The sequence below is a fragment of the Pipra filicauda genome, unplaced genomic scaffold (genome assembly GCF_003945595.2).
Source record: "Pipra filicauda isolate LSUMZ 115617 unplaced genomic scaffold, ASM394559v2 scaffold422_size665910_pilon, whole genome shotgun sequence".
Lineage (NCBI taxonomy): Eukaryota > Metazoa > Chordata > Aves > Passeriformes > Pipridae > Pipra > Pipra filicauda.
Window position 1 is genome coordinate 147,604 of NW_024104557.1, and position 280,693 is coordinate 428,296.

General features: G+C 51.3%; 10 protein-coding genes across 19 annotated transcripts; 6 read left to right on the forward strand and 4 right to left on the reverse strand.

Annotated features, from left to right (window-relative positions):
• Positions 1–7,819: 7,819 nt before the first annotated feature.
• UBOX5 (U-box domain containing 5) lies at positions 7,820–23,542 on the forward strand. 2 transcript variants are annotated; one of them, XM_027712667.2, is made up of 5 exons: positions 7,820–7,908; positions 15,843–15,939; positions 17,166–18,348; positions 21,158–21,316; positions 23,244–23,542. In XM_027712667.2, the coding sequence occupies exons 2-5, from the start codon at positions 15,886–15,888 to the stop codon at positions 23,453–23,455; spliced, it is 1,608 nt and encodes a 535-aa protein (XP_027568468.1). In that variant the 5' UTR covers positions 7,820–7,908; positions 15,843–15,885; the 3' UTR covers positions 23,456–23,542. The 2 variants fall into 2 exon arrangements, with proteins under 2 accessions (XP_027568468.1, XP_027568467.1); XM_027712666.2 differs by having other exon boundaries at positions 7,837–7,875.
• Positions 7,837–13,736, forward strand: FASTKD5 (FAST kinase domains 5). Of its 3 annotated transcripts, none has more exons than XM_027712665.2 (2): positions 7,837–7,875; positions 11,059–13,736. In XM_027712665.2, the coding sequence occupies exon 2, from the start codon at positions 11,098–11,100 to the stop codon at positions 13,522–13,524; it is 2,427 nt and encodes an 808-aa protein (XP_027568466.1). In that variant the 5' UTR covers positions 7,837–7,875; positions 11,059–11,097; the 3' UTR covers positions 13,525–13,736. The 3 variants fall into 3 exon arrangements, with proteins under 3 accessions (XP_027568466.1, XP_027568465.1, XP_039241549.1); XM_027712664.2 differs by having other exon boundaries at positions 7,844–7,908; XM_039385615.1 differs by lacking the exon at positions 7,837–7,875 and adding an exon at positions 8,431–8,966.
• Positions 23,543–29,681: 6,139 nt separating the features above from the next.
• On the forward strand, positions 29,682–31,488 carry LOC113983498 (vasotocin-neurophysin VT). The gene is made up of 3 exons (XM_027712663.2): positions 29,682–29,830; positions 30,368–30,569; positions 31,230–31,488. Exons 1-3 carry the CDS (start codon positions 29,711–29,713, stop codon positions 31,394–31,396), a joined length of 489 nt encoding a protein of 162 aa, XP_027568464.1. The 5' UTR covers positions 29,682–29,710; the 3' UTR covers positions 31,397–31,488.
• Positions 31,489–33,804: 2,316 nt separating this feature from the next.
• LOC113983511 (neurophysin 1-like) lies at positions 33,805–35,172 on the forward strand. Its single transcript, XM_027712693.2, has 3 exons — positions 33,805–33,963; positions 34,049–34,250; positions 34,972–35,172. The coding sequence occupies exons 1-3, from the start codon at positions 33,844–33,846 to the stop codon at positions 35,019–35,021; spliced, it is 372 nt and encodes a 123-aa protein (XP_027568494.1). The 5' UTR covers positions 33,805–33,843; the 3' UTR covers positions 35,022–35,172.
• Positions 35,173–35,483: 311 nt separating this feature from the next.
• On the reverse strand, positions 35,484–39,449 carry MRPS26 (mitochondrial ribosomal protein S26). The gene is made up of 5 exons (XM_027712692.2): positions 39,221–39,449; positions 38,353–38,695; positions 36,831–36,968; positions 36,451–36,574; positions 35,484–36,178 (listed from the first exon to the last, which is right to left on the reverse strand). The coding sequence occupies exons 1-5, from the start codon at positions 39,306–39,308 to the stop codon at positions 36,047–36,049; spliced, it is 825 nt and encodes a 274-aa protein (XP_027568493.2). The 5' UTR covers positions 39,309–39,449; the 3' UTR covers positions 35,484–36,046.
• A 576-nt stretch (positions 39,450–40,025) lies between these two features.
• Positions 40,026–42,074, reverse strand: LOC113983512 (progonadoliberin-2). The gene is made up of 4 exons (XM_027712694.2): positions 41,983–42,074; positions 41,191–41,338; positions 40,204–40,269; positions 40,026–40,124 (listed from the first exon to the last, which is right to left on the reverse strand). Exons 2-4 carry the CDS (start codon positions 41,326–41,328, stop codon positions 40,104–40,106), a joined length of 225 nt encoding a protein of 74 aa, XP_027568495.2. The 5' UTR covers positions 41,329–41,338; positions 41,983–42,074; the 3' UTR covers positions 40,026–40,103.
• A 2,281-nt stretch (positions 42,075–44,355) lies between these two features.
• On the reverse strand, positions 44,356–162,217 carry PTPRA (protein tyrosine phosphatase receptor type A). 2 transcript variants are annotated; one of them, XM_027712659.2, is made up of 24 exons: positions 162,010–162,217; positions 134,843–134,981; positions 103,114–103,185; positions 68,446–68,524; positions 67,661–68,026; positions 65,920–65,937; positions 61,977–62,061; positions 60,795–60,868; positions 58,126–58,262; positions 55,862–55,952; positions 55,325–55,401; positions 54,392–54,428; positions 53,087–53,184; positions 52,852–52,971; positions 51,764–51,930; positions 50,491–50,626; positions 49,571–49,720; positions 49,354–49,447; positions 48,239–48,315; positions 46,763–46,897; positions 46,407–46,532; positions 45,871–46,022; positions 45,518–45,653; positions 44,356–44,729 (listed from the first exon to the last, which is right to left on the reverse strand). In XM_027712659.2, the coding sequence occupies exons 3-24, from the start codon at positions 103,123–103,125 to the stop codon at positions 44,655–44,657; spliced, it is 2,442 nt and encodes an 813-aa protein (XP_027568460.1). In that variant the 5' UTR covers positions 103,126–103,185; positions 134,843–134,981; positions 162,010–162,217; the 3' UTR covers positions 44,356–44,654. The 2 variants fall into 2 exon arrangements, with proteins under 2 accessions (XP_027568460.1, XP_039241545.1); XM_039385611.1 differs by lacking the exons at positions 103,114–103,185; positions 134,843–134,981; positions 162,010–162,217 and adding an exon at positions 76,542–76,565.
• A 3,611-nt stretch (positions 162,218–165,828) lies between these two features.
• MAVS (mitochondrial antiviral signaling protein) lies at positions 165,829–172,173 on the forward strand. 2 transcript variants are annotated; one of them, XM_027712689.2, is made up of 7 exons: positions 165,829–165,886; positions 166,500–166,629; positions 166,740–166,914; positions 167,272–167,498; positions 167,966–168,509; positions 169,565–169,713; positions 170,224–172,173. In XM_027712689.2, exons 2-7 carry the CDS (start codon positions 166,513–166,515, stop codon positions 170,893–170,895), a joined length of 1,884 nt encoding a protein of 627 aa, XP_027568490.2. In that variant the 5' UTR covers positions 165,829–165,886; positions 166,500–166,512; the 3' UTR covers positions 170,896–172,173. The 2 variants fall into 2 exon arrangements, with proteins under 2 accessions (XP_027568490.2, XP_027568491.2); XM_027712690.2 differs by lacking the exon at positions 165,829–165,886 and adding an exon at positions 165,933–166,218.
• A 3,175-nt stretch (positions 172,174–175,348) lies between these two features.
• PANK2 (pantothenate kinase 2) lies at positions 175,349–190,356 on the forward strand. Of its 2 annotated transcripts, none has more exons than XM_027712660.2 (7): positions 175,349–175,615; positions 183,674–184,026; positions 185,258–185,511; positions 186,418–186,594; positions 186,834–186,957; positions 188,358–188,483; positions 189,275–190,356. In XM_027712660.2, the coding sequence occupies exons 1-7, from the start codon at positions 175,414–175,416 to the stop codon at positions 189,323–189,325; spliced, it is 1,287 nt and encodes a 428-aa protein (XP_027568461.1). In that variant the 5' UTR covers positions 175,349–175,413; the 3' UTR covers positions 189,326–190,356. The 2 variants fall into 2 exon arrangements, with proteins under 2 accessions (XP_027568461.1, XP_027568462.1); XM_027712661.1 differs by having other exon boundaries at positions 175,369–175,615; positions 183,674–183,883.
• A 3,013-nt stretch (positions 190,357–193,369) lies between these two features.
• Positions 193,370–223,183, reverse strand: RNF24 (ring finger protein 24). Of its 4 annotated transcripts, none has more exons than XM_039385612.1 (7): positions 220,965–221,080; positions 214,474–214,555; positions 204,860–205,009; positions 199,260–199,302; positions 198,335–198,376; positions 196,266–196,345; positions 193,370–194,708 (listed from the first exon to the last, which is right to left on the reverse strand). In XM_039385612.1, the coding sequence occupies exons 3-7, from the start codon at positions 205,000–205,002 to the stop codon at positions 194,570–194,572; spliced, it is 447 nt and encodes a 148-aa protein (XP_039241546.1). In that variant the 5' UTR covers positions 205,003–205,009; positions 214,474–214,555; positions 220,965–221,080; the 3' UTR covers positions 193,370–194,569. The 4 variants fall into 4 exon arrangements, with proteins under 4 accessions (XP_039241546.1, XP_039241548.1, XP_027568481.1 ...); XM_039385614.1 differs by lacking the exon at positions 214,474–214,555 and adding an exon at positions 220,319–220,508; XM_027712680.2 differs by lacking the exons at positions 214,474–214,555; positions 220,965–221,080 and adding an exon at positions 223,113–223,183.
• Positions 223,184–280,693: the final 57,510 nt, after the last annotated feature.

Consider the following 280,693-nt stretch of genomic DNA (forward strand, 5'->3'; position numbering starts at 1 on the left):
CTGTGCGGTGACTCCAGGGAGGGTTTGGCCAGATCACATTCCATGTGCATAAGAAGGAAGAACCTCAGGGTGTTGAGGGGCTGAAGACCTTCCAAGCAAAAGCCCTGAACCTGCACATTTTCCATGCTCCCTTTCCGAAAAGCTCCTCATTTCATCACCAGGTCTGACCTTCAATTTGGGAACAAGCATTGCTGTGGTGAGCTCCAGACTGAGCAAAGAGAGAGAGGAGGCTGCAGTTAGTCCCACCAGCCAAGGTCATCAGGCAGTGCTCCTGGCCAGGAGCTGTTGGTGGCTGGCAGAGATCCCTGGAGCCGTAGAAAATGGAGATGTGCAAAGAGACCAGGGCATTTCAAGATCCCAGTTGATGGTTCCTGTCTTCTCCCACCACTTCTGCCCGTGTCTTTGGAGCTGGAGGGAGACACAACTCATCAGTCTGAAAAACACGGGGGGCAGCTCAGGCTAAGCACCTCTCCTAGGACCAGCCATAAAAGGGGGATTAGTTCAGGTCTGACCCCTGATGGGCGTGGAGAGGAGTCTCAGAGGGACTGAGCTTCCAGCTCTGCTGTTGAGGACGTGCACACCGCAATTCCCTGCTGCGTTAACACTCAGGAGCAACCGACACCGGCATCACCCTGTGGGTCACCTCTCCAGAGCTGCTTCCCAATCCATGGGCAGGAGAAGCAGGGGCTTGTGTGGCCTCCCCACACACCTGGGCCCAGCCAGCAGCAGTCAGCCAAGTCCTCCAGCACGTCAGGTTTGCCCCATCGTCATTTTTCCTCGATCTTTTCTGCAGTGGTACCAGGAATGAGTGTCTTGATGGATCCAGTGAAACCTGGAGGTACACAGGGGTGCTGGACTGCCCAGGGGCTCGATGACCTCACAGTGCATCCATCAGGGACTGCTTGGGCTGGGGCAGGAGCAGCAAGGAGAGGTTTTGCACCTTTGAGGAGGAAAAGCCCACTCCTTTCACGTTCTTCTTCACTGCATCACTTCAATCAAGAGTTTCGATCCAGATCTGAGGGACCTCATTTTGTGGACATTGCCTGGATGACAGAGCCTTGCTGACACCCTTGCTGACACCAGCTGCTGCTGGTGGTTTTCCCTCTCTTGGGATTCACCCAGGATTCCCCCAAGCACTCAGCTGTCCAGCAGAAACCACCCCCCTGTGCTCTGGTGACTTAAAATACAGATGGTTTTGGCAAGTTCCCCGGTCAAACTGCCCCAAAGGATTCCTGGGCTTCGAGATTCCTCCCCACAACTGGATGCACTGCTCCCCATCACGTCCTCTCCCCGTGCCAGCCCTTTGCTCAGCAGAGGTGGAGCAAAATGATGATGGGACACCTGGATTCCTGTTGTTTGTGCCCAGGTGGGAGCTCACCTGGCTCCTCCCAGGTCTTAACACTTTCTCACACTGACTGGATGAAGTCTCCCATTCCAAACTAGGTCTGTGTTGAGGATCTCAGCCTTGGGGTAAAATAGCCAAGGGGTCCCAGACTGGCTTTTTGGTGACACGTCCTGGGAATGCCCAAGGAGGCTGGCATCGTCTCTTGGAGGCTCAGGCAGGGCTGATAAAAGGTTTCTGTCCCATGAAACTCCACACAGAGTTTGGGCCTGACCACAACCCAGCTGTCTCCTCCACCTTGGAGCTAATGGAATTCAGCTCCAAGTGACATCCTGGCTCATGTGTAATTCTCCAAGTCCTGCCCCCAAAATCATCTCTAACTTGCCACTGGCCACCACCACAAGCTGTGGCCACGAGGGTCTCAGGTCACTTGCCCCACACAAGGGGTCCACAGACATTAGAGATGCTCTGGGACACCTGACACACAGGGCTGGGCAATATGATCAAAGATTGGGATGGGCTGCCCAGGGAGGTGGTGGAGTCACTTCCCTGGAGGTGTTTAAGAAGAGACTGGATGTGGCAGCAGTGCCATGGTCTGGGTAACAAGGTGGTGTTGGGTCACAGGTTGGACTCGCTGATCTCAGAGGTCTTTTCCAACCCAGCTGATTCTGTGATCTTTGGGAGAGCCAGGCCAGTGGTGGGAAGTCCTGGAGCAGCTCTGGTGTCACACCACACACACAGCCGAGTCACGCTCCAGGCACATCCACAGTGCAGAAGACACTGCTCAGCTCCAGAGACTTCCATCCATGAGGATGGGGGCTAAGCAGGCTGTCCTGGTGCCAGGGAAGGTCTCACCCCTCACTGCTTTGCTCCACCACCATTCCCAGGCTGGCTGCTGTTGCTGTCAGACACCGACCCAGGCTGGGCTAATTCCAGCACTCCTGTCTCACCCCAAGGGTGAAACCACAGCCATGGCACGTTGTTGTGCCTCACACAGTCTCACTGAGCTTCTACCACCGTCTCACAGCACCATTCCTGCTGTCACTGGCGCCGTGCCAGGGGGAGATCCCTCTCCTCCGGGTTTCCACACTCCAGAGGGGAATCCGATTGCTGCTCTTAACGCTGCCACGTTATACAGAGGGATGTAAACCACGGCCCAGCTCTGTATGTTCAGTGATTCAATGGAGACCAGGCAGCTCTGTGGCTTCTCTCTGGGTGAGCAGGACCAGCAGCACTGATGCTGTGCTCACATGGAGGGTACTCAGCACCCCCAGAGCTGTGGCAGTGGGAATCAGGGGCTCAGCACCTCCCAGGAAAGCAATCCCCTCAGGACTGACTCCAACAGTCTGGTGCCACTCTGTCCTGCTTTGTTGCTGTCACCCCGTGCCAGGATTTGCTGTTGTCCCCTGGTTAAGGCTGAAGTCCCCCCTGCCCATGTTGTGTCACACAGACAGTGGCTCCCAGTGGTGTCCCCTTGGAGCTCTGCCCATGGAAAAGACCATCCTGCCCTACTCCTGCTCCTTCCAGTGGCACTTTATAGCTTGCTCACGAGCAACATGACCAAAGATCTCTGGAGGGCGTTGGACTGCACGCTTGGAGCTCTGTCCTGGCTTTCCTGGGGAGAGATGAGGCTGCTGTGGGCTGGAAGAGGGGAATGAGAGCTGGCAGGGGACAGGAGAGGGTGTGGATTTACTGGTGTCCCACCTGGGAATGTTTGCAGGTCCATGAGGGGCCCTTCCTGTGCTAGACAGGACAGGATAGAAAAGAGTTCCTGGGTGAGCTGATTGTTCATCACACCAGTATCCTCCACGGCCACACCACGTAGCTCCATGCATTGCCCAGGGAGAATGTGGACCAGGGACTGTTCCCTGGAGGAGGATGGATGCAATTCCCTTTTTTTTCCTTGGGAAATGGCATGCCCAGCCATTCCTCTTGTTCTCAGAGTGACAGGTCTCCTCTAATTTAGCAGCAGACATTGCTACAGGGTCCAGTCAAGGACTCATTCTGGATCAGTGGGAATTGTCCAGGAAAACATGTATCCTCAGAGCTGGTGGTCCTGCTGGCTGCCCCCTTGGTGTCCTCTCCCCAGCTCACCCCAGGGCCTCCTCAGCACCTTCCTTACCAGGGAACCAAATTCTGAGGTAAATGCACTTTGCTCTTTGCTTCTCCTGCTTGGAGTGCTGAAGGCAGCTCTGCCCAGCTTGGCTCCACAAAGCTCCTGGACCTGGTCCCAGCCTTGGCAAGCAGGGCACAGGCCAGTGGGAGATCAGGGCTCCTGTGAATGGTGTTCGGGTGGGTCTGGGCATAGGGCAGATGCCTTTTCACCGTGCCTCTGCTCCCCAGCTGTGCTCAGCCTTCTCCACTCAATTCCTGGGATGGGAGAGGGTCCAATCGCCATTAATTTAACCCAACCCTTCATCCTAAGCCTTGAAACCCCTTGATAGAGTTACTGTCCATCAAAACCCCTTGCTAAAGATCTGCTCATGTACTGCCTGTGCCCTGCTGCTCCTCTGCCCCAGCTCTCCAGACTCTCCTGCCTCCTTTTTGATCCTCCCCATCCCACTGGAGCAACCAGTGACTCTCCCAGAACTTTCCCAGGTACATCTGAACATGGAGCTGGAGCCCACAGCCCCCACTGGGAGTGGCACATCCCAACCCTGCCCTCAGAGGAGCTTTCAAGACTGCTGGTCCTCACCTCTCCATCATTCCCGTGGCAGCTCCATCAGTCCTGCTTTACCTCCAAGAGCAACTTGGCTTCCCGCTGAAGGACATTCCCATGAGATCCTTGCACGGGGCTTCACACCATCACAACACCCCACCCACCAGCTCTGGGGCTCCCTGCTCCTTCCACCCTCTGGAAAAACAGAGGTGTGAGGGGTCTATGAGGTCTGTAGGGGCACACATGACTCTTCAGTCTATTGAGGGGTTGGGATCTCATCCAGCTGTTTCCAGATGTTGGTTTCCCAATAGGATGTTTCACCAGAAACAATTTTCAGGATAATCCTCCTCCCCGGTTCTCCCCCTGAAGGGGATCGTGTCAGATCTGGAGCCTGGGACAAGGTTGTGTTCTCACAGCTCTTTCACAGATCTGTTTTCTCCAGCAGAAAGTCTCTGCTTTCTGTCCCAAAGCAATAGGTTTTTCTAGGGAGATTTCAAAGGGACTCTTCCCAACTCTGATACCTGCAGGGAAGCCAGTATTCCCTTGAATACCTTCATAGCTCCAGCCCTGGGCTCTCCTCCTTCGGAAAGGGAAGCGAGGTCCAGTCTGGCTCCAAACAACCACCAATCTGAGCTTGGTGGTCCCATTCACCTGGAGAGCCCAGAGCTGCCCTTATCCAGCAGGCCACCAGCCTGGGCCCCCAGGAGGTGTGATCCATCCCCTCCTGGTCCCATCCCATGGCTGTCCCTGCAGGTTTTCTCCACGTGAGAGCCACTGGGGTGTCTGAGCTCACAGGGGGACAAGCAGACACCAGTGGGAGACTGTGGCTCTGCCATTCCTGAGAGCCAGGTTGCCCTCCTGGAGGAGAAGGTCCCTTTCTCTCCACAGGTGACTGAAAGGAGCAGAACACCCCCAGGTAGAGCTCCAGCACCGGTGCCAGAGGGTCCCAGCACCGGTGCCACACAATGCTGCACACACACCGTGTCTATGCAGTCCCTTTCCAGGCAGGGGAGTCCCTGCAGAGCCCACCCCGGGGCCAGGGCTCCTCCAAGGTGTCTTTGTTTGCACTCCCTGGGACCTGGAATCGCTGTGAGCCGAGGGCAGCCCCTCTCGGCCTTTGCCGCGCTTGGGAGGGTCCCTCGTCCTAAACACGTCGCCTGAGTCGCCCGTGTCCTGCGTCTGTCCTCCAGCAGACCCATACCTGTCCCCCCCCCCCGATCCCCAAATCCCAGCTCCCAGGTAGGGCCTGAGCGAGCCTGCTGTCCCACTTCACCAGCAATAACAGCCGGGGCCCTCCGGCCCCGCTCGGCCGCCAGGCTGTGTCCGTGCAGGACCTCCTGCATCCAACCCTTTGTCCAACTCCAGGCATTCCCGACTGTAAATTCGATCCCAGCCTCGTGCTTTCTTCCCTCCTGTCGGTTTCTCTCTGCTCTGACTGTGAATTCAAACCAGAAGTGTTCTGAACTCGACTCCGTTACTGTTCTGTTTCTGCGTCGACTGTTGCTGGTTCTCCGAACTGCGTTTAACGAGACTTTGCAAAAAAAAATATAAAAAAAACTAAAAAAAAAAATTTAAAAAATTATATATATATATATATATATATATACTTAAAAAATTAATAAAAATATTTAAAAAAGAACTCCATAAAGTTGGGTGTCTCTCCTGTCCACTGGTCACTTCCAAAACACCGTTGTCTTGAATTTGCCTCTGGTTTATAAATGTATTTAAAAGACAAGAGGTTGGGGAAAAATAAAAAAAAAAAAAAAGGAAAAAAGAGGTAACACGCAGCATTCCGGGATTTTTGTACAGCAAAGGTGTATCTGTTTTGGAAATTCATGTTAAAACTCTTACCACACTTCCCAGTTTCCCGCTGGTCTGTTGTATGTCTCCATTGGGTTTATCCAGATGTGAAGAGCTACTGCCTTTGCCATTTTCTACGGTGAATATATAAATATATCTGTACAGAGGTATGTATATATATAAATAGACATGCAGATCTATATGTATACGTATCTCCAGCTCTCCTCTCTCTACCTGACTGTGAAGGATTTTTATTGGGCAAAATAAAAATGGAGAAAGGCCCCGTTTTAAAAACAGGACTGTGTGGTTTGTCTGATTGTGTCGGGGGTGGGAGAAGGGGGGAGAAATGGGGATGGATTTTGGGATCAACCCACAGCCAGGTTGGGGAACTGCAGGAAGAACCTCACCCTGGATGCACCAGCACCCTCCAATCCAGAGCTCCCTCATAGCTCCCATGAAGTCCATTCCACCTTCCCTCACCACCAGGGAGGTAACATCTTGTCCAAAACCTCCTGCAGGTTTTTACTCCAAAGGATCCCCTCCAGCTGCTTGGTCGGCGTCACATTAAAGCAACATTCAGATCATTAGTTTTCTAAAAAAAAAACAACAATTCCAGCATTTTTCCCAAATGCAGCTTTATTACAGAGGCCTCCTGCCCTCTGGTGACCAAGCTGATGCTTCCCGGGGCAAAGTGAAACAGGGATTTCAGGAGTTCCCTCAGGTTTTAAGGCACGAGCTGCCATCAGCCAGCGAGGCTCTCCAACTCCCTCTGGAGTCCTGGAAATGTGTTTCCTCAGTTGCCAGGGGATAAAAGGCTGATCAAAGGAAGAGGTGAGCAGGAAATACACCTGGTAGAGGGGTCAGGAAGGGATCCAAGTGCTAAGGAAAGCTCAAGGCCCTATTTAATCACGGTTTGCAAATGCTGAAAGCCCAGAGTGGACAAGAGAGATTTCTGGGCACGGTGGAGCTGTGATTATTGGAAATAATAAAAAATGTGCTTGGACACAGCACTGGCCATCAGGCTCTGCTTGAGCAGGGAGTCAGACTAAACCAGCTCGACTGGTCCATTGTCACCTTAATTCCCCTTCCACAGGTCCATTGTCACCTGGATCCCCCCAGTTTTGCTGGAAGGGCTGCAATGACAGGCTCAGCCCAGACAGGAGCCCACCCCCACACTGAGGAGAAGCCCCTCAGGCTGGTGGCTCTCTGGGGACATGGGAAGGACACTTCTGGGTGTGCAGGTACCCTGAGATACCTGCAGCCAAAAGCGTGATTTAATGACAGAATCATAGGCACGGAATGGTTTTGGTAAGAAGGGACCTTAAAGCCCACCCAGTCCCACCACCTGCCATGGGCAGGGACACCTTCCACTAGCCCAGCTTGCTCCAAGCCCCATCCAACCTGGCCTTGGACACTTCCAGGGGTCCAGTGGCAGCCACAGCTTCTCTGGGCAACCTGTGACAGGGCCCCACCACCTCACAGGGAAGCATTTCTTCCTAAGATCTAATCCAAAACTGCCCTCTGGCAGTGGGAAGCCATTCCCACCTTGGCTTGTTGCTCCATCCCTTGTCCCAGGTCCCTCTCCAGCTCTCCTGGAGTTTTCTCTTCTCCAGGTGAACCCTTCAGGCCCTGCAAGGGGCTCTCAGCTCTCCCTGGAGCCTTCTCTTCTCCAGGGGAAACCCCCCCCAGCTCTCCCAGCCTGGCTCCAGAGCAGAGGGGCTCCAGCCCTGTCAGCATCTGCGGGGCCTCCTCTGGACTCGCGCCAGCAGCTCCACGTCCTTCCTGGACAGTTTCAGGGATGGGGAAACCACAGCTTCTCCGGGAAAGCCAGTTGCGAGGGTAGTGAGGGTGCCGTGGCTCCCCTCGGTCCCTCAGGGTCCCGGTTCCCCCTCACGGAAACGGCCCTGGTGGCTCCCGGGGCGGCCACGTGACTTCTCCGCCCCTCGGAGACACGTGACCCGCGTGTCACGTGGTGTGCGGGGGAGAGACCGGAAGTGGCGTCAGCGCCGCGCGACCGGAAGCGGCGGGAGGAGGAGGAGGCGCAGGGGAAGGAGGAGGCGGCGGAGCGGCCCCGGTGAGTCCCGGCTGGGCCTGCGCTGCCCCCGCTGTACGTGTGTATTTGTGGTGTATATATCTGTAGGTGGCGTGGGGGGGAGTGCCGAGGCTGCGGTTGCCGGCGCTGCCCCCGCTGGAGCCTTGGGATAAGGGAATCGCATGGAGATGCTGCCAGGGCTGGAGCCCCTCTGCGCTGGAGCCAGGCTGGGAGAGCTGGGAGGGTTCCCCTGGACAAGAGAAGGCTCCAGGGAGAGCTGAGAGCCCCTTGCAGGGCCTATAGGAGCTCCAGGAGAGCTGGAGAGGGACTGGGGACAAGGGATGGAGCGACAGACCAAGGGGGAATGGCTTCCCACTGCCAGAGGGAAGATAGATGGGATACTGGGGAGAAATTGTTGGCTGTGAGGGTGGTGAGGCTCTGGAATGAATTTCCTAGAGAAGCTGTGGCTGCCCCTGGATCCCTGGATGTGTCCAAGGCCATGTTGGATGGAGCTTGGAGCAACCTGGGCTGGTGGAAGGTGTCCCTTCCCGTGGCAGGGGGTGGGACTGGATGGTCTTTGATGCCCCTTCCATCCCAAACCAGTCTGGGATTCTGTGATCTTAAAAAAGAGGGAAAAACCACAAACAACCCAAAAAGTGACCGTTTTGTGCTCTGACACCATAAACTGATGGAGGGGGGGAAATCCCCTTTGTGTCCTTCCTCCCTCCATCCTAGGCACAGGTTTTCACTTCAGGTGTTGGCCAGAAGTAGCTGTTTTACCCCCAGCATTCCATAACCCCCTCATCCCTCACACATCCCCAGGAGATTCCATCTGCCCCTTGGCTGTGGGGGGAAGCCCAGGGTGGGTTCTGGGGGGTGGTTTCCAGTGCTGCCAAAAGTGTTCCAGAGGGACCAAAAGCCCTGGCAGCTTTTTGGGATGCTCCTCTATCCCCAGGATGGGTGAGATCCCTCCAGGAATGTTGTTTTCCAGATGTCCAGCAACACTCAGCTCTGAGTGTGACACTCACACAGAGGTGTTTTCATTCTCAGGGTGCATTCCCAGCCCTGCAGGGCCCAGCTCCAAAACTCCACGGCTTTTTGGAAGTGAAAATCCTGGAGAGGCTTTCCCAGGGGTGGGGAGGAGTTTGGCTGTGCTGGGATGTGGAGTGGGAGGAGCAAGGAAGGCTCTGGTTGCTCAGGGTGAAGGGAGGCAAACTGAGGAGAGGTGTGGGTTGAGTTGGAAGAGAAACAGTGTGGAAACTGGGAATATCACAAGGATTTGGGGCTGGGGGTGGGTGAAATCATGGAATAATCATTTGGACCAGCCCTTGTTCTTCCAAGATGCTTGGAACTGCCTTGTCCCATCCCAACCTTGCTCCCCTGTGAGGGATCTTCCCTTTTTTTTGCTGGATTTGGAGCAAAGGAGGAGGGAAATACTCTGTTTTCTGCCTCGTTTCCCAAATGTGTCACAGCCCCACACAGAATCCATGCAGGACATTCTTGGCAGCACTTGGGAGCCCTCTCTGGGACTTTGATTCCCTGGCTTTGAAGTGGGGCTGTTGCTGCTGGGAGGGGGGTGTTCCTGGGAACAGCAGCACTGGATTTCACCGGGAGCATCACCTTCCGCAGCAGATGGAAGTGGTTGTGGATAAACAACCTGCCTCTGGTGGGAAAACAGATAAAGATGCCCAAATTCAGGCAGGAAGAGGAATTCTCTGGGAAAGCCTTGGCTGGAGAAATGTCCTCTTGTCCAAGATGATTTTTGGAGCCTGATCCAGCCCCTCCAAGAGTCCTCCAGGTGCTCTGTGAGATGCTGGGTCCCACAGCTCAGGATATTCAGTGCTGGAAGGAGGAGGAGGTTGGAGAGGATGCGATGGGGTCTCCTTTTCCCTGTCTCCAGCATCCGTCACCTGTTCCCACTCCAGGCTGGACATCGCAGCCAGGAGAGCCAGAAATTATCATTTTTCCAGTCATTTCTTTGACATGCAGCCCTTGGCTTGGGTTTTCCTGTCCAGCCCCTGCGGAGGCTTTTCCTTCCCCTGCTCCCCAGACAAGGCAGGAAGGGGCAGAGTCTCTCCTGCCTGGCACCATTTGGCTTCTCCTGCTGGGAGGGGACAGTCCTGGCCTCGGAGCTGCCCGTGGTCTGTGGGGCAGAGCTTGATCTGCATCAGGGGCTGCTTCGAGGTACAAGTAAGGAATTTAGGGGCTGTTGAGCAGCTCACAAATATTTACTGATCATCTTAAAATCACATTGGCCTGTCTCCTTGCACGGTTGTCTCCAGAAATCCACATTTTTGTTTGCCCTGTCCATGGAGCAGAGGGTGGGACACATCCTCACCTGCTTCCCTGGCACTGGCTGCCCAGAGGAGCCGTGGCTGCCCCATCCCTGAAAATGTCCAAGGCCAGGTTGGAGCAACCTGGGCTAGTGGAAGGACTCTCCCACTCCCACACCCAAACCCGCAGTGTTCACCCCCCACCTCTCCTACCCCCAAAGTTCCCATTTTGCTGCTGAAAACTGAGTTTGCCTGCACCGACCCCACATCTTTCCTCATCGGGAAGCTGAGAAACGATCCCAAATCTGCAGTGTAAAGCTCCTTCCCTCTGGTTCTCAACTCACCATGCTACTTCTCCCATGCTTTTCTCCCACTTTGCTCTGGGGTTTCTTCTTTCCTCCCGTCTCCATCTGCAGGTTCTGGGCCAGTTTTCCCCCCAGTGCCCTGGTTGTGCAGAGACTTTGCTCCTCATCCTGTCTCCAGGGGCAAAGAGCGGCGCAGCACCCTGGATCTTTGGACAACTCTTCAGGTGGTGGTTGGTGCTTCAGGCCAGGATGACCAAAGCACAGAATGCTCTGTTTGAACACATAAAGCCTCTCAAAGCTGCAGCTCTACTGCAAAAACATGGTTTCATTGTTTAGAGCGAAAGCAAAGCAGTTTGGGTCTCTTAAAAATGAAAAAACTATTTTTTTTCTTGACTCTTACAGTCTGTGCCAGGTTGTTTTGTGTCTGCTGAGTGTCAGGTGACACCCGAGTGCCTTGTACTCCAACTTCTGGTCACCTGGGTGCTTGTCCTGACGTGCCTTTGCATGAGGTGATGATCCATAGGGAACCAGCTGCCCCATCCAAGGGGAACTCCGGCGTCTCCTCACTGTCTGTAGCGTAAAGGATAAATTAAAAGGTGCTGCCTGTGAGGTGGAGGCCACTCACTCTTCGTCTGCCCTTTTTTCAGTACCTGGAAGCAGTTCAGAGCCCAGTAAAGTTGTGATCCATGGCTACAGTGCTCATGTGCCGAAGAATTCCAAGGCTGAGCAGGGCGGCAGCGTTTTCGACCACAGCCAAGCGCGAGACCGAGCATGGGAGCAGCAAATGTGAGCAGGAAGAGAAGGATAACCCAGGAACAGCCAACACTGGGAGTGAATCCACAGCTACAATCCAGCTACTGAACCCCCTGGACTACAGAGTGTTGTACAATCCATCTGCCTATGCCAGAGGCAGAGCTGGCTCCCGGCAGCACCTGGATAGGGACAATGGCCAGGCCCTCGGTGACACGTTCACCAGCCCTGGCGCTGCACAGGCTGCACAGGCATTCCCTGCTGCCTCTTCCCGAACTTTGCCACCCATCAGGAGAGCCCCGTCCAAGTCCAGGTCCAACACACTCCTCCAGCAGACCATCCTGGCAGCGCTGTCCAAGGAGGAGGCGGAGAAGGAGAAGTGGGAGGTGCACGACTCCAAGGAGGACCCGCGCATGTTTCAGAAGGGGAGGCCTGAGTACAGATCCCTGAGCTGTGACAGCTCTGAGCCAGCACAGCCCCTCCCTGCAGAGGAAGGTGACTCCATTTTGGACAATGTGGCTGCATGTGAGGGCAGCCCGGGATCCATCACGGATCATTTCCAGAGGCTGAGCCGTTTGCCGGCGGAGCGACGCGCGGGGCTGGCGTCCGAGCCCAGGTTTGATGCCCTGTGTCACTGTGCTGTCCGAGCCATCAGGCTCTTCAGCACCCCAGATCTCATCCACGTTCTAAAGTCCTGTGTCCTCCTGGCCGTCCCACCCGCCCACCCTCTGCTGGACGCGTGCGAGGGCGAGTTCTGCCGGCGGGCGTGGGACATGGAGCTGGAGCAGCTGCTGCTGGTGGCGGATTGCTGGCGCTGCCTGGAGCGCAGCGTGCCCTCCTACCTCAGCATCCTCTTCAGCTTTGCCAACCTGCACTGGAAGGACCTCACCTTGCCCCAGTTTGTGCAGCTCGTTTACATCATCGGGGAGGGCCGGCGGTCGCCCGCAGACTTGGCGCAGAAGGTGGAGAGCGCGATCCTGAAGTACCTGGACTCCTTCACCCTGGAGGAGCTGGGAGCCATCTGCCTGGGGCTCTTCAAGTCCGTCAGTGGCATCTCTGACCACGTCATGAGGAGGATTGCGGACAGGGTCTCCCTGCAGATGGAGGACATGAGCACCTACGCCCTGGTGAACGTGCTCAAGATGCTCCGCTACACCCGCATGGACCACCTGCCCCTCCTGAAGGAGCTCGGGAAGGTGATTCCCGAGCGGATTCCTACAGTGAACATCCAGGGCATCATGCACATCACTCTTACCTATTCATCCCTGCACTACTTTGACGAGGGTGTTTTGGCTGCTGTGGCCACGTCGTTGCCTTCCAAGGTGTCCTACTGCCGGAGCAAAGACGCTGCCAAGTTCCTGTGGTCGTTTGGGTGCCTGGACTATGAACCTCCCAACGAGGAGGAGTTCTACTCCAGCCTGATAAAGCAGATCCATAGAAAACTCCATGAATTTAAGAAGTTTCCAGAGCATCTCCTCACTGCTCTGCTTGGCCTGGCCTTTGTCAAACGCTTCCCAGAGGAGCTGATAGACTATGCCTTGAGGGAGGATTTTGTCCAGAAAACAAGGGGCAGCAAATATGAGCTCAACAAGGACCTGTTCACCCTTGGGAAGAGCGTTGAAATCGAGTGCCCCACCTATGGAGGCAACCGCCTCCCGCCTCAGCTTTGCCAGGAGTTCGCTGAGATGGCTTTGAGCTTTGCAGAGCAGGAGATCTACGTCAGGCCCGAAATCGTGGAGGCCACGTCCCTCCTGGAGAGCATGCTGGGGGGCCCTGAGTACGTGAAGAACCACATGATCCTGCCACACACGAGGTCCAGCGACCTGGAGGTGCGTTTGGCCACGGATGGACATCCCATCCCCTTCAACTTCAAGAGTCCTGTGGCAGCCAGGAAGCTCAAAGACATCGGAGTCAGTCTAACAGATGACTTGATGGCTCAGCTTATCAAGGGGAGAGCTCATGGCCGGTCTCCCGTGGAAGTGGAAAATGAAGGCAGGACTCGCAGGCAGGAGAGAGGGGATGAAGCAGGAATGCTGTGCTCAGATGGAGCTCTTACTGCAGGGGCCAAATCATCAGCTGAGTCTAAACCAGGGCGCTGTCCTGGAGCTCCTCCATCCCTCCCTCAGCCTGGGGAGGTGAGGCTGGCTCTGCAGGTGTCCAACAGGAACCACTACTGCTACAGCTCCAAGCGGCTCCTGGGGCTGCACTGCCTGAAGCGGCGGCAGCTCCGGCACCTGGGATACGTGGTGGTGGAGCTGCCCTTCTGGGAATGGTTCCCTCTGCTCCGGCGCTCACGCTCCGAGAAGCTCAGCTACCTCCACTACAAAGTGTTCGACCCGGCGCTGCTCAGCAGGGCTGGGTAGGGGGGTGTGGGGCTGGCTCAGAGCCTCCCCAGTGCATGCCTGCTGCTGGTTACTGGTTAAACTGGTCTCTGAGTGGTGGGTCAGTCTTTGGCGGGTGCTCTGGGCCTTGCTGCGTGGCCAGTTCTGCTCTGCTCACACCCGTGTGTCCCGCGCTCTCCTTTTGTACCCAGATCCTCAAAGGCTCCCACGACAAATAAAACCTGCTAACAGTTCATTTTTCTCTGTGGTTACTCCTTTCTCTGCCCTGAATCAAAGTGGGTGGATTTGGTGGCTCTGTGAGAGCAGGAACAGTGATATTTGGGAGAGAATATTTAGTGATGAAGCTGAACTGGGTGCCAGGAACACACTCATTTCCTCACTGTTCCCATTGCCATCAAGCTCGGGCTGGAGGGCACAGCCTGGGTTTCTCCTTTAGCAGGACAGAGTGTGGATGCTGAGTGCTCAGAAGATTGCGGTGCTCAGACCCTGAGACATTAATTTCATCCTCCAAGGGCTTTAGTTTGGTGTCCACCACGCACATTCCTTATGGCAGCAGCTCCATAGTCATATGTAGGACACCAGGAAGCACATTGTGATGAGCTCCAGACAGCCTGATTTGAAATTCCTTATCCAAGACCACAGAGGATTTTGCTGGCACGGAGGAGTAGAAATCACAGTCCTTCAGGTCTAGATTTCACTGCTTCAGTGAAGGATCTTTGTTCACCTTAGAGAAGGTTCACACTCAAGAGAGAGGAAAAAAAACACAGCCATGGGTGAAAGCAACTTGGTGACCAATTTTTGCCATGAAGTCTGTAGCATAACTTTTCAGTAGAAGGGAGAGCAGTGACTCAGACATGGAGAATAATCCCTTTCCTTACTGAGGTGTTGAACCTGGGAAAATAACCAGAGTTGTTTAAGTCTGTCAGGGTCACAAACAGGTAGGAAAAAATCCTGTAAAATATACCTGAATTATCCATATGCCACAGGAGAAGTCTTCAGCCCAGGAAAGAGATGTGAGGAGAGAGAGAGAGAACAGAGGGAGAATCTTGAGTTTTCCCAAGGAAGGGAGCAAAGAGAGTTGAGTTGCCATTTTTCACACCACCAGTGCTGAGGGCTGAGTGAATTTACCACTTGGTAAATTCAGTTTGGCTCAAAATGAACCAGAAGGGGCAGTTTTGAGGCAGAACTTGTAGTTAAACCCTCAGATTTCTCCTTTAAGATGTGGATGCCCAAAAGTCAAACCAGTTTAAAAGCCTGTTTGACCAGTTCCCCACTGGCAGCCTCTCAGACTCAGAAAGTAGTACTGGAGGAGAGTTGGTTTATGCTTGTCCTGGTCCTGTGTTCCCTGGTGAGGAGCAGGAATTGCTCCTGATGGTTGCCAGACCAAATATTGGGATGGAAGGGCTGCTCACCTGCCCTGTTACACCTCTTGTTAGGGTCACACTGCTTTGGTCAAGCACTGGCATTGTAACCTGGCTCAGATTCCATATTGTGTTGGGTTTTATATGTGGGATTTGTGCCTGGGATTCCACCTCTCTCCTCTCAGATGCAGCTCATTAACTCTGCCTTTCCCTGGCAGCACCGAGGTGCCCCCAGAAGGCTGATTTCATTTGGGCTGAACTAACAACTTTGGCTGAAAATCATTAAAGAGATGCTTGTTCCTGGAGGAGGCAGCGAGTTCCTGATCTGCAGGGCTGCCCAAGGCAGTGACATGTTAAAATTGGGGTTAATGTGAGGTTAAAGCTCTTACCTCACACATAATTTCATTCTTAAAAGGGATCAGATAGAGCCAATTCCAGCCACATTTTCTTTTCCAATGGAAAACAAGGTGTGTTCGCTTGAGTTTCTTTAATGAACGTTGGCAGAAGAATCAGCTGCTGGTGTTCAGAACCCAGACATCTCCCTCAGAGCTATTCAATGCCCTTCTGCTCTCCTGGAGGTATTTAACACTGGTTATTAATATTTGTGGTTAATCTTGGTTCCCACCAGCTCCTGTGGCAGGCTCTTGTGCTGTGCTGGTGCTTTGTTGCATCTACAAAACCTCCTGCATCTCTGATAAATTTTCACATCCAATTGCTGGTCTGTCCATATTTTTTAGTTAAAATAGCCATTTTTTCTCTGATGTTTCTCCAGGGGTTCACCAATCAATATTAATGTGGTTTTTTTTTTCCAATCCCCTCTCTTCACCACAATCTTTGGGTTTATATTGGCTTAACTTCCTGGAATCAGATCTGAACTGCATTTTAGGAATTCCCAAGCTCATCCAGGCTCCTAAACATGTTTCACTGTTCATGGATATTCACTGCCTTTATTTCTAATTTTTTTTTTTTTTTTACAAGCTGAATCTGATGCTCAGAAAGTGACCCCTCTCCAGCTGCAAAGATGGTCATAAACGTCTGTCTCCCACAGTTCAAGCCAAGAATTCACTGCAACAAGGTAAAATAGTGATGTGGGGGTTTTTAGGGAACCAGAGGGATGGAGGGATTAGATGGAAGTGACTGGTTGGGGCTGGGGAGGGTTCACTGTTCCTCTGGGATAATTAACATCACTGCTCTCATGTGGCACCCACTAATTGTTGGAGGGGAAAGCCCTAATTTTGCAGGATCTCATAACCAGATGGTGTTATGTGCTATCAGGTGTGTGTTCTTTGACCTGAGATCCCTTTTTCCCTGCAGTATTCCAGCTTTCCCTTTGTCCAGTGGAACACACAGCCCTTGACAGCATTTGCTGAAGTTACTTTCCAAGTACTTCTGTTTTCCCTCAGCACGTCAGAATCCCTTAAAAAACCCTCAGTTTTAACTCAGAGCTATTTTTTAACTGTAAGTCTCCACAGCACCTCTCCCCAAAATCCGAGACAGCCTTGGATTTGTAAACACTGTGCTGGTTTTGCAGCAGTAGAGGTGTGACCATCCCTGCAGGTGGTGTGTGGAGAGACCCAGCCAAGCCATGGAGGTTTGGTGTCATTGTCATGATCAAGCCCTTATCAAACAGGTGGAATAAATAGATATCCCTTGCTTTTATTTGTTCATTTAGCAAGTGCTGCAGATTTCTTAGACCCCAGAGCTTCCAGGAAAGGGAATGGGTGGAGCCAGCCTGCCCAGGAGCAAAGCAGAGGGTGGGATTGGATGTTCTGGGAGACTGGAGATCCAGCCTGATTTGGGTTGGTCCCAGAGGCTGGCTGACCTCCAGAGGTTTCTCTGGGATCCTGTGCTGATTCCAAGTGCATTTCCACACAGCAGGAGGAGCTGGCATAAGGAAAAAGAGGAGACTCTCATGTGAAAAGGAGACCGAAAGAGGAGATTCCCATCTCCTCACACACATCTCTGCTCCCAGCCGCCATCTCCCACTTGCTTTATTTCACTGACCCAGCCAAAACCACAAACCATCCCTAATTTTCCACTCTTCCAGCAGTTAAATCAGCTCTGCCCATGGCTGAACAGGTGACAGAGGCTGCAGGAAGCGAGGATGGGATCATGTGGCTGGAGGAGGGTGGGAGTGGGTGGGAGCAGGGATCTGCTGCCTTGTCTCAGCTGCACATAAACCACAGTGTGGTGTTGCCTTTTGTTTGATATCACCTTGAGAATCTACCTAAGTGCTTGTGAATTTAGTTTTCCTTTGATTTTCTTGCTCCAAACTAAACCCAGTTTTCTCCTGGGACACAGATCTCTGCTGATGGCTACGAAGTGGAGAACCTGATCTCCGAGGACCTGGCCAGGAGGAACCGCGGTTTCCGCAGCGAGTACTTCATCAAACCCCCAGTCCACGTCACCATCTCCTTTCCCTTCAACATCGAGATCTGCAGGATCAACATCGACATCTCCTCTGGGGGGTACCAAACCTTCTCTGGGCTCGAAGTTTACACCTCTACCTCAAGCCACAAAACCTCTTGGCAGAGCCCCGAGGGGCCCTTCTCAGGTCTGGCCGGGCAGCCTGTGTCGGACAAAGACACTTTCACACTGGTGGGCAAAGCTGTCCTAAAGAATCAAAGCAAAGTGACTTTCGGCCACAGAGGCTTCAAGCCGAGGCCTCCCTTCCATCAGATGGAAAATGTCTTCTCCTACCCCGGCTCCGTGTCCCAGGACCTCTGGAACAAAGGCCCCGCCTCGCTCAGCAACGTGTCGCACCTGAAAATCTGCATCACGCACGTGGCGGGTGGGGGGTTGCCGAGCATCAAGAGGCTGGAGGTGTGGGCACAGCCTGCCAAGTCCTGCCCACAGGAGGTGATTGAGGGTGTCTTCCAGGTGGCCTCCCAGTTCCTGGCCCAGGACGCCGGCAGCCTCAAGCCGGAGCTGTGGACGCCGATGGAGAGCGACTGCGTCCCCTTCAGCGCCAGCGACAGCGAGCAGCACACCCTCCGCAAGCTGGTGGACGTCGTCCAGGACATCCCCGAGGAATTCCTGGACCCCATCACCCTGGAGATCATGACTTTCCCCATGCTCCTGCCCTCCGGGAAGGTGATCGACCAGACCACCTTGGAAAAGTGCAACCGGAGCGAGGCGTCCTGGGGGAGGGTCCCCAGCGACCCCTTCACCGGGGTGGCCTTCAGCCAGCACTCGCAGCCCCTACCTCACCCCACCCTCAAGGCCAGGATAGACCACTTCCTGCTGCAGCACAGCATCCCTGGCACCAACCTGCTGGGGAGGGCTCATTCCTCGGAGACCCTCGTGCCCTCTTCCATAACCATGTCTTCTCTGAAAAGGAAAATGGACTGCCTGGACCAGGGCTCTCTGCAGCCGCCCTATTTTTCTGCTACAAACTTACTTGTCTCCTCTACCTCAGAGAACAGTGCTAAAAAACTGAGAACTGACAGTGACTCCCACCTGACCCAGATGGACTGTTCCACAGGTATCGTGGCTCCCTCGGTCACCTCTGTTTCTTCAGTGTTGTGACAGCCTGAGGCTGGGTTTTCAAATCAGGAGATTTGCTCCAGCATGGATTCCCATCCCACCTCTAGGAAGCTTCCAGCCTGTTGATGGGTCATTTCATTCACCTCTCATGTTACCTGTCCAGTCTGTTTCACAACCCCCTTTTTTGCTCAGGTCACCACCTTTTCCTTTTAGTTTGGATTTCCTTTCTCCTCCTCCCCGTCCATGTGGAGGCAGCATTTTCCTCACTGTGCTGGTTGGAAGTTTCCTTATCCAGGGTGATTTATTATGTCCTGCAAAAACAGGAAGAGAAGTGTCTGGGGGTGATGGCACAGGGAGTCCTGGCTGTGCTGATCTTATCCTGAGGAGGGAGCTGGGGAGGAAAGCAGGAGTGGGATGCACTTGGAACCAACCACAGCAAGGGAATTGCAGGCAGTGCTGCCTCCAGAGCAGGGAGGAGGGACAGCCCAGGCTGGGAGAGACTTGCACAGGGTTTGCATGTGGTTAAAGCAGAAAAGCAGGTAGGGACTAAATTAGACAAGGGATGTCAGTTGTGGCTGCAGCAGAAGGAAGGGGGGACTGGTTTCCTTTTATCCATGCTTTTCTCAGTGATTTGGTAGCAGCACTGCTGGGAATACAACACATTCTCCAGTCTGGAGAAAAGGAGGCTCGGGGGGGGACCTTGTTGCTCTCAGTAACTCCCTGACAGGAGGGTGGAACCTGGGGAGGGGTTGGTCTCCCAGATAACAACCTCAAGTTGCACCAGGGGGGTTTAGGTTGGATACTGGGGAAAATTTCTTCCTGGAAAGTGTTGTCCAGCCCTGGCACAGCTGCCCAGGGCAGTGGTGGAGTCCTCATCCCTGGAGGGATTCAAAAGCCATGTGGATGTGGCACTTTGGGACATGGATGATCCAGCTCTGGGGGGATGGTTGGACTCAGTGATCTCAGAGGGCTTTTCCAAGCTTAGCAATTCCATGATTCTGTGATCCATTTTGCCTTGTCACAGGAATTCCTGAAATGTGTTGGAGTTGCTGTGCAGCTGTTACATGGCTCTAACTGCTGCACACAGCAAAGCTTAATCTTCTCTGGTGTCATTAAACTGAGTTCCTGCTTGGGGTAATGATCCTGCTGGAGGAGGAAGGGGAACTTAAGCTGGGAAGTGGGAAAAGAGATGGCTTTAGCAGCTCACATTTAGGTGAGGTTGAAGGGAGCAGCTGTTCCTGTGAGGCTCTGGGCTGAGCAGGAGGTGTAAATACAAGTATGTGGGTGTCTTGTGGTCACACATTGTGTGATCTCCAGGCAGGTAAGTCCAGTCCTCTTGGACTTCTAACCCTCCTCTTCTCCTTCTAACCTAGTGGTCTAAAACATCTCAAAAGGTGGCCCAGAGCTTCTGACTGCTGGGACCTGCCACTGCCTTCACCTTTCTCCCAAACTGCCAAAAAAAAAAATGTTTTGAGGGAAAAGCTCAGGCAGTGGTTTGATTTTAAACAAATTCCTTGGTTGAAAATACTTGTTGTTTGGTGGTCCTGGAAAGGGCAGGGAGGAGTCAGACTGCACATTTGTGCTCTGATCCCTCAGTCTGGAGCTGATTCCCTGGTTTAGGAGGAATCATGAGTTATTCTGGTTGCAGGGGTGTGTAACAGCTCCTGTTGGGATGTGCCCAAGCCCCACAGGAGCAGGGCCTGCCCTGGGGGTCCTGGAGCTCCTGGGGGAGCTATGACAGTACATAAATAAAAGTACAGCCCAGGGAGCTGTGCTTCAATGTGTCATCAGCCTTGATTGCTGGGGCAAATGTGCAGCACTAATTCCGAGGTGTTCCTCTGGGAGGTGATGGATTTAACAGAATTAGTGATGCAGGCAACATTCTCCCAATGCTGAGCCTTAATTAACTGTGCTGTCGGAATTGCACAGGACGAGGCGCTGCAGGGAGGGTCCAGCCCTGGGCCTTGGGATCACAGCTGGGACAGAGGGGAAAAAACAAGCCCCACAGATTTTATCAGTGGTCTAAACGTTCTCTGTGAGCTGCACGGAGCAAGGCTGGGAGCGCTGGGCTGGGATCCTCAGGGAGAGGGCTGAGGGAGGGCCTGGGGCTTCAGGGAAAAGCAAGTGTCTGGGTTATTTGGGGTTTTGCCCTTTTTTAGACCTGCAGATGCCCACAACTCCTGACAGGAGGGTGGAGCCAGGTGGGAGTTTGGTTCTTCTCTCAGGTAATAAGTGACAGGACAAGAGGAAACGGCCTCAAGTTTGCCAGGGGAGATTTAGGTTTGATATTGGGGAAAATTTCCTCACTGAAAGGGCTGTCCAGCCCTGGCACAGCTGCCCAGGGCAGTGGTGGAGTCCCCATGCCTGGAGGGATTTAAAAGCCATGTGGATGTGGCACTTGACAATATGATTTAGTGGTGGTCTTGGCAGAGCTGGAGGAACATTTAGACGTGATGGGTTTGGAGGGCTTTTCCAACCCAAAGGATTCTCTGATTCTGCATAAGTTGGCACTGGGACACCACAGGAATGTCTGGTTGTAATCCATAGGGTTTTTCACCTTTAGGACCCAAAGGAGATGAGACAGTCCATCCTTATCCAGGCACCTGGATGGGAAAAAGACACCTCTCAAGAAAACAAGTGGCAGGGCTTCTAAAAACCCGAGTGTTGTCCCAAAGGTTCAGAATCAAAGCAGCATTTCCATGGCACATTTTTTTTTCCCAACTCCCACTACTTGATCTCTTTGCAGAGCACGTCTTTGGTCTTTGTGCTGCTCTTTGCAGAGCTGGTCTTTGTGCTCCTCTTTGCAGATCTGGTGTCCCACGAGCAGAAGCTGTCGGAGAGCTTGGACACTGCCCTGACCTCGGCCCTCAGCTCCATGCCCTCTTTCACGGCCAAGCTGATGAAGAGCCAGCAGCAGCCAAGTGAGGGAGGCTGCAGCAGCTCCTGGAGCGTGGGCACAGTCCTTGGTAAGCAGCAAGTGCCTCTGGATCACCTCTGGGAGGTGTGCTTCTTCAGACCCCAAAATATTACCTATTCAGTACAGAAATATTACATTGTCTCCCAGCAGGCTTTACTTCACAATCCTTAACTATATCTCAGCAGTGCAATGGTTTATTCTCCCACCTTGCTGACCCCTAGAAAGTGTATGTTGTTGTCCATGCCCAGAGTCAGAGCAGGCTGGGACATGACTCCTATGATTTTCCCATATTCTTGGCTGTCCTGTGTCTGTGCTGCCCAGAGGTGATCCAGGATGTGTTGTGCTGGGACAGTGCTCAGCCCAGCCTGCTCCAGGTTAGTACAGGCTGTTCCCAGAGCTCTGCAGTTTGGGCTGAGTGGTTTAAATGTTGCCTGAGGGCTGCATGGAGCAAGCTGGGAGCTGTCACGTGGATGGGGAATGAGTCTGGTTGGAGATGCCACTGGAGAGGTGTAAATCCAGCAAACAGTGTGGCCTTTCACTGCTTAAAGAGGGCTTGTAAAAAAGGGGAACAGCAGCTTTTTACACAGGCAGATAGTGATAGGATGAAAGAGGAATGTTTTTAAACTAAAAGGGTAGGTTTAGATTGGATATAAGGAAGGAATTCTTGGTTGTGAGGGTGGTGAGGTTGCCCAGAGAAGCTGTGGCTGCCCCTTTATCCCTGGAACTGTCCAAGACCAGGTTGGACGGGGCTTGGAACAACCTGAGCTAGTGGAAGGTGTCCCTGCCCAGGGCAGGGGGTGGAACTGGATGATCTTTGAGGTCCCTTCCAACCCAAACCATTCCATGATTCTTCGAAATCCTTGACCCTTAATAGGACCAGGCTTCCAGACCCTTAACAGGACCAGGTCCCAGCAGCAACATCACAGGCCAACCAGCCACGTGTGTGCCCAGAATCCCATCAGGATTGAGTATATGAAAGCCAGGCTGCCCAGTCTTCGCTGTCTTCTTCCCACTTGCTGCCTGGACATGCTCATCCAGCTGTGTGTGCATTCCCCAAATTACCTCTTTGGGACTCAGGGAAACACCGAACTTTCAGATGTCCCTCCCCAGTCCAGTGCTGGCTTCCCTTCCCCTGTGTGAGGCTCTGCCAAGAAGGAGGTTCAGAAGGACCAGCTGACCCCATGGAAGGACCAGGGCTGTCTGTCTGTCTGTCTCTCTCCCTCTCCCCCTCCCTCCCCCAACAGGTTTTGCTGTTCCACAGTGACATTCAGTCATTAAGCATTTTCGTGTCCCCTCTAAGATCGCTGCTGTTTAAGAGCTGACTGAGTAGACCTCGATGGGTCGTGTGTGACAGGAATGCAAAGTGATGCCTAAAGCATTCCAACTGGGAATCGCTGCTTTTAATCCATGTCAGAAAAGCAGGAGGGAGGATGAGTTAAGTCTCAGTAAAAGTGAAAAGCCCTTTCTTACAGTCATCTGTCCTCAATTAAAAGCTTGACGGTGCAAGTGCTGACGTGATCCAGCCTTCCCTGAGCACAGCCTGCCCTGGAAGCTGGACCATTCCCTTTCCTTAGGGCAGTGACAGAGGAAAGAGGCACAGTCCTGAGCCATGAGTGCCCCGTGTCTGCAGGAATTGGAGCCCTTGGCTCTTGGGCAGGATTGGGTACAGAGGAGTGGCCCAGCCTGAACTTATCACCCCCCAACAGATCCACTGCTCCTGCCCCCTTTTCTTTATAGACTTCAGCTGCACCAGGGGAGGTTTAAGTTGGACATTAGGAAGGGTGATTAGATGTTGGAACCGGCTGCCTGGAGAGGTAGTGGAGTCCCCATCCCTGGAGGTGTTTCAGGGAAGCCTGGAGGTGGCACTCAGTGCTCTGGGCTGGGTGACGAGGTGGGGATCGGTCACAGGCTGGACTCGATGATCCCAGAGGTCTCTTGCAACCCGAATCACAATCCTGTGATCCTGTGATTTGCAGAGCACGGCAGGAGCAGCCAGACCCAGGGATGCTCTTCCTGCGGCAAAACCTTCTCCTCCTACTTCAAACCGGAGCCCATTTACCAGCTGCCCTGCGGGCACCTCGTGTGCCGGCCCTGCCTGGCCGAGCGGCAGAAGGCGCCGTCCCCCATCCAGTGCGGGAGCTGCAAGAGGTCGGCAGCCACCCAGGACGTCAGGAGGGTTCACTTCTGACCCCCGGGCTGCCGGGAGGACGAGGACGAGAAGCTGGTGCCGTTCCCCGTGGATCCGCCGGAGCATCAGCGGCCCGCAGGAGGAGCCGGAGAGGACTCGGCGTTGTGCTTGCGGAGTAGCGGGGTGGGGGGGTGGGGGGTTAGAGCACCGCGCCGGAGGATAACAAAAGCCATAGCTTCTTTATCGAGGAACGTGTATTTATACAGGACTGATCTCCACCCGCCCTCCCACCACCTCCCCGTGGCTCAGTGGTTTAGCTTTAGGTGCCTTTCGGACCGCGAGTGCAGCTTCCCTGGGAGCTCAGACCACACCTCTGACGAGCAGCCCCCTTCGGTTGTGGAGCAGGAAAAGTCCTTGTGAGTGACAACACACAGAAGCTCCTTGACTTCCCCCCCTCCTCCCCACCTCACCTTCTCCTCCCAGAGCACATCCCTCATCCTGGAATCCTCCTCCCTCCCGGAATCCAGCGGTAAGAGGCCGTGGTTAAGGTATGAGGAGCTGGCAGTGATCTCACCCCTGCTCACACCAACTCTTGTAGAAAAGCCATCCCATCCCACCCGACGTCCCTCTCGGTTTATGTCGTGTGACCAGACCAGCTCCAGGCTGGCTGATAGACATTTAAGCCTTAATAAAATGTTTAAAGTCAGGTTTCTCTTTCTGGCTCCTAATTGGTCTCATTGTGAGGCTTAATGATGTCGTGGAGTGAATCTCTGTGCAGTGAAATCTCTGTGCGGAGCAGGAACAAATGGGCTGGAAAAAGCTCAATCAACACACAGACCTAGGGGGTTGAGAGAGGTTGTGGCAGCAGCCTCATGGATCACAGGGTTGAGACTCAGACACCTGCACCCCTGGGGGTCTGGGCTTCAAAGAGCTGCTCAGAGAAAAGGCAGAAGGAAAATGGCTGGGATATGTTCCATCCTGGATGTGCTGGGGGGCTGGGGGGGGGGGGGTCTGGTGACAGCAGGGGGTTTGTCACCTTCATAACCCTCTGCTTTTGGCACTTAATTGGTAATTCCTATATCCTGGCTGATGTTCTGGGCCATAAAGAGCCTCCAGCTGACTCAACTCACCTTTGTCACACCTTTAGTTGCTCTCAAAAAGCACCTCAGCAACTTGTGGTGTTCCTGGCACAGGAAGGAGCTGCTCTTCCACTGGAACACGGCGTTGTCCTGGCACCACACGGATCCTGCTCCCTGTCTGCGTCAGCAGGAGTTTATGGCCTGTCTCCACTAGGAGCAAAAATAGAAAATCCCACATCTTTAAATAAGAAACTCTTAGAGAACAGGCAAAAACTTCCAAAAAATCCCACAATTCAGAGGCAACAAAATCGACTTGATGCAGTGGTGTTGTCGTGTTTGCAGTGAGCCATTCAGGGGTGATTCAGCTCTCACACCTCCCCCTCCACATGGATCTCCAGGGAAGGGAGGAGGGTGGCTGCTGCAGGAGCTCACAGTCCACACAGCTGTCACCGTCTCCAGCACTAACAAAGCCTCTGGATGATTCCAACAAAACCCAAAGCCACTGGCTCAGACAAGTATCTCCACTCCACTCCTTGTGATATCCTGCTGGGCAGTGATCCAGGCAGGAGCCATCTCCTGAGTTACCTCCAGGTTCCCTTAGTTCTGGAGGAGAGGGAGGGAGGGACAGGGAGCGAGCAAGGAGCAGAGGTTGGAAGGGACAGTGGTGTTGGGACATCAGGTCCCTCCTCTGCTCAGAGAAGGGCTCATTTCCACCTCATATCAGGTTTCTCAGAGCCTTCATCCCCCAATTTCTCCTCCTCTTAACCCTATAGGACCCTTTGCAGCACGTTTAACCTGCTGTGTCCCTTCTTGCTGAGGATTCAGGGGTGAGTTTCCCTCTGTGCCCACATCTTGGAGCTCGCTGAAGGACCTGGTGTCCCAGCTGGGTGTGAGGCCCCCTGACCTGGGGCACTGAAACCCCTGTGGGCAGCAGGGACCTTCTGCACCCCGAGGCGATGGGCTGGGTGGTGGGTGACACAGAGCCAGGAATTCCCATGGGTTCCTCTTCCAGGACCCACAGCAATCCCTCTTCAGCTCCCACACAGACACCACCAGCAAATTTATTCCCAGCACCAAGTCTGTCTTCTCCCCAGGAGGAGGGGAATGGCCTTGGATTGAGGCTTGAGCCATTTCCTCTAATGCTCTCTGAGCATTTTTCAGATAAATCCATCCCTTGTTGGTCTCATGTGACCTTCTCATGTGACATCCATATCCCGGTGGGATGGACTTGGAGGGAAAGGGCAGCAAGGCAGCACCCCAACCAAGCTTGACTTCCTTTAAAGGAGCATCAAAGCTGTTTTCCTGCTGTCCTGGGAGCAAAAGAGGCATCTTTATCCTTGAACATGAAAAAGGCAGGAGGTGCAGGACCCCCCTCTCCACCAGTCCCCAGCCAAACCCCCCTGAGCCATGGGGTGACAGTGACACGTTCGTGACAGATCCATTTGAGGATCATTAGTCCTCCCAGGCAGGAGAAGGGAGCTCTCCCTTGCCAGCCTCACCTGCTCCATATTCCCAGTGCATCAGTGATGTGTTCAGGAAGTTTCTCCTTCCCTGCTGCATCCATGGCAAAGGCAGGAAAATGCACAAACCGGCGAAATTCATCCCTTTTCCCAACACTCCCTAATTTATCCTGATTAAATGTTGCCACTCTAATTTATCCTGGTTAAACTTTGGCACTTGGAGCTCTGTGTGCTGCAGCCAAGCACTGTGACCTCCATCCCTTCTCCAGCCTCTGGAGGGGCTCACACAAACTTTGTTGGAGTCATCAGAGCTAACGAACCTCTCACTGTTAATGGTAGATGGGGGAGATTTAGACTGGATATTCAGGAAAATTTCTTCATGGAAAGGGTGGTCAGGTATTAGAACAGGATGCCCAGTGTTGTTGCTATTTTTTTTATATTTTGAGGAAAAGAGGAAATTGCCTCAAGTTGCGCCAGGGGAGGTTTAGGTTGGATATGAGGGAAAATTTCTTCATGGAAAGGGTTGTCCAGCCCTGGCACAGCTGCCCAGGGCAGTGTTGGAGTCCCCATCCCTGGAGGGATTTAAAAGCTGTGTGGATGTGGCACTTGGGGGGCAGGGGTTAGTGGTGGCCTTGGCAGTGCTGGGGGAACAGTTGGACTCTATGATCTTAGTGAGCTTTTCCAACCTTACCGATTCCATAAGCTCCGTGGCTGAGCCCCTCCGGCAACCCCAGCCCCTCTGCTGGTCTCTACAAGAGCTGGGGCTGTGTTTTGGCTGAGCAGGGGAGTGGATTTGAGGGTGCTGCTCCCTCTCCATCCTGTGTCAGGCCTTTGGGGCTTCCCTTACTCCCAAGGGGATCTGGGAAAAGGATGGCAGCCACTAACTGTGCCAACGAATGCCACGGCACACATCGTTAGGAAATCGGCGCTAACGAAGGGAGATCCTCTGGGGCCCTGGGAAGAGCCTGGGGAAGAGCAGGGATGTGGCAGAGCAAATCCAGTGCTGGAGACACAGAGAAGGGACCCTGGGGCTGCTTTGGGGCCTGGGGGATTTGGGGCACGACTTTGAGTAGCCCCAAAGTGTTGACTGGGAGCAGGATGTGGGATGGGGGTCCAGCATCATCCCAGGTACCAGGGAACATCAGAGCCCAGCAAGGATATTCCCAGCTGGCTCTGCCCAGCCCTGTGAAACCCATGACCCTGAGATCACTTGTCCCATGACTCACCTCATGTGACCCCAATATTTCCTCCCCCAAACCTCCATTTTCATGTTTTCCACCCATTTTTTCCTCCCCGTTCCCCCCTCGCCCTCCCCTTGATTCCTGTAAGTGATTCCGTGTGGCGGCTGCGGAGCCTCTGCAACTTGGAAAAACATTTTATTAACCTTCCTTGACTTTAAAGAGCATAATTACATTTTAATCTCATATTCCTGCGTTATCATTCCAGACACAGAGTCATTTGGATGCAGATCATTCCCGGCTTAATGTAATTTTACGATACAGTAATGAAGAGACGGAGCAGGAGCGCGGAACACCCAATTTAGAGCTGACATTTGGGGTTCTTTTAAAGAAAAGTTTTCCCAGCCGAGGGCTTTTGCGTCCTCCTTGGCCCTGCAACGTAAGTGGGTTTGGGCTCCCGCTGTGAAGGGATGGATTTGGATGGGGAAGCATGGCTGGTGTTATAATAACACGGGTCATTAAATCCCCCACGGCCGCGCCACGTGGGTGGTTCGGCGTCACGGGGCAAATTTGGGAACTCGCCGCTCCCTTGGTCCCGGGGAGAACTGAGTCAGGGGCTGCATTGCCTTCATGCACCTGGAGGAGGGGAGATCACCCTCATGTTACCCAGCAAAAAGCCCCAAAAACCAGGACTGCCAGCGCCCGGGGTTGATCCATGCTCCAAAATCACAGGAGCTGGGAGCAGGCTGGGCCCCCCAGAACTGCCAAATAAAAGGCTTCCCCCTGTGTGCCTCAGTTTCCCCTGGGTGGCAAAGCGATGCTCTGGGCTCCAGTCCCCTCCAGGACCCCTCCCTGGTTCCTATGGAGCTTTTTAAAGTGTTCTGGTTTTCCAGGTGACAGCAGGGTCACAGTTTCCTTTGGGATGCTGGAGCAGAGCAGCCCCCTCCCCACCCAGAGTACACCGGTCCTCCTTGCTCCAATCAGGGCTGAGCTGCTCCAGGGTGTTGATCCAGCAGAAAAGGAATGTTAACGAGGGGAAGAAAATGAGGGACACTAATGAGAGGGGGGGTGAAAACCCACATTCAGCCACCCCAAGTGACATCCAGGCTGATTTCGATGGTTCTCTGCCTCAGTTCCCCACCTTTGAGCTCAGGGTACAAAACCACCCCAGAGGCTGGGCCACAGCTGGCAGCACCCCCACATTGCCCACCCTCCCTCCCTGCACCCCCAAACAAGCCCCTCCTGATCATCATGAGCCAGCATTTTTGGGGGGAAGGAGGAGGTGGGTGCTCATAGGGCTCAATTCCCCTCTGCGTATTAATTCATGTTGCTGGGAAAGGGATCTGGGACCAGCAGGAATATTCATGGCTGGATGGTGAGGGGAAGGGGGGTTGTTGCTGCTGTTTTCCCTGTACAGATGTTTCCCACAGCCCTGGCTTCCCTGCCTTGTCTCTTGGAGAAGAGGTGGAAGAGGAGGGTGAGCAGTGGGTGGCACTGATGGGTCCCTTGGCTCTGGCAGGGTCCTGCCCTGCACCCCAGTGCTGCAGCCCAGCTCCTGGGTTTTGGGGTGTATTTGTGCCCTCCGGGGTTCTGCCCCAGCCTGGACACCATCTCTTCCCTCAAGCATCCCCTCCCAGAGCAGCATCAATCAAACAGTATCTTCCAAAGCAGCATCCCTCCCAAAGCAGCATCCTTCAAATCAACATCCCTCCCTAAACCAGCATTCTCCAAAGCAGGATCCCTCCCCAAACCAGCATCCTCCAAACAAACAACCTTCCCCCAACCAGCATCCCTTCAGACCTTTTTTTTTAATAACATCCCTTCCCAAACCAGCATCACCCCCAGACCAGCATCCCTCCAAGACCAGAACCCCTCCCAAAATCTGCATCCCTCCAAACCAGCACTGCTTCCAGACCAGCATCCTCAAAACAAACAACTCCCCGTAAACCAGCACCTTCCAGACTCTAATCCCTCCCCAAACCAGCATTACTCCCAGGCCACTATCCCTGCCAAACCTTCATCCCTCCCCAAACCAGCATCACTCCCAGGCCAGCATCCCTCTGAAACCACCATCCCTCCCAAAACCTTCAAACTACCATCACTCCCAAACTTGCATCCCTCCTAAAATCCGCATCCTTCCCAAACCCACATCTCCTGAATGAATATCTGTTCCCAAACCAACATCCCTCCCCAGGCAGCACCTTCTAAATTTGCATCCCTCCCCGGACAGGCATCTTCTGAAGGAGCATCTCCCCCTAAATCTGCACCCCCTCATCCAGGTCCCCTTCCCAAGGACTGCCCATCCCAGGGCCAGCAGCTATCCCAGAGCTGGCACGTGCCCCTCGGAGCAATAACGGGTGGAATTCACCAGCCCCGAGAGCTGCTGCACTGAATCATCTCAATTACAGATTCTCTTGGATGCGATTTGGTGAAAGGGAAAAAAAAAGAGAGAGAAAAACACAACAAAAAAAAACAACAACCCATCCCTCTTCTTCCTCCTCCTCCTCCCCTGGGAAGGAGCGATGGCAGCATAAAAGGAGCTCTCCCAGCACGGGGCCAGACACAGCGCGAGTGGCACAGCCCCGGGCACCCTCCACCATGGCAGAACCTTCGCTGCCCCTCTCCTTCCTCTGCCTCCTCGCCTTGTCCTCCGCCTGCTACATCCAGAACTGCCCCCGGGGCGGGAAGCGGGCGCTGGCCGACACAGCCCTCCGACAGGTACGGGATGGATGGGAGCCTGGGGCGGGGGATGGGGTTCTGGAGGGGGCAGAGCGGCCCTGCGGGGTGCGGAGGCTCCTCGGCACCTCTTGGCACCGCTGGCCGTGCCACACTCCCCGGAGCAGCGAGGGTTTTTTGGGATGGCTGGGGGACGTGCCCAAGGGTGAGTGGCGGAGGAACGAGCACCCGAAATGCTGTCGGCACCTCGAGGAGAAGCTCAAACTCGGCCGCAGCAAAGCATCCCGCTGGATGAGGAGAGCAGGGGGACAGGAGGACAGGACAGCGCGTGGAGAGGGGACAGGGAGGACATGAAGGGCAGTGGGGACCCCCCAAAGTCGGGCCAGCGCCGCAGCACGAGGTGGCGGGGACAAGACGGTTCACCCTGCGCCAGCGTGGCACCTCCAAGGGCTGGAAAGGGGGATGGTGGGGAGCTGCTTTCTAACACAAGAGAGTGTAGGGTCCACCCTGCAGATGGTCCGCCCCTTTTTTTTTTGGGGGGGGGGGGATACGGGGGACTCAGGCAGCTCCTTCCCGCAGTGCATGCCCTGCGGCCCCGGGAACAGAGGGAACTGCTTCGGGCCCGAGATCTGCTGCGGCGCCGAGCTGGGCTGTTACCTGGGCACGGCGGAGACGCGGCGCTGCGCCGAGGAAGACTATCTGCCTTCCCCCTGCCAGGCCGGGGGGCAGCCCTGCGGCTCCGGGGGCCGCTGCGCCGCGCCCGGGATCTGCTGCACCGCCGGTAACGGGGCTGCTGGGGTGGTGGGATGCAGGGTTTGGGGTGTCTGGGGACCACGAGGGGGTCACAGGGGCGTGGGGCAGAACTCCAGTTAAGCCTCGTCTGCTGTCGGGGTTTTCCCTTCCAAACGGGAAACTGAGGCGGGGAGTGGGTGCGATGTTGGCTCCGTTTGGAGGCATTTTTGGATAGTTGGATTCAGGGAAGATATAAGGAAGGAATTCTTGGCTGTGAGGGTGGGGAGGCCCTGGCACAGGTTGGGCAGAGAAGTTGTGGCTGCCCCTGGATCCCTGGAAGTGTCCAAGGCTAGGTTGGACGGGGCTTGGAGCAGCCTGGGCTAGTGGAAGGTGTCCCTGCCCATGGCAAGGTGTGGAACTGGATGATCTTTGAGGTCCCTTCCAACCCAAACCATTCCCTGATTCTAAAGGATGGGTCTCAGAACTCCTTCCCGACCCACCACCATAAGCTTTTTCCCAGTCAGGCACATTCAGGCTCCCCAATGCACCAGGAAAAAACTCCTCGTCCAACCCCATTCCTGGTTGACGGGGAGGCACAAAACTGGAGCACAAGCTGTGCGGGGGCCCCCGGCTGCCACCCACCCATAAAATAAACCACCCGGGGTGCTCAATAACCTGTTCCATCCCCACGTTTTGCCTCCCGCTGAAGACACATGCTCGATGGACTCCGCCTGCCCGGACGAGGGCGGGGACGGGGCTCAGGAGGAGGCGGAGAAGAACCTGACGGTGCTGGACGGCTCGGCTGGAGATCTGCTCCTCAAGCTCATGCACTTGGCGAACCGGCAGCAGCAGCAGGGAAAGCACCCCGTCCTCTGAGCCAGGGCATGGGGCGACCCCCCCTACCCTCGCCAGCCCCCCCCCCACGGCACTGTACATACAAGACCCAATAAAAGTCCTCGTGCACTGTGGTGGCTTCGTCCTGGGCGCTGGGGGTGGGTCACGGGGGCTCCAGGGGACCTGTCTGGGGATCAAGGATGGGGGTGTTGTGGAGGGGTTTCATCCCCCTTCCTCAAATCCCCGAGGAGAACGGGTGGTTTGGCTCCCGTCTGCAGTGGTTTGGCTGAGCTGGGTGCAGGATTTGGCCTCGTTCTTGCAGCAGGAGCGCTCAGGCAGAGTTGGACTTTGGGATCTGGCCATCAAGTCCCTCCCAGGACCCCCAGCAGCACCCAAGGGTGCTCAGCCTCCCAGCACCCCCAGCCCCGGGAGATTGGGGATGTCTGGGATGTGCCACCATCACGTTACCTCTTGGCCAAGTTCCTCTTTGGGGCAGATTAGGGGTCTTGTTGCCTTCAGGAACCACCACATCATCTACTAGAAAATGATAAAAAGCAAGGAAAAGCACCCAACCCCCTCCCAGCTCCAAATACCCCCTTGGGCTGGTGACATCTTTCCCCACCATCGCTCACCAAACTGGTCCCCTCTGGACACCGACAGGCAGGATCAGTCTCCCTGTTATCCCACTGTCACCCCCTCAGATTTGGGGTACTGTTATCCCAACCCCCTCCCCACTCTCTCCCAGGTCTCTTACCCAGTGGGGTCCCTGCTCCGAGCTCTCTCCTGGCTGGGACTGACCAGAGCACAGGGGACAGCTGGTCCTTTATAGCGTCCCCGGGGGAGGTGGCACCTCTGAGGAGGTGGAGCTCCCTGACACCGGCGGGATCCATCCTGCCAGCTCCCAGCACCGTGCAGGGGGTGCAGGATTGATCCAGCCCCTGCTCCCTACAGCCAGCACCTCATCCCAGTCCTGGGGATGTGGGCAACCCCAAATCACCCCAAAATCATTGGAAAAGGGGCCACACCAGCATGGACCTTCATGCTGAGATGAAGGAATTAGGCTGTTCAGCCCTGCCCTGGCACTCAGACTGTTCCCAGATGCGGGATGTGAACCCCAACATTCCTGAAGCACCGGGGACATGTGGCTGAGCCAGGATGATACTCCAGCTGATGGAAGCCTCAAAATCAGGGTGTTGAGTCCCCGAAAGCACCAAGGGCTGATAATTGGTGGGTTTTTTCCCCACTTGTCTTCCCAGTACACATCTTGTGGGGGTCTGGGAACCCCCCGAGCAGCCGTAGGAGCTCCAGGATGGCAATTCCCCCCCTCCACCTCATGCCGCAGCTGGAGCTGAGCTGCTGGGACAGCACACGGCAGGTGCTGAGCCCCATTTCCAACCCATTAACATGGATCCCAGTGCCTGGCTTGTCCCCAGGGAGCAGGACTGACCCCGGGCGGGTGATGGGGACCTGGCCGCCCTCGCGCCGGACGCGCTAAGTGGCGGATTTGGAAGCAAAGCCAGAGGGATGGGAAAAGGTCACAGCTGTCGGGCTCTGGGCTGCCTAATTCCAAATTAAGCCAGTGCAGGGTAATGATCTTGATGGACAGAAAGTGTTGTCCACAGCAGGGAGATTTATTCAAGCTGGGAAAGCTCCTAATTGGGATAACAAAGGTGAGGGGCTGGGGCGAGCAGGACCCTGGGTGGTTGCGTCAGTCCTCAGTCTCATCCTCGGGAAGCCTTCGTGTGCTGATGGTGTGGTTCAGGGCAACACATCCCATCCCCATGCGCAGCTCCAGGGAGAAACAATGGGGAAGTTTGGGATTTCAGGTCTTTGCCCAGGAGGTCTGGTGTTTTCAAGTGGCTGTGGTGCTGTTGGGTGGGTGAGGATGGGCTGGGTGTCACCATCGTCCCAGAGCGGGATGAGCCCAGTGCTGAGCATCCCCCAAAGGCCAGGCAGGGGTGGGTGGACAGGACCAACAAGGGCATTTCCCACCCCACATCTTGTGGATGATCCCAGAGGAGGATATGGGTTCGCTTTTTACCCACCTGAAGGGATTTGAAGCCAAGGGAAGCACATGCCCCTCTCACCCTACTCCTGAGTGGACACATCCCACCTGCAGCTGCCTTCCTTCATTCCTACCCTCCCCATGCCAGAGGGGCTCCCAATAGGACATGGAGGGACATGCCACAGCTCAGCAGGGCTGGCAGGGAAGGGCCCTGAGCCCCAAACTCCATCGGCAGCCTCCGCACGTTCCCCCTGCGGCCGTCGGAGCCGTCACCGAGGAGCAAACCAACACCTTGGCCTTGCCCTCACGTCCTTGACCTCTGGCTATTAACCGAGCCCTCCGGTGTGGGAAGCAATGCCTTGTGGTTTTTAAGGAGCACGGGTGACGCCGGTGCCCAGAATCCCTAAGTAGGAGCGGGGACTATAAATACACGGGCAGTGGTTGGGATGAGCATCCAAAAAACTCTCCCCGTCCCGCCGCCATCATGTCCTGCAAGGCTCTGGCCCTCTGCCTCCTGGGGCTCCTGGCTCTCTCCTCCGCTTGCTACATCCAGAACTGCCCCATCGGGGGCAAACGCGCCGTCATGGACATGGAAATCAGGAAGGTAGGTCCTGGCGGGTTTGGAGCATCCCTAACCCCATCCTTCCCTTCTTCGCAACCTTCTTCCCCCTCCCCTCTCCCCCGAGCAGTGCCTGCCCTGCGGCCCCCGGAACAAGGGCCACTGCTTCGGGCCCAACATCTGCTGCGGGGAGGAGCTGGGCTGTTACCTCGGCACCTCCGAGACCCTGCGCTGCCAGGAGGAAAACTTCCTGCCCACCCCCTGCGAGTCGGGACACAAACCCTGCGGCAGCGGCGGGAGCTGCGCCGCCCCCGGCATCTGCTGCAGCACCGGTGAGTCCTGGGAACTCCCGGGATTCCTGTCACGGGGTCCTCGCACACCTGGGAGGGAATTCAGGGTTATACAGGACAGTGGGAGAGGGGATGATGCCCAAGGGGATTGTCTTGGTCCCATCTATGTGTCAGTTCATCGCCCCTAAAAGCCAGGGCCACCCTGCTCCGGGCAGATTTTATTCTGATCCCAGGGAAGGGATATCAGACCCTTCAGGGAGGTTTTGGGGCAGGAGGGAAGCAGACAGCAACCTAATTTTGGGGGCTGAGGAAGTGCGGGATTCCCATGGGGCATGGCAGCACTCCTGCGGGGTACAGCAACCCATGGCCCTTCCTGCTTTCATGAGTTTTCCAAAAATCCCAACCTCCTCCCTAAATTAAACTACCAGAGATCCCACTACCAATCCCAGGAAACGCCAGGGCACATGGTGGGAGCATGAGATCATTAAACCCCAGAACCACGGGGTCCCTGGGCACTGGTTTGGGGGGTCCCCAAGGGCTGTTTCAGGGAATTCTGGGCACTGGTTTGGGGGGTCTCCAAGGGCTGTTTCAAGGATCTCTGAGTGCTGGTTTGGGGGGTCCCTGGGGGCTGTTTCAGGGGGGAGAGTTTGGGGTGTCTCTGGGGACTGTTTTGGGGGGTTTCTGGGGGCCACTTCACGGATCTGTGAGGACTGTTTTGGGGGGTCTGGTTTCCCACCACACTCCCCCCTCTCTCCCCTCACAGAGGGCTGTGGGACTGACTCATCCTGCGACCAGGAGATGCTGTTTGTGTAGCCCATCCAGGACAGAACCTGCAGGATCCCGTATCCATCCCGCTGTCCCAGCCTGGCCTCGGGCTGGGAACAGATGAGCTGAGAGCTGTGACTAAGCCTGGAGTGATGAGCTTAACTAGAAATAAAACTTGTACAGAAAAACAACCCTAAAAGAAGTCTGTGGCTTTTCTGTTCTTGCCTGGTTTAGGTGCGGGCTCATGAGGAGAGAAAAAGACATTTTTAGGAAAAGTGGAGGTAAAAAGCGAGGATTTCACATCAATTATCTGAGGAAGGGAGGGCAGAGGGACCTGTGGTCAGTCAGTCTGGGCTCTGGCTGAACCTAAAAAGTTTTAGGGCAAAGCTGAGAGTCTACAAGACCCCAACAACCCAGAACACCCAGAGTCATTACAGTTTGATCCACGTCTTCAACCCCAGGTGATGAGTAAAATAAGGCTGAAGGTGGGGAATAAGGAGACACCAAAAATTCCAGATCATCCAGACATATTTTCTCATTCAGCCACACCAAGGGATGTGCAAAGGAGGGTTCAAAGCGTGACCAGGGATGACAGGTCCCTCCAGCCCAGCAGAAATCAGGAGGAATAATTAATTCTTTCACCCAACAACAAAAAAAGAGGAGGGCCAGTGTTCTCTAAAAATCCATTCAGCCCTCATTTCCCTTCGGAAGCATCCAGAGGGGCTGACAGCATGGAGCTGAGAGCCAAGATCTGCCTCCTGACTGCTCCTGCTTCTCTCCCCACACGCTGTGTGTGAAGGCAGGAGGGATCCAAACACGTGGGAGGTGGAATCACAGGCACAGCAACAGCCACACAGGGCTGAGCCAGGGAGCTGGAGCCTCCAACAAGCCCCAGTTTCCCCCTCACCCCCCTTCCCGCCGGCGTTCGCCCTTCGGAAGCAGCACAGCCAGACCCCGCAGCCTTTCTCCACCACTTCCGTGGTCAATTTATACATTTAAAAAAAAGAACTCCAGGTCTTCTGGGGAGGAGGCTCTGGGCACAAAAGCAGGCCAGGAGCCCCATGCTGGGGCTGCTACGACAGCACCGTGCGCTTGACGACCCGCCCGTCCTTGTCGATGGCGAAGTTGTAGTTGCGCGGGTTGTCCAGGCACTCCTCGATCCGCGCGTCCAGGTTCTCGGGGGTGATGAAGCTTTTGGCTTCCTCCTGAACCAAGGACAAGCATTATACCCCCTCAGGATTATCCCTAGGGATTATTCCGCCCCGTTCCCAGAGCTCTCGCTCGGCCTCTCTCCCATCCACGCGCTGTCAGCACCCCTGGAAGGCGCCAACACCTTGCTACCAGCTACACACTCTCCCAAGTGAAAGATCTCTGGAAAACAAGCCCACGGCTTCCACATGGCTCCCACGGGCTGCCAGCAAATCCCTCGCAGGGGCTGCTGGCAGCTTGTCCCCCAGGAGGCACCAGCTGCTCTTACCTGCAGCTGGAGAACCTCCTGCTCCTTCTCCTTCATGAAAGCCTCCATTTTCCTGGCCTGCTTCTCCGCGACCTCCAACTTCCTCCTCTTCTCTTCCTCTGCTTCTTTCCTGAGTCTCTCCTCTCTGCCAGACAGAAAGGAAAACAAAAAACCTGATGAACGAGGTGACACTCCCACCCTCAGGAGAGCAGGAAGCTGCCCAGAGCCCCTTAACTTGCCCCTCAGCCTCAAGAGGCGCAGGAAACGCTGCGATGGCAGATTTATTAAAAAAGGTCAAGATTTAGGTCAAGGGTCTTCATAAAAATTAAGCCTGGCTCTAACTGAGTTTAGATCTGCACAAGCAGAAGCCAAAGCCATGCAGGGCAGTGGATCCCGCTGACCTTCGTGCCCGCTGCCGGGCGTTCTCCTCGTCATTCCAGGCCATCAGGCGTCGGTGCTCCTCCAGCAGCTCCGCGGAGTTCTCCCCGCCCAGACGCTCCTCCCGCTTCTTCTGCAGCACCTCGGCCCTGAACTCGGCCCTGCAGGGAGGAGGGGAGGGCGCTGAGCCCCTGCCCGCGGCTGGGAGCACTGAGGGTTTCCACAGCAGAGCCAGCCCCATCACCTTGTCCCACAGCGGTCCCAGTCCCACCACTCTGACCCTTCCCTGTCCCACAGCGGTCCCAGTCCCACCACCCTGACTCTCTCCTGCCCTATACTGGTCCCAGTCCCACTACCACGTCCTTTTCCTACCCCAGAGTATCCTGAGTCTATTTGCCTCTGTTCCAAAGTAGCCCAGATCCCCCAACCCACTCCTGCCCCACAACCTGCCCTCTGCCTCACAGCAGCTCCAAATGGCCACAATCCCAACCCTCCCCTGCCCCACAACAACCCCCGAGCCCCATATCCAGCTCCCTGCCCCATACCCAGGGCCACAGCCAGACTCCCAGCCCTGCCCTGCCCCAAAGCAACTCCATATCCCCCTGCCCAGTCCCCTGCCCTTACAGCCAGTCCCACTGTCCAGTCAGCTCTTCAACCCTACAGATGTCCCATACCCAGCCCCCTGCCCCAAATCCAGCTCTCCAACCTCCCACAGAAACCCCACAGCCCTATACTCAGCGTTCAGCCCCATCACCAGGCCCCTGATCCACACCAGCTCCATACCCAGAGCCACAGCCACAGCCCCCAAACTTTCCCCTATCCTACAACCCCATAACCAGCCCCCTGCCCCATACCCTATGCCTTACCCAGAGCCACAGCCAGCCTCCCAAACCCTACCTTGTCCCATAGCAGCCCCACACCCAAAGTCACATGCAGCCCCCTCAAACTTTCCCCAGCCCCACATCAGCCCCCCAGCCCCATACACAGCCCCCTGTCCCACCCCCAGCCCAAACCTTTCCCTATCCTAAAACCCTATGACCACCCCCCTGCCCCATCCCCAGTCCCTTACCCAGACCCAAATCCAGCCTCCCCAAGCCCTCCCTTGCCCCACAGCAGCCCCATAGCCTCATAACCAGCCCCACACCCAGAGCCACAGCCAGCCCCCCAAGCCTTCCCCTGCCTCACATCAGCCCCCCAGTCCCAGCCCCCTGCCCCATCCCCAGTCCCATACTCAGAGCCACATCCAGCCCCTCCAATCCTTCCCCAGCCCCCCAGCCCCATACCCAGGTCCCTGCCTCATACCCAGCCCCATACCTAGCTCCTCCAAACCCTCCCGGGCCCCACATCACCCCCCTGCCCATACCAGAACCACATCCAGACCCCCCACATCAGCCCCCTGCCCATACCCAGAACCACATCCAGACCCCCCACATCAGCCCCCTACCCATACCCAGAACCACATCCAGCCCCCCAACTCCGCCCTGCCCCACCACCCCACGCCCACCCCCCTGCCCCCATCGCCCCCAGCACCCCGACCCCCGGTACCGGAGAGCTCCGAGCACCAGGCGGTGCTGCCGGTACCGCTCCAGCACCACCAGCAGCTCCTCGGGGTCCACGGGCGGCGGCAGCTTCAGCCGCCCTGCCTTGGACTTGGCCGGGGGGTCGTGGCGGCTCTTGCGGCCCCGCGCCGGCACCACCCGCGGGGACCACCCGGGGCACAGCCCGGGGCAGGGGCCGTGTCCCAGTCCCGGTCCCGGTCCGGGTCCCAGCGGCAGGACCGGCACCGGGACCGGGACGGAGCCCGGTCGGCAGCGGCTGAGCGCCCGCAGCATGGCGGGGACACAGCGGCAGTGACGGCCCGGGAAGGGCGGGACGGAGGGAGCGGGGCCTGGCGGGAAATGGAGTGCGGGGAGGGGGGGACACACGGACACGGGCCCTCACGGGACAGGGAATGGATACCCGCGGGACACGGACCCTCACGGGACAGGGAATGGATACCCGCGGGACACACGGACACGGGCCCTCACGGGACAGGGAATGGATACCCGCGGGACACGGACCCTCACGGGACGGGGAATGGATACCCGCGGGACACGGACCCTCACGGGACGGGGAATGGATACCTGCGGGACACGGACCCTCACGGGACAGGGACACCTCCACAGGGGATATGGGTACCCACGGGCACCCACGGGACATGACACCCGAGGGACATGGGCATCCACGGGATAGGGACACCGGCGGAGCAGGGAAATCCCCATGGGACACAGACACCTTACATGGGACAGAGATACGCAGGGGACATGGACATACATGGGACATGACACCCGTGGGACAGGGACCTCCACGGCACAGGGACACGCGTGGAGCAGTGAAATCCCCATGGGGACCGACACCCCCACGGGACACATACCTGTGGGATATGACACTCGTGGAGCACGGACACCCCACGGGACACTGACACCCTCCGTGGGACAGAGATACGCGGGGGACATGGACATATACGTGGGACACCCGTGGGACAGGGACCTCCACGGCACAGGGACACGCGTGGAGCAGGGACACCCCCACGGGACACCGACTCCCCCGTGGGACACAGATACCGGGGGGACACGGGCGCCCCCACACTGGACATGGATACCCGAGCGACAAGGACACCCCCGCGGGATATGTACCCACCCCACGGGACACAGAGACCCCCGTAGGGGGTGGTGATCCTGACTGGACACGGCCACCCCCGGGGAACACAGACCCCACTCCCCCAGGACGCAGACACCCCCCCCCCAGGGGACAGGGACACCTGTGGGACACGGGCACCCACGGGAAAGGAACACCTCCCGTGGGACACGGCACCCCACGGGACACAGCCCTCCCAAGAGACCCAACCCTCTCTTATTGCACCCACCCACCCACGAGACACGGCCCCTCACGGGACATGAATTCCCCGCGTGGGGATGCGGCACCTCCCCATGACGGAGCATCCCCACGGGACACGACATCTCCCACGGGACACTCGTTATCCCCACGGCACACAGACACCCCCCCCCCACGAGAGACAACCCCCTCTCATCGCACACCCGTCCCTTCATGGGACACATCCCCCACGGGAGACACAGCCCCCACGGGACACGACAGCCCCCACGGGACACATCCCACCCCACGCACACTTGTCCCCCCATCACACCGCCACACCAAACACTGTCCCCCGAGCACCATCACTCCGCACAACTCCCCCCAGCCCCTTTATTCCCCGCGGGGGGGTCCCAGCTCGCTCCCGCGTGGGTCGGTGGGTCCGGTCAGGGGAGCAGCGCGGGCCCCTGCGGGAGGGGGATCGGTCAGTCCCGGTCCCGGGGACCCCCCGGTCCCCCCGAGCCCCCGAGCCCCGGCCCCACTCACCGGCAGCAGATCCTCCCGACGGGGGGGACACGGAGGAGGGCGGCAGCGCCCAAGAGGGGCCGGGACCTGCGGGAGAGCGACCGTGGGAAGGGGAGAGAGGGGACCTCCGGGATGAGGGGAAAAAGGGGGCATCACCCCCGGGGGTGGTTAATCCCGGGGGGGGGAAATCCAGGGTGGATAATCTGCGAGGGGGTAACGTGGGAGGGTAATTCGGGGGGAGGAGATAATGGGGAGGGGGGGCGATAATCCCAGGGAGGAATAATCCAGGGGGGATAACCTGGGGAAGTGTAACCCAGGAAGGATAATCCGAGGAGAGGGAGGATGATTTGGGGAAGTGTAACCCGGGGGGGATAATATGGGAGGGGGTAGCTCTATGGGGGAGATAACCCGGAGGGGGTTAATTTTGGGGGAGGGATAATTGGGAAAGGGGGAATTATACACCACCACCCCCCCCGGGATGATAATTCCGGAGGAGAGGGAACACACGGAGAGGTGTAATCTGGGGGTGGAGGATAGTGCGAGGGGGGGCAATTTGGGGGGAGAGATAATTGTGGGAGGGGGATAATCAGAGGGGGGGATAATGGGGGAAAAATGATTTGGGGAAGTGAAGCCCCAGGGGGGATATTATGGGGAGTGGGATAAATCCTTGGGGGGAGGGAGTGTAAATCCGAGGCGAGAAGGGGATGTAAACCCTAGAGGAGATAATTGGGTGGGAGAGGTGACTGCAGGGGGGATAAATCCAGGAACTCGGAGAGGAGATAATCGTGGGAGAGGGGCGTAGTTGTGAGGGGGAATAATCCAGGGAGGATAATCCTGGGGGAGTGTAAACCCAGGAGCGGGGGGTTTTACCCCGGGGGGGGTTACAAACCTTGGGCAGCGTGGTGACTCCAGGGCAGGGTGACACAGGATCACCTTTGGAGGGGCGGAAATCACCCCCATGCGATAGGAAATGACTTGGAGGGGGATGAACCGGGAGACACACCCTACCTGGAGGTTCGGGGGGATCCGGAGGTCCCGCTTGCCCCCCGGGTACCAGCCGTGGGACCAGTGCTGGGCGGGGGCGCGGGGCAGGGCACAGCTCAGCACCAGCAGCGCCAGCAGCAGCAGCGACCCGCGGGGAGCCATGGCCGGGGGGCTGCGGGGGCACAGGGGGCCCTGTGCCACCGGCACCCACCCCGGGGGCACCCCGGAGGGCTGCGGAGGGCGAGGGGGCTTGGAAGGGGTGGAGGGATGAGCCCCCATGGGGTGGTTTGGGTCCTGCAAAGATGGGAACCCCAGGGGTTGTGTGGGAGGAGGGGGTGAGCACTTCGGGGGGGGGGGGTTTGGATGGAAGAATGGAAAGGATGGCCCAGCATCTCTTTGGGGTGGGTTTGGGATGGAGATCCAAAGGGGATGAGCATCCACGGGTGCTGCCTGGGGTGGGTTTGGGGGTAGAGATGTGGAAAGGGTGAGCACCCATGGACGTGTCTTGGGATGGAGATCAGAGGGGATGATCCAACATCTTTTTGGACTGGGTTTGGGATGGAAATCCGGAGGGAATGAGCACCCATGGGTGCTCCCTGGGGTGGGTGTGGGGATGGAGATCCAGAGGGAATGAGCCCCCATGGGTGCTCTTTGGGGCTGGAGAAGCCAGGGGGGCTTGGCACCCCGTGGTGCTGCTGGGATTCGGGTCCAGCATGGACACCCACCCCCCCATGGTTGCTATTGGGGTCTGATTCGGGGTGAGCAGGACCACCCACCCCGGGGTGAACCCCCCTCCCAGGGCCGGGGCAGCCTCACCTGGCTGGGCAGGTGCCGGTGGCTGGAGTAGTGACCGGTGGCCGGAGTAGTGACCAGTGGCTGGAGTGGTGACCGGTGGCCGGAGCAGTGGCTGCCCAGGCAGGCACCGCTATTTGAAGGGCTCGGTGACAGTGACGTCGGCCCGGCCACTGCTCCCCCGGGGACCATGGGATGGCGTCGTCCTCCCCGTGCCAGTGTCCAACACCTCCTCCTTCCCAACCCCCCCTGGCCCTGCAGGACAGCACCTGACACCCCTTTTTTGGAGAGGTCTGAACACTGCTCCCCGGTGCAGCTCATCACTCAGGGTGGGGTCCCCCCAGAATGGGCTCATTTCCCGATGGGAAAGGGGTGGATCCAGCCCGGATGGTTCCTTTGCTGCCCCCAGGATGCTCTTGGAGAAGGGAGGGGAGTAAATCCTCTGTGCATCAGTTTCCCCCATCCCAGCCCCAATTTCCCCAGTTGTCCCCCCATTTCAGGCTCATCACCCCCAAATCCAGGCTGGATTCTGGCAATGGCCATGCAGCCCAATGCTCCCAGTTCCAAGGATGCCATGGAGCCCAGGAAGGGGATTTAGGCAGGATCTGGCCCTGGATTATCTCTGACAGCTGCTCATGTCTCTGCTATTTGCAGTTGGATGCAGGATGGGGCCAGAGCAGATGCTGTGGCGAAAGGTCAAGGCAGCTCCCCAGACCCCAAAATTTGCCCTATCCATCCAGAGATCTTAAAAATGAAGGAAAAAAAAAGGGGGAAAACCTCATTACTAGCAGCAGGAAGCAGCCAGAATCCACTGGGTAGCGGGATGGAAGGGCTTGTTGGGGTGGTCCCTGTGTGGAGCATGCAGGGAGGATGAGTGCAGCCCCCTTCTCCCAGGAGGGACCTCTTTTCTTTTGGGGTCACCACATTTATTTCTGAGTGTCACTGGCAGCTTTGGCCCAAAGTCTCCCAAATTCAGGAGCTGGAGTTGATCAGCAATGGGATGAAACTGGGGTTCATGAGGGGGTACGAGGTGATGGAGCAGGGCAAGTTCTGGGGCGTGTTTTGGGTTGCTGGGGGTATTTTTGATTGCTGGAGGGGTCCCCCTGCCTGTGTGCCTCCACCAACTCCCCCTGTGAACCCTGCCTGGATGGAAAAGCTGGAAAACTTGGATACTCTGGCTCATGGGCTGTTTTTTTCCCATGTTTTCCTACATTTCAACCGCATTTCCCCTGAGTCCTGGGGCATCCCGGGGCAAGGCTGTCACCATTCCTGGGCCCTGCCACCCACCCTGTGCTCCCTGTCACTGTTTTGGGAGTCCAGCCATATCCTTGAGGGGAAGCTTCCACTCCAAACCATTTCTCCCAGTGCCTGCAAAGGGGATGGAGCTCCCCCAGCTAACCTGGGCACGGTGCCCCTGACTGCAGGAGGAAAAAAAAGGAAGGTGTTTCCCCAGACACCCCTTTATAACACAAAAAAATAACCTCAAATTAACCTGGTTTTTTAATATAGAAGTGCTGCACCCCTAGTCCTCAGGACTTTTCTTGACTCTCTGGACTCTTCTTGAAAGAGGGCAGGTTTATACTGGATATTAGGAAAATTTTTGACTGTGAGGCCCTGGCACAGGTTTCCCAGAGAAGCTGCGGCTGCCCCATCCCTGGAAGTGTCCAAGGCCAGGTTGGACAGGGCTTGGAGCAACCTGGGCTAGTGGAAGGTGTCCCTGCCCATGGCAGAGGGCTGGAACTGGATGGTCTTTAAGGTCCCTTCCAACCCACACCCAAACCATTCCAAGTTTCCATAATCTCTTGGGATGCCAGGAGAAATAATCTGACAGCCCCTCCAGCACCTGGGGATGGAGCTCACCTGGTCCCATTCCAGCCCCAATCCCTGGTCTAAAATCTGGCCCCAAACTCACAGGCCTTTCCTTCAAGGAGCAAAAATTCTTTTGTTTTTCTGGCGTTTGCTTTTTTTTTGGGTTGAAATCCCAACATTTGGGTACTACTGTGGCTGTTAGTTTCCAAACCAGCAGCACATTGTGGCCTGACCCTGAAGGAGGAAACTTTTTGGCTTTTCATACAAAAATAAGGATATTTATATATATACACACACACAGAATAAGCTTTTTTTCTTTTTTTTTCTCCTTATTTTTTTTTCTTAAGAGCTGACCAGCAGAAAAATGTGAAACCATTTCCCTGCAGGTTTGGAAAAGCTTGTGCTGGTGGGGTTGTGGGGGTTTGGGTTTTGTTTTCAGATGAGATCCAGGATATCTTTTTCTTCTTTTTCTTTTTTTTTTTTTTTTAAAAAAAGGCTTTACTCCCTCAAGAAAAAAAAAAAAAAAAAGATTTACAAACAAAATAACAGCCTGTATCAACTCTCCAGAAGAGAGATGGTGTGACAATATTAATCCAAACATCACGCTATTTAATTCCCCAATAAAACATTGGAAAAAAAGGAGCCAACAGTATCTGCACTAACACTTTGCTACATATAAAATCTCCAGCTAATATGAAGCTTATGGTACCAACCTCTAAAACAGTTAAGATATATACACATAGGTTTTTTGTTTGTGGTTTTTTTTTTGGGGGGAGGGGTATATTAACAAACAGAATATTACAAAATATTAAAGAAGGCAACTCTTCTGTCATTTGTTTGGGGTTGTGTGTGGATTTTTGTTCCTGGTTTTTGTTTTTTTTTTCTCTTCACTTGAAGTTGGCGTAGTCTGAGAAGGCGTCGATGTATTCCTGCACCACCTTGTAGCAGAATTCGTACTGTTCCTGTGGGATTCGGGGAGAGAACGGTGTTAGGCCAGGAAAATCCACACCTCAGACATCATTTGATGGTTCGTGCTCTTTGGCAAGCTGGGACCATGCATGGCCAGGTGTCCTCAGCTGGATTCCCACCCGTGAGGTTCCCACCTCCTTTGTGACCCCCAAACCCACCCTCCTTGCTGAGGTGCCAACAGCAAAAGAAACTCTCTGCTTTCTGCTTCCTCTCTCAAGTCCTATTTTGACCCCAAAAGAGTTTTTTCCTACATCCCTGATCATCCTTGCAAACCCCTCTGGCAAGACCTCATCCAGCCCTGCCTGCTCCAACCCTCCCTGTGTGCCCAAGCCTGTGCCACAGCCACTCCAGGACAGTGTTCCAGGTTCCTGGAGCCCGTAAATATGGGACTGTGGTTAGGGGGGTCTCCAACGAGGCTCCTACAGCTCCTCTTAGTGCTCAAAAGGCGCTTGATGCCTTCAGCATCATCTTCCAGATGCCTTAACAAGAGGAAGGGCAGACACCTCCTGGCACATCTCCATAGAATCATGGAATCCTAGAATGGATTGCATTGGAAGGGACCTTAAAGACCATCTCCAACTCCCTGCCATGGGCAGGGACACCCTCCCACTAGACCAGGTTGCTCAGAGCCCCGTGGGACCTGGCCTTGGACACTTCCAGGGATGGGGAATCCACAACTTCCCTCATGGAGAGGGAAAACCTTGAACCAGGGAGGTTTCTGCTCAACACTGAGCCCCCAGCCCACCCTTGCTGAGGTTTTGATGTGGCAGGAGGCCCTTACCAGTGTCTGCACCATGTGTGGCCTCTGTAGTCTTAAACTCTTCACTGTCTGAAAGACGTCCAGGATCGCCTCTGCCTTCACTCTCTCCAGGACAGTGCTCAGCGCACAGAAGGTGCCCGTTCTTCCTGCTCCAGCACTGGGGAAGAGAAACCAGAAGGTGAAGGAAAACGCCTGTCCTGACCCTGTTGGCTTTGCTCAGGGCACAATCCGTAGGGGAAGCGCCGGAGAACTGGCGGAGCCAACGGTGCTGCCCCAGCCTCTCCCAGTATATCCAGGACGTGCTTTGGGGCTCTGACCATCTCCCAAGCTCCTGGTCCCTTTGGAGGGGTGTCCAAGCTGCTCCAGCACTTTACCTGCAGTGCACAGTGATGGGGTGGTTGCCAGACTGCTGCTGCTGCTTCTGCACCGCCGCAATGATGTTGATCATCCCCTTCCCGTCCCCGGGGATCCCGACTTCTGGCCAGCCGTGGAAATGGAACTGCCGGATCTGCCGGCTCTTGTTTTCCTGGTGAGAGAGCACAGCTCGAGGTCAGGCACAGTTGGTGGGAGATCTGCACCAAGGAACCCACCAGCTCGGGGATTTGGGAAAACCATCCATGTGGGAAAGCTGCTGGCGGAGGGGTGGCATTCCCGTGGCACGGAGCAGGGCAGGTGTGGGGAATGGGGAGCAGGAGGGAGGCCGGGTCCAGGTGGGAAGAGGGACGAGGTGGAGGAGGGTGAGGGCTGCTGGGTGGCAGCAGGGCAGAGGGCAGGATAGGAACTCTCAGGGGTGTCATCACCCCTTTGGGATGACGGGGTGATGATGGAGCGGAAGAAACGCCAGCAAGGGCTCATGGCAGCCAAACTCAGGAGCACCCAGAGCTCCCCAGGACAGAATCCAGACTCTCACCCTGGTGTTTGTCACCAGCAGGTCCCGCACCGTGTAGCTCTCACACTCCTCCTCTTTCTTCAGCTCCACAGTGATGTCTCCGTAGGACACGGAGCCGTCAGACGGCCAGTACTGGGCACACTTCTCCTGAGGAAGCATCACAGGGGGAAGACAGGGTGAGCACCCCATATTTTTCCAAAGGGATTGGATAGAGGAGTCTTCTGGGGCCTGCAGCTGCCTAAAACCAGGTGGGATCCCAGACTCCCAGAATCACAGACTGGTTTGGGTTGGAAGGGACCTTAAAGACCATCTCGTTCCAACCCCCTGCCACTTCTTTATTTTGCTGGTGTTTGATGCAGCTGTTCCCGGGAGCTTACCTGGCCTCTCTCCTCCAGCTCTGTTAGCATCACTATGGAGCAGGATTTCCACTCCCAGATCATCCTCCAGAAGTCCTCTATCGTGTGCTGCAGTGGCCCTTGGCTGGCGATGTAGGAATCCTTCTGGCGATAACCCTGAAATTCGGGAACAGGGTTAGTGCTGAACTGGAAGCACCTGGATGCCAGGAGCAGCAGGAGGAATGCTTTTGGACATGATTGGGTTGCCAAGCTGAGGGAGGATCATATCCCCTACACATGCCCTACTTTATCCATTCAGGGAAGAATGATTTGGGTTTCCAGCAAGCCTAAGCAATGTTGCAAACTCTGAGTGCCTTGCCTAAGCTCCAGGTATTCAGGTATGATTTTTACTGGGGAATTTTTGGAAGAAGTAAGCAAAACTAAAAGGAACTAGATGATCTTTAAGGTCCCTTCCAACCCAAACCGTTCTATGACCTATGGAAACCAGCAGGAAGTCTGGGTGACTCTGGCTCTTCCACAGCCACAAAGTGTTTCTGTTTCCAATCCCCTCCGATGTTCCCCTGGTGCCCTCACTGCAGACTGTGACTAAAGATGCTTCGTCATTTGGAGTTTGTCATTGAAGCAAAGTTCAGCAGAGGCAGGAAATTGAATCCTCAACCAAAATTGCTTATGTGTTTTGGAAGCTTTCTGCTCTGGAGGCACAACAAGGCAGCTGCTCCCGCAGCCAGAGCCACCCGCAGGGACACAGCAGAGGAGATTTCAGGGAGCAATTAATTGGGGATGTTAGAACTGGGAATAAACTGGTTTTAGTGGATCAACCCACGGCAGTGATTGCCTTTTGGGAGAAAAAAAAACCCCTGCCATTAGGAGATGAAAGTAGAAATTGGGCTGGGAAAGAGCAGGGTCTGTCACTTGGCCAGCACTGCATGAAGATAAATATTCATCCGAGATGTCTCCCTGGAGCCTCCAGGATTGCTCAGGAGAAAAGGATGTGCAATCACTTACCTCCTTCCCAGAGTGAGGAAAGCACTTAACCTCCTTGCCTCCCCTCCTTCCATCACCCAGACAGGTATAATGGGATTGACCTGGTTCTCCTCAAGGGTTTTGGGATCGTGTATTGCTCCATTACCTAATCTAGCGGATGTTTTCTGACCAAATGACCAGTGCTGTATCATTTCCATGGATACGTGCGTGGATACACTTCTCCACAGCCATCAGCAGAACCCAGAGGTGCAGAAGTGAGCCCAGGACTTGGAGGCTCTGCTCAGGCTCCAGCTCTCTGCTCCCACCAGCCGTGGGACACGAGGAGCTGGGAATACTGAGGGGTTTCTTGGAGACAGAAACCAGCACCATCCAGTAACACAAAAGCAAAGTCAAGTGGAAGGAGCCTTACGAAACTCAGAGAAGGAGTGTTTGGGACAAATCCTTCCCCCAGGAATCAGCCTGAGGTGAAGTTTCCACTAGGAGAAGATGGAGAGGGGAGTAAAGAAGACTCACGTCAATGAAGGAAGCGTTTACGTAGTCTGTGTTCTCTTCACCTCTCTTCACTGGAATGATTACTCGGTTGAACTCATCTGAAAGAGAACAAAATGATCTGAGATTTTGGGAACTCCTTCAAATCACAACTCTCAACCTTTAGCTGACAAGTCACCGAGGGCTAAGTGGGAGACAGAGATAAGAGAAGGGGAGCCCTGTGCTTACAGCACCTGACTGGGACAAGGACAGTCAGCTCCACCCTCTGCCATGCCCTGGTTTGGGGAAGGAGAAGGGGATGCTGAGCACTCCAGAAGGACCTGCTCAGCTTTGGGACTCCCTTCCCCTCGAGGCAGAAAGCCTTGGCAGCAGAAACCAGCTGGCAGGGCCACACACAGCCGGTTGCCCATCTGTCCATACAAATCTTGGGTATCTCCAAGGATGGAGACTCCTCAACCTCCCTGGGCAACCTGTGCCAGTGCTTGGTCATTCTCACAGTCAAAACGTGCTCCCTGATGTTCAGAGGGACCCTCCTGTGTCTCAGTGTGTGCCTGTTGTCCCTTGTCCTGTCACTGGGCACCACTGGGAAGAGCCTGGCTCCGTCCTCTCTGCACCCTCCCTGCAGGTGTTGATGGACTTTGATGAGACCCCCGGAGCCTTCTCTTCTCCAGGTTGAGCTGTCCCAGCTCCCTCAGCCTTTCCTCACAGCAGAGGTGCTCCAGTGCCTTCCCTGGGCTCTCTCCAGTCTGTCCCTGTCCCTCTGGTACTGGAGAGCCAGAAATGGACCCAGTGCTTCAGGTGTGGCCTCACTAATGCTGGGCAGAGGGACAGGACCCCCCTCCCTCGACCTGCTGGCCCTGCTGTGTCTCTCACAGCCCAGGACACCACTGTCCTTTGTCACAAGGGCTCGTTGCTGGCTCAGGGTCAGGTTGGTGTCCACCAGGACCCCCAGGTCCTTTCCTGCCGAGCTCCTTCCCAGCGGGGTGGCCCCAGCACAAACTGGTGCCTGGGGTTGCTCCTCCCTGGGGGCAGGACTTGGCACTTTTCCTTGAGGAACATCATGAGGTCCCTGTTGCCCCGTTTCTCCAGCCTGACTCCTGTCCCCACACCCACCGGACACGCAGACAAACCAGCCTTACATGGAATTATCTGAAGCACCCTGTTCTTCTTCATGTTTGCTGGCAAGTTGCCCGTTCTCATCTTGTCGTTCTGGATTTTGATTGAAGTGAGCTTCTGCAGGGGAAGGAGCAGAGCAGAGGCAGGTTTCAGAGCCACCCAGAGCCAGGCAAACACGTGCTGGTCCCTGTAGCCCAGCACCATCCCACCGGCTCCCATCAGGACAACAGCCACACTCACCTTAAACTCCTCTTCCAGCCCATTGCTGCTGGTCCCTGGCACTTTGTTGTAGATCTTCTGGAGGTGGATCTCTAAGGAGGTCACCTCCAGCTCTGTGTCACCGTAGAGATAGTGCTCCAGAAGTGCTTGGTATATAAACACATACTGCATCTGCAAGGGTTGCAGGGAGAAGCTGTCAGCCCCTGTTCCATGCCCAGGGAGCACATCCTGGTGCCCGTGCACATCTTGCAATCCCATCACCCCACTACCCCCCCCGTGCTCTCTGGGCAGCTGGTGCCCCCCTGAGACCCTAGGAAAGTAAGGGACAATCTTCCTGCCACTAAATGGGGACTGGGACCTTATTTGCTGCACCAGGCAAAGCTAAAGAGACCCCAAATGTTATCCAAGTCTGGAGAAAAGGAAGCTCAGGGGGGCAGGGGAGACCTTCTTGCTCTCCACAACTCCCTGACAGGAGGGTGGAGCCAGGGAGGTGTCAGGCTCTGCTCCCAGGGAACAACGGACAGGAGGAGAGGAAATGGCCTCAAGTTGTGCAAGGGGAGGTTTAGGTTGGATACTGGGGAAAATGTCTTCATGGAAAGCATTGTCCAGCCCTGGCACAGCTGCCCAGGGCAGTGTTGGAGTCCCCATCCCTGGAGGGATTTAAAAGCTGTGTGGATGTGGCACTTGGGGACATGGGTCAGTGGTGGCCTTGGCAGTGCTGGGGGAATGGTTGGACTCAATGGCCTTAAGGACCCTTCCAACCTAAATGATTCCATGATTCTGGGAAGGGGATTAAAAAGGGCAGGACCAGTAAAGGGCTCACTTGACACAACACCCACCAAAAACGAGGGACGATGCTCAACCCTCACGCGGGCTTTGGCTGCGTGATGGAAATCCAACCCCAGAGCAGAGCCCAGGAGGAGTGGTAGCCCCACACTTACGTCTGTCTGTACCATCTGGCAGCGCTGAGCCCGGATCCGGCTCACGAAGCCGTAAACATCCACCTTCCTCTCCGCGTGCATCATGTCCAGCATGGCATCGATGACGATGAAAGTGCCCGTGCGTCCCACCCCGGCACTGCAAGGCAAGGGACAGCCCGTCAGGGCAGCGGGCCTGGGGGCCCTTGGAGGGCAGTCAGGAGTGAGCCAGACACTCTCCAGCCCTGAGCAAACACCTCAGTGTCTGTCTGGGAGATGGGAGAGGTCCTGGTGTTCACTGCACTCCGGGTTTGGCAGCTTCTCCAGTGACCGCAACGGAGTGTGTGACAGGCTGGGAGAGCTGGGGGTGTTAGCCTGGAGAAGAGAAGGCTCAGGGGAGACCTTAGAGCCCCTTCCAGTGTCTAAAGGAGCTCCAAGAGAGCTGGACTTTAGGGTGGTGAGGCCCTGGCACAGGTTGATCAGAGGAGCTATGGCTGCCCCTGGATCCCTGGAAGTGTCCAAGGCCAGGTTGGACGGGGCTTGGAGCAACCTGGGCTAGTGGAAGGTGTCCCTGCCCATGGCAGAGGGGTGGAATGAGACAATCTCTAAGGTCCAGAGTCCTAATAGGCTGCCTGTTCCTACCAGCTGCCTGATGCTCCGTCCACTTCTACATGAAGATGAGCCCATGGGGAGGCTTTGGCTCTTAATGGGAACTCAGCCATTAAGGAGAATAAGAATGAGGCCAGCAGACGCTGTGGAAAGAGGCAGCCCTTGTGTCAGCTGCCTCACAAGAAAGAATGAAAGATGGACTTGGGAGGTTGTAAATATAACCATCTTGGCCTTTAACTGTGGGGCTTCCCCCTATTGAAATGTGGAAGCCTCTGTGGCTCCCCCAGGCTTGCTGAAACCACTCCATATGAGGCCTAAGACCACAATCCTTGCTCCAGGCATGGTGTCAGCTCAGTACTGCCTTCTCCTAACAAGGGGTGCTGTCCTCTTGTGCCTGCAGAGCCAAGGGAGATGCCACCAGTGCCCAGCACTGGTGCTCAGCTTGGCTCACTCAGCATCCAGCCAACCCAAATGACCCCTCAAGATGAGCTGCACCACAACAACATCACTGATCCCAAGAATTTCCTTCCATTCACATGCATTTTTTGAATGTTTCCATGGGGAACATCCCCATTTAACATGGGAAAGTTGAATAAAGATAATAAAAAAGTCCTGACTGAACACAAAAATTCCTTTTAAACAGGAAGTGCTTTCCAGGCGACCGAGGTCAGCTGTGAGCCCGACTCACCTGCAGTGCACCACTATGGCTCCTGCATACTGGGGATTGCAGGTCTTCACCTTCTTCAGGAATTTCAGCATCCCGATGGGGGTGAAGGGCACCCCGAAGTCGGGCCAGCTGGTGAAGTGGAACTGAGTCACCAGGCGCTGGGGCTTCTTGTTCGTGACGTCCCCGACCTGAGGGGAAACGGGTACCCAGGTTAATGATAAACCCCCAGGTTCCCTTTCTTCCCCCAAAATCAAGGGCAGACAGGAAGTTAAAGCCCTGAGATGGAGCTGGATGGCTTAAGAAGCAGCGTCCACAGCTGAAAGGACTGGGATCAGTCTCTGACTCAGGCTCTGGGACGGATTAGTCTCTGAAAATGTGACATTTTAATCACCCAGCACCACATCCCACATCTGAGGGGTGCAAGATGCCAGCCTGGCCCTGGCTGCAGCTCCAACCTGGCAGCAGCTGCCACATTTCATTCCCAACAAGCTCAAACAGAAGCTGTTGCTCCATCCTTTCCCACTCCTTTGCCCACAGGATCCTTGTATTTAAGGCAGAGGAGGAAACCAGCCGTGTCCAGACTGCTGGAATGAAGGATGAGGCTCAGGAGAGTCACACTCAGGGTCCAGACAGGTGTTCAGGCACCAGCTCTTCCTTGCCTGCCTCTGAGAACAGCAGGAAAACAAACAGAGCGACCAAACCACCCAGAGTCTCCTTGGAGGACAAGGAAATGTGGTGACAGATGGGAAAGCAATCAAACCCAAGCACACAGAGCTGGATTTTGTCTTGGCTTGTGGGACAAATCTGATTATTTGCAGGCATTAAGCGTCCGTGGGTGAGAGCAGGAACCAACACTTGTATGACAGGATGGAATTTCAGCCTTGGCATCCATCAGCTTTTCCCTGTTCTCAGTACCAGCCACACTGGGAATGGGCTCCCAGGTGTTTAAGAGGAATAAATTCTTAATACTCTGGTTAAAAGTGAATGGTGGGGATCTTTTCACCCCAGCTCTTAATCTCACAGCACCTTGGAGGAGCATGGCAGCACCTTTGGGATGCCCAGCGTGGAGAGGGGAGGGGTGGGGTGGGATGGGAGATGAGCCCTGGCACCTGTTGGATGCAGAACTTCCGCACGGTGTAATCCACCAGGACAGTCACGTCCTCCACGGACACTCGGATGTTCCCGTATGTCCAGCAGCCCTGATCCGGCCAGTACTGGGCACACTTACACTGTGGGGAGAGAAAACAGGTGCAGGTGAGCTCTGGACCCTCACAAGCCTGGGAATGTCTCCAGGACACGCCCACAGGCACGAGATTCCAGCCCATAGAGCCCTCTGGCACTCACCTCTTTCCTCTCTTTCAGGTTGGTCACCATGACAATTGTCGCTGTGTTTTGCTCCCAAATCATCCTCCAAAAATCGTTCACTGTCTCTTCCTTTGGTCCTGAAGGGAAGGCAAAATGAAATGTTGTCTCTGGGATCAACTCCCCACGATTGGGGACCAAAACCCAGTGTGTGAGGTCACACAGCGTGGATGATCCATCACATTTTTTGCCAAGAGATGCCAGCACAGGAGGTGCTTTGATGTCTGGACATGCCTGACCCAAGGAATAATCCTATCACACAATAGATGGGATTTTTGGATAAGTTTTAAGAGCAGGAATTCCATTTTTAGCTGGAGAAGGGGAAATCAGACAAACAGAACATGGAAATGACTTGCCCAAGGTCACCCAGGGAAATTGTGGCCGTCTCAGAGTCCACAGAAATCCTGCCCTGGGATCTTGGCCTTTAACCATGGGATCCCATTTCAGTGTGGCACAGGGATAGTTCCCTGCTGCCTGCCAGACATGGAGCTAACTCAGCCTGGACTCCCTTGCCAAGCCTGAGGCTAAGGGTGAGGCAAGGGAACAGCAAAGCCAAAGCTTAACCTGAGCCTGGAAGTGCTGGTGGACCTGATCCAGCCTTCCCCCTCCAGGAAGAGCCAGGGAAACTGGCTGGTAATGAATGCTCGGACCCACTGGCCAGTCAAGAGTGGAAATACAAAACACTCCCCTGGGCAGGTAGCACCCTGCTGTTGACAGGAACCTCCCTGTGAGTGGGAATCTTGGTTTTAGGGATATGTTTGGACTTCTGAAGACCACAGGGACATTTCTCTCTGCCCCATCCCTGGAACTGTTCAAGGCCAGGTTGGATGGGGCTTGGAGCAACCTGGTCTAGTGGGAGGTGTCCCTGCCCATGGCAGGGGTTGGAAGGAGATGATCTTTAAAGTCCCTTCCAGCCCAAACCATTCCATGATTCTATGATTTGGGGAACTGAACTAAGCAGCTCCCTGGCAGTATTTCCAGAGGTCACATCACCTGCATGGTGGGCTGGGGTGGAAGGACAAGGTTCAGGGCAGAAATGCTTTGACACTCTCCAGCAATGGGTATGGCACAGGTTAAGACTTCTCTTCCTCTCCCAGCACATCCAGCACTGATCTTTGGCTGGGAAAACCATTTTGGGAACAAACTGTGGGACCAGCCAAGCCTCCTTTTGACCAGAGGAGCTTGGCAAGATGATGTGCTGTGGTTAGAGTGGCACAGCTTCACTGAGCAGAGGGATCCCAGCCCAGCTGCCACCCACCAGGGCTAGAGGAATAACCAGGAATTTACCTTGTGCAGCAATGAACTTGTTTTTCTCTTGGTACCCCTGCAGAGAAAAAGAGAAAAAGGAAGAGAAATGAATATTTGTCCAACACAAGAGTCATAAAATTCATCTACATCAGTAACAAACAGAACCAGCACCTGCTCTGCTGCTCATTCCTCCACGTGCAGAGAAGGGCTGCAGCCTTCCAAGGGGGAAGCAGCACCGACAGTGGGGCAGAAATAATGGAAAATCCCTGTGCAATGGGCAGTTTTCCCAAAGGAACACTCCCCACACTCACATGATGCAGGAATGACCCCACTCGTTGGCACAAGGCACTAATGAAGTGCTACCTGACAGCTCTTCCACCAGGATCAGACTCTGCATTCAGAGCATCGTGTGAAAATCAGCACTAATCCCTGGGAGAGGAGGCTGTTGAGCTCGTGGGGATTGATTTTATTTACTGGGAAGGAAAGGAAAAAGCTCTTTTGGGTCTTGCTTTGCTTCATGTGCCCCTGTCTCTCACGTGAGCCTTCCAGCTGATTTGAGCCACACGGTGACAACCACACAGGACCCATCTCCTCCCGGGAGCAGAGCAGGGCAATGTTGCTTCCATTTCAGCTGGATTCCTTGATTTCTTTTTCATCCCCTTCCCCCATCCAGCCCTGCAAACTGGGAAGTAACTGGCCACACTTTTCAGGGACTTAAAAGCTGTGTGGATGTGGCATTTTGAGACATGGGTTAGTGGTGGCCTTGGTAATGCTAGAGAATGTTGGACTTGATGACCTCAGAGGGCTTTTCCAACCTAGATGATTCTTTGATTCATCAGCTGCTAATCACAACTCCCCAGCTGCTGCAGGAGTAGTTCCCAAGCCCTTTCCAAAGGGCTTGGTGGTGGGACCAGGCACCACCAACCAGGGCAGAGCCAGTGGGGATTTTCCCCTTCACATCCCAAAACTCACATTAATGAAGGAGGCGTTGATGTAGTCGGAGTCAGGAACCCCTTCAACAGGAGTCAGGTGAACCCTGGAATGATCATCTGGAGGAAAATTAAAACCCAGCATTAAAAACAACCCCCTCCGTGCAGCTGGTACCTGGCACAGTGAGAAAGCCACGTGTCAGAGCAGCGGCTGCTCTCACTGGCTCCCATGAAAAAACACCTTTGTGCCCCCAAATTCTTCTTGCTCAAGCCTGGAGAGGTGCTAGACCTTGCCTAAAGGAAGTTTTTCTTCTGCAGAGTGCACACCTGAGGACACCCTGAGCCAGCCCACTGCCCAAAGCCACCAGGCAAGAGCTGTCCCATCCACTTCACTCTCCACGGCCTCCTGGCTGCTGATGGCTCCACGGAGCTCCTCCTTCCAGGTATCTAAAGCTAAAGCAGACACAGCCACCCACCTGGGAGGTGAAATGACCTCAACCATGCCCCTGTCCATCCCAAAACCAGGAACAGGAGGAGCACTGGATGTGTTTCCCCCCACCCAACCAGCTCCGATACCTACAGGGCAAAATGTTCACGTATCTGTTCTTCTCCTTGTTCTCCTCCTTGGAAGCAGCTTCACACGTGGCCTGTATGGGACACGCTGGGAGAGCCTGAAATGGCAGAAAAAAAGGGTTCCCCGTGATCTCACAGCACAGCAAGAACCACAACGTGCTGGCACATGTCACATCTGAGCATCCTGTCCCTCTGGATATGTCCCCACCACCCATACCCCTCACCTCCACTCCAGCACCAGCTCCTCCTCCCCACCGAGCTCAAAGTGACCATTTAAATAGCTGGGCTGGACCAGAGAGAGCAAATCCCTTTGGAAACAAGAGGGATTCTGGCTCTCTGGATCCATGAACACGAGGTGGCAGCAAAGCCTCGAGCTCCAAACCCACCAGCGAGCACCGAGGAGCTCATTTCTGCCAGCGGAGGCTCCTGCTGAGATTGCCTCATTAACAGTGCTGCTAATTGTGACCTGATTAAGCCCCCATCGCCCGAGCCCACCCAGTGATGGGAAGGCACACCCATGCAGGGGGTTATTCTTCATCCAGAAGCACCAGGGACCTTTGGTTGGGGGTGCTGGGGTGACAAGTGACACTGTCCCAGGGTTTCATGCTCGAGCACAGGAGGTGCTTCCCCAGCACTGTTATTTCACATCTTCTTTGAACAGCAAAGAAGAGAGAACATTCTGGAGGTGTTCACCATCCAGCTGACAGCCTGGGAACGGAAATCTTCAGGGCCATCAGGTATTTATAAACCAAAAAATCTCCCTCCCTGGGCACTCACTGCACCTATTTGGTTTCATCGAAGCGCAGCCAGGAAGGGGATCAAGTTGTGCAGCAGCTGGACAAAGTCCAGTGGCTTTTTTTTTTTGACCTTCTCATCATCCTCATAGGGCCATATCATGCCTTTGACCCGGGTCTGGAGCAGCAGGAGCGGCTGAGGGAGCTGGGGGGGCTCAACCTGGAGAAAAGGAGGCTCAGGGGGGACCTTCTGGCTCTGCTCCCAGGGAACGAGGGACAGGAGGAGAGAAAACAGTCTCAAGTTGTGCCAGGGGAGGTTTAGCTGAATATTGGAAAAATTTTTTCATGGGAAGGGTTGTCCAGCTCTGGCACAGCTGCCCAGGGCAGTGTTGGAGTCCCCATCCCTGGAGGGACTTAAAAGCCATGTGGATGTGGCACTTGGGGACATGGGTCAGTGGTGGCCTTGGCAGTGCTGGGGGAACGGTTGGACTTGATCTCAGAGGGCTTTCCCACCAACCTTAATGATTCTATTCTATTCTTTCCTTTTCTATTTTATTCCATTTCTGTAATGCCAAGTGGAAACAGGTTTATCATCACAATAAGCTTCAGAGCTCAGCAACGTCAAGAAGAGGTTGGAGCCATCTCAGAAGAGATGCTCTGTGATAAGCACAATATCTTAATTATTACTCAGAGCTGAAGGCCAAGCTTTGTCATACACATTGTCATCACTCTGTTTCAGGGTTAACAGCTCATTGAAATGAGATGGAGTCATTCCTGTTTCTCTGTCATAGCTCTTGTTTTGGTTCTTTGTGGATTTAAGCCTTGAGGATTGGGAGGAGAGAGGCAGAGCTTGGGAGGTAACCAGCAGGCAGGTAAGCTCTGGAAGACCCCAAGACATCCAGAACCATTCCTGAACATAAAAAAGGTAACCCTGTGGTGCTGGTTGCTAGAAATCCTCTACTTTCTGTAGTGAGTGTGAAAGGGAGTGGTTTGTCCACCCTCACTGCAGATTCAGGGACAGAATTGGTCCTCCCACCTCACAGAATATGCTGAGCTGAAAGGGACCCACAAGGATCATCCAGTCCAACCCCTGGCCCTGCCCAGACTCCCCAACAATCCCTGAGAGCATTGTCCAAGTGCTCCTTGAGCTCTGGCAGCCTTGGGGCTGTGCCCACTGCCCTGGGGAGCCTGTTCAGTGCCCAACCACCCTCTGGGGGAACAACCTTTTCCTGAGATCCAACCTAAACCTCCCTTGACACAACTTCAGCCATTCCCTGGATCCTGTCACTGGTCACCAGCGAGAAGAACTACTTAGAATTACAGAATGGTTTGGATTGGAAGGGACCTTAATGCTTATCCAGTTCCATGCCCTGCCATGGGCAGGGACACCTCCCACCAGCCCAGGTTGTTCCAAGGCCCGTCCAACCTGGCCTTGCACACAAACCCCTGAGGACCAGGACGAGGTTGACCATCTGCATCCTAAGCCCAAATCCTGGACAGCCTGTGGGACTGAAGGGCAAGAAGCAAAGGCACTCACGTTGAACTCCTCCCGAAAGAGCTTGTTGTCATCTGCCATGCGCCGGTTGATCTCCTCCTCCAGCTTGTCCACGGGCAGGGGGGGGTACTTGCGGTTGGTGCTGGGGGAGCGGGCGAGCAGTGGCATGCTCTGGGGCTCTGCAACGACACCAGGAGTCAGAGGGGCCCTCCCAGCTGCCCCCCTGTGCCCAGCACTCGTCACCCACACCCAGGTGGGCACAGGGACCCCGCACACCTCGGGCCGTCCGCTTTTAGGGCCACTTCATGTCCTCACTATTCCCGTGTTTTCATAGAGCCACAGAATGGTTTGCGGGTGGAAGGGACTTTAAAGATCATCTAGTCCCACTCCCTGCCATGGGCAGGGACACCTTCCACTATCCCAGGTTGCTCCAAGTCCCGTCCAAACCGGCCTTGGACACTTCCAGGCCTTTTGCTCTTCCTACGTACACTGCACAAAGTCTGACAACCCCCTGCAGTGCTCCAGGCTGGGGCCAGAGTTGCTGGAAAGTTGCCTGGAGAAAAAGGACCTCAGCAACATTAGCTGAATGTGAGCCAGGTAAGTCCAGGTGGGCAAGAAGGCCAATGGCCCCTGGTCTGTGCCAGCCCTGGTGTGTCCCAGCCCCAGGGCAGTGACTGTCACCCTGTGCTGGCACTGCTGAGGCACCTCCAGCCCTGGGGGCACTTCTGGGACCCTCAGACAGGAGAGACATGGAGGGGCTGGAGTGTGTCCAGGGAAGGGAACGGAGCTGGGAAGGGGCTGGAGCAGCAGGAGCAGCTGAGGGAGCTGGGGGGGCTCATCCTGGAGAAAAGGAGGCTCAGGGGGGACCTTCTGGCTCTGCAACTCCCTGACAGGAGGGGGGAGCCGGGGGGGGTCGGACTCTGCTCCCAGGGAACAAGGGACAGGAGGAGAGGGAACGGCTTCAAGTTGTGCCAGGGGAGGTTTAGGATGGATATTGGGGAAAATTTCTTCCTGGAAAGGGTTGTCCAGCCCTGGCACAGCTGTCCAGGGCAGTGGTAGAGTCCCCATCCCTGTGGATGTGGCACCTGGGGACAGGGGTCAGCGGTGGCCTTGGCAGTGCTGGGTTAAGGGTCGGACTTGATGATCTCAGAGGACTTTTCCAACCTAAATGATTCTGTGATCCTCTGAAAATGAACACCCTGGGATCAAGCTTTACACTGTCACAGAGGCAGGACAGGGCAATGAGGACCAAGTCATCAGTACTGGGGGTGGAGACCACCTCACTTTGAATGTGAACTTCCCCCCTCACTCTCATGGCAAGTCTGGCACCATCACAGTGACACAATTCCCAGGAGGGCACAGCAAAGGCAGCTGTTGCTTGTGTTCCTCAGCAAAGCCAAGAAAGGCCACACGAGGGTTACACCAACACAGCCAAGGGTTTATGAAGTTCACACCTCGGTTTACAGTGATGGAAAACGGGCAGGGAAGGCCTTTAGCAGCCAACAGGAAAAAAAAAAGGTGCTGAAATTCAATTAGTGCTTCTCAGAAGGTGTTTGGTTTATGTGAAAGGAGCTCTGAAAAGCATCTGAACTGAGCTTAAGAGGTGGTGGATCCTCTTCAGCTCTTACTTAGGTGACTACACGTGAATGAAGATGCCCAACTTCAGACCCTCAATGGGCAGCTCTGGCTCAAAGCTCAGGGGCAGAAGAGTTTAGACATTACAGCAGGTCTGCACAAGGCTTTACAACTGCATTTCTGCATCTTTAAGAGGAACAAAAAGGTTTTATAATGAAAAACCAACGTATTCTCTGCTTAATCCTGGAAATGTTAGTTTGGTGTCTACAGTTTGAAGATCTCAGTTTTGATCAGACATCATCCTAATTTAAAAGGGTAAAAGGATGTTTAGTTATTCCCCAAAGATGTGTTGTTTCAAAAAAGGTTCTCATTTGAGTCAAAGAGATCCTGTGAAAACTCAAGGGCATGTGAGTAGTTTGGTGCTGGAATCCCATCTTAAACATCAACCACATGAGGGAAAACGTTTGGTCACTGGAATGAAAGGTGCAAAATGAATCTTCAGTCTATAAAAGTTTGCCAAAATCATGGAAAACACAGAAAAATCAGACCAGGGACCAAAGGAAAATGTAAATGAAAAAATACTTGCCTACAAAAATATGAGCTGGGAGAACAAAGCCCCCCAAGTCTCCAGGTGTTGTGACTACTGTGGGCAGGGGACCCTGGGAAGGGTCTGGAGCACCAGGAGCAGCTGAGGGAGCTGGGGGGGCTCAGCCTGGAGAAAAGGAGGTTCAGGGGGGACCTTCTGGCTCTGCAACTCCCTGACAGGAGGGTGGAGCTGGGGGGGAATCGGGCTCTGCTCCCAAGGAACAAAGGACAGGAGGAGAGGGAATGGCCTCAATCCCCTGTGCCAGGGGAGGTTTAGGTTTGATATTGGGGAAAATTTGTCCATGGAAAGGGTTGTCCAGCCCTGGCACAGCTGCTCAGGGCAGTGTTGGAGTCCCCATCCCTGGAGGGATTTAAAAGCCATGTGGATGTGGCACTTGGGGACAGGGGTCAGTGCTGGCCTTGGCAGTGCTGGGGGAACAGTTGGACTCGATGGTCTCAGTGGTCTTGCCCAACCTAAATGGTTCTGTGATTCTCTGAACAAAGCTGATTCCCCTGTGAGATGCATTGTTGCTCCCCACCGTGGGCCTCACCTGTATCATCCGTCCGGCCGTTGGACAACCGAAAGGAGTTGGAGTGACTCCCTGCCTGCTTGTATTTCTTGAACCTACCAAAGAGAAGGGAGGGGACACGTCAGTCGGAGCCCAGGTCACCCCCTGGAGGAGAGATGCAGGAGTCCCTGCTCCCTGGGCTGATCCAGCAAAGCACACAAACCCCAGGTTGATCCGTCCTGCAGCAAAGCCCTTCTCCATGTGCTTTTAACTTGGAGCAGCTGCTCCCTTTCCCTTTGCCTGGAATTAGGAGTTTTGCTGAATCACTGGGCAGGCAGCAGCGAACAGAAACCCTTTTCTTGAGGGCTGGAAGCCAGGTGGGAAGGGCTCAAAAGTCTGCTGCTGCTGCTGAACTCCTGAGGCAAAACTCTCCTCAGGTTCACTGCTGTGAGAGCAGGCCTGGAGCCAGGAGACAAAGGGAAGTTTTTCACTGCTGAGGAAACAGGGTTTTTTTGGGTTTCTTTTTCAGACTTATTTAATCACCAAACTGGTGAATAAATTAAAATGTTTACTGGAGGTGAATAAACACCCTCTTCTAACTCCCAGGAGCTGGGAATGCCGCATTTTCAGCAAGCCAGATGCTTGCATTTTTAAAAATGGACCTAATAAGGCTTTTTTATGCCATAATTCCAATTACAGCACCACCTAACACCCCTCATAAGCTCCAGCCATGCACTACCTTGCACTGGAAGATACACAGACATGATGTGTAGGTTTGGTACCCAAGGCAGAGCTTGGCTCTGGATGTTGGATACTGTTTGATATCAAGATGGGAATCAAGGAATAACACATGCAAAGGACTCTCTGGCTTGAGTGTTGTGTTCAGCCTCCTTGGATTACCCAATCCATCACCCTTTGCCCCACAAGGAAACCTTATCTGCTTTTACCTGTGCTGACAGGACTTTTAATCTACCCTAAATATGATATTTTGAGTAGCAGAACAAGAATTCCCCACATGAGGAGCAGCTTTGTAGAGAAAGGAATAAGCAGCATTGCCTAGATAACCCCAAACATAATTTTCATTCACTGCCCTTACAGGTTTCTTTTCAAAAGCATCAGCTGTGTCAGCCTTTAGCTTGGGAAACAGCACAAAAGGCTCATTCCTGTTCATTCAGGAATTATTTCTGTCAAAAAAAGGGGATTCAGCATTAAAGCAGTTCTTACCTCAACATGTACAGCACAATAATAATAAATACTATGACTAGAAGGGAAGACAGGGCCACCATCACAGCTATAATTGGAGTCTCATCTGCAAGAGGAAATGAAAGGTGTGGTTATGCACATTGAAAAACACCCAGAGCCATCATTTAACGGGGCTGACTTCTACAGTTTGTGCTTGAAAAACAATTACCATGATGATACTGACAACAAAAATAATAATAAATAGTATTAAGTGATGTTATGTTTCTTCAGTCTGAGATGAAAGGCAGAAACAGGACCTGAGTGAGCGCTCTCAGGTCAGATTAACACCTGTAACCACCACTCAGAGCACCTCAGCCTTCTCCAAGAGTTGGTCACTGTGGAATTGTGACCTTGCAGATGAAAACAGTGACTGAGGAAGTCGGGACTGGGCTGTTTTAGGGGTTTCTTTTGCACAACTGAATGTGCACGTGGTGCAGCCACCCGTAGAAGTTTCCTCTGTCCCCTGAGGATCCACAGAGTCTTCTGCCTGAGACTTCAGGATCCATAGAGGATCCTAACAGGTCCATGAGTTTGGTATAACATGATAAAGAACTATAATAACACAGGTGAAAACTCTGGCCTTTTTAAGATTCCACAGACACTGCATTTGTGAAACCACTATGATTCTGCTTCCAGTTCCCTGTCAAACGAGACAAGAGGGCAAAGCTTCCTCCTGCACCCGGGACCTGAACACCTCCAGGCCAAGGTTTGATCTGGACCAGGCTGCCCAAAGAAGCTGTGGCTGCCCCTGGATCCCTGGAAGTGTCCAAGGCCAGGTTGGACGGGGCTTGGAGCAACCTGGGCTAGTGGAAGGTGTCCCTGCCCATGGCAGGGGTGGAATGAGATGGTCTTTAAGGTCCCTTCCAATCCAAACCATTCCATGATTCTACTATCATAGAATAATCTGGGTTAGAAGGGACCTCCAAATGCCACCTAGTTCAACTCCTTACTCTTTCCTCCCTGGAAATACTGAGTTTGGAGAGCAGGAGGTGTCAGACACCCCACTGTGCTCTGCACTGCAAGGCCACCGAGTGGGATTTCATTTGGCTCCTCGGGGGAAGGCACCACACAATTCCCCTGCACAAACACTTGGATTAGCCACGTCTGAAACACTCCCGTCCTCCAGGACCCACGACAGGTTTTTTTTCTTTTAAAATGAGCCCTTTGTGACTTGTCCTGGAGGTCAGTGGAACAGTGGAGCAAATCACTCAGGTGGGCTGAAAGCCAAGCAATGCCAGCTAGAGAGGAGAATGGCCCTGAAGGGAGTTTTTGCAGATAGATGTGGATGCCAGCGATGCCAGCTGGGGTTATTTTCCTTTTCCACGAGCTCCCTCAATCTATATTGGCCACTGCACCACATCTACATGCCTTGCCCCCCAAGGCTGCAGGGCATGACCCCCCTCTCTCCACCTTCTGTGCATCCATTTCCCTGCCAGGGCAGATTCCTGCTCCATGTTTCTCAGCAATTTCAGCCAGCAGATTTTTTTAGGTGGGATTTATTTTGTCCATCTCTGAGCTACCAAGGGGAGCTCTGGTTGTATTTCTTCATTTGTCCCTCTGTGGTGTGAGGCCTGGGAATGTTCTTCTGACCAAAAGATTTGATTTCTGTGTAATGATTTGAAGGCAGTGACCTGGCATGGCAAATTAAAAAATTAAATTATCCTGGTTTTGCATGTCTTTATTCTTTCCATCTGCTGTCCTTGTGCAACTCCCCCAGCCCAGCTGCAAAAAGTCAAGGAATTTATTGGGAATTCTGCCTCCTGCAAACTTAATAGGTTCTTTAGCCTTGGCATTCCTCACCTCGAGGCTTCCCAAAAGCAAGACCAGGAAGGCAAAGCAACCACGGAGGGTCTTGGCCCAACCACAGCCAGTCCCGGCCTCTCCCATAACGAGCTCCTCTTTGAGACTTCCGACCACAACCATCACCTCCATCCGGGCTGCAGGAGTGGAAGGAGAGCTGCCTTCCCAAATCCTGTGGTGTTATGCCCACACTACACACCGTTAGACCACTTTTCCTGCCTTGGCTGGAGTTAAGCTCAGCCTAACCAGCGCTAAGCCGGGGCTGCTGTGGCAGTGCTGGTTGGCAGGAGAGGTGATTTATGGGCAGGGGTGGCTCTGGCACAGGATGCAGGGAGTCTGCAGGGTCGGGGGTTTGATTTGCAGCCGTTCTTTCGACACATCTGGAGGGACGGGATGAGTTGGAGCTTTCCCACCGCGGTCTCCAAGAGCCAGAGAGCTGCCAGGCCCACCCAGCACAGCCCAGGCAGGAAACAACCTGGAGGGTCCCCAGCTGCTCCCTCCTTCCCCAGCCAGCCCCGGGGAGAAGTGCCAACCCTCCCACAGCTCCTGTCCTGCTCCAGCCTCGGCCCCAGGGGTTTCACACTGGCAGTTCTCTTGGAAAAGGGACAAGGACTCAACCCTCTGCTTCCACAGACCTGCAGTGCTGGAAGCCTGGAAGGCATCAGGATGCTTAAATCTTGTCCTGGCATCTCTGAGGAGGCAGTAAAGCATCTTCTGGTGCTGGAGATCATGTTCCAGCTGGAGGCAGATGTGCTCTATAGGCTGTTCCCTAAACGTCCCACAGACCCAGGAGCGGCCGCACGCCAGAGAGGGCCAGGGATGAGCAGCCTGTCCCTGCCAACATCTGCCCAAAAACTCAGAGAATCATGGAATGGTTTGGACTGGAAGGGACCTTAAAGCTCATCATGGGCAGGGACACCTTCCACTAGCCCAAGTTGCTCCAAGCTCCATCCAACCTGACCTTGGACACTTCCAGGGATCCAGGGGCAGCCACAGCTTCTCTGGGCAACCTGTGCCAGGACCTCCCCACCCTCACAGCCAACAATTCCTTCCCAATATCCCATCTGACCCTGATTTCTGGCAGTTTGAAGCCATTCCTCCTTGTCCTGTCTCTCCATGCTCTTATAAAAAGTCCCTTCTTCATATTAGCAATATTAATATAAATGTTGTTAGGAAGTCAGATTTATTCCCTTTTTTTTTTTTTGTTTCTTTGCTCTCAGGAACAGGGATGAACAACAGCAGAGAGAGCACAAAATCAGACCTAAACCCTGCCAGATCCAAGGGAATTACACTGAGCCTTTCTGCAGCAGCTTAACCATCATTTTAAATGAATTCTCTCGGACCTGCATCCCTTTTATTTCCTCTGCTAAATGTGTTCTGACAGTAACTGCTGCAGAGCATCTGCCTGTTCCTCTGGACCATCAGCAGGATGGGGTGAGCCTGGCACAGAGAGCAGCACAACGGGAATGCCAGGGAGTTCACAAAGCTAAAACACCCATCAGAGCCATGATGAAAACACATGGAGGCAGCTCATTCCTATAGGAAGCAGCCAGCCCCGCTGCACCTCTGCTCTGCCCACTCCTGGAGTGCTAAAGCCATGACTAATTGCAAATATTCTGGTGGAGATGCCAGTTCTCAGAGCTGAGAGATGGAAAAATGTCCCTAAGTGCTGCTCTGTTACGAGAAATGGGTTTGTGCTGCTGCTTGCCAACAGAACGAAGGAGAATAATAATTATTCCCATCATCTGCAGAATGGGTTTGGATCAAATAGGGTAAGTCACAGTCAATAAAGACAATTCAGAAGCAAAAAAAAAAAAACAAAAAACAAAAGGAAATTTCCTGAATGGCTTCTTAGGCTTCGGTCATCCAACTCCAGGGACGTGCTGACATTTTCAGAGCACTCAGCAGGAACAATTTGTGTCTAACAGGACATGTACAAATTGGAATGGGATTGTTTAGAAAAGCCCAAAAGAAATTAGGATATCAGTGTGTCACCAGCTCTTTTAAAGAGCTTGAGGGGCTTCGTAAAAGAACATTTGGAAGTCCTAAGGAGAGGTCTCTAATAGCAGAACACTTCTGGAAATGTTTTTATTGAATAAAGAGTGATGAAATATAAAATTCTTACCTCTTCTGTCAGAGTTACCTGCAGGAAAAGAAAACAGAAGTCTCTTAGCAACAAAGAAATAAGACATTTTAATAAGTCATGAAGGATCAAAGACCAAGACGGGAACAAATTTAGTAACTCTCATCATCTGCTTGTAAATCTCTCCTCTAAAACACCAGCCACAAAGCCAGGGTGTTAAATGAATTTCTGAGCAAGGGAAAAGGAACAAATCCCAGGTTTTTATCAGCAGAGCAGGGAGCTGCAGCTGAGCTTTAACATCGATAAACACAATTACTGCTCTTAATCGATACCATGGACTGTTTAAGCCCATAACCAGCAAGTCACTGGTGTAATTCATTAGCACTTAAATCTTAAGAGGTAACACTCCTGCATAATTTCAAGAGAGTGGCTGAGCCAAGAGTTCAATTAAGAGCAGCTGGGCTCAGGGATGGGGGTGAGGAGCTTCCAAGGAAAGCCTCTCCCTGCTGGGATGTCTCATCCAGAGGACACCAGAACAAACCCTTGCCAGTGGGAGCACAGCCCAGCTCTCCTGAGGCACCCTGTGGCCCTAATCTACATGTGAAGAGCTGCAGCACAGGGCTGAGGACAGTCCTGGTGGGTTGGAGGAGCAGGAACTGCCTGTAGACCACATAGTTCATGTGTCACCTTCCGTCCCAGTCCCTCTCTTCAGCACCACTTAATTCTTCCAAGACCAATACCCACATTCCCTGTTAAGAGTTATGGCAAGGGCAGCCCTAAAACTGATTTTGCTCTTTGACAAATTGCTTGAAATAAAGAAAGAAGCAGGTTTGGTCACTTGTTCTGGGGACTGACACCAAGTGAGAAGCCACTTCTGGCCTTGATGGCTCAAGGGCCAACGTGTCATGGCACACACCAAGGGAGTTCACCAAAACCAGTAACCCAAGTCACAAAAGAGGTAGTAAAGACACAAAAATGATAAATTCTGTACCCCCATTAGCAGACATTGTATTACAAAACCCATATATTTGAAGTACTTAAGGCTTTTGCCTCCATCTCTCACTTTGAAGGCTACATTTATTCCAAGCTTGCCCCATGTGTGTACCTAAGGTTATGCTGGACCCCTTCACTCTGAAAAAAAAGGATTTGTGCTTGGAAGGGAGCTGGATGAGATCAGGGACAGCAGAACACTGAGAAAGCTGGGTTGTGAACATCCTTCAGCCAAATCCCTTCCTATGTCAGCAGCAAAGACAACCTCACTGCAGCTTCGTGGGCTGTGGAATCTTTCCAAATATTCCCAGAGGAAGAGGGCACACACATCTCACTGCTGATGTGCTGAGATGTCCAATATCCCTTGAGAAATCTGTTCTTAGGGAACATGCACTTGACACCTCCCTGCATTAACTCCACCATTATCTTCTTTGAGTGTTTTCTACCACACCACTGAGTTACCAATCCTGTTTTTCCACTAAATCCCACACTGCCAAGGCTTTTGCTATAAGGTCTAGCAGGCACTGCTAATCCTAGTGTTGCAACTCAGAGCCTGCCACCCCACTGTCACAGGCAGGGACACCTTTCACTAGATGATCTTAGCCCAAACCCTTGGCAGGATAAACCTCTTCTGATCTGGGATGTTCGGGAGTTATATTGTTTCATATCACCAGAGCATTCGCCCCAAAAGTGTCTTCTCGCTCCATTTTGTTCAGCGAAACAAAAGAAGAGCAAAGACTCAAACCCAGGGGCGGGGTGGCCTGGAGAGGCAGAGGTGGAGGAGGTGGCCTACCGTTGTGGGAGGCAGAAGAGGTCTCCTGTGTTGTCACCACCATACTGGAATTCCTCTCCGTCGTCTCCGCTTCCGTGCTGGGGACAGCGGAGTGTGGGGCAGAGGGAGTCACGCTGGGGAGCAGGGAGGTGGCTGGAGGCACAGGCACGGTGGTCCCCAGGGTGGAGGAGGTGTTGAGGCTGCCAGTGGTGGCGTTGGGGGAGATCCTGGCAGCTGTGGTTGGAAGTGGCTTTGACGCCACGGTAGGAACAGTCCCCGGAGTGCTCATGTTGAGCCTGTTGGAGCTCGTCGTAGTCCCATCCTCAGGACCTGCTGTAGGAGCTTTGGTGGGGCTCCTAGGGGAGGTGGGCACTGTTGTGGGTGGCCCTGAGAGAGAAAAAGCACAAGGGAATCTCCATGAGATTCTTTCCTGTGACAGTGGAGGGTTTAGACGCTGGAGATCCTTGTGACTGTAGCTACAGGGATAAAACAACCAACAAATCCCGAGTGCAGGACAGGGAATGCTCTGCACAGCAGATGTAAACTTATAAGAGCAAGCACCTTGAACAGGTATTATGGTATCAAGGGGGCACAAAAATCAGAGCCCCTGGAAGTGAGGATCAGTATTTGCCAGAGGTAAAACCTCTGGGTCCCATTCGTGAGAACCCACAGCCCATCACCCTCTTTCCAACACTCCACATTAGGGTTCCATGGAGGGCAGGAGGAATAAGACACTGAGCACATGAGCTCTTACTCCTTTGCTCCTAAAGATGGGATAAAAGAGAGGAGACAGGAGCACAGTTTACCTGTTGTGACGTTGTTAGCACCTACACTTATCAGGCCACTTCCGAGCAAGAGGAGAAAGAACCACAAATCCATGTTGACCTGGAGAAGAAAGCAGAGAACAGTTACTTAAACCCTCATGAAACATCATCCCCAAGTAATTCAGAGTGGAGACGCTGCTGGGCATCTTGTAGAGCTGGAAGGGAGGAGTGAAGATGTGGCTTGAGTCCCTGTAGGGTGTGGATGGGAAGGATTTGTGGGTATGTTCACAAGTTACCAGGGGGAGAGACCCCAGTCTGGTGGAGCAGCAAAGGTTACCAGGGATGAAGCAGGGAATGGGTGAACTGTGGGAGAGCACGAGAGGAACAAGCTGAGCATTAAAGACAAGGATCTGGTCTTAAAGAAAAGTAATAAATTGTTCATATAATGGTCTGCAAATGACTGTACTTAGAGCAAACTCAAACCCAATATATGTGAAGACTGTGGCAAAGAGCCTTGATCCCAAATGCCCCAGAACTGGAGGCAGGGATGAAGGAGAGGTCAGTGCCCCTCAATGCTCCTGGCTCACTGACACCCTGCATGTTCCTGGGCAGGGTCAGAGCACCTGCACAAGGCCACTCTCAGCTCCATTCAAACCCTGTAGGACAGCCTGCCCATGCAGATGAAAAAAACCCCACAAACAATCCAGGATGATGAGCCACACACTCGGACTGTACGTCCTTCCCAGGAAACGTCCAGCTAAATTACAGGACGATGACATCAGTAAAACCCTTTAAAATACAAGGTTTTTATGGTGATTTCTTCCCCCTGGGGACTTCAGAAAGCTCCTGAGATATGGGTTATGGTTATCTCCTCCCAAACACCTACGGATCCAGAGGCTCAGGCAAGCGACGGGGAGATGTGAGACGTCACCGTGCTGGCCAGAGCAGAGCCCAGAGCTGCCAAGCCCCAGACCAGCACACGGCCCTGGGGCCTCCCAAGGATGGGCCAACATCTTGCCTCTGCTCCGAGCCTGGAGAGGGCTCAGAGACAGCTCTGGTACGTGCCACGGGCCAGCAGCTGCCGCTCGGCTCTCCCGTCCTTCAGGCTTCTGTCATGTGTCCAGTTGCATCTCCAGGATCTCCTGGGAGAAGGCTGCGAGATCTCGCTGCCAAGTCAGCTTGACAGGCTGCCAGGGAAGGGTTTTATTCCCGATGCACGGTCTAACCCTCCCCCTCCAATGCATCTCGTGGTGTTTGTGCTTGCTCTATTTATTTAAATCTGCTCCATCCAGACCCATCCCAAACTCCGGGCAAAAGGACAACACTGAAGTCATCCACGCGCTGGAAACGGCATCAGAAACACAAGATCCTCCTCCCACCCCACCCGGGAGTATCCTCCCACCAGCACCACCCACTTAACATGTTTTTCCTCCCCCTCCGAAAGAAAACCTGGCAAAAATCGACCTTACTCAGTGACCAAAAGGTCAGACAAACCCTGAACCAGAAGGAAACCAAGCTCCAGAGATAAGAGCTTTCCTTGGGCTCCCTCCATGGCCAGCCCTGCTGCTGCAAGCAGGGCAGGGCTTTCTCCAAGGGTCCCACTGGTGTGAGCAGCTGGCTTTCCAGAGGGTTTCATCACCGGTTAAAATCTCTGTCTGCATGAATTTGAACTGATTCAGTCCTCCCGTCACTGCTGGGAGCAGGACTAGCCCTGCAATGCCTCCCCGAGCTGTGGGATGTTGGGAAAACCCACAACCAGTAGTTTGATGGTTTGATGCCATGTCCTACTGCTGGTGATTAACACACCTCACTCAGCTTGGTCAGTTGCCTGCCAGGGTCTGAGATGTGCTTGGTCTAAACTGGTTTGGCCCTGGAGAGAAACTGATGTTTTTAATGAAGAAATTGTTCCCTGTGAAGGTGAGAGAGGCCCTGGCACAGGTTGCCCGGAAAAGCTGTTGCTGCCCCATCCCTGGAAGTGTCCAAGGCCAGGCTGGATGGGGCTTGGAGCAACCTGGGCTAGTGGAAGGTGTCCCTGCCCATGGCAGGGGGGTGGAACTGGATGATCTTTAAGGTCCCTTCCAGTCCAAACCATTCCATGATTCTATGTGTGCAAAGGCAGGAGGAAGTTAAGCCCACACTGAATTTCCAGAGAACATAAATGATGGCTCTGAGATGCTCTGAAAACCTCACAAGGGCTGGTGAAAGCACCAAGGTCTCATCATTGCAACCACTTCCCTTGCTGGGAACCCATCCCTGCCACAGCAAGAAAACAATGGCAAGGGAAAGGGAAAGACTGGGCTCTTGTGCAAGCACCACCAGGGAAAAAAGTGACCATTTCCCATGTTTTGATGAGTATTTGTACAGAAATGCCATTTGTGTAGGCAGATGTGGCTCCTTTCTCTTCCCACAACTTGTTTCTCAAAACAAGAGTTCCCCTTCATTTAGGATCCCCATTCCTTTGGGATCCCCATTCCTTTGGTATCCCATTCACTTGGGATCCCCATTCCTTTGGTATCCCATTCACTTGGGATCCCCAATCATTTGGGATTCCCATTCATTTGTGAGCCTGTTCATTTGGGATCCCACTCATTTGGGATCCCCAATCATTTCAGACCCATTCATTTGGGATTCCCATTCACTTGTGATCCTGTTCATTTGGAATCCCATTCATTTGACATCTCATTAATTTAGGACCCCCCCATTCACTTGTGATCCTCATTCATTTGGGATCCCATTCTTTAAGGATCCTCATTCATTTGGGATCCTGTTCATCCCATTTCCATTCCAATTCTGGGCAACCTGTGCCAGACCTTCACCACATCCTCACATTTTCCCTTGGTACCAAGGCAGGACATGCAGGATGGGAGGAAAGCAGGAGAAACTGTGATTTTCCACTTCTTTCTGCCCTCTGTTACAGGGAAGTAACCCACAAAAAAGATCTTGGGCTTATTTCCATGACCATGAATGCTACATGGACGAAAGCTACACGAGATGCAAAAGCCCTTTGAGATGGTGGGATGATCATGGAATCATTTAGGTTGGAAAAGACCCTTAAGTTCACTGAGTCCACCATCGAAGAGGGCTTCTCCTTCCTGGGATTACATCTGTGGGCAGGCAGATCCTGCCTTTAAATCCCCCTGGATACTACGTTTAATAGGTTCATTGATCCATGAGTGGATTGCAGGGGGAGGAAAGGGGAGATAACACTGGGTTTCCCCGAGCCTTGCCCTGCTCTCCTGAAGAAAGCTGGATGCAGGCCGTCCATGTGGATCCCGAGTTTTCACGGCTTTATTACCGCGGACGTCAAAAGAAACAGGACGCTGGGAGCATCCCCCAAAACCCTGGGAGCTGCTCCTGTGACCGGCAATCGGCTGCCAGAGCTGCTTTGTCACCTTAAAACCGGATCCGGAGCAGGGAGAGGGGAGGGCTGTGCCAGCCCCGCTCCCGGCTCCCAGCTCCCAGCCCCTGCTATTCAACACTCCCTATTCCCAAACGCAGCATCCACAAACGCCAGCGGTTCGCTCGTTACCCGCTCCTTAACATAAAAGGCCTCCAGAGTCCTACCCCTAAAGCCGGAGAGAAACCCGAGCCTCCCTTCCCCCTCGGCTCCCTCCCTGCTGGTTTCGGAAACGGAGAGGAAATACTTGTAATGTTATCAACATAAACACAGCTCTTGGCCGGCTGCAACATCCTGCGAGCTCTGCAGAAAAACACCCTGACGTCATGGCGCCGGCTCTGCCCAGGAGAAAGGAGCCGCTTTCGGCACCGCTGCTCCGGAGCTTTGGGATGCTCAGCACTGCCTCTTCACTTGAAACCTTCTTTTCCAAAAAGTCCGGGTTAGAAACCTCAGCAGTTTGCTACTGGTGTGCCTAGAATATCATATATATATATATTTATCTATCTCTCTCTGTATAGATATTAATATAACGTACGTGGACTGCGCTCTTCCATAAACTCCTCGTGATGCTCCTTATAGGAAAGGCTGGATTTTAGGCTGCAGGATGTGTGTTTTAAAATAAGCAGATCTTGTCAAGATGATTGATGCTGGAGGGGGGAAAAAATAAAGGAAATAATCTCTTCATAAAGTAGTAAGTGGCTTCGAAATGCGTGTGTGCCGGTGCTCCGGGGGAGGTCAGGCTGCAGGATCACCTCGCCGTGCTTCCAGAATGCAAAGAATTAGGATTTATGGCTGCAGAAACTGCCCAGATCCAACCCGGATACAGCCGTGCACAATCAAAGGCAGGATTTACCCCCACCTCTGACATATTCCTAATTCCTGGAAAATGAGGCAATCTTTTTCTGTGTGCGATGAGGAGACGCAACCCAAATTCTGTTCGGCTTTCTGGGACCCCAGAAATCCCTGTTGTCATTGCCAGCAGGATGCTGAAATGTGGTGGCTCGACCATGACCACCCAAGTGCCTTGTCCTGGCCCCAACTGCAGTGAAAAATAAGGATAATGTTCTGTTTTCTCCTTTTTTTTTTTTCTGGCAGGGGACTGGGCAGAACCAGGAGCAAGGTTGGCTCTTTGAAGCCGCTCACAGTAGGGCGAGAACAAGCACGAGCAGAAAGAAAGGGGAAAAAGGTCATTTTTTTAAATTCTTTTTGGTGGCAGCGAGCCATCAGCATGGCTCAGCCACCCTGGAAGACAAACCTGCCATTCCCTCTCCCCCTCCCAGCTCCTTTTAAATCCTGTTTGTGGACTGCCAGCCTCTCCCCGGAGCCGTGATCCACGGCAGAGGAGAGCTCGTCCGACAGCAGAACGGTTTCACCCGCACCATAATCCCAAACCTCTTGTGCTGGATGACATGCAAAAGATGTAAAAACCCAAATGGGATGGCCAAGGGCTGCAGTGAGTTGGCCATCACAGGGAGAGTGATGGGTTTAGGGAGGAAAAAGGGTTTTGTTGCACTAAAACGCAGTGACTAATTCCTCGCGTGTGTCTCCCAAGCTGAAACGAGGTCTTTGATGTGTCACTGATTATTCCCCCCACCCCACCCTCTGCTTTTCCACTCTTGAACAGAAAAGATGAATCACAGTAGCCATTCACCCTTTCTGAAAATCCACTTCATAGTCTTCTTTTTTGGGGGGGGTTTAAATAAACAGGCAGTTTCCACACGAGCGGCAGGAACGGAGCACGAGGGGGAGGATGAGCCTGTGGGAAGGGCCTGGAGCTTTGCTTTCTCCACCTGCCCAACATTCCACAAATCACTGCTCTCCCACATCTCAGTATTTGCTCATGGCATGGTTTGGGTTGGAACAGACCTTAAAGACCATCTCATTTCAACCCTCCTGCCACGGGCAGGGACACCTTCCCAGGTTGCTCCAAGTCCCGTCCAACCTGGCCTTGGACACTTCCAGGGATCCAGGGGCAACCACAGCTTCTCTGAGCAACCTGTGCCAGGGCCTCACCACCCTCACAGGGCAGAATTCCTTCCCAATATCCCACCTAAACCTGGAAGTTAGGTTCCCCAAGCAGGTCGAGGAGGGGATCCTGTCCCTCTGCCCAGCACTGGTGAGGCCACACCTGGAGCACTGGGTCCAGTTCTGGCTCCCCAGTACCAGAGGGACAGGGACAGACTGGAGAGAGCCCAGGGAAGGCACTGGAGCACCTCTGCTGTGAGGAAAGGCTGAGGGAGCTGGGACAGCTCAGCCTGGAGAAGAGAAGGCTCCGGGGGTCTCATCAAAGTCCATCAACACCTGCAGGGAGGGTGCAGAGAGGACGGAGCCAGGCTCTTCCCAGTGGTGCCCAGTGACAGGACAAGGGACAATGGGCACACACTGAGACACAGGAGGGTCCCTCTGAACGTCAGGGAACACAATTTGACTTAGGGGGTGATGAAGCACTGGCATAGGTTGGAGGTTGAGGAATCTCCATCCTTGGAGATACTCAAACTTTATCTGGACACAGTCCTGGGCAGTTGGCCCTGGTGGCTCTGCTGGAACAGGGAAGTTAGATCAGATGACTTCCAGAGGTTCCTTCCAAAATCAATCCCTCTGGGATTCTGTGATCCTGTAGTTGACTGTTCTGTAAACTTCTCAGAAAGCAAACCTGCTGGGACTGAACCTCACAGTCAAGTAAGGTGATATCCAGCACTGAGCAGGAGAGCCCTACACTGTGCAGGACGTATCTTGGGATCCCACCAGTGTCCCTCCAGCTCTATACTGGCTTCCAGTGAACAAGCACCAGTTGCTGCACACCATGACACACTCTGCCACAACCCTCACCTCCCAGGAGCCACTAACCAAGAGCAAAAAGCTGATCAGAGGAAAGGAACCCACTGACCCCAAATGAAATGAACCCAAATGATCCTCCAAAGGATTGCAAGACTGAAGAGCCCTGAGACCGGGCAATTATTATCCCAATTAGGAGACAGAAGAATCACAGAATATCCCAAGCAGGAAGGGACTCACAAGGATCATAGAGTCCAACTCCTGGCCCCACACAGGACACCCCAAAAATCACACCATGTGCCTGAGACTATTGTCCAAATGCTTTCTTGAATGGAAAAATAAATGGATGAGGTTTTAAGGAAAAAATACGGAGAAGAACACCAATGAATGTGGATGCTTAAGGAATTGGAACATGAAATAGTTCAGGCTCCTAAAGAGACAAAGAAATGTTGACAGTGGGTACCAGTCACAGAATCACAGAATGGTTTGGGTCGGAAGGGACTTTAAAGACCATCTAGTCCCAATTCCCACAGTAACTGTGGCAAGTCAGACCTTAGTTTTCTCTAACATCTTGCTTTTAAGGAAAGAAATCTGTCCCTGGAAGTTTAACAACAGGCAATTACTAACAATGAGCCCAGAGACTTGATGCTCTCACACTAAAAGTACAGAAATAAGAGCCAGGAGCCGACATGGACAGGCACTCCTGGCACAGCCATGGTCTGGAAGCTGCACTCAGAGGGGAAGAACTACAAACACAAACTATTTTCCTAATAATAATTTTCCTAACAAATTCTCCTAATTCCGAGAGTTTTAATTTGCCCTCAGCCACCCTTCTCTTTCGGTGCTGCTGCTGTCTGATCGTGGGAGTATGTGCCAGTAACCCTTGCAGAATAAACTGGGATGGGAGGGGGAATAAATTATGGAAGAGATAGAGGGAATGAAGAGCTTCTCGGACCTGTAGCAATGAAGAATGAGCTGGAGAGGGTTTCCTAAAGGACATGTCATCAAGGAGCATGAAGGTGGGACAGGTAAGAGCCAAGAGAAGGGAAAGTTCTAAGAAGGAGAGCAGTGAGCTGAGTCTGAGGGAGCTGTCAGGGCAGGGAGGAGGAAGGTGAAGGACAAACTCCAAGCCTTGACAGGAGGAAGGTGCTGGGGATGGAGGGTTTTGCTGCAGGTCAGGGATGGTGGGGGCAGCAGCAACTGTGCTGCAAAGGGGAGAGGGAGATGAGACCTCCTCTGGGGTGATTAAAACAAGACTCTCAGAGCCAAAACAAGACTCTCAGAGCTTGTAAAAACCCCTGGTTAGTACAGGACCAGAATCCATGGTCTCCTGGTGTGCTTTCCCCATGGGATCAGCATTGCAGCTGCACCACAGCACCAGGAAGCAGAGAACGACCGCCGGAGGGGCACAGCAGACGCTGGTTCAACTCATTATTGCAAATCACGAATTAATAATTAAAACAAAAAAAGTCAAGGCACAGAGGGATATATTTCCTTAAATATTTCCCTTTAGAGTGTCCCCTCTTTTGTCCCAGACATCGTTTGTAAGGTGTACAAAGAAAACGTGAGCACAGTTCACATTTCCAGCTACGAAAAAGGACCGGTTGCTTCTGATGGAGGAGTCAGGATGAGGGATGGCCATTATTTAGCATGACAACATCCCTACCTAGTCAGACGCCTTTCAGAGAGCAAACGGTGCATGGGGAGGAGAAACGAGGCTTAAAAAAAGAAAAAAAAAAAAGGAAAAAAAAGAAACCTCCACGAAAAATAAAGCCCTGAGATGAAGTCCCAGATTGAGCCGAGGAGCTGGATCGTTCGTGCAGCGAGCGATCAGAGCATCCTACTTTAAAACAAAGGTGTCGGAGGGGGATCACTCTCTGACAGCCTTAAAATCTCCTCACAGAGGCTGAGCTCCCATTCAAACGCATGCGTCCGGTCATGCAGCTTAATCGCTGGTTGTGCTTACCCTGGAATCCACCCGGGACACCTGTAGGTGCAGGGAGCATCCAGCCCGTCCCACGGAGCAGCCCCCGGGATAAGAAAGTGCCGCGGATCCGTAAAAAAAAAAAAAAAATAAAAAAAATCCCCCCTTTACCTGCGGTAATTCTGCACCGCTGCTCGGTTCAGCCCTGTTGCCACAGTAACACTTGTGGTGTAGCCGAGATCACTGATTATGAAACTCGGGGGGGAAAAAAAAAATATAAAAAAAAAAAATCAGAGGCTGCTAATTAGGATATACTCCAGTTCTCCGAAAGCTCCATATTAATGACATCAGGATTGCGGGCGCAGGGAAAACAGACACCAGAAAGCATCGCCTGGGTCAGCACCCACAGCCAGCATCAGCTGCTTTTTGGGGCTTTTTATACCCAGGTCTTAAAATTCAGCCCGCAAATCCCCTGTAAATTCGGCTTGTTTTCCTTCTCTTTGAACAAACGTGCAAGACTCGGTGGAACAGTCTTTACTCTTTACATATATTTGCATGTATTAGACTTGGAAAGGGTTGAGGACGAGGTACAAATGGTGACAACCCGGAGCGGGGCCAGGGGTGCATCCCCTGCATCTCACCTTACCTGTGGCTCTCTCGGTTTTCATGACAAAGAAACTGAAACCACGATTTTACACCGGTGGCTGTGAGGGTTTGTAAATGAAGGTTTGCAAACGAGGGGAACTGGATTTGAAGCGTTTTCCTCCCTGACTTACTTCGTGAGTGCCAAAAGCTTTCCGAGGCTTGTCTTCTGCTGGGGGCTTCAAGCTGAAAAGTCTGACTGGGAGCAGCTGTGCTGCCAGACACAACTGTTTATCAGCACAGTCCACAAATAGGATATTAGGAGCGCGTTTCCAGGTAAAAGGAAAATTGCCTGACAGGTATTTCTGGAGCTGCAAACCCGGAGTGATGCTGCTTTAAAATGTCAGCTCATCAAAAAGCCTCAGTTTTATCTTTCCTGTTGAATGAGGAAACCAGCGGGTGGATGAGATGGTGCTAAGCACGTGGGGCCAAGGAAAATGGGTTAATGGCTTATATGGAGCTTATAAGAGCTTCTTATCCTGGAAGTGTCCAAGGCCATGTTGGATGGGGCTTGGAGAAACCTGGCCCAGTGGAAGGTGTCCCTGCCCATAGCAGAGGGTTGTAACGAGATGAATCTTTAAGGTGCCTTCCAACCCAACCCATTCCATGATTCCATGAAAATATTCTTCAATGCACTGTCAGACCCTGCATTTCTCCATCACCCAGGGCTGTTGGATGACACACAGACCATCTGCTTGACTTCAGTCAGCTCCAATGACAAGGACCAGAAGCTGCCACCTCCAAAGTGGGTGCAGGGGCTGAGAAACAAATTGCTGGCAAAAGCCACTTGCTGAGCTCAGATTTATCCTGGGGAACAGCAGGAGTCAAGTGGAAAGGGATCTTAAAGACCACCCAGTTCCACTCCCTGCCATGGGCAGGGGCATCTTCCACTATCCCAGGTTGCTTCAAGCCCTGTCCAATCTGGCCTCGGACACTTCCTGGGATCCAGGGGCAGCCACAGCTTCTCTGGGTGACCTGTGCCAGTGTTTTACCGCTCTCCTTGTAAAAAAAATTCTTCCCTTTATCTAGCACTTGGAGAAGTACTGGGGAACCACTTCCCTCCCCCCCCCACTTTAAGCAGGAAAATAAGCAGAGATTAACTTTTTTTCTCTAGCAGCATCACCTAAAGCCTTGAAATCACAGTACACTGCTCGTGATTGCATGAACCAGCCACTTCTCCCACTCACCAGCAACACTGAGGACGTGTTAGGTGTAGGGTTAATTACCTATAAATGTGATTTATTAGCTGGAAACAATGCAAAGGGCTGACCTAAGACACTCACCAACCACTTTATAGGAGCAACTGGCCAAGCAGGAGGTGCATCCCAGTCCCGAGCAGACTGGGATTGCCACGTTACAGATAACAAATTAATACAACCAGTGGGATTCAGCTGCCATTGATGGTTTAGTTGGAGGCATTATTTCCAACCTTTTAATAAGCTTATTTGCAAGAATTAGTCCTTTAATGCTGTCTGCTCGTGTATCCTGTGCAGTATAAGCCGGTTCGATGCGACCACAGAGAGAACATCTGCTTTTGTGAGCATTTAGGGAAATTATTGCCAATTATGGGGATGGCAGGTGAGGGCAGCCGGGCAGGGAGGATCTGCCAGGAGGGATGAGGAGCTTTGCAAGATGCTGATGTGAGCAGGAAGTTCACTGGGAACATAAATGCCTCGGCAAAAAGGAGCTGCTGCCCCAAGTGCAGCCAAAATATCCCCAGCAAGGAAAGGGTTTTGGGGCCAGCAGAGATTTTGGGTGATCCCTGTTATCATTCATACTGTTGGCATTTTGAGCAGATCAGTCTTCCAAACATTTCTTCTCATCAGCCTATGTTGAAAAAAGAACCAGATTCTGCCTCCAGTGCCTTTATTCCACTTTTCACCTTTCCCCCCTCCAACTATTATCCATGTATTTTTTCCCATCTGTCTTTTCTTCATCTATTTTCCATTCCATCTTCCATGCCCAAGAGGGGATTCCTTGTTTAAAACAAAGGAATCTGTAGGCACAGATCTCAGAGCCACACCAACAAGCCGGACATCTTCTATCCTTGCTATAAATCCATTTCATATAAATATATTTTTATATATGGCCAGCAGGACAAGGGGAGGTGATTCTGCCACTCTGCCCCCTCAGCTGAGACCCCCCTGCAGAGCTGCCTCCAGCCCTGAGGAAAAACAGCACAAGGATGTGGAGCTGCTGCAGAGAGTCCAGAGGAGGCCCCGGAGCTGCTGCCAGGGCTGGAGCCCCTCTGCTCTGGAGCCAGGCTGGGAGAGCTGGGGGGGGTCCCCTGGAGAAGAGAAGGCTCCAGGGAGAGCTGAGAGCCCCTGGCAGGGCCTGAAGGGGCTCCAGGAGAGCTGGAGAGGAACTGAGGACAAGGCATGGAGGGACAGGACAAGGGGGAATGGCTTCAAACTGCCAGAGGGCAGGGTTAGATGGGATACTGGGAAGGAATTGTTGTCTGGGAGGGTGGGGAGGCCCTGGCACAGGTTGCCCAGAGAAGCTGTGGCTGCCCCTGGATCCCTGGAAGTGTCCAAGGCCAGGTTGGACGGTGCTTGGAGCAACCTGGGCTAGTGGAAGGTGTTCCTGCCCATGGCAGGGGGTGAAACTAGATAATCTTTAAAGTCCCTTCCACCCCAAACCATTCCGTGATTCTATGAATCTGTGATTTACATCGCTATAAACCTATTATAAACATAATATAATAAAGCTATTACAAATTATATATATATTGCTTTAAACCTACCATAAACCCAGTATCACTGCTATGAACATATTTCCTGCTGACACAAGACTATAAGAACTAAACACCAGGGTTAACAAGCCCTTGCTGATACCAACACAAAACCTCATGTTCAGTGGTTCTGAAAAATATATAATTAAAAAGCAGTTTCTTATCTTTGAAGTGATTAACCAACAGCCTGGGACGACTGACTTTTAGCCCTCCCATGTTACTCACAATTCATCCTCTATTTTCATCTCCCCAACAAAAGGCTGAACTCAACTGTATTATTGTCAGCCAGGGCTTTTATCGCCAGCCTTCGAAGCGGTCAAGGCATGGCAGAGAACAATGGCCCTCACAGGAGAACAAACACAAGCTGAACAAAAATACCCTGTTGCTAAGGTTTAAACCAGCCTTTTTTTGGGGGCACAGCCGGGTAGTTGGGAATCCCAGTGCCACCCTGTGTGAAAAAAAACGGAGAGAATTAGGACTTGGAGAGGGGAAAACGCCCCGACACTCAGCGCCGTTGAGAATTTAAAACAAGAGTATCACTTAAATGAGCTTTAAACCAAAGACAGTGTCTGGCCCATGCTGAAAGTTGAATGTGGAGGAGCAAGCCCAGAGATCCATGGAGATGCTGGCCACCTCTCCCACACAGCCATGGCACGGATGTTGGGAATGTTCCTCCTTTAAAGGAAAGCCCAACCCACAACGATTTCTCCTGTGAAATCCACCCCAAAAGCAACCACAGAGCAGCAGCCTGTGGTTTCTACATCCTTGGCCAAGGGAGCAGCACCTTCTTCTGCTTTTGGGGTTGAGTAGAGAAATGCTCTTCCCCGGTAGTGGTGGGGCAAGGTTTGGCCGTGGTGCCCTTCCCAGTAACACAAGAGTTTCCAGCAGCAGAGTGGCTCTGGGGTCAAGAGTGACCCAAGGACAGGAAAGCCATAACTGGCAGCCTGGAAAGCTGCTGTGGGGTAGAATGTTGGGTAAGGGGACAGCAGAGCTATGGTGGTCCAGGGTGGCCACCAGCCTCCACGACCAGTCCATCTTCTATCCCTCTAGATGGAGCTCCAGGAGAAGCCTGAGGTCCCTCCCCAAAGTGAAGGTGGACACATCCCATCATCTCCAAGAATGGAATCATGGAATCACAGAATCATAGAATGGTTTGTGTTGGAAGGGACCTCAAAGATCATCCAGTTTCAGCCCCTGCCATGGGCAGGGACACCCTCCACTAGCCCAGGTTGCTCCAAGCCCCATCCAAGCTGGCCTTGGACACTTCCAGGGATCCAGGGGCAGCCACAGCTTGTCTGGGCAACCTGTGCCAGGGCCTCTCTCACCCTCATAGCCAACAATTCCTTCCCAATATCCCATCTAACCCTACCCTTCCTCCTTGTCCTGTCACCTGCAGTTTGGTGCTGGAAAAGAGGCCAAGTTTGCCAAAGTGATTTAATAAAAACCCGCAAATCATCGGTTTAATTCTTCCTTCCTGCAGTATGTCAGCAAAACGCCCACCATGGCAAATCACACCATACAGAATCCCCCCAGAAATGTTCTCCTCCTTCAGGGGGCCAATTTTGTGCCCAAAATCTCCCCAGAAGCCTGGAGGAGCTGCTGGGATCAGGGGCACCACAGTGGCAGCAGCTGCCGGAAGGAACGGCTTCTCTGAAGTGATTGGAGATTTTATTTGCACTGGGACCATAAATATTTTTGGAAGCACGTAGGCAGTGGTGCAGTGATGAATCTTGGCCATTTCACGTGCAAAATAAAACACAAAGAGGGAATTTCAAGTTTCCTTGATGACAGCAGAGCCTGGACACACATGAAAGAGAGAACGGAGTCAAGGTAACGCTGGAATTCAGTTTTTATGATCCTTTTTGGTTTTGTTCCAATAAACAAGGTCTCCCTGAGCAGCCATTCAAACATCACTGTATGTCACTTAGATTTTACTGATATGAAAACAAACATTAAGATGCTACAACAGAGCTCAAATCCCCCTGTATTAGGTACCTAGGCCAAACAGCCACCAAAATTATGCTGAATTAAAATAATTTCAATCTCATCCCGTAACAACAGGACCCTCCACTCAGGTTAAACAACTTCAATAGTAAAGCAGAGGATAGACCCGAGACATCTCCATCCTTGAAAGTCTTTGCTGTTCCTTTCAAAAGGCTTTGAAAAGCAGCTTTCCTACAAAAACACCCATTTCCATCACGCCCTGGAGAGGAGCATAATACACACAGGGCTCCTCAGTGTCGCTGTTAAATAGGAGACCCCCCAAACCAGGCATTAAATGGTACAGGAGCTCCCACACAACAGAGAGGGCTTTCTGTGCCTGCTGTCACTGCACAAACACAACACAAAATCTGTTGCTCAACACCAAGACTGTATTTGGTGGTGCTGGGGCCCAGCCTGACAAACTCATCTCGTTTCTATAGTGTAACATGGCATAGTTTGGGTTGCAAGGGACCTCAAAGATCATCCAGTTCCACCCCCTGCCATGGGCAGGGACACCTTCCACTAGCCCAGGTTGATCCAAGCCCCGGAGCTTGGACCAATCTGGCCTTGGACAGTTCCAGGGATCCAGGGGCAGCCACAGCTTCTCTGCCCAACCTGGGACAGGGCCTCACCACTCTCACAGACAGCAATTCCTTCCCAATATCCCATCTATCCCTGCCCTCTGGCACTGGGAAGCCATTCCCCCTTGTCCTGTCCCTCCATGCCTTGTCCCCAGTCCCTCTCCAGCTCTCCTGGAGCCCCTTCAGGCCCTGACAGGGGCTCTCAGCTCTCCCTGGAGCCTTCTCTTCTCCAGGGGAACCCCCCCAGCTCTCCCAGCCTGGCTCCAGAGCAGAGGGGCTCCAGCCCTGGCAGCATCTGCGGGGCCTCCTCTGGACTCTCTCCAGCAGCTCCACGTCCTTGTGCTGTTGTTCCCAGGGCTGGAGGCAGCTCTGCAGGGGGGTCTCACCTGAGCAGAGGGGCAGAATCATGTCCCTTGCCCTGCTGACCTCCTTTCTTTGGACACAGCCCAGGATATGATTGACTTTCTGGGCTGTGAGCACACGTTGATGGTTCATATTTCATCCACCAGCACCCCCAAGTCCTTCTCCCAGGGCTGCTCTCAGTCCGTTCGCCCCTCAGTCTGTTCTGATACGGGGATTGTCCTGACCCCGCTGCAGGACCTTGCACTTGGCCTTGTTTAACCTCACGAGGATCACAAGGCTCCACTTCTGTAGCCCATCAAGGTCCCTCAGGATGGCATCTCATCCCTCAAGGGGATCACCTGCACCCCTCAGCTTGGTGCCACCAGTTTTGACTCCATGACATGCAGCCAGGGGCCATCCTGGCTCAAAACCTCCTCGTTCCCCTTAGTCCAAAGCAAATCCAGTCCAATCCTTCAGGGATACACATCCACCTCTGAGATGTGCCCTGTCCCACATCAGATGCTCAGCATTTCTAGATGATTATCTGTGGGCTTGGTTTATCCCAAGTAAATGATGTTTCACCCCAAGCCATCCTGTGCTCACACAGCAGTGGGGGAAGATGAGTGCTCAGCTGAAGACCCCCTGCAGTGCTGCCATAACCAAATGTACCAAACAGGAGGGAGAAAAGAAGGAAATGTCATTTTGGGAGGTGCACAAGGGTTGAAACCAAAATCCTACAGATGGAAAAGGGGCAACATCCAACACATACATAAAGCAAGAGGGATGGTGTGAATGATCCATTGATTACAGGGTTATTTTTGGACATAGCTGTGCTGAGTTAGTGGTTGGACTCAATGATCTTACAGGTCTTTTCCAACCTAAATGAGTCTATGATTCTACTTCTACCTCAATAATACCTTCACATCAGGGCACTGCTCTCAAAGGAGCCATCTCCAAGTAATTTTAGAGGTCTAGATGTGATTTCCAGAAGTGCATTAACATAAATGTGAACCAACCATCCCATACTCCTCCAAGGACTACTTTCCTCTACTCCTTTTCCCCACGGCTCCTCCCCATCCTACAGGTCCTGGGTGTGATTTGCCTGGCTTTAAAAACCAAGTTCTCCAGATGTTATGGGATCTGTTTATATCCTCTGTACACCCCTGGTGCCCCAATGTGTAGATGTTTGGACAGTAATACACTCAGATGTTGACTCCTCCCCATCTCCCTCTCTAGGAGCATGAGCTATAAGAAAGGCAGACTTGGAGGCTTTGGAAAACGTGGTGGCATCTTCATTCTCAATTAAATAATTATCCCACGAGCAGCACGAGAAAGGGTTTAGCCCTGAAGTGCCCACTGGCTGCTTTTGCTGAAGGAACACCCTGTTATCTCCACCACCACTTCCCAGAGGATGACAAAGGACTCCTGAGTGGAATTTTGACCTCCCCTCTCACCTCCAATGCAGTAAAGATGATGGGCATGCCTCAGCCTCTAAAGCAGATTTTCACCACTTGTAAAGACACACTCTGGAAAGGGAGAGCACAGGCAAAAGCAGGGTAGCCCTTGCTCTCCCCAGGTGGCCTTTCCTGGCAGCAGAAGGACATTTCAAGTGTGGGACACTCTTAAACCAGCTGGAGGAACCAGTTATTCATGGCAGATGCTGAGATAGTTATTAAGAGTCAAGGAAGGAACATCAGCAGTGGGGTGACTTTTAATCCTTGCTGGCGTGGACTGGAATTAAAATTCATGCGTTTGAAATAAATGGCCACCCATCCCAACTCACACCCCAACACATCCCTGGCTATGAGATTAATGTATAGACAGAATTAATCCAACATCATCTTCCCCCTGACCTATTTGGGCAGAGAGATAAGACCCACTAAAACCACCTCACAACATCCAACATGGTGCCACTGCCATGGGCTGGTTTGTATCCAAATCAATGCTTCTCCCCCTTCCCCAGAGGACAATCTGAGGGACAGAAGAAGGTGTAACATCTCTGAAAGCTGCTTTAGTACAAGGGAAAGACCTGTGAGAAAGGGAAGTTTCAGGTGACCAGATTCAAGGATGGAGCTGTTGCTGAGCAGCTTTAATTCCTCCTCTCTCATCCCAGATTAGTTCCTCAGAACTCACCAGGAATTTTCCAGCTGTTTCACTTGCTGGAAAGATGCCACGTTTGTGTGTCAGACTAAACATCTGTGCTTTTAAGCCCAGGATTTTCAGATCAGATCTATGTATTTGTTTGGAGGGGGGAAATAACACCACAAACTGTCTGTTCAGGGAGTTTCATTGAGCAGAACCACCATTATTTCTTCCTCCCCACCCCTCATATCACCCCTCCTCTTCTCCCTCCAAAGGCAAAGTGGTTCAACAGATTTCAGGAAAACGCAGGGAAAACCACTACTGTACATTTTCTGTGGTCAGTGTTTTCCTGTTAGGTCAGAGAGGAGCTACCAGAAACACAGTGTGCAGTTGGCACCTTCCCCTCCTACCTCCCTGCTGCAGGGAACAACCTGGCTCGGGATCTGGGGTTTGAGGGCCAGGTGGATGCCCCAGTATTCACTGGGAAAGAGTTTATCCCGTAAGGGTTGCAGGTGTGTGCACTCATACACCTCCATTCCTGCTCTTACAGGAAGAGGTGTCACCTGTAAGAGGTGACAGGATCCCTCCAGGTTGGTTTCTGGGGCTCCATCAGTCTCCATGAGCTCCACATCAACCCTTTCTCCACCATCCCAACTCTCCATCTGCCCTCACTGCTGGAACAGCCTTTTGGCCCCTGCTGCCACCTGTCCCCACTCTCACTTGAAGAAAAGAGTTAAATATTTCAGCTGGGTCTAATGTATGGTCAGTGCAACCACGGGGAATGTGACCTGTGCTTCTGGTCTGATCCTCCACCAAAGGGACACCCAACATCCCACAGTCAGGGACATCCCATGTGCCTCAGAATCTCTGTTCTCCCTTCTTGTTTAGTTTTTTCCACTTAGGGTCTCACTGTGGTGGTTAGGACATTTTAGGTTGCAAAGGGACCTTAAAGATAATCTTGTTCCACCCCCTGCCATGGGCAGGGACACCTTCCACTAGCCCAGGTTGCTCCAATCCCCATCCAACTTGGCCTTGAACACTTCCAGGGATGGGGCAGCCACAGCTTCTCTGTGCCAGGGCCTCACCACTCTCACAGCCAAGAATTCCTCCCCAGTATCCAACTAAACCTGTCCCTGCTGCACAGCACCACCCCAGGCTTGTCCCTGGGTCCCACAAGGCCCTCATGGCCCAACAGCATCTCTGTGTGGGGCATTTGCTTCTTTTCCATTTCAAACGACCCGAGATATTACAAGAGCTGGGATGTGACACACCAAAATTGGGGGTTTCACAGCTTGGCAGGTAAAACCATGAGTCAACAAAGCACAGGAGCACACAAGGACATCGAATTGCACAAGCCCTGCAGGAACCAGAGGACTCTGTGGGGCGGAAGAAGGGAAAATCTGGCACCTCTTGTTCACACCAGGTGGGTCCCTGGAGCAAAGTATTCCCCAAACTTATGGTACAAGGATCTGCTCACTTGCCATGAGCCAGGGAGGCAGTCTGGAAGCAGGTGACAAGCTGAGCAGCCAAGGACAGCGAGGTGTCCCATCCTTTGGTCTTTACCATCCTCTACGTCCTTCCTCGCTGCGCAGAAGTTCTGGCCTCAGGGACCCAGCTGTTCTTTCAGCATGAAAGAACAACAGCACCACTCTTGTGTGTGTGTGTCTTGCTGTTCACACACCTTCCCTCTCCCAGCCCAAGGGAGTTGCCTCTCAGTCTCTTTCCACCCACTTTACAGAGGAAACCAGCGCAAGGATCAAAGGAGGCCCCTGGCTGGGAGTGGCAAGGGCAGTAACTGGAGAGGTGACAGCGAGGTGACAGAGGCTGAGCAAATTGAGGGGTTGTTCCTTTGTGCCCGACCCTCTGGCCATGTAACTTGAGTGCCAGAGCAGCTGAGAAGCAGAGGAAAGAGGGAAAAGAAGACCTGTGCTTGGGATGATGAAAGAACTGGGTGACTAAATGAAAAGGTGCTTCACCTGAGTGTTGCTGCACTGGCTCATCCTCAAATGACCCCCATGTTCTACTGGGAGAGGAAAATTTGATTTAAAGTATTACCCTGGAAGTCCTTTGGTTGCAGTAGGTGAAAGAAGCTCTACTGGGGAAGTGAAGCAACCACAATGAGGAGTTAAGTCCCCGCTGAGCTGAGCCCTGGCATTCCCACAAAATGGTCTAACAGAAGTGGCCTTTTTCCTTCCTTTTCCCCAGCAAGATTCCAAAATGAAAAGCATCTCCGGCATTTGGCTATCCCATGCCCACCAGCAACATCTGTGGTTTGGGTGGAAGAAGAGCTAAAGGTTTCCAGTGCAACTCCTCACTCTCTCCACACGTCCATCTATCTCCTGTGTGGTTTTGGGAGCAAAATCCACGTTAAGGCAGACAGAAGTGGATTTTTAATTTATATTTTTTTAATGGATCCTTTGCAGTGCCTGATCCTAAGAAGCTCTTAGCAGCTCCAGGAGGACTGATCCCAGCCTGCTGCTTCCTCTTATACAGAGGGAGAGAAGAAGCCTCCCAGGGATCTGCATCACTTGCTCATGGATGCTCAAAGCTGTCTGTTCATTCTGGGCCATGTCACCCCAGCTCTTCTCAAGCTCAGGGAGTCCTTCCTCATGTGATCCTGATGGCCTTGAGTTGGTTAAAGGCAGTGCCAGGCTGTATTTACCTTGGCACCTGATTGCCAATCTGACTCCGCCTTCCAGAGTCCTCCTATTTCCTCCTGGAGTAATTAATTAGTCGCTTGTCCATGGGGAGAGAAGGAATGAGGAACTTCACCTCATTATTCCTGTGCCTTTTGCCACTGTGGCCAAACCCTTGGCCATGCCCAACAGCTGCAGTTTGTCACAGCACTGCAATATATAGAAGTTATCCATAAAACCCCTAAGATTCTTCTTGTTGGATGTTACAGGGATTAAGCTGCTTCCACAGACGAGATCCAAGGTCACCTAAAAGTGCTGGAGGTGATAAATATCCCTGTGTCGGTTTATAATCTGTGCCAAACAAATCCAGCATATTGGAATAATGCTCAGAAAGGTGAAACACCTGCTGCATATTATTCCCAAAATTTCCTGCTGGGAAAGAAAGGACCCCACTCCTTGCTGCTGCCACAGAAAGCGTTAATCCCAGGCTCCAAGAACTTCCCATCCCAACTGCAGCGCGCCGCTGGCACGAGCCGCTGTCCAACTGACCCAGTTCATTTTACAAAACTGGGTGACTAAGGACAAAACCACCTTATTTCCATTGAGAAAACACAATTCCCATTAAGCAAGGCACGATCCCGGCCTCGCTCTCCCGACGGCACGTCCCCTCCTGACCCACTTGCGGAAGTGCCGCGAGCGAGGGTTTGTGCGCCGTGCAAAAGCCTAAAATCACACTTCCCTACAAAGAGCTGGGATAAATTGACCCCTCTAAGCAAAGGGGCTGCCAAGCTTTTATCTCCTCCTCATTGTCCACTTACACTGAAGCGGAATAATGAGACGATACGGGGGCTACACGAGGCAGGATTGGAAAACTCTGCCTTAGCAACTCAATTGTGTCCGCGGTGCCTGCGTTGGCTTTTATATCCAGCTACTGGCTTGGAAAGCTGCTCCTGATTTCACACTCGTTCAGCACAGCTGCATTTATGATTTTTTTTTTTTTTTGTCCGCTTCCTGCTACCCAATGTCACGGCAAAGGGAATTAGTTGTGGGGTTGGGATCGGGGAAGGCAAAGCAGGGGATTGCTCCGGCTGCGTTTTCGTGCCCTTCATCCAGTTCAGACCTGAAAAGTCTCAGGACACAGATGATTTCCTCTTCCCTGCAGAGGTTCTGCCACGGCATTAAAAAAAGAGCAATGAAGGGAACAATAAGCACCAAGATGTGTCTAAAATTAGCGGTTTACAAAACAATCCCGAGTTTATAATATCCCGAGTACAATAAAAGCCAAGAGCGAGCGGGACAATTATTTAAGAACTGCAGGATAAAAGGAAACCTTGATCAAAACTGTTATCAGGGAGGCAAATCTATCTTTATTGTGTTGCAGTTTCGCTGCTTAACCGAAATAACTTGCCTAAAATTGTCATTATGCTGCTTAAAATCAGCTAAATTGAAGCAACACACCGAAATCCCACTGCCTTGCTCAAGCAATCAACATGAGGGCAGCACACAGTTCTTCCCTATTTTCTGCCAAGGTTTAAATTCCAGTGCATTTGCCAATGGTTTTCCCTTTATACACCTTCACTCCTCACACAGACAATGGATGGGTTGATTTCCACGTGATCTTCAATCATATCTGCATTTTGGGTCTCAAGTGGTAGGAAAGCTGCAGTTCCCAGACTGTAAGTGAACGGGTAAATTAAGAGGGAAGCACCAAAGTTGCATTTGCTTTGGTGTTGTTATTATTATTTTTAATATAAATTTTAAACAAGGAGCAAAATTTGATACAACAGCAGTGTCAGAAAAATCCCCCTCCTTCTGCCAGGGGAGATGAAAATGTCCTTTAAAATGCTGCAGGGAAATAATATTTACAAATTGCTGCTGAGAGGAGGGATGGAAAACTGGCAGGGGATCAGAGATTATGCAGCATCCAACTTCTGCTGTCCCTCACCACTGTGAGAATTCAGATGGAATTAGAGTTGTCAAGGGATAAAGTCACTGTCAAGGAGAACAGACTTTTCCTTTAGAAAAGCCTCTTCCAAGGGAAAACCCAGATCCATCAGAAAACTGACCTCGCACTTGTCTAAAGGGGTGAATGTGCTCTGAGCAAGGAATCCAGGGGAGCTCTCCACAGGGTTTTCCTTAGGAGAGGACACCAAACTGAGACATGGCCACTACCTGTGGCTCAAATTCTTGCACTTGAAATGAGAAAATGTGAGCCCTAAAGCACAGAACCAAACAGAGATGGACACTGTGGTTCCCATGGCCTCAAAAACGGGCACGTGCAAACTGCAGGAAATGATTCTGAGATCTCTCCAGTCCTTGGAAATCCATACCAAGTCATACATCCTTGCTTTTCTTCCCATCAGACACAGCAACCACCCTGGTAGATAAACAGTGGTTGGTGGAACCACTTGTGACCTTCAAGCCATGATTCAGCCACAACACACCAACAGCAGTAGCCACATAATTTAGAGTTAAAAGCAGGTCAAATCCTAACCTGCTGCACAAGGTTTTCTTATCTCCAATCTGCAAAACGACCAAGGGTAGGAAAGAAGGGAAATAAAATGCTCATGGAACTCAAGAGAAGCTGTGGCTGCTCCATCCCTGGAAGTGTCCAAGGCCAGGTTGGACGGGGCTTGGAGCAACCCGGGATAGTGGAATGTGTTCCTATCCATGGTAGAGGTTGGAAATGGATGGTCTTTAAGGTCCCTTCCAACCCAAACCATTCTGGGCTTCTATAAGGATATATTCTGCCCCAATTTCTTCCCCATTCTGAGAGCTCTGACCCCCGGAGCAAATAGGAACCAGGATTTTTTGGGAGTGAAATCAAAGAAAAAGCTGTTCAAATCCCAGCGAAACACGAGGCAGTTTTGGGAGATGCCTCAGCTGCAGCGAAGCTGAAGAGCAACCATTGCTAAGATGGTTACACCCTCCTAAGTCTAGAAAGAGTCACAGCAGGGGCTAAAAAGCCCTTTTTAATTGAAAATATTTCGGAGTGGCAGAATCCCAGCCCAAAAAACCATTAACCCTGTAACCAGTGACCGATCCCAAACGCCACCAGACTCCTCAGTCCAGCTCCCTTCCCCACCTCTCAGGAGCAGGAAATGAAAACCATATGGACTGGACAGGGAAGAGATCGATTAGATCATCTGGTCCTACCCACCACACAGCAAAAGACTGTTCCCTACAAGAAATTTCCCATCCAGGCTCACTTATAAAAGTCCAAAGCGATGGAGTTTCCACCTCTTCTCCCGGGATATGATTTCTCCCTGCGGGAAGCCTTTTCCTATCAAGGCTTTCCTTTTGAAAATCTCTTCATTTCAATTTGCAGCCCCCCCCCCCTCTCCCCTGCCTGAGTGCATTTATGAACTACACTAATGAAACAGATTAACACCAAAGAGGAATTACAATTTAGGAATAAATTAGTTTATTTTCCTTTTATCCTCTACCAAAAAGCCTCAACATGTCAAAGAAAGTCTGAGCTTTTCTGAAATCTTCCTTTTTAAATTGGTCCCACTGCTCATAATTACACCTCCCTCTATCCATACAAGTTACTTTGCTTTTCTTTCCCCCCTCCTTTTTTAAGGAGGAGGAAAGGCAGGCAGAGGAAAGAGTAAGAAAGGGTGGGATAAGGGGAGAGAGGAGAGGGACCCATCCCATCCAACCAGTCTAATTGCTTGCAACACTCCCCAAGTGTATGAAAATGAAGGTTATAATACCAGTGTTGCCTGATGAATATTCCCAACTTCATTCCAGATGCAGGATCTGGGTTTATCCCACAACTGCCTCTCCTGCAGGAGGCAACAGCTTCCACCCCACACAAATACCAAGGAGGAGAAAGGATGAGTTTTGGCCAAATCACGGGCAGTGGCTTGGGAAACAGAAGGGCCAAGGGCTGAAACGCTGCTCCAAAAAATACTATTTTTCACAAAAATGAGAGGAGCTGCAAGAGACAAACAAATCCCCAAATATCCACCAGGCTGAAGGTTGCAGCACGTACTGATAAAGGGTGTAAAAAATGCAATGGCTTTGACTCAAAACGTTCTAAAAAAGATTCTAAATTGATTCTAAAAGTTCTAAATTGGAAAACTCAACTTTGACCTGCCAGTGCCCAGGTCTGATGGTAACAGCTACTCTAATTTATTAAAAAAGATGATTATTTTGGGGCTTAATCATAATGGAAATTCTCACACTTCAACAAATAATGACCCATTGGATCTCAGAGCCTCCTGTCACCTCAGGGCCCTGTCTCAGATTATCCAACCAACAGGAAAGGGAAGTAAATGACAATTAATAGTTGATACTTTCTCAGCCTACACTTTTAAGGCTTCTCTTCATTATCAGCTTTAACTTAAATGTGGATTCTCTGTTTCCAGGGAAGTCTGGAAAACATAAAAATAAAAGAAGTTACGGGCAAAGATGATGGCAAATGGGTGGAATTGTCCTCTTGGTTTTCCCTATATGACTTGACATGGTTGGATGTGCAACATTTGGATGTTATAAGGGCAGTGCCCCCTCTTTTAGAGGCTGTGCATTCAATCCAGCCATGTTACATGGAATCATGGAATGGTTTGTGTGGGAAGGGACCTTAAAAATCATCTTGTTCCAGCTCCCTGACATGGACAGGGAGACCTTCCACTACCCCAGGTTGCTCCAAGCCCTGTCCAAACTGGCCTTGGACACTTCCAGGGATGGGGAATTACAAGTCATTAAAGGCTCTTCCCATTCCATGAGTGTTCCTGCTGCCTCCATCACCACAGCTGGTGTCCAGCCCAGCTCAGCTCCACCTTTGAAGGTCTACCCTCATGGCAGGAATTTTGCTGGCTGGATATCTTCATTCCCTCTTGTTCAAAACACTCAAACCACATGTGTAAATCCTGTTAGTGCTTCACCAAACAAAAATACTTTGCTATACAACAGCCTGAAAGCCAAAGGGAACATTTTGGGTGGGAGGACTGCTCCAGGTAGGAATCCCCATCGAGAAGGATGGGAGGGAGCTCACACTGCGGAGCAACTCTCTGCCTGCTTGAGCAGCAAAGGTTATTTCCCACCCTTGTACAACATGTTCTAATATTTAAAAACATTCAGTTGAATTCCACATCTCCCGTGCCCTTTATTTTCCTGACAGCTTCTCCTGGACGGGAAGTACGGGAAAATCCAAACGGCAGCAACCAAGCAAAGAGCCAGGAACCACTGCAGCCACTGACCCGGGGCCAGCCCTGGGTGTTTCGTTTAAAATGCAACTTAGAGAGAGCTGTAAGACTAAATATGTATTCTAACTGCTCTAACACTTAGTAGAACTCTAAGAAAAAGCAGTCTTGGAAGTAGGAAACGCACATCTGAAGGGAAAGCCGGAGCCGCTGCACATCTCCCTTTCTTGGCTGCCAGGAGCAGCAAGGAAGTGATTACACAGCATTTATTTGCAAAATCACAGCCAATAAATCCAACAGCAGCAACACCCACCCTCGAATCACTTGGTCCTTAGTAGGGGGGGAATGAAGGAGAGGTGTAGGTCTGACAAACAGGCAGGTGCATGGCAGGAGCTCCTCATTCTGAACTTTTCGGGAAGAGTTTAAGTCTATAAGGTGGAATATTCACCCAGGCCTGTCCCTTTCCTCTGCACACGCTTTCTTGAAGCCTAGGAAAATACAAAGCCCTAGAAAGGCAATGAAGGTTGTGAAAAGAAAACCCCCTTGAAAGGTTTAAAAAAAAAAATAAAATAGGACTGGGTTGTTGAATGAGGAAACGAGTAAGGGAGAGCAAGAGAAAATAAAATGGTACAAAAAAAGCCATCTCAGTTCCCCTCCCCTTTCCTGGATACAAATACCATCACAAGAAAACCATAGGAAGCGAATCTGACTGCTTTGAAAATCACTGAGGTCAAAAGCACGAGAGAAGAAAGGAAAAAGGATTAAACAAAGGGATGATATAATCTCCCCAGCCATAATTCAAACCTTCGAGGTATAAATAGCTCCACTACAGGGCTCAAGTCAACCACTAATTTACAGAGCAATCAGGAGGGGGAGGCAGATCCCCATCCCCACAAGCAGATTAATCCTTAATTGCTCGGTTTTTTGCATTTCTGACACCTTCCTTTGAAGTCCCAAAGCCGGTACCGTCTCACAAAAGGCACTGACGAGCCTGAAAATTGGCGAGAGATGAGCCTTGCTGCTGCTTGTTTGGGCCCCGTGCACAGTCCCAGATGCTTTCCTGGGTCCTCCATTCAGAGAAGAAAGGAGACGGATGGAATCCACGGGGATAAGGGACGATCAAAGCCGGTGTTTGCCCGTTTGACAGAAAGGGAAGCGGGACTCGGCTGCGGGCTCGTGTTTCACAGTGTTTCTGCAAGACCTTAATTGCAGATAAATACTTACTGGGACAACTCAATTGCTTGTGAGCACTTCAATCGCTTCGGAGGCTTCGTGAATCCCTCTAGGAATGCTTGTAAGGACGGCGTGTACGATGCCGGGATGAGAGGAGCAGGATCACCAGGATCATCTGCTTGGTGGGGACTTTGGCTTCCAGAAAGGGACACCCAACCCCTCCTCCAGTGTTCTGTCCCTCCCTCTCGATTCAAGCTTGATCCAAGGCAACAACGATAATGGAAATGCAACTATGCAGGAGTTTCTTCGGTCCCTGCACGTATCCTCCCTCCAACTGCATCAGTTTTTAGGGGAGAAATTCCTTCATTCTTCACCACACTGTGAACTTCTGCACTGAGGTTTAAGAGCACATCCCTGGATGTGTCTTCGAGAGCCCTGGTCTTCCTGTTCCCTTGTACATCCCGTGTTCCCAGGGGGAATGACTGAGTGTTTGGTGCTTTCCTAATCATACTGACTGTGTCCTGGCATCTCCTGCACATCCTCTTGTGTCTAGTGGGTTAATTAACCATCCTGCCCCTGCTCAGGTGGGTCCTGAATTCCAGACTATTTAACTAAATAAAAATATCATAATAGAATCAATGGTTTGGCTTGGAAGGAACCTGAAAGATCACCTTGTTTAATCCCCTGGCATGGGTAGGGACACCTTCCACTAGCCCAGGTTGCTCCAAGCCCCATCCAACCTGGCCTTGGACACTTCCAGGGATCCAGGAGCAGCCAAAGCTTCTCTGGGCAACCTGTGCCAGGGCCTCACCACTCTCACAGCCAGGAATTCCTTCCCAATATCCCATCTAAGATCCCTTCCCAATATCTTCCCTCCGGTACTGGGAAGCCATTCCCCATGTCCTGCCCCTTCGTCCCTTGTCCCCAGTCCCTCTCCAGCTCTCCTGGAGCCCCTTCAGGCCCTGCCAGGGGCTCTCAGCTCTCCCTGGAGCCTTCTCTTCTCCAGGGGAACCCCCCCAGCTCTCCCAGCCTGGCTCCAGAGCAGAGGGGCTCCAGCCCTGGCAGCATCTCTGGGGCCTCCTCTGGACTCTCTCCAGCAGCTCCACGTCCTTGTGCTGTTGTTCCCAGGGCTGGAGCAGCTCTGCAGGGGGGCCTCACCTCAGACAGGGGCAGAGGGGCAGAATCCCCCCCTGCCCTGCTGCCCACACTGGGGGATCAGCCCAGGGCATGGGGAGGGGGGGGTTCTGGTGCCAGTACACATGGCTGGGTCATGTCCAGCCTCTCATCCACCAACACCCCCAAATCCTTCTCCCCAGGGCTGCTCCAGATGGATTCAATGCCACGTAGGCTGGTGAGAAAAAAATAACTTTGCTCCTCCCCCGAAACAGAAGTTGGACAATTCACATCAGAAGTGGATCAAGCACAAAGTAAAAGTCACCAACAGAAATGCTTAAAACGCAGCAAATTCTACTAAATTCAAATGTGAAAGTATCACTGAGGAAAAAAAAACAAAACAAAACAACAGAACATCTTGTGGTATGAAACCCTCGAAATATATGCTAAAAAATTTTATAACACAGAATTCTTCCATATTTTTGCTCCCAAGAATAAAGACCAGGGTAAATGACAAGCTGAAAGGGGCTGAAAGTTGTCTTGCTGTGAGCCTCTGTTAACAAAAATCAGTGTATGGATGAAATCATTCAAGCTGGAAGACTGAGAAAAGGTTTTAAAAGTTACTTTTCCTTTTCAAAGGAAAAATCTGGCTTGTGGTGAAGAGAAGCAGCAAATCGGTTCATGACATTTCTTCCCTTCTGTGACTGAGAAAATTCATTAAAATTACCATTTCTGCATAAGAAAATAAAGTCATTTCATTACAAGCAAGACACAAAGCTTCTTTCCCTGCTAAGGTTCAAAATCCAGGGCTGCTCTCGTTGGGTTACAAAGCAGGGATGCTCAAGGCACAGTGTGTGGATCAAGGGTGAGACTGAGCATCCTGGTGATCATCTGCATCCCATCACTTCAACCAGCATTTCCCATTAAGCACCTGTTAGAGATTGATTATCATCTTCAGCAAGCTGACAGTCCCTCCAAAAGCACAGAGACAGCCACTCTACAAACAATGAAAACTCCTAAACACCTGCCTGAGGGGTGAAGAAACTCGTGTCCAGCAGATACTACCTTTTTTTTTTATTATTTAAGGGCAAATAAAATTGAAGCGGGCAGTAGATGTTTTAAAGCAGTTAATGCAGAGAAGAACATCTCACTAAAACATCTTCCCAAATGGTACATTGCAGGCCCTATTCAAAGCACATAAAAATAGAGAAATAAGACATTAAATAGGTTTCGATCAAGCCTCTGGCTGGTGCTTTAAAAACACATTTAATAGATTCACCTCTGAAGCAAAACAGGATCTGAGGGAGATCCTCCAGCAAAGCTGACCTTGCACAGAGCAACTGGCTGAAAACCAGTGCCATACTGGGCCTCCCAGTTTGGTTTTGTGCCTGTTGTGCACCCCCAGTGCAATATTTGAGGGTGGTTTCAGTGCTGCTGGGGGCATCCGAGCCAAGCCAGGCACAGTGGCAGCTGAAGAGCACAAAATGCTTCCTGTGACCCCTCATTTGGGGAAACAACTGGAGTTTCAGATTGGTTTTTTGCCTGTAACTGGTGTCTTTAAGGGGACACCTGCTCTGGTGCCCCAGCCCTTCCAGATAATTTGATTTTTGCTCAGATTTAACTCTTTCCCTCCAGACCCTTCACACTGTTCTTGGTCATGATGTCCTACCATCTGCCTTTACCACATCTATAGCTTTGAGTTCATCTTTGGGATGAAGGCAGGGAGCTGCTGAGCATCCCTGCAAGTTCCTGCTCAACTCCCATCACTTTTTCTTCCCATGTATCTCTCTGAGTCCTCTTGCATGGATTAAAACATACACAATGTGCATCCAGACCAACTTCTTTCCTGAAAAACCCAACCCAGCAAGCCAGTTGCTCCATCATCTTTCCACTGCTTAATCCCTTGGGTCATTTCACTGTCTCCTGCAGAGTTTTCCCATTCCCTCCACTGTTCTCTGTAAGGAGGAACACAGAGCACAGGGATGTTTAATTAAAGAGTTAATTAAACCCAAATGGGATGCAGCTGCAGAGACCTTCCTGCTCAGCCACACCTGTACCTCAGAAGCTCAGATGTCCTTTTAGATTCCATAATATCCACTCATTTTTTGGGGAGAAACAGCAACATTTAATCCTCAAAACTAGTTTGTCTCAAAACCAAAGCTGTTCTGCAAAAACTAAGGCACGGTCTTGTTCACACAGTCTTGTTGACTCAGGAACCTGGTCTAGTGGAAGGTGTCCCTGCCCATGGCAGGGAGCTGGACTAGATGGTCTTTAAGGTTCCTCCCAACCCAAACCATTCTGTGATTCTATGATACTATGACTTCTCCAACTTCTCGTACGAGAATGGAAGCTAGTTTTTATGCTAATTTTTAAAAATTATTTTATTTTGTTATTCAGGCCCAGTTCTAGTGGAATCTCCAACCTCCAAACTTCCTCTATAACAACAGCACTTTGACCTTATCCTTCCTCAAAGCTCAGCCCAAGGTAAGACCTGAGGTTGCCAAGAAACATCTGCTGAGCGAGGTACCAGCCAAGCCCCTTGCAGGGGGGAAAGAGCCATGCAGAGGTAAAACCCAGCTTCATTGCAGTATAAATTCCATCTGCATTTGAAGTATTTCACTTTAAAGAGCTTTTCCCCTCCCTCCAGCTCTCCAAAGAGCTAATCAACCTTGCTGAATTGCTCACCAAGGGACACAAACCACATCAGATGGAAGCAGAACCTGCGCAAGCTGCAATATTTGATCACACACAGCCCCCACCCCACAAAAGTTCTCTGCAGCAGCAAAACCATAGGGATTACAGCATTTCTTTCCCCAAATATTGCACATTTCACCTGGTACATCACCCTCTTCCTGCACTACACCACAGCCAAGTCATCCACTGGGCAGAAGCACCTGGGTAACAGAGAGGATGGGAGAGAAAAGCAAACATCTTGCAAAACACATCAACCTTGATGGGTATCTATAAAACTCACTCAAAAAACAAATATGGGAATTAAATTCCCTGTCCCTGAGCAACAGTCAACCAAAATCTAGTTCCTCTCTAAAAACAGTCCTCCTCCTTGGTCCACAGAGAACCCTTCCATGTTCCCCAAGAAATAATTTACCTCCTTCCCCAGCGAGCACATCCCTCGGCTCCACAGGTACCAACTGTCCTCCCTCTCACCCGAAGTGTGACTATATTTTGATGAAGCTCAGAGCATGTGGTGGAGTTCGTAAGGGTGATAACAAATTTTGTGTCAGAACCGGAGGATTTACGCATCAGAAGCCTGCCTGTTTCTCCCCAGCTGCAGCCGTTTCCCTGCTGCCGGATATCACTTCCCATAAAACGCACCCGACACAGGTAAAGCATCGCAGCACCTGGAAAATCTCAGAGAGTCATCAAATTTTCCAGCCTGCCTTATCTGCCCACGTACATCCATAAGGAGGAAAAAAAAAAACAAACAACCCAAATATCTGCTTGCCCTCAGAGTGACCCTGTGTGAAAAGGGAACAGGTCCCTGGCCAGGCACCGGCGGTTCCGCACCACGAGGGGATCATCCACGTGTATAACAAGGCCAAGACAGATCCGTTCAGCCAGGGCCGTGAGAGGTCCACGTGTCACCTGCCAAATTCCAAATGCAATTTTTCACCCTTTGTTTTCAATCATTGCATAATCCACGGAAGGTTTAGACAGCAATATTAAAGGAAAAGTCACCGGTGGAGAGGGAGGAAAACACCGGCGACGGTGCCAGCCCTGACAGGGGATTTCCACGCTTCGCTCTTGGAAAGACCTGATAAGATGGATATATTTGTTTTAGCTTTCAGCAAGGAACCTCAAGGATTTGGATTACAAAATCCTTAAATAACATCACGGGAACTGAGTACTGCAAAAGGAGATATGAGAAGTTAATGGTGTTAGTAACCACTGACCTGGATAATCCCATTGCTGACCTGGACCCGACTGACTGAATGTATTCCTGAAACCTGGATGTGGTTTTACAGCACATGGTAAGGTCTTGGGGCAAGAAATCTATTGGGTACACTTCCATAACTTCATGGCTTTTGGTTTATATCAGCTGGGACCAGATGTTCCCCTCTAGCCCTGCAAGCTTCAGTGTCTGATACTGTGAAGAAAATGTCACTGAAGCAGCTGCACTTGTGTTTTACCAACAAACCCAAAGCACGTCTGATTTAAACTCCTCCTCTTCTCTGTTAGAAGGGACCTTAAAGACCATCTAGTCCCATCCTCTGCCATGGGCAGGGACACCTTCCACTGCACCAGGTTGCTCCAAGCTCCATCCAACTTGGCCTTGGACACTTCCAAGGATGGGGGGCAGCCAATATGTCACCCGCCAAAATTGAAGGATCTATTTTACGGATGATGTGGATAGACTCAACCCTCTCACAAGACCAAATATAATCAGAAATGTGTTTGAAAACACCAACCTGAAAAAGAACTGCCTCCATAGATTCAGGCCCACCAGTGTCAGCAGTAACTGTGTTCAGCAGTAATTAGCTAAATTAGCACGGCTTGATCTCAGTGGAGACAAGATGCTGAGGAAGCCCTTAAACTTAGCAACCAAACATCACTCAAAACCTGAACCCAGGCTGCAGACCGCAGCTGCAACCCTCATGAAAGCTGAAGCTGTGGTTGCTACGCCCTGGCAACGTATTTTTGAGGTAACCACCAATTTGGTGCAGTTTCCCATCTGATTCAGGCAACAGGTACATCAGTTGCTGGTATCGGTTTTTCAGGACTGAATTTTAATAAAAACAACACGTCTCAGGAGGATGTGAGAGCAGTTGATGTCTGTGCACTGATAGTGATGTCTAATTAACATAAAAATGAGGTTTTCCTAATCACCTGCAAGAGGAAACCTGCTTGCAGAACAAGCTACCGGGGAAAAAAAAATAAATTACTCTTCAGGGAGGTAGTTGTCAGGATAAGATGGAGGGTGGATGTGTTTATTTATACCCAGCAGCTCCAGGTAGGGGCTGCAGGTCCCGACACGCTGCCTGGTGCGGTTCCTGCAAGGTTTTTCTCCTTCCCATCCCCACTCCACAGTCAGCTCCGACCGCCCAGCGCTGGAGGTGTGTGCTGGGTACTGATGGCACTGTGTGCAACACTTCCTACAAATCCCAGGGTATTTTTAGGATGCAGCAGGCCAGGTCAGCCTCACCTCAGTGATGTCAAATTCCACGTAGAGGTTTGAAGCTTCAAAGGAAAGAGGTGGGGAGAAGCGCTGGTGGGATTTAGGAGCACTGGTCATTTGGGATTCCTGGTCTCAGGGCAACCTCTGTGTTTCCAAAATGCACTCCAAGGCTCAGCCTGCACATCAACAAGTCTCAAAATGTGAGAGCAATCTTTAAAGGTTTGAGAAGGGCTGAAGATGTTGGTGGCTTCGACCGAAACTACCAGAACAAACCTACTGAGCGGAGGAAAATGGGCTTGGCCACCGCCCAAAGCAAAAGCCACCAGGATGAACCAGTGTAGGACTGGGATGAGTCCTGAGCCACCACCTCCTCTCACATCTCCTGCAGTTTGCTCAGGGAGAAGATCAAGCTGTGGCACTTTTTGAAGAGCAATCCTTAAGGGGTCTGTCGGCAGCCGGTGCCTCCCCGCTGGAGGGTACAGCTGGAGGGGCCTGAGCTGCACAGCAGCAGCACCCTGATGACAAATTAAATTTCAAGTTACTACGGGAACACATACCAGAGGAAGGAGCCAACCACAATTACTGACTTATCTCGCAGGAAAGATATTTCAGTTATTGTGGGTAGCACCGAAAACAACAGCTCGGTGACGGGCGCTGCTGGAACCGGTGAGGGAAACCACACGTGTCGAGCTCTTCTGCAAATCCACAGGGCATGTCAGCTTGGCTGCCAGCTCCCAAAAGAGGTAACACAGCTGGAGGAGGCACAGGGAAGGATATGGATGGTGCAAAAGTAGTGAATGGCTTTGGATGGGCTTTGTTGAAATTAAGACGTGTGGGTTCAGCGCTCGCCCTCTCAAGAACTCAGCACTCAGCACTGCACTGCTATCAGTGACTGTCCCCTCCACACCTGCATGGTTTCTGCCCTTTTGAGTACCTCTGGCAGTTGTTTCACACACTTACAGATAGATCCATACAATGCCACATCTCCATCTCTTTGTGCACCTTGCTCCAATTGCTTTTCCCGATCCAGGACCGCTCCCAGGAACGGTGGGACCACAGATGCTCCACCTGTCCCATTGCTCACACCTGCCCCTGATGCTCTGTGCCACAGGGATTTCTTTCAGTAAATAAAGAAACTCTCACAGTTTTCCCCACCAAAGCCAATTTTTGACAAAATAAATCCCTCACAAAAAGTATTTTAGATGAACATCTCAACACATTTACCATAACCTTCTCTACTGTCTACAAGGAGAAAATAAAGAATTACAAGCAAATTATTTAATACCATCAAGTTTAGTCAAATTTTAAGCGAGGATGCCAGGTTTAGAGTAGAATTTAGAGTAAAATAAAGAGCTTGATTTTGTACATGAAACCTGGTTTGAAGTCACCCAAACTTCAAATCATTCTTTCCTCGCTCTTCTTATTCCTACAAAACACCATAATTTTAAATATTGGATAATTTGAGTCTGCAGCCTGAAAGTTTCTCCAAAACATCAGCTCTTGCTTTTTTTTTGCAGACAGACTGATGACACTGTAGCTCATTTGCTTAATTAGAGATTTACAGAAAGCTCTCTATAGGAGAAGGGGAAACCCTTCAAATGAAAAGCTTTAAGTGCAGAATCAAGAGACCATCCACAATGGCTGTTTACTCCCGTCTTGTACATAATTTTGGGCCACACTATATCAATCAGCAGCTGCAACTAATGGCACTACACTTCCTAAATGTAAAAGTGAGCTCTGCAAGAGGCCAAGCACAATTATACCAAGATTTTCCTAAGAGGAGGATGTTGCTTTTAGAAAATCGTGCTGGGACGGGGAAAGAAATCAGTGCATAGAATAAACACACAAATCTTGATGCTGTTCCCTTGATTTCAGAAGCTTTGTTTCTATTACTCCATCTTCCCTTCCCTCAAACACTTGGCTTTTGCTGACCACTGCACCAGGCACACAGATCCTTCTCCAAAGGGGTGCTCGGGTGCTGTGGAGCACGGAGAGAAGGCTCACACAGATGTGCATTTTGTAAGAAACAATAATTCATGCAAATCCCTGCTCCAAGCAAATTCCACAGTAGTGCATCTTATCACAAGCCAAACAAAAGGTAGGAATACACTGGAGAACTGTGAACCTGTATTAAAAGAATTTGCTCTTGTTACAGCTTGAATTTCCCCCTCTCCTTCCAACAACTCTCCGCCGACACCAAACACCAACCAGCCATTAATTGCACCCGTTAATCAGAAACGAAAACCCCAATTGTGAGAGGAAGCAAAGTGTGTGTCACATTTGGGAGCCTCTGTGGTGACCCCTAAAGAGGTCAAGACCCTCTTTGCTACTGCAAGAGGAGGCAGAGACCAGCAGTGACCACCACATCGCCCGGATGACGCCTCCAAACACAACAACCACGGCAAAAATGACCCAGCAAGGCAAGAATCCAGATATTAAAGCAGCATAAAAACTAGTTATGAATCCATTTTACTCTGCACACATTTGTATTTCCTTTTCCAAGTTTGCCCAGTTGTTTAGTGCTTTTAACATTGGGGATTTTCCTCTGTTTCATCAGTCAAGAATTGAGCGCTCTCTTGCCACATCTGGAGATGGACCAGCTTTCCACAGAAGCTCAAGATGATAAAAATAAACGAATAAAATATATTTTTAGTTTTTTTTTTTTTTTTTTTATTGAGATGGCAAGTTAAAACCTGAATTCCAACTCAACCACTGGGTTTCAGCAGAACAAAAAAATCCCTGTGCTGAATGCTCTCAAGTAAGAGTCATGTCCCTTCCAACTCCGCACCAACAGAGACCTTATTATCCTTTGGGGGAGGAAGTCAGATTTTTTCCACTTAGTTACATTCCCAGGTAGTTCTTAAATAAGATTTCCCTTCCCTCTGTGTTTAAAGGGACACTTCAGCACAAGTTAATGCGTGGCCACAGTGCCATGGTTGTGTACTGAACCCTAAAATAGAGCGATGACCGCTGGGCCACCGGCCAGCGCGATTTTATTTCAAGGACAGGACAAATGAGAAGATGCCAAAATTAACAGCACTTCTTCCTACCTTAAATATCATAAGTCAATCGTCCACCTGCATGTCATCAGGAGCCCATCAAGGTTCTTCCAGTGGTGCCCCCTGAAAACAAACAGACGAACAAACAAAGCTTTTCAAACCAAAGAGTTAAAATTCAGCATCGTCTTGGAAAAAGAAGCATTTTTACTGCTGCCAGAAGGGTGATTCTGCTTCATTTTACCAAATGCAAAATGCAGCTTTGCATGAAAAAATGAAAATAACTTTTAAATACAGAAAGCAAAATCGTGAGTTTCCAAGGTTGAAAGTGCTTTTGGGCAGAGGTGGCAGGAGGGAATTCCAGGGCAGCAGCAGTTATGGATGAGGAGACTCCGATGTTCCCAGATCGTCCTGATATGTGCACTGCTGCTTGGGGTAAGGAATGTAAAGTTTTTGAGGGTCCACAGCTAGAGGAAATAGGTCATTTCTATCATAGTGAAGGCACCACAATCACCTTAGGCTCCCATGAGGGTGTATTTCCCCAGACACAAGAAGTTTGGGCATTTGGAAAAGCAGTTCTGTGTCTGTTTATTTATTCCCACCCCAAGGGAAGGGGACAGAAAGCTGCCTGGTGGTATCCAGGATTTCTGATGGCCAACTACCCATGAGACAGTCACTAGTGACTTCTTGAAGCCCAAAGCTCCCTGGATACAGACTTTGGCTGTAGGATCAAGTGTGATCCTAAAGGGAAGAGGCTGAAGCTTGTCCCTGCAGCTCAGGGGACCTGCAGGGATGTTTGGGATGTTCTCAGACCTGCACAAAACACCTCCCTCTCCACCAGCTCTCCTGGTTCCACCAGTGTAGGAGCACTGCAGGGGTTCACGGTTCACTCACAACGTCCAGACTGTTTCTGGTTGTTCCCCACTTTTACATCACCAGCCAAGTCATTCCCACTCCCTGTGCCTCTGTTCCCTATCCCCAAAACATTTTTTACCCACGCCAGCTTTAAGGCAGCAGCAGGCTCCTCACAGGAATCTGCAGAGCCAACCCCCAGCTAATCCCATCTTCTGGGCTGCTGCTGTAAAGCACAAAATTAGAGACCTGAGGCACTTCTGGATTTCGAGTTGAATATATTTCACCAAATTAATATTTTTTTCCTATCGACATCTCTTCTGCCCAGCCTTGGGCAGGATGTGACCCAGCCATCTGCTCCTGCGGTGCCAGGAGCTGTGGGGCTCAGACATAATCCCTGGGTGATCTCCTTGTTGTTTTTCATCCTGCTCAAGTGTTGACTTGAGCACTTGTTCAATTAGACAAGCCTCAGCACTTCAATCAGATGGGCTCACAGGGCTGATTTTCTACCTCCACGGAGAAGAAGGAATCTGATTTAGCCGAGTGTAACAGAACCAGGGGCTTCAAAGCAACGAGACCTGGAGATCATGTCTGCTCTGAAGTCTGCCAGAATCACTGCTTAACCCCAGCAGACCACCAGCAACTCCCATTGTAAGAGAAGCTGAGAGAGAGAGCGGATTAAAAGACATTGGATCTGGCAGGGAGGAGGAGAGCTGGGTTACTTTCCCGATATTTCTGTTTTAAGGGAACTGGAGAACAGCTGAGGCATCTGCTTTCTCTTGTCTCTGGCAAACGACCCCCAGATGTGCCGAACTCGCTGGTCTCCCTGTGCCACCTGCATTTTCTTCCTTAAGATCCAGCATTTCCCAACACCTCCCAGGAATGCTGCTGTCCTGGGGCAGAAGGTTCTGAGGGCTGTCTGTCCTCTCCTCCCTGTGCCATGAGGGAGAGGCCTCTCCATCCCTTGGTTAGCTCCATGCACTTGAACAAAGGGGAAAATTCTAAGGCACCAAATCAGGAAGTTGGTATAAATAACTGTGCTGATAATACTTTCATGGTCAATTTATTCCTTCATTCACAAACCTGACGGATTCCGAATGCAGCCTTGGATGGTGCCAAGCCAGGAGAAGCTGGAAGAGTTTGCATTCACCTCCAGCTTCAAGAAGTCGTGATGGAAGGAAGGACTCCCCTTCACAGAATCCTGGAATCCCAGAATGGTTTGGGTTGGAAGGGACCTCAAAGATCATCTCATTCCAACCCCTTGCCATGGGCAGGGACACCTTCCACTAGCCCAGGTTGATCCAAGCCCTGTCCAACCTGGCCTTGGACACTTCCAGGGATTCAGGGGCAGCCACAGCTTCTCTGGGCAACCTGTGCCAGGGCCTCACCTCCCCCACAGCCAAGGATTTCTTCTTCCCAATATCCCATCTATCCCTGCCCTCTGGCAGTGGGAAGCCATTCCCTCTTGTCCTGTCCCTCCATCCCTTGTCCCAAGTCCCTATCCAGCTCTCTTGGAGTCCCTTTACGCACTGGAAGGGGTTGGAAGGCCTCCCCAAAGCCTCCTCTTCTCCAGCTTCCCTGCTGTTACCAGCATCATCTGAGAGTTCAAAGGGAATCAGCAACGAAGCCGAGCTTTTTCCAGAGCTTGGAGCAAGACACAAGCAGCGCACGCTCACGGCTCCTCGCAAGACAAGGACAACATCCCGCCGAAAGAAAAACTATACACTGGGAGACAACAAAACCCAGCAAATGCAAAGGCAGAATGAAAACAAAGAGAGCTCATAAATGTCAGCGGCACACGTCTGAACGGGGTGCAGAGCAGGCTGTGTGTTCAGATGGCTGTACAAACAGATCAGCAGCAGGAGAGGAGGGGGACTGGTGATGCGTGACTCGGCGTGACTCACGGCCCTCACCGCCTGTGACAGGTGAGGAGCGCGGCGCAGGCGGCACTCGGGGATGTCGGAGCAGAAACATCTCCCGTCGAACATCCCTACAAGAGTATCTTACATCCACATCTGTTCTCAGAAATTAGTCATGAGAGGAAACACCAAAGAGCAGACGCAGCCCAGAGCTGAGGGGAAGGCGGCGTGTCCCACACCGGGCTCCTTCAGCCCCGGCCCCACACAAACCTTTCCCCTCATCTGCCTCGCCCCAACCCCACTGTGCCCCAGTGTGCCAGATAATCTTCCCAAAACACGGCATCCTGAGGATCTGGTGCAGTCCCTGACTGCGGCAATCCATCCCTGCAACCCACCTGCCTTAGGAATACTGTAATAATTTGTTATTAATTCTTCATTGCGTATTTTGGGATGAAAGTGATTCAACCTGGTGAGCACACGCGCTGCCACAGCACACCAAAGGTAAGGAAGGCATGCTGGATACAGGAAGGAGCTTCCATTCCCAAAAGACAAAACTCAGTTTTCCAAGCCCGGCATCATTGGGAAACCCAACACCCAGGTACTTCTAGACAATATTGTTACAGAAACTTGCTTCAGAAAGAGCTTCAGCTATGAAAGAGACCACTGGACTCAGTGCCAAGTGTCTTCCAGTACAGTTGGAATCACAGAACCCACAGAATATGCTGAGTTGGAAGGGACCCATCAGGGTCATGCAGTCCAACTCCTGGCCCTGCACAGGACTCCCCAGGAATCACATCATGTGCCTCAGAGAGTTGTCCAAACAATTCTTGGACTCAGGTAGTCTTGGTGCTGTGACCAGGTAGTCCTGGTTTTGGCTGGTACAGAGTTAATTTTCTTCCCAGTAGCTGGTACAGTGTTTTGGATTTAGGATGAAAACAATGTTAATGGATGTGGCACTTGGGGACATGGGTTAGTGGAGGCCTTGGCAGTGCTGAGGGAACGACTGGACTTGATGACCCCAGAGGGCTTTTCCAACTTAAAACAATTCTGTGATTCTTATGATGCTGGATCAACCTTATTGTGTTCAAGGCCAGGTTGGACTGGGCTTGGAGCAACCTGGTCTAGTGGAAGGTGTCCCTGCCCACTGCAGGGGGTTGGAACTTTATAATCTTTAAGGTCCCTTCCAACCCAAACCATTCCGTGATTCTCTGATTCTCTGGAACAATTTTACAGTGCAACACCATTTCTTTTGTAAAAACAAGGTCACAGCCTAAGAGGTCTCTCTTGGAAGAAACCCTGCTGAGACAGTGCTTTGGGAATTCAGACGACGGCAGCAGTTTTGTTAATCGGGAACATTAACGGTATAAAACCTTACACACAAAAAATGTTCAACATCAGCGGCTGGCAAAGGTGGCCCACAGTTCCAGAACTCCTCCATCCCTTACTAAAATAATTAAAATAAAAGTAACGCAGGTATTAGTTGGCTAGATAGCCCCAAATCCCACCGCCTGTTAATCCACCTGAAAGCCAAGTGTATCAAGGCAAATTAAAGCTGCCTTTAATCCATGCAAATCTCAGCCCAGGAATCCTTTATTCTCTTACCTCCTGCCACGAGTTTAGTCCTGCCCTGCACCCCTCGGAGCTGCCAGAGCAAAACAACACAAAGCTCTGTATTTTAGTAACAGGGAGAAGAAATTTCGGACCTTTCGGACATTTTTGGGTGGACACAGCTTTGTGTTTCCTTGGTTGGGTGAGACCAAGCCCTGTTCCACCTGTGCTTGGCTTAATCACATGTATCGACACACATAAATTAGGGCAATTTGTGCATAAATTAGGCAGCATCATTATGCTAATTGGGATGGTATGATTGTGCTGAGTGTGTTTGCAATCTGCCACAATCCTCTGGGACAGCACTGAGAGGGAGATGCTGCCTCTGGAAAGGCTGGAGCTCTGTTGGGATCCTGCTGTGGCAGGTACGGCCCCACAGGAACCCGAAATAAGCCTAAATAACTAAAAAGAAGGGCCAAAGAGACCTGGTGTGATCTGCTTCCTCTGAAATGCTGGTTTCTGTTCTAAGGCATGATGCCACCTTCCAAAATAAACTGTTTCCTAAATATTACATCCCTGATGCATGAAACAGGTCGATGGGTACAGAGAGAGGCTGCTAGAAAAATAAACCCCCTAAGGTGTATGTGAAACAAAAAAGAGCAGGAGACTCAAATCCCTGCACTTATCAAATCCCTCAAATCCCTGACTTATGTGAAGAAACAATCCCCTCACAAAACCCAGAGCCACTGCACTGTACCCCTTTCAAATCCCACCTGAACTGCAGCAGAGGTTGGGATGCTCGCTGGGATTAGGGATGTATCAGAGAGGATCCCTGATGATCCCTGTCCTAAAAGAAAAAAACCACCCTAAATCTTTCCCATTGAATGAGCAAGGATAACGCAGGAACAAATTAACTGCTAAGTGACAGTTTCTCCTTTTGGAATCACAGAATCTCCTGAGCTGGAAGGGACCCACAAGGATCATCGAGTCCAACTCCTGGCCCTGCACGGGACAGCCCCAAGAATCACATCAGAGACTCAGTTAAACAGCCATACATGGGTAGGTCCATGTGTGATAGGTCCAATCTCCTACCTGGAGTAGGAAATTATCAAGGGTTTTTGTCAAGACCTTACCAAAACATTGATTTTTTTAGCTATTCCAGAGTTATCCTTCAGTCTGAGCTCCCAGCGCCTCCAGGGCTGCAGTCGACGTCCCTGTGGAGAGGATGGTTGTGCTTCTCCTGGTGATGTTCAGCTGCAACTCCAGGGGCTGGGGCTGCACCACATCTCCCTCCTCCTTATGGGCACCAGGGGATGCTCCCAAAGTCATTCAATTTTCCTTCCCAAACTGGTCACTAATTTACTTGCCAAATGGGACCATTATGATGAAAAATCCCCCCTGCGGGACTTGAGCTCTCTCCCTTCAGAGGGAATTCGAGCTTGGTTTATTCTCCAGGATCCAGCCAGGAGTTTTTCCTCTGACAGACGTGCTGGCACTTTGCCTGGCTAAAAAACACACAGCAGAAGAGCAGCAAGCACTAAACTACTACCACAAGTGTTAAAAAAAAAATCAACTTTGAGTAAACCATCTGGTTACACTCACTGAGCCACAGGTGAGAGCAAACACAATACGCTCTGCGCAGCACCAAAAAAATCATCAATTTTCAGAGAATAAGGGTGCAAAATACCGAACTAGCCCAGGAACAGATGCCCAGGTGAAGGGTTTTTAATGCCTTTGACATCAGCATTCCTGCACTTCTGCATTTCTTTGCTGCTTTGACCTTATAAATCTCAAGAGGTGGATTTTACAGCAGCACCCAGAGCTGCCTGGCTGCAGTGTAAGGCAACCCGGCACAGGCTGCCAAGAGAAGCTGTGGCTGCCCCATCCCTGGAAGTGTCCAAGGCCAGGTTGGATGAGGCTTGGAGCAACCTGGATAGTGGAAGGTGTCCCTGCCCGTGGCAGGGGGGTTGAAACTAGATGAGCTTCAACGAAGGTTAAAGGATGAAAATACTGAAAGTGCAGGGTCACACAGGAATTGGGGGAGTAAACTGAGCTGCTCCAGCTGCAGGACCATTATTGAGGCACGAAGGAAAAAAACCCACAGACAGCTTCCTTCTGTTCTTCTGCAGCTCCCCTTGAGCACGAGTGCCTGGGTGGGGGCTTTCCCCCCGTCTTTAAGCAGAACCCCTCTAAGCAGTTTAGCAGTGAAAGCACACTCATTTCTCTCTCCCTAAGAAGGAATATGGGTTCTGGCACGGGCCAGCATCAGCGCCTTAACACCCAGTAATTCCAAGGCCCTTCCGAACACCCAATATCTTATCACAGCAACAGCTTTAAAACCTCTTCTCTTGCACCATTTGGTGATAATTAGTTTAAGCCTGTCACCAGCAGATCAGTTTTGGATTGCAACTAAGCCAAAGGGATATGAAAAGGTTTTGTCCAAAGACTCTCCACACACCAAATCAGCTCAAAAAAAGGAAAACACAAAACACGAGCTGGCTGCACCAGCCAGTTCCAACAGTTTCTGCCGCTCTGAAGGGAGCACAGCAAGATTTAATAAACAAGCTCAATAACGTTATTCTTCCCTGTTTTATTTCCCCTTAAAGCATCAGCCCAATTTGGTTTTTGTTTCCATCACAAGCAGCTCCTTTAATCGTCTCTGACGGGAGCACAACGCGGGGCCACCCCGGCCCCTGCCAGCTCCCAGTTCATGGCACACGGAGCTGCTCTGCCTCGCTACAGCAATTCCTGTAATTCAAGTCTGGCAAACAATTCCTGGGCTGAAAATGGGACAGCATCCAATCGTTATCTCCTTGCTTGCTTGCAAAAAAAAAAAAAAAAAAAAAAAAACCCAAACCAAAAACCAAACCCCGTGTATTTACTGTACCTGCCTGTTTGCCGTGCTGGCAGCACCACCACGCAGGTGTGACAGCAACAAACACCGGCAGCCTCTCACAGCTTTGCCTGTTGATGTCTCTCCTTTCATCCCAGCAAACAGCATGTCAGAGCTAAAGGAGCAACTGAGAGCAAGGAAAGCATCCGGCTGCTTCCCTGACAGCTGAACAAGCCGGCAGCTTTCAGGAGGCAAAAGCTTTCCTACGCTTTCCAACCACGGCGGCTCGTTTTACAGCTGGGCTCGATGATCTCAAAGGTCTTTTCCAACCTAAATGATCTGATAATTCTAATAGGCAGTCACCTTAAGTTTTGGTGCTTCCACACAGCCTCGCTGGTGTTTCCAACCTCACTCACCTGTACCAATCCACAGATTTCCACACCCCAAAATAACGTATTAAAGGCCGAAAAAACCCATCGGTTTTCCTGCAGCCGCATTAATTGAGGACCAATCCCTGGCCCAGCGCAGGAACCCGGCGCACAAACGGAGGTGAAAGGCTTTTGTTGGAATGGTTTCGCTCCCCATGACACACCTGATAAGAGCCCGGAGCGACGACACACCCCGAGATAAACCAGCCGGGTTCAAACCTTCGGAGCCCAATTCCGCATCCCCGGCAAGGGGTGGGAAACAAACACCTAAAGAAAACACGCTGTGCATAACCAGACCATTTCCCTTGGCAGAGCTCTCTGCTTCCCTCTCCTCGCCCTGTCTGCCTGCGCACGTAGGAACCATTCCCTGGCATTTTCCGAGCTGCTGTCTGGCTCTGCTCCCATGGATGGGATGCAGGGCTGGTGCCCGATCCCGGAGCAGCTGTGTGTCCAGGAGCGCCTCACGATCTTCTCCTGGCGCTTGTAAAATTTAGGTCTTGCTGTTTCTTAAATTGGAATGTGCAAAGAGACAGGGCAAAGCTGTTTGAAAAGAGGCATCCTTTATAAATGTAAGGGATGACAGTGTTGGGAATAAAAGAAATCCAGGGACGCAGAAGTGGCCACTGACCCCAAGAGCAATGTTCAGGGAAGCCAGTGGATGTACAGCTGTATGCAAGAGGTGTTCATTAGGGATGATTTGATAGTCAAATACTGGCATATAGAAACACAGAATGGCTTGGGTTGGAAGGGACCTTAAATTCCACCCCCTGCCATGGGCAGGGACACCTTCCACTAGCCCAGGTTGCTCCAAGCCCCATCCAACCTGGCCTTGGACACTTCCAGGATCCCAGGGCAGTCACAGCTTCTCTGGGCAATCTGTGCCAGGGCCTCCCCACCCTCACAGCCAACAATTCCTTCCCAATATCCCATCTAACCCTGCCCTCTGGCAGCGAGAAGCCACTCCCCCTTTTCCTTGTCCAAAGTCTCTCTCCAGCTCTCCTGGACCCCCTTTAGGCACTGGAAGGTTCTGGAAGGTCTCCCCAGAGCCTTCACTTCTCCAGGTGAACACCCCCAGCTCTCCTAGCCTGCCTCCATAGGAGACTGTGGGCCATATGGATATAAGGAGATAGACCATCAAGCTGTGACCCTACCTGAACACACCTTGGGAGGGCACGTCGGTCTTCCCGAGCTCCCACCAGGGAATCTGGAGCTGCCCAACGCATTGTACACAGGGCAACGTGCAACCCAGTCACTGAGGTCTCATTTCTAAGCAAAACACTTGCAACCTTTCTATTCCTCTTCCTCTTTTGACTTCCTTGATGAATAAACAAACTTATGAAGGGGGGAAAAAAAACCCACTCGCACGACCAGTCGTCCTCTGCACAGCCCAGGTTTGCTGGGAGCAGCTTGGGAGAGGAAAGGGATGCCAGGCTTTTAGCAGTGCATTGGGGACACGAGCTGCCACGGGGCAGGTGGTGGGGCACAACTTCACACAGTGCTATTTCTGCTGGTGGCTCAGGGCTGGTTTAGTTTTTGGGAAGGTGTGTTAATCCAGCCCACTGGCAGGCAGGACATGTGGCTGGTTTATATCCATCTCTGGAAGTGTCCAAGGCCAGGTTGCACAGGGCTTGGAGCAACCTGGGCTAGTGGAAGGTGTCTCTGCCCATGGCAGGGGGTCAGAACAAGATGATCTTTCAGGTCCCTTCCGACCCAAACCAATCTAGAATTCCATTAAATGTGCTTCCTCAAAGGTTTTGGGAAAGAAATCCCACACCCCATCACGCTGTTGGCTTTGCCAGATCTCGAATTCAAGAATTTCCATGTCTGATCTACCCCTAACCCACACTCCATCCACAGTGCCACTCCCTGCTCTGCACACTGGTGCAAACCGCCGTGATGGAAACCTCCCTGTTCCTGCCGGGAGAGGCTTCAGTTTAGTTGGGTGTTCCTGCCCATCATTTCACCAAATCCCAGCCCACAGACTGCCAAGCCCCAAGGCAGAGATTCATCCACCTGAAGGCAAACAGGATCTGGTTTTAAGGCAGACCCACATGACACAGTGCGTGTGATGGAGTCAAGTGGTGGTTTCAGCTGGGATTTCTGTGCATGCAGGAGTTGGGACAGGGACAGGGACATGGAGTGACCCTTCAGGAAGCAAGCCCAGGAACAAGCTCCATCCAGTTATAGCATCGGACAGCGGCAGGATGTTCTTCATTCCTCCCACAGATGGATTTCTGAGCTCTGGATATAAATACATGGTTGTAGTTGGGATTGTGGGATCAGAACTACAGCAAGGTCCTGCTGCTCAAAAAGCAACGTCTCCTTTCAGCCTGTCACTAACACTTGGACTCCTCAGCACCCTTTTTGCTGGCCCCTTTCTGAAGCCCAGGCTCTGCACCTCAAGGTCTGTTATCAGTGCTGATCAGGACACCTCACACACCTCTGTGGCACCTCAACCCCATCCTGCTCCAGCTGAACGTCAAACAAATCCTCAGAAGGTGATGATAGTGCAAAATAAGGCTTTTAACAAAAGCAAAAGCAGAACATGGTGGGGGGGAGGGGGAGGAAATTAAACCAGAGCAGCAGAGACCAAAGGAAAATGGGTTTCACTTCTGGCATTGGCACTGCATCACTTCAGTGCGTTCATGGCAGAGTTTCACCTCCAGGCTTGACTATCAGGCTCTAAATTCACTGTCAAAGTAAAGTCTGCAAGTAAATCCACTCAATTTTATAGAAACATAGAATTATTTAGGTTGGAAAAGGCCTCTAAGACTATTGAATCTGACCCTTAACCCAGCACTGCCAAGGCCAGCACTGACCCCTGTCCCCAAGTGCCACATCCACACAGCTTTTAAATCCCTCCAGGGACGGGGACTCCACCACTGCCCTGGGCAGCTGTGCCAGGGCTGGACAACCCTTTCCAGGAAGAAATTTTCCCTAATATTGAACCTAAACCTCCCCTGGAACAACTCGAGGCCATTTCCTCTTATCCTGTCCTGGGAGCAGAGCCCAACCCCCCCCCCCCCTCCCCAGCTCCCCCCTCCTGTCAGGGAGTTGCAGAGCCAGAAGGTCCCCCCTGAGCCTCCTTTTCTCCAGGCTGAGCCCCCCCAGCTCCCTCGGCCTCTCCTCATCAGACTTGTGCTCCAGACACAAGTTCTTAAATAGAGTAAGAAATAACCAGCAGTTCCTTTGCTTATATTTATTTATAAATGGCTTAACACAACACCCCTCCCACACAACAGGGGTTGTCCTGCAGGAATTCCAAAAGGGGAAGGGACTGACCCTTTGGATGCTGCAGAACCAGGCTGTGCTCTGTTGTGGATTGCTCAGCACTTTGCATCAAACAATAATGTTGGCCCTATTGTAGCTTTTAGGCTGGATTAAATTCAGAGTTTTGACAAACCCCCTGTCACCCAAACACCACTGAAGCCCGTGGGGACTGAGCAGACCCAAGGATCAGGAGAACTGTGGCACAAACCCTTACGTGCCTCAGGTCTGAAAGCATTAAGGGTGTTATTACAATACAAAGGGGCCACGGAGCAGACTTCTGGTCCATTCCACTCAAAATTCCCTCAAAGAGAGAAAGATCCAGGACCTGATTTGATTCCTGCCGGAGTTTTTGATGCCTCTGTTGGAGGGATCCAGTGGACAGCAGGACTAAACCTGCGGGACTCACCACGCCGGTAGCAGGATCCTTCCAACTCTGCGTGAGGAGTCCTGTCATGGGAATTCTGTAACCTTTGGACATACTGGAGATGGAAAGTGGAGCCAAAAGTCATGGATGAGACCTCTTCACAGATGGAAAAATCTTTGACAGAGCTGTGGTGCCAGATGTTCTATGCAGCTGTGGAGCTCTGCTTTAATCCATCACGGTGATCTCCCGTGGTCTTCACACAAACGAAGAGGACTCGGTTCCCTTCAGGGGTTTCTGTTTTGTTTCAATAGTAAAGACCCTGCTCCAGCAGCAAAGTAAATTGTTTGTTTCTCTGGAAGTCCTCTCCATGCCTCTGTATTCTTTGTTTAAAATACAAAACACTGCTTTAAGTGGTTTAGGTTTCTTTTACTTAAACCTGGACATTTTCAGTTCAAATTCACTCAAGTCCTTCCCCCAAGTGAAAGTGAGTGTCCAACCAGAACTGCCTCCCCACACAGATGTCCTGTTCCTACCTCAGCTACCAGGATTTGTTTGATGTGATTAATTACCTAAGCTTTAAAAAAATAAATTAGCAGTGAAGGTGCCAAGTACTCAGAACTCCAACAACATAAAACTGTAAAATCATAGAATCACAGAATGGTTTGGGTTGGAAGGGACCTTAAAGACCATCCAGTTCCACCCCCTGCCATGGGCAGGGACATCTTCCACTAGCCCAGGTTGCTCCAAGCCCCATCCAGCCTGGCCTTGGACACTTTCAGGGATCCAGGGGCAGCCACAGCTTCTCTGGGCAACCTGTGCCAGGGCCTCACCACCCTCACAGTAAATCCTATCCTAATCAACCCAATTTCAGTTTAAAATATTTCCCCTTGTCCTGTCCCTCCATGCCCTCATCCCAAGTCCCTCTCCAGCTCTCCTGGACCTCCTTTAGGCACTGGAAGGGACTCTCAGGTCTCTCTTGAAGCCTTCACTTCTCCAGGTGAACCCCCCCAGCTCTCCCAGCCTTGTCTCCATAACAGAGCTGCTCCAGCCCTGTGATCAACTCAGTGACCTGCTCTGGACTTGTTCCAACAGGTCAATGATCTTCCAGGCTCAGCAGCAAGAGGCTCTGGAATAAGAGCAAGAGCCTGGCTTTTCCTCTAAGCCCAAGAGTAGCCAAGGCACAGTCTCACCACCACGTCTAACAGAGACCCTTGAGCACTGAAAATTATCCCGGCTCTTGCAGGGTCCAGGACGGTGTCAGAAGATCCTGTCAGAAGATCCTGGGTCCAGTCTACCAGGAGCAGCAGCTGGAATATGTCAGGCTACAGCAAAACATCTAAATCTAACTTCTGAGACACACAGCTCCTCCTCTGAAAATCTTGGATGCTTCACAAGCCTGAGGAAAAACAAAGAAATCCATCTGCCACCTCTTAGGGAAGGCACACGCTCCAGGTAAGACAATCTCCTGGGAAAAGGGAGATTAATTTTCTTTTTCTATTCCCACTATTGCCCTGCAGCACGAACAAACCCAAATGGTTTTACCCTAATTTATGCCTGGTTTCCTTAAGTATCCCAAACCTTCCCTGTTCAAAGGAAGGTTTTGCTGCAGAAACTTTTACAGATGGTGAAACGATAAGCTGCAAGCACATGGGGTTGGACTCTGCATCCACGTAAATCAACAGCAAAGCTTCCAGTATTTCCAGGGGACAGGTTTTGCCACAGCTCCAGCTGGGACTAAGAGCACTCACATTCCCTCAATACCACAACAAACCAAATTTGAGACAATCCCTTCTCTGTCTCTGACACCTGAAGCTCTTATTTTCCCTCTAATAAAGGAGGTAATGATTTTCAGGGAGTTTTTCCCTGCTCTGAACAGCTGTTTCTCCAATGCTGTCGATATTCACAATAAATTGGATTTTCTCTCTCTAGATGCTGTTTATTCTGGTTGAATTTAGTTAGGAAAGTGCCATAAACCGAGAACAAGAAAACAGAATTTAAGTGCCAAGATGTTATGGATATCAAAGAGTCGACCTCAAAGATGCAGAGGAACTTCTGGGCTGAATAAAGGTAAAAACTGTGCTCAGAGGGGGATCCCCACTTCCAGGTAGGATGGGGAAGCTCTAAGAAGGCAGGTGGGGAGGAGAGAACCTTTTTGAGCTGTGCAGAAATGTCCTGGATTATCCCAAATGACACACTGTAGCCATAAAACCTTCCCAGGGGAGTAAGTAGGTGATGGACACACACATTCAGAGCTGTTTTCCATTAAAACAGGGAGAGTGATGGTGGCTTGGAAACCCTGCATGTTCCTAAGGAGTTAAAAGGTAGTTATGGAGCCTGGCACGTTTTAACTTTCTGGCAGAGCCTATTTAAATTGCAGGGAAAGCTGAGCTTGTCCAACTGGATAGTCAGACCACAGGTTCCCTCAAATAGGGCTTTGATTCTCCAACACAGCACCCGAAATCCTCTTTGGCTTTTATAAAACACATGTGGAATCACGCTCCCCATTGCACAACGGGGCTTGAGGGAGAATTCCAAGTGTGTAGGTATAAGCTGGAGGTCATTGCTCTGGAAGGGCTGAGGATTTCTCTGGCAACAGAGAAGAGGACAAGCTGGTCCTGGTGGCAAAGCTGCCTTGAGAGCTACTGACAGTGGCAGCACCTGCTGAGGTGAAAGCATGAGGGGTTTGCTCAAGCGCAGCAAACAAAAATAGAAAAAAAGACAAAAAATATGAGCAAATATCTGAGAGAAACACTAAGATCAAGTAGTTTTTGTGGTCCAAACGACCCAATCCAGGATTCACTTACTGGGTACTTTGCTCTGCTCTCCCAGGCAGCACTTTTGGGCTGGGAGGGCAGCCCTAGCTGAGGAGTCAACTCGGAGATGGGGAGTTGTCCATGTGGTTTGTGTCCACCAAGCCCATTACCAGGAGGTCAGTTCACTTCAAGGCTTCTTCCAAATGCCTGATTTTCATACAGGTGTTCTCAGTTCACTGAGCCTTCTCTGAAATGCACTGCTGCCCAAAAGCCAACTCTTATTATTTCTGTATCCTTGCATTTCCCATGCTGCTCTAACACTTCCAATATTCACCACTGCTTCCACACTTTTTCTGGTCTCAAGCCCACTGCTCTGCCAACCTTATCTTAAAATATGCTGTCAGGGTGAAATAAAACCTTTGCCTGTGACAGGCAGGTCAGAACCAGAGGGGAGATCTCCCTGCAGCAAAGGGATTATAGAATCATGGAATGGTTTGGGTTGGAAGGGACCCTAAAGACCACTCTGTTCCGACTCTGCCATGGGCAGGGACACCTTCAACTAGACCAGGCTGCTCAAATCCCTGTCCAGCCTGGCCTTGAACACTTCCAGGCATGGGGCAGCCACAGCTTCTTTGGGAAACCTGTGCTAGGACCTCACCACCCTCACAGCAAAGAATTTCCTTCTAATATCTAACCTAAATCTCTCCTCTTTTAGTTTAAAACCATCCTCCCTTGTCCTATCACTATCTGCCTGTTTAAAAAGTCACTCCTCCTCTTTTTTATAAGCCCCTTTAGGTACTGAAATGCCACATCCTCTCTGCAGACACCACATACAGGAGCTCCCAGTTATTACTTTTGCAGGGGACGACACAACATCATGTCCCTTCTCCACTGAGCAAGGCCACAGTTTAAAACTGGTGCTATTAGACTTAGTCTAGAAAGCGTGAACAGGACCCAGGAGCTCCCAAATTCAGATTATTTTCATAAGGAAAATAACCTGAGCTCTGCAGCAGATCAGAGAATCGTGATCCTGAGTTGGAAGGGACCCACAAAGATCATTGAGTCCAACTCCTCTGACAGGCACAAATGACTGTGCAACACTGACTGCAGATGGGCAGCTCTGCACACCCACAAACCAGGCTGTGCAGTCACCACTCCAGGGCTGACACAGAGAGATTTTGGAGCTTTATCCCACGGCTTTGCTCTGAAAGAACCGTTGATTGACAGGAGCCAGTTCAATGGACTCGCAGGAAGGCCAGGGCAGGAATGGGCTGAGAACAAGGCTGGTGCTTCCCTCCCAACAGCAGAAAGCAGTACACACGGACCAGGGTGCACAAAAGCTTTTGTTTTACATCTCAAAACCAACCCACCATTGCTGTTCCAGGACTGACAACTGCCTATGCAAGCAGTGGTGCTAAAACCCAAACCGCATCTTGGCCAAAAAACTGACTTGGTGGGGCTTGACTCCTGAAAAGAGACTTTTTATAAAGAAACACAGGTAAGAACATTTCATCTCAAAGCAAATCCCAGAAGGAAAAGCCTCCCCTGGACGCTGTTGGAGGTTAAAACCCAGTAAATGACATTTAGTGATGCTGGATGGGTGTGGGCTGGGATGAGCTCAGCCGTGCAGCACTGGCTCGGGGCACGTCCTCATCCCCCTTTTTTTATACAATCATAGAATGGTTTAGGTTGGAAGGGATCTTAAAGATCATCCGGTTCCAACCCCCTGCCATGGGCAGGGACTCTCTTTTGGAGAGGAACAGCCTCCCTGAGCCAGGCTGTGCAGTTTCCAGTAGCAACTGTGCCTAATCCAGCCCGGAGACAAAACTGCCGGCGCTCATTCATACCCACGGCACGTGCCGGGCAGACTCTGGGCATGGCCACAACTACTGCATGGGGGATTTTTATTTTCTCAGTTTAAGCTTAGTTTTAAAACATTTTTTTTTTTTAAAAAATAAGCATATTTAAATTGGTTTTTACAAATACACCATTTAAAGAGATGAGGTTGGGGTCGGCTTCAGTCGAAAGGATGCACAAAAGCTTTTCCTTCTGCACGTTCACTGTACAAAACACATTGGTTTCAGTGCTTTATTTTCACAGTGTTGGAGAAATCAGCAAGAAAGAAGCTGCTTTAGTGATGAGATTCTTGATTTTTTTTTTTAAAGAATTATGAGAAAGAACAGAAAACTCACATTGAAAAGGGTTAAATCAGCAGTTGCTCTGCCCTGTATTCAGGTCACAGAACCAAAAAGCCATCTAATTGACAAAATAGTGCTGGGATCACATCACCTATTAGGTACTGACAGCAAGGAATGTAAAGACTGAAGAAAAATAAAAAAATACGTGTTTTCTAGAGAAGTTTCAGAAGGACCAAGTCATCAGAGATGTGGGTTAATGACCTAGGATGAAATATCACCAAACAGCTAATCCATATTTTTGGTGATTTCTTCAACAAATTTCTATTTTAATTTGAGGTATGTGGTAGGTACACAAATACAGAGATGTTTGCCCCTTTTTCTCTCTGGGCTCACTCAGCCACCAGAGCCAGGGGAGAAAGGGAGCTTAGCAGCTTTCCAGCATGTCCAAGGAGGTCAGGGAGAAGGGAGAGCCCGGTTTTCAAAGGACCACAGGGCAGGAGGACATGAGACATGAGGCAGAAGATGAAATGAGATGTTTGAAGTGGAGGGAGAAGCTTTTCCACCGTGGGGTCAGTCAAGCTGGTTGCCCTGAGTGGTTGGACAACTTCCATCCCTGAAGGTTTCCAAGACTGAGCTGGATAAAGCCCTGAGCACAGTCAGAATCATTAAGGTTGGAAAATCCCTCTGAGATCATTGAGTCCAACTGTTCCCCCAGCACTGCCAAGGCCACCACTGACCCATGTCCCCAAGTGCCACATCCACATGGTTTTCAAATCCCTCCAGGGATGGGGACTCCAACACTGCTTGACAACCCTTTCCATGAAGAGATTTTCCCCAATATCCAACCTGACCCTCCCCTGGCACAGCTGGAGGCCGTTTCCTCTCCTCCTGTCCCTTGTTCCCTGGGAGCAGAGCCTGACCCCACCCCTGCCTCCCCCCTCCTGTCAGGGAGTTGCAGAGCCAGAAGGTCCCCCCTGAGCCTCCTTTTCTCCAGGCTGAGCCCCCCCAGCTCCCTCAGCTGCTCCTCGGATCTATCCAGCCTCACAGCTGATCCTGCCTGGAGCAGGAGGTTGCACTGGAGACCTCCTGAGGCCCCTCACTGTTCTGGGAGATTGGCTTCCCAGGTATCCCATCAGCAGCTCAAGCTCGGGCCACAGAGTCACCCTGTCACACCACAAAAACCTGGATCACGGAATTATTTTATTCTGTACAAAACCAGAATTATTTTACTCTGTATAAATGTATATTCTCTGTGTACAGAGAACTGAGGTCCCAACACCTCGTTTGAGAGATGACCCCGTGCCGCAATGTTAAAAAACTTCTAGATAACAACCTCAAGTCCCACTTTTCCACGTCACCCATCCTGAGATCCCAACACTGCTCCTGCAAACAGCCCTTCGCCTCCCCGGCCAGCCCAGGGAGATGTTATTCTTGCATTAAAAAAAAAAAAAAAGAGAGAGAAGCCCCCCCCCTTGATTATTTATGCCGCTCTTTGAACAACACCAGCTATTGTCAGGGAGTGTTTTACAGCTCTGAATGTCACATTGAGAGTCTGGTCATGCCAGGAGGAAAGGCTGCCGCTGCCACGGCCCGGCATAAATCCCTTTATTCAAGGAGCCCAGCGCCGGGTAAAACCTAAAAGGAAGCCGGTGGGTGTGACGGCTACATTTTGTACAATGATATGAAAAGGTGCAGGCAAGGCTGTTTGTTTGGGGGGGGTGTTTTTGAGGTATAAGGTAGAAAAACTACAAGGAGCCAGGTGAGGCCGAGGGACCGTGAGCTTTGGCTGGATGCTGCTGCTGCTGCGGAGGAATTGCACGGAGAAGCGTGGGGGTGAGCGGAGCTGGAGAGCTTCCCAGCAGGACCCAGGGAGCTTTTGCTGTCGAGAAAACCAGGCTGGCTGCACAAGAAACCCGTTTCCTGCCCGATTGTGACTGTGTGAAGGGAAACTGGGCTCTGGAGGCAAACAAAGCACAGCCACCCGAAGCTTGGGAGCGCCCAAACCCATCGAGCCACTACAAGCCTAAAAGACAAAAAGAAGTGTTAAAAAAAAACCCAACAGGCCCTTTTCCACGGTGTGTTACGTTACAAAGCAGAACTGGACGGGTTGCAATCTTCCTCTGCCGCACCCCAAATGCCAGGTTTCAGGTTACTTCACCCGAGGTACCTGCAGGAATTCGCTCGGAAGCGCGTTATTTCTCCCGGCTCCGGTGACACCGAGCCCTCAGAGCCAACCCTTAAACTGCAGCTCTTCCCAAAGTCCCACAAAGACAGCAAGTGTCATTTCCTTCCCCCTCCCACACCCCCGTGAGGAAGTTATAACCCAAGTTGAAATAATAAATACGGCCCAGCGAAAAGGGAAGGTGGGGAGCAATAGGAAAGGCAGCATTCCCGTGTTACTCCAGCCTACAGGATCCATCCTTCCAGCCTCCCACTCAGGAAACGGCTTTTCATCGCTGGGTATCAAAACTCCTCCCAGTTTTGGCATCTCCGCCTCTTCTCCCTGCAGAACAAGTTTAAGCACTGAGGGTTTAGGGTTTTTCTTTTAACTAATTCGTGGATATTTTCACTGTATCCAGCTCATGGTTTTTCCAGCTGCTGTTGCACATCCCACGGACCTGTTTACTGTCAGCAACCATCCGAGCACAAATCCTGGATTTATCTCTTCGTCTTCCTGATAACTCCTCCATGGCTGTGCCCTCAAAGCCCAGAAATCCAGTTTGTCACCCTTCACAAGGAACCTCCGGGCATTTTGGAGAGCTCTATCATTCATCTCCCTCGTGATCTCAATTCACCAGGAAAATAGCTGGTAAAACCTATCAGCAGCTTTCCTGATACAAGTGCAGAGGCTCTACTACTACTTCTGCCCACACCATTTTCTTTAACATCCAAAAAAAAAAAGAAAAAGAGGCAAAGGCAAACTATGGGTTTTTTAAAACACGACCCTATGGTGCTCAGCACTCCTGCTCCCCTTATCTTTGAGGTCCCCGTGAATTTTCCCAGCGATGGCACCGTGCTGCTGCAAAGATCTCTTGATTCGTGTAAAACCTGATCCCTTTTTCACCCTTTTATGAGCAAAGGGTTTCTCTTTTCCCTTGGATGTAGCCTGGTGATGAACTGCCACACGAGCCCTGCGCTGCAGCCCTTTGCTAAACGCTGCCCCAAAGCCTTTAGATTCCGGAGGATGAGAAGGACAGCGGGAGTACAGACTCCTACAACAAAGAGAGCTGCGTGCAGGCATCACCTTCAGACCTTCCTTTTTATAACATAACTGCCTTTTATCCTCAATTTTAAACAGCAGGAGCAGGGAGAGGGACTTTGCTGAGGTCACCAGCGAGGCTGGTGGCACAGTGCCATGATCTGCTGTGCAATATCCATCAGGTACCACTGCTTCCTGAGCCATGGGATGGAGACATGAAGGAAGTGGCTTTCAACACCAGAAGGGAGCTCCCTGTGGCAGGCAGGGAGCATGTGGAGTGCGCCCAGGGAAGGGCAGGGAGGTTCCAAAGGACCTGCACTCTGCAGATTTCATGTACCACCTATTGCATCTGTGCAGCTCCTTCCATGCAGTTGAGTTATCCCTTATTTTGCAGCCATTTGGGGGAAGGCAGCCTGGGCTGAGCTCAATAAATCCAGTCAGATCCAATGCCAGGAATTGTAGGGTCATGCCAAGACACTGAAACATTGGCATTTTCTGGGGTCCCCAGCAGAAGAAAGACATGGAACTCTTAGAGCAGGTCTAGAGGAGGCCCTGGAGATGCTGCCAGGGCTGGAGCCCCTCTGCTCTGGAGCCAGGCTGGGAGATCTGGGGGGGTTCCCCTGGAGAAGAGAAGGCTCCAGGAAGAGCTGAGAGCCCCTGGCAGGGCCTAAAGGGGCTCCAGGAGAGGGACTGGGGACAAGGCATGGAGGAACAGGACAAAGGGAATGGCTTCCCAGTGCCAGAGGGCAGGGTTAGGTGGGATATTGGGAAGGAATTGTTGGCTGTGAGGATGATGAGGCCCTGTCCCAGGTTGGGTAGAGAAGCTGTGGCTGCCCCTGGATCCCTGAAAGTGTCCAAGGCCAGGCTGGACAGGGCTTGGAGCAACCTGGGCTAGTGGAAGGTGTCCCTGCCCATGGCAGGGGTTTGGAACAGGATGATATTTAATTTCCCTTCCCAATCAAACCATTCTATGATCCTGTAACCAGAGCCACCTCATCTCCAGGACAAATGGAAACAGAAGCAGCCGTAGCTGCAGCCCCAAGACCACCCAGACATCCTGTGCTGATAATCCTATAACTCAAAGCCCTTGGACAGATTTGACCCTGCTCACAAGTTGTCCTCCCCTACACGAAAGGTGGCCAGAGGCAGCAATATCACTTAGTGAGGAGCTCCACCTTCCTTCCAGACACTCAGGCTGGAGAAATAAAAAGGATCTAAAGCAGATGACAGAGTTGTTAAAAGGTGATCCTTTGGTCTTAGTGGTTTGGTATTTTTAAGCCACGTGGGATTCAACCTTCCCCAAACAACTCCGGTGACACAGAAATCACAAGAAGGCTGTGCCTCTTTGGGGCACAGAGAAATACTTCTCCTAATCAAAATATTATTATTGAGCTGATATAATTTTGATCAAGAGATAACCTCATTTTCTCCCACTCAATCCTTCCCCATTGCCACCAGGGTTCATGCTGGCAATATGTTATTTTGGTGCAGGCAGAAAGTAATGATAGGAAAGCAATTACTGGGCTGCATTTTTTAAATTTAGTAAAATATTAATGAGCTAATCTAATTTTTTTTCATGTCTGGCTGCTACATGCACTGAGCCTACAACTCCACCACATTGTGGATGAGATGCCTTCTCACCACAGACTGAAATCCAGGGAGCAGACCTTCCCAAAATCAGCACCATTTGAACAGCACAGCTGGTAACTGTGAGAATCGTGGAATGGTTTGGGTTGGAAGGGACCTTAAAGACCACCTTGTTCCACCCCCCTGCCATGGGCAGGGACACCTTCCACTATCCCAGGTTGCTCCAAACCCCTCTAACCTGGCCTTGGACACTTCCAGAGATGGGGCAGCTTCTCTGGGCAACCTCTCTTTCTGCTTTTGCAAGAGATCGGTGGATTCAAAATCAACATGAAAGCCCACCTGCTTTTTCCCCCCCAAAGTATTTTATCACTAATCCCTGGATCTGGACCACAAGTTTCTCCCCACTCTAAAAATAAAAATCTATCAGATTCAGTTAAGCAAAACCAAAGAAACTATTGCACACACAGGAAAATTTCAGTGTAAACTTTTCAAAGTTGTGTTAAATGACAACAAACAGGTTTGTTGCTCACTCGAGGTGTGCATATGGTGACCATCACCATCAGACCATGAGGTGCCCATCATGGGGACAATTTTTTGAAGGAGAAACTGAAGTTTGACTCCCGTAGGTGTTCAAATTTCAGATATGAGTTCCTGGGGTAAAAAAAGAAAAGGGTTAAATTTTCAATATTGGGTGTACAAAACTGACTTGGGTGAACACTGCACTATCCAATCTCCATGAAGGGATAAAATCTTCATTCTTTTCCTTAGAATCACGGAATCATTAAGATTGGAAAAGCCCTCTGAGATCATCCAGTCCAACCCTTCTCCCAGCACTGCCAAGGCCACCACTAACCCACATCCCCAGGTGCCACATCCACATGGCTTTTAAATCCCTCCAGGCATGGGGACTCCACCACTGCCCTGGGCAGCTGTGCCAGGGGTGGACAACCCTTTGAGTAAAGAAATTTTTCCTAATATCCAATCTGTCCCCTTCCTTGGGCTGCTGCCTGTCACGTGTCCCCTTGAAAAGCTATTTCAACCCAGCTCTCTCCACAAGCCTCATAAAAGGATTTCACTGCAACAAATGCCAAGGCAAAGAGCAAGAATGACTTAAAAATCCAAATAAAGCCCTTTTTTTTTTTCTTTTACTATGTAATTGCAAATAACAAACATATCTGTGGTTTACAGAGGAGGCAATAAATTAAAGCTACAGTCGCAAATCAGACTAAAAAAAGATACTTAAGTCATTCAATCCACCACCCTGGGATGGCTGTGGCCCCATGGGATGCTGCTTGGTTTTGTGAAAGACTTGGGAGTCCTGAATGGAGGAAGTACGACACGAAGAGCTCTCTCAGAAGTGTTTTTTTTTTAAATTCTTATAAAATTAAACCAGCCCTCTGGTACTTCCTGAGCACAGCCTTGTCGGTCTGGCTGGAGAAAAGTAAATGGGCTTCAGTAAACAAGCTTTTTATTTGTGAGCTGAGCACATCATAAATAAAAAGGGAAGTCTGATCCACGGCAAAATGGTTGCCTGTGTTTCTTCTGTAACTACCCCACGATGGCTGTGACACTGCAGTTTCTAGAAAAAGAAACTGGCACTTTTCAGGATCACAGGATGGTTTATATTGGAAGGGACCTTCAAGACCATCCAGTCCCACCCCCTGCCACGGGCAGGGACACCTTCCACTAGCCCAGGTTGCTCCAAGCCCTGTCCAGCTTGGCCTTGGACACTTCCAGGGATCCAGGGACAGCCACAGCTTCTCTGGGGAACTTTTTAAACTCCTGCAAAAATATGCATTTTGAGCCATTAGGAAGCTGAGGACCCCAAAATTTTAACTTCCTCACTGATAAAGGCTACAGCAAAATGGTCCAAGGGAGCCACCAGCTGCAGCAGGACCTGAGCCTGGAGACAGCAGTGTTTGTCCTCACCTTCTCCTGCTCTCACCAGACACTGAAGAATTTTTTAAAAAAGCCAATCTCCTATATTTTTTCATTTTTCATTGAGCACTAACCCTGAACCAACGCTCAGAACACAGGAGGTGCCTATTTCCATAACTTTGGTGAGCAAAAGTATTTTAGGAATGATCACTAAACAAAACAAGTTGAGGGGGTTTGGGTGCTGTGGTGGTTTGGGTTTTTAATTTTTGCTAATTTTTTTATATTTTGAGGAAAAGAGGAAATTGCCTCAAGTTGTGCCAGGGGAGGTTTAGGTTGGATATGAGGGAAAATTTCTTCATGGAAAGGGCTGTCCAGCCCTGGCACAGCTGCCCAGGGCAGTGTTGGAGTCCCCATCCCTGGAGGGATTTAAAAGCCATGTGGATGTGGCACTTGGGGACCTGGGTTAGTGGTGGCCTTGGCAGTGCTGGGGGAATGGCTGGATTCAATGATCCAACCTAAACAATTCTATGACTCTATGAAGAAAAAAAGCCCTGTAACCACAAACCCAGGGACTCTGCACTAGTTTCCACTGCATTTCCAGAATACATGTCCAAAAAGAGCAGTGTTGGGTGAATTGAAGACATTATGCCAGAGGTGAGTTTGAACAAGAACACAGTGAGCAGTTTCTCTCCCTCAGCTGAAGCTCAGCTGGGCTTAAGTCTGTACAGACAGGTCTGGCTTCAGGGGAAGTCCATCCATTGGGATTCTCAGGGCTTTCTAACGTGGTGTGAGCAGGAGAAAAACCCCAAACTAGAGCTTTCAGTGGGTAAATGTAGTGGGTGATCTGTGCTACAGCTGGAGCCATCTCCCCACACCACAGATGTGACAGCACCACAATAGCATGAATAATTTTCCCTGCTCACTCCTTACCCAGGGACAGCATTCAGAGTCTAAATTAAGAACACGAAAAACCATTAACAAGACCATTAACCTCGGCCCCACCCTCAGTGCACCACATAAAAAGCCGACGTAACAATCCCCAAGATAACATTGTGTGTCAGAAATATCACACACAGGAATACAGCAGTCGCAGCCTTCGTTTCCTGACCCGGGAAAGCTGCTATAATTGTAGCTCATTGTGCTCGTGGGGGATTTCGGTTTGGAAGTCGGTTGCCAACAGCCCTTGTTTGCTGGAATTTCCAATCAGGGGCTCTCAGAACTCCCTGGGTTCCCAAATCAGCGCCGTGTCAAGGCGCCTCTCCAAGTTCTGCACCGCGCGGTTCATCAGGAATTCAGCTTTCTCACTGGAAATAAGTCCAGGTCAGGGATATTAAAATCCCAGGGATATAAAAGCTGGATGTGGAGAGGACATGCGATTTGAACAGAATTTCTGTTTGGGATTTTTGATGCCCATTTCACAGCTGAGGAGGGCATCTAAACCAAAACCATCTTTGCCCTTTGGAGGCCCTCCAGCTGAGTCGAGAGGAGAGTTTTCAGGAGATCATCCCATTTTAAAGAATTTCTTCAAGGAAAGGGTTGTTAACCATTGGAAGGGGCTGCCCAGGGAGGTGGTGGAGTCTCCATCCCTGGGGGTGTTCAAGGAACAACTGGACGTGGCACTGAGTGCTCTGGTACGGGTGACAAGGTGGTGATGGGTCAAAGGTTGGACTCAAGGATTTTGGAGGTCTTTTCCAACCTTCATGATTCTGTGATTTTTCATTAATTCAGCTATTACATCACACATAATTCAGAGGTTTGCCATCTCCAACCTGGCCAGGCCTCTGGGGTGTCCAGAGTGGTGTGAAACCACCCAAATTCACAGAAACCACCACACCCTCTCACAGAGCCGTTCAGTCCATGGCATTCTCCCCTCCTGGTGGAAGCCATCCTTGCAAGCACAATTCTCCCAAGTATTCTTCCACCCCTTTCTAGAGGATTTAAACTGCCCAGTTCACAGATTTGGAGAGGTAAGGATTCCCTAAGGATGTGGTACCTGACAAACCTGCTGGGTTTTTGACACCCTGTCTTTGTAAAGAGGTTTCATCTCAACGAGGCCTTTTCCAGTCAGTATTTCCAGGCAACACCAATACCAGCTTTTAGCTCTAAATGCTTTTCTACCAAGCCCAGAGAAGGTTAAAAGCAACACTTTCACTCATTTTGGTACTTCCCGATTAAAATGAACAGGTGACAGTGACCCAAATTGACAGTGCCAGAGAAGGGGTTCTCCTAAAATGAAAACACCAACGTTTCTGATGCCCCCAGGAGATGCTGTAAGCTGTGGGCATCCTAATTTTATCCTTGTGGTGACCTGCCATCTTAGGTCTCTTCTCAGTTTCATCTTCACTTTCTCCCCATGAAAAACAACCATTTCCACATCAATCCCTCCTCCTTCCTTAAGGTTTTTTCATCAGTTTTTCTAGAGGATTTCATTTTCAGGGCCGTTTCCCTGAAAGCTGGGTTTTTTCCCCCTGCTGCTGCGACGCTGGTTGTTTGCCAAGGACCCCACGAGGCCCCTCCCGAGAGGAAAATCAGCCTCCCAGGAATTTTTTCCAAGGGTGAAGCTCAACGCCCGGCCAGGCGCTGAAGGATAAACACCTCCCTCATTAGTATGCTGAGCCACATTAGTTCTGCTGCTCACAGAGCCAAAGCATCAAAGTGGGGCTGAATCTTCAATTTCACAGCTTGCAACGTGATGTATGAGATACTCCGGGGGCCCTGGGCACGGGGCACAGCGTTTCTGATGCACGAGGTGCCTGCTGGAAAATCTGCTAATGCCTGGGGAAGAGGCAGCACGTGCCTCTGAGAGGAGAGAGATGATGTCATCCCACATAAAATCTGGGTGAAAGCGACTGCCCAGCATCACACGTGAGGTTTTGGTAACACCACGACCTCAGCCGAGGAGCCGGCGTCACCCTACGAGTCGAACGTGGATTAATTTAAGAGGTGAATTTATATTTCAGACTTCGCTTCGGGTCTGAGAAGTCTCATGATCTCTCCGCTCAGTCTCCCTCCTAATCAGTTTTCGCAGAATTCGCAAGATTTGGAGGTTTTGAGGTTGTTCTCAAAGGCGGAATTGCACAGAGGTTCGGAAGGTTGTTTGGGATGGAGGGGTCGATAAACCCAGACCATGCCTGTTACTGCCCTCCTGTCTTTTGGAAATTAAGTTAAAGAACAACAACTTTACTCACTGTTGTATGAAAACTATGAATGACATTGTCATGGCTACAGTTGCACCTGTACCTATCAAATAGCTGATTTTTGCACTGAGAATTCTTTGTCCCCTATTGAAAACCATATTCCTCAAAAAAGACCATGAATACGTCAGCCCTGATGACTGGACCAGAGTAAGGCTCCTTGGATTCAAAGCTCAGGCAAAAAGGTGTCAGGGATGGCAGGAAACTCCCGGATACTCCAGCTCACAGTAGGATTCCTCAGTGCATGTGCAGCATTATGGCTTTAGAGGCTTTGGAGGCATTGCACAGATTAATCACACAAAATAATGATCTCACAGTGAAGTGTTGAGCTGGAATTAAAGAGATTAATGTTCAGGTCCCAGCTCTCAAAGTTCTCACCCCTGGGGGAGTCATATCAACTCCTGCATCTCACCTCCCCTTTCCACAAAACCTCCTTTGAATTACTGATTGCAGAACCTGAGTGAAGATGCCAGAGGGAAAGACCATTCCAAAGGCTTTTTTTAATTATTATTTTTTCCTTAATACCCGCTGTGAGGCACTGTCTTGTTTAATTCATGGCTCTTTGAAGAAAGATTTGCCATCTTAAGGGAATAAAAACAAGCCTGTGTTATCTTTTTAATAACACCACGTGTTCCTGCTGGTGAAGTCCAGCCCTGAACAAACACTCTCACATGAACAGACCAAAAAACATGCAGTGCCATTTCACTGATGAATTTAGTTTGGTGTCACTGTCAAACACTGTCACGACGTGTTTGTAGACCCAAAGCTTGGGCCAGGCAAAATTCTGAAACTAGTGGAGCACTTCTGGCCTCAATTCCCACAGGAACAAAAGGGCACAGCACAAAATACTCTCCTGTACAGCTCTATTTTGTTATCTCCCATTGTTAAATCCCTCTAGACTCTGGTTTTTCTGGAATTAAAGTAAGGCTCTTCCTTTGTTTCCCAAGCTCAAATCACAGAAAACAAGACCTTCAACTGTCGTGATGGATTCCTATGTCTGTCACCCCACATCAGCTCACCTGCAACCCCCTGAACCTCCAACATCTGGCATTTGTAGGAGGTTGGTCACATCCCAATTCCTCTGTAAGCCAAAGACTTCTTGGAATGTGGCTTTTTCCCGTTGCCCAGAACACAAAATGCAGGCCAGATTTTGGCGAGGATGGGAAGAAACGGGAAAGTATGTGGGTGGAAGAAGAACAATGAAGTTCAATCATGCAAAAAATGCTTCTTTTGTTGTTTTTTTAAAATCTAAACCCAAAAACTATTAAGAAGAATTTGCCATGAGAAGGTAACTGTTTGTTGGTGGTGACATCTGTGCCATCCACAGCCCCAAAGCTGCCCTCATCCAACACCAGCAATAGGTGACAGACACAACTGAGACATCCACAACCACAGCAACCAAACCTTCCTCCCCACACTCAGCCTGAAATTGCACTGGGAGGCCTCAGAAATCCCACAGGATTCCAACCAATCTCCAGTTGCCTTGAAAGCATAATTAACTGCAATTGCCTTTTGATTTTATCTCCATTTTCTCAGGTTCTGGGCAATTTGGGAAAGCTCTCCGTGTACCTACAGGTGAGTATTCACCCCGGTGCGTGCACCTACTTGTCTGGAGTTACCAACTTCCCAGTGTGTCTGCTTTTCTCAGGGCCTCCTCGGAGAATGAAACTTAGGGAGGAAGCCTATCCTTTGGGAAATTCTCCTTCTTATCCTGTATAGTCACTGATAAAAAGATTTTTGCTCTTGCTGGTGGTATGGAGGAGCTCGAACCACGGGAGTGCTCAAGCTCAGCCTGGCTCCACCAGGCTCAGCTCCTCGCTTCCCACAATGTTTTCTGACAAATTGCTCTCACAGGGATTTCAAAAAAAAAGGATGCTGAGTTGGCCTTTGCAGTAAGAAAGAGATTTTCCTCCCTTCTCCACTTAAATTTTAAAGTTTCTCCAAGCGGTTTTCAGTCAGTCCAAGGTGTTGGTGAGTCACAGGCAGACAGGTGACCTACACCACCACCCCCTCTTACAAACTGAGAGGGCAAATATGGAAGAAATGAGCTTTAAGGAAAATTTCTGGAAAATTTAAGGCTGGTGAGGCACTGACAAAGGTTGCCCAGAGAAGCTGTGGCTGCCCCTGGATCCCTGGAAGTGTCCAAGGCCGGGTTGGACGGGGTTTGGAGCAACCTGGGCTAGTGGAAGGTGTCCCTGCCCATGCCTTGGAACTAGATGGTCTTGAAGGTCTCTTCCAACCCAAACCATTTTGTGGATCTATGAAAATTCTTGCCCTTGCAGGGAAGGTTCAGGACTAGTTTCATTCAGAAATACAGACTGGGTGTAGCCAACGGCTTGGAGAATTCCATCCAAAAAACAGAGAGCTGCTTCAATCCCCCAAAACTTTCCTATTCAGTGGAAAATTCAGCTTTGCTACAAAGTCAGATGGCAGTTTCTGAGCCAGCCCAGGCGGGGGTTCACCCAAACAGGAAAGGCCAAGAACGAGGCATCCAAACACTCCCTGCTAAAACCTCTGTGGTTTTACCATCAAGAGTTCAAACCAAGACCTCCCGTCCTGCTGCTCGCACCGCACGTGGGAGAGTTTCCAAAAAACCTTCCTTGGCAGCAATCCCAAGAACGCAGCTTCCGACCCGCTGCTGGGAGCAGAGGTGGCTTCTCTGTGGACTTTGAAAGCTGAGTTTCCAAAGAAATCCTGGTGTTTTTGAACAAGGTTCTTGATTTCTCTAATCACAACTGTTTCTGCAATCCTAAGGCAGGTCTGGTGGCCTAAGGTTTGGGGGGAAGATGAGACCCCACCCTGTATTCTCATTCCAAGTCTTGCATGTCATCAAGGACACTTCTCCCTTTCCTTTGAGCCTGCTGGGATCATGAAAGTAATTACAGTGGAAAAACCTGGGAGAATCCAACCATGGCTCGGTGAAACTGTCCTGTCCAGTGGGGTAACTGGGACAGACACTGAAGCCCTGGAACACCAGACTGTAAGGAGCCAGGGCAGTCGTCCCTGGCTAGGAAAGGTAGGATTCAAGGCCAGGTTAGATGGGGTTGAGACTGACCTGGTCTAGTGGAAGGTGTCCCTGCCCAAGGCAGGGGATTGCAACGAGATGAGCTTTCAGGTCCCTTCCAACCCAAACCATCCTGTAACTCTGTGATTTTATGTCCCTGCTCGTTGCAGGGGGTTGGAACGAGATGACCTTTAAAGGTCCCTTCCAAGCCAAACATTCTGTGATTCCCACTCACTCTCTGGGACAGAATGGCAGGTGTTTGGTAGTGGGTCTGTTCCTACCTCCCACCCTCCTTCCCCTCCTCCAGTGTTTTCAATTCAGCCAGTTTTGATTTGAGACCACCGTGACCTCTACTCAGAGGTGCCACCAGACCTGGGAGCATCACGGTGTTCAGCATCCCAAGGTTTCCAATTACACAAGCAGAGTCTTCTAGGATACACCAGAGGTTTTAGAGCTAAACTTTGAAGTCTCCTCTGCAAACACAAGCTCCCTGGTCTCCCAGCACTACCACAGGTAGCAGTACTACTGCTAAAAAGCCTGTGCCACGTCTGAGCTGGAATAAACGTGTGACACTGCTGAAATGGCTGACAAAAAAGAGGACAGCAACTTGTGACAAGTGAATGTGACCCGTGCAAACAAAGCCCAGAAATCCAGCGATCCATCTGAGTGGACAGCTTTGTATAGACTCCATGCACTGGTTTTCTCCCACATAATCCCAATCTGAATGCTCTGGCCCTGTGACACCAATCAGGAAGTGATGGATAATGAAACACAAGCATAAAAGGGTGCTCAAGCCCTTCCAGCTCACACTGGCTATTTCATAACCCCTGTTTTAGAGGGAGAAAACACTCAGCCCCAAATGCCTTTCCAGTGGCCCACGGGAGTCCAGAGGCCCACGGGAGTCAAGAGGTACAACAAACACCCTGGAATCTTCTGAATTCACCTCTCAATCTCACTCAGCAGCCCACTTTACCTGAGTCAGCTGAACAAGCCCCAGGACCTCAGCTGTGGACCTTGCTACCTTATTCCAGAAGGATTTTGCTGCAGAAGGGAAGTGCTGTGGGACTATTTCACTCCAGCCAACAGAGACAAAGCCACGTCTGGCTTCATCCTGCAAGACAAACCACCCACCCACAGCAATGTTGCTGGGACCATTTAACCTGCCCAGTCACAGCACTGGCCATGGTGATCAGCCCACGGCTGCTCCTCTTCACATGGGTTCAGGCACATCCTGCCATTCCCAGGGGATTGAGGATTCCAGCTGGCTGCTGAATTTCCACCTTCCAACCTCAAGGAGCTGAGAAGCTTTGACAGGCACGTCCAGGCTCTTGCTGCTCTAAAAAGGCTTTTCTTATACCAGCAAAAATTGAGTAATAAATGGGGTTTAGGCTATTAATGTTCACGTTGAGCATCATAGGCAAACTCCTTCCGCATCTCTGACTTTAGTCTTGTTGAACTTAATCCTTTCCTGGGACCAGCTATGGAGAAAGAAAGCACCAAACACAAAGTCCTTCTTCTAGGACAGTTGGCCACTTCTCAGTGAATCAGAATCACAGAATCACGGAATATCCTGAGTTGGAAGGGACCCACAAGGATCATCCAAGTCCAGCTCCTGGCCCTGCACAGGACAGCCCCAGTTACTGGGATTAATTCAGCTCTTTTCTTCAACAGGAGTTTTCCCCAAATCAAGAAGAGAGCAAAAAAAAAAAGACTTAAAAACACATGTAGCAAAACACAACACGAAATTCAGTGAAGTCCAGAGAGAAACACCCACAAACAGAACTGAAACTCTTCCCTAAGTATCACACAAATTCAAAGGGAAGGATTTAGTCATCCTTAAAAGTCAGGACTGGTTTCAGTTTGGCATGGAGGTACCACACCAGGTTTGCAAAGAGTTCAAAGAATTTTTATATGAAACCATAAATTGGTCGAGTTTGTGAAGCAGGGCAGTGTTGGCAGGACCCTGTGTACAGGCATTAAGGAAATATCAAACCACAAATACAAACTTCTTCTCCAGACAGGGTGAATCTGTGGAAGCCACAGCAACAAGAAATGCTTTAAGAAAAGACCCTGATTATACAAATCACCAAGTCTCACACGCACATCTCCGTTTGCTACTCCAGCAGCACCATCCCAGCACCGAATCCGTTTGGGTTGGAAGGAGTCCTCTGGAATACCCAACGAGAAATCTGACAGTAAGGTATTTATTTTTGATTTTTAAAAGCATTCCTCAATCTTTTCCTCAAGTCAGACCACGGGAAGAACTTTGACCAGAAAAACTTCCCACAAACTCCCTGATGGATGTTGGGGTTTAATGCACCAATGCCCTGAGTAATGCTCCTTCTAACTCCATAACCTTCCTTCTTACTCCATAACCTTCCTTCTTACTCCATGACCTTCCTTTCCTCAAAAAGACTCTGGGCTTTTTCTTTCCCCCTCCTTAATAAATCATTCGTGCCAGAATTCCATGCTCATCTGTGCCAAGGGAAGAGCACAGGTCAGTGTATTTCAGTTTAATGCTGGTTTGTGCAGACAAGAAGGAAAAAAACCTTAAGGAAAGCCCCCAAAACAGCGCAAATATTGATGCCCAAACTCTACACGTCTCACAACAAAATCTACAAGTTTCAAAACGGAAAGATTCTTTCAAGTAAATAAACAAAAAAAAGCTGGACTCGTTCAAGTTTGCATCAAAAAAAACAACACCCCCCAGTTTAAGAAGACCACTAAGGTCAGATGAAGGAATGATGGAGCGCAGCTTTCACCCTGTAAGGCTGACGGATGTGAATCCACGAGGAAGTTGTACACCCTGGAACCTCCAAAGGCCACACCAGTACCACCTCCATACCCAAAACACCTCATTAATGCTTCTACTGTACCTTAAAAGGGACGTTCATTCACCTCTTCACCTCCCCAAGGCGACGGTCAAAGCTTTTTTCCGATTAATGCCAAACCGGGACGACGGTGAGGAGTAAACAATCAATCCTTATTAAGGCTGGGGAGTATTCTCGATGCTACCTGTAAAAGAGGAACACCCAGTGAATGGTTTGTGCCAAGATGAGGGAGTCATTTCACACAGATCACTCATATTAAACAAACAGACTTTTTACTGCCCCGACTACTTGAGTTTTATTGGGGGTGACTGGGACTGTCCCACATAACTGAGATTGTCCCAGATGCTAATGCAGGCTCCATATAAAGTAAGTTTATCCAAGCATTCCGAGCACAGCTGGAGGAACACCAGCCTGCAGAAGGTATGGAGGTGGTCAAGAAGAAGACTGAAGACCACAGCTCAAGGGATTTGGGGAACAACCCAAATTTATGCAGCCTGCTAGTACACCAGGAGCTAATGAACAACAAAGAGATTAGCCATAAATTGAGAGGACAGGGAACATACATCGCTTGGCCCGAAGCTGGAAAGATCTCCATTCCTGCCAGATTTTACATCCAAAACTAGACAACTGTCCTAAAAACGACCTCATTTTCTCTTTTCTTGGGGAAGAGAAGGTTTGTGGGCAGGAGCAGGGCACCTGTCAGGCCAGACAGCATCAATGTGAAGAGGGGACAAACCTCTCATCCACACCAACTCTTCTGGAGGCCTGGAAAGGGGGAAGGTGCCTTCAAAGCTATGCTCTGCTCATGAAAATGGCCCCGAGGTGGTATTAGGGATGTATCAGTTGGAGTATCTACAGGAGTGAGAGGTGGCTCTTCTGGAGCTGTGGGTATGCTGGCAAGGAGGAGAGGAAAACAATAACTATTTTGGCAGGCTGGGGGAGGGACAAGTGAATTATTCCCTTGGCAACCAGCTTCATGGGACCTGGTTCTCTTCTCAGCTATTCATTTATATATATTTGGCTCCTCAGTTACTTTCTGTAGGACTTTTCCAGTTTTAGATTTCGTTTTCAAACCCAAGCTGGTCACATTTTCCACAGGCTGCACAATGCACAAACAAGGCAAGATGCATTTTTATAAGGCAAGGCCATGTCTCAAATAGCTGAAACCACCTATGCTGTTGGAACATCGGGCAAAATTCGACGTCCTCCTCAACACAGCAAGAGAAAAGCTGATGCTCTTTGTCCTAATGCTTTATTAGAGCATTAAAGTCCTCTCACACAGCACCCAAACCACCCACCAGCACCCAGGCAGCAGAACTGATGTCAGAGAGCTCCAAGAGCAGCTCCCAGGATTCCCTTAAACATCTGGGTGTAGGTGATGGAGACTTTTGGGCTGCAGAGCACCACTGAAAGAACCAACATCCCTGCTCCAGCTTGGAGCAGTGCAATGCCAGCTTCCAAATCTGCATTTGATAAATGAGATGATCAATTTAGGTATTAGGATTCTTAGATACTGGGAAGGAATTCTTACATACTAGGAAGAAATTCTTCCCTGTGAGGGTGGTGCGGGACTGGAATGGAATTCCCAGAGAAGCTGTGGCTGCCCCATCCTCTCTGGGAAGTGTTGAAGGCCAGGCTGGATGGGGCTTGGAGCACCCTGGTCTAGTGGAAGGTGTCCCTGCTCACGTCTTGGAATTAGATGGTCTTGAAGGTCCCTTCCAACCCAAACCATTCCGTGATTCTATGAATTTATTTATTTTAAGTTGTAGAAAGGAGGTAAATTCTGCAGACACAGGGAGGAAGCAGCAGAGCATCCCCTCCCTCATGGTGCAGCAGAGCTCCCTGGACACCCACTCCACCACTTTGCATTCCCCCAACAAATAACCTGGCCCTCCTCATGGCAACGTGGATTCCCAATCCGGCTCTGCAGCAAAACAGGCTCCCTCTAATTATCCCTCGGCCTGACGACATCCAAATGGTGGAACAGGAACATGTCAGGGACTCAAAATGAGAGAGTGTGAAAACAAGCCCGTCTCCTTTCTCCATTCACACCTCAGGTCCCGAGCGCACGAGGACACGCCTGAGTCACTCCCAGCAACAACCACAGAGAATTCCCACGCAGGAGCTGTTTTTACGAAATTGTTCAAAAATGAGAGGACAGCGAGAGTCACTTCGGGACTGGAAGGAGCAACGGTGTGATGAGAAGGATCAGTCGTGCCCGTAGAGCCTTATTAGAAGTGATTTATATGCAAGTAAAACAAATATCCCCCCCACTTTTCCAGGAAAACGCCAAATTCCATACTGATTTACACGCTTTCCAATCTCATTGACTTCAGAGGGATTGCCTGCGGTAGGAATCACCGGGCTGTGGCCTCCCAGCAACAGAGTAATCCCTTCATATTCCCCCTTTCAAAAAGCCCCATCATCCGACCAGGTGCTACAGCTCAGACCCCAGGAGCCGAGTCCCAGCCCTGCAGCAACACTTCTCCTCTCCCTGCCAAAGCTTGGGAAGGGGGGCAAAGGGAAATAGAAGTCTGATGATGGAAATGCCTCGCCATCCGTGGCTGAGCTGGGGGAAAGGCACGAACCCTCCTTCCATCTAATTAAACCCAGATCCAAAAGCTGTTCTGATCCGAGGGCATTAAGTATTTTTGTTAGGAAGGGCAGGGATAAATTAACTGCTAACTCTGGTCCTAATCTTTTTTTTTTCATTGTTGTTTGAATTCTCCCACTTCCTAAGATTTCGGCGTTTCCTCGTGATAAGGGGGGAGCTCCAGGCTGCCAGTTCATCTCATGCCTTCTCTCCAAGGCATCTGGGCAGATGCTTCCCCCAAGTAAGCTCTTAAAAATCACAGGATCTGCTTCTCCATTTAACAAACATCGGTGCAAAAGGCAACTGCTGACCCCACTCTTTCATCACAGCTGTTATTTACAGCTACCAGCACACTGGGAGAGATGATAATAAATGTTTAATGGTCCAACAAACACCAAGGGCTTTATCTACAGCCCATTTCCAAGCCTGATCAAATATAATAATCCTTTGTATGTCTGTCTGCCACTTCCCTGGTGTCCTGTGGGATGGTGCTCTATATTCACACATAAATGGGGGTTAGCTATAGGGAAGGGGGGGTTACTTATAGGGACACGCTATTTTCCCTGCTTCCATATCAATTTGTTGCTCCCAGAAGGGCAGGACTATGCACCAACCTGTGGGACCTCTATAATAGAGAACCTATGTAATAGAGCCCTATATAATAGAGAAGTGCAGGCAGTATCTGCCTCTAGGACTCAATGAAGCAGTTATTTATATCAGGATTATTACACATAGGAAGTGGAGAATATGTGGAGGAAGTTGAGAGAAGTATCACTTACTTACAGACTGGGCAGATAAACCACTTCCTCAGCTCTGAAATAGAAGATCTATTCCCCCTCCAATTATAGCTGTGGGTCCATTACTCAATATTCCCTTCCCATGCAAGTCTTACTTGTCTTCCAGAGCCTCATCTCTCCCAGATGATACTGTAAATGAGTCATTTGACACACTAAAGCAAAGCAGTTAAGGTTTTATTACTCTATTACACACTGCCGTGACAAGCTTCCCCAAAGACTTTATGCTAAATCACAGCCCAATTCTGGTTTGGGAAAGTGATCCTAAATCACAGCCCAATTCTGTTTTGGGAAAGTGATCCTAAATCCCAGCCCAATTCTGGTTTGGGAAAGTGATCCTAAATCTCAGCCCAATTCTGGTTTGGGAAAGTGATCCTAAATCCCAGCCCAATTCTGGTTTGGGAATCTCACACAACCCAGAGATAAACACACCCAAAAATGCCACGAGGACTTTGCAGGTGAGACCTCACCCACGTGGGGTTCTGTGGTACCATCAGCTATTCAACACACAGGCTCCAGGAGCCAGACCTGCTCCACAGTTTTCCAGACCATATTCAAGGTTTAATTTTAATTTTTTTTTTTCCCCCCCAGCCTTCAAAGGAGCCTTAAAATCAAGTCCTGGTACTGGTGAGGTCTTCTGATACATCCCAAGCCAACTGACTCCACCAACACCACCACCTCTTGGCTCGGATGATGGGAGGGAACTGCTTCCCAGATCGATCTGGTTAAACTGGAGGGTCCTCTAACTCCAATCCTTGCAGAAGGAGAGGGATCAGGGCAGGATTATGTAAAAGAAGGCTCCAGGCCAAAATAAAGGAGCCTGGGGGCAGGGCTGTCATCAGGGCGTAGCTCAGCTGTGCCTCCACTCACCGGCCCCTTCCCTTCCTCTCTCCCTCCCTCCCTCCCTCCACGGGACATTCTTTCACTCAGCCTGGCCAGGAGACTCTTGCAGAGGGTGTTTAAAGCCCTCAGAGCTGCCAAAAACGTCGAATTAGAGCGCAGTGAGAGCTCATAACAAACCCACCCCAGCGAACCCGCAGCACTGCTCGGCCGCCTGGCTGCGCGAACCCAAAAATCGTGGAAGCAAAAGACCTCCCGGCAATTACACCCAAAAGGTTTCCTGTCTCTGCACGAAATCTTTGTTTGCTTTGGGTTTTAGTGGTAGATGGGAGCACAGACAACAATTTGTGGGAGATAGGTTACTGCTGCTAATGCAAAGAGCTTTTTCCCTTCCCCTCTGAACAGATAAAAGCGCCAAAAATGCTGCTCTGAAACAGCTTGGTTCTGCATTCACAGATGGTACCAAAAATTAGCATTATTTATCAGTGGCTTTAGTCATTGTTGAAAAGAAAAACAGATAAAAGAAGACATGAACCTGAATTAAGTATATTTCTCCCTTTTTTTTTGCAACTAATATTTCGAAATGCAGCGGGGAAAGAGCATTTTGCAGAGCTTTAGGAAACCACACTTAAAAAAAAAAGATACATTTACCCAAGAAGGAGAATGAAAACAGGCAGAACAATAAGAGTCACGGAAGTTTGCTCTGAGGAGACAGCTGGGAAGGTGAAAGGAGGAAGCAAGCAAAGAAAACACACAGCATAAAGACAGAAATTACACCAAAACAGCAGGAGAAGGATTATTGAGCCATGTCACATTTTTACAGCACTGCATGCAGCGGGGGAGGTGTGATCACACAGGGCTGTAGGATGCCAAATGTAGCTGCATTTGTGCACAGTCACACCCCTACAGAGGGCTCAGCCCAGTCCTGCATCTCCTCAGGACCTCAAGCTCCTTATCTCAGAATCACAGAGCATCTGAGGTCGGAAGGAACCTCTGGAGGCCACTTGGTCCAACCCCCTGCCTGGCTGGGTCACACAGAGCCGGCTGCCCAGGACTGTGTCCAGATAAAGTCTGAGTATCTCCAAGGATGGAGACTCCTCAACCTCCCTGGGCAACCTGTGCCAGTGCTCCATCACCCCCTAAGTCAAATTGTGTTCCCTGATGTTCAGAGGGATCCTCCTGTGTCTCAGTATGTGCCCATTGCCCTTTGTCCTGTCACTGGGCACCACTGGGAAGAGCCTGGCTCCGTCCTCTCTGCACCCTCCCTGCAGGTGTTGATGGACTTTGATGAGACCCCCGGAGCCTTCTCTTCTCCAGGCTGAGCTGTCCCAGCTCCCTCAGCCTTTCCTAAGAGCAGAGGTGCTCCAGTGCCTTTCCTGGGCTCTCTCCAGTCTGTCCCTGTCCCTCTGCTACTGGGGAGCCAGAACTGGAGCCAGTGCTCCTGGTGTGGCCTCACCAGTGCTGGGCAGAGGGGCAGGACCCCCTCCTCGACCTGCTGGCCCTGCTGTGTCTCTCACAGCCCAGAAAACACTGTCCTTTGTCACCAGGGCTCAAGATCACGTTGGTGTCCACCAGGACCCCCAGGTCCTTTCCTGCCGAGCTCCTTCCCAGCTGGGTGTTCCCAGCACAGACTGGTTCCCAGAGGAATTTCAGGGAAACAGCAAGTGCAAGAAAGAGGAACACTTGCAGGCCGCTACAACATCTGCTGTCAGACAGGAAAGCTCATCACCACAGAGCTTAGTTCAGATGAAGGACAAACAAAAAAGGCACAGAGAGCATCATATGATAAATAGGCATAATTTTCTCCAGTAGTGAAGCCTGTCCTCGCTGCAAGGACTTGCCATTTCCTCCCAGCACAAATGGATTACTCATGGACAGAGAAGCCAGGGGCAAAATTAACTCTTGGAGCCCAGCATGTCCCTGGAGATGAGCTCAATCCCAGCCTGCACCTTTCCTCACAGCACACAGACCAGGAGCCTGATGGCCTCTTTGATTGCATCCATCACCACAATAATTACTTTAATTTTCAGCTTCTTGATTTTGGCAGAGACTCTCTTAAAAGCCGAATGACGAACAATTAAATGCAAGAATTAAGTGAAATAAGGTGCCAGCAAGAGTTTGGTGTCTGCCCCTCTTCCCTTAAGTGGGGTGGAAGATTAAGTGCTCAGCACATGGGCTCCTGAGAAAGCCTCCAAAGGGAGGAACCCTCAGAAGAGATCCAAAAAGCCTTTTTCTTAATAGAAAACATCCAAAACCTGCCAATAACAAGGCTAAATCCTGCAGGACTGGCGAGATGGAGCCTTGGCTTCAGCTCCCACGTGGGCCCAGCAGTACAAATCCACTTCCCACACACAGGGAGAGCAGCCTGGTCAGTCCAAGGTCTGTTCTGTCCTCCCCTGATGATTTTGTGGTGCTGGGCAGCCAAACATGCAAGTCACTGGTCCAAGTACAGAGTGCAGTGATTTACGGAATTACCTAGCAGGGATTTCTGGCCATGGTCCTCCTTCTCAGGATTATAATGTGTTTTACATAAGATATTCACAGGACTTGAGGAACCCACAAGCACTTGCACTGAGACGTTGCTGGGAAGAGGGACCAGGACACAATTCCTTCCCTTTTATGTTCTCAGGTGCTCAGGTTGGAGTGGCAATGAGGGACACAGCATCTGGGCTTCACACAGCCAGACAGTGCTGCAGGTTTCTCATCAAGGATCAAAGGAATGGGAACCCAACACCTTGGCTCCCAACGAGCCCAGGATCCTGGGATCACAGTTCTGATCTTCATGTAATTTTATGCATATTTTTTAAGAACATAGGTCATCAAAAATTGTCTCTTACTCAGAGAATAACAGCTACATGACAGTCACATTCTAAGTTTTCTACTCATTCACGAATTCAAAAGCAAGGCCGAGCAGATGCACCATTAAGTCCAGTTTCCTTATTTTTGAGAACAGCTATAATTATCTCCAACTTCACAGACACAAGCCACTCCTAGGGAATTGACCTGACAAACAGTGAGATGACAGAGGCAGCAACAAAAGCCCACTCACCCTGCCACTGGTCTCATGTCTCACAAAATAACTGCCTTCCCACCCAGAACTAAAGGTTACAACTACAGAGAGAATGAGTCAAGCCGGAAAGACCTATTTAAAAAATGGGAAAAAAACTGGAAAAAAAATTTTATGAAAACATACAGGCTGCATAATACAGGAGAGAGGCCATTTCTGCACTGCACCTTGTTTGCCCATGCTTTGTCTCAGCTGCCAACCACAAATTAAATACTTCAGTTAAAACTTTGCTCATCTGGTACCTTTAATACTTCACTTAGTCACTAGAAACAGAACATCTGTTTTGCTTTTAGGCTTTCGGCAGTGACTCAATGTTATCTGCAGCGTTGGACTGCTGGAGATGAGTATTCCTGAGTTCCCCCCCCATCCCTAGCAACAGGGAGGAGCAATCAGCCGGCAAAATTGTGTTATAAAATCATTACAGCCGGACACAAGTTGAGGAGGAAGAACAGGACACAGGGAGATTTCATCCTCAGCTGGGAACAACCTGGCTGAGCTCTCCCACAAGCTCCCTGGGATCGATACACCTTTGGCTTCCAGGCTCTGGAGAAGCTGCAGCCTCCTGCTGCGTTTACAGCAAGCTCGATAAACACGCCGCAATTAAAACGACTCCAGTAGCCTCCCAGCATGTGCATCCCCCAAAGGTTCATCCGTGATTTAACCTCCGCTGGCTCCAGGCACGGCGGAGAGCTCAGCATCCCATCTCCACCAGCAGGGAAGCTCCCGAGGTGGAGGCGTAGCTTCGGGAAGAGGATGCGGCAGCAGGAAATATCCCGGCACTGAGAGACCCAATTAACTCTGCTGACAAAAGGCACCAGCATCCCATTACCACGGAAGACGCTGTGCCTGCACAAAGGCATGCCCGGGAAAAGGACTCCAAGGATAACATATGCTGAGTGCATGTGCAAGGGAAGAGCCTGGGCACGGTGATTCTTGTCCTGCTGGAAGGGAAGGGATCTGGGCAGTATCCAAGTGAGCCGACAAGCCCATCATTCAAAGCCACTTCCCCCCCTCTGCGTGCAGGGATGATCCTGCTGCTCGTTCAGTGAGTGAATATTTTCCCTGGAAGAGCATCAGACATAAAGCAAAGCCAAAGATCTCCACCTCACCCAACAGTGGCTATAAAACGGACCCACGTGTCTGAAAGGCGGATACTCAGGCTGGCTTTACAGGGTTTCACAGAATCACAGAATTTGGTTTTATGGGGTTTCACAGAATATCCTGAGCTCCAAGGGTCTCACAGGGATCATCGAGTCCAATTCCTGTTTCAGTCTCCCCCATCAGAGGTGGGCACACCACACTCACAGAAACACAGAATCATTTAGGCTGGAAAAAACCTCTGAGATCATCAAGTCCAACCTGTGACCAATCCCCACCTCCTCATCCAGCCCAGAGTACTGACTGCCACGTCCAGCCTTTCCTTGAACACCTCCAAGGATGGTGACTCCACCACCTCCCTGGGAAGCCCCTTTCAATGTTTAAGCACCCTTTCTGTGAAGAATTTCCTCCTCATGTCCAACCTGAACCTCCTCTGGTGCAGCTTTAGACTACAAGGGGTTCACTGGAAGGATTTTATGATCCACTTCACCCTCACATGCAGATAAGGGCACTGCCATTGAGGATGTGGATATCAACCCCCTGGGGAACAGAGGTCCAAAGGGAAATCTGGGGAAAATCCCTACTGCCAGCTCCCACCTGAGCACTTTAACCTCTGAAAGGTTTTCCTCTCCTTCAATAAAATCTTAAAACTGAGTATGGAGAGGGAGACAGCCTGAGACTTTCCCAATGTGCAGGACAGACCTCATCCAAGATCCATTTAATTCAATACCTCCAACAGCAACACGACAGGACAAGGAAGCAAGGTGAGACCCGCACCAGCACATACCATTTTCTCCCCAGACACTTCTCAGTCTCCAGCATGGACTGTTTCTGCACAGGGATCTTTATATTTTCTTTCCAAGAGTTTATCCAGTCACCTTTTAGATCCATGTACGTTTTTAAGCATCCTACAGCAAGCAGCAGCACAGGTTGCCCAGAGAAGCTGTGGCTGCCCCATCCCTGGAAGTGTCCATAGCCAGGTTGGAGCAATCTGGGATAGTGGAAGGTGTCCCCGCTCATGGCAGGGGGTGAAACTGGATGCTCTTTAAGGTCCCTTCTAACCCAAACCATCCTGTGGTTCTGTGATTAACACAAGTGGTGGAAGTGCTTACAGACACTGACAGCACACAGAGGGAGGATGTGCCACCAGGACAGCACCATCACCTCCAAAAATCACGATCCCCAGAGCTCCCAAAGCTCCTCTGAGTCCTCACCCCAGACACTTTAGGGCATTTAACACAGACCACAGTGAACAAGTGCTGCCGTGCCAGTCTCAAGGATTCAAACTGGGCTCCTCATCAGAGCCTCTGCGGGCAGCGAAGCAGCAGAACTGGTTTGCAAAGAGAAAAGGGAAGAAAACACAGATGACTCTGATAACATGTCTAATTAATAAAGCATAAACGAGACGGGCTGGTTCAGGCTGCGCGTCCCATCTGCTCCGACTCCGGCCGGGATGGTTCCCATCTCCACGAGCACCACTTTCCATGCAGATATTCCCCCATGCTGACAAGCCAAAGATGTGCTTTCAGCACCCAGGCACACACACTCTACTATGGTATTACTGTACATCCCTGTGTTCTTTTCCTTAGGAAAAAGGGATGAACAACGAAAAATATGAGTGACCAGTATGCAAAGGATGGTCCCAAGGCACCAAGGCCATATCCCAAGGACCAAACACAAGAGTTTGGTATGAGTTTGATGTATCTTCATAGTCCTCCATGGCCTCTAGAGAGGTACTAACCTACTTTTAAAGACTTAACCCCAAAACAGTTAATATTTTTTATTCTGTTGCACTTTAAGCGACTTCGCCATCAGCTTGTGTGAATTTCTATGGTGTAAATGCTGATTTATAAAGATTTATTTGTGGAGTGATTAGGTCCAGCTCCCTAAGGTCAGCAGTTAGAGTTATGACACCACAAGATCAGGTTCAGACAAGGTCTTGATCTCTGCATCTTTCTGATCCTCCTCGTGAAAAAAATAAGCAGAGAAGACACAAACAGGAGACTCCCAGTAATGGGAAACATCCAGACACTCTCACCAACGTGCACCCTGGCCCTTAAAAGCTTCAACAAAAGGAAAAAGAGAGTAACAAAAGGGAGCAACAGGAAAACAGCAGTCAAGTGGTGCCGACAGTTCTGGTGCTTTCTGAGGACAGGCTGACTCATTCTCCCCAGTTAAAGCCCAAACACCAACACCAGTCAGTCTGCTGGCACTGGAGTTCATGGGTTTTTTTGTGTTTCACTGCTACAGGTGGATTCAATGAAAATGGAAACCTTCCAAGGAGAGCAAATCCTTCAGAGGCAGAGAGGAGACTGCAGTCAGTTCCAGATAAGCTTCTGCTTATTTGGTATCTACGTATCACTTCATGCACGGCCACACCAGCTGTTGGCACCTGCTCCCAAAAAACCAGCAAGAAATCAGACCCTGAAAAGATAATCCATTGCATTCTTTTTTAAAAAAGGGGAGTGAATGAGCAATGTCCTATTGGGAAAGTCCACACCACACCTACAGTGATGGCAGAGAAGAAAGGAATCAGCCCGGTGCTCAAGCCAGGCAAACGGGGAACGCCAAGGCTTTATTAGAGGAAATCCTTGAGTAACTTGGATGCAAACAAGCTCATCTCCACCTGGGATGCCAAGATCCTTTCTCTGTCTTCATATTGAAGAGGTATGAAAATCAAAAAGGTCTGACCTGCTCTCAGGGCTGGCTCGAGGAAGGACCGGGGAGGATTTGCCTTTGCAGGAGAATCCGCAGCCCAAACCACGGAGCTCCAGCTGGGACATCCAACCCTTATGGCTCGCTCCAGCCCAGCTTCTTGTCTCCACAGCCCTCAAGATTCAACAGCAATAAACAGCAGAGAGCTGCTGCTTGTAAATCACAGTTGCTACACTGAGAAATATCGCACATCACAGTGTCAAAGGAACAACAACGCGGCGATGGCGAAATCCTGCGGCACAGATTTGTTCTCCAGACTCAAAGCTAAATGCAGACAGCGCATGTGGGTGGCTGGAACTTCATCCCAAGAAGGTCAACCAACACAGGAAGCCTTAGCTGCACTGGAATAGTTAAGATTTCGGGCGAACTACTTAAAAGCAAGCAGTTCTCCTCAGGAAATGGACAGTAAGTTGCTGGAAGCATCCTGGAAGCCTTTCCTGTGACAAGGAACTGGTTACTGAGGAATGGAGCTAACTCAGGTACAGGCACAAAATAAAAGGCAGAAGAGAAGTTGAACTGGAACTTGCTGACTAAGCTGAGCTGGTCTGGGGTGGGGGGCAGGGGAAGTTCGGGCAGCAGCCAAGTGCTCTGGAATAGGCACAGAAACAAGTTTCCACGGGAGTATGTTGCTTTAAAGTCAGATGTATGAGATCATCTTGTCCCCTTGAGTATGTTGTTTCCTAATGTTTTGCCCAGACCGATCGCAAATGTCAAAAGCAATGGTTGGTTCTGCTGGTTTCGGGGTTTTTTTGGACTACCTTGAGTCCCTGCAGAGCCAGTCGAGGATGGGAATTGTAGACTCTGTTCTGTCTTTCACATTACAAATGCAATTACCTCTGCAGCCTGATTACAGTGTCTCCTGTCAGGCTGATTCTGCAAGAAGCTGAAGGAACAGTTTGCCTTTCAAAGGGAGTTAGAAACATTCCTGTGAGTCCTTCCGTGCTCTGTGGTCATGTGCTGATGATATTTAACAAAACTGCAGTCCTGAGGGAAGAGCATCCCTTGGAGAAAGCTGCTCACACTGTCTTCTAAAATGGATGTGAAATGCCCTTGCAAAGTACGGAATTTCCTGGGCAAAAATCTGATTCCTCTTGCTTTTCAATCCTCCCACCCAGATAATGCAGAAAAACTTCCAGTAGAAGAAGATTTTGAGATGCAAGACACGGTTTGGGGATGGACAGGCTTGTCCTACCTGGATGCAAAAGATGCCAGGTCAAGCAAAACAATAAATGTTAAGGCTAGTTTTGCTCCTCTTCCCAGACATGAAGGCAGTGAGCATCTTGGAGTTAGCTCCTGGATAACTGCAAGTGGAAATTAGCACTACAAGCTGGAAACATCTGGATATAGACAGTTAAACAAGATAGTATCAGTAGGTCACATCTGTTTTCCACATTTCCATTTCAGCCTACCCAGAGGCAGGAGTCAGGCGCTCGGGGCACCGGCTGGAGTCGGGAGTTCCATGGTGGGTTACCTGGGGTTCTGCGAGCTGGATGATCACACAGGTCTCTGCCACCAGGTGAGAGTTCGTTTTTCCTCCACCTCCCACCCCAGGCACTGCCAGAGCTGCCCGTGCCAGGCTCTGTGTCAGCCACAGTGGGATCAGCTCACCTGCCAAAGCGTCAGCCGGGACAGGGTGCCGTGCCGGAGCGTGGCCCGGCGCCAAGGAAAGCAAGCCCAGCTGCCTTGCCCCATCACCAGACGTGGTCCAACACGTGCAGAAAGGAGGGAACAGAAAAATAAACTCTCCAGAACAGCACCACCTCCATCTTACATCAGCTCACCTCCATCACGAAACAGCCCCTCAGCTCCTCACACCTTCCTTTCCCTTTGGCACCGGGGCAACGGCCCTCCCTGCTCAGCCAGGGAATAACGAGAGAGCTGTGCCTGAGCCCCAGAGAACATCCAATTTTGACAAGACAGGGCTTGACCATCCTGTTATTAAGCAGGAAGTGGGAATACTAAGTGCAAACGGTGAAATAGGCACAGCTGGCACCAAGGTTAAAGAGAGGTTGCAGGACAGAACTGAAAGAGAGGAGGTTTAGATTTGATATCAGGGAGAAATCCTTCCCTGTGAGGGTGGGGAGGCCCTGGCACAGGTTGCCCAGAGAAGCTGTGGCTGCCCCATCCCTGGAAGTGTCCAAGACCAGGTTGGACAGGGCTTGGAGCAACCTGGGTTAGTGGAAGGTGTCCCTGCCCATGGCAGGGGGTGGAATGAGATGGTCTTTAAGGTCCCTTCCAACACAAACCATGCCATGATTCTGTGACTAAACCACAGATTTCAGCTGACAGCACATGCCTGACAATCAAAGATGACAAGGCTTAGCAGTTTATTATTAGTAATGAAGCCTCTGCAGGATGTTTTCTGTCAGAAAAAAGCAAAAGTGTTGCTTTCTCAGCTGCCCACTACCTAAAGTGAGCTGAACAAGGCCCACTTCCGAGGGAACAAGTCCCTTTTGGATCAGACAGTGGACAACTCAAGTGGGAAGAGGTCAGAATCATTAGGTCTAATCACCAAGCATGAGACTTTCAGGCTTAGGGTATCTCAAAGGTCAGCATTTCTCAATAAGCACGGAAGCACCAACTCCTTTTATTTCACATCCCTCCCCTTTTCCCCAGGGATGACAGGCAGTCTGGTGTGACACAACAGGAATACCCCAGCCCCTCCCTGGACACCAAATCTGTGAGCAAGGCTTTGATAAATGGGAGGAGGGAAGTGAAGGAAAGGGAAGTGAAGGAAAGTTCATGGAAGAGAGCTCACAGAAGACAGGAATATTAAAGACTTCAAACTCGGCAGCCAGGAAAGACTTAACAAATAGGCATCTTTGCACTCAAAGCTGCTGACAAACAACCCTGCCCAGAGGAAAGAAAATTCACAAGTGGAAGAATTAAGTGGGCAAGTGCTTGACGTAAGTGTGATTTTGTCAACGGAGATAATTTAGGGAATGGGTTCGTAAAAGCAGAGGATGCCGGTGAGGAGAACCGGCTTCAAGGCCAGGCTGGACAGGGCCTGGAACGACCTGGTCTAGTGGGAGGTGTCCCTGCCCATGGCAGGGTGTTGGAATGAGATGGTCTTTAAGGTTCTTTCTAACCGGAACCATCCTAAGAACGGCAGCTCCACTTGGGAGCTCTCCTGCACAAAGATTCCGAGGCACCTGCTCGACATCGCTGGGCCCTGAGCAGGGAGAAAATTCAGCCCAAACGAGGTTTTCCTCAAGTCAATCATTTTTTGCTGCTTCCAAAATTTAGACCTGTATGAGCTCGGTGTCTCCAGCTGGCACATCTGCAGTGCTGGAGTCTGGGATACTGCAGTGCCACATGCCAGGGCATGGGGGAGAAGAGAGGGTTTGGCAGCTGGAGACCAAGAGGGAAGGAGGAGACAATCCAAAACACAAGCCATGAATTCAGCTCCAGAATAGGAGGGACCAAAATTGCACCCAAAAATAAATTCAAGTGGCTCTTATTAGCAAGAACAGATTTAACAACCACATACATTTTCAGTTCCTGTCCTCCAAACCATCATTTCCAATGTTCTCACTTCTTTCCAGATGTAGATCCAAGTGCCTCTGTGACCCAGGCACAGCTTAGAGCAGGTGTTTGGGGTCAGATCCAGGATGGAAGCGACAGAATGTCTGAAGGGAGAACACAGTTCAAGTGCTTTGAAAGCTCTGGAGTGTTTTATTCAACGTTTTGACTGCTTCAAAGTAAAATCAGAGCCCAGCTTCCAAAAATACGTGAAGTAAAACCTTCAGCAATGAGAAAAATTGATTCTAACGTAACATCCAACACCACAGTTTGATGGGGTCATCTGTAACCTCACATCAAGTGACCACAGGCAAATTGGGGTGGTCAGAAACGCTTCAGAACTGGCTGAAGTACATCCACCAAAATGAAGGAACCCAGTGGCTGAACTTTGAGCAGAGGCTGTAGGACCTTCAGAGGGCAGTGGAAGGGAAGTCAGGGTGCATCTGCTTCAACCCTACAGCCAAGGCTGGCATTCCCACCTCTAATAAGGACAGGGAGGGGCACGGAGGACTGAGCTCTGGATGCCAGGTGCTCCCTCGGGAAGTGAATCTCTTGGTGAGTCACATCAAAGCATCCCAAAGGAGCTGAGCTGCCATTTGTCACCTGCACAGCAAAACAATCCTCCTGCCCCAACAGCCCAGTCCTGTCAGTGCAGACAGAGCTCCAGGAATGCTTGAAAAGATCAGGAACAATTACTGTAACAGGCAAAATGGGAAAGAAAAAATGTGGAAGTGGCAGCCATCTTCCTAATCCTTGGGCTCGGGATCTGCTGATGGAGGGGGGAAAATGGCATTGCCATGCCCATCCAGGGGGCTGGAAACAGCTGAAGTGACATGGAAAGTGTTGGATATAGGATGGGATCGGCCACAGCCACAAAGAGCGTGGTGAAGGTATCCCAAGATGACCTTTCCCTGCTGGACTGAAAAATGTGGAGTAACAGCCACATGGCCATGGAAGCTGCTTGCTGTGCTACCACCCATGCCCTTCATTAGTTAATTACTGACATTTCTATGACTCCATCGCCCTAATGAAGCAGCAGGAGAGGGAAAATTCAATATCAAATATAAAGAGGAGATCTCAGCTGGGCAGCAATACCTTCCCTGGCACAGTGAGGTGGTATTTCAGCACACAGGGCTTCTGGAGCTTCAATTCCCTTAAATCCTTGCTACCTTTCTCAGCCTGTGGGCACTGAACAGCCCAAAATGAAATCCCCCTGTGCACACATGCAGCACCATCAGCATCATCATCAAGAGGATGAATCCTTGAAGGTTTCAAAACAGTTTTAAAGATTCTCTCCCAAACTGAGCCAAATTGTCAGTGGGTGAGATTTGCACTCTCCAAACACAAGAGAAGCTGTGGCTGCCCCATCCCTGGAAGTGTCCAAAACCAGGTTGGACGGGGCTTGGAGCAACCTGGGATAGTGGAATGTGTCCCTGCCTGGGGCAGGGGGTTTGGAATGAGATGATCTTTCAGATCCTCTCCATCTCAAACCATTCCATGATTCCGTGAAACTTGGGCACCCTGGATTATGGGCAGTAAAAGGCAGCAACTTGTTTTGGACAGCAGAGACAGATTAAACAGATCAAACTACAAGTTTTGTGTTCTAGTCTGCTGTGCTGCCCAAAGTCACCTGCCCAGCCATGTCACCTCTAATGAGGCCACAGCCACCAAGCCAGGCCCCACCTCGCCAGCAGCTCTTTCCACACGAGCCAAGCACGTTAATCTCCAAAGATCCCATGCTGGCAACTCTAAATCCACTCCACAAAAATAAAACCATTCCAAATAACACATACCAAAGCAGCTGAGTGAGTATTGAGCAACTGCAAAGTTCTTGGCTTCCTAAAGCCAGTCATGATCTTGCAGTAACTTCAAAAAAAAGCCCCACGGAATAGGTCAATTCCCGGGTTTGGATGTGGAGGAGCTCAGCCTTCCCGTCACTGCTGAGGCTGCCTGGCTGCCCAGGAGCCCTGGCTGCAGTTTCCACCCAACCATCATCAGACCTGTGTGGCTCATCTCTGAAGCACTTTTTCCCCTCAGGCCCTCAGGACTTTCCACCTCTCCCATCCACTTGTGCACAGACTTCCTCGTTCTCCGTCCACCAGTCAAACCAGCTCAATGTTCAGAGTCAAAATTCAGTTTCTCAGCCTTGAAGTTCAAAAGGGGGGGGGGTTGTTCAGAGGCTGGGCTTCCTGGCTTTGCTCCGGGGCTGGGGGGGTGGAGAGAGAATGGAAATGGATGTTTTCAGAGACCCTAATTACACGCTGTGTAGGCTGGAAGCTCTGCCAGCATCCTGCCTGCAACTGCTCTCGCACTTGGGACTGAATGATTTTCAAAAATGATAAGCACAAATGAGCTGGGTGATGGGTGAAGGGCTTCATTCAGGTTTGCAGTGAAAAAGAGGCATCAATCTACCAGGGCTGTGTCCCACAGGAGTGCAAGAACCCCCATCTGCAAGATGCTGAGCATCCCCAAACCTCCTCGATATGGGCAAGGGGAAAGGGCTGGAGCAGCAGGAGCAGCTGAGGGAGCTGGGGAGGCTCAGCCTGGAGAAAAGGAGGCTCAGGGGGGACTTTCTTGCTCTCTGCAACTCCCTGACAGGAGGGGGGAGCCGAGGGGGTCGGACTCTGCTCCCAGAGAACAAGGGACAGGAGGAGAGGAAACGGCCTCAAGTTGTGCCAGGGGAGATTTAGGTTGGATACTGGAGAAAATTTCTTCATAGAAAGGGTTGTCCAGCCCTGGCACAGCTGCCCAGGGCAGTGGTGGAGTTCCCAAAAGCTGTGTGGATGTGGCACCTGGGGACATGGGTTAGTGGTGGCCTTGGCAGTGCTGGGGGAATGGTTGGACTCGATGGTCTTAGAGGGCTTTTCCAACCCAAACAATTCCATGATTCCATGATATACACGGGAATGCAGACCAAGCAGCACCTGGCAAGATCAGGTCCAGCCACGTGTTTCAATTAACACTGAATTAAAGCTCAGTGAAAGCAATGCTGGGCAGAAGTGCACTGCAGGGAATGCAGCAGCTCTGGAAAATGGGAGAGGGCTTGCAGGGAACGGTGCTGGGGCTGCAGCCCCTCCATGGAGAAACCACCACCCTTCCTTACAGCACGTTCCTGCTCTGGAGCCTGCTGCCAGCTCACCATGGGCTCCTCCTGGAGCAGCATCCCAGTGTTGGGCAACAGGGCAGCATCAGGTGCTCCATCCCACGCTGCTCACTCAGCTGTGTGAGAAGGGAACAAGGACAGAGGGCTCTGAGGTTCCCCTTTTCTTGCCAGAAACAGGCCAAGATCCAGCTGAGGATGTATCCTTTTAAAGCAGCTCCCTGCATTTCACAATTTGTCTTCAAGTTTCCACAGGAAGAGGGCAACATATGGGGAGTTACATAAACTCGAGCAACCCCCACAGAATATCCTGGAAAAAAACAAAAAGGCAAATACCTCTGCACAGGCACAGAGCCTGGTCTAACAGATTTCAAGGGAGGCAAAGAGCAAATCCTGCGTTATGTCATGGATAAGAACTGGACACAAGCAGCAGCATGAGATACTCAGGTGCCTCCACAGCCTGTCCCGAGTGGATCAAGAGATCCGTCACCTTTGTGCACACGCAGCACCGGTTTTACACCAGAGTCACCAAGAGCTCCCATGCAGCCCTGGTTGAGGGACATAAATTCCTGCAGGGACCCTCACAACAACCATCCAGAGGGATGGAGACGCTTGGGGACCCTCCAAACCACTTTAACGTGCTGATGGACCCAAGGTGGAAATTGTTCAAGCAGCCACCAGGTTTGTCATCCTCTCTGGAGTCTCGTCCGAGGAGGGGATGGGAGGGATGAGAAAGGATGAGTGTGCCTTTTAGTTACCCCCCAGGACAGCAGAGATTCATCTTAACCCTTCCAAAGCTGCCTTTTTTCTCTGTCAGTTAGCCCTTGCCTATTTTATTATTTTAGTTTTTATTCATTTGGATGCTGGGTTTTGGGAGGCCAGGTGTGCCTGCTCAGCACAGCCCAAGTCCAGACACTGCTGCAACACAGACCAACGGCTGGGCCACAGATTTCACCTCCAGGCACCTGCTGGAGTAAAAAAAATAACTCCTGCACAACCACTGAAGACCAAGCCAGGTACAGAAGATGACAAATGAGTTGTCTGAGTACACAACTCCCTGACAGGAGCTTGTAGTGAGGTGGGGGTCGGGTTCTTCTCCCAGGGAACAAGGGACAGGACGAGAGGAAACAGCCTCAAGTTGTGCCAGGAGAGGTTTAGATTGGATAGAAGGGAAAATTTCTTCACCAGAAGGGTTTCAAGCACACTCCTAGATAAGCTTAGAAAACAATTTAACCTTTCTAATCCCAGTCTCAATCCTCCAGCTAGCCGGGTATCCAAAGACAAGCTGCTGCTACCAAAGATCCCACCCAGTATTCCCACCCTGCCTGGAATGAGGATGCAAATTCTACACGGCAACTGGGATTAAAAACGTCTATTTGCCTGTAGCCAAATAGGTTTAAAGTCTCCTCAAGAGAAAATCTTGAGGATTATCCATGCTTTCCAATTTATTATTCATTCCTAACTCATCTCTGTTCATCTCTAATTCATCTTGGAGGGGTGGCTTTAGTGTCTGCTATGGGAGGGGCATGAAGCTCCAGCATTTGGACTAAAGTTGTACTTCTGAGCTTCCAAGAGTGGCCAGTTTGCCAGAGAGTGAAATCCAGAGGCTCCAAGACACACCACATGTTCAGCAACACTGGAAAACACATGTGAATATATTTATTTTCAGCCTTCTCAAACACATCCATAAGAGCTTCGCTTCTGGAACACCAGTGAGATGATTATCTGCTGGTCTGATAAAAACATGACTCAAATTGTAGAGCAGCAGGGAAGTTTTGCAGGCTGTCCTGCCACGCACTATCACCAGAAAAATTTATGGTACCTCAAAAACCTTCAGGTCGAGAGCCAGGATATCCCTGTGCCTGGAACAAGAGGCTGCGCTTTCCCAGAGCGCTGCTGGAATCTTTATAAACCACTAAAATGCTTTTCTTTTATTTAAAAACAGAACAAAACAAAAAAGCAAATCCTGTTCTTCATATTTCTCCTCTTACTCAGTGAGATTTACTTAGTTGAGCTTTGCAGCCTTCTAGAAACCTCTAACAGCCTCAGGACTGTGAGGTCTGTCCCTTTTGTCCCATGTTTTGCTGAGTGTCTCGGGTCCCCCTGACACCAGTAGCCAGATCTGAGTATCCTCCTGGCTTTTCTTCCACCTATTTCACTGCCTTGGCAGGTGGCTTCTTCCTCCAGCTCCATTTCTCCTGTCCCTGGTCCAGGGCTGGGTCTGCACAGCAGAGTTTTTCGTGGATGGAGTAAGAGATGCCCAACTGGGAGCTAACAGGACTTTGTGCTGGTTGAGGCCAGGAACAGATTTCCTGGCTGCAGAACCCTCTCTGACAAGTACCACGATGTCATTTACTGACACAAATTAGTCCTATCAGCCCAGAGCTGGCCACGGGTTGTGAATGAGGTGTTTGAAATCCCCAGAGTAGGAATTGAGACACCAACTCTAAAAACACAAGGTGGAAAACAAGGGATGGACCCCACACATCCCCAGGGATTACAGGAGGATCTGCTGCTTGGTTTGCAAGTTCACCACTGTGGCCTGTTGGAGTGAGTCCAGAGGAGGGCACCAAGATGATTAGAGGGCTGGAGCACCTCTGCTATGAGGAAAGGCTGAGAGAACTGGGATTGTTCAGCCTGGAGAAGAGAAGGCTCTGGTGTGACCTAATTGTGGCCTTCCAGGACCTGAAGGGAGCAAACAAGGAAGATGGAGAGGGACTTTTTACAAGCATGGAGTGACAGGACAAGGGGGAATGGCTTCAAATTGAAAGAGAATAGGTTTAGATTAGATATTGGGAAGAAGTTCTTCCCTGTGAGGGTGGTGAGGCCCTGGCACAGGTTGCCCAGAAAAGCTGTGGCTGCCCCTGGATCCCTGGAAGTGTCCAAAGGCAGGTTGGACGGGGCTTGGAGCAACCTGGGCTAGTGGAAGGTGTCCCTGCCCACGGCAGGGGGTTGGAAAGAGATGATCTTTAATGTCCCTCCCTACCCAAACCATTCTGTGCCTGTATTATCACTGTCCCCAGAAGATGACATGCTGGGTGCACAACAGACAAGTGAGGATGGTTGGGTGCCATTTCTGGGCAGATCCTCTACAAGTTGCCTTCTGGGCGGAAGATCCCCAACTCCCTGGGATCAGCATCTGAGCACAGACCCAGGGAGACATCCTGCCTTCAGCAGTTACACCAGAACTGCTGCTCTCTGCAGCCCCAGAGCAAGGTCACCTCGGATGGGGTGGAGCCCAGAGCCAGATAAACCCCTGGGGTTTAGAACATCAGAACAATCCTAACCCAGAGATTATTTCGAAACATCAGATGTGATATGGGAGGACAGTCATCCTGGGGGGGGTTGCTTCAACCCCAGAGCAATCCAGCCCTGATTGATTCACTGCTCATACCTGGATCAAGGCTTCCTGTCATCTATTACTTAACTTGGATACACAAAACCTACAAGCTGGAACATGCTGAACCCTGTTTTCCACACAGGTATGCACCTCTGCAATCAGCCTCTAACATAATTTTATCCATGCAGTTGCAGAGTCAAGCAGCATTTTGGGCCCCCAAGTTATTAATCCAGGTCTTAAAACTCTCTGTCTAAGTAGCATCCATCAGCCAAAGCTTCTAGTGGTTGGGTATCCAGACACTGGGAAGTCCATCTCTTGCCAGCTGGGATTTCCAGGCTAGACATCTCCCATTTCCACTGCCTCCAGGACTCAGCCTGGAGAGATGTTCACAACCCCAACAGCAAACAGTGAACCTACCAGAGACAGGCAGGGGTGATCCTGCCTGTGGAATTCACTTCATGCTCCCCAGGTAAACGCTGAGAAGTCAGGGAGGATGCCTGCACCTCCCCTTCTGCAAACACACAGGGATTTGGGGGAGGGAAGGGATTTGGCTGGTTTCCCTTCGCTATGCAGAGGAAGGCAGAGCAGGGATGTCTTCCCGGAAGGACCAGAAAATAGCTGTGGCTCGAGTCAGACTGTGGGGCAGGATGAGGAAATCCTCGTTATGGCAATAAAAAGGTCTCAAGTACTTGGCTGGGGCTCCAGGAATCCACCACCAGGCCAGGCTGGCTCAGAGGCAGCTTTTCACATCAGCACGGTGGGAACATTTTTGTTTATTTGTTCCTCAGTGTCAGCCAAGAGGGAAGGAGGTGGTGGCCCATTCCTCCTCACCACACATGTCCTTGACTCCCTGCAAAAGCAGAAGGCTTAAAATCCGTGACACCTCCACCTCCTGCTCCCTCCCACCAACCTGGGATGTTCTGTCTCACAGACAGGTTTTAATTTTCCTTCAGAGGAGGGATAGCACGACACGACCTGACTCACGCAGGAGAGGCAGAGGTTACGCTCTTGTCTGCTCCTCTGAAGTCAGAGGACTCTTGTTTTCCATCCCAGATCCAAATTAGTACTAATTATTCCATGCAAAATGGAGTTGCTTCAACAGGAAGGAATTAGGACAACAAATTATTCTGGAATAAAGAGTTGCTGCTGCCTGAGCAAGTGATGTGTTTGCATGAAGAATAAAAAGGAGCACTCTCAAGGCCAGGTTGGACAGGGGTTAGAGCAACCTGGGATAGTGGAAGGTGTCCCTGCCCATGGCAGGGAGTTGGAATGAGATGATCTTTAAGGTCCCTTCCAACCCAAACTATTCTGTGATTCCTTGATTCTTCCACAGGTGCTTTGGGAAAAAAGCAGACCCATTTCTTAAATGACTTCCAACCTCTATGCCTCTTACAGTAGACACCAGGATATTCTACGTGACCAATATGCCAAAACCCAACCCACACTTAGTTGTTTTGACTTCCACCATCAAAACTGCAGCCCACAAAACACACCAGTACCATAAGAGCAACCACAGCACAGTTTGTTTGATGACATGGCTGGTGCCTTCAGACAGGTGAGTTTTCGCTCAGGGCAGGGAGAGAAGGGAGAGGGATTATTTGTGTGCCCTGGCATAGAATCACAGGATAGTTTTGGTTGGAAGGAACCTGAAAGACAATCCAGTCTCACCCCCTGCCATGGGCACAGACACCTTCCCCTATCCCAGGTTGCTCCAAGCCCTGTCCAACCTGACCTTGGACACTTCCAGGGATCCAGGGGCATCCACAGCTTCTCTGGGCAACATGTGCCAGGGCCTCTCCACCCTCACAGGGAAGAATTTCTTCTTTATATCTAGTTTAAATCTACACTTTTTTAGTTTAAAATTGTTCCCCTTGTCCTATCACAATTTGCCCATATAAAAAGCTGCTCTCCCTCTTTTTTTAAAAGCTCCCTTTAAGTACCAGAAGGTGCTCAAAGGTCTCCCTGGAGCCTTCTCTTCCCCAGGTGAACCCCCTCAGCTCTCCCAACCTGGCTTCAGAGCAGAGGGGCTCCAGCCCTCGGAGGATCTCACTCCAACAGGTCCATGGACTCACTCTGGACTCACTCCAACAGGTCCATGTCTTTCCTGTGCTGAGGCCTCCAGACCAGGACACATCACTCCCCCACCATCACCCCCTCCCTGCACAAACACAGCAACCCCCATCCCAGAGGGGCAGCCCCCACCCTGCTGCACAACAAAACACCTTATGCTGAAAAAAACCCCCACATGAGGAGAGTCATCACAGGGGGTTCCGGGCCCATACTGGGGCCTGGAAATGACATTTAAGGTCTCCTAAAGAGGCTGGCCAGAGAAAAGTACAAATGAGCTGCCTCTGGAGTAGTGGCTGGGCAGATTTGTGTGACAGTGGCAACATCCACAGATCCCACGACATGTTTCCCACAGGCTTTGGCTACACACAGAAGTTTCAAGCACTGACAGGTCCTCACAGTCCAGGCACGTGAGCTGCATCAGAGAAAAAGGGCTTCCAGAGTATTTGTGAGTTTAATGAGAAGCAAGCACTCGTGATGAAAGCCACTCTACCCACTTACAAAAGCTGGAGACATCAGGAAGAACAGGATCAGACCAGCCTCTAGGGATATCCAGGACCAGCTGCTCCAGAGGAATACGCAAGAAATCACTCTGGACAGTTTGGGAATCGCTTGCTTATCGCTAAATCTCTTCCTAAGCCCTTCAGATAATGATTAAGCACCAGGGTTCATACCCTATATATTAAATATTAATCCCTCCTAATGTGACTGCCGACGTTCCGGTTATCCGACTCGGATAACCACACACCTCCAACAGCCCACTCCTCTTCCACCCCAAACCACGTAAACACGAGGTACAAAACCCAGCAGTGTCCTGTGAGCCAGCCAGAGTCTCCTTAACCTCTGAGCCTTGAAGCAAAGCAGCTGGATCCCACCGAGAGCAGGAGGGAAGGAGTTAAGAGCAGGACATGAATCAGCCACTGCTATAAATGCGGACATTTCCTACCTCTCCACTCGAGTGTCTCTTCCTGTCCGCAGGCTTTGGAGATGCTTACGGACCCGGTCATGTTTAAATGACTTCCACTGCGACAGGAAAGCTCAGGGATTTGTTTTATTTCCAGAGCAAAATGCGATTTGTGAATGAGCCCAGAGAGCAGCTGCGAGGGCTGAGTGACCTCCCGTCCGTGTCACAGCAAGACTGAAGCACCAGGCGGCAGCTGGTGCCACTCCTGACCCTATGGAAGCATATGGGCAGTCTGTTCCATGCAAAATATCACACCTTGCACTTCCCAGTGTTCCAGGGCATCACACAGACCAGGAGGGTGCCACCGCGGCTCAGCCGAGCACGGCAGAGGTGACACAACCCACACCCTCAACACTGGGTCAGAATCACAGAACCAGGTTGGACAAGAACTCTGAGATCATTGAGTCCAACCTTTAATCAGGATCCACCATCCCGCTGCAAACACAGAGGGCTGGAGCAGAGCAGATGTAGGTCAGCGGCAGGAGGAGATGGGGAGAGAGGGAATTCAAACTGCTCTTCCTCAAGGATGCTGATGTTGGACGTGGACCAGTTTCACGAAGCAGCACAGAGATCCAGTTATTTGAGAGTGACATTTCAGAAAGGCAGAAAGGAGCTGTGCCTCCTAAGCCTGGGAACAACACAGTGGCACCAGCACCAGGACAGCAGTGCCCTGGAAAAGGGATTCTATTCCATTCTATTCTATTCCAGCACCTCCCAGGATCCCCACACTGCTTTCACAGAATCCATTAGGTTGGAAAAGACCTCCAAGATCATCGAGTCCAACCTGTGACCGATGCTCACCTTGTCAACCAGAGCAGAGCACTGAGTGCCACGTCCAGTCATTCCTTCAACACTTCCAGGCATGGGGACTCCACCACCTTCAACCAACTTTAACCAACCACTTGCTTTAACCATTTGTTTTTATAAAAATCAGGCAAACACCCTGGAGCTTCCCACAGACACACCCCCCCCCCAGAAATCTGTCCCACAGGGATGGAGAGGAACATGTGGAGCAGGAAGGTGGCAGCACCCACCTTCTGCCCAGCACAGACACTGAGTTTCTCTCTCTCTTCCAGTACCCCCGGGTCCTTGGGAAGCTGCAGTCCCTGCTCCCCAAAAACATCCTGGCTCTTCACCTTGGCCCCAGCAGAAGCCACTGGAGGAGCTGGCAGTGCCGTGACCATCCCTGTGGTCTCATTCCTCATCCCAGAGCCCCACACCGAGCCTGTTTCCCAGTCTCTCTGGGAATAACAGCATGAGTTTGCATCTGACGCCTGACAGAGAGAGACAAACCCTCCCTGCAAACCCGGCTGCAGCCACCCCGTGCACAGCCTTCCCTTCCCAGCCACAGGCTGCTGCAGCAACAGGAATTAAAATAAAGATGAAAAACTCCTGTTTGGGTTGCAGTTTTATTTCCTGTTTCTAGAACTCCTTGTACAGCAGGACAAATCCCTAAATATTTCCAAGCATCCTGCATGCTCACGGCAAGCTCCCCCCAGCCACGGCCAGGCGGAGAAGGGATGACTAATTTTTTTAGCATAAGACGCTGCAGAGCGTCCTGTGAACAAGCTCAGTAAATTCCTGAGGCTCCCGGCAAGGACTCCGCCGCTCCTTGCGAAACTTCCCAGCTGGAACCTCACAGCCGAAAAGCCAGAAAACATCGTTCTCTTCCCTCCTCCAACAAACAGAGGTTGGGATTCCTTTCACGACAGTATTTGGACTTTTAATGTCAGTCCATATTTAGCAGGAGGGAAAAAAAGCCTCCCTTCCTTCCTGTCACATTTTCCACCCTCGATGACATCCAAGATGAGGAATAAGCAAGTGCTGGCCGAGGAGGGAGGACGCAGCTACTCGAGCGTGGGAGAGCCTGGAGCGGGGCAGCCCGGACCTTCCCATTTGGGATTCCCATTTGGGATGCACGGAGGCAGTGGCAGGGAGGGGAGAGAACACTCAGGGAGGGGACAGAGCCCTTGGGGAGGGGACAGAGCTCTCGGACCCCACGGCAAGGAGGGCGTCCCTCCAACGCTCCAGCTTGGAGCATCTCCCGGAGGGATGGTACAGGCAGGATCCAGGCCACGAGCTCCCAAGCTGGAATATCCCTCCTAAAACAAGCCTTTGGTCCCGGGCTCAGCCCAGAGCTGTAGACAGGGCTGTGGCCAGGCCGTAGGCCAGGTGGGTTCCACACTGACTGGATGCCCCAGTGTCCTGCGTGGGGGTGTCCACGGATCCAGGTAATCCCGTGGCAGGGAGGTGGGTGGGTGGTGGGAGGAGATCGTGGCAATGGTGGTTCTGGCCTGCAGCTCTGTTTCCTGTGTCACAGGTGGGTCCACAGCTTGGACCTGTGTTTGTCCCTGTGGGTGCAGCAGGGGAAGGGGCTGTAGGTCGCTGCAGAACCGTGGCTGGAAGTTCATAGAATCATGGAATGGTTTGGGTTGGAAGAGACCTTAAAGACCATCTCTTTCCAACCTTCCACTATCCCAGGTTGCTCCAAGCCCCGTCCAACCTGGCCTTGGATAGTTCCAGGGATGGGGCAGCCATGTGCCAGGGCCTCCCCACCCTCACAGGGAAGAATTTCTTCCCAATCCAATCTAAAACTACTCCCATTCAGTTTGAAGCCATTCCTCCTTGTCCTGTCACTCCAGGCCCTTGTAGTCCCTCTCCACTTCCTTGTCGGCTCCCTTCACGTACTGGAAGGCTACATTTAGATCACCCCAAAGCCTTCACCAGGCTGAACAATCGCAATTCTCCCAGTCTTTCCACGCAGCAGAGGTGCTCCATCCTGCTCGGATCAACTTGGTGGCCTCCTCTGGACTCGCTCCAACGGACCGAGTTCACACGCCCCGATCCGTGATCACTTCTAAAACCCACCGTTATTATTAACGAACACACACACGAATACACGTACAAACATACACTCAAACATTCAAACATTAAATCCCGCGCTGGGTAGGTGGGTGGGGGGTGACCCCCCCTCCGCCGCCGCGGCCACGCGTGGGTCGCGCCCCGCGCCCCTTCCCTCACCTCCACGCCACCCCCACATCCCCGTGCCCGCCCCGGTGGGCGGGGGGGGTCACCTGCGCTCCCCCCGCTCACCTGCGCTCCCCCCGCTCACCTGCGGCCGCTGCTCCCGCGCCGGCTCCCGCCCGAACGGCTGCGCTGCGAGGCCGCGGGGGCCGCCCGTAACCATGGAGGGCGCGGCGCGGGCGGGCGCGGGGGGTGCTCGGGGTGCAGGGGAGCGGGGTGCGAGGGAGGGGAAGGAGAGCGGGACGCCCCCGGCGCCCCTCGGGGCTCTCCCGGCGCTCAGCGGCGCCGCCGCCGCCGCCCGCCCGCTGCCGCCGCCATCGCGCGGCTCCGCGCAGGGGGCGTGGCCGGGGCGTGGCCGGGGCGTGGCCGGCTCGGGGAGTGACCGGTGGGTGTGGCCGAGGGGCGGGGCTGGTGGGCGTGGCCACATGGGACCCGCGGCGGGGCGGTGCTGCCCCCTGGCGGCGCGGAGGCGGTTCTGCACCCCCCCACACACACTCCCCGCGTCCCGCTTCCCAAAACTCCAATCGGGAATTTGTATCATGTTTTTGCTATATTTTTATGATACAATGATGATATGATATCTTGCAAACAATATAATAATATAACATAATACTATAAAAAATATCACAAAAATATGATACAAATAAAATAAAAAATTCTGATTCTGGGATTTTTATTATTTTTAATAATAAATATTTTTATTTTTATAATAAATTATATTATATTATATATATTATATTTAATATATATTTATATACATATATAATATATATAATATATATTATATATATTATATATTATATATTATAATAAATTATATTATTTTTATAATAAATTATTTTTAATAATAATTTTATTATTTTTAATAATAAAAATCCCAGAATCAGAATTTTTTATTTTATTTATATCGTGTTTTTGTGATATTATTTATTGTATTATGCTATATTATTATATTCTTTGCAAGATATTATATTATCATATTAGTTGCATTATTATATTAGTTGCATTGTTATAATAACAGTAATTACAACATACGATATTGTTAGATAATATATAGTATTAATATATAATACCAAATATTGTACATGATATAAAATATTAATTATAGTAATATATTTATCATTTAATATTATTCCATTTTTTACATTATAATAACAGTAATTGTACTGGTAATTACAATATACAACACTAACAGATCATATACAATATTCATATATCGTATATAATATTATACAATATATAAAATATTATTTATATTAATAGACTGATTATCTTATTCTATTATTTTTATAATATTATTTATATTGCTATGATAATAGTAGTTATAATAGTAATTACCAAATACAATATTAACAGATAACATACAATATTCATACATATTGTGTTTTATATATACTATTATACATAATATAAAATATTAATGATAGCCATATCTTTATTATTTTATATTCTTATATCATTGATATTGCATTATTTAATTTATTATATTATTTACATTGCTTTGATAATAGTAATTACAATCATTACCAAATACAATATTAACAGATAATATACAGTATTAATACACAATATATAATATCACATATAATATTACACATAATATAAAATATTAATGCTATTAATATATTTATTATTTTAGATTATTTTATTATTGATATTGCATTGCTTATTTCATTATAAGGTTTATATTGTTATAATAATAGTAATTATAATAGTAATTACCAAATACAATATTAATAGAGAATATACAATATTAATACATAACATATAATATTATAAATATAATATAATAAAATAAGGACATGAATATATTTATTATTTTATACAATTTTATTACTATTTTGCATTATTTATATTATTATATCATTTATATTATTATAATAATAGTAATTGTTATAGTAATTGCAATATGCAATATTAATAGAATGTATGCAATATTCCTACTTCATATATATTACACATGATATGAAATATTAATGATATTAATATAGTTCTTATTCTATATTGTTACAGTATTTATTTAATTTTATTTATATCACTGTAATAATAGTAATTATCATAGTAATTACAATATACAATGCAAATAGGTCTTATACAATATTCATATCTCATATGCAATAATAATATTAATATATTTATTGCTTTGTATTACTTATTATTTTTGTTATAAATAAGATGTTTTAGTAGGATATCACTTACCTTCCAGTACCTGAATGGGGACTGCAAGGAAGCTGGAGAGGGACTCTCTGTGAGGAGCTATAGTGATAGGACAAGGAGTAATGGGTACAGTTTGAAAGAGGGGGAATTTAGATTGAATATTAGGAAGAAGTTTTTTACTCTGGTAAGACACCAGAACAGGCTGCCCGGAGAGGCTGTGGATGCTCCAACTCTGGAAGTGTTCAAAGCCAGGTTGGATAAGGCCTTGGGCAACCTGGTCTGATGGAAGGTGTCCTTGTCCATGACAAAGGATGGAACTGGATGGTCTTTAAGGTACTTTCCAACCCTTAAAATTTCTATTATTCTAAGTACAAAAATTTACTAATTTACTGGGTGCAACTGAGTGGCCTTTGTTTTTCATGAGCTGAGTTTTGATTGTCATAAAGTCTCTTCTTATTTAGGAATAACCCAGAAATATATTCCTTTTTTTTGCAATTTAGAGTGAGGAAAGCTGGCTTTACTTAATTATAATCACAGTCTGGTTTGGCTTGGAAGGGACCTTAAAGATCATCCAGTTCCATGCCCTGCCATGGGCAGGGACACCTTCCACTAGCCCAGGTTGCTCCAAGCCCCATCCAACCTGGCATTGAGCACTTCCAGGGGTCCAGGGGCAGCCACAGCTTCTCTGGGCAACCTGTGCCAGGGCCTCACCACCCTCACAGAGAAGAATTTCTTTGTCTATGTTGCAGAGCTTATTATTTAAAATCTAAATAGTATTGGTATGTAGCCTATGCAGAACTCCCTAAATTTGTTCATGGAGTATGATATATCTGCTTGTGAAAACAGTGAGCTGGGTTTCAGTGATCACAGATATCGGAGATATTTGATCTGTAGATTGTTCATCTTCAAGGCTTGAAAAGGAAGGAAGTATTTACGGAATCCCAGGATGGGTCAGGTTGGAAGGGCCCACAGTGGCTCATCTGGTCCCACCTCCCTGCTCAGGAAGGGTCGTCCCAGAGCACACGGCACAGGATCGTGTCCAGATTGTTCTGGAATATCACCAGTGAGGAGACTCCACACCTTCTCTAGACAATCTGTTCCAGTGCTCTGCCACCCTCAACGTAAAGAAGTTCTTCCTTGTGTTGAGCTGAAACTTGTAGTGTTTTAGTTCATGGTCACTGTTCCTTGTCCTGTTGCTGGGCACCACCAAAAAGAGTCCAGCACCATCCTCTGACACTCCTTGGAGATATTAGTACGGATTGATGAGATCCTCTCAGTCTTGTCCTCTTCCTTTCTCTTTCCCTTTCCCCTTCCCCTTTCCCCTTTCCCTTCTCTTCCCTTCCCCTTCCTTTTCCCCTTTCACTTTCCTTCCCCTTCTTTTTCCCTTTCCTTTCCCCTTCCCTTTCCTCTTCCTCCTTCCCTTCCCCTTTCCCCTTCACTTCCTCTTCCCTCTTCCCTCTTCCCTTTTCCCTTTTCCCTTTTCCCTTTTCCCTTTTCCCTTTTCCCTTTTCCCTTCCCTTCCCTTCTCCTCTTCCTTTCCCTCTCCCTTTCCCTTCCCCTGACTAACCAGGCCCAGCTCCCTCAGCCTCTGTTCCCAAGACAGACTCTCCATTCCCTCAATCACCCCCGGCCCGCTCCAGGATCTCCGAGTCCCTCGCTGCCCTGAGGGGCCCGGAACTGCACACGCCCCGCTGTCAATCACGCCTGTCAATCACCGTGACGAGCGTATGCTCGGACCAATCAGCGACGGCCGCGACGCGCCGTGGGCGGGGCCGGAGTGGAGCCGGGCGGTGGCGGCGGCGGCGCAGGTGAGGGGGGGCCCTGAGGGCCGTGAGGGGAGCGGGCGGTGCACCGGGGCCGCTCCGACCCCCGCGGCCGCCACAGCCCCCTCAGAGACCCCCAGGGGGCTGTGCCAGGGGGATCTGCGAGCGGGGACCCTCCCGGGGCTTCCTCGGGGGGTGAAGGTCGCGCTGAGGGCGGGGGGGCCCCGCCGTGAGCGGGCCGCTATTCCCTGTGGGAATACGCCTTCCCCTTTGGCTTTTCATCGCCTGTGCGGGATTCCAGCCGTGTCCCCTGTGGCCTGTGATGGCCCTGTCGCCTGTCGTGACCCTGTCGCCAGGCCGGCCCCCAGCCCGGCGGGGTAGGTCCAGATAAACAGAGTGGGAATAAACACGGGCTGGGCGATGGCAGAAGGGAGCGAGGTTTGTGGAGGTGAAGCCGAGAACTGAACTTTAACCCGAGCGTTGTCTCTGTGCGTGTTTTCCGCACGGAATTTCCCCTGTCGGGAGGCTGAGTGCCCGTGCCAGGGATACGGGTGTCTGTGCCAGGGATACGGGTGTCTACGGAACAGCCCTGCTCCTGGAGACAACCCGAGCGTCACCAGCAGCCTCTGCTCACCTTAAGCTCTCTGTCTCTCTGTAGGTGCTGAGCCAGGATGGGTTTGGCCGAAGAAAAAGTGTACAGCCACATTATGAGGAACCTCAAGCATTTCGGGACTATCCATGTGGGGTCGCTGGCTGATTCCCTGACCTGCCTGGTCGATTCTGACAGAGTAATTTCCTACTTCCCCGAGCCCTGCCATGCTCCTTCCCCAAAGGGAACGTACAGCTGCCTTGCCCCTAAGCCAGAGCCTCTCTTAGAAGCCCTGTGTGTTTTTCCTAGGATGAACTCCACGCCCGGGAGGAGATGCGGGGCAGCCAAGCCACCGTGTTCAAGTTTTATCAGCTCCTGAGGTGCCGGAAGGACTGGGTGCAGGATCTCATCCAAGCCCTGCGCCACAACAACGCAGGACACCTGGCCGATGAGGTGCAGGAGGTGTATGACACCTGGAAACCCCGTACGTAGCCTCATCCTCCCTGGGTGCTGCCCTGGGAAGCTGGTGGAGGTGGGGACCCGAAACACATCACTGAGCAGTTGGTCTCTGTCCCTGCCTTGGTGTCTGAGGGGCTGGGGGTGTCTGACCATCCCTCACTATGGTAACATGTCTGAGGGTGATGGGGTCCTTCTTTGAAGGTGCCTGGGTTGGTGGTGGGCTGGAGTTCTCACCTGGAGGGAAGGTGAAGAGATGAGTGAAGGGGTACTGTGGGCTTGGCCACTATGGGCACATGCAGGGCTGCCTTGGCCCCATGCTCATCCTCTGCTTCCTCAGCTTTTCCAGCAGTGTTCCTGCTCATGATCCCCTTGACTCCTCCAGGTCCTTCAGCTCCCGCCGCTGACTCCTCCCTTCACAGCAATGCCCGTCCCGCTGCCTCCTCCATGAGTGCCCAGACACCGTCCCTGCGGCCGAATTCTGCTCCGGGAGCCCCTCTGGCTGAGCAGCCTCGCCGGGACCTGCCCGTTGGTGACCATCCACCCGTCCTGCCCAGTGCTGCCACCACCACGAGCACGGATCAGGAGGCCAGAATTCCAGTGCAGGAATCGGTGAGTGAGGCACATGTTGGATGGGGACTCAAAGGTCCCTTATGGACCTTTTGGTGGGGTGTGGGGAGCCCATGGTAGGGCCAGGCTTGTTCAGGGCCACCCCAGGCAGACTCTCGCTGCTGATCTCTGCTGCATCTGGTAACTTAGACGTTATATACGGCCTTGTAACTGCTCCCCCTCCTACCCTTCCTTTGTGGGGGGAGTGCAGGGTCTGCTTAATTAGTCCAGGCTCCCCTCCAGGCTCCCCCTCCCGCCTCCCCTCAGTGGGGGTGTGCAGTCTCCACTCTGTTAGTCCAGGCTCCTCTCCACAGCCCCGACCCTTATGTGAGATGTGGTGGGTGTCAATGAGATACCCCAGACTCCTTTCATCAGCAGCCTTGCGGGGGCCACTGCTCAGGGTTTGGGGTGCCCTGGTGATCCCAGATCCCTCTTACTCCAGTGATTTAACACAGCTCATTTCCTTCCAGCTCCCCAAAAAACTCCTGGAGCAAGAGAGTCTCCAGCCATCTCCACCTGGGAGCACAGTCCATGTTGGAGCGAGCGGAGAGGGACACCTCTCCCACCCTGGTGATACCACGCAGGGGTCAGTGGGGACCCCCAGGGTGGCCAGTGTGTCCGTGCCATCGGCCGTTCCCCTGGAGCAGGGCCGGGACTGGCTGAGCCGCCGGCCGGTGTGTGTGGACAACGGGTGTTTTGGGAATGCCAACCACCTGCACCGCGGGGCACCGGGCCTGGCGCTGGGCAGGGCTCTTCCAGCAAGGGAGCCCAGTGCCACTCACAGCCCCGAGCAGCCCCGCAACGAGCCCGAAGAGCACTCGGACGAATCCACAGAATTTCCTGCTCGTGGTGTGGGGCAGCAGCCCCCAAACTCACTGCCAGAAAAGCAACCTGTGCTGAGCTCTGAGCCCCCGAGCAGCTTCGTGGATGTGCGCAGCCCCCTCCTCATACAGGAGCAGTTTGATGCAGAGAAGAAGCGGGTCCAGATGCTGCAAGAGCACGGAGGGGATGGAGGTGGGTTTCCTTCCTGGCAGAGCCATGCCATGTAGCCACTGGGAAGCAGGAGGTGCTGCTGAAAGCCCCTCACTGCAGGAAAGAAATTAGGATGCTGGAGTGTGTTCAGAGAAGGGAATGGAGCTGGGGAGGGGTCTGGAGCACAAGTCTGATGAGGATCGGCTGAGGGAGCTGGGGGGGCTCAGCCTGGAGAAAAGGAGGCTCAGGAGGGACCTTCTGGCTCTGCAGCTCCCTGACAGGAGGGTGGAGCCAGGTAGGCATCAGGCTTTGCTCGACAGAACAAGAGGAAATGGCCTTGAGTTGTGCCAGGGAGGTTTAGGCTGGATATTAGGAAAAATTTCTTGACGGAAGGGGTTATCAAACATTGGAGCAAGCTGCCCAGGGTGGTGGTGGAATCACCATCCCTGGAGAGATTTAGAAGACATGTAGGTGTGGCACTTGGGGACGTGGGTTAGTGGACCTGGCATTGCTGGGTTAAGGGTTGGAACAGAATAGAACAGAACAGACTGTTTGATTGGGAATGAAGGATCATCTCACCCAACTGCATTTTAATTGTTTCTGTCAGTGGGGCAACTTTGGGGTGTGAAACTTCTCCCCCTCCCTTAGTCTGCAGAGATATTTGTGTTCTGTGTCTGGGGGAATTTTAGCATCTCCTGCATCCCTTGCCTACAGGGGCTTCATAGAATAGAGTGAAGCTCTGCCCTCCCCTCCGGGGTCTCGGGAGAGAGGGACACCCCTATCCCTCCCAGCCTGTTCCCCTCCACCGTGTGGGATCAGCACTTCCTGGGTGGGAGGACGTGGAGCTCAGATCCCACAGGAGCCTTAAAAACCTCTGTCTCCCTCGATGCTCCCCAACCCTGCAGCCCACCCTGGGTGAGTTACCTGCAGCTGCCAGGAGAGTTTGGATGCCATGGCAGATCCAGAGCACTGTGTCCTGCTCCCTGTGTGACCCCCTCAGCTTGGGGACTGTCCTGTCACAGTGTCCTTGAAGAACAGCAAAACTCGCCTTTTAGGCCTCCTGGTTAACACAATATGCTTTGTTTTCTCTCCGACAGACACTTCCATGGGAACAACCACCCTGGTTGCTACCCCTGTGCCCAGAGGCACTTCCCCGTCCTATGACACCTCTGTGAAATCTGTACCAGAGAAGAAACTGCCCACTGGGAACAGAGCTGGCAGCACCTACTCCGTGCCGACGGAGAAAGTAGGTGACCTTCCCTCTTGCCACGTTCATTTCATCCAGGTTCTTGTGAACTCCCCCTGGCTGGGAGATTTTCTACTGCAGTGTCACATTTTGAGCTGGTGGCGAGTTTATTCTGGGATTTTTTCCTCCCACTGTGTTCATGTTCCCATCCAGATGCAGCATTTTGCAGCGTAAGAGAAGGAAGCCAAGCTCTGTTGGGCTTTGACTCCTTATTTCCCCTCCCTGACTTGCCAGTCAGTCTCCTGCTTTCCACCCCTCTCCTCACTGCCTGGCTCCTCTTCTTTCCTTCCGATATCTCCCCTGAATCTGAAAGGTTCCCTGGAGCCCCAGCACCTCCCTGCTCCACTCACACTCCCAGCCTTGGGAGTTACCTGTGACCCAGCCTCGCTGTTGGTGGCAGGAAATGTGGGGGCCGAGCGCTGAGCTGAGTTTGTCCTGTGATGTGTGTGCCCAAAACCAGGCCAATGCGAGATTCCCACGGCACCCACCCCCTGTCCTTGTCTCCCAAAGGTGTTCCCAGCCTCGGCAGCCCCTCTCCTAGGCCCAGCTGTGGTGGGAAGCTCCGAAGGCACGGCTGGGAGATCGGCCTCCCGGGTGAGCTCTGGCACGAGCATCTGGGCTCCACCCTGCAGCAACGCAGAGGAGGATGTGGAGCTCAGCAAGCCGGGCGTCCTCGTCTCCGTTGCTTCGGGGGACACAGAGGTGCCTGGCAGATGCTCAGGCTCTCAGGGGCCCAGCAACCCCAATTCTGCCACCTCCGACAGCCTCGGCCTCAGCAGCGACCCAATCCTAGTGAGCAGGGATAGCTTGGAAGGAGCATTCTCCAGGGGCTCCTCGGCTCCAGTGGCTCGTGCAGACCCCGGGGGACAGGAGGCAGCTGGAGCAAGCAGAGACTCCCGTTCCACTCCGAGCTGGGACAGCACCTCCCTGGGCACCCATGAGGTCCATGTGGATCATTACCCCAGCGTCCAGCTTGGAGCCGGCAATGATGGAGTCGGTCCGCTCGGAAGCTCTCCGGATTTCGACTCCAGCAGTGGCTGTGGCGCTGCCACCAGCTCATCTCAGGCCAAGGTCCCCGCGGGGGACAGCAATGGCCCGTCCCTGCCGTACATCCTCCCGGCCGTGGGCATCGCTGTCATCTCCGCCGTGGCATTCCTGGTGTACACTCGGCTCCAGAAGTAGCAGCCGGGATGTCACACAGCCGGGACGATTCCTCTGGCAACAGGATTCTGGCCAACATGTTTGAAGCCTGAAGAGCAGCGGGGGAATGGTAGGGGTGTGGTTAAATCTCTTTCCGCAAGGTTCTGCTGGAAGAGGCCTTGGTACAGGATGCTGTTGGGTTTGGATCTGTTCCATCCAATTTCCCAGCCATCTTCTTTTTACACCCATGGAGAGGGTCTCTCTCCAGGGCAATCCCTTGAGTCAGAAAAGTCCTTGTGGCAATTCTCCACGTCTTCCTTGTTCGGTCCCAGGAGGCCCCAGGGAAGCATGCACTGGTGATCCAAAGGGTGACCCCCTGGGTGCCTTTGGGCAGCGCAGCCAGGAGCGGTTTTGCAGATATCCTGTAACATTGGAGCTGGTTTTCTTGGCTCTGCTCCTCTCGACTTGAAAACATTCCTGAGGATTGGTGCAGGAGCCTTCACCAGGTGTCTCATGTTCAGTTTGCCTTACTTGGTATCTCTGGCTCTGCCAGGCACCTTTGAGGGGCTCTGCAGCTCCTGGGATCCCTCCATGCGGCACTGACCATGGGGATAAACAGGAAGGTCAGGAGAGAGCCGCATCTAACCAGTGTTCCCGAGGATGGGCCTCCTTGCACCCCCTCCAGGCAGGGAGTCGGGGTTCTACTTTAAGAGGAATGTTTCAGGCAATGCCAGCATTAAGCAGACTTGGTCCTACACAGGGTTGTAGGGTGTCTTTGATCTTTAAGCTGGATTTTGGGAACGTGGCTGGAAGGGTGGATGGAGTTCTCACCCTTCCTGATACCTGCTGCTATGGTATAGGAATATAGGAACCTTGTGCCCAGGCTGGGACACAAACAGGATCAATTGCACACTGCAGGGAGGCCATACAGGGGTCTGAGGTGCTCTGGGCCCAGGGAGACATTCCAGCACCTTCCAGTGCCTTAAGGGGCTCCACGAGAGCTGGAGAGGGACTTTGGACAAAGGGCCTGGAGGGACAGGACAAGGGGAAATGGCTTCCCACTGCCAGAGGGCAGGGATAGATGGGATATTGGGCAGAAATTCTTGGTTTTGATGGTGGTGAGGCACTGGCTGGAACAGGTTGCCCAGAGAAGCTGTGGCTGCCCCATCCCTGGAAGTGTTCATGGCCAGATTGAATGGAGCTTGGAGCAACCTGGAGCAACACTCCTAGTTTAGGTTGTTGCTTCTTCCCTGCTCTTCTGTGTTACAGAACCACAGAATGGTTTGGGTTGGAAGGGACCTTAAAGACAATCTCATTCCAACCCCCTGCCATGGGCAGGGACACCATCTTCCACTAGCCCAGGTTGCTCCAAGCCCTGTCCAACCTGGCCTTGGACACTTCCAGAGATGGGCCAACCAGCCAAGCCTCTCTGGGCAGCTTGTGCCAGTGCCTCACCACCTTCACAGGGAAGAATTTGTTCCCAATATCCCATCTATCCCTGCCCTCTGGCACTGGGAAGCCATTCCCCCTTGTCCTGTCCCTCCATCCCTTGTCCCAGGTCCCTCTCCAGCTCTCCTGGAGCCCCTTTAGGCCCTGCAAGGGGCTGGAAGGTCTCTCTGGGGCCTTCTCTTCTCCAGGGGAACCCCCCCCAGCTCTCCCAGCCTGGCTCCAGAGCAGAGGGGCTCCAGCCCTGGCAGCATCTGCAGGGCCTCCTCTGGACTCTCTCCAGCAGCTCCACATCCTTGTGCTGTTGTTCCCAGGGCTGGAGGCAGCTCTGCAGGGGGGAGGGTCTCACCTGAGTGGGGCAGAGGGACAGAATCCCCTCCCTCAAACCCATGTGTCCAGTAACTTGTCCTGAATTCCTGCTGTCAGCACAGCTTTTCAAAATCCATCCTTCCTGCTGGCAGGGAGCAGGAGGGAGGTCATCTCCCTGGAGCCTGACTGCCAACTGCAGCCTTTGTGCCCAGAGCTGGGCCTGCGGTGGGAAGAGTCCATCAGCTCTCTGATGGAATGGCTGCTTCTCCCCCCTAACGCTTTCCCTGTGCCCAAAAATCCAAGAAGTGCCTCCATAAGCCACTAAGGACAATAAATACATGCAGAGAGGTGTTGATTCCGGTGTGATGGGGCTGCTCTCCCAGGAGAACTCGAGATGTTCTTTCCTTGCTCAGCGCCCGGCGCTGTACCCATGAGAGGACGGAACAGTCCTTATAAACAGTCAGCCAGGAGTGGGAATGTGGGGGCTGCTCTCCCTGTTTAAGACAACAGGGTTATCATTCCCTAAAAAGAGGGGACACCTGCCTTCTCCACACTTCATGGTACATCCATGAGATTCCAACCAGCAGCATCCATACCAAGGCTGTCTTCTCTGACGCTTTACTTGCCTGCAAAATTCTTCCCGTGTTTTTCCATATTTTATAGCAACAGCTTCTCTGCTTTGCCTTTTGATGTCAAATTTCTCCTGTGAAACAGCTGGTTTGTCACCACCTCAGACCAGGGAGAAGCACACATTTGGATTTCTGCTGTGAAGTGCCAGGATTTTTACAGTTGTTACGTAGCACTTTAAAGCCCCACGGGGCAGGAGATGGAGCAGGAGGGAGCTGTGTCCCTGCACATCTTTTACTAACAGGACAAAAGGCCTTTTACTAACTGTAATAAATTGGTTTGACGCTTCACACCCGACTTCTGTGAGTTTGTGAGATGAGGAGCAGGAGGGGATGCTCCGAAGGGCTCTGCTGGCAGTGACACAGAGAGACTGAGGACACTGGTGTCAGGAAGAGGTGACAGGATTTGGGGACAGATTCCAGACCTCGTTTTGGAGCAAGCATGGGTCCTGTTCCAGAGGATGCCCACCACAGCAAGTCCTCCTGTTGGTGGTTGGATGCCCAGGATGAAGACAGGGAAGGTGGTTCCCGAGGCAGCTGAGCTGTGGAAGTCAGGGTACCTGGCCCTGGCTCACGCCTGTGTCCCTTTTGGGGACAAACAGGAAGCTTTTGGGACAGAACAGACCTTTCCATGCCCTTTCCATGCCCTTTCCATGCCCTTTCCACGCCCTTTCCACACTGCCTTTTCCACAGGAGGCCCCCGAGGGCTCTGCTGTGGCACTCCATGAACTCCCCTCGCTTTCCCAGCTTTCCTGCTTTCCCAGCTCCAGCTCTTACAGCCCAGGTATGTGAAACACGGTCAAAATACTCAGAGCTTTGGGCAGTGGAGCTCAGCCAGTCCCTTTTCCACCCAAATGAAGGCAATGCTGTTCTAAAGGAGGTTATTTGTGTTCAGAGAGCTCATCCTTTGCATCCTACCGGTGCCAACACCATTTATCCCCTTCCTCCGCTCAGCCAAAAGGATATTAAAATACACCAACTAAATCTGACCGATCCCTTTGTCCCGTTTCCACCCTGGCGATCAGAATTCAGAGAATTCTCAGGGAAATCACCCCACCTTTGTGGGAGGTCGGTGGCTGATCCCTCTGGTATCGAGTTAATGCCTGAGGATTGCGGTGAGCTGGGATTACCCCGGGGCAAGTGAGGAGCACTGCAGGTCGCTGGGCTGCAGTGCCAGACTTGGCCACACTCCGGGTGTGCCAGACAACAATTAACATTCCACCTGGGAACCTCTGTCCTGTTACAACCGGGAGACTCTTTTCCTCTTGGATTTCCGTCCTTGTTGGTCATTGCTTACCCTCCTCTTCATGGTCACCTCAGTTTTTCTGCTGCCTGGGTGTTTCCTGCTGTGGTTGATAAATGTGGGGTCAGGGTCTGAAGAGCGGGATGCACAGTATTGGAATTATGTTGGGATATAATGAGGCACTGTGGATTGTGAGATAACAGGGAGAAACTCTTCCTTGTAAGGGTGGTGAGGCCCTGGCACAGGTTGCTCCGAGAAGCTGTGGTTGCCCCTGGATCCCTGGAAGTGTCCAAGGCTGGGTTGGATGGGGCTTGGAGCAACCAGGGATAGTGGAAGGTGCCTGTGCCCATGGCAGGGGGTTGGAATGGGGTTCAGGCCATGGTGGGTGTCAGACCCCCCGCATCTGTATTTGTCTCGTCATCTGAATATGCAAATCATATTCAAATCACCCCCTGCGCGCGGCCGAGCCCAGCTGGGCCTACTGCGGATCTTCCCCTCGGCCCCCGCGTTGCCATAGTTACCGGGCATGTCAATCACCGCGCCTTCTCCCGCCCCGACCAGGCAGCGCCCTCACTCATTGGACCGATGCCGTGCCAATCTCGTCCCAAAGGGAGCCCATAGGCCAGCGCTGCCGCATATCGACCCGCCCCCGCTGGCGCACGCTTCCCATTGGACAGCCGCACTTGTCACTATACGCGGCCGAGCGCGGGGTGCTCCGAAGCCGCCCCATTCCCGTCTCCCATTGGCGGAGCCGCCTGTCGCTCCGCGCGGCAGGGGGCGCAGATTGGCGGGCGCCTCACGGGGTGTCCCGCCCCGCGGGGCAGCGCTGCGCAGGCGCGCCGGGGGCGGTGGCTGCGGCGGCGGCGGAGCGGGAGCGGGAGCGGGGCAGGAGCGGGAGCGGGGCCGGGCGGCCCATGGGGCCGGGCCGCGCTGCCCATGGAGCCGCCGCGCAGCTGCGGCGATGGCGCGGAGGAGGAGAAGAAGCCGCGGCGGCGGGGCGGCGGAGCGGACGCGGGGCCGCCTCAGCTGCGGCGGCGGAGCAGCGGCGGCGCGGACGGTGCGGCGGGGCCGCAGCCCCGCGAGCGCGGCGGGTCCGTGAGCCGGCAGCGGCGGGACTCGGTCCGCAAGAACCGCCCGCGTGAGTGAGGGCGGAATGGGGGGGGGGGGCGGGAGCGGGAGGGGGCGAGGGGCGGGGCTTGGGACTGGGTGGGCGGGGCTGTGGTAATGAGCGAGGGGCGGGGCTGCGGGGGACGGCAAGGGTGGGGATGGGGACACTGGGACAGCACGGGGGGCTGGTGGCAGGGACACGGCGTGGCCGGTGCGGGGACAGCACAGCGGGGACACGGGGGAATGGTGGCTTGTCCAGCATGGCCAGTTTGGGGTGGTGGCATGGGGACACGAGCAACCTCGGGACAGCACAGTGGGGTAGTGGCGTGGGCACAGCATGGCCAGTCTGGGGACGACACCGCAGGAACATGGTGAGGTGATGACTTATCTGGCATGGCCAGTTTGGGGACTCAGTGTGGGGTGACATGGGCACAACATGACCAGTGTAGGGACAGCACGGTGGGGACACAGTAGGGTGATGACTTGCCCAGCATGACCAGTTTGGGGACAGCACAGTGGGGTGGTGGCATGGGGACACCATGACCACTGTGGGGACAGTGCAGGGGGGCTGATGGTTATGGGCACAACATAACTAACTGGGGGCAGTACGGGGGGACACAGTAGTAGTGGGGTGATGACTTGGCCCCAACATGGTCCGTTTGGGGACAGCACAGTGGGGTGGTGGCAGGGGCACGGCATGGCCACTCTGGGACAGCACAGGGGGGACACAGTGGGACAGTGACATGGGCTCAGCAGGTTGGGGCAGAGGGTGGGTCAAGCTGAGCTCCAGGCACTCTGGGAGTTTTAGGATGAGGCAGTGCCTGGCAAGGTGGGGCAGGACATGGGATGGGGCTGTAGCAGGTGCTGAGATGCCCAAATTGAATGGGAGGGAAGGTGACTGGTGACACAGAGGGCAAGGAGAAGGGCACAGAAGGACAGATGGAGGGATGGGGTGTGAGGGTGTGGGGCTGGACTGGTAACTGGGAAAGCAAATGGAGAGCATAGGGAATGGTGTCATTTTTGGGAGGGAAGAGCCCCAAGGGGTTGGCAGGGGTTGGGCGCAGACAAACCGAGCTTTGTGAGGAGGTAAAAACCATCCCTAAACCCAGGGTTTTAAATGTCCTATTGGAAACTGCAAAATGGATGGCAGCCTTCATTTTGGGAGCAGCAGGAGCTGCCGTGCAGGTGTCGTGGCTGTCACTGCCTTCAGCCATGTTTGAGGAGGAACCGAGCGATTGTTCCTTGACTTTCGCTGGAGTCCTTCCCTCCTCCTGGAAGGGAACTGCCATTCCCTGAAAATGAAACAGTGTCAGTGTAATTCCTCAGTACCTGCACAGCTATTAAGAGGATGTGAGCAATGAATCCAGACTGAAAACAGGGATCAGGATTCTCCTACATCTCGTCTCCTGGCTGACAATGCCGAGACGTTGTTACCATATCTGTGTGAAGTTTTAATGGTGTTCTTGCTCTTTTTTTGGGTGCTGGCAAAAAAGGAAGCCTCTCTTTTTCCCTGTCTTAGTGTGAAAAATAGGAATAGGGATCTGTGGGGCTGTTAATTAGAGACCTGCTGGCTAGCAGGCTGCAGGGACATGAAGGAGGTGTCTGGTACGAAAATGAGGGAGGACTCGGAGCTCTGCGTTAGGTGATGATTCTCCTCTGCCTTGCTCAGGGCAGTTTCTGTGTCTCCTCTGGAAAATATGGATTAAAGTTGGCCACTGAGGTTCTGGTTTGTTGTGGTGGAGTTAAATGCAGAGAATGGTGTGGGATGCTTTAAAGAAAACAGGTGTTCTGGCAGCTTCCAAGAGAGGATTTGGATCCCGTCTGGAAGGTCAGCGTGGCGTGACTCGGGATTACAATGTAGCCTGTCCTTCCTAAATGATTCTTGGGATAATTGGAAGAGAAATGTGCGTCCCTTAGCAGGGACAATGCCTGGTGTCAGGGTAAATCACATTTTGGAGTTAAAATGCTTGATCCCACCTCAAGGAAGGCTTGAGCCGAAATGAAGGCAAAGCACTTAATGGGCATGGGATCAAAAATGTCCTACTTAAGCTCGCACTTGTCTGCTGCTGGCATGTGGCAAACGGGCTCAGTGACCTTGAGGCTTGTCTTGCCTGGCTGTGCTGGCAGATGCCCTGGCAGATGAGCCCCCACTTCCCCAGGAATGAAAGGATTTCAGCAGGCTCGTGATCCTCCTTCCTCGTCGTCCCTCCGTGCCGGGATGTGCAGCCAGGGCTGTTTCACTGCGGAGATCAGGGAAGGTCTGAGACCAAGGGGGGCTGGGTTTGGGATAGACCTGAAATAAGAAGTGCAGCCCATGTCCCTGTCGTGTGCCTTCATGCACCTCGGGCTTTTAAATCCCCTGGAAATTTGAATTCCCAGTCATGTGGATGTGGCACTTGGGGCACGGTTTAGTGGTGAGGATGCCTGGGTTAATGGCTGGACTCGATGATCTTGGGAGGTCTTTTCCAACCTAAAGGCTTCCATGATTCTGTGAAATGTTTCTTGGTGCACTTCAGGAACTGAAGAGCTTTCCTGCAGCATTTTCCATGTGCCACAGGCGGAAGGGGCAGAAGTCAAGGACACTGTTCTTCTCAGAAGGGAGTGAGAAGTGTCCCTGAAAATGAGGAAATTTGTTGAAGCTTTGGAGTATTATGTTGGCAAGAGGAGCCCGACAGGGTTATTAGTGCAGGCAGACATTAGTTCTCCAAGAAAAAGTATTCTTTCCTTTCAACTGATCCCTTTTTTTTAATAAGTTTTAGTATCTCCTGTCAGAATCATGCAAAGACGAAATGGACACATGGCTTTAAATTCTCAATGTAAACAGTATCCAAGCAGAGGTACAAATAAAATGCTGTTTTGACACCTCTTTTTGTCATTCAAAATTCAAACTGATATTTTTTAAATACCTTTTTTCCCTTTTGGAATGGTGTAAGAAATATGAATTCCTATCAGAGCCTATTTTTAGGAATGGGAGGAGATGTAGACTTAGTGTCACTTTATATTAAATGCTAATGAATTGTATTTTTTTCCCAGCTGTAGAATTTCCAGCCTGGTATAACACTATTAAAATATAATATTGAATATTTTAGAGAAAGCCTAGAGGTGCTGTCACATACTCAACTAAATCATCAGCTCCATGGGCTAATCTTTTTAGCTCCTGATATAATTGGCTCAGAAGTTAAGGATCACTCTGAAATACAACTTGAGCTGCTTGTTTTGTGAAGAAAATCCACCATGGAGATCTTTAATTATATCACCTCTTTCATCTTGACAGTTCTGCAGCTTCCAGAATAAGTCTGTTGAGGGTTGGTTTTTTTTATTTATACAGTGTCCAATTTTATGAAGTAATTTACATATCAGATAAAGGCATTTTCTTTTTCTTGCCCCCAAGATCTTGCAGACTGCAAAGGGGATTTGAGGGCAGGGTGGCAGCTCTTGCTGTGGGCACACAAGTCTCCTTGAGCTTTTCTGTGATTGTTTAGTCTGAGCTGTGATTCCCCAACTTTGCTGGCCTTTTGTTTGTTGATGTGTATCCGTAGATCTGCCCCTGAGGAGAAGGTCTGTTTTTAACACAAAGAGCTGTGTATATGAAAATATTTATAGAGAGATGCTTTTAAAATTGTCTGTGCTCAGGGAAATTGAGGCTTTGTCAGGCCAAAGGATGAAGAATTTTTTTCTTGGGGGAAAAAAACCCCATCTTCAAGACAGTTGATAGCTGCTGTTGGGATGTGTTTCCTTAGGGAAGGAAATGAAAATAAGGCTCGTCGTTGTGTGTCTGAGCAACACGGTCTGAGTGGAAGGTGTCCTTGCCCATGGCAGGAGGGTGGAGTGAGATGATCCACAAAGTCCCTTCCAACCCACACCATCCCACGATTCCATGTGCTGAGCGGTGCCACGGACTCTGCCGGTCCCTTAAGTCACATTCCTTGTACCCCTGATGTTTTCCCACTGAATACCTTGGATTCATTTTTGTCTTACACACAGAAGAGGTTGCTCCAAGCCCTGTCCAACCTGGCCTTGAGCACTTCCAGGGATGGGACATCCAAGCTTCTCTGGGCAACGTGTTATCCAATGTTGAGAGTGGGATTCGTGGCTCTCATCCCGTAACAGGGCAACAGGGAGTTTCTTTAAGGAGAAAGACTGTGGAAAGTTTTGAGCTGAGAGCAGAGGATTTCCTGCCTTTCTTGTAAATGCCCAAACACCCAGTGAACAACTAAACACTTCCCAGGAGGTGCTGGACAACGATGCTCTTCCCATGCCAGCCTGCAGGTTTGCCATGCTTCCCATCCTGGCTTGGAAAGGAGACCTGCAAGGCTCTTCCCCTGCAAGGAGGGCTCCAAGTAGCAGCAGGGAGGAGGTGAGGGAGAGGCAGCATTTGCATTTCCTGCCTTGGCCATTAAAGCTGCTCTCTGGTTATTCCAGCAGAACCTTCTGACTGAGCACAATCAGCCTCGGGGATGCCCAGGGGCTCCGGGATGCCGCCAGTTCTCCTGCTGCTCCTCGAGATCCGCGGCAGCTCTCTTGGAAAAATTGCTTCGGAGGATTAAAAGGGAGAGATCTCTGGATGGCTTTCAGCTGCTGGGGAAAAAAAAAAAATCAGCGTTTTAAGAGAAATCTCAGTAGCAGATGGCGATGGCGTTCATCCAGGAGAGCTTCCTCCTTCCTCCCTTGGATTTTTCTAGCTCTCAGACATGGAAGAGCTGTCGCTGCCCTCCATGTTGCTGTTGTCTGACTTCCTGTAAGAGTCAGGAAAAAAAAAATGACATGGTTCTCCATGTCGTTGAAATAATTTCCTCCTCTTGTTTGTGTGCCACTCCCCTTTCCTACAAAAACAGGTTTATAGGGAAGTTTTGTCCCTGTCCTGGATTATTTGAGTTCTCTGACAGGTGTTACTGCACAGGGAATCCTTTGCAGGATGGGAGAGAAGTACTTAATTCTGAGCTCACACGCTGCTTCCTTGGATTCTTGACCTGTGGCTGGGATGTATATAATGAGAGATCCATAATTAACAATCATTTGGTGTGAGTTAATTACCTTAATAGGCTGTCTTTCAGAATTTATCCCTGGTGACTTAGGGAAGGTACGGCCGATCCGCTGGCAGATGGAGAACACCAGCTGCTCCGTGTGGAGCCTTTCCAGCTGGTCCCACAGGGATGTGTGAGCCGGCTCCGGTCAGAGGTTCCATCCCAGCTCAGGGGGTCAGATCCTTTTTGGGGCCGGTGCTGAGTGGGGATAGCGAGCCCTGAGCCCAGCCTGTCTGCAGTTACTCCCAGCTCTGCAGGCACCATTCCTGTTTCCCTGTTTCTAGTGGGACAGGCTGTGGATAACTGTCCGGTTTAACCCCACGCTTGGTGTTCTGCTCATTATAACAACAGCCAAATAGAACCTGTATTTATAGATATTAAAAAATGGAAGGTCTCAGTGGCACTGAGGATGGGATGAAATTTCCAAGGAGCTGCTCCCTCTTTTTGTGGCTAGGAAGCTTCCTAAACTGATGGACCCAGCTGCTGCTCGCCCTAAGATCTGGAAGGTTTGAGTGTAGGAGTTTGGCGTGTGAGCTTCACAAGAGGCTTTAAAACAAACATGTTTTACTGAACCCATCATGTGCCACCAGCTGGGTGCTGGGAAGCAGGAGCCCGTTAGCCTGTGATGGAGCAGCCCCTGTGGCATTTCTAGGCACATGGATTCATGGAACCACTGTGCCTTTTCTGCTGCACCTCAGTGATGCCATCTCCAAGTTCCATCCTCTGCTCACTTCCTGGTTTTACCCTTGTGAGTTTGGGGGAAGGTTGTTGTCTGAATACAACAGTGGGGATGCTTTGAAAAAAAAAAATAAAATCTAATGTAGGCTTCATAATGCAGAAATCAAATTGCATGTCCAGACAGGAACAAATATGTTCCAGAAATCACAGAATCATGGAATGGTTTGCGTTGGAAGGGATTTGAAAGAGCATCTCATTCCAACCCCTGCCATGGGCAGGGACACCTTCCACTAGCCCAGGTTGCTCCAAGCCTGGTCCAGGCTAGCTTGTGTGCTTCCAGGGGTGGGGCAGCCACAGCTTCTCTGGGCAGCCTGTGCCAGGGCCTCCCCACCCTCACAGGGAAGAATTTCTTCCCAATATCCAACCTAAACCTACTCTCTTTCAGCTTACAGTCATTACCCCTTGTCCTATCACTATCTACACGTGTAAAAGTCCTTGGATTGCTCTTGCTTTCTCCCTCTGTTGGGCTGCCATTCAGATTCCTTTCCCTTTCATTCATGAAAAGTTATTTTTATGTCTGTTCTTGTTTGAAGTAAACGCCTCGGTAATGGGGAGTGATTGGGATTTGGACGTGTCTCCAAAAATAGAGCTCTGCATCTCCTTTCAAGATTTCCTTTGGTGACGGTTGGGGGTGGCCTCTATGGAAATATGTAAAAATAACTCCGTGGGTTAAAAATACCGTGGGGAGCTGCCGGCTCCAGCAGCTCCTGGGAGCTGGAAAGCTCTGGAATGGGCTGTACAGCCACCAGGTGAACCTGCTGAGGAGAGAATACGTCCTCCTCAAGCCTGCTGGGCTGGTGGCTGTGCAAAGATCATTCCACAAAGAGCCTGACCCGAGGGATTCCCGCTGGAAAGGATGGGAGGAACGAGGGCTTCTTTGTGTTCCACCCTTATCTCTCTGCAGATAAGCAAACATATTGTGCACAAATAACAGCAGTGTGTTATCACCCCTGTCTCTGACCTGTAGGAGTTGTACTAAAATGCAAGATCCTTCTTTCAGATCCTTCTTTCAGTTGGTAATGCTGGAGCGTGCCCGGGGGAAGGGGCTGGAGCAGCAGGAGCAGCTGAGGGAGCTGGGGGGGCTCAGCCTGGAGAAAAGGAGGTTCAGGGGGGACCTTCTGGCTCTGCAACTCCCTGACAGGAGGGGGGAGCAAGGGGGAGTCAGGCTCTGCTCCCAGGGAATAAGGGATGGGAGGAGAGGAAATAGCCTCAAGCCGTGCCAGGGGAGGCTCAGGTTGGATATTGGGAAAATTTCTTCATGGAAAGGGTTGTCCAGCCCTGGCACAGTTGCCCAGGGCAGTGTTGGAGTCCCCATTCCTGGAGAGATTTAAAATCCCTGTGGATGTGGCACTTGGGGACATGGGTTAGTGGTGGCCTTGGCTGTGCTGGATGATCCCAGAGGGCTTTTCCAAACTTTATGGTTCTATGATTCAGGTTTATTTTCTAAGCATTCCTTTTTTCCTTCTGGAACACACTGTAAGGGTTTAATCCTGCTGCCGTGAGCCTGAACATGTGGCTGCATTTCTCCCTTTGCCGTGGAGCCCGTGCATCTCGTTAGCTCCAGCCTCTCCTTCAGCTCATTAATAGTGATATTAATCTGTTCCAGTTCCCAGCTCTAATCGCAGATTCCATCAGATCAGGGGTTTCTCTTGATCTTTTCCAAGCAGCTCATTATCCAACACAGCTGCAAATGTTGCTGGGCCTGACACTGATGCATATTTTGTACCATGGGGGAATTTGACTAATAAAATAATCCAATTAGACATTTGTTTTTGTCTCCCTGGGGCATCTTAGATTACTTGTCTACCTCAGCTCCGTGTTGTAATTAGGGAACGTTTGTACATCCCTTTGATGTAAAAGCACTGGTGTTATCCATGGCTCTGGCTCCAGTTCAGAACTTGGGAAGAGGAAGAGCTGGAGATTAAACCTGCAGCAGGATCTGGTGATGGGGGCTATGGATACTGTCAGATCCTGGGGGGGAGAGTGTCAGTGTTTTGAGTGTTGTACAGCAAATATTCAGAGCTCCTGAACTCCAGGGATCTCCAAACAGGAGTTGTGCTCAACATTGGAGAAATCTCCTGTCAAAGACATTTCAGGCTGCCAACATTCCTGTCTTTGCTTTCCACTTGAAACTAAACAGACCACACGGGTCCCTGGAGAATTCCATGAGTTAATTCAGTTTATAACTATTTTCACAGCATCGTGGAATGCTTTGGTTTGGAAGGGACTTAAAGATCATCTAATTCCAGCCTTTCCACTGGAAGGGTGCTGGTGCCATGGCAGCACCACACCCTGTTTCATTTTCCCCTTGTCTCCTCTCTCTCTAGTCTTTCCCTGGTTTGGCCTGGACATCGGAGGGACCCTGGTGAAACTCGTCTATTTTGAACCCAAGGACATCACGGCGGAAGAGGAAGAGGAAGAAGTGGAAAACCTCAAAAGCATCCGCAAATACCTGACATCCAACGTAGCCTATGGCTCCACAGGCATTCGGGATGTGCACCTTGAGCTCAGGGACCTTACCCTGTGTGGACGTAAAGGCAATCTGCACTTTATACGCTTTCCTACTCATGACATGCCTGCTTTTATCCAAATGGGAAGCGAAAAGCACTTCTCGAGCCTCCATACTACCTTATGTGCCACGGGAGGTGGAGCGTACAAATTTGAGCAGGACTTTCGCACAGTAGGCATTTTTGGCTTCTATACCGTTAGGATCTGGTAGTGACGTTTCTTTGAGGGCTTAGAACTAGAAAACTCCCTCTGCAGACTCTTGAAAACTCCTCTAAATCTTGATTTCGGAAGTGTCTCCCCCCCCCCCCCTAACTCCAGCCAGGAAATGCCGCGTGGAGTCAGGTTGAATTGTCCAAATTAAAACACTTTCTTCCCTGAGCTTTCTTCCCCGATGTGCATGTAACGTCCTGTCACTCTAAATTAATTGCTCACCAATGTTCTTTCTTACAAATCTTCCTCTCTGTTTTTAATCTCTGCTGCTGCTGGTCTCGGTCTCGTGGGTTATTTTTTTTTCCTCATTGCTGTCTTTCGCCTGCTTTATTTTCTTTCTTTGCTCACCTGGTTTCATTTCTAACACCCGTGTGTGAGTGAGATGGTTGAAGTTCAGTCAGGTTTGGGGGTAAATTTAACTGTCAGGAAGTTCACAGTTGGGGTTTGACTTCATCATGTGGCTTCGTTCTGGGTTGGATCCTTGCTCACAGGTGAAAAACATGTGTGATAAATACTTGTTTCATCAGGGCTTGGAAAAATGCAAATAAGTGGGCTTTTCATGGAATCATTGAGGTTGGAAAAGGCCTTTAAGACCACTAAGTCCAACCCTTAACCCAGCACTGCCAAGGCCACCACTAACCCGTGTCCCCAAGTGCCACATCCACAGGGATTTTAAATCCCTCCAGGGATGGGGACTCCACCACTGCCCTGGGCAGCACAACCCTTTGAGTGGAGAAATTTTTCCTAATATCCAGTTTAGTGCAGTTGAGGCAGTGGCATGAGGGGAAAATAATTTTGTAACTCCTTCACCTTTTTTTTTTGATGTTTGTTTGGATGGGTTTTGTTGGATATTTTGGTCAAACAAAGAAGCCCCTCCTCACTTCTCCTGACTTTTCATGCCAGTGCCTCAGCGTCAGGGCCTGAATCAGGCTTGTGGGAGTTTGTGGGATTCTCTCTTGTGTCCATCTATGGATCCAGGTGTCTTTTTTTCCCTGTTTCACACCTGCACACCAGAAGGTTGGGATAACTGGGACTCCCCGTGCTCTCCTGTGACCTGTTCTTCCCCAGGCTCTGCAGGGAGCATGGAGATAACTTGGATCGAGCTGGCAGTGAATGCATTTTTCCAGCCCTGACCATGAGCCCTTCACATCCCTCCCTGCTCCTTCAATATTCCTCTTTTTCCTTCCCACCAGATGGGTGACCTTGAGCTTTGTAAGCTCGATGAACTCGATTGCCTTATTAAAGGAGTGTTATACATCGACTCCGTGGGATTCAATGGACACTCGGAGTGTTACTATTTTGAGAACCCAACGGATGCTGAGAGGTGCCAGAAGCTCCCATTCAACCTGGAGAATCCATACCCTCTCCTCCTGGTGAACATTGGCTCAGGGGTCAGCATTCTGGCTGTCTACTCCAAAGAAAACTACAAACGGGTAACGGGCACCAGGTGAGCGCTGAGGGGGGGAAAAAAGAAAAAGGGAGTTTTATTTTGGAGTCTGGAACACGTTCCTGCCTTGTAAATCACATTTTCAGGGACAAACTGCAGTAAAGGTGGTGTGTGGAATGACCAGGCTCCTGCTTTTACTGCAGTCCCTTCTTCCTGCCAGCAAAGATCCCTCCTGGAAGAGAGGATCTGGATTTCATGTTTTGGTGTCTTTACTGCAGCCAGTCTCTGTCAAAGCTGGTTTTTCAGTTGCCCTGCTGCAGGAATTTAAGGGTTTTACTGATCTGCTTGATTAATCACCTAGTTTGGGATTATCCCAAATACAGTGATCATCTTAACAACTCTTAGCCTTGATCCAAGCAGTCAAGATTTCCATCCTGACTTCCAGAATTTGCCTGATTTTGGTGGAAGAGATGATGACTTAGCAGTAATTCCCCAGTTCTTGCCCTTCCTGAAGATGTGGCTCTTGTGTCCAGGCAAAGCAAAATATTTCTGTAGCTTTAAGCTTTCCTGAAGACCCAGAAAGTTAACAATAATAATGAATAATGAAGAAATAATATAATATTAACAATTGTAGTAATAATAATGATTGTAAAGCCCCTCAGTACAGTTCCTACTCTTACTATAGATCATTATTAGGATCTGTACATGATGAAGTGAACAAAGTTTTTTCCCCAGATTTTGAATGGCTCTGCCCTGACACTCCAGTTATCCCTCAGAAGTAATATTTATTTTAAGATTAACATCTCCTGAGTACTGGGAAGAGGGTGGATGGTGTGAAATAGAAAATTAAGGTCTCGTTTAGCACCAATGGCCTGTGCAGAAGGCTGTGAGGGATTCCTTGCAGGCTGTAAATTATGTGAAAGGAACAGGTTTAAAGGAAGTTTTTTAATTCTGCTTTACTTGCAGCCTCGGAGGGGGAACCTTTTTTGGTCTCTGCTGCCTTCTCACGGGATGCTCCACCTTTGAGGAGGCCCTGGAAATGGCATCCCAGGGGGACAGCACCAAAGTGGACAAACTGGTGCGGGACATCTACGGGGGAGACTACGAGCGGTTCGGGTTGCCAGGCTGGGCTGTGGCATCCAGGTAAACGACCTCCCTGGATTTTATTTTCACTGGAGATCCTGCAAGCATGAAAATCTGGGCTTAAGTGGCTCAGGAGAACAGCCATTCCTGAGAGATCTTGAGTTACTGATAGCGACGCTTTTTAAAGTTAGAAATCATAGGAATCAATCCTTCAAGATAAATTGCTTCGGTTAAATTAGCAATTCCCATTATCTCCTGGAATTCTGATGGGACCTTTAACCCTGAAACTGTCTTTACAGCTTTGGAAACATGATGAGCAAGGAGAAGAGGGAATCTGTCAGCAAGGAGGACCTGGCCAGGGCCACCTTAATCACCATCACCAACAACATCGGCTCCATAGCGCGGATGTGTGCGCTCAACGAGGTATTTTGGGGGATCTCTTCCCTTGTTCCCTGACTAGAACATCACCTCTGTGCTGCTGCCTGTTTGAGGGGCGTGCCTCTTGTTTGAGGAACAGCTCTGGGAGAGGAGGAAAGGAGGGGTGGAGGATGTGAAGGCTGGATGTCTCCCCTATGTTGTTTTTACGAGTTGCTCTGGATTTCTTGGCCAAGCCCCACCAACCCCACGGCTGTTCCTGTATCTTTGGGCTTTCAGCTTCTTTACAGTGCTGCCTTGTTGCATTCATGTCAAGCAGCATTGTACAGGGCTATGAAAGAACAGAGACATCCTCTGCACTGCATCCTGAGCCTGCTCCCACGGAATGAGCTAGGGGATCTGGCATCCTCCTGACTCCTGGATCTCTCTTTGCCTTCATTTGCTGATAAAATGATGCAACACATGTCCTGAACAGCCTTGAACTGGCTTACTTTCTTGTTGGAGAACAAGCAACTTCAAAGCTCATTGCTTGGCTCAGGAGAACTATTTTGGGATTAAAGTTAGGCTGGAAGTCTGACTTGAATCTAATATATTGGTTGGTCTTTTCCTTTCTTTCAGAATTGTGTTGGTTATGGGCTTCCAAATAGTTTTTTTCCTTCAGTTTAACAGTAGAGAGTCACTCAACTGTTTAATGATGAGTCAAAGGCTGGAGTTCAGAGGAGAGGGGGGAGATGGCACTTTGTGGTCAGTGTTCCCAGTCAGTATAAGGATTTCATAGCAAAATCAACTATTCTGTTCACATTCCTGAGCTGGGAAGGCTGTAGTTCAGCCTGAGGATTTCTGGGCAGTGAAGAAGAGCCTGGGTTAAAGTGACCTGGCCTTGCTTTCTGAGAGAATTGTGGATGTTTTTAATGTTCTGCAGATCCTGCCCAACACTTTCAGCAGACAATTCATGCAATCACAGAGTCATTAAGGCTGGAAAAGCCCTCTAAGACCATCCAGTCCAACTGTTCCCCCAGCACTGCCAAGGCCACCACTAACCCCTGTCCCCAAGTGCCACATCCACAGGGATTTTAAACCCCTCCAGGGATGGGGACTCCAACACTGCCCTGGGCAGCTGTGCCAGGGCTGGACAACCCTTTCCAGGAAGGAATTTTCCCAATATCCAACCTGAGCCTCCCCTGGCACAGCCTGAGGCCGTTCCCTCTCCTCCTGTCCCTTGTTCCCTGGGAGCAGAGCCCGACCCCCACCCCCGGCTCCCCCCTCCTGTCAGGGAGTTGCAGAGCCAGAAGGTCCCCCCTGAGCCTCCTTTTCTCCAGGCTGAGCCCCCCCAGCTCCCTCAGCTGCTCCTGCTGCTCCAGCCCCTTCCCCACATGGGGTTTTCACCACTACAAGCAGAAAAAGGAATTTAGCCTTAATACTCCCTTTTTTTCCCTAAACACTTGCAGAACATCAACCGCGTGGTGTTCGTGGGCAACTTCCTTCGGATCAACACCATCTCCATGAGGCTCCTGGCGTATGCCCTGGACTACTGGTCAAAGGGACAGTTAAAAGCACTTTTCTTGGAACATGAGGTGAAATTTCCTTTTTAAAATCTCTTTCCTCTCATGGGAAGATGCGAATGCTTTGGAAGCAGCCCTGTGGAGCTGTTGGTGGCACCCACAGCACAGCAGGTCCTCAGGGTCGGGTCAGGAAAAACGGGGATATTGTTCCAGTAGCTGATAGTGAAATTGTTTACCACCAATTTCATCTTGTCTGGGAACTTTGAAACCATTTGCTCAGTCTAGATGTGTAACTGTTTTGCAGCTCTGCTTCCTGATACAGCCATTGAAGTCAGATTTTTGTATTTTATTTTATTTCTTATTTTATAGTGTACCTACCTGCAGTTGTGTCTTTCCTTTGTATACACCATATGTGTAATAGCCTGGGGAAGAGAAGGCTCCAGGGAAACCTTTGGGCACCTTCCAGGGCCTAAAGGGGCTCCAAGAGGACTGAAGAGGGACTTTGGATAAGGGCCTGGAGGAACAGGACAAAGGGGAATGGCTTCCCACTGCCAGAGGGCAGGGTTAGATGGGATATTGGGAAGGAATTCTTGGCTATGAGGGTGGAGAGGTCCTGGCCCAGGTTGGGCAGAGAAGCTGTGGCTGTCCCTGGATCCCTGGAAGTGTCCAAGGCCAGGTTGGACGGGGCTTGGAGCAACCTGGGCTAGTGGAAGGTGTCCCTTCCCATGGCAGGGGGGAGTTGGAACTGGTTGATCTTTGAAGTCCCTTCCAACCCAAACCATTCCATGATTCTGTGGCTGTGACTGTTGTGTCAGGTGTGTGTCCACATCTGAGTTCTCAGTGATATTCCCGTTGTTCCTCAGGGTTACTTCGGCGCGGTCGGTGCTCTCCTGGAACTCCTGGACTCCGCCTGACCCCCTGCAGACTCTGTGTTGGACCCACGGATTCGGGGCACTCCCTGGGCTGCTGGTTTGGAGGTCACTGAACCCACGTTTCACCTGCTCAGACTGTTCTCTGGGGTGCCCTGTGGGGTCAGCCCAGGGCTGGGTGTTTGTCTGTGAGAGCTGAAATCCATCTGGGATGCCAGCGCAGGTTTGTTCCAAAGGACGTGCGTGGAAAACACTGACTGGATGTGGGGGTGTATGGGAAGGTCTGTGGGGCAGTTCAGTCACATGAAATTGCCCTTTTTAGGTAGTTTACTCCATGTTTAATGGTGGTGACAAAGCAGGGAATGGGCACTCTGCTCCTCCCACCGGGATCCCTTGGAGTGCCGAGTGCCCAGGTCACAGTTCTGTGTTCACAGTCAAAGCTGTCGCGTTCTCCATGTGCCGGGAATGGTCTGGGAAGAGGGAAAAGCATCAGCATTAGCCCTGCTGTGTAACTCCCTACAGAGCACTTGATCCGTGGTGGCCTGTGGGACACCCTGTGCTGGCAGCCAGGCTTTGTTCCTGTTCCACACGTCCTTATCTCTGTCCTAGAGATGGAAGGTACGGCACAGCACGGATCTGTGCCTTGGGGGGATTCCCATTTCAGCCTCCAGCACTCCTACACAGCCCCTTTGGGACAGTGTTAGGGGTGTCTGCCTGTCAGCCTCCAACCTTGAGATCTAAAAGCAAATTTGAGGATGAAACGGTGGGATTTGTTGTTTGTTTGTTCAGGATTTTCCCTCCGTTATCAAACTTGGCTGCACAGAACTCCACCAAAGAGACGCTTCCTTCGGTCACACTCGGATCTCTGTCATGTTCCATGTTGCATTTATTAATGGCTGCACTCCTGGTGTTTTTGGGGAATCCTCCCCCTTCCCACATGCGTGCTGTGCTCCCGGTTTTCCCTGTGCCTGCTCCCACACAGCCCGCGAGCGAGGTGGAACCCCTGTGGAAGCTGCACCCTTGGGATGGGGGTTGGGATGGATCCTGCACGCTCAATAAACGCTCTCTCAAAGTAACGAGGTATCTGTACCTTCCCTCAGGATGGGAACTCACGGAGACACGGCTTTGGAGCTGCTCTGGCTTCCCAGGGAGCAGCTCCGTGGAGCAGCTGCCCTTCCCTGAGCAGGGGAAGCTGTTCAGATCCTTCACATCAGGTCACACTTGTCGGGCTTTATCCCAGGATATCGGAATGACCATCACCCTGACTCCAACACACACTTTAAGATCCTGGTTTCCTTCCAGAGAAGCTGAATTCCAGCTCCTCTGATCCCCACACCCCTCATGAGCCCAGGTGGAAGGGCTGGGAGCTTGTAAGTCCCATCCAGCTCTGCCCATTGCTGCATCCTGAGATGGGATCCTTGTGTGGTGCTTCCCTCTGGAAAGGGAAGAAACTCTGGATTCAGGAGGTGTTTGCTTTGCTGGTTAGATCAGTGTGGTGCCCCTGTCAGCTCTGCTGGGTAAGTCCAGGCCATGGACACGGAGTGGAGCATCTCCCAAACCTCAGCTGAGTCTGGGCTGGAATCTGGGACACAGCCATGGATTTGACAACAGTAAAATAGGGGGAAAAGAGCACAGAGCTCACATGGAAGGTGATCTGTGCTGGATGGGAAAGAAAATGTGCTTTTCCTGCAGTGTAACAGGTTTTGGTTGTGTCCTGCTCTGTATTCCATAATGGGGTGCTTCAAAGGTGAGGGCTGGGAGCAGGATCATACCGGTCATGGGATGGTTGGGGCTGGGAGGGACCTTAAAGATCATCCAGTTCCACCCCCTGCCACGGGCAGGGACACCTTCCACTGGACCAGGTTGCTTCAAGCCCCATCCAACCTGGCCTTGGACACTTCCAGGGATCCAGGGGCAGCCACAGCTTCTCTGGGTGAGTTGTTCACTTTCTCATTTATTCTTCATTTCTTACAAAATCACACAAAAGGTGCCCAAACTCAGTGCATTAAAAACAGCTCCACTTCCCAGGTGCTGCCTGAAGGGTGTCCAGGCTCGGCTCTTTCTGTACCACACAAAGTCTAACACACACACACACACCCACACACACACACACACCCACCCCAGCTGCCGCTTTGCCCGCCCTCACGGCCAAAACTCATGGAAAACTGGCTTTTTGGAATGTCTGTGTGCCTGGGACCTGTGTGGCCCCTTGGTGTATCAGCTGGGCTGGGCTGGGTGCGTGGGGAGGGTGTGAATCCTTGGGATACACAGGGGAAAGGCTGGGCTTTGTTAAAAGCAGGAGCTGAGGTCTGGGTATGGCAGAACCACCTTGGCTGTGGAGAGCTGGGAAACCTCTGCAGGAGTTCCCAGCACCAATCCCACAGCCTGACCCACCACAGCCCCTGCCCCCAGGCACTGGTGTCCCTGGGCACAGCATCCCGTGGCTTCTACTGTGTTCATGTAACTCCTTTTTCTCTGGATTTGGAGTAGATCCAAGCACGATCTGATCCCAACACCAAAGTCCCTGGCATAGTGTTTGTCCTTTTTTTTTTTTTTTTTTGTAAACGGCTTGTTTTTTTCTTCTTGTAATAAAATATCACAGTTATTTTTTACATGCTTTGAAACCCTTGTTTGCTTCCTGTCTCGTTCTTGGAGCTCCAGTGCAATGGGACAGACGTTGGTGGGAGTGAGCAGGAATGTGCTGGGGGAATTGGGGTTTTAGAACCTGATTGAAAAGAATCATTGGCAATCTTTGATTGTTCTTCCCTCCCTGCCTGTTCCAGGCTCTGGGAATCAGGCGTATTTCAGAGCATGTTAAAGGAGAGGGGGGGAAAAAAACTTAAGAGCATTATTCTGGGGCAAATTGCAGCATTTTTGGGTTTGATTAAATATTTGCTGATTGTTGCTTTGGCCTTTGATGTAGGAATGATACGGATGGGATTGGAGGTGGAGGTGCAGCATCAAGCCAGAGCAGGAGCTGTGGGGTGGAAGCACCAAAAATAACTGTTTTGTGCAGCTTGGTGTGAGATCCAGACTTTGTCCCAGCAACAAGAATTATCCTGCAAGATCATCATCCCAAAATGGCTGGGAGGGCAGCCAGTCCCTGTGGATTCTTTTGGAGAAGGTGAACAGTGGAGGAAAGGCTTTAAGTTGAAGAAGGGTAGATTTAGACAGGATTTTTAGGGAGAAATTCTTCCCTGTGAGGATGGGAGGCCCTGACACAGGTTGGGCGGAGAAGCTGTGGCTGCTCCTGGATCCCTGGAAGTGTCCAAGGCCAGGTTGGACGGGGCTTGGAGCAACCTGGGCTAGTGGAAGGTGACCCTGCCCATGGCAGGGGTTGAAACTGGAAGGGCTTTAAGGTCCCTTCCAACCCAAAGCATCCCGTTCCTGTGCGATCTCCAGGTGGGATGCGGTGCCGGGAAGCAGCTGGCACTAGAGGGCAGCAGCCCCTCGCGCCGGGCCAGGGTGGGGGGACAGCGGGACAGGGACAGGACAGGGACAGCAGGACAGGGCATGGTGGGGTTCCTGCTTCCTCCTCCACACCAGGGTCCTGCAGGAATCCCACCCCGGGATGGCTCCAGCTCAGCCACCCCCGTGGGGACAATCCAAGGGGATTTTTCCACCCGTCTGGTCACACCTGGGGGAAGAGCAGGGATGGAACGAGGTGAGCGGCTCCGAGCTGCACCCCAGGAGATCCCATAGCACACAGGCTGGGAGCTGAATCCCCGAATCCTATGGAAGCTTGGCCTTAGGGAGCTGGGCCGGAATTTGGGCTGGGAAGGTTGGTTTATGGAGGAATATCCTCTTCCTAAGAAGGGAAGCCCAGGCTGTGCCTGGAACCCTCCAAATCTCCCTTGGCTGGGGATTTTGGGATGCCCTCTGGGAGTGGTGTCCCCATCGGCAGTGGCCGGGAGGGATGATCTGCACGGGGATAGGGACATGCTGGGGCAGGGAGACATGGACAGCAGGATCCCCAACCCCAAACAAGCCCTTCTTCCAGCCCCTCTGGGGTCCCACTCCCTTTGGAGACATCCCCGTGGTGACACAGGAATAAGGGATGGGGGGGACAGACCCCCTCAAACACACCCCCGCTTCCAAAACCTGCTTTTATTTACATTTCAAGTCAAATCACATGCGAACTCTTGGTTTGTTTGTTTTTTTGTTGGTTTTTTTTGTATGTTTTTTTTTCCTTTCCTTAAGAAGAGTGTGATTAGCAAAAAAGACGCATTATTAGAATTTCCAAATAGCAATTAAATATACAAAAATAGAGCTTACAAAAAAACCAAACGAACAAGAGGAAAAAAAACAAAAACCAAAACAGCGAATGTTTTAAAAAATATTCTGCTGCAGAATCCGTAGTGTACAAACACGTCTATGAGGCTCCACGCTCCATAAACAGTCCTGGGAGGAATTTACGGGATGGGGGGACGGCACCCGGAGCACCCCCAGCCCTGCACCCGGGAAAGCCGCTGCCGTGTAATACTGACACCCCCCCCTCCCCAAAATCCAGGGAATACGAGTTGTGAGGATGGCGGGGGACACCCGGATCTGTGGCTGGAGAGGTGAGGGGGTGGCCCAGCTCCCCACCATGAGAATGGTGGGTTTGGGGGGCTGCCCAGAGACCCCCAGGGCCAGGCTGGAAGCAATGGGATGATCCCAAAAGCCAGGATTTTTGCCTGCCCCCTCCATGCCATGGCTCTCACTGCTATTGGGTGACACCAAGATGGTGCCCATTCCAGGGACTCCTGAGGTAGCCGAGGAGGGGGACAACCACCCCCAGGCAGGGCGGGTGGGGAATCCAAACCCAGCAGACCCCACACAGCCACCACCCGCTGCCCCCCGGGGGTGACACCGGCGCTGAGGGGGCACCCAACCGCACGATCCCGGGGGGCAGACCCCATTTCCTGGTGGGAATGGCAAAGGCAAAGGAACCAAAGGCAAAGAGGAGGGAGCAAGAACCGGCCGTGGTGCTCCAGGGTCCCCCCAGTGTTTGGGGCACCGTCGGCGGGCGCGGGAGGCACCGAGAGCTGGGGGAGGACGTCGAGGCGTTCCAGGTGCCACCGCGCTGCTTCCCGGCGGCCGCGGCGCTGGAGAAGGGGTGTGCTGGAAGAAGGATGTGGTGCTGAGGATCCCGAGCCCCCTCCTCACCCCGGCAGAGGAACCGAGCCTGGGCTCGAGGGTCAGGCCCTTCATCCGTCGGGATTTGGGGCTCCCCGGCTGCGTCCCCGGTGCTTTGGCTGTGTCCGAGTGCCGCGGGCGGGAGCGGCCCCGGCCCGGCCCCGGAGGGCACTATACGATGTTCTGGGCCCCGGGCAGGGGGCCCTGGGGGGGGCCGGGATCCGGCTTCCCGTGGAGCTGTGCCAGCTGCAGCACCGGCATGTTACACAGCGGGCACACCTTCCGCACCTCCAGCCACTTGATGAGGCACCTGCGGGACACGGGGGGACACCGGCGTTAGTGGGGGCACCTGGAGTAGTGGGATCACACCTGGAGTAGTGGGATCACACCTGGAGTAGTGGGGACACACCTGGAATAGTGGGGACACACATGGAATAGTGGGGACACACATGGAATAATGAGGACACAAGTGGAATAGGGAGGACAGACCTGGCATTAGTGGGAGGCTGCAAAAATCCCCCCCTGAAACCCACTGACCCCTCCCCCTGGGGCTTTGCTGCTGCCTCCAATTTTTAATTCACCATTTGGGTGTCTTTATATTTTATTGGGGTTTTGTGTGTGTGTGTGTGTGTATAAATACATGGATTTTGTATAGCTAGGTTTTACATGTATATATATATATATATATAAAATTTATGTTTATAAAATAGATATAAAAATTTATACACGTACAAAAATTAAATAAAATATATACACTAAAGATGTCTATGATACATAAAAATATACATTGAAATTATACATAAGCTATGAATAATATACATAATCAGATATATAATGTATATATAAATTAATGAAAATATAAAATACGTGAATAATTATATATACTATAATACCATTACATGTTATATATTCTATTATATAATTATATAATATATAACATATACATATAGAAATATACAAAACATACAATACATGGATAATAATATAAAATAAAAATAATATAAAAAACACATGCTGTATAAGTAAATATAAAAATGTATAAAAATTATTATAAATATATCTATATTATATAGTATAAATATATATAGTATATATACTATGTGTATATATACTATTTATATATGTGTGTACATATATATATGCATATATATAGAATATATAGTATATATATTATATATGCTCTCTATATAGTATATTATCTATGTATATATAATAGAATATTACATAGTATTGGATAACAAATATATATAATATAGGTAGTATATATAATAATATATAACACACATACTGTTATTGTATAAAACACAACATTATTATGTAGTAATGTAAATTTTAGTGGGTTTGCTTTATATAAACCACACATATATAAAATATATATATTTACATTTTTCATGGAATTACAGACTGAACTGGAAGGGATCCATGAGGATCACCAAGGCCAACTCCTGACCCAGCATGGGGCAACCTACAAGTTGAACCCCAGACCCTGGAGCGATGCCCAAATGGTCCCTGCAGATCCCTGGGGAGCTGTTACCGTGGTTCTGGGGATCTATTTTATAAATTTATATAAATTTTATAGATGTAAATACACACACACAAGGGACATGAATAGCTTGGAATATGTAAAGTGTGTATATATGTCTATATATACATACATATATATCTAAAAATATATATATAAATGTGAAGCACTTTTGCCAGCTGCTGATTGTATCTTTGCTGCTCCACATGCTTTAATTCATTCAACAAGGGGTTGTGATTCCTGCCCCTGGAATGGGGGTGGAAAAAGCCCCCAGGGGAGGAGTAGCAGTACCAGGAGGCCTCAGGCCAGGAGCCCCCCAGCCCCAATCCCAGTGCCCACACTTACTTCCTGTGGAAGGCATGTTTGCAGGGACAGATTCCCAGCTCGTCCTTGGGCTTGAACTCCTCCAGGCACACGGCGCAGATCTGGAAGGGTTGGGATGCAGAGGGAAGGTCAGTGGTCAGGAAGCAACGTTTGCACATAAAAATACACAGATGGCTCTGAGCCACCCAAAATCAGAGAATCAAGGAATGGTTTGGGTTGGAAGGGACCTTAAAGATCATCCAGTCCCACCCCCTGCCATGGGCAGGGACACCTTCCACTATCCCGGGCTGCTCCAAGCCCCGTCCAACCTGGATGAGACAGCCACAGCTTCTCCTGGCAACCTGTGCCAGGGCCTCACCACCTGCATCAGAGGGGTGAAATCCTCCCTAAAACCTTCCCAAATTTTACTGGCCAGGCTCAGCCTGGAGTCTCCCTTTCCTGGCAGAAGGGACCCTGGAGACTTCCCAGAGCAACAGCCACGAAGCTGGGATGTGTTTGATGTGCCAGGAGCTTTTAGGGTGCAGGGGGATGGACACTGCTGCTGTCCCCAGGCCTGAGCTGCATGCACAGGGATAACTCTAGGAACAGGAAAAGGCAAAGGGTGCATCTATCCCAGGGCTGGGAAAGCTGGTGGCTGTTTTCCCAGCAGGCAAAAGACTCAGCTGAAAACTCCTTCCCTGCTTAGTCGTGACCCATTTTGGATATTCTTGGAGATTTTGGGTATTCCCGGCTGGTTTTCCCAGCCCCCTCGGCCCGGGATCTGTGTCTGTCCACAACAAGGGCCAGGCGCAGCTGCCGGGACCATCCCCCAAGGAACACACACATCCCGAGCTCCCCCAGGGCCTGGGAGAGGCGGAATGATGGAAAAAGGGGAAAACCAAACCCAGAGATGGGGGGAAGGGCTGGCCCCCCCAGGGCTCCGGGTGGCCGCCCCGTCATGTTGGAAAATTCCCACCCCGTGCTCTGCTTTCCAGAAACACTTACTGTAAAGGCCAGGATCCAAATGCCCAAAAAGGGATATTTTGGAGCAAAACCCTTCCAGCCTTTCGCAAACCCCAGGGAAGAGCCTGAGCTGCTCTATGTCCTTCCCCACAGACTCCTTGTCCTCCCCAAAAGCTGGGAGAGCTGTGGAGAGCTGGGAAGGGATGTAGAGGAGGAGGGACGGAGCAGGACAGAGCGTTACTGCTGCTGTTCCCGACTCTGGCACATTCCCAAATCCCTCCTACAACCCTGGGAAGTGCTTTGAAGTCCGTTTGCCGACAAAAAAAAAAAGCACTGCAGGTCGATTGCAGGGAGGGGATCAGAAATAGGGGCCTCCAGCAGGGACTGCTCGGAACCCTGGGGCCCTTGGGATTTACCCCCCGGCCGCGGGGAGCGGAGGGTGAGGATAAAACGTGGGATGGGCTCTGCCCAGGGAATTAAAGTAAAATAAATAGTGGCTTATAAACAACTGGAGCTGGCACTGAGCAGATGAGTGGCCTCGTGCCCAGGACGTGGGTGGGCATTTCTGTTGTCTTTAGGGGAATAAATAAATCCAGCCCGTGTTTGACGTGGGATTCGAGCACATTCCTCCTCAACTTCAGCGGGAAAAACGGGCTGTAAGTAGGGACACTCAGCCCCAAAAGCCTGGAAGATCATGGAGAACAACGGAGGTGTCTCAGACCTCACGGGGCAGGGAGGGAGAGGTGGATCTGCCTCTCCCAGGGGCTGGTGGAGGATGTTTATCCCAGACTCCAGTTTTCCCTGCCCAGAGTTGCGCTGGATATCGTCACGCTCCGGAGGGGACGTCCCCGCCCAGGGACACTGTTTATCCAAGGCCCAGCTTTCCTTGGCCTCCCCTTATCCACAGCTCCTTATCGCTGCCATAATAATAAGGCAATAAATAATAATAATGGTGCAGTGAAAGCTCGAGGGGAGCCAAGAGGAGGGAGGTGGTCTAATCCACGCCTTTGCAGAGGTGCTTTCCTCCTTTCCAAAGCACACCTGGCTGTGTGCCCTGCTCCCAAGGGAGTTAAATTTGAGGATTTTCCCCCTCTCCAGCGTGAGGAAGAGGAGGGTGAGGGAGCCTTTGCTGCCCAGGATGTGCTCACCTCGTGGAGGTTCAGCTCCTTCACCTTCTCCTTGAGTATAACCTGCAAGACAAAGTGCTGGGGTCAGGACAGAGCTGCTGCTGCGAGCATTCCCAGGAAAAATCTCCATAAAGAGATGCAGTTGAGTGTCCCAGTAGAATTGGGAACCTCCCAGCAAACCTGGCACCACCAGGGAGTGCGTGGGGCCTCCACCCCTGAGCAGGGACAGGAGGAAGGCAGTGCTGGCACAGACAAAACCACGAACACAAGGACCAAATCCAGGAGGTCTCTTCCCAAATTTAACCCTCCTGGGCTCCCATACTCTGCCACAAGCCCCTGCATGGATATCTGCCACTTCATTCTCACTCCATCCAGGCTGAACACCTGCAGAGGGTCATAAATCCAGGACAACGGTTTGCTACCACCCTGACCCCACCCAGTTTCCTGCTTGAACAACGGATCAAAGACAGAAAAATCCCATCAATCCTGGAGAAAACAGGACGTGGAAGCAGCAACTTGACACCCACCTCTGGGCCCTGTTTATTTTAACTGGGTATCATGGGTGTCTGCAGGGTAGAGCTGGGATTGCCAAAGGGACGTGGAGCTGTTCCCTGGGAGAGCCCTGTGGGTTCGGAGCAGCCGGGTCCGACCCTGGGAGCAGATTCAGACCCCACAAAACATGGTTTGGTGGCTGGGGATGTTCCCACTGCTTGGCAGAAAACCTGGAGACCAGCGGATGAGCGGGTGAGGGATGTCCTGGAGGGCCCAGCTGGTGGAGAACAATTAAATCACCAGGGACAGAGATTGTTACAACTGCTCTTCCAGGGCCAAAAACCTCCCGAGGAGAGGATCAGCACAAGGAAACCTGATGGAGTGGCTGCTCCAATGTGCATTTGGCACTAGGCACGAAGGGAAGGAGAGGGAAACTTCCTGAGGGTCATCTCACCTGTTTGTAGGCGTAAAGCTCTTTGTGTGCCTGGTGCCTGAGCCTGCAAGGAAACCAGGGAGAAACGTGAGGACAGGCAAAAAAAACAGGATTACTGTAACACCTCAAACGTTTCCCTTCCCTCCTTTCCAGATCTAATATATTAATTTTTAATTTTTCATTTCAGAACTGAGAATGGCCACATGAAACAACATGTTTAAGAAACATCCAATTTTCCCTGTTGCTGGGAAGGGAATGTCTCCATCCCAAAGCACACAACTGTTCCCCTGTTCCTCTTTTGAGGACATGCAGACATCACCCACACTGTTAAGACCAGTAAAAGCTGATGGGTAAATCACAAGCTGCCACAAATCTCCCTCAGTTTCCAACCACTTCTGCTGCCAGCAATTCCTAGACTGGACAGAGCGCTGTTTTCAAAGTGATGGGGACTCAGACCTGAGGAAAGCTCCACTCCTACTCCAGTAAGGGTGGGAAAGGAGACCTCCCTGCCCCGAGGTTTCCCACCATCCTGCTGCTTGGGCAACGTTGAGTTCCTCAAACTCAGCGTTATCCTCTCAATTCTACAATCAGTTGAACAACATCCACTCCCAAGCAAATCAGGGGATGGAGATGAATGGGATGAACCTATTCCAAGGACACCTGCTGCAGTGGGAAGTCCAGCTGGTGGCAGCAGGAATTTGAGGCCACAAGCAAAGAGCTGGTTCCATCCCCTCCCTCTCCAGACTCCCCTTTCCAGAGCCAAAACCAAGAGCAGCCTGTTTTCCACAGCCCAGGGCAGCGCTCCACAGGCATCCACTGGCTGGAGAAGCCCATTATGATCCCAAAATAAATACATTTAAAATAAAAAAATAACTAATATTTCCTCTCATTACCAGACATGGCTCTTAGTGAAGTGCTCTGGAAGCTCAGGAGGGAAGACATCTAAGGTAAAGAGTTGGCCAAGGACTTTCCATAAGGAGTCAGCGTGTGGCTGCAGGGCTTGGAGAGCTGTAGGAGTATTTTCCCCAGCCAGTCCTCACTGTGAATTCAGAGGGAAACCCCCTTGCCTGGAATTTAATTTCTCCGAAAATATTCCGGGGGCTGTCTCAAACCCCTGGCTGAGCTCGTGGGGGTTTTCCAATCCCGTCACGCCGCAGTGGGTGAGTTATAAAAATAGGATGGAAAAATATATCCTTGTGCTCAGATCTCCCCCTAAAATGCTGGCCTTAAAAGTTGAGGAATGGGTAAAAACACACCTTAATGCTGCAGAGAGAGATGGAGAAAGTTGGCTCCTGAGTCCCAAATTTTATGGGGAGCCATTCCTCCTGCTCCAACAGTGCTGCCTGGCAGGAACCTTCCTGCAAAACCATGGAAAACACTGCAGCAGGCAGGGAAGGGGAGGAGGAGGAGGAGGAGGAGGAGGAGGTTGGGGTCGCATCCCTCTGCCAGTGACCCCGAGCAGAAACATGAGCAGAAGATGTAGGAACAATAGAGAAAACAGGATGAAACCGGCCCAATCCGCAGGGATCCGGTGGCTGGGAAAGCAGTTATGAAACACAGATGGAGAGAGGCACGGCGTGCGGCTGCAGACCACATACAACGGGAAAACTCTCCCGGAATGGGACGAAACACCCGCCTGACAGATCCTTGGCCACCAAGGATTTGGTGAGCCAAAGCCACTGGAGTATCTGGACCAGCAATGGGGAAGAAGGAGCCACCTGGCCCTGGATCTGTGCAGCTTTGTGCTGTCAGCACAGGCACTATGATGCCAAGGGTTGGTGCTGAGCTAGACAGGGAGTTTTTCCCAAAAAATCCCTCCCTGGAGGTTATGGGGAGCAGCACGAGCACATCTGGTGCCGGAGCGTGCGAGCTCTGTCCGCTCCTCCACACTTCCCTTTCAAAGCCAGGATCCAGAGCCAGATGGATCCTGGTCAGGCCTGGTGCAGCTGTCGTAAGGAGACCCCGGATCCTGGCAGGCCCAGGGCTCCATCCATCTCGTGTCGAGCGCTGTGACTCCGGAGGAATTTCTGGCAGATGTCTGCCCGAGATAAGGGACCACACAGCGCGTGGCTGCGGATCGTGTGTGCGCCGTCACCCAGCCCCCAATTTAATATCCACCTCTCCTGGGCTTTGGGATGTCTTCCTGCAGGAATGGGAGTGCCCTGCTCCTCTGGGGGACTGAATCACCTATAGCAAGGGAACGACTACAGGAATAAAATGCCGAGGGAACACTTTTTGCAGATTTACCTCCAAGATCTGCTTATTTCATGCTCCATAGTAGAAGGAATAAATAGAAAGGCAGGCACTGACTCTTTGCCCCATCACTGTTGCTGTTCCCAGCCCAGCTGGGCTCCTTGGACTCTTCATGGAATCACAGAATCATTTAAGTTGGAAAAGCCCTCCAAGACCATCAAGTCCAACCATTCCCCCAGCACTGTCAAGGCCACCACTAACTCATGTCCCCAAGTGTCACATCTATGTGGCTTTTAAATCCCTCCAGGGATGAGGACTCCAACACTGCCCTGGGCAGCTGTGCCAGGGTCGAACAGTCCTTTTGGTGAAGAAATTATCCCCAATATCCAACCTGAACCTCCCCTGGCATGACTGGAGGCCGTTTCCTCTCCTCCTGTCCCTTGTTCCCTGGGAGCAGAGTTCGACCCCCCCCTTGCTCCCCCCTCCTGTCAGGGAGTTGCAGAGCCAGAAGGTCCCCCTTGAGCCCCCTTTTCTCCAGGCTGAGCCCCCCCAGCTCCCTCAGCAGCTCCTGGTGCTCCAGACCCTTCCCCAGCTCCATTCCCTTCTCTGGACACAAAACCAGCGTTGGATCCTGGCAGGTCTGAATGCAGAAGGAAACAGCCCCACAAAAAATGGGTTTTTTAGGGGCTGCATTCCCTGCACCTCCTGGAGACTTTGAGCTGCCCTAACCTGGGCTGGGATGAGCCCCATGTGATCCTGCAGAAAGCATGGAGAGAGGATGCTGCAGCCTTCACTCAGGGTGAGCGTGGCATTGCTCAGCTCAGCATCCTTCTGGACTGGGTTTTATGGGACCGAAGGCAACACGATTTTATCACTTTCATTAATTCAGCAGAGATCAGACACAACCAGCCACCTGCAAAACTTAATTTCCTTGTTCTTCCCTTTTTTATCTGTAATTTTTCCAAGCAGAGGCAGCAGCCAGGAGGGACCCCAGCTTTGGCCTGAGTGGTTTGCAGCAGCAGAAGAGCTCGAGATTCACCTGGACAGTGCACAGGTAACGATGATCTTTGCTGTGCTTTGTGCTGAAATCCCTGTAAGACTCTTTTTTGAGCCAATCCAATTAACTAAAAATGCCACTGGCAGCATGTTCTGTATTGACACAGCTGAGAAGCACAGCCCATGTTCTCCCCTGGCACATCCTTTATTTAAGGCCTCAGCTCTGGATTTGGGGTGAATACACCAGACACTGGCTTTTCCATGGATGCAGAGGAGAGCTGCACGGGATGCTCTGATTCAGAGCAGGCCATGAGAACCAGGGTGGTGTCACCAGCCTCACTTGGTATTTGCCAAATATTTGCAGATGTGGAGTCACAGTAAAGCAGGGAGAGGGAAGGCGTGGGCTGTGTTGATTCTGTACCTATGGGGGTGCTGTTATCTGCAAATAACCCCTATGGATACAAGTGGAGCTCCTGAGGGGATCGTCCTGGCCCTCTGCCTGGGTTGGTCTCTCTGCCCTTGCAGGTGGGTGGTCCTCATCCTGCTCTCCACCTACAAGGCTCTCCAAACCCCACCAAAGCTCATTTTATATCCTCCACAAGCTGTGATTACACAGCAGCTTCCGTGGAGGCGGATGCTCCTGGGACACTGGCACAGCTAAAACCCGCGGCACGGCAAAACCCTCCAAAACAGGGGCTGCAGGATCCTGTTTTGGGTCTGTTTTGCCAATAGAAGAGCTGAGGGAGGAGGTCTGAAGAGCCATTTGTAGAGTCTCTATAGAGTTTCAGGCTATAAAGGGATCACTGGATGATCTAATCCAGCCTCCCATCTATCATAAGTCGCTAAATAGCACCTCGGGAACAGGAGCCAAAATGTCTCGTCCAGAAAGGTCCTCGGTCTTGATTTAAAGACGTGAAGAGACACAGGACTTGCCACTTCCTTGCTGGCTCCTTTCACCGGTTACTCACCCTCTCTCTTACAACACGCCTCCAACTTCTATATTTAAAGATTTTCTGGCTTGACCTTCCAGACATTACTCCTTGTTATTCCTTCTTTGGGGCAGAACACACCCAGCGAGACCTGGTGCCCAGGAAAATACTCTCAAAAGCCCAAAACACCACTTCATTTTCCAAGCGAGTTGTATGGATTCGAGCTCCACCTGAGCCTTCTGAGCACCTTTGGTCTATTTTTTTATTTTGCATCCCCTCCCACCGGTGTCCCAGTTAAAATGCAAACAACTGGATGCAAATCCCAGCACAGACCTTGTTAACATCGAGCACCATGATGTTAATGTGAACAACCACCTCGTCTAGCAGGAGGGACAATTGTGGTGCACCTTAAAACACCTTTTTCTTGTGCATAATTGTGGGGAAAAAATTAAGATATGATGCCCATGCAGCCCAAATCACCCCTGGGTAAACCTGGCTCTGGGCTCATCTGCATGTTTTATGAGGTTTTGCTTCGTAGAGAGCTGAAAATGGGTGGAAATTACCAAGTATTTAGAAGGTGACATGGAAATCTCTCTTCCCAGGTCTATGAAAGCAGGACAAAATATTTTTAGCACCTTCTGGATAGAAAACCTGGTGGGAATGGCTGCTGTGAGCAGGGCTCCATGGTGCAAGGAGAGACTGGGAATGTGTCTTATGGGGACAGAGGGAGGGGATGCAATGGATGTATGACAAGCAGGGAGCTGGGGCCAGCTGAAAAGCCAGAGGGAAGGGAAAGGGCATGGAAAAGTTGGAGAGGAGAGCTCTGGGCACACAGGATTTTGGCTGCCACTGCTGGCAGTGATGTCCTCTGCTCCCAGCCACAGGGAGTGGTGTAGCCAGCCCCCCATCCCGGGTTCTCAGCACACCTCGCCCCCATCATCACCTCAATCCCCAGACACTGCACTTTTCCCCACTTGGCTTTTGTTTTCCCTCCGGCAGGAAGAGTTTTCTCCTCTCAATTAGCAGCCCAACAATCTCCCCAACGGCCCATAAAATAATTAAAATGAGCCCCAAACTGGAACAACCTTTGGCCCTCCCGTCCCGCTCCCCATCGCTCAGATTAACACATCAACTCTGCATCATTAATCTCCAAACTGCGCTGTTGAAGGAGCAATTTGTGTCCAATAACCAATGGAGCAGGTATTAAACATTCCTTAAGCACATGGGACACGAGTTACTCATTACAGAGGCAAACGTGTTGAAACATTAAGCAGAAAGCAGGGACCGTAAAACGCCCCTTCCCAGGCTTTTTGATTCCATGCCTGCTTGAGCACACGTGTGTCTCCTGGTTTTTTTAAGTGGATAATGTGACTACCTTGTGGGGCGTCAGGTTCACGGGAAGATAAGATGATGCCACCCTCTTCTTGGGATGGAGAGGGACCAGTGGCAGGCTCAGAACCAGGGAAGCTCTTGGGGAACACTCCTCTTACAACCTTCCCTTACCTGATCAAGTAGCAACAGAAGAGCAAACTGAGGATGAAGACGAAGATGGCCGTGCCGAAAACCACGATGTATATGTTGAGAGGAAGGTTCTGGAACCCGATGTTCGGCATCCTGAAACTGTAATGCTGGAAGTCCGAGCTCATGGGTAGGCTGTGGAGACAGGAAGAAAACACATGGATGTGAGGCTCTTTCAGGATGCACTCTGGAGACCAGCAGTCCCTCCAAAGGGAGGCGGAGGGGGAAGAAGGTGACTTCTCACTCGTCCCCCTCTGAGGTGAAGCCATCCTTGCCCAAAACTGAGCCCCCAGCTTGGTAAACCTGAAAACAAAGCAGGCTGGATCAGCCAGGGCTGGGATTTTCCCTCTCCCGCTGTGAGCTTCTCCTCCAGCTATTTTCCTTACACACGTCACCCTTCCAGTTGAACGCTGCATCAGATGGATGGCTGGGAATTGCATCCAAGCAACCCTAGTGTCCCTCAAACCTCTCAGTAACGGGGTAAAAATACTGAAAGCAGCCAGAAAGCCTTGGAACAAGGCAGTTTTTCCTTCCTTTCCCCTCCAGCAGTTTCCAAGACCGATTCCTCATCTCTTACAATCCCCCCTCCAAAAGCATTGAGGGTCTGGCATGCAGTGCATCGCCAGCAGAAGGGAGAGGACACGGACATTCCCAGGCCATGCAGCAGCACCGCCGAGCGAAATCACAGGGAGACTATGGAGTCTGTAAAAGAGGCTTTGTTTGTTTTCCTGTGTGAGATCCGGGTTTGGTGGTTTAAGAGCATTTTTGCAGGTTTCAGCTTTAACTCCCCAGCACAACCCCCCAGGAAAACCCCGAGGCACCGGCGGCCAAGAGGAAGGCGCGGCGATTTTGGCTGTCGCGTACCACGCCTGGGACGCGTGACCAGAACCTCCCTCCCCTCGGAGAGCCCCGGTTAAACCCCGAGCAGCTGCCTGGGATAACGACTGCGGTGTATCATCTCCGCCCCCCCCCCCACGATTTTAATTGCACTTATTTATTATTCCTTATCTTTCCATCGTTCTCTCCGAGCCGTTCGCCCTCGGATGAGCCCAACCGTCGCTGGCCAGGCACAGAGTTCCCCCGCCCCCAGCTCAGAAAAGGAAGTTACAAAATACACCTTGTTTTCCCTTCTGCCCACGGGAGAGGGCTGGACGCGGCGTGCGATGAAGTTTGGCAACAAGCAAGGAAAGTACCTGCAGTCTGAACGCTGTTTGCCAAATAAAATCACCGAGGGATAACAAAAGCCTCCCCTGGAGCGGGGAGTTTTCGACGGCGCAGCAATTGCACAGCTCCTTGTTTTGCACGGGGTGAGAAGACAATGGGGAAAACGCAGGATCTCAACCCAAATGTGCCAGGGAGCGATGCTCCAAAATCAGAGTGTCCTCTGAGTGTCCCTTCAAGCAGCATCCTCACTTCTGAATCTCTTTTTCCCCTTGAGGTCTCTTTTTTGCCGAACCCTTTGGGCTTTCTCCTCTGTCTTCCCATCATAATCTCCAGGTCTAGACTCACCTTTCATCCCGGCTGCCCCACAGGCTCTATCTCCTCACCAGAGGCAGCATTCCCACAGGCACCGAACACCCGCCCGGGAGCCTCCTTGCTCCGGCTGCTTTCAGTTTCCTCAGCTCGCTGGAAGTTTCGAGGCGACTTCTGGTAGAGCCTGGATTTGATTAAAGCCTCCAGAGACCAACACGCATGTTCAGAACCTCTCCCAGCCAACGTGGAAACGCCGCAAGAGCTCGGGAAGCCGGCACATCCCCCCGCCAGCGCCGGTGGGGATGGGATTTTATAGCCCAGCAACCACCCGGCAGCTCCCGCTCCTCCACCGACGCTTGTTCCGCTCCGCTGAGCTGGTTTGCTTTGCAAATAAATAAAAAAAAAAATCTCCCAAACCAGCCCCCAAAACCTTTGTTCCCGGCTCCGGCGGAGTTAATGCGCAGCTCAGCATCGCGGAGCAGGGTTGGGTTTGGTTCTCAGCCCCGCTCTGTTTCCTGGGTCAAAGGGGTCTTTGGACGGTTCAGGGACTCCCCTGGGTCACGCTCAGAGCACGAGGATGTGTCTGCAGGACGAGGCTTTGGCTGCCCCACCTCGCCCTGGGGCTCGTGTTGATAATCACCGGCGTCGGCCAAGGTTGGCCGCCTCCAGCCCCTCAACCACCCCGGAGAAACGTCCTCCATCTGGGAAAGTTCCGGATGGTTTTTTTGCAAGGAAGAAGAGACCACTCTTGGAAAAGAGGCAACAAAACCAACCGGCACAGGACTATCATTTTTCTCTCCTTTACAGCTCCTTTAACTTCTGATGCTCTTCTGATCAGCGCCAGGGTTTTGGCTCAGCAATTCCACCAGGAGATTCCATGTCAGAGGCGGTGGGCAAGGAGGATCCAGGCTGCATTTAGGGCAGCAAATCCCAGGAAGCCTGAAAAATTCCGGACGGTTGTGTGCACCTGAGCTGTGCTGCTCTTGTACCAGTCCCCAAAACCATCACAGCCCTTGGCAAATAAACAGTTGGCAGAAACAGAGCTCCGACCCACTCCCAGCATCCTACTCTCTCCTTCCAATGGAACCACTTCCCAAATATTTTGTCTCAAAAGGACATCACCGATGCAGCCATGACCTACCTGCCGGCCATGCCGTGGGGGCTCAGCCTCCCAGGACAACCCTTCAGTCCCCCACGGTGCAAGTCCAGCGAGTCCCACACCAGATTCATCCAACACCCACATGGAATAACCTTCTCCACATCGGAGCTGCCCTGGTCCTCCCTCCCTCCTGCTGCAACAGCTGAGAAATGTTACAGCAAAAAACACAGAGGTTAAAGGGGGAAAATCAGTTATCCTGCCCAGGATCCAGGAAACTGTTAACTTTAAAAGACTCCAGTGAAATCTGATGATTCCAAGCAGCCAAGCTTTGGGGTTGGGTTTTTTTAAGGCGAGTGTGGGGGGGAGGAACTGTATTTTAATCTGCTTCAGATTTGCGAGAGAGCAGCCAAAAGAAATAAAAAAGGAGGCATAAAGAAGGATGAGAAGTTTCTGGTGCAGAACAAAAGCGTCCCTGTTGCTCTCTCCGTGGCCAAGGAATCTCAGAGCGGAAAGGTGATGCTTGTGGGGCACCCACGGCCCCCAGGAGGTCCCTGCATCCCCCACAATGGGGGGCACAAGCTGCATATAGGAAAGGGGCACTGGTAGAGGTTTCCCAGAGAAGTTGTGGCTGTCCCATCCCTGGAAGTGTTCAAGGTCAGGTTGGATGGAGCTTGGAGCAATCTGGGATAGTAGAAGGTGTCCCTGTCCATGGCAGGGGGGTGGAACAACATGGTCTTTACGGTCCTTTTCAACCCAAACCATACCATGATTCTGTGATTCTGTAGCATATAGAGCATAACAAGGAACAAGTGTGCTGGGATGCAGAGAGCCAGAGGGGGCAGTGCCACAAGGCAGAACAACCCGAGCTCCACGTCTCCTTCCTTCCACCCTCCAGTGTCTCAGCCACGTGGGGCCAGGCACGTCCAAGTTTCTCCAGAGAGGACAAAACCGGGCCTTAATTAAAAGCCAGGTTGTGGTTAATGGGCTATCGAGCAGTCAGGAAGGGAGTGTTACAGGTCAGCCTGAGCTCGCCCTTTGATTACACCTTGGGCTGTTAAAGGCAAACCTCCAGAAGCCAAATTAATCCCCATTAGAGCCAGAGCGGGCACTTAATGCGCGGGGCCAACCTCTCACCCAGAGCGTCCCTCAGAGATGGCAGAGGGATTAATGAGGGAGGCAATTATCTTCTCACAGGTAGAGACACTGAGGCAGGGAGGAGGGGAGTGAGGCAGAATCCCTGAGCAGGGGGGGTGGCACCAGGGATGCCGCTGTAGGTGACGCCATGAGCATCACCCAAGGGCTGAAAGCCGCAGATTTTTGCTTTCCTGCTGCTTTGCCACATGGATTTGAACTGCGTGCTCCTTCTCGGGGTTTTACTTATTAAAAGGAGCTGCTTGTCCTCTTTTTAAAAATTTTATGATTATTTATTTATAACATCAGTGCACAAAGGGGCCAGGCAAGTGCTCTGCATCGTCATGCCTAAATACAGCCCATGCACAGGGTGGAGGGGTGGCTTCTGCCTCTGCTGTTGTGAACAAAACCCCATTTTTAGAAGGATTTAAGTTATGTTTTCAAGAAAAACAACTTTCTCTGCAGGGATTCAAAGCAAACTCAGACTGGATCTCCTCAGCCATTAACTGGGGAAACTGGATGAAGCTGTTGGTCTGAGCAGCATCCCATCAGCCAGGCTGGCGAGGCCAACCCATCTCCAGGAAACACTGAGCTTTAAAAATATAGCAGAGCCAGACACAGGCAGGTCTGGAATCACGAATCTCAGGGAAGAGCCAATGCTAAGCCATGGCCAAACTCCAAGTTGAAACATTTTATCGATGGGAAAGATTTCAAGCGGGCGTGAACGGCGTCTCGAGTTTCAAAGGCGTTTCGCAACGTGTTTCAGACAGGTTTAACCAAAAGCCTTATTAACTCGGTTGAAAGTTAAACTGGGAGCAGCTGACAAGACCTTTCTGAAACAGCCCAAGTTGTGCTGCAAAGCGGGGTATTCTTCCATGGAATGATTCCACAACAGGAGGGTTATTTAATGGCTATGAGTAGCAGGATAATATTTAAAAGAAAAGGATTTTTCCAGGTGTTAAGAAGCAGCGGCCGGAGACGCCTGCATTTAACTCGCAGGCAAAAAAATCCCCCTCGTGAACCCCAAAAGCAAAGCGAAGCCCTGACCTCAAGCAGCTGGAAGGAATTTCCTTCAGCTCCATCTCTGGAGCTGGTCCAGCGCCAGGATCCGCAGCGATGGGAAAATCACAGGCAGCTGCAGAGCCAGCCCCGAACCAGCACCGCTGTCGCCCTAGAGGTGCCACGCAGCTGCACTGCCTTTTCCCGGGATGGAGCAAGGGGAAATCTCAGTGCTCCAGGTGGGAGCGATTGCCTTTGCTGTCCCAAACCAGGGAACAACTGGATTAAGAGTGAGGGGAACGCAAAAACTCTTGGCATGCTGTGATTTTATAAAGTTACGATGGTACCGTGGGGATGGTGCTGCATCCAGCGCCAACTCTGAGTATCCAACCTGACCCATATCCTTCATTCCAAACATCTGGCAGTGAGTGGAGGAAGAGCGTGAGCGATGGCACAGGGCTTGACAGTGTTAATGATTAGTGGGATTAATCTGCTGGGAAGGGGGAGCATCCCAACAAGTCCCTCACATCACAGGCAGAGTCGTGTATACACCCAGCAAAGCTCGGATGAGGTGAGGCAGCACCACCAGCAGCAACAGAAACAATTTTTGGGTGTCAAATGGAACAAAAATCTTTGTTTCACCCATTTTGGTCGTGTGCAGGTCTGGGGGGTGGTGGTGGGTTTTTGTTGTGTGCCTGGACAACCAAGAGACCAAACCAACCTCCAACCACAAATCACTTTGGACTTTTGATCCCTTCTCCCCAAGAGCGGATCCGATGCTTTTTTTGAACGAGAATCAGGAAATTTCCTGGCTGCAGTCCCTGGCTGGCCGACACCAAACACAAAGCCTTAACCCTCTCCACTGCCTTTGGGCAGGGGACACAGAGTGATGTGACAATGTGCCAAAGCAATCAGCCACTGGAAAAGAATAGGGAAGTCTTTTCTAAGGAAAAGAAACACCCGGCGGCGCAACTGGTACCACTGCCATTTCCAGCAAGTCCTTTTGATTCCAGGCAGTTTAACACACAAACAACCCCAGAACCTGAAGACTGAAGAGAACCCTTAAATGGGAAAATGTTTTTGCTGCCATTGGCAGAGGAACGTGCAGACATGGGGCGGCTGCAGCTCCCATCACCCAATTTAAAGTCAACTTTTCTCCCAGAGCCGTTGGAAAAGCAAACCAGAGGTTTGCTCAGGGCCGATTTTGCAAGTTCCAGGAAAACAGGCAAAAATAAACAGAAAAAAAAAAATAAAAATCAATGGCGCTTTTTAATCCTGTCTGGAGGAGGGGGAAGCAGAGCCCTGCTCGGGCTCCCATCAGAAATGGGAGCTGGAAGTCACTTCTCAGGAGGGTGTGAAGCAGAGCCGGCAGCTCCTCGCTCGGAAGGGTGCACACAGGCTGCCCCAGGATAGCTCAACTCGCTGCTCAGAGATGAAATAACACTGGAGGAATTTTTCCCCTTTGGCCCTGGGGATCTGTAATTACTTTTTTCCTCTTTTTCCCGGCACGCAGCTCCAACGTCACGACCTGCTGAGCTCACTCTTCCTCCTGAAAGTGTGGTGGGAAAGGATGTGCCGCTGCCTCCTCCTGCCCCCAATCCTGCTCGTGCTCACGGGGTGAAAGGAGAAGGCAGCAGCCCCTGGTTCCCTGTAAGGACTTATGGTAATGGGATCCCATGATAAAAAAATTTAACATCACACATGTTATTAAATTTGGGTGCTTTTTAGCCCAAGCAGAGCAATGAGAGCACAGACATCACCATAGGGGTGGGCAACCTCAGACCACACCTTTGCAGCTCCCTTGTCCCTATTGCTTAATTTGGTGGGAATAATCTTCCACCTTCATTTGTGGCTGCTTTTCCTGGTTAGCAGTTTTCCTCAATTAAGAGGATCCTTGGGGAAAGCAAGCTGGAAACTCCATGAGAAACACTCAGCCTAGGCAGCTGAAGGGTCAGAGCAGAGAAATTGGTGTAAAACGCTCCAGGGAATTTGAAAATTCCCGGGTGATGACACAGAGCTGGGGGAAGCAACAGGGACTCCCAAAATATCACATCTGGAAGAAAAAAATCCCACTTTGATCAAGTCTTCAAGGCTGAACCAAAGCCAATCGCTTTCCGTGGAGCCAAAGAGTAACTTGCCCTCTCCACTTTCATATCGAGAAGCAGATGGACTACACAACTTCCTGAAACCCTTTTCCCCCTCTGTTTTCTAAGCTCCTTTAATGGGGAAAAAATAATAAGTGCAAAAAATAATAAGTGCAACACTCGGGACTCAATAATCCTACAAAATCCTGCTGGAGACAGGCACCCTGTGCTGGCGATGGGATCACAGCAGCCGTCCCATAAAGGCGGTCGGAGGAGCCAAGCACAAATTTGGAAGCAGGAAGGCACAATGCTCTCGTTTACACTAAATAAGGTTGCTAGGTTATGGATTTTTGGGAGGGGGGGCATAATCTGAAAGGGGATCCAGATGGCTGTAAAGCCTTGTGGTGGAAAAGCAGCATGAGGCCAGAGAGGGAAGAATTCCTCTTTATGCTGCTGCCGTCTGCTCCCAGATCCTGGATTTCAGTCCTCAGGAATGCTCTCCACGGATCCTTTTAATTGCCCCATTTATATTTGTGGTAAAAACTAAGGAGAAGACGGAGCTGGATGCGGAAGAGTGACAAAGCTGGTGACTGGATACCGGGAAAAAGTCACTAAAAAAATCCCACGGAGCAGCCATTCCCCAAAACCCATGCTGATCCAGCCACTTTGTATTTCATAATGCTGAGAGCCTGAAAAAGCCTTTGGGAAAACCTAAACCACCCCAAAACTCAGCCTGCTGGGAATTCACACTAATGCCACGTCACTGCCATTGGCAATTTTTCCTAATACTTCCAAAAAATGAGCTGCAGAGTCAGCCTATCCTTCCCTGGTTTTAATCCAAGTACTGGGATTTAGGGGAATGTTTTTTTTTATCATTCCTTCTACACTGCTAACAGAGACTGGGAAGGTTTTGCAACGCTTTATTGAGTCCAGCAAAAAAACCTCCTGGGAGTCACAGATACAGGACACAAACTGCTTCACTTCTGTGGGATTGGCACAAGAAAGGTGGGTGCGAGGATGGCAAACCCCTCAAAATTTAGCTGGAAATGGAAAATGGAACTTTTACACTGCCAGACCTGCATAGCCAAGTGAGGTGCTTGGAGAGAAACACTAACAAACCCAATGTGTATCTCTTCCTCTGTCAGTCTCAGCACTGAGTGTGATGCCATGGGATATTGTCCTTCTTCCCTGTTCTCCCAAAATTGCGGCCAGACCTTAGTGGGATGTATAAAGTCAAGGGACCTCAATGAAGTACTGGCACAGGGTGCCCAGAGAAGCTGTGGCTGCCCCTGTATCCCTGGAAGTGTCCAAGGCCAGGTTGGATGGGTCCCTTGGCAGGGGGTGGGACTGGGTGGTCTTTAAGGTCCCTTCCAACCCAAACCATTCCATGATTCTAAAATCCAGGCACACCTACACCCTGGGGAGTCTAACCAGGAGGTGATGGGACAGCCAGGTGTGAATTTTCAGCATCACCTACTCCCACCCTTCCTTTGCCCAAGGACGCTGCTTCTTACAGGAGTCCTCATAAATTGAGCCCTCAATAAGCAAAACACCAATTTACAGCTGTGCTGCTGATGTTTAAAAATGAAAAGGGCAAACAAACAACTTTTGAGAAAGTTACTCAAAATTTACCTTTTTCTTGCAACCAACTGAACAAAACCTGCTAAATATTTTCAAAACAACTTCAAAGCTACAAAGCTAAAAACTACCAGTGGGAATTTCAGGCATGTAAGAGTTTAGTGTCAGATCTCTACAAATTCCCAGGCACTGAATTGCCTCCTAGAAGGGAAAATATATGAGTGGCACTAAGGAGGGGTCTTAGCAACGAGCAGGCTGGCGGCTTCAAGTGGCTTTTTAAAGGTCAAGAGAGAACATGATGCCTGGGAGCCCTCACGTTCGGTTTTTTACTGTGATTTAATGATATTTCATGCCAGCCTGGTCATTAAATCGCTGCCTTGCACCAACCAGACACACATCTTTTAAACCCAGTCTTAAAGACTTTACCTTTCTAAAATATCATTATACCTCTTTCCTACCCTTGCCCATCTTCATCAAGGGGAAAAGCCATGTTGAGATGAAACACAAGGAAAGGTCCCACCACCAAGGGGATTTTCAGGAAGCACTGCCAAGCAGCATCATTGACATTCAGCGGGAGAAGCCAGTTTTCCTCTGCTCTGTGGGGGCTGCCATGTTAAATCACATTTGGATTCACAGTACAAGGCTGCTAAAATACCACCACGGCAGCTATTGGCACATTTCAATGAAAGCGCCGTGGCCTCATTAGTAGAGTGGAAATTATGAGCTTGTCTTTGTATATATTTAAAAGCTCGCCTCTGAAACTACACTGGGCCAGGGCCAGGAATTCCTGGCTTGGAGCTCCCACCACTCGGCAGCCTGGGATCACTTTGCTCACACAGGTCAAGCGACCGCGCAGCCACCGACACGGGAGAGACGGCGTTGAAAAAACACCCTGCGGGGAAAGGCACAGAGCAACAGGGTTTGAACCAAACCCTCCCTCCTTTCCAGCTGGTTTAGGGATCACTCCTAATGAAAGCACAGGTTGTAATTAAGAGGATGCAAGAATGTGGGTGTGGGGAGTTTCATCCCGCTCCCGTCGCTCCCAAAAGCCGGGGTGAGAACATCCCGTCGGCCCAGAAGCGCCGTTCCCCTCTGGGGATGGACCACAAAAACCTGAATCCTTTGAAATGAGGGGCAACCTCATGAAAGAACATCGTTTTGGGGATCTGATCCTCTCGAGATGTGATTTTGCAAGTCTCTACCAAGGAAAGCTTCGGGCTCAGCTCCCAACTTACCCGCACGGGCGCCGCAACGCAGCCAAGCCACGCAAACCCAACGTATCTGCTGAACGGCTACCGCGGTTCGGTGCCAGGGACGCTGGAAGAAAAGAGAAAAACACCCTAATATTGCACAAAAATCCAGAGGGAGCGAGGGAGAGGATGAAGACATTGGGGTTTAAGCGTTTTGATTCGCAGAGGCTCCTAGAAATTGGTTCAGCTCCTGGTAACAGCACCGAGATCCCCCTCCTGAAACGCGGCGATGATGTTACGTGGCATAGAAAGAAAACGGGGGGAGGCTCGGCTAATCCTCACAATTTTATAAGCATCTGAGACACTAATCCGTTGATCTCATTGAAAGGGATTAGAATTACTCCCTTGCCAGGAAATTTAAGAAGTTTTCTACCAGATGTAAACAAAAGGAGGGAGCAGCCCGCAGAGAAGGCTGCCACACAGCGAGGCCTCATGGAGAAATCGGGGCTGGTTTTGGGGTGGAAGAGGGGAATTTCCAGCACAGCATCACTGAGGGTTGTCTGGAGCGATGTGGGCATCCAAGGCAAGCCTGGTCAGCCCATCCAGAGTAGCCTAAGGGAAGGATCCCATCCCGACAAACAACCTGCCAGGGCATCATGACCCATCTTTGAGGTCCAATCTTATGGGAATGATGCTCCAGCTTAAAAAAAAATCCACCTCAAACTCCTGACTTGTTCTGCACTGGCTTAGGAAAACATTATTTTAACGATAAGAAAAAAAGAGGGCAAATTTCTGAGCAGCAAACTGGGTATTTCACACAAAACCTAAGTTGTGCCCAGCCTGGCAGCAGCATCCATCTGCACGGCTTTGCAGAAAGGACTCAGGTTGATAAGGTGGGAAAATATAACACAGCATCCTCATGGAAATAGTCTGGGATCTGCTGCTACCCTCAAAATGAATAATTCATAATACTGAAGAATAAATTAATTGATTTAGAAGATGAAGCAGGCAACATGCAACCTGAGTTTTGAGACCAAGCACAGTTTGCTACTAAATTGGATGTTCTGGTTTAGAACGTCAATAGCAGAGATAAATCAAACCTAAAGGAGGTAGAAAGGATTCAGGGGATCCTGGTGAGGAAAAGCCACTCTTGTTACAAGACAGATGTTTTCTAAGAAAGAAACTAAACTTTTGTTAGTGCTTCCTTCTTTCCTCTTTTAAATTCCATCCAAAAAAAGAAACTTAAAGAGATTCAAGTTCCAACCTCAGTGCAAACCAGGACTCATCACCTTGTCTTAAAAACACTCCTTTTGGAGGTGCCTCACGGGACAGCAGCAGAATCCCTCTTCTCCAGCCCATTTTTATGGAGTACCATATCATTTTTAGTCCTTAGGCACAGACAATACCCGCTTGGCTTTGGGAAAACACTCACCGTCCCCGTGAAGCCCAACTCCTAACTCCCTGCAACATTCCTGCTCACAGCTGTAGCATCCAAGGCTGGAACAAACCACCTGATGCCAGGCTTGTCTCCAGCTCCATCCCCCTCACCTGGCTGCAACTCATTCCAGTCCTTTCCCCTCACCTCCCTGACTCGTTGCTCCTGCTGCATCAATGGCAGCTGCATGGGGAAGATGCTGCAGGAGATGGGAGGAAGAGGAGGAAGACACAAAGAGGAAGCCCCAAGAGCCGTCAGAAGCACATGACAACTCAGCACCCCCAGGCAAAGCAGCAGACGAGGAAATGATCCATTTTTCCTGCTTTTACTGCCAAAGTGCCGCCCCCAAACAATGCTCAGCACAATGGCAAGGGTGTTCTGGTGTGAACGCCAAGCGAGACCGGGGTGAAAGGCTCAGCTGACAGACATCCAACCATGAGAGCTTCCAGCAGACGGGCTCCAGCTCATCCCGATTTATTCAGCCACTAAACCACCCAGCGTCGCACAGTCCCATCCCACTTTGGATAGCCACCACTGTCACAGCCTCCTTTTATCTCACACGCCAAGACAGAAAGATGTCGGGTCTTAATCCGGCACTTAGCTGAAAAGCGAAAGAAAAACCCCAAGCCGGCAGCTGTGTTTAGAACTGAGCCAGGAAATCGCCCCGGGGGAAGCCCAGCCTGGCGACGGGTTTTTATAGGGAACAATAGGAAAACGAGAGTCGTTAAAGCGCCGCGGAAATATTTGCCTGCTCGAGACAAAGCTCTGCGTGCAGAGAAGTTTAATTTGATCCTTACGATACGCCAGCGATTTAATTCCGAGAGCCCGGTCGGAGGGAGGCAGGACGGTCAGGCGGATTTGCTGGGGTTGGAAGTTGTCAGGTGGGACACTCCTTTCCCTCCCACCCAATTCGGATGGGGCATTCGGCTTCTCCCACTTTCTTACCTGCCAGGCTGCTCTTCCTGGATTCAAACGGATCGACTGGAGAGCTGAAACCCCCTGCTCCCAGTCCTGGGAAGCTGCACGGCCACGGAGCTCTTGTATTTTCCCTGAAATACTCCTATGAGCCAAGAAGCTGGGAAAACCACTGTTATTCCACAGGCAGAGAGAGCGACAGTGGCACGGCTGGAACGGGGAGGGCAGCTGCCTCCTGCTCAGCACTTTCGGTTTCTCTCTCCAAACACTCTCCTGGCGCCGTTTCCTCTTAAGGCGCTTTGCAAGTGAAAAGCTGCATTAGAGGCGAGATTAATCCTCCGAGGGGATAATAAAATCACAGAATCATGGAATCGTTTAGGTTGGAAAAGCCCTCTAAGGCCATGGAGTCCAACTGCTAACCCAGCACTGCTAAGGCCACCACTAAACCACGTCCCCAGGTGTCACGTCCACATGGGTTTTAAACCCCTCCAGGGATGGTGACTTCAACACTGGCCTGGACAGCCTATGCCAGGGCTGGACAGCCCTTTCCACGAAGCAGTGGCGTCAAAGGCTTTACCAAAGTCCAGGTAGACACACCCACAGCCTCTCCCTCATCCACCAAGCAGGTCACCTCGTCATAGAAGATCAGGTTGGTCAGGCAGGACCTGCCTGTGCCAAACCCAGGCTGGCTGTGCCTGATCCCCTGGTTGTCCTGTACGTGATGGCTCAGGGTGATCTGCTCCTGTCACCGGACTGACAGCCCTGTAGTTCCCCAAATCCTCCTTACAGCCCTTCCTGTGGCAGTGTCACATCTACTCACTTCCAGTCAGCTGGGACCTGCCCAGTTAGCCAGGGCTGCTGGTAAATAATGGAAAGTCTGTCCCCATCCATTGCAGCAATCCAGTTGTATGAGTCAATCCCACATGTTTCTGTGACAGCAACTGTGTCACAGCTTTCCTGATGCCCAGTGGCTTCCAGCTCCTCCTGTTGGTGCCTACGCTGTGGATGTTGGTGCAGATGCACTTCAGCTGGGTTATCAATCCCAACACCTTTTTGGGGAAGAAGTCCTAATTCCTATGAGACCATTCTCGGTCGCTTCCATGTTTTCCAGTACATCAATGACATCTGTGCTGCACATGGATCTCCATCTACCCCCTCCATGGAGAAGGGAGACCAAAGGACCTGGCTAGTACACTATCCCTCCACCAGGATTATCCAGCACAAAGATCCTTTTCCCTCTCGGAGCCAGGGGTATCCCACCTGTTGCCAGCAGCCCTGGTGTCACATAAACCCACACACAACAAAAAAAAAAAGTCAAAATAAACCTGGAGAAGTCATTCCTGCTTGCTTCTCACATTCACAGTCCCAGAGCTGGAGCAAAAAAAGCAGGACTTTCCTGCCTGGGCTTCCCACAGCCCAGCCCTTGCTCCTCCTCCTGATTCTCAGCATCTTGCCTGCTTTTTCCCTAGGCTGATCCAGCTTTAGCTCCAGCATCGGAGCAACCCGAGACCTGTCAGCCTTTGGCTGCGCTGAGGCAGCTGGTTGCAGCTAATTTGGTCCATGAGCTCCTGCTGCCCATCCATGCCTTGCCACTGGGGCTTTTTACTTCTCTTGGAGCACCGAGGCCAGGGCGGGCTCTTGTCTCCCCTTGCCATCCCTCCGGCACTGCATCCGTTTGTGAGCAGGACATGGGAGCCCTCCACGTGTGGCTGGAACCGTTTAGGTTTGGTTTTGCTCTTTGGCGGAATTCAAACCAGACAGGCAGAAAACCAGCACTTTGGATGGCTCGTGTTATTGCTCCAGCAGGGAAAGGCATCCAAAACCAATGCAGCTCCATCCCTGGTGGGTACTGCTGTGTCCCGGCACGGAGGAACAATACGCTGCCCATGGAGACGCCGAGGCTTTCCCATTCCTAAAGTCAGGAAGGAAATCACCACCACCTGTGGCCGTGGTGAAGCCACGTGGGTTTGGATCCTCTCCTGGAGCGCATTTTCCATGGGATCATTGGCGTTTCTCACCCAAGCCAGGGCACCTGCCAGGCTCAGGCAATGACTGGGCTCACTTGCAGATAAGCCCCATATCACATCATCACTGATGCCACTTCAGGGCCCTGTCAGCGAGTCGGGGTGGGGACATGGGCAGGACGGCCACTCCCAGCCTCACTCTGAGTGGTTCCAGGGTAACAGGGACAGGGGAGGTTTGGTCTGTGCCCATCGATCTTATCTTGTGTCAACAACACTCGGAGAAATGATTGCAGGAACCAAAACCAAACAAACCCAGCTCGGCCACACCAACCACCGCTGAGACCAGGAGAGCTTCAAGGCCCAAAGGAACACCCTCCAGGCTTCCACACCGACATTCCAAGGTGGCTGGACCACCAGAAGGATCTGCAACTCCTGCCACGGCCCAAGGGATGGAGTTGCTTGGGTTTACTGTGCAGCAGGAGTCTGATCCAGTGGGAGAGGACCTTGTCTCAGCCATGTCATCCCAAGGCAGAAGGTTCCAGGTGGTGATGGTGGGAGTGGAGGAGATGAACACCAGCTGTGCCTCTCTCCACCCCTTCCACAACCATGTGGTGTTTTATGGCTATGAGTGAATCACTCACAACACATCTTCTGCCACAGAGCCAAAGTGAAAGTGACAACAGGTCGCTGAGAGGGGTGACCCAAGGGGAAACACCTGGAGAGATGGTCCATAAGCACAAAAGCCCTCTTAGCAAAGCCAGATGTCCTATCATCCCACACATCATTTAGTCCAGGTAAGCAGCTGGAAGTCAGTCCTTCTGAATCTCCAGGTTTGGTTCAGTTTCAGTCTGGAGCAGCTCTGCCACTTTCTCACTGTGGAATCCTTCTCCTTCTCCTCCTCCCCATCACTGCCTGGTCCCCAGGACATGGCCAGGACCACCCGCTGGCCAACAACAGTGGCAGCAACCAGCAGTCATCCTCTTATTTCCATTTGGCACAGTTTGAAGGTCTGACAGATCCCAGAACATCCAGAGCACGCTGAACCCAAGGTGTCCTTCATGGCTGGTCCATCACAGGTGTCTCCAGTGACACCTGGAGCTGAGTGGATCTGAGCCTGGGCTGCAGAAGCGAGAGGTCCCAGCACAGCCGACCCACATGCACATCTTGTCCCCCCAAATCTGAAACAGCCTTTGACCAACCAGCAACGCCAGTGACCCAACCAGCAGACCTGGAGTGTCCAACTCAGCTGGAGAGGAGAAGGAATCCACCCTTGGGACGCAGCAGCCATGGTGTCAACTTTTACCAGGGAATAAAAATACACAAGCCTGAGCTGAGCAGGTGGTGAAGCAGAGCTCTGGGAGGTGGTGGAGGGGTTTCCTTCAGCAGCAAGACTGGGAGATGAGGAAGATCACCACCACACCCACCTCCAGCAGCTCCACCACCCACTCAGGACCAGGATGTCATCTGCGGGCATCAGCCCCGTGATTTGGTAATGGGATCACATCATCCCTCCTGCCCACTTCCGGCACGCAGCGCTGGGAGCATTATTTTCCCTTTTTTAATATGTTTTAAATACCTTAATTAGTGCATTTTGGGCTCCTTCCACATTGCCCCCAAGCAGTTCTTCTGTCAGGGGCTCTATCCTTCCACTGCCAGTTCTTAGCAGGACACAGGGTTGTTATTTTTCCGGGCCAGGGGCCAAATTAGTATTTAATTTTTGCTCCAGATGGCACAGCACTTCAGATGCATCAGCTGGAGCATCGAATCTGTATGAATAAAGTAATAGAGCAAACAACCTGATTTACTCAGGGGCTGTTTGACGCGCTCAAAGTGCTTTGCGTACACCTGTCATAAAAAATAAAAAAGCATTCAAACAAATTCAGGTGATGGTTTTGCTATCACACCCAACACCTGAGGGAAACGAAACTGCAATAGGAACCTAAAAAATAATGATAATGACATTAAAACTTGTATTTTGATTTCTATCAAGTCAAGGATAAAAAAATTAAAGGCTGATTTTGGCCATCAGGGTTGAGCCTGGACCTGGGTTTTGTTCACCTTCCCCTGTGCTCACCACCCCCAAAGCCCCAGTCATGCAAATCAGGGTCAAAGTTCTCCAGGAAAAGGGCTGGTGATCACAGATTTTAGAGTGGTGCTGAGAGCTTATGGCTCTGCTCACCCAAGGAGGACACCAGAGGACAACCATGAGATGTTCCACTTACACTTCTGGTGAATTCACCCCGTTCTAGGAAGCTGCCGCATCCCTCCGGCACAGCCTGCAGCTGGGATATGTTCCCTGCAAACTAAATCACCCAAAATAACTCAGAACAAAAAAAAAAAAAAAAAAAAAAAAAGACGTTGAGTAGTCGGTTTATCTGCCTGGGCACACTAAACGCCGCGTAAAACCAGCTGAGCCCGCAAACGCCTGGAAACAAAGGGATGGGAGGGGGGGGTGTGCTCGGCTTTGCTCCGTTCAGAGCATCCTTGGGCTGTGAGAGCCCGTCCTGGCGGCACCCGAGACAAAGGAAAGCCGGGAGCTGTAGGCAGGAGTCAGCTGGGGAAAACCGGGACGAGGAGGCACCCGCATCGCCCTCCCCGGCAGCTGCGGAGCCGGGCTCGCGTGTTGCCGAACACGTTATCCATGGCAGGAAACTGGAGATCAAAGGCGAGGAGCGTGCCAGAGCAAGATGTCATCCAAACCTCCTGCCAAAGGTGTGCACGGGAGGGGGGGGGAAACAACCCCCGGACACACACGCTGGCACATCCCACGGAGCCGGCGCCGCTCGGGGGGCGGCCAGACCCATGTGTGTGCTCTCCGCCGCGCACCCCGGCTAAGACAAAGGCAGGCTGAACTAAACAAATATCACACAAAACCGCAGGAGGTGCATTTTTACCCGTCGGTTTTCAGTCCCCAGCGACCCACGCACGTCCCCTGCCAAAGCGGCGGGTGCTGGGAGGGCACGGACGTGCCGGCACGGCAGGAACAGCAGCCCCCGTGTAACTCCAAAAAAGCAGCTTTTCCCATTTCTGGGTGTTAGTTTTTTGTTTGTTTGTTTGTTTTTGGTGGTTTTTTTTTTTTTTTTAAAGCTGAAGAAACCCGCAGCGTCCTGTCTCGGCCCCGGGAAAGCAAAGGGACGTGTCTGATTCCCAGCCAGCTGCTACCAGGAGCAGAGGTGACCTGGGGACTCCGAGCAGAGCGCGGGGTGGGACCCCCGGGAGCTCCCCCTCATCCAGGGGGTCCAGGCAGGATGGGTGGGGACACGTCCCTTTGCTTCGTGCCACTCCAGCCCCCTCCTGGGGGATGTGGTCCCAGGCCGCGGCCCAGTCCCTGCTCTTCCCCACTCTAGGCTGTTCCCCCTGCCCCACAAAGGGGACCTTATGGCACCCCTACAGTGCTATCAGGCACCCCAAAGGCACAGCCGAGACACCCCCTGAGGGTGTCCCTTTAGGGGTCTGCAGGGACATGGGGGCTGCTCCATTGCCCCATGGAGGTCCCTGTCTCATGGGTCAGAGAGGGAGGGCAGCCTGACCCCCTGATGAGGAGGGGGTGCCTCTGCCCCACGGGGGGAATGGAGGAGGAGCCCTGTCCCACAGAACAAGGCACAGAGAGGGGTCTCATCCCATAGAGGGGATGGAGAAGGGACCTTTCCCCACAGAACAAGGCACTGGGACACATCGCAGCCTCACAGGACAAGGCACGGGGAGAGGGGTCCTGCCCGAAGAGAGGATGGAGGAGGGACCCTTCCCCACAGAACAGGGCAAAGGGAGAGGTCGCACCCCATAGAGAAGGGACCTTTCCTCTCAGAACAAGGCTCAGGGAGGGGTCCTGGCCCCACAGGGGGGTTGGAGAAGGAGCCCGTCCCACAGAACAAGGCAAAGAGAGACGGACCTGCCCAAAGAGGGGACGGAGAAGGTGCCCTTCCCCACAGAACGAGGCACAGGGAGAGATCCCGGACCCACAGGGGCGCCGGAGAAGGGACCCAACCCCACAGAACAAGGCACTGGAGCGGTCCCAGCCCCACGGAGGGACTGAAGAAGGGTCCCTTCCCCACAGAACACGGCACAGGGAGAGGTCCCACCCCACAGGGGGGATGGAGAAGGGACTCTGCTCCACAGACGGGTGCACAGGAAGAGGGTCCTGCCCAAAGAGGGGATAAAGGAGGTGCCCTTCCCCACCAGAACAAGGCACAGGGAGGGGTCCCAGCCCACAGGGGGGGATGGAGGGGGGTCCCTTCCCCACCAGAACAAGGCACAGGGAGGGGTCTCACCCCATAGAGGGGTCCCGCGGGGGGGTCCCCGCCCCCCTCAGAGGCGCTCGGGGGGGCCCCGGTCCTCCGGCCCCCCAGGGGGCTCCCTCCCCCCGCACTCACCCGCCGCCGCGCTGTCCCGCCGGGGCTCGCGCCGCCCGCACCGCCCGGCCCGGGCAGGACCCGGATGGAGCCGCCCCGCCCCGCCCGGCGCCGGGCACGGCTTCTCCGCGACTGCTGCGCATGCGCGAAATGGGGGGGGATAACGGCACGGGGAGGGGCGGGGCCAAGAGCGGGGGCGGGGCTAAGGGAGGGGGGTGACGGGGGGGGACAAGGGAGGGGGACACCGAGGACAAGGGGGACGGAGGGAGGCGACACAGGAGGGGGTGACACGGGGGGACAGCGGGACGGGATGGGACAGGGAGAGGTGAAGACGGAGGGGGGTGACGGGAAGGGGGTGATGGGGTGACAGGGGGACGGCGTGGAACGGGGGAGGTGACAGGGGAGGGGGGTGACAGGGGGTGACACGGGGGGACAGGGGGAGGTGATGGGGGGATGAAACGGGGTGACAGGGGAACGGGATGGCACAGGTAGAGCGGACACTGGGGACAGGGTGTGACAGGGGGACAGAGTGACACAGGGGGACGTGACAAGAGAGGGGGTGACACGGGTGACAAGGGAAGGGGGTGGCAGGGGGATGGGGGGAACAGGGGGAGGTGACAGGGTGACAGAGGGACAGGGGGACGTCTTGGAACGCGGGAGGTGACGGGAGGGGGGTGACAGGGATTGACAGGGGAGGGGGTGACACGGGAAGACGGGGAGGTGAAGGGGGGTGAAACGGGGTGACAGGAGGACGGGATGGGACAGGGACAGTTTATAGGGGGCAGTGACGGGGCAGGGAGTGGCTGCGGGGGCATGAGGAGGCATTGGGGACATGCGGTGACGCTGGGCAGAGGGTGGCACTGGGGGCAGGGGGATGATGTAGTGGGGGCTTGAGGTGACTGTGGGGACGAGAGGTGGCACCGGGGACAGGGCAGTGTGACATTGGGACGAGCATCCCGCGCTCCCGGGCGCTGTGACATTGGGATGAGCATCCCGCGCTGTGACAGCAGGGACACTGGGATGAGCATCCCGCTCTGTGACAGCAGGGACACTGGGATGAGCATCCCGCTCTGTGACAGCAGGGACACTGGGATGAGCATCCCGCGCTCCCTGACGTGGTGCCGAGGGAGGACTCGCCGGCCTTTCCTGACCTCGGGATTCCTGAGCGATGAGATGAGTTAGGGAGCCGATCTGCTGGATGTATTCGCTGGGTGAAGCCTTATTCCCGCTGTGGGAATCCCCGCTCCGCATGGCAGGGATTTGCCTGGACACGCTGGAGATGCCTGTAGCCGGGAGTCCTGGGCTTGGGAAGAGGCTGTGTAGCCGGGGCCCCGAGGGGACCTACTGCCGGCAGCTGACTGGAGGAATTTGGGAAGCAAATGCACTCGGAGATCAAGTTCTGTCATTCCTCCCACGCTGGGTGACCAGCCCCGGGCACCCCTGCAAAGCCCGGAGCCACAGCCGGAGGGGAAGGGAAGTGCTTCAGGCCGGAATTCAGCTTGTCCTTGGCACAGATAGAGCCATGGAATTGTTTGGGTGGGAAGGGATCTTTAAAGGTCATCTCATTCCAACTCCCCTGCCATGGACAGGGACAACTTCCACTAGCCCAGGTTGCTCCAAGCCCCATCCAACCCAGCCTTGGACACTTCCAGGGATCCAGGGGCATCCACAGCTTCTCTGGGAAGCCTGTGCCAGGGCCTCCCCACCCTCACAGCCAACAATTCCTTCCCAATATCCCATCTAACCCTGCCCTCTGGCAGTCAGAAGCCATTCTCCCTTGTCCTATCCCTCCATCCCTTGTCCTATCCCTCCATCCCTTGTCCCAAGTCCCTCTCCAGCTCTCCTGGAGCCCCTTTAGGCCCTGCAAGGGGCTCTCAGCTCTCCCTGGAGCCTTCTCTTCTCCAGGGGAACCCCCCCAGCTCTCCCAGCCTGGCTCCAGAGCAGAGGGGCTCCAGCCCTGGCAGCATCTGCGGGGCCTCCTCTGGACTCTCTCCAGCAGCTCCACGTCCTTGTGCTGTTGTTCCCAGGGCTGGAGCAGCTCTGCAGGGGGGTCTCACCTGAGCAGGGCAGAGGGGCAGAATCCCCCCCTCTCTTGCTGCCCACGCTGTGGGATCAGCCGAGGACACGGGGGGGTCTGGGCTGTGAGTGCACATCACTGTCTCATTTCCAGCCTTTCATTCACCTTTTCCCTGGAAGAGAGAAAGAAACCCCAAACTGGCCTCTCAGTCACGGAGGGCTGTGAACATGGGCAACGCACGGTGTCCATCAGGACTCAGTGGTGGCACAGGGCTCACGGACTCTGCCTTATTCCCAGGACCTGCTGCCAGTTGTAGAAAACAGTTCCTGTGATGTACCACCCTCCCTGCCTCAATTTCCCTTTAGGAAGCACTGCTGCCTGCCTGGGGACATGACCAAGAAAGTCCCCTTGGTGGAAGGGGAAGGGCTGGATGGGCAGTGTCCTGCCTGTGAGGATGTGGGATGGGAGGGTGTGGGGATGTGTCCCCACACAGACCACTGAGGGTGTGGGGATGTGTCTCCAAACTCTGATTCCCACCCTGCCCACAGAGGGAACTTCACTGCTCACTTTCTCCCTGTTCCTGCTGATAACACCCTGTGGTATGTACAGGAATTCCAGTTTTTCCTACTGGATGTGTGAAGGCATTTGCGATCCAGCCCAGCTGCATGTCCAGGCCTTACAGAGATGGGATGATCAGGGAAGGTGGGTCTCTCCCATTAAAAAGGTGGAAGACTTCTCCATTCTCCTCTCTATTCCTCTGTGGTGGTGCTGGACCATGAATGCCGTGGCAGATCTGTTGCTACCCCAAAACAGATGGGGTGACAATCACAGGGGTGGGACCTGCGCATCCCATGGAAGTGAGTGGAGGCTGAAGTGGTGGCAGAAGTCCTGAGTCACCACCTCCCGCATCCTGCCAGGATCTCCTGCTCCTCTGAGGCTGCCGTGGGCAGATCATGGCTTTAGGACAGACAGGCTCTTTCCTGGTGGTATTTCACCTGCACTTGCAGGTGGTGGCAGAGTTTTGGGTTCCCTGTGGTGAGTTAGACATAAAACAATCTGTGCAAGGAATTCCATGGACTGCTCTGTGTGTCTGGTAAACCCAAAGGAGTCACAACAGAAAAGTGAGCAGGGTGATCCTGCACTTTAATGCAGGTACTCTCAATCCCTCTGGAAGGAGATGCTGATCCTCAACTGGTTGCTGTGTTCAGTTTTGAGCTCCTCATGACAAGAAAGACATTGAGGGGCTGGAGCGTGTCCAGAGAAGGAAACGAAGCTGGGGAAGGGTCTGGAGCAGCAGGAGCACCTGAGGGAGCTGGGAGGGCTCGGCTTGGAGAAAAGGAGGCTCAGGGGGGACCTTCTCACTCTCTGCAACTCCCTGACAGGAGGGGGGAGCTGGGGGGGATCGGGCTCTGCTCCCAGGGAACAAGGGACAGGATGAGAGGAAATGGCCTCAAGCTGTGCCAGAGGAGGCTTAGGCTGGATATTGGGAAAATTTCTTCATGGAAAGGGCTGTCCAACACTGGCACAGCTGCCCAGGGCAGTGTTGGAGTCCCCATCCCTGGAGGGATTTAAAATCCCTGTGGATGTGCACTTGGGGACATGGGTCAGTGGTAGCTTTGGCAGTGCTGAGGGTGGTTGGACTGGATGATCTCAGAGGGTTTTTCTAACCTTAGTGATTCCATGATTCTCTGATCTATCCCCATATCTTCTGTCTGCTGGTCAAGGGGACCTTCATCCTCACCAGCCTGGCCAGGCCAATCATGCAGGTGTTGTAGGTGGGAGATGTGATTGGCTGACCATCCCCTTCTCTAGTTCCAGTTCCCATGGCATAGCACTGCCGGGTCCTGGACACCTTCATAATCCAAGCATCCTCCTCCAGCTCCTTCACCAGAAAAAATCCACTTCACTCTTCCCTTTTCCTCCTTCTTCATCCATCCTGACTTCTCGGTGCCCCCACTCCTTGCCTCCTCTTCCCCCTCCTTTCACTCGAGGTGTCTGGGGTGGCCTTGCCAGCCGATCCGAGAGGGAGCACGTCCAGCCATGGACACTTGTTGGTTAATGGTTGGACTCGATGACCTTACAGGGCTTTTCCAACCTTAATGATTCTATGATTCTATAAATATCAGAGCGTGCCCATCCCGCCTCCGCCTCCACAGCGGGATGTGGGGAGCCTCCCTCGCTCCATCCCTGCTGTGGTGGTGTTGCTCAGCCGGTAGCACCTGTGTTGCTCCACGCTTGGGCTGCAGCTCTGCTTCCTCAGAGCTCTCCTGCCCCCCTCCCCCGGTGTCAGCAGCACTTTGGTTCTGCCCCTGGCCAGCCCTCTGTGGGGTGGGTGGAGCGGTGCAGACTCTTCCTCGTAGCAGCAGTGATTACCTGGGAGCTTTGACTCAGGGATGGCTTTGTGAGTCAAGGAAGGACGCTGCTTTGGCAGGGCTTGCCCAAGGGTGGCCCACCTCCCTCCTCAGTCCTTTCACCCACCCAGGGCGATCCCGCTCTGGGCATCACATCCTGCTGAGCGAGCGGAGCAGGTACAGCTCCTGGGTGGCAACCAAAACCCTGTGGCTCTTCCTCTCTGGGATGTGCTTGGCTGCAGCACAGGATCCTGCCAGCCCAAATAGCAAAGGGGAATCCAGGCAGTCACTGCTCACATCCATGAAGTAAATTGCTTTGGAGCCTGTTTTCAGGTACTCGGAGGCAGCATGGCACAACCTGCATCCGTGTGGGTCCATCCTCATCCTCCTGCTCCTGCCCCAGACCATGCCAAAAATGTACCAGGGAAAACTGAACAGCCTGGATATCACTGGGCAATGCTGAAAGCTTCAGCTGGGGGAGACTGGAGCTACAGGCAGGAAGTGATCCTGCTGGGAATGTCCAGCCCCTGGCAGTTAGGGGTGTTTGGCACAGCCTGGAGCTGGGATCAGCGCCATGAGGATGGAGAGCTGATTGCCATGGGGATTTTCCTGAGGTCTGGAAAACTTTTCAAGTGGCTTCTGCTGGAGCAGAGACCGTTTGCTGGTGGATGCAGGTGGTTTCCTGAGATGTGAGGAAGCAGTTGGGAATTCCTGTCAGGCGGCCAGGCTCTCCCTCACCCCATTAACAACAACGGGCTCTACCTGCAGTCTCCCACTCCGGGAAAAAGACCCTCATTGAGGATGAGTGCCCTTGTCCTGGCACGAGTCGGTGCCAGCACAAGGATGGACTGACAGGGAAGAGCAGAGGATGGGTGGAAAATGGAAAAGTGGGCTCAGGTGGATGCGGCCCCAGTGATGGGCAGATTGCAAAGGGAAGAGGGCAGGACTGCTCTCACTCTCTGATCTATGGGCCACAGAGGAATGAGGGAGAAGAAGGACATAGGAGGGATATCTTTGGAAAGAAAAGAAGTAAAAAAATCTATTAATAGTAAATGAGGAAGTTTCCTAAAGGGAGGTCAAACCGGTTTGTCCGAGACACCGTGTGCTTTGGCTGCACCGTGTCTGGAGCATGGGAATGTGATGTCCTGTTGCATCAGTGCTGCCAAACCCGTGTCTCTTTTGGGGATGGGGCACTAGAACTGTCACTACAGGGACCAAACCAGAGCCAAGAGCTGAAGGAGGGAAACCAAATTCCCCCTTATCCCTTAGGAGTGCACCAGCACATCACCCCACTCACCGAAGACACAGGCAGGGAGTGAGACCAGCTGAGTCCTTGGGTTCTATAAAATCCACTGAAAATGGACAGTATGGACAAGCAGCATGCATGCACAGTGGGATGAGAGCTCCCCCTGGCTCAGAGCCACAGATCATCTCTGCTGGTCTCCATCCACTGGCTGGGACCGAGGGGAGCTGCTCCGCAGGAATGCAAGGCGAGGGCCAAGCAGGGGAATGCTTTCCACATTATATCCTCTCAGTTTCCGGCAATTTGCTGCCTCGGGACTTCCCGAGCCAGAGGTTGTATCCGTATCTTTCTGTTTAACAGCACTTGATGGGCTTGTGGAGACGGGATGATCACTCGTGTGGTGTTTCCTTGGGAAAAAAGAGTTCAGAAGGAAGGGCAGGCACAGGAATATGGTTCACGTCAGGGCTGCTTTATGCTTTAAGTATAATAAATGATGTGGATAGAGGGATGTAAAATCCCCCCCTCCTCCCCTCTGCCGTGGGAGCGGGATTCAGCCCTGGGGCCAGTGGGTTTCCACAAGAGGCTGCAATACAAAACATCTGGAGAACATCAGCCATAAAGAGACAGGAATGCTCCAAGCTGGGAATGGGTCCAAGCTGTCCCTTGCAGGCTCAGACAGTCACACACACACTCACTGTCTCACCCCAGAGCTCTGCCAGCCCTTTGGTTGGGTTTTTGCTACGCCTACATCCTGTCCAGGAGTGTTTGGGGTTTGCAGGTGGGATCCATCCCAGGCATATTTTTGGGGTACGCTTGGTCACGAGGCCATGCAGGAGCTGGAGTTGACAGCTCCTGTGATCTGCCCCTGGACTCAGCAGTTTCAGGGATTTTACACCCCTCTGAGCAGCTGTGTTGGGAATAGAAGGCAATTCCCACCTCACCAGGAGCAGCCACTTCCCTCTAACACATGGATTTACTTGTAGGGTGGAGTGATGGACCGAAATTTTGGTTTTGAGGGCATATTTGCTGTTTGGATTTTTTTTGGGGAGGAAGTAGGGATCTTGAAATCAATAGCAGAGAGCCCAGAGCATCTTTATTAAACAGTGTGTCCCTTCCTCAGATCCTTGTGGTGATGGCTCTGCTTGGGACCACACTTGAACAGCCAGGATTGATATAAAATTAGGCTGGGGAAAACCTTGCAGGAGCATCCATGGGGAGAGGGGCTCCTGGATAAAACCAGGGGCAACTTTTACACGGGGGACAATTTCCCAGCAGATGAAAATTGGAGGAGATAGATTTGCCACGTGCAAGGGAAGGGCAAATAGTTATAGGACAAAGGGGAATGGTTTTAAACTAAAAAACGAGAGATTTAGATGAGACATTATGAGAAATTCTTCCCTGTGAGAGCGGGGAGGCCCTGGCACAGGTTGCCCGGAGAAGCTGTGGCTGCCCCTGGATCCCTGGAAGTGTCCAAGGCCAGGTAGGACAGGACTTGGAGCAACCTGGGCTAGTGGAAGGTGTCCCTGCCCACAGCAGGGGGTGGGACTGGAATGGTTTTTAAGGTTCCTTACAACCAAAACCATTCCATGATTTTGTAATTTGAGGGGATTCAGAAAAACCCAAAGGAAAATAAATCCTGTGGAGCCTCTGTGAGAAATGTCATCTCCAGCCCTGTTCTCTTGGCTGCCACTGGCCCCAAACCAGAGGGGCTGATTAACTTGCCTCTTCCACATCTGAAAAATCCATGGAAGTGGTCATCTAACGCCTGCCCTTGTGCACTGAGGAGAGGCAGAAGCTGAGGCAGCTCCTCTGAAGTTGTCTTTATGTTGGGAGCAAGGAAAGTCCCCACCCTTCCCACTGAATTGGATTTACCTCCTGCAAGTACAGGCAGAGCCTGGACTCCTGATGGCATCACACAGGGATGTAAACACAGGGAGCTGGCCAAGCCTTCCCTGGAGCTGGCTGAGCCTGGCTGGGAGAGCAGGGAGAAGGAAATGCTGAATGCATCACCAGTCACCTGAAAGGGCTGTTCTCTAATCCTTCCTCCAAAGGTCTTGGCCTCTCTCAGAGTTTTGTGGTTACAAGAGCTTGCTGAGCCAGCGAATCCTGCCCACGGGTCATTTTACGGAATCACAGAATATTCTCAGCTGGAAGGGACCCACAAGGATCTCCAGCTCTTAAGTGAATGGCCCATCCAGAGACTGAACCCACAGCCTTGGCATTGTTAGCAGCAGGCCCTAACCACCTCAGTCTAATAGTTTTTTTCCTCTTGCTGAACCTCCGCACTGGAGAGAGACACCAAACACGTGGAAAACACGGTGCTGTGCTGGCAGCAGGATGATGAGATGCTCACCCCAACCATCTGAGCTGTCTTTAACCCCAGTGGGGGTTTGCAGCTCCTCACACCACCACCACCCCTCTCACCAAAGTGGGGTGAGAAGGGACCTCCCAAGCCACCTGCACACAACAACGATGGTGCTCCTGCCAAGTTACCCCAGTCCTGGGAACCACGGAGGGGAGCAGATGTTTTTTTGGGAAGTTGGCTTCGGTGTCACAGAGGAACTCAGATATTTTCGTGGCTGAGCAGGTGGGAAGTGGCAATGCTGGGTTTGCAATGTGAGCCTGGGCAGAGTAACCCAGATGTCTCGTCACCCTGTGGGAAACGATCCCAGGCGACCTCCCAGGCCTCTAACAGGAGAAGATTGGCTCCTTACTGGGCTTAAATCAGGTAGAAGAGGCTCTGGGTGAGGAGGGAGTGCTGGGATCCTCCACTGGAGCTGTAATTAGAGTAGTTCTCCAAGGAGAGAGTAGATGAGGAAGTCGGTATCACTTGCTCTGCACAAGCTGGGCAAGACTGTGAGAGAAGATGCAAGACCCTGGCTTCACCCCAAAATCCTCCAGTGCTCTCAGAGGAACACCACAAGGTGTCTCTGAAGCCACCACAAGGTCTAGGAGCCATCTGGCCCAGCTGGATCCTCGTGCCTCAGTTTCCCCAGGTGTTAAATATGGACAAAAACCCTTGAGTGGGGTTTCTTGCTCCTAGGTTGACTTGGGGCTCCAATGACAGGGGGATGGGGTGATGGTTACGGTGTTTTCTCTATTCTGTTGTGAAATGCTCCTCAAACACCTCTCCATCAGGACAAATCCCAGCCCAGAAGCACCTTCCAGAATGGAAGACATTCCAAGAAAGGGCTTCACCTGTCCTCCCACTCTGGTGGGAGGTGGCAGGTCTCGGAGGGCAGATGTGTGGCATCAGGTCTTTGCCCTTAAACCCTCTCTGTGTTTAATCTCCGGATAAATGGGGAGATGGGAAGAACAAGGACTCAGTAACTGGATTAATTTCTGGGCAAAGGGAGAGCCAGTACAGCCCGTGTCCGCACCCGTGATGTCCCTGCCTGTCACCAGGCTAATTGGGGAGGTGATGCCTCACCAGATCTCCTCATCCTGGGCAGTGCTGGGAGCAGCCCAGATAAGCTGCTGCCTCTGTAGTGCCTAATCCTGCCCCAGCAGTGTTTATTCCTGAGCCTCATGAGATCCTGGAAGCAAACTAATCCCCTTCTGATAGCTGGGGAAACTGGGGCACGGCCCACTGGGGTGACCTGTTCTCCCTGGGGACATCCACCTTTGTGGTGTTGTCCCCCCAGGGCACCAAGTAATGCTTTTTCACATTGCCCTTGAGAACAGAGGGGCAAAGATCAGCAGCTCCCACAGGAAATGTGTGGGACACCATCAGATGGAGAGGAGAGAGCAGGAAGCTCTGGAAAACAATGCAGCTCCCCCAAAACTGCAGAACTCAAGGTCAGAGCTGTGGCTTGAGCTGTAAGAGGATGATTACCCCTGCAGAGCAGGGCTGGGAGACCTGCAGCTCAATGCAAGGTTGTCCCAAGGCCTTGGGAGAGGCCAGTGCCACAGGCTTGACCCAGAAAACCTGGGATGTGTCCTCAGGCTTTTGAGGCTGGTTTTGGGCAGTGGCTTGGGTGACCTCACTCAGCTGTTGGCCAAAGCCCACCCCGGGCCTGGGTGCTGCTGCAGAGCCACCCTCTCTGGGGGGCTCCAGAAAGCTCTTCACTGTCTGTCCCACCAGCCCCAGGCAGAGCCAGGAGGGCTCATGGTGCCCTTCCAGCCACTGGCTTTTCCATCAGGCAGCAGGAATTTTTGAGCTGAGCATCTTTGGGATTATTTAAGATTCATGGAGAAGGCTGGTCCATCAGAGGAGGCTCCTGACTCCATTCACATATCTGATGCCCTGTTTTGTGCACGGGTGAGGAGCACCTGACCTGGGCAGTGCTTCCTATGCCTCTGGCTGGATGCCTTTCCCAAAAATCTGGGGCGGATCGCATCCAGCTGGCAAGCTGGGAGGGAGCTTTGACTCAGCTGGACTTGGCTCTAGCTCTGAAGCTTCAGCCTAGTTCCTCATGAAAACCTACCCTTCACGCTGGAGGAATTTGCTGGATGAACCTCAGGTCTTGCTGTGTCTTTTTATAACTCTCTTCGGGTGGAGAATGCTGAGCCACCATGTGGAAATTCCCACCGGAGGGAAAAGGGGGTCTGGATGCTCAGTTAGATGATCCATGTGAGGGTGGCAGGGGACATCGAGCTGGGGACCCCTCTGAAGGCACTGCAGGGTGGGAGACCATCAGTGTTCCTGCTACCACCTGCCCCTTCCCGTGGAGGGGAATCACCTCTTCCCAAGGCCCAACAGCTCCAACAGTCCCTCCTGTGCCTGTGCCAGGCTGGGGGCCACTGGCATGGCTGAAAGGAGGGAGGCAGGGAGCAGAGAGCTGGAATTTGGGGGATCTATTTCCATCCCTGCCCCTGATGCAACATAACCCCCAGGTGTTATGCAACTGCTTGGCATCAAAACACCGTCATCAGAGCCTTTAATTAGCGGCAGAAAAGTGTTCCAGGGATACTGTGGGTGGATTCTGCGCCACTGGGTCCCCCTCCCCAGGGCTGGGATACGTCCTGGGAAGGGTGAGGTATCCCTGTTCCCCTCTGGACCCCTGAATCATCCAAAGGGCTGGTACAGATGGCCAAAAAAAGTGTCCCTGGCATGTGGGGCACTTAAAGGAGCTTTATTCCTTTCTTTCCTCAGCCTCTGAGGTTTGTCTTGGGGATTCCCAGAACCAACAGGGAGTCTTTGCACTTTGTGGATAACACTAAACTGGGGAGCAGGGCATCCATTCAGTAGGATGGAGGATGAGGCCAGCAGGACCCTCCTGAAGTTCAGCAGAGGCAGATGTCACATCTGCAGAGCAGGACCTGGAACCAGGGCAAGATCAGGTCTGGAGTCCATATCCCATTTGGGGCTCCCCAGTTCAAGAGAGACCTTGGTGTACTGGGACCAGCCCAGTTGATCCACCAGGCTGGCTGGGATGTGCTTGGCACAGCTGGGCCTATCTTTGGTGGGAGGGAAGGGGAAAACCAGAGGTGACCTCAGCTGGGAGAAGATGTCACCACTGCTGCCATTATTCCCTGTAAGGAGACAGGAGTAAATTCCATCTATTTACATACTGAGAGCTACTTGCATATTGAGATAATTAATTCTTCCTGATGTCCTGGTTGCTTGGCTCAAACCCATGTGGAAATAGAGATTTTCTTCTCTACTTGGAGCAAAACAACCTACTGGGCAGAATTCAATCCCAGGGGAGTGAGGATGTGCTTTCCCAGCGGATCACTGAGGATCATCCGCTCTGTGTCCTCAGCAGGGTGATGTGCACCCACGAACAAGGCACACACAGCCTCAAGTCCCATCACACTCATAACTGTGGTCTTATTTTGATATAACTAATGATGTTTTATTCCCCAATGAGTCCTTGTTCAAAGCTCATCTCGTTCTGCAGCTCAGCTTGCCTGTTATGCTTCCTAATGAGGGGGAATATTCCTCTGAGCTGTGGCTCAGACAGGATATTTTTGGCATAATTGGGTTTTTGCTTTGGCATTCATCATTTCCAGTCATTTGCCTTGAAAATTCCCCGGAAGTGTCCTGGGGGGACAGTGGGATTGAAGTGCTGGGCTGCCTCCATCTCCTCAGCTCTTCAGGCTCCCACTTTCTGCTGGAAATTATGGCCCCATGGAGAGCCCAGAGGGTCATTGCTCCAGTCAAACCATCTGATGGTGGATGCAGGAAAACTGTGGAGGTGGCAGGGACTTTCTGATGACATGACTCTGGTCATCCCATGGTCACACAAACTGGGGAGGGGGGACAGTAACAGCTGGAAGTGCACCAAGTAACTCAGCAAAACACCCACCCACCCATGTCCTGAGGGGAACAGAGGACACGTAGGGGCTGATCCCCTGTAAATCCCAATTACTGGTCTCTGAAGGGGCTGCCTTTACTTGGGATGCAAAGCAGAGCTGAGGGCTGAGGATTTCCAACTTGTGATTAGTTCTGGAGTGACTAGGGATGGGTATTTTTGGCAGCCCCCGGCGCTGGTGAGATCCCCTGTACTGCCGTTTTCCAAAGCTGGATTTGATCTTTCCCAGCGTGTGGCGGGTGGCCTGGGACATTGCCATCCTCTAGTGGCTGTATCCAGAAGCACAGGAGTGCTGGTGTGGAGGAGAAGTCTCTGGAGCCACAAGCACCAGGAAGGGCCCGCGGCTCTTCCCTGGGGAGCTGGAGCGTGGGGTTGGGAGGACATCCATGGATGTTCCCCCTTCCCCCTTCCTCCATCCACAGCAACAGCTCAAGGGCAGCTTTTCTTGCTGGAAAAGGGCCTGGTGTCCACTCCCACTGGGCTTTGGAGACCTGTATTTAAACCCCTGCTTTGTCAGTGACACTGAGCTCCTCCACGGGCCTCATGTCTTGGGTCTGGCTCTTCAAGGAGGGGTGGATTTGGGGGCAACCTACTGACTCCAGTCATGCAGATAAATTCCTGTGGGCTGTCTGGAATGAGGAGCTGTGTTGGATGCAAATGTGAGATCTGGTCTTCGGGAAATTTGTGCCATTTGAAGCTTGTGGTTTCAGCACCTCCCCCTCCTTATTTCAGCCCCATCTCCGAGGAGTTCTTGGGTTCAACCCACTGCTTGGACCTGCAACTGTGTGGAGGTTGTGCAGTGTTGGGTAAGACAGAAACAACCCTTTATTCCTCTTTAGTGAGGGATATAGAATCAAGAGGAGCTCCCAGGCTGGCTTGTGTGGGAGATGAGGAGGTAAAAGGGGTGGCTTCAGCATCCTTGTGTAGATCATGGAATCACAGAATACCCTGAGTTGGAAGGGACCCACAAGGATCATCGAGTCCAGCTCCTGGCAACCCCAAAAATGCCACCATGTGCCTGAGAGCATTATCCAAACACTTCTTGAACTCTGGCAGGTTAGTGCTGTGACCACTGCCCTAGGGAAGCATCTAGGGAGGGTCACATCTTGGGTGGCTGTTGGGGTTCCTAGTGGAGCCACGCTCTGCAGAGAACATCAATTCAGTGCAGTGGTGGGAGGGAGAGTGGCAGGAGCAAGGGGACAGAAAAGGGATAACCGCAGAAGGGAGCTCTAAAGCAATTAATAAATACATATTTTTTAAGAAGGACCCAAAATGGGGCCAGGCCCTGAGCCAAATCTCAAAACCCCGGTGACAAATGAGCGTCACAGGGCCTGTGACATGGCTGGCACAGGATATTTGGTTGGAATCCTTAGAGCCTTGTTTCCCTTGCCTTCCTTCCTTTCCCAGATGTGGTCCCTTCTCTCCACAGGATTTCCTTCAGTGATGGATGCAGCTGTCCCAGCTAAGACAGACCTCCCCTCTGCTCACCCACTGATGGAGAGGGATACAGGAATCGGAGGAAGGAAGGATGGGGGATTGACCACTGAATTCCAGAATGGTTTGCATTGGAAGGGACCTTATGGATCATATGGTTCCAACCTCCTGCCTGGGCAGGAACACCTTCCACTATCCCAGGTTGCTTCAAGCCCCATCCAACCTGGCCTTGCATGGGTATGTTGCCAAATGTCCTTCAGATGTGCCTTTTGGGATGTTGACCCTATTTCTGTATCACTCCCCTGTCCGAGAGTACAAAGGTTTAAAATCTCCCTGAATTCTTGAAGTTTGGTGCAAACTGGAAAGACAGCTTTAAAATGTAGTGGAAATCCATCTCTTTGCACAATAAACTGTATTTTTGTTGTATTGTACCTTGCACAACGTGATCCTGGTTCATGAAAGGAAAGCTGAGGGACCAAAGTAACAACATCAATTAATAAAAAAATTACCATAGCAACTAATTCAGAAAAATTCACCAGGGATGCAGGTAATTTGGGCTGTTGGCTGGGATCCCTGGTGCTTTTTCTTACTGCCCTGATTTGTGTGAGTTTCTGCAGGAATAGTGCATGACCAGATTTTCATGCAAGAATAATGCCTGGTCCATTCAGCTGTACAGAGGGGCCTGAAAAGGTGCTTCAAAAGCAAGAAAACAGACAAAAGAACCCCAACCCAGATGAGATACTTTAACATGCCAAAAATTCCTGAGTCAGTGTTCCTGAGGTCTGAGCGTACTGGCCTGTCCGTGCTGCTGATCCCAAATGAGATGTAAATATTCCTGGCCAAAGCGGAGTCTCAGGCTGTTCACAGCTTTTGCTGCCTCTGCAATTCCGACCTTTTGTGGTTTCGATGGAAATCTGCTTCCCTCCAGCTGCCTGTTGCTGGATTACATCTCCAGCTGCATTTCCCAGTGGAGCCCCAGCTCTGCCGTGAGGGAGCCCAGAGCTCTGCACTGATGTTTCCATGTCAGTTCAGTGGCTGAGCTGGCTGGAACCCCCAGGTCAGTCTGTGCCATTTGGGATGTGCATCCTGGTGAGGATTTCTGTGATCATACTGGAGGCCTGTGGGTCATGATCCTGCTTTTCCCAGGGAAAAGAGAGCTGCTTTGTGCCTTCGGAGCAAGTTACGCAAGCAGAGTTTTGTTTGTGGAATTAATTTGGTTGCGCTGTGCCCTTGATAGATTCCAAAACATCCCTTTTTTTTTTTCAGGAATAGACCTGCCTTCTGCTGAAGGCACTATTTCAGTGCTTCCATGGCCCAAGCACTGAAAGGCCAGGAGTGATTTCCCCGTGGTTCCACGTGCAGCTCAGAGAAAGCATCACCTTTGGTGATGTCCCTGATGCCCCAGGAGCTGCTCACGGTCTGGACAACACCAAGGGCTCCTGTAGGTGCCAGAAAACTCCAAAAAGGATTAGTTGGCATCCCCACCCCTTCTCCCAGTGGTATGGCAACTGATGGCACCAGGACCACAGGCAGAGAGGCAGCTGTGAGGGTCAGCCTGAGGTGTTTCTGGTGCCCATGGAGAAGGGGCTGAGAGGACTTTCTTTGCCCATGGTTGTGCTTGCAGGACTTTATCTGGAGCATGTGAACAGCACCCTTCCCTTTGTCTAAGGGGAAAATGAGCTTCTCTGCTTTTTTCCCCCCATTTTGATCCATCCATCCATCCATCCATCCATTCCTTCCTCCCTCCTTTCTGGTGCCCCAGGGCAGCTCTACTTCAGTGGCTGGTGAGGTGCTGCCTGTCTAAAGAGAGAGCTGGGATCTATCATTAGCATGCTCCTTGTTTTTATAAGACTTTTCCTTTAATTACTGATAACTCTGCCAGACTCTACTCCTTTTTTTTTTTTTTTTTTCTCCAGGCTGGCTGGCTGACTGCCTCCAGGCTGAAAAGTTTTGGGAAGATTTCAGCTAAAATAGATCAGCATTTTGCAAGAATTAGATTAGGAGGAAAAAAAAACCCTGTTTTACCCCAGTTGGGTGGGAAGCTTCCAGCTGTTTTCTGCAGCCCTTTCATCCCTCGTGCATCAGAGGGGGCCCTGAAAGCCAGAATGGGGGATGATCCTTGAATTCACTAAACCAGCAGTGCTTGCCAAGGACAGGCCTCTCATCCTAATTCTGGCAGCAACTTGCCCCTGTTGGCCCTGAGCCTGCTGTGACCTCCTCCTGGCACAGCAAGGCTGCTCCTTCCTGCAATGTTCCTCCAGGGAGAAGGGAGAAAGGACTGTTGGAGGATGCTCTGAAGCTCTTGACATCTTCCTGAAATCCCTTATCATTCCCAGAGAAGTTTGTACGGTGTGCATTTTGTGGACCCAGCACTTCCTCCCTCCCTGATGTTCAATCCAGTGGAGGCAAAACTGCTCCCATGGGGCACCTGGGATGTCCCTGTGGGGCTGGTAGATTTAGTAGAGGACCTTCACAACGCTGGAGCTCTTCTGGAATAGCAGGTGGGATATCTCAGTCCAATACTTTCAGCCCAGTATACAGTTCAGCCAAGCCCAGGTGTCCCAACCCATGTACTGCGGTGGTAGGATAGGACAGTAATGCTATGCCAGGATGAGTTCAGAGCCTGTGACCCTCCCTGGAGTATCTGGGAGTGCATTTTGCCTCCTTTTTCATGTATTTTTCTCATGCCAAGGGGGTGCTTGTGGACGAGAGGCTGGAGATGCCCCAGCCTAGAACCCCCCCCCATGCCCTGGGCTGATCCCCCAGCGTGGGCAGCAGGGCAGGGGGGGATTCTGTCCCTCTGCCCCCTCAGCTGAGACCCCCCTGCAGAGCTGCCTCCAGTCCTGGGAACAACAGCACAAGGATGTGGAGCTGCTGGAGAGAGTCCAGAGGAAGCCCTGGAGATGCTGCCAGGGCTGGAGCCCCTCTGCTCTGGAGCCAGGCTGGGAGAGCTGGGGGGGTTCCCCTGGAGAAGAGAAGGCTCAGAGAGAGCTGAGAGCCCCTTGCAAGGCCTAAAGGGGCTCCAGGAGAGCTGGAGAGGGACTGGGGACACGGGACTGGAGGAACAGGCCAAGGGGGAATGGCTTCCCAGTGCCAGGGGGCAGGGTTAGGTGGGATATTGGGAAGGAATTGCTGGCTGGGAGGGTGGGGAGGCCCTGGCACAGGCTGCACAGAGAAGCTGTGGCTGCTCCTGGATCCCTGGAAGTGTCCAAGGCCAGGTTGGACAGGGCTTGGAGCAACCTGGGCTAGTGGAAGGTGTCCAGGGGGTTGGAACGAGATGAGCTTTAAAGGTCCTTTCAACAAAACCCATGACATGTTTCTCTGATTCTATGAAGTCACCACTCTCCTGTCCTTGCAGGGTGCTGGGGATTGCACAGGGCTGCTGGAGGACAAGGGAAAGGCTGAGACAGTGCTGTGGCCACCCCTCTGGTGCCCTCTGTCACAGGACATCCCGTGTGACACTTTTGGGCTGACCCCAAGTGTCTGTCCCTGTGCCCTCCATCACGAGGGGCTCGTGCTCTGCAGGGTGTGCAGGCAGCTGTGCAAATAACCCAGCTTTGCCTTCAGCTTACGCTGAGAAATCAAAGGGAACTTTGGGGTTGAGTCTAACAAAGTAAATAAAGAGAACAACCCCCTCCACTGCAAACACAGACAGGGTAAAAAAAAAAAAAAAAAAAAGGAAATCTGAACCAAACCAAAAGAGTTGTTTTGCTTTTGTTTCTAGCCCTAACTCTGTTTTGATTTAGTACTGCTGGTGTGAATAAGCTGTGACAGATGTTGACTTTTTTTTTTTAATCTGCTGTGTATTTTTTCTTCTGTTATTTTTATCTGACCGGGGTGATTTGCCAAATTTATGAGTTCTTCTGGTCACTCAACTCCACTTTTTCAGTGGAAAAGGCAGTCTGAGCCAGACTCTCTTACATGACAGTGCAGTGCCTCACGTAGGACACTGGTGCAGGCACAGACTAGTAGTGCTCTCTCAGCTCTTGGCCTCCAGGTGCTGCTCTGGAAGGGTGTGCGTGTCCCTTTGGTCCTCTGTCATATCAGCCAGGCCCTTGCAGATGGTGACCTGAGCTTCTCCATGGTCCAGATGTCCCTGCATCCTGCCCCAGAGCCTGCTGGCACTGCCAGGCTTTGTGGTTCCTGTTCTTGATTCAACCTATTTCGGTCCTCCGTGAGGTAACACATCACAGGGCCTGAGGAGAGACCTCCCTCTCCTCTTCAGGTGACCTCAATGAAGGAGGACTTGAGAGAAGGTGGAAAAGGTGGGCCAGGGTGTTTTTTAGTGGCATTTCTGTATTGCAGGATAATAAATACACCTGGGCCTTCCTAATGTGTACTTAAGGCCTGGAACAAACCATGGTCATTTCAGCCGACCTGAAGGAAGGAAGGAAGGAACAAAGAAAGAGGATTTGGTGACAGGAGTGACCTTCTGAAGCCTGGGCCATGGCATTTGCCCTGACATTAATTAGGACTGGGCCTTCCTTTGGCAAGAGGAACAAACTCCTTGGAACAGACTTGACTGCTCAGACTTGGCTGAGATGTGGATCTTGGCTTTTTTTTGGAATTGATTGTGAGGGTCATAGAGCCAGGGAATCATTAAGGTTGGAAAAGCCCTCTGAGATCCAACCATTCTGCCAGCACTGCCAAGGTCCCCACTGATCCATGTCCCCAAGTGCCACATGCACATGGATTTTACATTCCTTCAGGGATAGGGACTCTATCACTGCCCTGGGCAGCTGTGCCAGGGCTGAACAGCCCTTTCCATGGAGAAATTTGCCCTAATATCCAATCTAAATATCTCCTGGCACAACCTGAGTTTGTTTCCTCTTGTCCTATCACTTGTTACCTTGAACAAGAGACCAAACTCTGCTGAGCCCTCTGGAGCTCTGAGTAAATTCAGACCCAGATGTGGATCTCCTGCTCTTTCTCTCATTGTAGGTCCCTTCCAACTGAAATATTCCCTTTTATTCGTTGCTGAAACTGAGGTAGAAACCATGGATTCATAGAATGGTTTGGGTTGGAAGGGACCTTAAACATCATCCAGTTCCACCCCCCTGTCATGGGCAGGGACAACTTCCACTAGACCAGGTTGCTCCAAGGCCCTGGCCTTGGACACTTCCAGGGATGGGGAAGCCACAGCTTCTCTGGGCAACCTGTGCCAGGGCCTCCCCACCCTCACAAGGAAGAATTTCTTCATAATATCTCATCTAAAAATCTCCTTTTTTAGTTTAAAACTGTTTCTCTTGTCCTATCACTATCTGCCCATGTAGAAAGTCGCTCTCCCTCTTTTTTATAAGCCCCCTTTAGGCACTGGAAGGTGCCAGAAGGTCTCCCTGGAGCTTTCCCTTGTCCAGACTGAAAAGCCCCGAGCAGGACAGCAGCAGCTGAGCAGAGGGGCAGTGGTTGATGTGAAACAATCTTACAGAAAACCAGAAACCAAAACCACAAACTGGAGAGGACCCTGCAGCACACCCAGCTTCCTACCAGCCAGAGATGTGAGGTGTGGGGCAAGGAGGGGGTGGGAAAAGGGCACTGGTTTGATGGATACGGTTCTGACAGGGAGGGAAACTGAGGCAAGGTCCCCTGACTTGCTGGGTGGCTTTTGCTGGGTATTGCAAAGTGCTGCTTAGTCAAAGTGTTCCCAGGGGAAGCTCCCTCCCAGGCTTTGCTACAGGGTTAGCAGGAACCCACAGGGATTTAAATAAACCCCATGTGCTCCAGCAAGAGCAGGGGAAGCAGTTTCCCATCTCGGGGAGGAACCAGTGCAAGGGAGACATCGCACGATTTGCTTTTCAGGGTCTCTCTTTGTGAAAAGCAAGGAAAGTTTGGGGCAGTGGGAGCAGGTAGCGCTTCTCCTGCAGAAGAAAACCACCCAGATGCACGAGATGAGATTTTTCTCTCATGAAACCGGATCAGAGTGTGCCCTCACAGCCCAAGTATATCTGGGCTCCTGTTCCATGCTTCTGGGTAAACAGGATGTTGATATAATTAGCTTTCCTGTCATCAACCCTATAGTGGCTGTACAGTGGAAAAAACCCTCCTGGCAGTGCTGGGCCTTTGCATTATGGAAAAATCCCGTGTCTGATTTCAGCTCCCTCGTTCCTTCTCCTTCCAAGCTGCAGGTGGGAGATCCCAGAGGTCTCCTGCTTTGCTTCTACAACCCTTTACCTTTCTCCCCACTCCCGTTTGAAGCCAGGAGGTGGGAGAAAAGGCACTTGGAGCTTGGCACATGGAAAAAAGTTGGCTTGGATCATGATTTCCGAGAGGGTGGGTTTGTGCTGTACTGGGCTCCCTGTGGAAATCTTCCCTGCCATGTGATGAGCTGCCTCCAGCCACTGCTGCTGCTGCTGGAGAGAAGGTGGATTCTTGTGGGACAGAGGGGGAGACCTACACTCCCATTGCCAAGGATTTATGTGGGGATGCAGGGATGGTGGGAGCAAGGGGCCCTGTAAAAACCCCTGATCTGGGAAAGAAACTGTGTATCCTACAGGAAAGGATGAACCTGGAATCTTTTTCCCATGGAGGTAAAACACCCCAAACTGTTGGTGTGATGACTACTGCACACACAACATTAATCACTGAAATATGAAATAAATCAGCAAAACCAAAGCAAAAAACATCCTGGCCCTCTATAAGGTTGCATTTTAGGAGGATGCAAAATGGGATGTTGGTAAAACCTCAACTCCCTGAGCTGGGGAAGGCAGTGAACCCTCCTGAGATACATATCTATACATTCTGTAATTTTTCTGGGGAAGGAAGACAGGTCTGTCCAAATATTCCTGGTTGCCTGAAGCCTGGAGGCAGAGGGAAGTGCCTTATGCTGGGAACGTTTGCAGAGGTGTGGGCTCACGGCTTCTCAGTCATGTCCTTGGCTTGTGGGTAGACTGGGGTGGGAAAGGGACAAATCCAAGTGGGATGAAAGCTCCTGCGTGGCCCCAAAACTCCCTTTGGGCCAGAAAAAATTGTCCTAACCCTTGACATGAGACTGAGTGGCTGGGTTTAACCCCCTGTGGGGTTTTACGTTCATGGCATTCTTGTCATGGCAGGGAAGGAGCTGATGTGAGCCAGGGAGTCACCTGGATGTGCAGTGAGGAGGTTGGGACCTTGAGCAGGCTCTGGGATCCTCAGTTTCTGTGCAGACATTGGGTTTCAAAAGATTCACTGCCCTCAGACCTGCTCCTTCCAGGACCTCAGCACACTGGTACAAGCATGATGCCATGTCCTGCCTGGGTAGGGATATGTGGCACTGGGATAAGTTTGTTCCTTCCTGAGCAGTGACACCTTCATGAGGGGAATCATAGAGCTAAACTGGTGCAACTCTCAGCCCACCTGTGCTGGTATCCAGAGTGCCTTGCTCAAGCTCCTGCTCTGCCATTTGCCCCATTGCTGATGGAAATGTGCTGTCGAGTCAAGCTCTGTGTCCTCCACTGCTGCTCTGACGGTGTCCAAGGTCTGGCTTGTCCTGGCTGTAGGCCAGGGTGAGGGACTGCTGCAGCCTATCTGTGAGGGCTGTCCTGGCCTTGGTTCACCCCAGAACGATGGAAATAGCGTGGGTTGTGCTGTTGCTCTGCAGGATCCTGCCTGGGGCTCAGCCCTGCCACCAGTCCTGCCCGTCCTCGAAACACGAGGAGCTGGTTGACCCTGACAACTCAGTGCTCTCCCTTTTTATTTTCCTCGCAGAGACATCCCTCAGGGTTTTCCCAAGCTAGAATAAAACCAGATGGATTACAAAACGGTGCCACAGTCACATCTTTTCCCTGTGCTGTTTTCCTGCTCCCTCCCCCCCAGCACAGACAGACCAGCTGGAGCCACTGGCACTAAAAAAACCTCCAGGATCCAGGAGACACCCGTGGGCACCCAGCCATCCAAGACACTTGAGCTGGGCTCACGAGCTGCAGGGCAGAAGCAGCAGCCAAATTTTTGGAGGTTCAGGCTGGGGTGACCAGGAGGCCACTGGAGGAGGGTGTGCACAGAGGCTTGGAAGCACGGCGACCTTGCTGCATGGAGCAGACCTGACCTTCCCACTCCTGCATTGCCAGCAGAAAGTCGTGTCCTTGTGGGTCTCCCATCCTTCCTAGAGGTGAAAATCTCCTGGGAAAACACCAGCTACAAGGAGTTCAGTCAAAATCTGGTGTCTCACTGTCATCAACGTGTCCTTCTGAAAGCAGGAGTGGTGCTCCTGGTCGAAGTCCACCTTGGGTAGTGATCTCCTGATGGCCAAATCCCTCAGGCACTTGCTGGCCAAGCATCTTGCAGCATCCCCTATGGATAAAAGATGTGCTGAGGCCCACACCACCTCTGGCTGCCACAGGAGAGGAGGGAGAACCATCTCAGCTCAGAATGATACCTGTGGAACAGGGGAGGGAGGTGGAAGGAAGCTTGTGACTGCAAAAAAGTGCAAAATCTGGGCCATTTAAGTAGGTCTAGGTGGGGTGGTGACCCTAATCTGAGATGGTGGCTTTCACCCTGGGTTTGCAACTCAAGCAAGAAGAGCAGGGGAGTCTATGGAGTCTCCTGCAGCAGGAGAACAAATCCAGAGCCTGTTTGTGGAGGCCCTTGCTGGAAAGCCAGGACATTGCTGCTGGCCAAGATGCAGGACCAGGAGCAGTTCACACCACAAGGTATTCAATATTACCTCATTTAATTTGTTTTCCTTCCAAATAAAGTGAGGATGTGCTGGTCTGGAGGACATTTTCCCCATCCCACTAGGACCAGTTTGAAGTTCCAGCTGGAAGGAATCTTGGCTGGTTGGAAAAAGGGTTCCAGAGCACCTGAGAACTGAGCACCTTTTTTCCCAGCGTGTCAGCAGGGCTGAGCCCAGACATCAGTATCATTTCAACCCACTCCTTTTGCCTTCCTGAAGCACAGGGGCCACACAAGTGTTTGGTGCTTGCAGGCAGCCCTGTGCTACCAGGACGCCCTGGCAGGCAGGGATCAGGGAGCTGGAAGGCAGATGGATGGAGAATTCCTTCCCATTGGCCATATCCCTCTCTTGGTGTGGGAAGGCACGATGTGGAGAAAGCAAAGAGGTTTCCAGAAGCAGGCTGATGTGGATCAGGTGAGTAGGGAGCTGCCAAATGGGTGCTGGTGGGTCACAGAAGTTATCTTGAAGAGCTCTGAGTGCATCATTTCCAGGACATCCTGATCCAGAAGGAAGCTCCATGTCTGTGCTGCAGGGTCTCAGTGGGGACATTGAAGATGAACTCAAATATCCTCAAAAGGGATCTGGTTCCTCTCTCTCTCTCATCCCATCCACTGTCCATGGAAACCAGAGGCACCATGTGCTCCCGTGGGCTTCAGGCCAGGTCTGCACATCTGAGAATGACTCCACATGGCTCTGCAAGGATGAAGAGTAAAGGATGGCTCTGTGTAAGGGGAGCAGCCTATTGCTGGTGTCATATTTATCCTTGAAGTAACTCCTCTGATCAGGGAAGGGCAGAACTCATCCTGGCCAGGGATCAGCTGGGACCAGAGGTCACATGCTGCTTCTTTCCCTGCAAGGCCTTTGCCTGGTGTTCAAAGACACACAGGGTCCCCAGGATATTTGTTTCACAGAATCATAGAGTGGTTTGGGTTGGAAAAGTCCTTGAAGACCATCTTGTTCCACCCCTCTGCTGTGGGCAGGGACACCTTCCACTAGCTCCACGCCCCATCCAACCTGGCCTTGAACACTTCCAGGGATGTGGAGTCCACCTTACAGCTCCAAAGAACGCTTGAATGAGGTGGTAGGGAGCTGGGGCTTGGATCTGCCCCTTCCCAGTGCTGATGTCCCTGGAATGAGAAGTCACAACTCATCTCAGTGCCACGAAGGCCGCTGGGACAGCTCTCACTGCCGTGGCACTGGCTCTGTGAATCAGCAAGAGAGTTTTGCTCACTGTAAGGTCTCACACAACCAAGGTCTTCCGAAGGACTGCCCAGCCCCTTGGCAGCAATGTCACAGCCCACGATCCTTCCTGCGGACACGGAAGCTTCGCATGGATGCTTGCATGGGAACTGACCTTTCCTAAAGCAGAATTTTGAATCAGTTTTTAGTGTAAATGCATAAAAAGAAGACAGCCTTCCTTCCTTGGGTGGGACTCTTTCCCCTTCCAGCCACATGCCTTTGTGTGCTCGTGGGTATGAATGTTCACAGGAGATAATAATCCCAGAGCCATCGGTTGGCGTCAGAGCAGGATCATTTCCCTGCTGGGCTGCAGTAAAAAACAGGCACTCTGGAACATAAAACACTGGGATATCTAAGTTCCTTAATTTCCAGCTGCGTTATCCACTGATAAGGTGATTTCCACGCTTCAAAGGGTGGCAGAGAGGTGACACAGGCTTGGAGGGCTGCTCTTCTGGAGCTCTTCTGGACTGAGGTGGCACTGCTCGCTTGAGGGTCTCAAATACTTCACTGTGTAAGCCCTGGAGTTTGAAAGACGTGATGCTGAAGGGAAACACCCCTAAAATATCTGATATCAGCAGGAGAGATGAAGGAGAGTGTTTATAATATGTGAAAACAAGGTATTTGAGCACTTCTGAGGGCTTCTGATGTCCCTTTTGAGGTTAGTGTCACCTTTGTGGCTCAGTCACCTTTGCTGAGGTGTTCCACTCACGTGGCTGCATGGATAGCTGTAATCCCCCAGGAATGAGCTCCATTAGCTGCAGGTGTTTTCTGCCTTCGGAGACATCCTTGGTGTCAAGGCTGTGAGGGCACAAATCAGACTTGATGGCCATAACCAGCCTCACCTGCAGCCTCCACCCTCACCCATGGGCTCTGGGTCCTATTTAAGCTCAACCTGGGGCAGTCAGACTCTGTTTGAGGTGTTTAGGAAGAGTGTGGGTCTCTATCTTGGCTGTTATTTTCTTTTTAGCTGTCTAGAGACTTGGTTTTTGTGTCTCTTGGATGTCTTCCAGCCTTGACTGCAGCACAAGAACCTGTGGTACCACCTGGTCCTTGTTTACTGGCCACAACCAGCTCTGTGTCAGCATCTCCAAGGTGCCAGTGTTCTGGGTTTGGATGTCCCAAGGTAGGTGCATTGCCATTTGGGATGACTGAGAGATCCCAAGCTTCCATGGAGTGCTGTCTGGGACAAGGTAGATCTTCTCAATAATTTTAGAGGCCTTCTTCAACATTTCTGTGCTTCTCTCTTCTCGACCAGCAAAGTGGGGAGGTAGGCATAAAGCATCTCCAAGGGCACTGGATGCCTGAGGAACTGAACGGTGGTGTTCCAGCCAGACAAAATCCAAACTTCAAACTGGTCCCGGTGGGATGGTGAAGAGTGGGAGGAACTCCAGACCTTCACGTCCTCAGCATCCCCTTGATTCTCACAGTTGCTGCCCTTCACCTTGTTGCTGTCACCCTGCTCGTGGTACCCATGGGGTGATGCTGCTTGTCCCTTGGATTTTGCTTGGTGGCACATTGTCCTTTCCTTCCCTTCCTTGTGGACTGCACTCTCTGACTGCTGAAGGCTGGCAGGCATTGGTGTGGGCTGGCTGTGCTGCAAGGTCAGGATACAGTGGGAGATGGATCCTTTGCCACGGGGGGTTGGAACTAGATGACCTTTAAGGTCCCTTCCAACCCAAACCATTCCGTGGCTGTGTCTTACTCCTTGTGACTGAGACTTGTACCTTCTCAAGATCCCACTAAGGTGTTCTTTCTGCTCCTGCATCCCAAGTGTAAAATCCAGGTGCTCAGTCTGCTCTGTGACTGACAGATGTGTGGGCCACAGTGTCCTAAATTGAGAGAGGAGCCGAGGGAGGCTGTCCAGAAAACTGTCTCCTTGCTCCATGAGGTGGGATCACAGGCACTGCCACTTGGCAGGTTGCCCCGCAGAGCAGAGCCAGGGCCATGCTCCTGTCACTAGCTGGCCTTGGCACAGCTGGCAGATGCTCTGGGGATTCCCAGGATGGTGGTTTCAGTTCAGGGTTTGTCATGCAAGCCAGCTCAGCTAAGTGTTGCCTGCTCTGGGATCAGATTCCCAGGAGTGGCTCGTGGCTCAGACTGTAGCTGTTGGATACGAGCACTGAGAAGTCAGATGTTTGCACTGGGCATTCAGCAAATCCAGAGATTGAGGGCAGTGGGATAGTCAGCTCTTAGGGTGCCTGAGAGCATGGTCCAAATGCTCCTTGAGCTTTGTCAGCCTTGGTGCTGTGCCCACTGCCCTGGGGAGCCTGTTCAATGCTCAACCACCCTCTGGGGGAAGAACCTTTTCCTGAGATCCAACCTGAGCCTCTGACACAAATCCAGCTGTTCCCTTGGGTCCTGTCACTGCTCACAAAGAGCAGAGATTGGTCCTGCCCCTCGTGAGGAAGCTGCAGACCCTGATGAGTCTCCCCTCAGCCTCCTCATCTCCAGGCTGAACAAGCCAAATAACCTCAGCTGCTCCTCATGTGCCTTCCACTTTGGACCCTTCATCATCTTTGTGGCCCTCCTTTGGACGCTCTCTAATAGCTTTATAACCTTACATATTTCTATGTTTGTCCTGCCTTTCAGGCAGCCTTCCCAAATTCCCCTCTCTCTCCTGCCTAACACCACTGAGGATTTATCCTTCCCAGAGACCTCCCCTGCCTATTTCAGGTGATTTAGTGTCACAGCAGCAGAGGTGGCCACAGCATTTGCAGGCAACATGCAACGGCTTTAAGTGGGAAAGCATCCTGTCCCTCACCTATGACACTGTTTCTCAGACAGAACAATTTCCTCGGGGAAACCCACAGATCCTGATTTCCTATGACACGGTTCAGATTCAATCCCGGAGCTGCTTCATCCCAGCAAGGCCTCACAGGGACAAGTGTGTGAACGTGTGTCCAAGCATCCAGGGTGAGGAGGGGAAGTTCACCTAACCAAAGCATCTCCCAACATTTTAATGTCAGCATCTTTGTTTTATTAATGTAGATTTGTTTTTTTTTTTTTTTCTGAGTGATTCTGAATACTGTGATGAAGCTGAAACACGCCCGAAGGAGTTATCCCAGCAGGAAAACTACATTTCTAATCATTTGAGACTGAAGTTAGTTTCCGAGGTAGGTACTTCATAGAATCACAGACTGGTTTGGGTAGGAAGGTTCCTTAAAGGCTATCTTGCTCCAACCCCCTGCCTTGTGCAGAGACACCTTCCACTAGACCAGGTTGCTCAGAGTCCCATCAAACCTGGCCTTGATTTCATGTGGAAATCAGCTATAAGGAGTGAAATTTAATATCTTAAAATATTCAGGAATACCTTCAGCAGTGAGTCACACAGATAAAGAGCAGGGCATAAGTAAAACCTTTTTTTCCCCCAAACTGCAGATCTTTTTCCCCATTTAGAGGGATCTAATGTTTCTGTCTTCCTCTACTTACTGGCCTTTACTAGTCTGGAGAAGCTGGCTGCTCTCAAACTATGAGGGGCTTTTGTTTTGGAGACTCTTGGTTTGCTGGGAACAAATTTTCCATAATATTCAACCTAAACTTACCTGATGCAAACTAAGGCCTCTTCCCCTTGTCCTGTCCCTTGTTCCCTGGGAGCAGAGCCCAACACCCCCCTGGCTCCACCCTCCTGTCAGGGAGTTGCAGAGCCAGAAAGTCCCCCCTGAGCCTCCTTTTCTCCAGGCTGAGCTCCCTCAGCTGCTCCTGCTGCTCCAGACCCTTCTCCAGCTCCTTTCCCTTCCCTGGACATGCTCCAGCCCTCGGTGTGATCTCAGCTGGTGATCATCTTTCTCTGCCCTGAAGCATGAGGGCTGTGAGATGCTGCAGCTGCCTCTGAGCCAGAGTGACAGCAGATGCTACTTGTGGAGACATCCAAATATTTAATCCTTTGTTGGAAACTATCATCTGCGGTGTCACTGCGAAGGTGGAAGATCAAAAGAACACAATAAATGTGTCAGAACAAAACCAGGGATGAAGGGAAGTCGCTTGCAGGGGATAATTAGCAAACAAAGCATGGAGGTCTTTTAATCTCTGGAAATTCCCTGTTCTGTAGAACGTCACCAGGTGGAAGTCAGGGGCCACTGTTCCTCACCTCAGCTCTGCTGCCTTCCCGTGGGAGAGAAACAGGCTCTCTGCTCCCGTGGGCCAGGAAAAGCAGTGCTGGGGTTTGGAGTGTGATTTCTGGGGTTTTAACTTTAGGGCTCTTAAAATGCAATTTTTTTTTTCTTCCTTGTCGATTCCCTTTATGTGAACTCTGTGTTTCCTTGCCAGGCTGGAGGAGCTACAGGGCTCTCCTTGCTGACAGTGACTTATCCCGTGTTCGTTCCATCACGTCTCTCTGCCTGCTTCATCCCAAAATGATTTCCTCTGGATGAGTGGTGCTGGCAGCACTTGTATATATGGTTTGTATTGGGTGTGGAGCAAGACTGTCCCCAGCAGTGCCCACACCTGCCTGTGGGGCTTTAATCCCAGAACATCCTTCTGCCCTCTACAGAGTCTGCAAAAATCCCCTTTTTCTGGGGCTTCAGACCTGGATTTAACTGCTGCTCTCCTCAATGGGCACCTTGCCTGGACTGGAAGGGGGTTAGAAAGCCAGGGCACCAGCATCTTTCCTCTTCTACCTTTATGTTACTCTTCCTCTTAGAGGTGAGTGGAGGCATTTGGTAGTTTTAGGGCTTTTTTTTTTTTTTTTTCTGGCTATTTCTTCTTAGCCATGATGGAGAGGGACTATAAAATCATTATGAACCACAATAGATTTTGATGCTGAGCTTGGGTCTGGATCTGTCCCTGTGTGTCCTGAGCAAGGGATCCCGGGAAGAAAAATCTCAGCGTCCTCACTCTGTCCATGTTCCCTGTCTGTTTTTCCTATGGAAATACTTTTTGTCCCCTTTTCCAAGAGACTTTCTCTGCAAAGCCAACACAAGGAAGCCATCTGGGTGCGGTGGGAGATGTTCCCATGCCTGGTGCAGTGGCTTTTTGTGGGAAGTGTTGATCTTGGGTAAGTGGTTATCCAGACAGTTTGGGCAAGCAAAACCACACATGGTTTGTGTTTTCAGGGTTCTGCTTTCAGCAGGTTTAGCTTTGATATTTAGTCTCATTCTCTTTTCTTTCAAACTTGTGCCCATGTTTGGGGTGTAGTTTCCACACAACCCCAGCCATCACCCCGGGCCACGTGCAGTGGTGTGCTCAGACAGGTCCTGTGGGAAGCAGTGCTCAGGGGCTGGGCTGGAGGAAGAGGTGGGATGCAGACCCAGGTGGACTGGCAGCTCCTGACCTGGAGATGTACCTGGTGGCAGGGAACAGGCTCCAGTGGTCGGTGTGGGAGTGGATGGGGCAGATCCAGCTTTCACCAGCAGGACCCCCATGGGAAAATCTGCCTGGAAATGCCAGATTTAAAAATCACAGCCCTGAGAGCTCCTTGGGAATGTGTAGCCTCTTGATTCAAAGGGAGGTGCCACCTAAGGGCTTTCCAAAGCCAACTCCTCCTCCCTCTCCCTCTTTCTTGGTGCAGATACCTCTACAGGACAGAGTGACAGGGATTCCCAGGAGCCCAGCAGACCCCCAAGAGATGATCCAGCTGGAGCTCCAGGCCGGCACTATGCTGCTAGCTGGCTGCTCTCAGAGCAGGTCACACCACCCTGGAAACACGGGTGGGCTCTGGGGCCCCTTGCAGCTGCCTGCCTGTGCACCTGGGTGTTTGATCTCCCTGTTCCACAGGGAGAGGGCTGCCAGGTGCTTTCCTGTGGAGCTGGGGCTTCGTTGCTGCCTGTCCCAAGGCTGAGCCCTTCTGGATGGGCTCTTCACAGATCTTGTCTCCTCTGTTCCCCCTGCACTGACAGGAGTCCCTGGACATAACACCTGCACCCCGGCTGTAGGTCCCACTCAGGCAGGCTGAAGCCACCATGGACTCAGGAAAGTCCAGGAACTGGCTTAGGAATTAGAATATTTTTTTTCTAGAATTATAAAAGCAAGAAAAGCTCTTCAGAAATGCAAAGCAGCACACGAGGGATGTTCACCAGGATGAAACCTGGGGTCACGTCCTGCTGCAAGAAGTGGCAAACAGAATCACAGGATGGTTTGGGTTGGAAAAGACCTTAAAGCTCATCTAGTTTCACATCCCCTGCCATGGGCAGGGACACCTTCCACTAGCCCAGGTTGCTCCAAACTCTGTCCAGCCTGGCCTTGGACACTTCCAGGGATCCAGGGGCAGCCACAGCTTCTCTGGGCACCCTGTGCCAAGGCCTTACCACCCTCATAGGGAAGAAACTCCAAACACAATCTAACCCTGTCCTCTGCCAGTTTAAAGACATTCCCCCTTGTCCTGTTGCTACCCTGGCATTTCACAGGCATTGCATGAGCATGTGAGGGAGTCATGCTGGGCTCTGTGGCTGCGTGACCAAAAGCTTCAGTGTGTGAGCTCCTCGTGAAGGGAAAGACTTTCTGCAACAGGCCACAACAGCACATGCCCTTATACAACATCCTCCCACATCCCTGGGAGATGGGATCTGTAACTGCACAGATGAGAACTGCTGTTGTGTTCTCAGTGCTGTGTCAGGGCCTGTGTGGGTGCTGGGAAGGGGTAGGACCACACAGCTGAGTAGAAGCAGGGAGGGATGGATTGCTGAGGATCTTCCCTCTGCTTGTGGGGATGGCTCAGCTGCATGTGGATCTCGGCCACAGAGTTCATTTTGCAGTTCTTGCATATGCCTTGGACAAAAGGAGGCTCAGGGGAGACCTCCTCACTCTCTACAACTCCCTGACAGGAGAGGGGAGATGGGGGTGGGAGGGTCGAGCTCTGCTCTGAGGGGACAAGGGACAGAGTTGAGGAAACAGCCTCAAGGTGTGCCAGGAGAGGTTTAGGTTGGGTATTAGGGAAAATTTCTTCACAGAAAAAGAGGTCAAGCATTGGCACAGGTTTCCTAAGGCAGTGGTGGAGTCACCCTCCCTGGAAGTGTTAAAAAGCCATGTGGAGTGGCACTTGGGGACGTGGTTTAGTGGTGAAAATGGTGGTGCTGGGTTAATGGTTGGACTCAATGATATCAGAGGACTTTTCCAATTAATGTTATTCTAGGATTCCAAGAAAATTACATAGGTTAGAGGAAAGCAGAGGAGCAACACCTCTCCACCCTTTCCTTTATCCCACATAGGATAAGATGCAGGGAGAAAGCAACACAGGTGGAGGGAGGGGATTATGCAAGTGGGTCACTCACTTCTGTGAGACCTGTGCTAAAACTATGGGGGAAAGGGAAGAGTTAAAGAACAGAAGCTGTTTCTTCACACCCTGGGAGGGGAAGGAAACCCCTTGCAATTCAGGAAAGCACAAATATAGAGCCAGATGGGGGGCAGGACACAATCCACTTGATTTCCCATCCCTGCAGTGGATGTACCGCTGCGAGATTTGCTGGCAAAGAGCTGCACCCTCTCTGCCAGTGGTGTGAAATAGCATTTCCTCCTGTTTGCTTTAATCCTGCTGCCAGGCTATGTCAGGACCTTCCAGTGCTTGCACAATGGGAAGGTGGTTGGAAGCACAAAGGCTTGGTCTGAATTGGCCCCGGCCGTGGGAAGTTGTTGTGACCAAAGGCTGGGCACCCCAGTGCCTTGGGCTGTGCAGGTCTGGCCTCTCCCACCCTGGCTGTAGGTGTTTGATGGGAAAATGACCCCAAGTAATAATAACAACAACCTCTTGGTTTTCTCTGCAGCCCCGAAGAGGTGGCAGAGGTGGAGATAATGATGAGGCTGGGGGAAAACCACGTGCATCTGTGATCCCTGGCAGAGGCTGAGTTCAGTCTAATGGGACTTTTTACACAGTGACATAGTGACAGGGCAAAGGGGAATGGTTTTAAACTTAAAGAGGGGAGATTAGGATTAGATATTGGGAAGGAATTGTTGGCTGTGAGGGTGGTGAGGCCCTGGCACAGGTTGCCCAGAGAAGCTGTGGCTGCCCCTGGATCCCTGGAAGCGTCCAGCGCCAGGTTGGACGGGGCTTGGAGCAACCTGGGACAGTGGAAGGTGTCCCTGCCCATGGCAGGGGGTTGGATCTAAATGATTTTTAAGGTCCATTCCAATCCAATTCTGATTCTATGATTCTAACCTGACCCCTTCCACCAGCTTAAGCCAGACTTCTCCTGACCAAGGATATTAAGAGACCGGCTTTGAAAAGCAAAGCTTCCTGCTGGAAGCACAGCCTGGTGACCAAGGGGAGCCAACACAAACACCTGGCAAGCTTCCCTGGCCAAGTTTCACACCTAGAATAAATCAAAACATCTTCCTTCCTGCTCGGGCAGCCCCCAAGGAACTGCCTGCTCCTGCCACACACACGTTCTGTTCTTTCCAGGAGAAAACTTGCTTCCTCTGGGAAGTTCACACCATGAAACCTTTTATTTTAGACTGGCCCCCTTGACCGTGGTTCCGGCTGAGGGCTGGGAATAGGGAATGCTGGTCCCTCTCCTGTACTGACTTCAGGCACACTTAGCCCAGGAGGTCTGTGCATCTGTCATTAATTAGGGCTCCCCAGTGAAAAAAACACGTGGCAAAAACCTCACAAACAGCTCGGGGTGAGGAGAAAACACCCTCCTACTGATGGAATCTCTTTGGGCTTATGGAACCTGGTGTTTGGTCATTGCCCAAACAGCCCTGGAGTCGTGTGGGAATGACCAGGTCCCCTCAGCCTGCCTCCCTTCTTGTATCCTCTGTCCAAGCCTGCTGGTTTCAGTGATAGAGTTGCCCTGATATGCCAAGGTAGGTGGTCCTTGGTTTTTATTTTTACTCTGAAAGAGCCATTATTTGCAGGAGAGGATGAGAACTCTGGTGAGGAATTTAGATTTCAGAACAAATCCATCAGGAAATAACCCTCTGTGCTCCTATGGAGGAAAATCACATCATCCACAAGACAACGGGTGCCCCACCAGTACCTCCATCATCCCTCTGGTTTCCTTTGATGATCCCTATCCCATCCAGCCCATTCCAACTGCTGAAGTGTAAATTCCAAGTGCTGTTTGTGAGCTGGGATTTCCTGTCTGTCCCCTGGTTGCTGACCCAGAAGGACAGGGGTCTCAACCAGATCCCTGTGTCCCCATGAAGATGGTAAAGGTCTGGCAGGACTTCTCTAAGAGGAATGGTTAGGCTGGCCAGGACTTCCTAGCAGGTCTATCAAATCCAGCGTGGCATGGAGGACTGGGAGGGACCAACTTGTTCATAGGGAAGTGGGTTTTTTGGAGGAATTTCTGGCTGCAGTTTATGGGGGATTTTTGGCCACCTACTCCAGCGCTGTGTCCGTGCATTTTGCACCGTGGGAGAGGATTCCATGTGCTGCTGGAATAGCAAAGCAATCGTCTGGTTCAGCTTTCCATCACAAAAATGCCCTCAAAAACAACTCCAGAGGCAGCTTTGTCAGCCCAGTCAAACTTCAAAGCAGAAGGAGGAAGACACAACCAATTCAATGAGTTTATTTTTTGTCCAAGTACGTACTTGGACAAGAAGCATCCTATTGTATTCCTTTGGAAGAGGGGTAATTCCAGGCTGCTCCAGGAGCAAAGGGGCAGCAGGAGATTCACCATCCTGCAGCATTTAACTTTCACATACTTGGGTGAAAGTTGACACAAGGCTGCTGTGTGATGTGGTAGTGGAGGAGGATTTTAATCCTCCTTCTTCTTCTTTTACAAAGCCTTCCTCCTGAATGACCTGCTGACCTAAGATCTTAAATTTGGGATTACCTTAAGAGCAAATCTCTTTTAGGATTGCTCTCCTATCAACAGCAGCAGCAGAAAGCAATGAGGAGGAATATGATTTATTATTATTTTTTTTTGTCTATGGTAAATTTTTTTTTGGTCTATGGCTGAAGTGATTAGCTTATTGCCAGTGATTTATGACTCCTCTTAAGCTATTCCCAGGGTTAGTGGACTGACATCACCAAATTGCTCCAGTTAAGAGCAGGCAGAGCCAGCAGATAAGCAATCCTGAGGAGCTGCTGTTGTTCCAGACAGGATTTGCTAAGTACCAATGGTGTGAAATGCAGAGGCTGAGTTTTCTCACCCTGGTCCAAGCTCTGGTGCTGTTGAACTGTGAGCCTGAGCTTCTCCATCCTGAAGTTCAATTTTAAATGCCTCCAGGGGCTGGCAGCCCTCAGGTTATGAGAGAAAAGTGAAGCATCTTAAAATTGGCTCTTCCTTGCACCCCTGATAAGAGGCTCTGCAGTTGTGTGCAAAGCAGAACTTGCTTTTCTTTCATCATCTCGAATCTCTCTGCTCCTCTGGGTCTTCTGCCATATCCAGGACCATGAATCTATCCTGTAGGCACCTCTCTGGTGGTTTCCTCTTGCTTCAAGCATTCTTACTTTCCCATTTGGTGTCCTCTGCAATAATGCTTCGTCCTGGAGCTTGAATCCCCTCTAAAACCAGACTCTGTGCCACTGTCACTGCTCTGAGTGGTTCTCCAGCTCGGATAAGAGAGGAGATGGTGGCTGCAGAACGTTCCTGGCAGGATCAGGGCTGGGCACACTCTTGGAAATAGCCATCTGGTCATTGCATCTCATTCCCCACTCTTCTGGCTCTCCTCCTCTCCCTTCTGCAGATTCCCTCCCTTCTGGTGTCCTGGTGGGAACAGGTCATGGTCGAGCTGGAAGCTCATCCATATAAGCCAAAATTTCAGCAGTTTCAGCAGTTTGCAGGTGGTGGAGTCACTTGGATTTTCCATATGAATCCTCCTGCTGGCCCTTATGTGGATGGGGGCCAGGTCTGGCAGACCTTGACAGGCAGGGGCTGAGGTTCCCATTGCTCCGTGAGCTGAACAGCAAATGTCCATTCCAACAGAGGAATATGTCTCCCTGTCTGCTGGACTTGCTGAGAGGGAAAGCAAGCAGGGGGATGTTGCTCTGCAAAGGGGCTATGTCCTCCTTCCTTCCCTGGGCTGATCTCCTGCAGGGCTTCACTCTGCATCCAGGGATGCTGTCTGGCTCCTGCTGCATTGTCTCTACCCATCTGCTCCCAGTCAAACAGAAGTGCCCTTAAATGCAGCCCAAACACAGCCCTGTGCCCCCAGGCTGGGAATCCTTGATCTGGAGGAGACAGACTGGACATCCTGGAGGTGGCTGTGGGTGGTGCCACCTCCCAGGTGCATTGATGGGACACCTCATGGATCAAAGCTGTGGGAGCACATCCCTCTCCCAGCTCTGCAGCAATTGAGCTATGGCCTTCTCTGAGCTGGAACTTCTGGTTTGAGCAGCTCCTGCGTGTCCAGATCAACCAATCCACCTTTTGGGGGGGCAAGTCCTGGCTACTCCCTGTTCTTTAGTGGTTACAGGCTGCAGGCAGAAGATGCTGGAGAAAGATGGGGGCTATGCAGAGTCTTGGGGTGATGGATCCAAAGTCACATTGAGTAAAACTCTCCTCCACTGCCCCTAAGCAAGGGCTTTGCTGTCCCGCTCCCACCCGGAGCTGCACAATCCATCTCTAAAACAGGATGCCGGCTGTTTTGTTTTCAGGGTGGACACCCTTGTCAAAATAAACCTTCTGAGATAAATCCTGCTGCTGTTCACCCCTGGGTCACTGCTTCAAACAGCCTGAGGTTATCAGGTCTGACCTGGTCACGGGTGGGAGATGACCTGGACACATCCAGCAGCTGTTGGGAGACCAAACTGGTGGTTCCTCCATGTGCCTGGTGGATGGACACCTCCCTTGGACCTCCACCCCATCAGCAGGGCTGTCAGGTGGCTGCTGCCATTGCTTCCAGTCCCTGCAGAAGAATTAAGAGGTGACAGGGTGGCAGCTTGCATGTCCCCCTGCCTCCCCTCTGGGCTATTCCCACCACAGCTGGAGCCTCCTGGTATCACCTCACTAAACACATACAGCACCAGCCACCCCTCTGTGGCAGCTTCATCCTCACAGCAGGGTCTGGGAGACAAATTTCCAGCTCACCACTGACTTCCTGTGAAATCACATGCCTGTCCCAGCCACTGTGTGCCTCAGTTTCCCCATGTCTGGAGATGGGAGCTGTCACCTCTGTGACCCTCAGCCCAGGGTGGGCTGTCTCCTGCTAGGTCACACACTGCCAAGAACATTGGGGGTCTCTTAGGTCTCCTGGAGACAAGTGGTGACCATAGGTTTGTCATTACTGTAGCAGTGGTAGCTTCTCCTGCCATGGGTTGTTCACCAAGCCAGTAGATAATTTTCCTCAACTTTCTACTGCTGATCCCCATCTTTGCCAGCTCTGAGGGCCAGAGATGTGAATGCTGGGCTGATAAAATGCCTTGGTTCAAGGGAATCATAGAATCAGCGTGGTTTGGCTGGAAGGAACCTTAATCATCTCATTCCAACCCCCTGCCACGGGCAGGAACACCTTCCACTAGCCCAGGTTGCTCCAAGCCCCATCCAACCTGGCTTCAGACACTTCCAGGGATCCAGGGGCAGCCACAGCTTCTCTGGGCAACCTGGGCCATTGTAAGAGGAAACCATCCAGATTTACACTCCAATTGAGACTGGAGGCAGAGCTTGCAGTGGTTAAAGAAACACCTTCAAAATGGAACAGCGAAAGGCTGTTGTGACACCCCCTGCCAGGAATTTCTGCTCATCTGATCTGGGAATGGTCCCACCGAGGGATGTACACACAGAGACAGGGAGGGAGATGCCAGAGGACCTTCCTGCACTCAGTGATGCAGTAAAGGGATTTGTTTGGTCTTGGACAACCCTGACTTTTTCTTTTTTAATATAAAAACACCCAAACCTAAAGGATGGAAAATAAACCAAGAACGTTGAAGTTGGTGTGGAGTCTGTTCACATGGATAGCAGGGCTCAGTCCAGTCCAGCAGCCATAGGCTGTTGGAGGTGTCCTAGGATCTGCTGGCCTCCAGCTGTGGTGGGTCTCCTGCAGGACGTGGAGCATCTGCAGGTATTTAAGGTGCTGTAGAGCGTTTTTTTATGTCACCAGGGAGTCAGCTGCCCACCTCACCCCAGAGACTGTGCTCTGCCAGCCAACTGCTGTCCGAAATTCATCCACTGCCTCTCGCGGGTCCTCCTCTCTGAAAATGCAGCCCGGATCAGTTTGGAAGCAGGAGCAGCAGCAGAGGGAGCTGCTCGGCCGGTGGATGGCGGAAAATTGATACTTAAAAGGTGTTCTTGTTTAACCGAGAGCGCTTCAGGGGCTGGGCAGGAGCCGGCCTGGAAATACTGCACCCTGCTGCTGTCACTGGGCTGGATCCCGCGTGGTGACCGGGAAAATGACCTTCTGTCCTTTCAAACGAGCCTGGGAGGAGGAGGAGGGGTTGCAGAGTCCGAGCCGGGAGCTGCTGGGAGGCAGCAGCCGCCGGAATGAGCTCCACGAGTACACCAAGTGCGTCAGCACAGCCCGTGCTGGGTAAATAAACCCCGTCCCGCGTGGGTCCCTCTGAAGGGCAAGCCTTGGAGTGACACTGCCGGGGTCAGGGATAAATCCCACCCGGTCAAAACTCTCTGGGTTTCCCAGAAAGGGGGATTTTTGTCTCTGCTGCAGGAGAGAGTTGCCTGAACTCCCCTAGACTGAGCTTTTTTTCTGCTCCATTTGAAAAAGCATTCAAGCTGAAGATGCCTCTTTTCCTTTGCAAGGAAAATCCTCTCAAGATTCTCTCCTCTCCAGGAAGCAGATGTTGGCAAAAATCTTAGTTTCACGTCACTGAAGTTTGCTTTGATTTTATTTTTATTCTGGTTTTTTTTTTTTTTTTTTTTTTTTTTTTTTTTTTTTTGATAATCACTTATTTTAAATTACAGTGGAAGGTTAGCTCCACAATTCAGAAAGATGATTGTGGTTCATTTTTTTTTTTTTTTTTTTTTTTTTTTTTTTTTTTTTTTTTTTTGATAATCACTTATTTTAAATTACAGTGGAAGGTTAGCTCCACAATTCAGAAAGATGATTGTGGTTCAGGAAGGAAAAAAAAAAAAAAAATCATTCCTCTGGTTCTGCTTGTAAATCTTAGGGATCTTGGTAAATTTTTAATGTATCAGCCACTGATAGTCCATTAAAGTTTAGGTCCTTTGAATGAATGGCAATTTGGGAACTTTAGGGTTTGGGTTAAAATATGTTCTTGCCTTTCCTTTGCTTGTCCTAATTCCTTGTTTCTGTGAAATGAGAACCACTCCATCTCAGTGGGCTCTTGGGATGATGCTGGAGATGCTCAGGGGTCTCTGGAGCTCCCACCTGGGCAGCAAGGCCACGTGTGAAGGGCATCCCCTTGGTCACATCCCCTGATGGGGTGTCACACCCCATCCCACGATGTCCCCCAGCTGCCCCACTTCCCTGTGGTTTGACAAAGAGGTTCCCAGGGTGGAATCTGCTTGGCTGTGAAGGCTGATGGTAATCTCTGACGAGCCCCTGCCTGCTCTGCATTTCCTGCACATCTTCTGCAATCTCTGCACTTTCAGAGGGGACTTTTCCTCTGCTTAAACTTGATTCCCTTTTTGGGCTTTAAGTCTCGAGAGCAGATCAATATCTCACGAACCTCCTCCGTGAGGATGGGTGTGGTTTGCTGGGAGCTGTATCACCCTCTTCCCCCTCTCCTCTCCTTATTCCCACTGTAGGCACATGAAGTCATGCCACAGGCAGGGATCCATCCAAGGCTGTAACTGCTATGGATGTTTCCTTAAGTGTCTCATTCAGAGGATGATGAGTTTTGAGTGCTTCTCCTAATGCAGGCACAATCCAGAGTTACTGGTGTGCTCTTAACTAATAAACTCGCAATTGCAGCCCAGAATAGCAAGCTCTGTAATCATGGAAAATTGCTTTCTGATGGGTGAAAATGCATGAGCCTGGGGTGGAGATTTGCTTCCCTCCCCCCCTTCTCCTCATTTTTTAAGGCAGTGAGTAGGAGGCTGGAGATGTTGCCTGATGGGGGAGGGAGGCAGGAGGATCCATCCTCCTCTCGCTGTCATTATTTCTCTTTTGGGCATCTGACTCTGGTTATCATTGCAAAGGGAGATTTTAGGATGAGTGGGAAGGGACATCCCTGAGGCACTGTGAAAGCTTCCCCACTCTGGGCTTCATCCAGCAGGTTGCTGGGCCTTCCATGGTGGTGCCAAGTTCTCTCTTCCCTGGAAAAGTGCATGCTCAGCATCATGAGGAGAGGTGCCCTGCACCAAGAGGGAAGGGATGGGCTGGGAGCCTGGTGGCCCTCATCCCTTCATCCAAGTTTTCTGAAGCATCTGGTCTTCACTGGGGGGGGTATGTGAGCTCCAGAGAGAGCTGGGAGAGCCAGAGACATCCCTCAGGGAAATGCCAGAGTGGAGAAGGGGTGAAGAGCTTTTCTGGTGGTTGGGAAATACTCCAGTGTCTCCAGCTGGAGAAATCCTGAATGGTCTGCAAGAGGCAGTGAGGGAAGGGGCTGCTTGTGCTGCAGAGCAGTGACTCGGGGGACACTTGGGCTTACGGGTGTGGGCTGAAGGGCCACGTTGAACAAGGCTTGGCAGGTGATGAGATGCCAAGCAGTTTATGGACAGAAAAGGTCCCCTGTCACTGCCAGGGCAGGAACATCCCCCTCCATGTCTTTCTGGGGGGTGCACAGCTCAGCAAGATGTGTGATGTGAGGCTCTGCAGGGAGCACGTGTCAGTGCTGTGCTGTGGGACACGGAGCCCTCTCCAAGGACACTTCCAGGGCCAGGAGCACGGCGAGGTCACTCCCTCGTGCAGAGCAGGGGGCACTCCCTGGACAGAACAGGGTTATCCTGATGTCAACCCGGGTGACTGCAGAGGATGTTCCCTCCTGGAGCCTGGCCTGGCTGAGGTCGGATTTCCGGGAAGGATAATGTCCCTGGAGACATCTGATGCGCTGTGTGTGCAGTGACAGTGGCTGACAGATAATAAACACAGCCCTTGGATGCAGCACATGCAACACATGGCAGTGAGGGGGTATGCCCAGCAGCCATTACTCACATCTTTGCAGCTCCAAAGTTGAACTCAAACTTCAGATTCAGTAAAAAAAAAAAAATATCTTAGATCCACCTTTCCTTCTATGAGGTTTGGCCTTAATTAGGGCTTCTATGTTCATTCTGGATTATTCATGAATAATTATTTTTCTTCATGCACACTGGTTTGGGTTATCCTGCTTCACCTCAGGCTGGCTCATCTAATTAATTGGCACCTATGAGAATATGAGGCACAAAAATCCCTCCAAGCCCTTTCAAGGACTTCATATCTAAATTCAAAGACTATCCAAGGACTGAGGTTCTGGCTGCTAAATATTAATACTCATAAAGTAATATTTATCCTTATCCTCCCCCACTCCACCCCTCTCCTTCCTTTATGCTTCTCTTCCTTCAGTAACAAGATGAGACCATTGATCGGCATCACCCAAAACCTTCCTGGGGCTCCCTGCTTTGCAGCTTACTTGGAATAACTTGGTATCTGTGTTCCAAAGCACCTCATGAACTTTACTGGCAGCAGTAAAGGTGCTCTCCCAGTTGGTTTCTGGCTGAGGGGAGTAACACACGGCCTGGAGCACGTGTGCCAAGAACGGGAGCAGAGGGGCTCAGCCAAAATCAGATTCTCCATGGGAACCATAACTGGAATCACAAAATCATAGAATCTCCTGAGTTGGAAGGGAACCACAAGGATCATCCAGTCCAGCTCCTGGCCCTGCCCAGGACACCCCAACAATCCCACCCTATCCCTGAGAGCATTGTCCAAACCCTCCTGGAGCTCTGGCAGCCTTGGGGCTGTGAACATTTCCCTGGGGAGCCTGTTCAGTGCCCAACCACCCTCTGGGGGAATAGCTTGTTCCTGAGACCCAACCTAACCCTCCCTGACACAGCTCCAGCCGTTCCCTCAGGTCCTGTCACTGGTCACCAAGCCAGGGTGGCCACCAGTGACACCTCAGGGTTGTAGAAGCCCACACATGGCTGAGGGTTGTCCCTCTTTTGTGTGTGTCTTGTGCCATTGAGTGGTGTCAGAAGACACCAAGGGGTGTCTGACAGAGCCAGCACCAGGCCACTGCATCCCTGGCTTCCCATGGTGCTGGTCCACCGAGGAGATGAACTTTGATTGCACCAGAGTTTTTCCAGGCAATGTGCCTTTCTTCCAAGGCAGGGCGAGACACAACCATCAAGCCTGGAGATCCCTGATCTGTGGGAAACTGCGGCCAGGTCCAAGGATGGGCTGATGAGGTGTCAGATCAAGGTCAGGGCCAGCTGGAAGGGAGTGTATCTTTCCCATCATGGCTGCTGGGATGCCTGGGGGAATTGAAGAGGACACAGAAGCTGTGGGATGACGTGATGGTCAGAGGGCAGAGGTCTTGAACAAGGGGAAAGTCTCCAGTGGCTACAGCTTCATCCACACTCTGCCTCTCTTTATCTCACTGTATTTGGGCTGGAAAAGACCCTCGAGGGAAAGAGGACCCTCTTAGCACCCTGCCAAGGTCTGGGGGGGTCTGGGCCAGGACAGAAGTTGCATCACTGGCTATTCCCACAGCAATGATGTCCTGCATGGGAAGGTGTTTGGGTCTTGAAGGGGGCTCCTTGGGTCTCATAGATGAAGGTCAGACCCCAGCCTTGCCTGGCCAGGACAAGCAGGAGCCCTCTCTTGCAAGAGCTCTGAGCTGCTTCAGCCCTTAGAGCAGCTAAAGAGTAAATCATGAAATTAAATAGGCACAAGCAAGCACAGAGATCAGAATTCAAGGCTCTCTGGTGCTTCTGGCCCGGGATTTGCAACAAAACCTTTTCTCAACTGGCTTTGAAAGGGAAACCCACACAAGCTCCTTTTGCTATTCAGCCCAAACACAGGGCTGCTACTCATTCGAGCCCTCAGAATGTTCCCTTAGCTCTGGGTTCACGGGCTGTGCCAAGAGCACAAACACTGAGGCCACTGGCTGTAGGTGGGCAGGAAATGACAGCGGTGCAGCAAAGCATTTTCCAGAGCAGGGTAGTCAGGGCATGTCCCAACACTCTCATCCCATTTTGTTTGCTGTAGAAAATGGGGAGAAGTGGAAGAGAGGACATCCTGGGGGCTGCTTGGCTTGCCCCTGTCATTTCTGTGACGGCTTTGGCTCACTTCACAAGGCCAAGCCAAACTGTTCATCCTCGTCCAGCTCCAACAAGAGCGGGGCCAGCACAGCAACCAGCACCTGAGCCATCTGACACGGGCTGGGGGATTGGCCAAAACAGCTCCAGAGCTCAGTTGCTGGTTGGGAAACTGCCTACTTCATCTGCTAAGAATCTTGGGGGAAGGCATGGCGCTGGGATCCTCTCCTTGGGATGCACATCTTGGCTGTGCCTCAGTTTCCTTTCAGCCTTTTTACTGCCTCACTGGGCTGCTGAGTATTTCATTAACTGTTCCACTGCAGGAAGTCCTAAAATTAGGCTCAGCAGCCCTGTGTTGATGTGCTCCCAAACCACATGAGGGTTTCAGCTCACCTCCATGCCCTGCTTGTGCTGCCTGGGGTCCTCCCCAGGAATGAAGCTATGGAGCAGTGTCCCCTGGATTGTCTGGGGCCATGGCAGAAAAAGAACAGTGATTTTACACATTGCCTGCATTCTCTTTTCTGCTCAGGAGGAGATTTTGGCCCGTCTCCATGTTCTGTGGCCGCTTTCAGGATGCACCTCCAGAAACCATTCCCGAATGCTTTGATTTTTAGCCCAAGGAGTATCAGCCAAGGGACGTGGCTTGTCCTCATAGCCAGGTCAAGGAGAAAGTGTCAGGCTGTAATCCATGCTCCTGCTCTTGCTTGTCCCTGGAGTCTCTGTGCTTTCCCTTCTGTTATGAAACAGAAGTTACAACACTCCTTTTACCTTCCTGAAAGCCTGGGATGTTCCCAGAGGTGTGTTGACCTGTAGAGATGGGATCACCCACGGCGGTGCTTCTCCCAGCACAGAGGCTTTTGCTCTGTTCTCTACTACAGAACAACCTCCAAGTATCTTCCCTTCTCAACTGCCTTGGCTCATCCCAAGGAAATTCCATCAGAAAACTCCTCCTGCCCTCTAAAGTGCATTTATATTTGATGCCTGTCTGTGCCAGGCATCACCACCCCACAGCACTGGTGCTTATATGTGATTTTAAATCCCATTTTAGCTAACAACACAAGGATTTGAATTTCCAGCTCGTGAGCATGGATCACGCTAGGAGGGCTGGCCATGCCAGGAAATTCTTTGCATTTTCTTGGGCAATTTGTTCCTCTGTGCCTCCTTGCTGGAACGGGCTCTGACACAGCTTTTGTTTGGTGCAGCTGCTGGAGAACAGAGCCATCATGGTTCCTCTCCTTCGTGGGTGAAACTCCTTGCTTTGGGAGGGGAGTTGGCATTTTTAGGAACCTGCTGCACTGGCATCCTGGATCCCAGAGTCCTCTTGGGCCAAATCTAACACAGCCCAAGCTTCTCACTGTCCTATTCTTTTGTGCTCACTATGGGATGGACACACACCTGGACTTAGGCAATGATTCAGTTGCCTAAATACAGGTTTTCAGTGGTGTTTTAGGCACCCAGGGTCTCCTGCCTGGCACATCCTTCCCTCCCTCCCTCCCTCCCTCCCTCTTCCTTTCCGCCCTCCCTCTTTCCCCCTGCTGGTTCAGTGTGCTTGTCTCCATCTGAAGAACTTGTGCCATATCCCTAAGAGGATGTCCCAGACAAAGAGGATGTCCCAGACACTGCAGCAGGTCTCAGGTAACATTAGACATCCATGTTGTGGCAGCCACACCAAGTCTCTTGCCCATCCAGGCAGTAAAGTCTGGAGGAAATTCATCTGGCCACGTGCAGGCACTTTCTGAGGAGGTGAATTGCTCTCCAGGGAACCTTAATTAAACCTCTGAGGACACAACAGGTCCTTGCACACCTCTTGGCTAAATTCAGTGTAGACACTTCATGCCTTTTGAGAGCTGCTGTGCCACGCCCAGGACACCAGCAAGGGCTGGCAGGTGTGGCACAGGAGGCACAGGAGATCCATGCCTTTCCAGAGAGTCAGGTGGGATACCCGAGGATGCCCCAAGTGGAAATGGATGCTGATATTCAGGTAGCTGAGTTCTGACAGGTGGTGAGGTTTTCACTTGTGAACTGAACCCCATTCCTGCTGACTCCAAAGGACTTTGCCCGCTCCAAGGACTTTCCTCCACCCCAAAAAGAGGAAGAGTTTCCCTGCTGTCACATCTCAAGAGACTTTTCCTCCCTGTCATGGTGCAGGTGACACACCCCTCCTGCCATTGCCCTGGAGATGATCTTCCAGCTCATTCACAAGCTGCATCCCTTTGGAAGCCTGTGCCATCCCGGGGGATGCCAATACGTGCCCTGGTAGAGGGATGCTCCCACAAAAAGGCCTTTGGGCAGTGATGGAGGAGAAAGAGAAGCAGCACCAGGTGAGCTTGAAATGTCTGCATCCAGAGGAGGCAGCAATAAATGAAAATGTACTTAAAATGGGAGAGGCTTGTTTCATTCTGGTTCCCTTTGGCAGCCGGAGTAAACTTGTCAGGCATAACAAATGTTGCTAGGCAGTGATTCCAAATCAGCTTTATTAGCCCAGCCCTGTGGGGAGGAAAAGGGATCTGAGCAGGGAGGATCAGCAGAAAACACCTGGTAAGGGGATGAATGGTCACTCTGGGGACAAGCCTGTCCCCATGGCCCTTTTGGGGGAGTGAGGACAGAGCCAGGGACGGGCTGTGGTTGTGCTTGTCCCTGTTACATGTCCCTGCCTCATGGAGAAGTGCAGGGTGTCCTCCATGCTGACTGGTCCTGAATGATGCCCTTCCATGGGCAGTGCCAGCCCCTGTCCTCACTGGATCAAGCTCTGGTGTTACCATCCATGAGTCTCCATGGATGGGGTTGGCCTGGGCAGAGGGACAGACAGCCAGCCTCAAAAAGCCAGAGGCACAAGAATATCAGCACAGAGCTGGTGGATATATCCAGAGGGGTTTTCCCGAGGAAGAACAACACAGGAACTGAGCTCTCTTGCTTTCTGTTCCTCTTGGACAGGTTACCTCTCCCCATTGCTGTAAGCTCCTGTTGGATGCTCACACCTCGTGGAGTGGGGAGAGCACCAGGGGGTCCACACATGTCCCCGAGAGCTCTGTGAGAGCCCAAACACTTTCCTGCCCTTCCCTGCACTGCCAGTACTCTCCAAGCTCCCAATTTATGTCCCTGAGATCTTGCTGTTGGCTTGTCTAGCTGTGACAGAGATGTGTCCATGCTCACTGACTCCTTCCTGTGCAGATTATGTGGACAGGAGGGAGGATAGTTCAAGCTCCTCCATCCCCATCTGCATCCCCATCCCCATCCCCATCCCTGTACCTGCTGCTGAATCCCTTTCTCCATGTTCTTCCTGCTTGGATATGTTCACTCTTGGGTGAAGCTGTGGGTGAGGTGCCAGGAGCTCTCGTGCTGGAATTAAGAACCCAGGGGAAGCACCAGAACAGCTTATCAATGCCTTATTTATACCCTAGGTTACGTAAAGGAATAGCATGGAATACTTCCTTGGTCACCTTCCTAGTTCCTTCCTGGTTACAAGCTGGTTTCCAGGAAGGCCTAGACTGAAACCATCACACATGGATACGGTGTCTGTGTGCCAGAGGAGCTGGAGCTGGGAAAGGTCCAGAGAAGGGCAGTGAGGGAGGTGGAAACAGGGTGTCATATTCCCACGTGGAATAGCCAGGTTGGTACTTCTTGGCTTTGAAAGATGATCATGGAAGGACACAAGAGCAGTTTAGAAACTCATGGATGGTCTGGAGAGTGTGGACAAGGACTGGCTGGTCTTTGCCTCATACAGCTCAGGAACCAGGGATAATTTCATGAGACTGACAGGACAAACACTTTAAATTCCAGGAAATCCCACAGATTATCCCCCCACACACACCCTTGCTTGTGTTTCAATTGCTTGGTAGCTATTGGAATAAACAAGATGGTTGACAGCATCCCCTACAGCATCCACTCAGAGTGGAACTGCTCTTCCCAGTGGAAAATCCTTTGGGGATGGCTGCAGAGGACTCCACTGTTATTGCATACACTGCCCTAAGTTGCTCCTCCTCTGCCACATCCCCCAGGATGGGTTTGGAGTGGGGCTCAGTGACTCCAGAGCCTCTCCTCTCTCTCTGTGGTGACCCACGGCTGGAGATGCCACAGGTTTCATAACAGATCTGGGTCCTGTGTGATGCAAGACCCCTGAGCTCCTTGTCACCCTCTGGGCCTCTGACTTCCTTTTCTCCTTCCAGTTTGGTTCCAGTTCTCCTTTGCCTGCTCACACAGGGGCAGCGTGTTTGTCTTTCAGCAGCTCCACAGGGTATTTTGTCTAAAAACATTTCCATTTTTTCCCCTGGATGATTTGGTACAGCTTTAGCTTTGGTCCCAACCCAGCAGTTCTTACTTGGGCACCCCACTGGGCATCATTCATGCTGTCCTGGGGACCAACAAGCCTCATGGGAGGAAGCTTTTAAGTGGACAAGTGCCCAAGATGCCCTCCTGCACCCCAAGGGGAGGAATGTTGTTCTCAGTGGTGGAATATTTTATCTGGTCATTATCCTGAGGGAGTGAAGGACACGAGATCTCATCCCTGAGGAGCTGCATTGTGTCTTCCAGCCCAGCAAACTCTCCCCTGGCTGTTCATGCCCCCTTAATTTGACATGTGATGGGCTGATCTACATCAACCTGTTCTCCAGGACAGGCAGAAAATGTACAATCACGGAATGGTTTGGGTTGGAAGCGACCTTATGGACCATCTAGTTCCACCTCTCTGTCATGGGCAGGGACACCTTCCTACCTATCCCAGGTTGCTCCAAACCCCGTCCAACCTGGCCTTGAACATTTCCAGGGATGGGGCACCCACCAGATAGATGTCACTGGATGGATTCCACGGAAATATTTGAGGATCGGAATATTCCATTAAAAAAAAAAAAACTCAAACAACATCATGAAAGAAAGTGCACCCAAACAAAACTTCTGTTTTTTACTCCTACTAAAAGCATTTGAGCTCTATGTGGCCTCTTTGTGATGCTGGTGCCAAGTGCTGACCAGGGTAGATGTTCTGCTGGGCCAGAAATCAGGACAAACTGGTGTGATCATTGTGGGCACATTAATTTTTATGGTGTTTTCCCCACATTTTTAACACACAGTTGGTGAACCCTTGTACTGTGAGCTGACGCAGTGCTGCTGCAAATGGTTGGCAGGGGCCAAGCAAGATTTTCCACAGAGGTTTCTTTGTGTGCCTGAGTGAACCTCTCACCATGTAGGAGATGTCTCTGTGAAGGAGCAGTGGCCACTAGAGGGTGGCCATGCCATAGCTGTTCCCTTGGGGGCAGTGCCTTCCTGGGGCAGCTCTGAGCCTCAGGAAGAGCCATCAGTCTTCCAAATTCAGGCGTGTGACCTGCCCAGGTACCACATTTCTGATCTGAACGACGTTTTGTACACCCTGATGGCTGATGGACAGGTAAGGGGTTTCCATATCACGTGTCAGAGGAGGAGCAGAGGTGTTTGGACACCTGGGAAGGAAGAAGAAGAAAGGTGTGAGAGCTAGGTAGTTGCCTAGGCAGGGACAGGAGTCTCATGATCCTCTCAAGTTAGGGGCACCAAGGCAACATTTCCATCTGCTCAGAGCTGAAATGCCAGCTTTCTATGCTCCAGTTTTTATCTGCTTGCACCATGACCTAACTTCACACCCAAGCCAAGGCAAACTCTGCTTTCTTGGCTTTTGCTTGAAAGCCTCGATACTGTCAGAGGATGTGATGAGTCCCCCACCCCTCGGTTATCGCAGGTCTCTGTGGCACGATGGAACTGCTGCCTGTGCATATGTGTCATAAACTTAAGGACCTTGTTCCTCGGCTGGAGGTGGCCCTGGGCTAAGGCACCGTGTGGGTTATCATTGTAAAGGGACAAAGTAACTTGTCTCCCCAGTGCCTGGCTCTCTGCGGGTCCCCCAGGCCATCCCACGAGCGTTGGCCACATTCCATCATCCGCTTCCCCTCCTCTGCTCTCCTGCTGCAGGATATCTCGTGATGAAGCTGATTTCCTCACTCATTCTCCCCCTGTTTTGGCTCTGAACAGGAGCTCTCTGTTCCAAGGAGACTTTGGCAAAAAGCACATTTCTGCCTTTCCCTCCAAGAGCCCCTTTCCTGTCCCAGAACTGTCCCCACCACCCTCCTTGCCCCGTCACCTGATGCTCCCTTTTGCGTTGGCTCTCTTTTTGCTTACCCTTCCTCTGGCTTCTGGTTCTGTTCCTCACAGCCCAAGCACATTTTAATCCTTCCCATCTGAAACAACTCTCCCTCGGCTCTGATTTCCTCCCTGATTGCCACTTCTGTGCACACACCACGCCAAGACCCAGCTCATGTCTTCACTAAAGCCTTGGCCCGTGTCTGACAAGACCTCGTGGATTTTTGGGTTGTGCCCAGCATTGTTAATTTGTTCCTCCTGTGCTCTCTTGGTGTCTTCTCTTGAAGCCTGAGGACACCACTGTGTCTGCTGACACAGTGAATTTGTCCCCTCCTGCTTACAGATGTCTTATCCCAGCCCCAGAAATCGTGCTGTGTCCAAACCCTGAGGATGTTTTGCTGTTCTGTGTCCACCTCACCTCCCTGCTCAGCTGAGGGTCTCACCCTGGGCATCTGAACCCTTCATCACTTCAGGGATTCCTTCTGGCTTGTCACTGCCTTTCTGTACTGAATGTCTGGCTTCTGTTCAGCCCATGGTGGCTGCACCCTTTTTGCTTGGTGGGGAGAATTTCTTTTAAACATCCTTATTCTCCTTAAATATCTCCTTAAAACGCCACGACTCTGCAATGGCAAAAAAATTGAAAGTCTGTGAAGGCTCAGCGTTGTTTTTTTTTTTTTTTTTGTTTGTGCTTGGTTTTATTCATATTGATGTCTGCTGATGGTCTTTGACCCTATGTACTTGACTCCTGTGTTTATGGGACTTTGAATGAGCAGGAATTCGAGTGAACCTGGAATGATGAAGTGTCTTTAATCTAAACATCTCTTTTGCTGGAGTTGTGATATCAACAGCATTGAGTATGGTTTCCTGAGGTGTCCCAGACAGGCAAATCATAGAATATAGGATTGTAGAATATCCTGAGTTGGAAGGGACCCAAAAGGATCAATGAAGTCCAGCTCTGACAGGCAAAGCTGTAGGATGCTGCTCAGAAAAGTGCTGGGGAGACAGAGGATGTTTGCATGGCAGGCTGTCATTGCCAGCCAGCACCAGCTGGTCTCCAACAGGATCTGCTGGTGACTCTGTAGTTCAGTTTGAGCCTCTTAAAGCCTTACCTGTGTTCATGGAAAGGGCTGGTTGTGTTTGTGCACCCCTGAACACCCCGCAGTCCTGGGCCCTGAGCACCTCTCTAGATGCTCTGCTTAAGACAAAGAAGCAGGGAGAGGGGTGAAGTTTGTGATTTCTGTGATCAGGGACAGAAAATACTAGAGAAGTCCTCTTACACTTTCCACCTTCTCAGGCTGTAGGTCGGGATCAACGTGCCTCTTGCTTTGGCTGTTGAAGGTTCCTCGTGTGTCAGTGTTTGTACAACGAGCCTGACCTTCCCAGACTTGTTCCTTTCTCTGCTGACTTTGCAAACATGGAGTGTTTGCCCAGCAGAGCACGTGTAAGATCTGCCCTGTGTTGTCTGTGCAGGGAAGATGTCGCTTCATCAGCAGGGTGGGGGCACGGGAGGGTTTGCCCATCTCCTGGGACAGTGCAGATGGAAAGGGAATGGGGGTTCACGGAGGATAACACTGCTCAGAGATCTCTGCTCTGTCATGTCACCCATCCTTCAGGCTTTCTCTCAGGGAAATCACCCTGGAGAAATTCAGATCCTCTCTGCTCTTTTTCTCCCTTCCAGTATCCCTGGAGTCTAATACAAAAATATTGGCATTTTTCTCCCCTTTTTTTGAAAAATGCCTCTCTTCAAGACCATTTGCAAACTCCTACTTCCTAAGGTGAGCAAGAAGAAATGTGTTACTAGAGCTGTTAGAGCTGCTTTGGCCTGATGGTCCTCTGTGTTCCAGGCTGAGAGAGCTGGGGTTGTTCAGCCTGGAGAAGAGAAGGCTCCAGAGACACCTTCCAGCACCGTAAGGGGGTTTATGCAAAAGAGGGAGAGGGACTTTTTACACAAGCAGATAGTGATAGGACAAAGGGGAATGGTTTTAAACTGAAAGAAGAGAGATTTAGATTCGATATTAGGAAAAAATTCCTCCATGTGAGGGTGGTGAGGCCCTGGCACAGGTTGGCCAGAGAAGCTGTGGCTGCCCCTGGATCCCTGGAAATGTCCAAGGCCAGGTTGGAGCAACCTGGTCTAGTGGAAGGTGTCCCTGCCCATGGCAGAGGGGTGGAACTGGATGGTCTTTAGGGTCCCTCCCAACCTAAACCATTCCATGATTCTGTGATTCCATGCTCCCGTGTTTGGCAGCCCCTTTGTTTTGAGCCCATATAGGATGCACAGACCCTCACTGGAAGAGGCTTCAGCTGCTCATGGTCCCCTTGAGGAGCACCTGAAAGATGGTTCCCTGGCCTCAAAGGACAAGTGAACACAAAGGGGAGTTGGAAAAGACTCAGGACACCAAGATGCCCAAAACTCTGTTGTAGCTGCTGTATCAGTAAGTACGTGAGGACTCCTAAGGGAGACGTGTGAGAAGGGTTATGACAGAGGACTATAAATCACTGGGTGGTGTGGGAAGGGTGGACTAGAAGAGTATGTTCCCCATCTCTATCTCTGCAGGAATTACAGGACATCGGGTGAAACCAGAAATTGTAAGTCCAAAACAAACAAGAGGAGGTGGCTCTTCTCCCAGCGTGTAATTAAGTGGTGGAACTCCTTGCAACAGGATGTTGTGGATGCTGAAAAATCGATGGGGGTTCATAAAGTGATGAGACAAACGGATGGAAGTAAAAATCATTATGGGTAATTAAATATGAAATCGATCCCTATGGTACATGGACACAAATTGTTGGAAGCTAACTGGATATTTTGGGGAAGTATCTCAAACTATTTGCTGTATTCTGACACTCTCCTCTAGACATCCACTCTTGGTTGTGGCCAAGGAGAAGTCACTGGGGTGAATGGACCTTGATGGCCGTTCTGATGGTCCCACATTTTTCTTCCTGAGTACCTGATGGCAGGTTAGGGCCCCCTTAATTTTTTATATTCCAGGTCTTGTGAGGATGCTGTTGGAGTTTCTCCTGTCTTCTGGCTTTGCTCACCTCCACAGAGACCACACATAAAATGGCTTAGAAACTGTTCGTGCCACCCCTGTGTCCTTAACATTCCATGCTCCCCATGATTTCCAAACCTCATAATACCAAGACAAAGTGCTTGTTTAAGCTGCATCTACAGACCAGCTATGGATCCTTTACAGTGGGACTCTCTGGCTTCAACAGGAACCATCCCAGCGTGGAGAGGTCCAACTGCATCTCTAGTGGAGTTTAATCACTTGCAACAAGGTTGGTTGTGATGAGTATTTCATAGTTTTCCTGATCCTAATTGATGAGACCAATCTCAGCAAGGCTTAGACCAAGCTTTGTTAATTCTACATATTTCTCTATTTGCAATTTTGAGCAAACACCTGTTTTATAGCCGAGGCACATCAGAGAAGGTTTTGTTGCCTCCTTCCACAGCCTTGTGTGGACCAGGATCCTTGGGCAGATCACGCAGCACCTTTGGGACCTGAAGGCACTTGCCTGCCCATGTGTTTGCTTATCTTGAGCATCTCAGTACTAGGAAAACATAAACATGCACCCCTTCCCCAGTGCCCATCCCTATTTTTATCCAAGCCATCTCCTGTGTACGTCCACTCACCGTACAGAGGTGCAATTATGGGAGTTGATCCACTTGAAAATACACCTAAACATCATCAACACCATCAATGAGGTTGTTTTGGAAGCTGTGCTGGTTGCAACCCAGAGGACAAGGCAGGGGCAGCGTGTGATGATGGGTGGGGAGGGATGAAGCAGCAATGCCTTCAGCAGGTTTTTCTGCAAAAACTCGGTGCTGGGAAGCCACAGGCTCGATGCTTGTTGATGTTTGCACAATACCATTGGCAAAGGTGCCGGTTTTGGGATCTCTGGGTTCACGTGTCTTGAAACAGGACTTGTGTGTTGGTCGAGAAGAATGGAGGCTTCAGGTGGGTTTTAATTTCCTTGTAAAACTGGCTTCTCATGGGGAACACAGAGGAATCAGCAGGGATGGAAACTGCCACCCCCAGTTTCAGGACGTGACCTGTGAGCTCTCTGTGGTCCTCGGGAGCGCAGTTCCCCTCGGTGACCTTTAAAGGCACAGCACGTTCCCAGTGGGTGACCTACCGAGCAAAGAAAGAAGCTCCTGTGCCTGGGAAGCTCCAGGCAGTGCAGTTTCCCCACGAGGAGCTTGGCTCTCCCACTTCCCGCAGATCACAAGGGAAGGGGGAAGTCACAATGCTGGCACTCACTGTTTTGATGGCTGTGAGTCTGTGCTCTGCTGCAGCTGCAAATTAACATCAGCTTCCCCATCTGCTTCCCTCTGCAGGGCCAAGGAGGGCATGTCAAACTAGCCCAAGAACAGGGAGTTGTGCACCTTGCTGACAACTCCCTGCCCTGTCCAGAGCCAAAAGTGAGAGGTGACTTTATCCCCAGATTAAGACATGAGGCTGGTCAGTCATCCTGTGACAGCCCTTGTAGATTTGCAGCTGGAAGGGTCCAAAGGCTGGAGGTGAGGGCACAAAAGACAGGCCTGCAAGTTCCCAACCCATTAACCCTCTGGGGCAGGGCTGTGTGAGCTGCAAATCCAACAGCAGTTGGCCTGTTAGGAGCTAAACAACATTATTGGGATTCAGAGGCATGAGGTTCATAGGCCACGTCCCGAGCTAATAACAGATGGAGATTTTGAATAACTGCACATTGCAGCAAATGATGTATTTATTTATAATCTATTACTGCATTTAATAGATTTTAAAACTGAGGTATCAGAAACCTTTGTAGAAGGAGAAGTGAACCAATGTGCAGAGCTGTGGGTTTCTGTGTGTCCAAGACCCATTTCACCTCACAGCATAAAATACTCTGGAGGTTTTTCTGCTCTGTCAGCAATGGACACCATGAACTGAGGACTTGAGAGTCCAGGATTCATCACTCTGATCACAGCTTGGCTTGTCTTCTCTTCAGCATATATAACATGTCCTGCCAAACTGCATTAAGGAGGCACCTGAGGCTGGTTTAATGAATTCTCTTATATCAAGTTAAACTATCCCTTGAGTCCACTCCAGTTTAGGTGTGCTGCTTGGTCAGTGATCAGACAGGACATCTCAGGCTGAATGCCTGAAAAAGAGCCCACTTCCCCTGCTGGGGCCACATTTTAGTATTAGGTATCAAAATAAGCCACTAGATTGACAAGGGAGGTCTGTGTAGGGTGGGAGGGACTGATATGCTCCCAAATTGTGGTCCAAAGGCTGTCATGGTTTGCAGTTCTCACCTTTGCCACACGCTGTGCTCAAAATCTGTGCTGTGGTTTGGTGCCTACGTGAGATCTGGCAGCAAAATTGTTGATTCCTCACAAATTCAGCTGAACCAAGGTGCACCTGAAGGATGGTCATGCCTCTCAAGATGGTCATTCCCTCTGGTTTTCTTTCAAAAGCCCAGAGAAGGATTTGGTTTTGCATCTTGGCCAGAAGCCAGACTGCAGCACCCCGAGTCCTGCCAGGCTCTGCCAAGGCAGATGGTACTATTTGACCTTCTGCAGTCACCTCCAGTTTCACCAGCAGCTTTATAAAGTTTCTGGGCAAAGGGACATAATCTTGTTTTGTTTTATGATCCCTACCAGGAAAATCCTCCTGGAGACAGGCCTGCATTATGTGCCTGCTCCTTTTTCTGTGGTGGGCTCTGCTGCAGGAAGGGGATGAGTCTGTCAGGCTTATCCTGCATCCTGCTCCTTCTGCTGACCCAGAAGGTCCTGGGGAGCATTCAGCCTCCTCAGCTACTGATTTAACTATCCAAGGTCAGTCCAAACATGGAGCTCTCCCTCCTGACCTTCCCAGCCTTTTCCTGAACCTTTGGGCTGTTCAGCTAAAGCTGAACAACTCTTGCCAGAGAAGGCAGGAGAGAGGCTTCAGAAACAGATGAATATACATAAAAACTCGGGGAGAAATGGCACTTTGGGGTTACTTACGTGCAAAGACTTTCCATTGGGATTAATTTCCCTTACTTCCATAGCATCATGGAATCATAGAATGGTTTGTGTTGGGAGGGACCTTAAAGACCATCTTGTTCCAACTCCCTACCATGGGCAGGGACACATTCCACTAGCCCAGGTTGCTCCAAGCCCTGTCCAATCTGGCCTTGAGCACTTCCAGAGATGGAGCCATACTTCTGGCCTTAAGAAAGTCAGGTATGGAATCTAAACTTTGCCCAGGCTCAGAGAATAGGCTGAGTTTTACCCCAGTGCCTGAGACAGTGATGAGCAATTTCCCTGCTCCAGCTGTGGTCTGCATGGAGAAGGTCTCCTTGCAGTGTCCCAGACTTGTGTTTCACTCTTGGCTGGCTGCTTGTTTCAGTCCAAGTTTGTCCCTAAAGAGATGGAGGGGGTGGAAAAGGACTTTTCTCTTTCAACCCACCCACCCCTGGGATTGCTGCCTCTGCTGCTGAACACGAACAGCAGCCAAAGGTCACAGTTTTAGCCCTCAAATGTCCCAGAAGAGGAAGTGCTGTACATGCTGAAACTGTCTCCTCAACAAAACAGTGAGACAAACACTGCAGCTGGGGCTTAAACAGCCTGACCTCGAGTAACAGGGGCTTGCCACCTTTAAGGGAAAAGTAAATGTTGTGCTTTGGGGTAAGAAGGCAAATGTGGGAGGGCAAGTTTGGCTTCCAGAAGAGAAGATCTCTCTGGATCTTAGTGAAAATTGCTTCACTGAAAGGGTTGTCCAGCCCTGGCACGGCTTCCCAGGGCAGTGGTGGAGTCTCCATCCCTGGAGGGATTTAAAAGCCATGTGGATGTGGCACTTGGGGACAGGGGTTAGTGGTGGCCTTGGCAGTGCTGGGGAGCAGTTGGACTCAATCTCAGAGGGTTTTTCCAACCTTTGTGGTCCTGTGATTCCATGATGATGCTCCACACGGTGCCAGCACAAGGAATGGTGTGTAGGTGCCCTGCAGAGCAGGTCTGTGCCCCACATGTGCATTACCAGGACCTCTGGGACAGCCAGGCTGGGTGGAGGCTGATCTCCCAGCAGTAGATGTGGCTGCTGGAGCTGTCCTGGGGATAGGGAACTGGTCCCTGGATTGAGATCAGCAACCCAATGAGCATGGTGACAATTGTGAGCTGCAGCCTGTGATGGGCACTGACAGATCACCCTGGTCATGGGGATGTGCTGTCCTGGCCCATGTTTGTAAGTGCTGGGATTGTGCTGGGGATGAGGAACCTGTGGCTGGGAGCTGCACACAGCCTGGAGCTTCATTCCATTCATTCCTTGTTAGGGCACCTTGGCTTAAAGCATTTGAGTTGAAGTCTGGCTCTTGCCAACCTACAGGTCTCTCCAGCACCACCCCAGCATGTCTTGCACCATCTGCCATGGCCATATGCCCAGGGTTTTGTCCAAGGGCACTCAGTACATACCCTGGACACCACTCTGGAGGGTTGCAGCACAGTCCTCACAAGGTCTTTGAACTGAAAAAAAAAACATTATAATTTCATTTTGTGCCCAAAAGAATCAGGGAACCAAAAAAAGGGATGTGCAGCAATCCCAGTTCATAGTGGACATGGTTAATCTAGTCCAGGCAAACAGTAGAGAAGAGCCTGCAGCATTTAGCCTGGAGACCAGAAACTGCTTCCTGGGGAGGGTGAGTGGCAGTATGAAAATAGTCCCAGTTAATTAGATCATTTGTAGCTTGTTCAAAGGGTGTGAAGGATCCGTTTGACCTTTTGTAATGAAAAAGCCCATTTTACACAGTGAAATGGGAAGGTTTAAGCCCTGGAGAAGGTAGTCACACACAGAAAATGTGACTGCCTGTATGGACAGTTGACCTGTAAGGACCTTGTTTGCAAAGAGAGGCTGGAACAGAGTAATGGGCTGTCCTGGCCTGGATTGGTTTGGGAATTTCTGTGTGTTGTTATGTAAGGGAAGCAGTGGGAACAGGGACAGTGGGAAGGGCATTTCCCAGCAGGAGAATGGGAAGGGGTCCCTGATTCCCTGCCCATGGAGCAGCCACAACTACCCTTGGCTTTTTTTGATTTAGAGGTGGTTACAGAGAGGAAGCTGGAGAGGGACTTTTGACAAGGGGATGGAGTGATAGGACAAGAGGGAACGGCTTCCTGCTGCCAGAGGACAGGGTCAGATGGGATATTGGGAAGGAATTGTTGGCTGTGAGGGTGGTGAGGCCCTGGCCCAGGTTGCCCAGAGAAGCTGTGGCTGCCCCTGGATCCCTGGAAGTGTCCAAGGCCAGGCTGGATGAGACTTGCAGAAACCTGGGCTAGTGGAAGTTGTCCCTGCCCATGGCAGGGGGATTGGAACTGGATGATTTTTAAGGTTCCTCCCAACCTAAACCATTCCATGATTCTATGGGAAATTCCAAGGAAATATAAGGATAAAATCTCCCCCATGAGGATGGCCAAACAGGGAACCAAGGCAACAAGAGGGGGTGGACACCTCTCTCCTTGAAGATATTCAAAACTCAATAGCAGAAAGCCCTGAGCAATCTCAGCTCAGTAGCCCTGCTTTGAGCAGGAGGTTGGATCACAGAACTCCAGAGGTACCTTCTAACCTAAAATGTTCAGTGTTTCTAGGACGTGAATGTGTGTGTGTGTGTAGTGGGTCTGTGTAGATGCACACCTCAGGAGTGATTACTATGTGATTTTTGAGATGCCTCTTGGAGTTATCCATAACACCTCACTGGGCAGTGTTCCCTGATCCATTAGCAAATGAGAGAGTGGATAACCCACTGTAGGCATAACTTCTGGGATGGCATCCCCAAAGAAACAGTGAATTTCACCTGTCCCTTGATACTCCTTTACAGTTTTTCATTATTCTTTTGTTCTGACTAACCTAAAATCTGAGCTGCTGTTGTGTCCCCCCTGGGCCCCTTTAATTGGGTCACCAGCCTGTTCAAGCATGAGTTCTTATCTGGCACCTCAGCTCGGTGATTTGTAGAGTGGGGGGTGAGAGGAGAAGTGATTTCCATCACTCTTTTCTGTCCCCTCCAGCACCAGCAGCAGGAGGAGCAAGCCTGGCTCTCCTGGATTCATACTCCACTCCTTTGTCTCATCTCCATCCACTTCATCTTCCTTCCTGAGGGATGACACCAACTCTTCATCCTATGGGAAAAGCCATGAGGCTGCTCTGGCTGCAAGGAAAAACACAACACCCCCCGTGTTTTAATGTTCATAAACCTCCTGTTGTTGGCACCAAATGCTCTTCCAAGTCCGTGAAAATCCTCTGCCAATCTCTGCATCAGGGAAGAAACTGCTGGGGGTTTTTTTATATGCCTGGCTCAGCTTCCTTGTGAAATTTGCAGTCAAAACACTGCAGGACGGTGCTATTGAACATGTTCTCTTATGCAAATCAAATGAGAAGTTCAAGAAAAATGGCAAGTTGAGATTGCAGACTTCTCAGGAACATCACTGTTACATAGAATCACGTATAGAATCACAGAATGGTTTAAATCATTATTTGAATCATGGTTTGAATCACAGGATCATAGTTTGGGTTGGAAGGGACCTCAAAGACCACCTCGTTCCAACCCCCTGCCATGGGCAAGGGACACTTTCCCCTAGACCAGGTCCCTCCCAGCCCCATCCAACCAAACTCTGAGAATAACCCATCTTTTTCTACCTTGGTCACTTTATCTGCCAATACCTGCAACAAACGAGGTAAGGGTTTGGAGTAAAACTGTTTCCATTCCACTCATCGGGGCTATCAAGGCCAATAAATGGTGCAGGAGTTCTGCAGGAGAGAAAGACTGTGCAGGGACCACCTGGAATGGGTTACTTCCCAGCCTCCACACAGCTGACACCGTCCCCCCTCAGCTGTGTTTCATCTGTACACAGAATTGTTGGCCAGAGTTGCCAATCCTTTGGCCTGAGACAGGAAAAGGTGGATTTCAACCGTATTAGAAATGTAGCTTGGTGGGACCACATATCTCCTAGAAAGGAAAGGCTAGCAGAGGAATTGGAAGGGTTCTGGGCTGTCAGAGTGTGAGTGCAGACAGCATTAGAAATTTATTGGAAGGGTAAATTTCATTTAAGTCCTCGCTGGCTACAGAAATATGTTTTTTCCCCCTCCAAATGGAAATCTCATAACATTTCTGTCTGAGGCCATGCCAACTCTGAGTGCTTCCAGACTCAAACCCCAGGACCCAGCTGAGGACTGAGGGCTGGAGCTGGTGGGATTCTTGCCAAATTTAAGGCTGCTAATTCCAGCCGTGTTGGTTTCAGACAGCGACTGCAGGGATTTTTAGGGGTAAAAGAAGCAGCAGTGACTTCAGGTAAGGCAGATTTACCTGGCTGGTGGGGCAGTGAAGCTGCCAAAAGGACAGTCCAACAGCCTGGAGATAATGTG

Coding starts and splice junctions, on each gene's coding strand:
- FASTKD5 (XM_027712665.2), top strand. CDS start 11,098: ATGGCTACAGTGCTCATGTGCCGAAGAATTCCAAGGCTGAGCAGGGCG.
- UBOX5 (XM_027712667.2), top strand. CDS start 15,886: ATGGTCATAAACGTCTGTCTCCCACAGTTCAAGCCAAGAATTCACTGC. Junction 15,940..17,165: donor CAAGAATTCACTGCAACAAG/GTAAAATAGTGA, acceptor CCTGGGACACAG/ATCTCTGCTGATGGCTACGA. Junction 18,349..21,157: donor CCAGATGGACTGTTCCACAG/GTATCGTGGCTC, acceptor TCCTCTTTGCAG/ATCTGGTGTCCCACGAGCAG.
- LOC113983498 (XM_027712663.2), top strand. CDS start 29,711: ATGGCAGAACCTTCGCTGCCCCTCTCCTTCCTCTGCCTCCTCGCCTTG. Junction 29,831..30,367: donor CCGACACAGCCCTCCGACAG/GTACGGGATGGA, acceptor TCCTTCCCGCAG/TGCATGCCCTGCGGCCCCGG. Junction 30,570..31,229: donor CGGGATCTGCTGCACCGCCG/GTAACGGGGCTG, acceptor CTCCCGCTGAAG/ACACATGCTCGATGGACTCC.
- LOC113983511 (XM_027712693.2), top strand. CDS start 33,844: ATGTCCTGCAAGGCTCTGGCCCTCTGCCTCCTGGGGCTCCTGGCTCTC. Junction 33,964..34,048: donor TGGACATGGAAATCAGGAAG/GTAGGTCCTGGC, acceptor TCCCCCGAGCAG/TGCCTGCCCTGCGGCCCCCG. Junction 34,251..34,971: donor CGGCATCTGCTGCAGCACCG/GTGAGTCCTGGG, acceptor CTCCCCTCACAG/AGGGCTGTGGGACTGACTCA.
- MRPS26 (XM_027712692.2), bottom strand. CDS start 39,308: ATGTCCATGTCCCCCGCGTATCTCTGTCCCACGGAGGGTGTCAGTGTC. Junction 38,696..39,220: donor ACGAGTGTCATATCCCACAG/GTATGTGTCCCG, acceptor ATTTCCCGCCAG/GCCCCGCTCCCTCCGTCCCG. Junction 36,179..36,450: donor AGGAGGTTCTCCAGCTGCAG/GTAAGAGCAGCT, acceptor TCCTTGGTTCAG/GAGGAAGCCAAAAGCTTCAT.
- LOC113983512 (XM_027712694.2), bottom strand. CDS start 41,328: ATGGCTCCCCGCGGGTCGCTGCTGCTGCTGGCGCTGCTGGTGCTGAGC. Junction 40,270..41,190: donor GGATCCCCCCGAACCTCCAG/GTAGGGTGTGTC, acceptor GCTCTCCCGCAG/GTCCCGGCCCCTCTTGGGCG. Junction 40,125..40,203: donor GTCGGGAGGATCTGCTGCCG/GTGAGTGGGGCC, acceptor CCCCTCCCGCAG/GGGCCCGCGCTGCTCCCCTG.
- PTPRA (XM_027712659.2), bottom strand. Junction 55,402..55,861: donor ATACGTGAACATTTTGCCCT/GTAGGTATCGGA, acceptor ATTTTCCTCCAG/ATGATCATTCCAGGGTTCAC. Junction 46,533..46,762: donor AGCTGGAGGAGAGAGGCCAG/GTAAGCTCCCGG, acceptor ATGCTTCCTCAG/GAGAAGTGTGCCCAGTACTG.
- MAVS (XM_027712689.2), top strand. CDS start 166,513: ATGGGTTTGGCCGAAGAAAAAGTGTACAGCCACATTATGAGGAACCTC. Junction 167,499..167,965: donor GAATTCCAGTGCAGGAATCG/GTGAGTGAGGCA, acceptor ATTTCCTTCCAG/CTCCCCAAAAAACTCCTGGA. Junction 169,714..170,223: donor ACTCCGTGCCGACGGAGAAA/GTAGGTGACCTT, acceptor TGTCTCCCAAAG/GTGTTCCCAGCCTCGGCAGC.
- PANK2 (XM_027712660.2), top strand. CDS start 175,414: ATGGAGCCGCCGCGCAGCTGCGGCGATGGCGCGGAGGAGGAGAAGAAG. Junction 175,616..183,673: donor GGTCCGCAAGAACCGCCCGC/GTGAGTGAGGGC, acceptor CTCTCTCTCTAG/TCTTTCCCTGGTTTGGCCTG. Junction 186,595..186,833: donor GGCTGGGCTGTGGCATCCAG/GTAAACGACCTC, acceptor CTGTCTTTACAG/CTTTGGAAACATGATGAGCA.
- RNF24 (XM_027712680.2), bottom strand. CDS start 205,002: ATGAGCTCGGACTTCCAGCATTACAGTTTCAGGATGCCGAACATCGGG. Junction 199,303..204,859: donor TTCTGTTGCTACTTGATCAG/GTAAGGGAAGGT, acceptor GTTTCCTTGCAG/GCTCAGGCACCAGGCACACA. Junction 196,346..198,334: donor AGGAGCTGAACCTCCACGAG/GTGAGCACATCC, acceptor CAACCCTTCCAG/ATCTGCGCCGTGTGCCTGGA.